At 43.8% G+C, this 218,621-nt stretch overlaps 1 protein-coding gene across 50 annotated transcripts; it reads right to left on the bottom strand.

The window, feature by feature from the left end:
- Nucleotides 1–554: 554 nt before the first annotated feature.
- LOC100517850 (ATP-binding cassette sub-family C member 4-like) lies at nucleotides 555–174,804 on the bottom strand. 50 transcript variants are annotated; one of them, XR_014819728.1, is made up of 33 exons: nucleotides 157,343–157,779; nucleotides 152,709–152,819; nucleotides 152,069–152,189; nucleotides 147,317–147,541; nucleotides 140,840–140,929; nucleotides 139,681–139,844; nucleotides 138,020–138,145; nucleotides 136,350–136,599; nucleotides 126,330–126,431; nucleotides 123,324–123,413; nucleotides 121,701–121,892; nucleotides 116,567–116,661; nucleotides 116,283–116,369; nucleotides 113,364–113,460; nucleotides 109,571–109,777; nucleotides 108,102–108,242; nucleotides 107,264–107,301; nucleotides 106,524–106,618; nucleotides 103,883–104,029; nucleotides 94,759–94,838; nucleotides 73,403–73,553; nucleotides 72,168–72,558; nucleotides 67,178–67,297; nucleotides 65,889–65,999; nucleotides 62,694–62,794; nucleotides 61,422–61,613; nucleotides 55,596–55,751; nucleotides 37,972–38,173; nucleotides 33,081–33,170; nucleotides 20,613–20,785; nucleotides 20,071–20,176; nucleotides 12,495–12,629; nucleotides 555–2,558 (listed from the first exon to the last, which is right to left on the bottom strand). XR_014819728.1 is itself a non-coding variant. In XM_084982096.1 (31 exons), exons 2-31 carry the CDS (start codon nucleotides 152,762–152,764, stop codon nucleotides 2,538–2,540), a joined length of 3,759 nt encoding a protein of 1,252 aa, XP_084838222.1. In that variant the 5' UTR covers nucleotides 152,765–152,819; nucleotides 174,660–174,804; the 3' UTR covers nucleotides 555–2,537. The 50 variants fall into 50 exon arrangements, 28 of the variants coding, with proteins under 28 accessions (XP_084838222.1, XP_084838228.1, XP_084838219.1 ...); XR_014819720.1 differs by lacking the exon at nucleotides 72,168–72,558 and adding an exon at nucleotides 40,366–40,600; XR_014819719.1 differs by lacking the exon at nucleotides 72,168–72,558.
- Nucleotides 174,805–218,621: the final 43,817 nt, after the last annotated feature.

Here is a 218,621-nt window from a genome sequence, read left to right as displayed (position 1 = left end):
CTGAAGAGCTGAACACTGGGCTGACCCCAGAGAATGAGGGTTCCTCCCCTACGTGGACCTGCTCCTCTACGTTCAGACCACAAGGCATGAGAACAGTCACTTAGTCATCTTGACTTAAACGTCAGCCACCAAGAGCGTCCCTCCACAGTACACACACCCCAACCGTCTACCTCTGGAGCTGTGACACACACCAGAGGGGACGTGGACACATGACGTCCAGATCTCCCTTCAAGGACTTGCCCAGCTGCCAGAAGTGCTGCCAGTGGGCAGCCTTAAACCAGCAGCCCTTTTGGGGGCCACATACATGCAATGACCCGTCATGTGGATGCATAAAGACCAGGCAATGGGACATGTCAGGAAACCCTAAGGGGCCACCTTCATCCAGAGCCCCCAGGGGTCAGCTCAGGTCATCTGGGCAGCATCCCAGCTTGATTTTTCCCTCTTCCCTGTCCTGCTTCTTCCCTCCTGATTCCACAAGTGCTGACCCCAAGACACCCCTAATACACATCCCGACACTAGACTCCACCTGGGTCAAAAAAAAAAAAAAAAAAAGATTCCAGTGTTCAGGATTTTTATTTGAAAATTATTAGTTATTCACATACTTACAACTTTAAAAATCCCCAAAGAGAATACAAAATTGCAGAAACAGGACTTTGGGAATGAACACGGTTAGCTTTGGTTTAAAATCCATAATGTTCTCTGACTAAAATGAAATTAAGGTAAATATTAACCAAAGAAAACTATCATGTTGAACCATTGAAAACTGCCATTTGATAGGTTAAACTACGTTATGTTCCATATGCTTCAAGCTAATAGAAAAAAAATGAATCAGCCTTTGAAATTTAGAGAACATTATGCTTAGGAATAACATGTGGGTAAAATACATAACTAATAATTAAATTAGAAATTAGAAAATATATAACACTATGGTTATTGACAAGTACCTAAACCTGTAGGTTGAAGCTAAAGTGGGTCTTAGAAAAAGTAGGCTTCATCTACTGACATTAGAAAAATAATTGATATTGTTTCCAATTTAAGAATTTTGAGAAAAAAATCTCTAAGGAAATGAAAAGTTAAAAGAAAGAATATTATGACTAACTAAAAATTTAAAAAAAAACAAAGATCAATTAAGCAAAAAAACTGACTCTTGAAAATTAATAGGCAAAAGTCATGTAAGATTATTCTTAGAGAGAAGGTCCAAAGAAAATTAATAAGCCAAAATGAACACAATTATAGATGCTGCAGAGATTAAATGTATAAGATATTATGGTTAACTTTATGCCAATCAAGCTCAAAATTCACAGGAAATAGATCCGCTCCTAGAGAAACAAAACTTACCAAAAATGAATCTGTAAAAAAAACACACTGCAGAGTTCCATTCATGGCTCAGCAGTTAACAATCCTGACTAGGATCCACGAGGATGCAGGTTCAATCCCTGGGCTCACTCAGTGGGTTACACATCTGGCATTGCATGAGCTGTGGTGTAGGCCACAGACATGGCTTGGATCTGGCGTTGCTGGGGCTGTGGTGTAGGTTGGCGGCTGCAGCTCCAATTCAACCCCTCGCCTGGGAACTTTCATATGCCATGGGTGCAGGCCTTAAAAAAAGACAAAAAGAGACAAAAAGAAAAAAAAACCTGAATAGTACTAAGATAATTACCAAAAATTAACCAGACATTGATTGTTGCACAACACTGTGAATGCCATTAAGGCGGCTGAATTGTAGGCTTATTTGACGTTAAATACATTTTACCACAATAAAAGTGTAAAAAATAAAACCCTCCATCCAGAAGACGATCAGTCACATGTGTGTCCTTCATTATCAAATCCCTCTGGAGGATATTTTCTCTTCCTTCTCTTAGACCATATAAAGACTGTCCTCTATCTTAACCACAGGTCTTTTTATGTTTTGGAGGGGGGGCACCTCTCTTCCATAATGTCACAAACTAAAGTATATATTTTTTGTTTTTCCTGTGAAGTATTTGGGTGGAATAATGGATCCTAGTTCTGTTAAAGGAAGAAATGAGTGAAAATGACAACTTTACACAGTCTTCAGGTGAACAGGATCCCTGATATAACTGGAAAGTAGTAGGATGTAATTGGGGGAAGGGAGGAGCAGTAAAACACCTCTGGGACAACTCTGTCTTATAGCTTAGAAAATAAGCTTTGCTCTGGAGTCTCTCGAGGCACAAAACCTGAGAGACAGTTTTTATTGGTGGCCTGAGCCTCTGATTTGGATAAGAAAAAAAAGTGTAACATATAAATAAAAATAACAAATCATTTTTGTAAGAGCTTACAATCACCGGGTGAAGGTGTAAGAAAAAAAATAAATAAACTAACATCCTGTATGTGTAAATATTTGTTGCTGGTATTAAAAAAAGTAAAATACAGTTTATGCAATGCAAAAACTTGGAGAAATGCCTCTGGAGCACACCTGCCCTCACGGCAGGATCACAGTGCTGCCCCCACACTGTTCAGGCGGAGGCCCGTCCACTGGAAACGTTCAGAACCGTGTGGCCGTTGTGAGTGATTTCTGGCTATTTCCTTTCCATGTGCACCTGAGGGGAAAAAATACAGAAACAACATGTTTAAGGGTTTTAAAGTACTTGTCCCTAAGCCATTTCCACATCCACCTCTTCATGTGAAGCAAGTCACAGCACGAGTGGAGGCACAATTTAAAACCCAGGGATGTATTGGTTCTAGGGAGGAAGTAGCCCCATTAAAACTCGTGTCACCTGCTGGGTCACTCAATCATGAGACTGCAGATCTATCTTATAAAACCTGGCCCCAAGTACATTTGTGGGTCCTGTCCACAAAGTCATCATGGGAAATGATGGATTTTACACATGAAATAGAAAAGTGTCAAGACACCTACTTTCCTATCAGGTGTACCCCCACCCCCTCCGTGGGGCTTGGGCTTAAAGCCAATCAACCTGTAGATCTACTTTAGTTCTGATCATTCTGATTCACAGAGATCCTTTATCACTACATTAAATTAAAAAGCAAAGTCATTTTCCTGACTCAAAACCTGGACATAAATTAAGAACAGAGTGACAAAGAGGCTGGGCAATCTAGCATCTACATGAGAGTTTCATTTTCACACATAAAATGAACACAACAGTTTTTGATGTTGATATCAGGTTGTAATTCCTATATTTTACAAATTTGGGCAAGCACTGAAACACTGGTATATATGTATGAAATTTCCTGGTGTCTAATTTGTGCAGCAAAGCAGGTACAGGGCCTATAGACATGGGATCTGTGGAGAGTGGGTGGCAAGAATGAAAAGAGAATCAAAAGCTTTAACAAGGACTCAACCAAGCAACTTCTCTAAAATGGAAAATGAGACCAATAATAGGACAGTTCTTTGCCAGGCCTTTGAGTTCTTGAATTCTACCAATTTCTAGCTGAACTGGAAGAGATACAGGTTTTCTGATAAATGTATAACCAGAACATAAAGGAAATGAAACACTGTCAAGTTTCTCTGTTTCACCATCATCAGTTTTTTGGAGCTGTATCTTACCTCCATCCCTGGACAGATGCGCAGAACAAACTGAAATAATGTCAAGACTTGGGAGCTCTTATCTCTGAATGTGTTTGGCTAAAAAAGGACTACAAATGTAATCTTTTTTTCCCCAAAGAAGAATGAGAAAAGTTTTGTTTGCGACTTGACAGCAGCCATCCATCTAGGCTGGCTCGTGTCACCTGCTGGGTCACTCAATCATGAGACTGCAGATCTATCTTATAAAACCTGGCCCCAAGTACATTTGTGGGTCCTGTCCAAAAAGCCATCATGGGAAATGATGGATTTTACACATGAAATAGAAAAGTGTCAAGACACCTACTTTCCTATCAGGTGTACTTTCTTTTTCTCTTGATGCTTCTTGCATAATTGCTACCCCCCAAAGAGCGCTGAATATGAAATGCTATATATTCAAATGCCCCTTAAGTTAGGGAGAAAAATAGGAAATTCTTCAAGAATGCTGAAACCCCATTGGGTGAAATCAGAAGTTACTTTCATTTTAATGCAAGAAATTAAAAATAAGGCAGGGAGCCTTAACTGCATCGAATCTCCTGCCTCCATTTTTTAAGGCGAGCCATATCATGTGTGGTTATATATTTAGATACTCTCTAGGTAAAACTAAAAACAACCAAAAGAACAAATGGAAATACATTCACTGTTTTCTGCTTGACGATCCTCCAAAAATCACCTTGTTCCATTCCCCATAACTCTTTCTCAAAGTAATTTTTTTTTTTTTTGTCTTTTTGCCATTTCTAGGGCCACTCCCACAGCATGTGGAGGATCCCAGGCTAGGGGTCTAATCAGAGCTGTAGCCGCCAGCCTATGCCAGAGTCACAGCAACGTGGGATCTGAGCTGTGTCTGCGACCCACACCACAGCTCACGGCAACACAGGATCCTTAACCCACTGAGTGAGGCCAGGAATCAAACCCACAACCTCATGGTTCCTAGTCGGATTTGTTAACCACTGAGCCACAATGGGAACTCCTCAAAGTAATTTTTTATAAAGAAATTTTAATTCTAGTGACTTTTAACCCAAATGGCCTTTGTTTCATGGTGTGAAATATTTGAAACCGAGACTGAAGATGAGCATCTTGTGTATAAAATCCTTGATTTGACGTTTCTCTTTCTCATGTGTTACTATGGTGTAGACCACACTCTGGCTGACAGCACAAGTGAGAGAAGGCATCTCTTTCACAGGGCAGGTTGTGAAGGGGGTTGAGATGACTGAAAGCTTGTTAGCAGATCCTCGTGGATGGCGCGAGGCTGGGGATAAGGAAGCCCGGGCTCATCTCCCTCTCCTGGGGTCACTGCTGATCCTGGAAACATCACTTAAGCTCTCTCCACAGTGGGGGCCTCAGTTGTGAAATGAGGCAATGACCTACCTCATAGGAACCAAGGGATGACTACAAACCACAGGCTGAAAACACACCAAGCTAAGTGTTGGGTGTGATCATGATGCTGCTCAGAGAAGTGGCCCCTTAGTGACTTTGAGAAATTACTTAGGTTCCTCTGCCTCAGTTTCTCCATCTGAGGGAGAATACTGCCAGCTCAGAATGGTTGTGAAGATTAAAAGAGAAAATGTAAAAAAAAAAAAGTTCAAATTCAGAACAAGCAGAATATAAGACCAGTGGGTGGTGGGTTTCTTGGCCCTCTCCCCTCCTTCTCTTGGGCTTGGTTCATTATAGTTCTTCCAATGCAGGTTGAAACTAAGTCTAACTCTTAAAATTGAGCTAGTAGATAAAGCCACTGTCATGGAATTAGAGCTTACTAAAAGCAAGAGAGCAAGAAAAACTCCCCTGCATTAATGAAGTCCAGCACTTGGCTCAAGACATTGAGAATTCTGGCTCAAGACTCAGTCAGTTCATCCTCATTGAACAGCATGGCCCTGGTTCAATCCCAGGAACCCTCAACCTCCTCATCTTTAAAGCAGTCTAACTTTTGTGTATATACTGGCACATATATTGTCAAGTTAAAAAGTACTGAATAGTAAGAGAGGATTTCTACTTGTAACTTAATGGAATAATGCATTTTCTCTCCCCTCATCCTTACAGAAATCACCCTAAAAAGGATAATTGGCAGATAAAAATTGAGCCCAATCATTGATGAAATCAGGAGTTATTTTAAATCCCAAATGACGAAATATCTGGACAGGCTGCCGTATGCAACTGGATCTAATGCGCTGTGGTAAGGCAGAGAGAGGGTGCTTAAGGGGAACAGATCTCAGCAATCACGGGAGAGCATGGTTCTCCAACTAAGGGGCAGATTCTAAGGTGCCAATGAGGAATCATGTAGAATCATTATCTTTGCCTGAAGCACATACACCGGTGATGTCCTAGGAGAAGAGAGATTCTGAAATGCAAGCGGTATGAACCGCCCATCACTGCAGGCTAGGCAAGAATACAGGCTAAATGAATACGTGTTCTCAATTTCTCTCCCACTTGCTGATGGACAAAGACAAACACACACCCTCTTCCATCTCTCTGTGCCATGAGGAGCTTATGTATTACAGAGAGCAAATTCCACTCAGCCTGAAATGATGCCTTAGCCACAACTACCCACAAATATACGGTCTAGAAAAAACTCAACGCAAAGGCAAGTAGTAGGAAAAACAATAACAAAAAAAGCAGTACAGTATCTGTAACATACACAAACAAAAACATGAGGAAAATGAACAAAATGAGCATGTGAGGGATGAAAAAATACTCACTTAACAAATGAAAATTACGTAAAAATATAATGCAATACAGTCAAAGAAAATGGAGAACAATCAACCTGTGGACAATAGACATCAGAGCACAGGAAAACATGGTACAGCAACAGAAGATGATGAAACACGAGTTGATAGATGCCAAAGTGAAATGGAAGAGAAAAATGAAAACATCAAAGAAATGACAGTTCTGAAGGCCACACAAAGAAGATTAGCTACAGCTAAAGAAATAATAGAGACATTGGAGGACAGGATGGAGAAAGAAAGCCACATCACTGTAAACTGATAAAAATTTTAAAAGAATTAAGGAGATAAAACAGACAGGACAGGCAACATATATATTACAGATATTTATAAAGAGGAGACTCCCATCAAATAAAACAAACTCAAAGACATAACTCAAGTAAACTTCTCAAAATAAAACACTTGAACGTAGAGACCAGGAGTATGTGATGTCTTAGGAAAAACCAATGACCTTCAAAATAAAGAAAGAATCCTTTGTGCATCCAGGAGGGAAGATCAAGTTATTTGAAATCAGAGATGTGACAGAAATATGTTTCATACAACTGACCCTTGATCGAGGTGGGGCTGAGTGGCTCTGACCCTCTAAATGGTCAAAAATTTGTGTATAACTTTACAGTCACTCCATATCCACATAGTCAAACAACTGTGGATCAGGTAATATTACAGCACATAGTCACTGAAGAAACTCTGCATACAAATGGACCCATGCAGTTCAAACCTGTGCTGTTCAAGGGTTACCTATATTTACAGTAAGTCAGGGATTCTAACTCCAAGGGACCCCCTCCCCTTTAAGATGACATAGAGCCTTGTTTTCAAACTTTTTTGGGGGCTGCCATGCTCAATAGTAAATATGTTTAATTTTACATTGAGTCCCAGTACAGAGTCACCAGCTCTATCTATATTTGTGAACCCTGAAAGGAATTCATGAAATATCTACTACTTCTAGGAAACACACATAGCTGTTTTTCGTCCATTCCCTTCTTTTCTATTGCATTTCTTAAAACTTGCTGGTCACCCCTGACTAAACAGATTTCATAGCCCCACTCATGACTTCCATACCACACAAAGTTTTTAAAAGGCTAAACTAGAGGACAAACTTTAGCAAACTAGAGGTGTAAAAAGTGTCCTTTAATAGAAGTGGGTAAAATAATAGAGGTCTAAGTATTTTTAAAGATTTGAAAGTAAACAGTGAAAGAAAAACTAAACATTTAGTAGAACGTAGAAAAGGAAAATAATGATGTTTATAATGTGGAGTCAATAATAAGGAAATAAAATATTTCTAGAAGAAATTGAAGCAATACACATAAAGTGCAAAAAAAAACCCCAAATATTACAAGCTATAAATTTAAAAGTTTTAAGAAAACCTAAAAACTGAAAGCATAGCACAACAGCACTAAGACAAAATATACCTACAAGGGCAAGATTAAATCTCAGAGCTAAATCTAACTACCTGTCACCAAAGGAGACACATCTACAACTGATATTAAAAGCCGGTCAAAGATATATCAAGCAAATAAAAACAGGGGACTCAATTTCAGTTTCGAACCACTCTGGATTCAGGGCCAGAGACATTAAATAAATTGAAGAAAGGAACTCTAAAGTAGTACGAATATGTAATTCATAGTGCAAACCCAAGTCATGAATATCTCGGACTGAAAAATCATAACATTAAAATTATCAAAGCAAAAATGACAAGAACTACAATGTGAAACTTGCTATAACAGAAGACTACTTCCCCTCTCTCAGTCTAACTCATACCAAATGGACCAAAAGAAATAAGGATAGCGAAAACCTAAATAATGTAATTAATAAAAAATCACTCTAATTAAAAGTTAAACTCTGTATCTTAAATAGATAATGTCCATCTGTTAAATGCCCAAAGAACATCCACAAAATTTAGCCAATATACTACATCACCAAAAAATATTAATATATATTGTTTTGGGGTAGATATACTACAAAGAACATTTTTGTTTAATCACAAGGCAATGCAATGAGTGAAATGATGTATAAAATAGAAAATAAACATTTAAAAAATCCTCTAACTAGGAAATTGGAAAGATCTCCTTCTCAAATAATTCTTGGGCTAAAGAGGAAGTGAAAACCAAAATTGCAGAATCTATAGATAAAAACACAACTATGATAAAAGCACTACACACCAGAACCTATAGGTTATAGCTGCAACACTATTCAGATAAAAGTTCTCAGACTTAAAAATATTTATATTAAAGAACAAGAAGGAATGAAAACATGCACTTAAGAAGTAGGAAGCAACAACAAAGTAAATCAAAGGAAGGGAGGAATTATTAAATATACAAAGCAGAAAGAGATAAATTATAAAGAAGAATACATGTTGAAAGCAAATTTCTTCTTTCTTTGGGGGAAAAAACAATAAAACTGCAACAATTAATTAGAAGGGAAAATGAGGAACAGGAAATAGAGAAAGCCATAAATACTCTGTAGCCTTTCAAAAGAACGCGATAACTATGCACTGAGAAGATCTAGGATATAATATTAAATGAGAATGGCAAGGCACAGCTATCATTTGTGCTTAGAAACAGGAAGGCCACACAGGACCAAATTCTTCCTGATGCACAGAACATGTCAGCAGAACAAAGGTGGTGCTGGGGCTCCACTCCAGGGGAGGGGCTGTGTGCTGACTGGAATGGCAGAGTGATTTACTCTTTATCCATAGAAATCTATTTTTAAAAATAAAGTTTTTGAATTTGGTAGCATTAGATATATCATTTGTTTAAAAACTGATGATTAAAATTACACTTTCATTATTGAGATTTTCTAAAGCTACTTAAAAGAACTGTGGGTACGTTTTATTATTATTGGGAGGTAAGGGCTCAATCTACAGCCTTTAAAGAAATGATCCCACTTTTACGCTGTAAAAGGCTCTATATTCACAAAGCACTGAAGCACATGCCCTCTCATCTGATCCCTGTAATGACAGAGGGAAGAAGCCCACAGGGCTGTAACCCCTGCTCTACACACAGGGGAGGACGCTGAGGCTCAGAGACCTTGGGGACATGAGGCCACGTGGCTGCTGAGTGGCTCCCCCACTATTCACACCGCCCTAGACTCCTAGATCTAGGATGTTAGCATATCTTAACTTTGGGGTTATAGCTGGTGGTACCATGAATAGATACAATGACACCTCTGCTACCCACTGGGAACAAAGAAACTTCAAAAATCCTCAATCAGGTCTGCTTTACCACAGAAGGAATCATCCTTTGTTATGGGCTGAACTGTGTCCCCTCCAATGGTACATGCTCAAGTCCTAAACCTCCCCCTCCCCCGGTCCCTCAGAATATGAAAATATTTGGGGACAGGGACCTTACAGAAGGGATTAGTTACAATGAAGTCACATAGTTGGGCCCTGATCTAATCTGACAGGTGTCCTCATAAGAAGAAGAGTTTAGGACACAGGCACTCAGAGGGGAGCATGTGAAGACACAAGGAGAAGACGGCACCTACAAGCCCAGGAAAGAGGCCTCAGGGGACACCGACCCTGCTGACACCCTGACCTCAGCCTTCAGCCTCCAGACAGTGAGGACATGAGTCTCGTTAAGTCACCTGTTCTGTGGTACTTTGTATGGCAGCCCCAGAAAACTAATGCACCCTTCAGCACAGAATCAAAAAGCACTTTCCTGAGTATTTCCTGATCATCGAAATGTGTCAATGAGACAGACTCAGCTCACCTACACTAACATTTTCAGAGAAGCAACTACGTGGTCAGTAAACATGACTTGGAAGCACCTTTTTCCAGATGCTGAGTTTTCTTTTCAAATGAATGAATTCTGTTCTGTTAGAGTGAAAAGCTTGCTGACTTAGGCTACTCCTCCCAGTGTGACAGGAGTGACATCAGAAGCTTGCACATTTACAGAGCTGACAATCTGATACTTGTTCTCCAAAGAGGGCAGAGCGTATACAGAAATAATGGCAGGAAGATATTCAATTGGGATGAGAATCAGGGTGTGTATCTCCTTATGTCTTTCTGTAGAGGTGATTCGAGCCACTGGTAGGGCTGAAATCCAGGAGTGATGCTCTGCCACCCTGTGAACTTGGGTGACAATCCCTCCTTGGCTACCAGGTCAAAGGAGCAGCTTCTCAGACTCAGCACAGAACATGGTACCTAGGGCGGCACCCACCACCCCCAGCAGGTCTGCTCTGTGCTCCCTGGACCAGTTCTGTGACCCTGGGGGAGCCTTTGACCTAATCTTGACCCAGTGGATAAGATGGGTTAAAAAAGGACTGTCATGAGGATTAAGTGAAATCACACATGTGAGAACTAAGTAAAACACATTATAAAGAACTACACCAAAGTAAATTACCATTAATATTGTAAAAGTAGGTACAAGATCACTAGACCAGGAATCACGAGATTTCTAATTCTGTGACCTATGTCTGCTTTGTATGTAGGTTACACTTGACTTAAAAAATTAATTGAATGAAAAGATTACTAATTCTCTGTCTGCTGCAAATAAATCTCACACCAGTTGTATCTACAGGGCCGTCTTCCTCCTTAGCGGCTTTAGTTTCCTCACTTGTAAAATCAGGGTGTTGAATCCTATTATCTTCTGTTCTTTGGTCCTATCTAAAATCCTGTGATCTATTTCTCATTGCTCAAGGTCCTGATAATAGATAATGATAACACACTTTTTAAACAAAGACTTTGACACAGAGGTAGGGGCACATCTCTTTGAGGTGAAATAACTAAGGGTGAATGAATAAAAGGGTTTGGGAGATTCCAGGCTGTTCTGTGTTAGGTTATACAGGGAATCTCCTAAAGTATTATCGGGTCTCAGACAGGAAGCTCAGACTGGGAGACGAAAGCACTCTGTCCATTTTAGGCACAAATGAATATCAGGCTCCAAGTGCAGCTTCTCTGCATGTGCATACAGTGTGAGTATTTGTGGAAAGTCTTCAACTGTCCCTAACCCGAGGTTTGAACCAGTGAACTCTGTCAACTCCTCAGCCAGCTCTGTGACCCTGGGCAATCTCCTAGCCTATGAACAGTGGAAGGCACTGCTTCATGTCTTCATTTCTAAGGGGGAGGAATGAGATGAAACCAGGACAGAGAGAACTCAGGTACATTTTAGATAAGTCATTCATACAAAAGTACTGTGGACACTGGGCCATATCTTTACGAGATATTTTAAATATTACACAAGTAATTTTATTCTACTGACAAGTGAAAATCTGGGAAATGCAGAAAAGTATGGAGAAGGAAAAATGCTCCCATCCTTTAAAGCCCAGAGATAATGTTTGGATGAGAAGCCCCATCACATCCAGTTGGAACCTCCTCCTACCTGAGCCACGCATCTCAAGGGGCAAAGACACCTTCCATCAACCCCACTCTCACCTGGGTCCAGATAGAGTACAGGCAGCTTCATGGCAATGGCTAAGTCTCTGAAGCCAGATCTGAGTTATCACATCTGTAGGACAAGATACCACCACCTCCCCTCTGTTAGAGCGACACCACGTGGCCTGAGTGTTACTCGTGGAGCACCTTCCTCACACCGCCTACAGGGCTTAGAGCTCCCACACCCCTCAGCTCTGCACAAAGGCTTTGTTAAACCCCCAAGCCCCATTCACACTACAGTGTTAAGGTTGTGTAAATTCCTGATCTGTCCTAATGACAACTGTACCTTCTAGAAGGTAGAGGAAGCTTAGGGAGGCAACCTAATTCTAAACAGCAAAGAAGTAGGGAGACTTAGTATCATGTTGGAGTTTTCTTCACAAATTAGAAAACAGAAGCAACCTACACCTTTCCCTGGTAGATCTTTAGACCCGAAATAGTCCAGATTTTCCCCTCAAACTCTCAAATTTCCTGGATGTTCCCTGACAGCACTTGCATCGCAAATGGGCTGAGGACCAATCAATCAGGATAAGATGCAAAGGGTCTGCAGAATGAGAGTGGTCTGTGCTGTGTGGGAATCTGAACCCACAGAGTCCAAAGTTATGCAAAATCTAATCTACAATCTCTCTCTTATGCACATGTGCGTGCACACATGAGCACACACACATCCTGCCCCACTCCCACCTCTTCTGCAGATTCTTGGCAGACCTGCCTTCAACCTGCACGTTGTTGTTAAGGCCCAGCCATGAAGCTTCGTCTCTGGAGGCTCATAATTGCAAAGGGCACAGAGTGCTTGTTACCAGACCCCTCATGGAGATCCTGAAGAGTGAACCAGGGAAATGAACTTTAATTACAATTCTCTGGAGCTCACCTGTGTTGCTGTCTCAGTGAGGGCAGCGGCCTCAGCCTCCCCCAGGTGTTGCACCATGTTGTAAAATAGGCTGTTCTTATTTTGCAACAACTTATACAGCCAACCATATTCTATTTGTCTTCCTGAATCCAAAACCTAAAAATCAGCAGAAAGAAACCTATTATCAGACAATGTTTCCCAGTAACATAGTTTAACTCAGACAATATTTTATTGCACATGGATATGTTCACTAATTGAAACTTAAAAGGAAGAGGGAGGGGCTCTTACTCTGCTTTCTACTTACTAGTGGCTTTGCATCATGGTGCTGGAGAGAAGAAAGAGTCTGAAACAGTTGGCCTAAATGATACAGCTATAGACATAGTTCTGATGTTAAGGGGTACTGAGCTCTTCATTTAGGTCATTCTTAGACTAAATGTATTTTAAGAGAAGGTGCTGAAACTCTGAACAGGACACAGGTTGTTTTTCCATAGCTAAGGACCGCAGTTAATTCTGCCCCACGGTATTTAACTAGAGACATTTATTAAGTCTCTTAAAGGCCACTTTCCTGTTAATCTTTTGCTTACCACTGGGAAGCATTGCTAAGGGCAGCTTGCTCAAAAGAATTCAAGAATAACTCAATTTGTCATAACCAAATAATAATTTAATTGTCCTCTAACCTAGAATACCAATTTAGATTCCCTGAATGTGTAATTTAAGTTAATCACAGTATGACAGAATATAACTACTCCTCCTAATGTTAAAAAGAAGGAAAAAAATGCAATTTTGTTTTTTGCCTTTTTTAGGGCCACACCCACGGCATATGGAGGTTCCCAGGCTAGGGGTCTCATTGAAGCTGTAACTGCTGGCCTACAGCACAGCTCTCCGCAATGCTGGATCCTTAACCCACCAAACAAGGCCAGGGATCGAACCCTCAATCTCATGGTTCCTAGGCGGATTCGTTAACCACTGAGCCATGATGGAAACTCCAAAAAAATGCAATTTTAAAACACAGGTCTCCACAGCCTTTTGGTCATTTAATCTATGAGAGAGCAGGCAAGACTAGATAATGGATAAAAGACAGTCTCTTCAGCAAGTGGCACTGGGAGAGCTGAACAGCTACATGGAAATCAAGGAAATTAGAACACACCTTCACATCATATACAAAAATTAACTCAGATGGTGTAAAGACTTAACTATAAGACATGCTACCATAAAATTCCTAGAAGAAAACATAGGCAAAATATTCTTGGACATAAATAGTTGACATATTTTCTTAGATCAGTCTCCCAAGGCAAAAGAAATAAAAGCAAAAATAAACAAATGTGACATAATTAAGCTTAAAAACTTTTGCGCAGCAAAGGAAATGGCCAATAAAATGAAAAGACAACCTAAGGGACGTGATAAAATATTTTCAATGATGTGACCAACATGGGGTTATTATCCAAAATGTACAAACAACTTATACAGCTGACTATCAAACAAAACAAAACAACCCAATCGAAAAATGGGCAGAAGTGCTAAACAGACATTTCTCCAGAGAAGACATAAAGATGGCCAACAGGCACATGAAAAGATGCTCAACACTGCTACCTATTAGAGATATGCTGATCGAAACAATAATGAGGTGGCACCTCACACTGTCAGAATGGCCATCACCAAATCTACAAGTGATAAATGCTGGGGAAGGTATGGAGAAAAGGGAACCCTCCTACACTGTTCGCGGGAATGTAAACTAGTGCTGTCATTTTGGAAAACAATATGAAAAGGAATATTTTCCTTAAAAAGTTGAAAATAGGAGTTTCCATCCTGGCTCAGCAGAAAAGAATCTGACTAGTACCCACGAGGGTGCAGGTTCAATCCCTGGTCTAGCTCAGTAGGTTAAGGATCTGGCATTGCCATGAGCTGTAGTGTAGGTCGCAGACATGGCTTGGATCTGGCTTTGCTGTGGCTGTGGTGTATGCCGGTGGCTACGGCTCTGAATAGACCCCTAGCCTGGGAACCTCCATATGCTGCGGGTGTGGCCCTAAGAAAGAAAAAAAAAAGTTGAAAATAGAGCTACCATATGTTCTAGCTATCTCACTCGAGGACATACATCCAGAAAACATGAACACCCTATTTCAAAAAGATACACGCACACCAAAGTTCATAGCAACGCTGTTTACAAAAGCCAAGAGTTGGAAACAACCCAAGTGCCCATCAACGAATGACCGGTTTAAGAAGAAGGGCATACATATATACAACGGATATTTCTCACCCATGAAAAAGGATAAAATAGTGCCTTTGGCACCAATGTAGATGAACTTAGAGAATATCATATTAAATAAAGTAAGTCTGACAGAGAAAGACAAATATGGCATCACTTACATATGGAATCTAAAAAAAATAATAAAGTACAAATGAATCTATAATCAAAATAGAAACAGACTCACAGACACAGAAACCAAACTGAGGTTACCAAAAGGGAAAGGAAGAGGGTTATAAACCAGGACGATAGGATCAACAGACACAAACTACTACACATAAAAAAATCAGCAAAAAGGATTTCCTATATAACACAGGGAACTATATCCAATATCCTATAATAACCTGTAATGGAAAATATTCTGAAAATATATATATAACTTAATCACTTTGTTGTATACTTGAAACTAACACAATACTGTAAATCAACTGTACTTCAATTTTTAAAAAACAGTAAATAACATGTGGCTAAAACACATCTGGGGAAAACAAGGAAATTTTCACTAATTCTTTATTGATTCAGAACACATTTACTGCATATTTAACTGCATTGATGGCATTACGCCAGAAGTTGTGGAAGCAGCAGACACAGCACCTGCCCTCAGAGAGCCTGTACTGAAAGGAGAGAGAGAAGAAAACCCTCAAGTGTTTATGATGCAAGAAAAAAAGCACGACAAGGAGCAGGTTCGTAGTAGAAGAGGTGACTTCGGGTCACAGGTTCAGAGGACAACCTTCAAGGAGGACAGAGGGCAGGGAACTGGGCCTTGAAGAATGGCCAGACGTGGACATGCAGACACAGGACGGGTGGGTGGACAGCGGTCTTTCCAGACACAGGGAACCACATGAGCAGGAGGTCTGGAGGCGAGCCTGGCAGCTTTTTAAGGGCAGGGTTGTGTGGTTTTCCTTGTTTCATCTTGCAGTCCTGACATTGTACATGACAGGTAAGAGGCACACAGTACCTGCTGGCTGAAAGGCAAATACAAAGGAAATGAAGTTCAGGGCAGACTGGCTGACCACCCAATGGTGCCGCCTGGCAACACTGTACAGTGAGATCAAGGAGGAAACCAGTCCAGCTGGCCTGGGAGTCAGCTCAGGCAGTGGGATGCAGGGGTTCCAGGACTAGGGATGTGGACGGGGAGGACCACAGGTTGATGGCCATGGGCCAGAGGGAGAGTGGGAGGAAAATGAGGGAGAGAAAAACCAGGGTTGAGGATGGAGGCTTGAAACTCACTGATGGTCAAATACTGGACAAGAGAGAGAAGAGAAGGTGCAGTCCGAGGGGAGGGGGAGCTGAAAGGAGCAGGAGGGCAGCGCCCCAAGGCTCAGGTCAGGGGCTCCAGGAGCTGCGATGGGGCCCAGACTGAAAAAAGGCCTAGAACATAATTTTACCCACGTGGCCTTTACATTTACTGGTTTGACCAAAGATTCTAGATATTTCAGAAGAAATAAACAGAAAGTAACTCTAAACTTTCTTCATGTACAGAAAAATTAGTATAAACTTGAATTTTTAGTTTAATATCCTTTTATATCTATAAGAAAAGGCTCCTGTAATCGCCCCTGTCTCCCCACTCTTCCTGTAACCCAAGTTAAACTATAAACTAACCACACATTCAAGGGGGTGCGATAACAATACCTCTACCCCAGGCTCTCTCCAGGAACGCCAGCCTCACATTGTTCACCACCCTCTGGAAGGTTAAGGAAAATACACTATATGAAATGAGTCAGGCAGTTACAGAAGCTCAGTGAAGAGTGTTTATCAGGCCTGTGTATCTGCAGATAATCCAGGTAACTGCCCCAGACATAAACATCTAAGGGACCCACTGCAAACTAGTTTGCTCCATGTCACTGGCAGGATGCCAGCAGTGACAATGGGGTGGCTGCAGGGAGAGGTGGGGGCAGGACAGGGTGGAGGAAGAGCCAACAATAGGAAAGAGATGCTGCGAACAGCTTTCAATATGGGGACACACAGTGAAGGGAGACCCCACTTAGTGACAAGTAGAGAGGGGGAGGGGAAGGTATGAGTGTCAGGCCTCTGTCTCTGGCTGCCAGGTGACACGGGGACAGTTATTCAACCTTGGATGGTGGGTCCATCACTGGTAAAGTGGGTGCCTGTGACTTTCTCAGTGACTGGACAACGTAGCAAGTATTAACGTAAGACTGTTCTGAGGTCCTGAACAACGAAACCCCTCTTCTCAGCTGGGGAATGAGGCCGGCAAGGCCATGGTGACTCCACGCTGCTCTCTCAGAGCTGCTGCTTTTACATGGAAGCCCCCCCATAAAGGATTTCCTCTCCCAGATTGTGCTTCTATCTTCCCTCTGGAAACTGGAATGACATCTCTTGGTATGTTTTTTTTGGGGGGGGGAGGGGGTTGTCTTTTTGCCTTTTCTAGGGCCTCTTCCATTGGCATATGGAGGTTCCCAGGCTAGGAGTTGAATCAGAGCTGTAGCCACTGGCCTACGCCAGAGCCACAGCAACGCTGAATCAGAGCTGAGTCTGCGAACTACCCCACAGCTCATGGCAACACCGGATCCTTAACCCACTGGACAAGGCCAGGGATCGAACCCACAACCTCATGGTTCCTAGACGGATTCGTTAACCACTGCACCACGATGGGAACTCCTCCTTTTAGTATGTCTTTGAAAGAGCTTTTTTCCTCGAAATGTTTTAACTGCAGCCATGTAGGCTTCTGAAAGAAACGTTACCTGAAGGTGAAATATAGAATTTCAGTAACACTCTAGTTAGGTGTGGGCCATTTTTGTGCTTTTCAGGGGGTATGGTACAACAGTTTCTGGTTTTCATTTCACTGGGAAAAACTACCAAGAAGAGGGCTTGCACTGAGGAAGAAGGAAAAGGACATAAAACCACAAGACTGCCTGTAGACTGAATTGGTAGAACCTGAGCTTCCTGGCCCTGGTTCGGGTCCTTCATTTCCAAAGAATCCTCGAACTGCTGGCGGTGAAAATGCTGAACACAGGCAACAATAGAGTTGGAGCAACAGCAGATTTTCACCTGCCTCCTGTGCTCATGCTACCAGGGAGAATCTGGGGGTGTGGGGGGTACTTATGAAGACAGGAGTGTGCAGGGATTGGAGGAAAAGCTGTACCACCGGCTGAAGAGAGAACAGACCACAAGCGACCAGGTGGTCCTAAAAACTACAAGAAGCAGCCTTCAATGCGGGGACAGTGGTAACTCTTAGGAAAGAGAGGATTTCTAATTTGTCTTGTTCTCCTGTTTAGTGATAATGGGGTAAATAAGGAAGATTAAATTATGTGTCATTATGACTACACCATGTTTAATAAAGGTGAAATTGACAGAACATCTTTGTAAAACAGAATTCTAAATCTCACCCATCAATGGTGTGTCATGAAGCAAAACTGAATGAATCCCTTTGGAGAGCCAACACATAAGCTACCTACCAGGTCACAGTTGTTTACCAACCAGACTTCTCTTTGATTTACTTACAGTAAACAAAAGCACATCACCCATCTTCCTGCAGAATAGTCACCAGTGCAGCAAAATGTAATAATTACAGCTTAAGCACTTGCAGTGACTGGACTTTACAGTGACGACACTGATGGTTATGCCCTTCATCAGCGTCCATCACTCCCCAGCCACTCCCCCCAACCCAGAGGCTGGCTGCCCGCCCTGCAGAATTATTAGGCTTTGCAGCTGATGGACTTGTCTTTATGTCCTTCAACCTTTCAGAACAGACAATCACCTGCTTTCTGGAAAGGAAACAGGTACAGGCATCGCTCGGAGACATTGCAGGTTCAGTTCCAGAACACCACAATGAAGGGACCATCGTAATAAAGTGAGTCACATGATTCTCTGGTGTCCCAGGGCACAGAGAAGTTATGTTTACACTCTACGGTAGCTTATCAAGTGTGCACTAGCATTGAGTCTTAAAAAACAATGTGTAGACTTTAATGTAAAAATAATTTATTGCTAAAAAATGGTAGCCATCATCAGAGTCTCCTGCAAGCACCACTGGATCCTGTGGTATCTCCTGACAATGTTTACTTAGCATTAATAAGATAACTGAAATCAACTCATTGTCACAGGCTAGGGGTTAACCTTAAAATACCTTGCACTCCTGTGGGATTATATGCAGCCAAAGGTTTTTCCTTTCAGGGATGATTTCCTTATCATTTTATAAAGCCACACCCTAACATATATTGAAACTCAAAAACAGAGGGAAAGAACAAAGAAAGAGAGAAGATTAAAAAAGAAAGAGTAAAGGAATAAAGGTAGGAAGGAAGGAAATAGAGCTAAGGAAGTAAATGTTAAATCACTAAAGAACAAAGAGCCAATAACAACGGGAAGAAAGACACTAGACAGACACCCACAGACCAAGCCTGAAGCCTGCTGTGTGTGCAGAGTCCAGATCTTGCTGGGTGTGCAGAGTCCACTTGCTGGGTGTTTCTCTACAGGCTCTCAGCTCCCCATCTCCCTTCTTTCTACCCTCTCACCTGTGATGCAGAGGCTGGGTCTCTCAAATCTCATTTCAGAGGCTCTGTGACCTGCTCCCCTTTGGGAGGTTCTGCCATTAGGGGGCACTAGAGGGAGACCGAGGGTGGGACTCAGAGCTAATGGTCTACCTGGTCTCTGCTCCTCCTGCAGCATCACCTCAGCAGTGATGACTGATCCCAGCTCCCAGCTCGCTCAGCACATGGAGAACCTGCCTCCTCGGGCTCCCTCACAGACATGACCAGCAGCTGGACGGTGACTTGGAGGATTGAGTGCCGACTCTTTAGAGCCTCTCCTCTCGGTTCTTAGGTCTGGACGTCTGTCCTAGGACATGGGAGTTGGTTCCTAAAATTCTTATCCTAGTGTTTCTTTCATTTTTCTATCCCTCAAATTCCTATGTAACAAATTTCCTATATTAAATCCCTTCTGTTGAACTACTTTATTTTTCTCACTAGGGCATTTCTCTCATGGACTCCCCTGTGACAGCAACAGCTGAGAAATTCTGGAACCCTAGCAAACCTCCTCGGGGCAGTCTAAATGAGAGGCTAATTTTCTGGATCAAGGAAATCCAAAAAAGCTGAAACAGCTGTGACACAGTGACAGTGACTATGTCCCACCATCTGAAATATGAAGCCAAACATGGATTTTGAATATTTTCAGGCTAACCATCTTTAAAAAATGACAATGCAAATAAGTTTTTAATATGAAATTATTCAAAAGCACATTCAGAAAGCAGAGTTAAGTACCTGAGTTAATGTCAGGAATCAGAGGAGAAATTAAGAGAAAATTAAATTATTTGGAGGTTTCTATCAAGGTTTACAAGGAAGGATGAGTTAAAAAATTGAACATAAACGGAAACAACCGAAATTCCACAGACAAGACTCTTACCATCAACCATTCGCTGTCAATAATGGTGCTCAACCTGTTTGTGATGGTTAACACAGTGCACTGGGCAAATTTCTCATGGACTTTCTTCTTAATTACCTCATCAGTTCTGGAATCAAAGAAGGTGATTTAGTTCAGCAAAGATATGAAAAGCAGACAAAAGAGTTTAAAAATCATATGATATTTTCATACTCTTTTTAAAAAATTAACACTGTAAGACTTAATCTTGTTCCTGAAAAACTATAAAAACTTTCCTTAGAAATTTATTATTTTTCATTAAACAGTGGGAAATAGTCTTCCCTTGAAATTACTTGAAACTCTCAGGAGCGAAATTTAGAAATCTAGCTCTCCTAGGATACTTCATAACAACATGAATAATACATAACACATTTTGATGTCTTCTTCTGTTTTATAGGATTAACGATAACAAGAGCTACCTTTTGGGTGGAGAGAAGAATTAGAAACATTTCTCAGCATCACAAAATATTTCCCATTTACTACATTTAAAATTTGGAATCCAGGTTTCATGGACCCCAGCTCCAGACCTTGGATCCACATTGGATGTGGCTTTGTCAATAATCAATATCTGATTTTTCCTGAGAATAGCCCTGGCAAAGGACACCAGCTGTCTCTGTCCAGCACTCAAGTTCGATCCAGATTCTACTAATTTAGTATTCAGTTTCCCAGGGAGACCTTCAATGGCTTCTTTAAGCTGAACCTGTGGATACAGAAAGAATGACATTTTCCTCAACAAACTGCTACTGAAGTAGACAAGCCTCTTAGACATTCGCGCTCTGAGGGCCTCAGGACTTCCTACATATCTTACATGTGCAGCCAGGTGATGGGGGGAGCTCCTGCCAGTGAGCGATCACTGAGAAAGATGCTAGAGTCAATATAGGACAGAAGGAATTCCTGGAGAAACACAATGATGGGGTGATTTCTCATTCAAAGAGACATCACTGTGGTAACAGGATCAATTCCAGAAGCATACATAGAAACCACACACTTTGTGAAGTAAACCCATGTTTATTTTTATTATCATAAAGTTCCAAATGCAGTTTAAAAAGGCAGTATTATCCTCTACCACTTCCACGACCTCATCATTATTAGAATTCAGAAGCCACTAAATTTTATTTTAATTTTTGCTCCTACAGATCAATTAATTATAAGTTTAGGCCAAGTTCTACAATAGTTTTAAAAAAAATTTTTTTTTCTTTTTACTACAGCCCCTACAGCATATGGAAGTTCTCCGGCTGGGGCTGAATCAGAAGTACAGCTGGGGGTCTACACCACAGCCACAGCAACACCATAGCTGAGCTGCATCTGTGACCTACGCTGCAGCTTGTGTCAATGCCAGATCCTTAACCAACTGAGTGAGGCCAGGGATGGAACCTCCATCCTCACAGAGACAATGTCCAGTTTGTAACCTGCTGAGCCACAACGGGAACTCCAAGACAGTTTTGACAGGATTTGTCTCCTAATGAACATAACCTCTCTGTCCACGGAAAACTATATTCTAAAATCCTAGAGCAATTTTACTACCTAAGAATCTGTTAAGAAAGATCTCAAGCTAGGAGACAAACAGAAAAATGATTTACTAGGAGTTCCTGCTGTGGCTCAGCAGGTAATGAATCCGACTAGTATCCATTAGGATTCGGGTTCAATCCCTGGCCCTGCTCAGTGGGTTAAAGATATGACATTGCCTGAGCTGTGGTGTAGGTTGCAGAGGTGGCTAGGATCTGGCATTGCTGTGGCTGTGGTATAAGCTGGCAGCTGTAGCTCAGACTCAACCCCTGGCCTGGGAACTGCCACATGATCTGGGAGGGCCCCCCCCCCCAAAAAAAGAAAAATGATTTACCAGTATTTTCAGTTTTTTTATATGTTTGTGTGTGTGTGTGTACATACACTTCCCTCCTCAAATTCCGAGCCTATGAAATATTTCACAACCATTCTCTAAAGCATCTGCAGCCTTCAGAGTCACATGAGGGGAAAAAAATCTCTGTGTATTTGTAATAAATAGATAATGGATCTACCTATCAAGATAGGATTGTAAAAGATATTGTACCTTCTGTCTTTTTTAATTTTATTTATTCATCACATTATTTATTCTTAATTACTCAATGAATTTTATTACATTTATAGTTGTACAATGATCATCACAACCCCATTTTAGAGCATTTCCTTCCCAAACTCCCAGCCCATCCCCCACCCCCACCTTGTCTCATTGGGAAACCATAAGTTTTTCAAAGTCTGTGACTCAGTATCTGTTCTGCAAGGAAGTTCATTGTATCCTTTTTTTTTATTTTCCACATGTAATTGATAGCATTTGATGTTGGTGTCTCACTCATCTGGCTGACTTCACTGAGCATGATAATTTCTAGGTGCATCCATGTTGCTGCAAATGCCGTTATTTTCCTTTCCTTTTAATGGCTGAGTAACATTCCCTGTGTATATATACCACATATTCCTCATCCACTCTTCTGTGGATGGACATTTAGGTTGTTTCCATGTCTTGGCTATTGTATATCGTGCTGCAATGAACATTGGAGTACGTGTGCCTTTTTGAGTTATGGTTTTTTCCTGGATAGTGCCCTGGAGTGGGATTGCTGGATCAAAATATATTTTTAGTTCTCCTTGGGATCTCCATACTGTTTTCCACAGTGGTTGCAAAAATTTACGATCCCACCAACAGTGTACTAGGGTTCCTTTTTCTCCACGACTTCTCCAGCACTTATTACTTGTAGACTTTTTGATGGTGGCCATCCTGGCTGGTGTAAGGAGGTACCTCATAGGGGTTTTGATTTGTATTTCTCTAATAATAGGTGATATTGAACATCTTTTCATGTGTTTTGGCAATCTGTTTGTCTTCTTTGGAGAACTGTCAGTTTAGATCTTCTGCCCATTTTTTGATGGGGTTGTTTTTTGTTTTTTTTTTTTTTTGGTATTGAGCGGTAGGAGGCATTTATAAATTTTGGAGATTAATCCCTTGTCATTTGCAAAGATTTTCTCTCATTCTGTGGGTTGTCTTTTTGTTTGGTTTGAGGTTCCTTTGCTGTGCAGAAACTTTTAAATTAGGTCCCATTTGTTTATTTTTGTTTTTATTGTCATTACTCTAGGAGGTGGATCTGAGAAGATATTGCTGTAGTTTATGTTGGAGAATGTTTGGCCTATGTTTTCCCCTGAGAGTTCTATAGTATCTGGTCTTATATTTAGGTCTTTAATCCATTTTGAGTTTATTTTTATGTATGGTGATAGGGAGTGTTCTAATTTCATTCTTTTACATGTGGCTGTCCAGTTTTCCCAGCATCACTTATTGAAGGGGCTGTCTTTTCTGATATGAGTATTGCTACTCCAGCTTTCTTTTGATCCCCGTTTGCATGAAATAATTTCTTCCATCCTCTCACTTTCAATTTGTATGTGTCCCTAGAAGTGAAGTGGGTCTCTTGAAGACAGCATATATATGGGTCTTGTTTTTGTATCCATTCAGCCAGTCTATGTCTTTTGGTTGGGGCGTTTAGTCCATTCACATTTAAGGTAATTATTGATATGTATGTTCCTATTGCCATTTTATTAATTACTTTGGATTTGTTTTTGCTGCTCTTTTTTCTTTCCTTCTTCTCTTGTTCTTTTCTGCCTAGAGAAGTTCCTTTAGTATTTGTTGTAAGGCTGGTTTAGTGGTGCTGGATTCTCTCAGCTTTTGCTTATCTGTGAAGGTTTTGATTTCTCCTTCAAATCTGAAGGAGAGCCTTGCTGGGTAGAGTAATCTTGGTTGGAGGTTTTTTCCTTTCATCACGTTGAGTATATCATGCCACTCCCTTCTGGCCTGCAGAGTTTCTGTGGAAAAATCTGCCGATAGCCTTATCGGAGTTCCATTGTATGTTATTTGTTTCTTTTCCCTAGCTGCTTTCAAGATTTTCTCTTTGTCTTTAATTTGGGTCAGTTTGATTAGTATGTGTCTCAGGGTGTTCCTCCTTGGGTTTACTTTGTATGGTACTCATTGTGCTTCCTGGATTTGAGTGAGTGGTTCCTTCCCCATGTTAGGGAAGTTTTTGGCTATTACCTCTTGGGATATTTTTTCTGTCTCTTTCTCTCTCTCTTCTCCTTCTGGCACCCCTATAATATGGATGTTGATGCGTTTCACGTTGTCCCAGAGTTCTCTGAGACTCTCTTCATTTGCTTTCAATCTTTTTTCTCTTTTCTGTTCTGCATCTGTAATTTCCACTAATCTGTCCTCCACCTTGCTTATTCGTTCTTCTGCCTCCTGTATTCTGCTGTTAGCTGCTTCTAGTGAATTTTTTATTTCAGTTATTGTATTTTGCATCTCTTCTTGTTTAAGTTTTATATCTTGTATCTCTTTGGTCAGTGTTTCCTGTAAGTTATACATCTTTGCCTCCAGTTTATTTCCAATGTCTTGCATCATCTTCAGCATCAACAGTCTAAAGTTTTTTTCCTGGAGGCTGAGACTCTCCTCAGGGCTTAGCTGTTTTTCTGGGGTTTTTTCTTTCTCCCTCATCTGAGTTACAGTTCTCTGTCTTTTCATTTTTATAGGTTTTCGGTGTGGTGACCTTCTTACAGATAATAGAGTTGTAGCCTCTCTTACTTCTGATGTCTGCCTCCCTGTGGTTGAAGTCAGTATGGAGGCTTGGTGGAGGCTTCCTGATGGGAGGGGCTGATGCCTGCCCCCTGGTAGGAGGAGCCAATTCTAATCCCTCTGGTGGGTGGGGCTTAGTCTCTGGCTGGGATTAGAGGCAGCTGTGTGCCTGAGGGGTCTTTAGGTAGCCTGTTTACTGAGGGGTGGGGCTGTGATCCCACCTGGGTTGCTGTTTGCCCTGGGGCTTCTCAGCAGCTGGCTGACGGGTGGGGCCAGATTTTCCCAAAATGGCCACCTCCAGAGAAAGGCACTGCTGCTGAATATTCCCGAAAGCTTTGCTTTCAATGTCCTTCCCTCACAACAAGACACATTCACCCCTGTTTTCCCAGGATGTCCTCCAAGAACTGCGGTCAGGTTTGACCCAGATTCCCTTGGAGACGTTGCTTTGCCCTGGGACTCAGTGCACGTGAAAGTCTGTGTGCGCCTTTTAAGAATGGGGTCTCCGTTTCCCCTAGTCTGGTGGAGCTCTTGTGCATGAGCCCCACTGGCCTTCAATGCCAGATGCTCTGGGGCTCTTTCTCCCTGTGCCAGATCCTCACATGTGAGAGTTTGATGTGTGGCTCAGAACTCTCACTCCTGTAGGTGAGTCTCTGTGAACCAGTTAGTTTCCAGTCTGTGGAGCTTTCCACCCAGGAGGTATGGGGTTGTTTATATCGTGAAATCGCCCCTCTTACCTCTTGATGTGGCCTCCTCGTTTTTTTTCTGGAGTAGGGTATCTTTTTTAAGGTTTCCGGTCCATTTTGGTGAAGTGTGCTCAGTCTTTACTTGTGAATTTTGTTGTTTTTAGGAGAGAAGTTGAGCTCCAGTCCTTCTATTCCGCCATCTTAATCCCGTCTCCGAAAGGGCTGTCTTTTCTCCATTGTATATCCTTGCCTCCTTTGTCATAGATTAGTTGGCTGTAGGTGCATGGGTTTAATTTTGGGCTTTCTATCCTGTTCCACTGATCTATATTTTTGTCTTTGTGCCAGTACCATACAGTTTTGATGACTACAGCTTTGAAGTATAATCTGAAGGAAGGGTGCCTGATTCCTCCAGCTCCATTTTTCTTTTTCAGGATGGCTTTGGCTATTCTGGATCTTTTGTGCTTCCAAACAAACTTTAAAATATTTTGTTCAAATTCTGTGAAAAATGTCTTTAGTACTTTGATAGGGATTGCATTGAATCTGTAGATTGCCTTGGGTAGTAGAGTCATTTTGACAGTATTGATTCTCCCAATCCAAGAGCATGGTATGTCTTTCCATCTGTTTTTGTCATTTTTGATGTCTTTCATAAGCATCTTATAGTTTTCAGAGTAGAGATCCTTTGTTGCTTTTAGGTAGCTTTATTCCTAAGTATTTTATTCTTTTTGATGGGATGGTAAGTGGTATTATTTCCCTAATTTCTCTTTCTAATCTTTTGTTGTTAGTATATGGAAATGCAGTCCATTTCTGTGTATTAATTTTATATCCTGTGACTTTGCCAAATTCAATTATGAGCTCTAATTTTTTGGTAGAGTCTTTAGGATTCTCTAAGTATAGTAACATATCATTTGCAAATAGTCATAGTTTTACTTCTTCCTTTCCAATTTGGATTCCTTTTATTTCTTTTACTTCTCTGATTGCAGTGGCTAGGACTTCCAAAACTATGTTGAAGAGGAGTGGCGAGAGTGGACATCCTTGTCTTTTTCCTGGTCTTAGTAGGAATTCTTTCAGCTTTTCACCATTGAGAATGATGTTAGCTGTGGGTTTGAATGATGTTAGCTGAGGGTTTGTCATAATGTTGAGGTAGGTACCCTCTATGCCCACTTTCTAAAAGGTTTTTATCAGAAATGGGTATTGGATTTTGTTAAAGATTTTTTCTGCATCTATTGAGAGGATCATATTTTGTGTGTGTATGTGTGTTTGTATGTGTGTCTTTTTGCCTTTTCTAGGGCCACACCCAAGGCATATGGAGGTGCTCAGGCTAGAGGTCTAATCAGAGCTATAGCCGCCAGCCTACGCCAGAGCCACAGCAATGCTGGGATCTGAGCCATGTCTGTGACCTATACCACAGCTCACAGCAACGCTGGATCCTTCACCCACTGAGGAAGGCCAGGGATAGTATCCACAACTGCATGGTTCCTAGTTGGATTTGTTAACCACTGAGCCATGACAGGAACTCCACAGGATCACATGGTTTTTATTCTCAGTTTGTTAATGTGGTGTATCACAATGATTTATTTGCAGATACTGAAGAATCCTTGCATCCCTGGGATAAATCCCACTTGATCATTTTGTGCAACCCTTTCTATGTATTGTTGAATTAGGTTTTCTAGTATTTTGTTGAGGATTTTTGCATCTATGTTCATCAGTGAAATTGGCCTAAATTTTTCTTTTTTTATGGTATCTTTGTGTGGTTTTGGTATCAGGGTAATGGTGGCCTCACAGAATGAGTTTGGGAGTGTTCCTGCCTCTGTGAGTTTTTGGAATAGTTTCAAAAGGATAGGTGTTAGCTCTTCTCTAAATGTTAGATTGAACTCGCTTGTGAAGCCATCAGGACTTTGGTTTGTTGGAAGTTTTTAAATCACACTTTCAATTTCAGTACTTGTGATTGGTCTGTTCATCTTTTCTATTTCATCTTGGTTTAGTCATGGAAGATGATACTTTCCTAAGAATTTGTCCATTTCTTCTAGGTTTCCCATTTTATTGGCATATAGTGGCATGTAGTAGTCTCTTATGATCCTTTGTATTTCTGTGATGTCCACTGATACCTCTCCCTTTTCATTTCTAATTTTATTGATTTGAGTCCTCTTTTTTTTCGTGATAAGTCTGGCTAAGGGTTTATCAATTTTGTTGATCTTTTCTAAGAACTTTTAGTTTCATTGATCTTTTCTATGCTTTTCTTCATTTCTATTTCATTGATTTCTGCTCTGATCTTTATGATTTCTTCTGCTAACTTTTAGTCTTGTCTGTTCTGTCTCTAGCTGCTTTAGATGTAATGTTAGGTTTTTGTTTTTTGGTTTTTGTTTTTTTTTGTCTTTTTGCCTTTTTGGGGCTGCTCCTGCGGCACATGGAGGTTCCCAGGCTAGGGGTCTAATCAGAGCTGTAGCCGCCAGCCTACGCCAGAGCCACAGCAACTCGGGATCCAAGCCGTGTCTGCAACCTACACCACAGCTCATGGCAACGCTGGATCCTTAACCCACTGAGCAAGGCCAGGGATCAAACCTGCAACCTCATGGTTCCTAGTCAAGTTCGTTAACCACTGTGCCACAATGGGAACTCCAATTTTAGGTTGTTTATTTGAGCTTTTTCTTGTTTCCTTGTATTGCCACCAACTTCCCTCTTATAACTGCCTTTTCTGCTTCCCATAGGTTTGAGAGTGTTGTATCTTTGTTCTCATTTGCTTCTAGGTATTTTTTAATTTCCTCTCTGATATCTTCACTGATCCATTGGTTGTTTAGTCTGCATGTGGCTGTGTTTTTTGCACTTTTTTTTTTTGTTGTTGTTGATTTCCAGTCGTATAGCATTGTGGTAGAAAAAGATGCTTGATAGGATTTCAGTTTTCTTAAAGTTACCGAGGCTTGATTTTTGGCACAGAATGTGATCAATCCTAGAGAGTGTTCCATAGAGAAGAATGTGTATTCTCCTGCTTTTGGATGGAATGTCTTATAAATATCTACTAAGTCCAAATGGTCTAATGCTTCATTTAGGGCCTGTGTTTCCATGATGATTTTCTGTCTAGATGATCTGTCCACTGCTGTAAGTGGGGTGTTAAAGTCCCCCAGTATGATTGTGTTACTGTTGATTTCTCCTTTTAAGGTTGTTAGCAGTTGCCTTATCTAATGAGGTGATCCTATGTAGGGTGCATATAGATTTACAGTTGTTATATCTGCTTCTTGGATTGATCCTTTGATCATTAGGTAAGGTCCTTCCTTGTCTCCAAAATATTCTTCATTTTAAGGTCTATTTTGTCTGATATGAGTATTGCTACTCAGCTTTCTTTTGATTCCCGTTTGTGTGGAATATTTTCTTCCATCTTCACTCTTTCAATTTTTATGTGTCCCTAGAAGTGAAATGGGTCTCTTGAAGACAGCGTACATATGGGTCTTGTTTTTGTGTCCATTCAGCCAGTCTATGTCTTATGCTTGGGGCATTTAGTCCATTTACATTTAAGGTAATTATCGGTATGTATGTTCTTATTGCCATTTTATGAATTGCTTTGGATTTGTTTTTGTTGCTCTTTTTTCTTCCCTTCTTCTCTTGTTCTCTCCTCTTCTGGTTTGATGACTATCTTTAGCATTGTATTTGAATTGATTTTTCTTATTTGTTTGTGTATCAATTGCAGATTTTTGGTTTGCAGCTGCCCTGAAGTTTTGGTATAGGACTCAATATAAATAGGCAATTGTTTTAAGTTGTTGGTCTCTTAATTGCAAGTGCATCTCCAGTGTCCTCCATTTGTAGGCTCCTCTTCTGACAATTTCTGATATTGGTAGTATAATTGTCAATGGATAATTTCCTATCTTTACTGTATATATGCCTTTACTGGAAAGCCTTGTCATTTGTGGCATTTTTGTTTCTGGTCACAGCCTTTTCTTTTCTGCCTAGAGAAGTTCCTTTAGTATTTGTTGTAAAGCTGGTTTAGTGGTGCTGAATTCTCTTAGCTTTTGCTTATCTGTGAAGCTTTTGATTTGTCCTTCAAATCCAAATGAGAGCCTTGTTGGGTAGAGTAATCTTGGTTGTAGGTTTTTCCCTTTCATCACCTTAAGTATATCATGCCACTCCCTTCTGGCCTGCAGAGTTTCTGTTGAAAAATCTGCCAATAACCTTATTGGAGTTCCCTTGTATGTTACTTCTTTCTTTTCCCTAGCTGCTTTCAAGATTTTCTCTTTGTCTTTAATTTTGGTCAGTTTGATTAATATGTGTCTCGGTGTATTTCTCCTTAGGTTTATTTTATACAGTATTTGTTGCACCTCTTAGATTTGATTGAGTAGTTCCCTTCCCATGTTAGGAAAGTTTTCATTTATTATCTCTTCAAATATTTTTTCTGTTCCTTTCTCTCACTCTTCTTCTGGCACCCCATCATATGGATGTTGATGCATTTAATGTTGTCCCAGAGTTCTCTGAGACTCTCGTTTCTTTTCAATTGCTTTTCTTCTTTCTGTTCCACATCAGTGATTTCCACTGGTCTGTCTTCCACCTTGCTTATTCATTCTTCTGCCTCCTGTATTCTGCTGTTGGTTGCTTCTAGTGAATTTTTCATTTCAGTTATTGTATTTTGCATCTCTTCTTGCTTAAGTTTTAAATCATGTATTTCCTTGCTCAATGTTTGCTCTAAAGTAACAATCTTTGCCTCCATTTTATTTCCATTGTTTCATCATCTTCAGCATCATCAGTCTAAAGTCTTTTTCTTGGAGGCTGAGAATCTCCAGATCACTTAGCTGTTTTTCTAGGATTTTTCTTTCTCTCTTATCTCAGTTATAGTTCTCTGTCTTTTCATTTTTACAGGTTTTGGGTGTGATGACGTTTTAACAGAAAATAAAATTGTAGCCTCTCTTACTTCTGGTGTATGCCCCCTTGTGGCTGAAGTTGGTATGGGGGCTTGCTGCAGGCTTCCTGATGGGAGGGACTGGTGCCTGCCCACTGGTAGGTGGAGGTGATTCCTATCCCTCTGGTGGGTGGGGCTTTGTCTCTGGATGAGATTAGAGGCAGCTGTATGCCTGGGGGTCTTTAGGCAGCCTGTTTATTGATGGGCAGGGCTGTGATCCAGCCTGGATTGTTGTTTGGCCTGGGGCACCTCAGTGCCCGATGGGTGGGTCCAGATTTTCCCAAAATGGCCACCTCCAGAGAAAGGCATGCTGATCAATATTCCCAGGAGCTTTGTTTCCCGTGTCCTTCCCCCACAACAAGCCACATTCACCCCTGTTTTCCCAGGGAATTTTCCAAGGCTGCAGTCAGGTCTGGCCCAGATTCCTTTGGAGCCTCTGATTTGCCCTGGGACCCAGGACACATGAAAGCCTGTGTGTGCCTTTCAAGAATGTGGTCCCTGTTTGCCCCAGTCATGTGGAGCTCTTGTGCATAAACCCTAGTGGTCTTCAATGCCAGATGTTCCAGGGGCTCTTTCTCCCAATGCCAGATCCTCAGGCATGCGCACTTGATGTGGGGCTCAGAACTCTCACTCCTGTAGGTGAGTCTCTGTGATACAGATACTTTCCAAACTGTGGACTTCCCACCCGGGAGGTTTCGGGTTGCTTATATCACATAATCACCCCTTCAACCATTTGATGTGGCCTCCTCTTTGTCTTCTGAAGTAGGATATCTTTTTGAAAATTTCCAGTCCAGTTGGTTGAAGGCTGTTCAGCATTTGGTTCTAATTTTGTTGTTTTTAGGAGCGAAGTTGAGCTCCAGTCCTTCTATTCAACTATCTTAATCATGTCTCTAGAGTTTTTTAAGATATCACAATTTCACCATTAAATCTACTCTGTGATTTCAAATCAGTGGATCATCCTATTTTTCTTTATATGTGATGGCCTACTTCTCTCCCCACCTTTCTCTTCCAGAATTTAAATGTAGAAAGATTAATAAACTTAAATGAAATACGAGAGGTGCAATGCTTTTCAAGTCAGAGAAGGTGGAGTAATCGGCTTGATTTAGGAGAATAAAAGCCCACCAGTTGCTTTAATGCAGAGTGAGTGTGTAAAAAATGAGTGCTGACATGCGCTCAGGAACCAGAATCACTGGCAGGAAATTGTCAGGCCTCCAAATCCACCCACAGACTTCAGAACTATCCCTAGAAGGGTGACACTAAATGCCAAATGCACCAGATCAAAATAAGAATGTGAACAGTCACATGGATTTGTATTTTAAAAACATGTTTTAAGAAATAAGCCACCCTTGGGAGTTCCCATTGTGGTGCAGTGGAAATGAATCCAACTAGGAACCATGAGGTTGCAGGTTTCATCCCTGGCCTTGCTCAGTGGGTTAAGGATCTGGCATTGCCATGAGCAGAGGTGTATGCCAGTGGCTACAGCTCTAATTAGACCTCTAGCCTGGGAATCTCCATATGCCATGGGTGCGGCCCTAAAAAGCAAAAAAAAAAAAAAAAAAAAAAAGAAGCAAGCACATTTCTCTGAAATAATGAGATTGCTAAATATTCAGTAACTTCTTATTTTTTAATTTATTATTAGTACTACTATTACTACTACTACCACTACTACTATTATTATTACTATTAGACTTTTTAGGGCTGCACCCGTGGCATATGTAGGTTCCCAGGATGGGTTCAAATAGGAGTTGTAGCTGCCAGCCTACTCCACAGCCACAGCAGTGCAGGATCCAAGACACATCTGTGACCTATACCACAGCTCACGACAATGCCAGATCCTTAACACACTGAGTGAGGCCGGGGAATAAACACATGTCCTCATGGATGCTAGTCAGATTCATTTCAGCTGAACCACGACGGGAACTCCTAGAAACTTTTTATTAAGTGCTTCTTTTTAAAAGCAGAAAACTGAGCTAGGTCCTCTGGGAAAACACAACCCAGTCTACAGTTCACAAGTCTAGACAGAGCTTCAGCCATCATAGAATCAATTTACAAAACTTGGGTGAATACACAAAATAATCTGTATCAAAATATATAAACCACAGAAAGGTCTACTCAATATTCTGAAATAACCTATATGAGAAAAAGAATGGATATATATATATAACTAAAAATTTTTTTAAGAAGTCAAAATCCTTTTCATGCAAAGGTAAGGAAATTCAAAAATTCATGTAAAGGGAAACACACACAATTAAACAGAAAATTATCTAGAAATAAACCTTTGCATATTAAAACTGAGCAAAAGACCCAGGTTCTGTTATCCGCATTCATGCTGCAGCATCAAAATGACATGATTGTCAAAAAACAGTTAACATCACCTCCCAACTACATAATTTACCTTTATAAACACTTACAAAACTTAACGGCTTTTTATTGGTATGATCTCATTTATCTTTCAGGTAATAGTGAAAAAACTACTTTTGTCTCCACTTAGTAGATGCGCCCTAAGACCCGAGGAATAAAGTGAATATTGCAGGGTAATTAAGGTAATTAATTTATTGGGTCACTTGGTAGAATTTGAACCCATAATTATATCTTCTAGTTTAGTGCTTTGCTAAGGACAAGATAATGTCTCTGGTTACACTGGGTTCTAGGAATAAAGCTAAAATGAAAACATAAGGCATCATCTTAGTTTTCATCACCATCGATACACATATTTCCATTTACACGTGTACCCAGGTCATCAATGGTCTCCTGGGAGGTAAACAAAGTCAGTGAAACTCATAAGCTCCCCTTAATTACCTGCAATGCTACCAATGTACACACACTTACACCAACAAGTTAATTACATTTAATAAATTACCTCTTCTAAGGCATTCCACAGTTCCTCATCCGTATACTTATGTAAGGGATCCAGATTTTTCCTCATTGTTCCAGTGAATAAAACAGGTTCCTAAATACCCCAAAATTGTGAATGTTATTAACTTAACTTTTTATCATGCTAGACTGATTATAGAACAGAATTAAAACATGGAAAACCAAAATTTACCGTAATCATTAAAAATAAGGTTGCAGGAGTTCCCGTCGTGGCACAGTGGTTAACGAATCCGACTAGGAACCATGAGGTTGCGGGTTCGGTCCCTGCCCTTGCTCAGTGGGTTAATGATCCGGCGTTGCTGTGAGCTGTGGTGTAGGTTGCAGACACGGCTCGGATTCCGCGTTGCTGTAGCTCTGGTGTAGGCCGGTGGCTACAGCTCCGATTTGACCCCTAGCCTGGGAACCTCCATATGCCATCGAAGTGGCCCTAGAAATGGCAAAAAGACAAAAAAATAATAATAATAAGGTGCAAATGCTTGTTTACAAAACAGTACCTCTCAATTAATTTTCCACTGTACAAAGTATGCTCTAAAATATCTTGCAGACAAGAACATAAAATGGGAAAAAGAAAGTCTATTCAGCAAGCATTGCTGGGAAACCTGGGCAGCTGCATGCAAAGCAATGAAACTAGAACACACCCTCACACCATGCACAACAATAAACTCAAAATGGCTGAAAGACTTAAATATATGACAGGACACCATCAAACTCCTAGAAGAAAACATAGGCAAAACACTCTCTGACATCAACATCATGAATATTTTCTCAGGGCAGTCTCCCAAAGCAATAGAAATTAGAGCAAAAATAAACCCATGGGACCTCATCAAACTGAAAAGCTTTTGCACAGCAAAGGAAACCCAAAAGAAAACAAAAAGACAACTTACAGAATGGGAGAAAATAGTTTCAAATGATGCAACCGACAAGGGCTTAATCTCTAGAATATATAAACAACTTATACAACCCAACAGCAAAAAAGCCAATCAATCAATGGAAAAATGGGCAAAAGACCTGAATAGATATTTCTCCAAAGAAGATATACAGATGGCCAACAAACACATGAAAAAATGCTCAACATCGCTGATTATAAGAGAAATGCAAATCAAAACTACCATGAGATACCACCTCACACCAGTCAGAATGGCCATCATTAATAAATCCACAAAGAACAAGTGCTGGAGGGGCTGTGGAGAAAAGGGAACCCTCCTGCACTGCTGGTGGGAATGTAAACTGGTACAGCCACTATGGAGAACAGTCTGGAGATACCTTCGAAATCTATACATAGAACTTCCATATGACCCTGCAATCCCACTCTTGGGCATCTATCCGGACAAATCTCTACCTAAAAGAGACACATGCACCCGCATGTTCATTGCAGCCCTATTCACAATAGCCAGGACATGGAAACAAGCCAAATGTCCATCGACAGATGATTGGATTCGGAAGATTTGGTATATATACACAATGGAATACTACTCAGCCATAAAAAGGATGACATCATGCCATTTGCAGCAACATGGATCGAACTAGAGACTCTCATCCTGAGTGAAATGAGCCAGAAAGACAAAGACAAATACCATATGATATCACTTATAACTGGAATCTAACATCAAGCACAAATGAACATCTCCTCAGAAAAGAAAATCATGGACGTGGAGCAGAGACTTGTGGTTGCCTGATGGGAGGGGGAGGGAGTGGGAGGGATCGGGAGCTTGGGCTTATCAGACACAACCTAGAATAGATTTACAAGGAGATCCTGCTGAGTAGCATTGAGAACTATGTCTAGATACTCATGTTGCAACAGAAGAAAGGGTGGGGGAAAAAACTGTAATTGCAATGTATACATGTAAGGATAACCTGACCCCCTTGCTATACAGTGGGAAAATAAAAAAATTATATAAAAAAATTTTTAAAAAAATCTTGCAGACAACTGAACACTAAGAAAAGAAAGTGTCGAAATGTGTGATCTTAAGAAAAAAACTGAAGAAGAGAAAGGAACAGCCTTTGGCCTGGTGCTAAAAGCCAGACTCCTTCGAATGGCAAACTGAAGTCTCACCTGTGGAGTGGACGCATTGCAGTGCATCAGGAGAATGAGCCTCACAAAACCTCATTATTAACTGCAGGGCCAGGGTGACCTGAAACCCACTGTGACGAGCACCACACCAAAAAACTATTGTTCCTATTCATCTGCTTCCAGAAGAGACACAAGTAAATCAGTCTGGAAACACAAGCCTCTTTCTCGGTTTCAAGACAGGATCTTGCACATAAGCTCACATAGGCCATTTACGTTTTCTTCTGGAAGGCTCTAGTAACCTAAACCACAAGAACATGGGCAGCAGAGAAGAACCCAAATGGTTCCTTTCAGTGAAGGGGCAGGACAATGGGACACATGGATGTGAGAACAAAAGAGACCTGACTCTTCCACGAGGGCCCAGGACTGTTGCAAGGAATCGCCAGCCTTAAATCCTCCCGCCTGGCCTTGGGCTGGACTGTTTGTTCCTCCTCACTCACAAAAGCCCGAGAACAAAGATGAAGACATTTCCTTCCGTAGCCAAGAAGAAGGAGGACACTCGGAGAGCCTCCTGTACCTTCTTTCCCTACTGTCTTAGTTTGAAGTCTGGTGAGAGAGAAATGGGTGCAGAAGACACACGCTGTGCCACCAAAAAAAGACACAACTCTAAGCAAAATCCAAAATTAAAAAGACTTTCCGAAATGTAAGACCAGATACTGGATAACTCCTAGAGGAAAACATAGGTCACTCTCTGATATAAACTACAGCAATATCTTCTCAGATACACCTCCTAAAGAAAACAAAAATAAAAATAAACAAATGGGACCTAATTAAACATAAAAGCGTTTGCACAGTAAAGGAAACCATAAACAAACCAAAAAGACAACCTACAGAATGGGAGAAAATAGTTGCCTAAGAAGCAACTGACAGGGAATCAATCTCCAAAATATACAACCACCTCCTACAGTTCAATAGCAAAAAAACAAACAGCATAAAAGAAAAAAAAATGGGCAGAAGATCTAACTTGATATTTCTCCAAAGAACACGTACGGATAGCCAAAAAAACCCATGAAAAGATGCTCAACGTCTCTAATTATTAAAGAAATGCAAATCAAAACTACTATGAGGTACCACCTTATACCATCCAGAATGCCCATTGCCAAAAAGTCTACAAATAATAAATGTTGGAGAGGGTGTAGAGAAAAGGAAATCCTCCTACAATATTGGTGGGGATGTAAATTGGTGGAACCACTGTGGAAAACAGTATGGCGGTTTCTCAAAAAATTAAATATAGAACTACCATATAATCTTGCCATCCCACTTATGGGCATCTATCCAGAAAAAAATTATAATTCGAAAACATACATGCACCCCAGTGTTCACTGCAACACTACTTATAACAGCTAAGACTGGCAAGCAACCTCCACGTCAAGTGACAGAAGAATGGATAAAGAAGATGTGGTATATAGATACACAGTGGACTATTACTTAGCCACAGAAAGCATGAAACAATGCCATCAGCAGCAACATGGACGGAACTAGAGATTATCATTTTAAGTAAAGTCAGACAGTGAAAGACCAGCATCATGTGATATCACCTACATGTGGAATCTAAAAAGAAAGGACACAAATGAACTTATTTACAGGACAGAAACAGATTCACAGACATTGAAAAACATACAGTTGCCAAAGGGGGACAGGTGGGGGGAAGCGAGGGATGGATCGGGGGTTTGGGATTGGCATATGCACACTGAGGTATATGGAAGGACTGGCCATTGGGGACCTGCTGTACAGCTCAGAGAACTCTACCCAGTGTCCGGTGATAATCTATGTGGGGAAAGAATCTGAGAGAAATGGATATGTGTATACACATGACTGGGTCACTTTGTTGTACAGCAGAAATTATCCCAACCTTGTCAATTAACTACATATAAATAAAAAATTTTTAAAAATTGTGAAGGGAGCTCTCTTTGCACAAAGCTGTTTAAGCGGCCAACATACCTCCAAAGCACCGAAAATCACTGGTCATATGACATTACAAAAGGAATACTGAACTGAGCTGAAAAATCCTGAGACCCAAATGTAAGGTCCCCTTAAAACTCTCAAATTTAGGTTCAAAGACTAAACAACCACTTAGGCAATGGTAAGAGTTCCCTGTCAGGGAAATCACCATCACCTACTTTACATTCTGGAAAAACTTCTCACTCTCTGGAATGAGCAACTCTGTTGCCACAGGCCAGGCAATGGCGCCTCCTTCAGCTTTTCCACGAGGTTTACACAAACGACGTCAGCAGGCAAGGGGAGGCTGGTGCCCACTATTCCCCCCTCCCCTCTGACTCTCCCCACCTTCCCTCAAGGCTCTAAACCAGGGGCCGGATTCTACTCCGGGGCCCAGATGCGGGACCCTTCAAGGACTCGTGTTTGAGGAGATGATGATGGTTAATGAACCAGCTTTGAGCCCAACTGGGCGAAGGGAGAAGGGGTCTCTGTGCTCATAATAAGGACAAGAATGTCTCTTTGCCCATCACAGCTTGTGTGACCTGAACAGTTTTTCCCTCCAGGTTCTTCTCACAGAACAAGTTCACGTCTTGTAAGAGGTCTAAGGTTTGAAGCATCCACCAGGTTTTCAACATGTACTCTAGAGAGGCATTACCTAAGCTAAGCTACAAAAAAAAAAAAACAAAAAAAAAAAAACTTTTTAAATAGCGTTTTTTAATTTGTTCCTTCAATTCACAAAAAAAAAGGCTCACAGTATTAGCAGGTTACTGACAGCCATTTTGCTGGTTCAGGAGAACAGGCCAGGGACCCCATTTAAAGTTCAATCACCTGCTTCATAATCGGGGCCTCTCTCTACTGTCACCTCCCTCACCTTCTTCTCTTCAGGAAACTCCTTGAATGGGATGAGGCTCTGCACAGACTGGGGACTAGAGTGAGATTCTTTGCAGAAAGAGGAGTCCCTCCTCCTGAGCCCCTGCCAGACGCCTGCAGCTGCTTCAGGCTGAGCTGTGGTCAGAGCCCTCAGACACGCGGCAGGCCTTAAGGAGGTTCTGCCCATTAGCACCAAACCATTGCTGGTTGTCGTAAAAAGAAAAAAAATAATAATAAGGTTAAGATCTCCGACAGCAATAAGGGCCCACATTTAAATCTGTAGTAACAGTTTCAAAGAACATACTGGGCATTACTAGTATTTACTTAGCAGTATTAGATGAAAGAACATAGTTTAATAAATATTTCTCTGTTAGTGCCAAATGTTTCAAAATCAGTAAAATTTCAACAAAAAGTTGAAGGAAAAGAAGGATTGATTAAAACATTAACTGACTGAAGTTGCATTTTTCTTTAAAGCAGCAACTCGTGAACAATGTCTGTTTTAAAATGTCAATGCCTTTTAGGCACAGTGTTCACTTTGGTTTTTACATTCATCCCTTGACAATTAGAAACCTCTGTTATCTTCCAAAGTAATCAAAATGCTCACAGACATACACTGCAAGGGCAGGTAAGGGTCAAACTAATGATCATTTCCAACAGATAATATTTAATTACTCACCTCTAAGCAATGAAGTTAATAAATTAATTTTATAAACATCTGCAGGCAAAACACTCATTGTAGACATTTATAGTAGGACACATAAATACCCACAAAATTTATCGGCCCACATATTTTTTTTTCTGAAGGTGCACAATTAAACTGCAGAGTTACTAAGAGTTAGCTGGCACAGCAGAGTCATGGAAACCAATACACTTGTTCAATGTAAAACAGTAAGTGGAACATTCGTTTCCAAATTGTTTTGGAACGTCCCTTGTGGTACAGCAGGTTAAGGATCCAGCATTGCCACAGCAGGCTGCCACTGCTATGAAGGTTTGATCCCTGGCCTGGGAACTTTGAGTGCAGCTCCCCACCCGCAAATTGTATTCATAATGGTTTAAAATTTATGCTTTTAAAATTTAATCCTTTGTATGGATTGGGAGGTTGAGACTGGCATATACACACTACTATATACTAAATCGATTGGTAACCAGGACCTACTCGGTATCTCGAGGAAAACCATTAAATACCCTGTGATAGCTTATATGGGGATAGAATCTGGAAAAGAATGGATATATGTATATGTGTGTGTGTGTATGGCTGATTCATTTTGCTGTACACCTGAAACTAACAAACATTGGGAGTCACCTATACTTCAATGAAATTACTAAAAACAAACCAAAACCAAATTTAATTCTTTCTGCCACATTCAGTAGTAATTTTTTGTACTTTAACTAAGAGAACACAAGTTCATATTAGCTGTGTTACCCAAAAACGGCCACTCTGAATCAGAGCACTTAGTGTAGTAAGTGGATAATCCCTCAACACAGCTGCAAGACTGAGAACTGCAGTCTTACTGGCCCTTGTGTCTGCGCTGCTGGAAGACAAGACCCTCATTATCTTAAAAAGAAACCCTACCCAGGTTTAAGGACCTGGGATCAAGGCAAAAACCATACAACTGGTGACAAATTACACGGATTAAGCACAACAGTTTGCCCAAATTGTTTCAGTCCCAAACCAGAAAACCGCCCTCCACTAAAATACATCCTCAAGAGCAGCTATTGCTGCTGTTTCCTAAGGGCTACCTTCTCATTTCTAATCTGAGGACCTGACTTAAGGGGCAGCCAGTGCCCCTGTTTCAAGAATGAGGGAATCACCTGAAGTCACTGTACATCTTGGCTTCCTTCTTTTCTTTTTAAATCCTGTAGCCTCTGAATCAACTAATCACCATTCATAATCGGAAGAACACTGTTTACCAACAAAGCAAAGAGAATTTAAGTCCCATAAAGTCCTCTTGCTGCGACTCCCAGGAACAGTTTCATGGGATTTTACAAAGATTTCAGTGTCAGAAACAAAGTGCCGCCTGCATTAGGCTAGAATCCAGCTGTCTTTCTTTACTAGTAACACTACATCCACCTCCTCTTTGAGTTTTGTTATTACTAAGAAAAAAAGGGAAAGAAACCTAGGTAATCAGGGAGGAGTCTTAAAGACACAGCTCTGGTTCAGTTTCTTCGAACTACTGAAGAAAACGCAGGAATGGAAATACCAAATGAGCAGCGTGGGCTGTTTAAAAAATATTCACCTTTTGTTTTGTTTTGTTTTAAAAAAAAACCTCTTAAATATCAAAAATGAATCTGTTTAATCATGATAAAGATGACAGACGTTGTTCAGTGCCAAACTTTGAGTTACAAGCATAAATACTCAGTTTACATGGGATCCCTCTTCAACTGAAAATATTACCTTTGTGCCAAAAGGATAAAGATCCCTAGGTATAAAGAAACATCCAATGAAGTTTTGAAATCTGTTTTCCAGATTCTTTCAGAGAAGCAACTTTGCTTCTGTTCCCTTAATATCATCACAGTTGCTGTTCTTTCTGGGGAACACACTTCAGTCTGGAGCACAAAGAACACATACACTGTGGCTGCCCATTGTCGATGGAAAGTATTTAGGAAGTGCTTTCAATTATTACGTCTTCCTGAAAGTCAGAACACAAATGGAGAAGCACTGTCTATGCCTCCATAACTGTTTTTGAAAGGTCCCCCCAGGACTCCAGGACTGACTAAGTCCCCACTCCTCTGTCTCTGGTTCCTGTGCAGGTCCTTGCTAAGACCACATCTTCTTAGTTCTGATCTGCTCATGATGGGGTCAGCAGTGACAGGGATGAGCCTGGGACGGGGAGAGAGCACCCCGGAAGCTCCCGCTGCTCCCAGGATCACAGGGAGCAGGGAGTCAGGGAGGCTGATGTGGGCCCAGCTCACCTAAGCAGACAACTCAAGAAATAGCACTCAAGAAGCAGACCCTGCTCAGAGTCTGCTCTCAGCTTCCTAGGGTCCCTCCATCAGGGTGTTCAGACACAAGCAACACTGCTTCCTATGTGTTTGGGGGAAGAAGGATATAAGCTTTCGGCACTTAAATAGGTAACTTCAGGTAACCAAACCAATAGATTTTCTCCACCTCCATAGCCAGCTTGACATTGTGAAGAAAAATGGCTCTGCGCTGGAGAGGGTAAGATATCGAATATCTTCTCCTGACACTTATTAGCCCATGGCATATAAGTGAATAAGCCTATTTCTAAACTGATACTGTCCTTCAAATTAGGGGTACAACACTAGGAGAAATACCTTCCAGCTTTGCTCTGTAGTTGTTCACTTTTGTTATGGTTTGGGGAATCCTTTTGAGTGGGGTGATAGGAAAAAGTGGAAAAAATATCTGATGAGAATATCATTCACTTCAACAAACATTTAGTTTTAAAAAAAAAAAGGACAGTTCTAAGCTCTGATTCTACTGCTTATCAGCTAGTAGACTCACAGTGAGATCTTAACCTTCCCAAGCATCAGTCCCCTCTCTGGAAGATAGCGCTAACCTTGCAGGGCTGCCAGGAGAATCTGGAACAATTAAGCCCCTGGTACGAGGCTCACATGGACCAGGACCAGCCCAACAGGGGGATAGGGAGGGACAGTGTTTGTCAAAATGCAGGAGCAACCAAAGGATCAGGAAATAAATGTGCCACACGACCATCATTGTCTCTAATATGAACTAGAACTGATAGAAAAGATCAGAGCACAGAGCAAGAGTAATATTATTTTGTGAAGGTTTTGTTCCTGTGTGTGTCTTATGTGTGTGCCCCACACTCACATAAAATCATGATATGAAGCAGTTCCACCATGGACTGCAATCAAAAGGATTTTGAGGTTACTAGCAGAGTGGTTATCTGCTCAGGCTATGGAGTTGGAATTCTCCTTAAATTAAATCTGAATCCTGTCTCTATTTGGAAATTGACCCTTTGTCAGTTGCATAATTTGCATATATTTTCTCCCATTTCCTAAGAGTTCTTTTTGCTTTGTTTATATTTTCCTTTGCCGTGAAAAAAGTTTGAAGCTTAATTAGGCCCCATTGATTTATTTTTCTTTTTTTCCCCATTAGTCTAGGAGATGGATCCAAGAAAGTATTGCTGTGATCCATGCCAAAGAGTGTTCTTCCTATATTTTCCTCTAGGAGTTTTATGGTATCTCCTCTTACATTTAGGTCTTTAATTCATTTTGAATTTATTTGTGTATATGGTGTTAGAGAATGTTCTCATTTCATCCTCTTACATGGAGCTGTTCCAGATGTCCCAGCACCACTTATTAATGAGACTGTCTTCTCCACTGTATATCCTTCCATCCTTCGTCTTAAGACAAACTGACCATAAGTGCATGGGTTTATTTCTGGGCTTTCTATCCTGTGTCACTGATTATGTATCTGATGTTTTTGCCAATACTGTACTGTTTTCATTATTGTAGCTTTGTAGTATGGTCTGAAGTCAGGGAACATGATTCCTCCAGCTCTGTACTTCTTTCTCAAGATTGTTTTGGCTATTAGAGATCTTTTCTTTTCCCATACACATTTTAAAATGTTTTTTTCTAGGTGTGTGAAAAATGCCATTGGTAATGTGACAGAGACTGCACTGAATCTGTAGGTTGCTTTAGTCATTTTAACAATATTGATTCTTCCAATTCAAGAACATGACATATGTTTCCATCTGTTTGTGCTATCTTCAATTTCTTTCATCAATATCCTATAGATTTGGGGGTATAGGTCTTTTGCCTCCTTGGGTTTTTTTTTTTTTCTGATGTGATGATAAATGGAATTTTTTCCTTAATTTCTCCTTCTGCTATGTTGTTATTAGTATATAGAACAAGCAACAGATTTCTATGTATGGAACAGCTCAATTTCAAAACAAAACAAAACAAAACAAAACAGGGAGTTCCCGTTGTGGCTCAGCAGTAACAAAAACAACTAGTATCTATGGGGATGCAGGTTTGGTCCTGGGCTTGTTAAGAACCCAGAATTGGAGTTCCCGTCGTGGCGCAGTGGTTAACGAATCCGACTAGGAACCATGAGGTTGCGGGTTCGGTCCCTGCCCTTGCTCAAGTGGGTTAACGATCCGGCGTTGCCGTGAGCTGTGGTGTAGGTTGCAGACGCGGCTCAGATCCTGAGTTGCTGTGGCTCTGGCGTAGGCCAGTGGCTACAGCTCCGAATAGACCCCTAGCCTGGGAACCTCCATATGCCGCAGGAGCGGCCCAAAGAAACAGCAAAAAGACAAACAAACAAACAAACAAACAAACAAACAAAAAGAACCCAGAATTGCCATGAACTGGTGTAGGTCAAAGGCAGAGCTTGGATCTGGTGTTGCTGTGGCCATGGTGTAGGCTGGCAGCTCCGATTCAACCCCTAACCTGGGAATTTCCATATACCACAGGTGCAACCCTAAAAAGCAAAACAAAACAACAACAACAGCAAAAGAAATCAAACCCCAATCAAAAAATGGGCAGAAGACCTAAACAGATAAAGACATTTCTACAAAGAAGACATACAGATGGCCAGCAGGCACATGAAAAGATACTCAACAGCACCGATTATTAGCAAAATGCAAATGAAAACTATAATGAGGTATCACCTCATACCAGTCAGAAGGGCCATTATTTATAAGTCTACAAAAAACAAATACTAGGCAGATTTTGGAGAAAAGGGCACCTGCCTACACTGTTAACTAGACCTACACCATGGCCACCTACACAGCAACACCAGATCCAAGCTCTGCCTTTGACCTATACCAGTTCATGGCAATTCTGGGTTCTTAACAAGCCCAGGACCAAACCTGCATCCCCATGGATACTAGTTGTTTTTGTTACTGCTGAGCCACAACCACTATGGGAAACAGTATGGAGGTTCCTTTAAAAACTGAAAAAAAAGAGTTACCAAGTAGTCTAGCAGTTCCACTTCTGGGCATATATGTAGAAAAACTGAAAATGCTAATTCAAAAAGATACATGTACCCCAATGTTTACAGCAGCACTACTTAAAACAGCAGAGACATGGAAGCTACCTAAATGCCAATTGATAGAAGAATGGATTAAGAAGATGAGGTGTATATATATATATATAAATGGAATGTAAGGGAATATTACTCAGCCATAAAAAAGAATGAAATAATGCCATTTGCAGCAACACGGAATGGTCCTAGAGTGTATCATACAATGAAGTAAGTCAGAGAATAATTATCATATGATATCATTTATATGTGGAGTCTAAAATAATGATACAAATGAACTTAATTACAAAACAGATGGACCCATAGACATGGAAAAGAAACTAATGGTTACAAAAGGGGGACGTGGGGGAGGGATAAATTAGGAATTTGGGATTACAATATATGGACTACTATATACAGAATAGATAAACAAGGACCTACTGTATAGCACAGGGAACTATATTCAAAATCTTGCAATAACCTATAATGGAAAATCAATTGAAAAACATGTATATGGATATATGTATAATTGAATCATTTTACTGTGCACCTGAAACATATAAATCAACTATACTTCAAACTAAGAAAAAACAGAGACACACAAAATTTGAATCCTGACCCTTCCCCTTAGTTGGTAGTGGGGTAGCTCACAATACCTCAGCTTTTTCACCTGTCAGGTAAGGATAACAACAGAATTGGGAGGATTAAGTGAAAGACGGCAGGAAAAGAAGCTAAAACATGTTGAGGATTCCATAAATGTTAGGAATTATTATTCATGCTTGTAACTTGTCAGGGCCTCAACAAGCACTAAAGCAACAGAAATGAGAGACAAAGGGCCTCTAGAGCCTCATAGGAAGAAAATTCGGAGCATGTGGGGAGGACTGAGAAAAATGCCAGAGGTCTTCATGGGAGACTGGGAAGTCTGAGTGAGCACAGAGTGGTGATCAGGAAAGAGCCTAGAGGGAGGGGAGCCAGAAAAGAAAAAGATTAGACATTTATCTTCTATGCTTTTCCCCAAAACTTCTACTGAATATGTGTGTTTTTGTCTGTGTCCTTTACTCTTTAAATTTGTAGAAATAATTTGGTTTATATTATAAGGAATAAATATAAAAAAAATCACGGACTACAAAAACAAACAAATTAATGAGCAAAGTCATTCCAGAATGTGTTACTTTCTTCTTCTTCTTATTATTATTACTCAAATGAATTTATCACATCTGTAGTTGTATAATGATCATAACAATCTGATTTCACAGGATTTCCATCCCACAGCCCAGGCACATCCCCCACCCCCAAACTGTCTCCTCCGGAAACCATAAGTTCTTCAATGTCTGTGAGTCAGCATCTGTTCTGCAAAGAAGTTCCGTCTGTCCTTTTTTCAGATTCTACATGTCAGTGAAAGCATTTGATGTTGGTGTCTCATTGTATGGCTGACCTCACTTAGCATAATTTCCAGGTCCATCCATGTTGCAAAAAAATGTGGGAATTTCGTTCTTTTTAATGGCTGAGTAATATTCCATTGTGTATATGTACCCACATCTTCTGGATCCACTCCTCTGTCGATGGACATTTAGGTTGTTTCCATGTCTTGGCTATTGTAAACAGTGCTGCAATGAACACTGGAGTACATGTGTCTTTGCGAGTCATGGTTTTCTCTGGATAGATGCCCAGAAGTGGGATTGCTGGGTCAAATGGGAGTTCTATGTTTAGTTTTCTGAGGTGTCTCCATACTGCTTTCCACAGTGGGTGCACCCATTTACAGTCCCACCAACAGTGTACTAGTGTTCCTTTTTCTCTACACCCTCTCCAGCACTTATTGTTGGTAGACTTTTGGATGATGGCCATTCTGGCTGGTGTAAGGTGGTACCTCAGAGTGGTTTTGATTTGCATTTCTCTAATAATGAGTGATGCTGAACATCTTTTCATGTGTTTCTCGGCCATCTGTATGTCTTCTTTGGAGAACTGTCTGTTTAGATCTTCTGCCCATTTTTGGATAGGCTTATTGGTTTTTTTGGTATGGAGCTGTAGGAGGTGTTTATAAATTTTGGAGATTAATTCCTTGTCAGTTGATTCACTTGCAAAGATTTTCTCCCATTCTGTGGGTTGTCTTTTTGTGTTGTTTAAGATTTCCTTTGCTGTGCAGAAACTTTTCAGTTTGAGTAGATCCCATTTGTTTATTTTTCTTTTTATTGTCAATACTCTGATGGGTGGATCTGAGAAGATGTTGCTATCGCTTATGTCAGAGAATGTTTGGCCTATGTTTTCCTCTAAGAGTTTGATAGTGTCTGGTGTTGTATCTAGGTCTCTAATCCATTTGGAGTTCATTTTTGTGTATGGTGTTAGGGAGTGTTCTCATTTCATTCTTTTCCATGTGGCTGTCCAGTTTTCCCAGCACCACTTACTGAACAAGCTTTCCTTTCTCCATTGTATAGGCTTGCCTCCTTTGTCACAGATGAGTTGGCTGTAAGTGCATGGGTTGAATTCTGGGCTTTCTATCCTGTTCCACTGATCTATATGTCTGTCTTTGTGCCAGTACCATGCAGTTTTGACGACTGTTGCTTTGTAGTATAGTCTGAAGTCCGGGAGCCTGATTCCTCCAGCTCCATTTTTCTTTTTCAGGATGTCTTTGGCTATTCTGGGCCTTTTGTGCTTCCAAACAAACTTTAGAATATTTTGTTCAAGTTCTGTGAAAAATGTCCTTGGTAATTTGATAGGGATTGCACTGAATCTGTAGATTGCCTTGGGTAGTGTAGTCATTTTGATAATATGAACTCTTCCAATCCATGAGCATGGTATATTTTTCCATCTATTTGTGTCGTCTTTGATTTCTTTCATCAGTGGCTTGTAGTTTTCAGAGTACAGGTCTTTTGCCTCTTTAGGTAGGTTTACTCCTAGGTATTTTATTCTTTTGGATGCGATGGTAAATGGGATTGCTTCCCTAATTTCTTTTTCTGCTCTTTCATTGTTAGTGTATAGAAATGCTGTCAATTTCTGTGTATTGATTTTGTATCCTGCAACTTTGCCAAATTCGTGGATGAGCTCTAACAGTTTTCTGGTAGAGTCTTTAGGATTCTCTAGGTATAGTATCATGTCATCTGCAAATATGGATAGTTTTACTTCTTCCTTTCCAATTTGGATTTTTTTTATTTCGTTTACTTCTCAATTTGCTGTGGCTAGGACTTTCAGAACTATGTTGAAGAGGAGTGGCGAGAGCAGACATCCTTGTCTTGTTCCTGATCTCAGTGGGAATTCTTTCAGCTTTTCACCATTGAGAATGATGTTCGCTGTGGGTTTGTTGAATATGGCCTTTATCATGTTGAGGTAGGTTCCCATTATGCCCACTTTCTGAAGGGTTTTTATCAGAAATGGATGTTGGATTTTGTCAAAAGTTTTTTCGTGTTTATTGAGAGGATCATATGGTTTTTATTCTTCAGTTTGTTAATGTGGTGTATCACACTGATGGATTTGCAGATATTGAAGAACCCTTGCACCCCTGGGATAAATCCCACTTGATCATGATGTATAATCCTTTTAATGTATTGTTGGATGCAGTTTGCTAGTATTTTGTTGAGAATTTTTGCATCGATGTTCATCAGTGATATTGGCCTGACCTTTTTTGGTGGACTCTTTGTCTGGTTTTGGTACCAGGGTGACGGTGGTCTCACAGAATGTGTTTGGGAGTATCCCTTCCTCTGAAATTTTTTGAAATAGTTTCCGAAGGAGAGGTGTTAGCTCTTCTCTAAATGTTTGATAGAATTTGCCTGTGAAGCCATCTGGTCCTGGACTTTTGTTTGTTGGAAGTTTTTATCACAGTTTCAATTTCAGTTCTTGTGATGGGTCCATTCATCTTTTCCATTTCATCTTGGTTAAGTCTTGGAACATTGTACTTTTCTAAGAATTTGTCCATTTCTTCTAGGTTTTCTATTTTATTGGCATATAGTTGCATATAGTAGTCTCTTATGATCCTTTGTATTTCTGTGATGTCTGTTGCTACTTCTTTTTCATTTCTAATTTTATTGATTTGAGTCCTCTCTCTTTTTTGCTTGGTAAGTCTGGCTAAGGGTTTATCAATTTTGTTGATCTCTTCAAAGAACCAGCTTTTCGTTTCATTGATCTTTTCTATGGTTTTCTTTGCTTCTATTTCATTGATTTCTGCTCTGATCTTTATGATTTCTTTCCTTCTACTAACTTTAGGTCTTGTCTGTTCTTCTCTCTCAAGCTGCTTTAGATGTAAAGTTAGCTTGTTTCTTTGAGCTTTTTCTTGTTTCCTGAGGTAGGCTTGTATTGCTATAAACTGCCCTCTTAGAACTGCTTTTGCTGCATCCCATAGGGTTTGGAGTATTGTATCTTCATTGTCATTTGCTGCTAGGTATTTTTTAATTTGCTCTTTGATTTCTTCAGTGATCCATTGGTTGTTTAGTAGCATGTTGTTGAGTCTGCACGTGTTTGTGTTTTCTGCAGTTTTCTTCTTATTGTTGATGTCCAGTCGTATAGCATTGTTGTCAGGAAAGATGCTTGGTATGATTTCAATTTTCTTAAAGTTACTGAGGTTGGATTTGTAGCCCAGGATATGATCAATCTTAGAGAATATTCCATGTGCACTTGAGAAGAATGTGTATTCTGTTGCTTTTGGATGAAATGTCCTATAAATATCTATTAAGTCCATCTGGTTTAATGCTTCATTCAGGGCCTGTGTTTCCTTATTGATTTTCTGTCTGGATGATCTGTCCATTGCTGTAAGTGGGGTGTTAACGTCCTCCACTATGATTGTGTTATTGTCGATTTCTGCTTTTAAGGTTGTTAGCAGTTGCCTTATATATTGTGGTGAACCTGTGTTGGGTGCGTAGATATTTAAAATTATTATATCATCTTCTTGGATTGATCCTTTGATCATTATGTAATGTCCTTCTTTGTCCCTTAAAATATTCTTCATTTTAAAGTCTATTTTGTCTGATATGAGTTTTACTACTCCAGCTTTCTTTTGATCCCCGTTTGCATGAAATAATTTCTTCCATCCTCTCACTTTCAATTTGTATGTGTCCCTAGAAGTGAAGTGGGTCTCTTGAAGACAGCATATATATGGGTCTTGTTTTTGTATCCATTCAGCCAGTCTATGTCTTTTGGTTGGGGCGTTTAGTCCATTCACATTTAAGGTAATTATTGATATGTATGTTCCTATTGCCATTTTATTAATTACTTTGGATTTGTTTTTGCTGCTCTTTTTTCTTTCCTTCTTCTCTTGTTCTTTTCTGCCTAGAGAAGTTCCTTTAGTATTTGTTGTAAGGCTGGTTTAGTGGTGCTGGATTCTCTCAGCTTTTGCTTATCTGTGAAGGTTTTGATTTCTCCTTCAAATCTGAAGGAGAGCCTTGCTGGGTAGAGTAATCTTGGTTGGAGGTTTTTTCCTTTCATCACGTTGAGTATATCATGCCACTCCCTTCTGGCCTGCAGAGTTTCTGTGGAAAAATCTGCCGATAGCCTTATCGGAGTTCCATTGTATGTTATTTGTTTCTTTTCCCTAGCTGCTTTCAAGATTTTCTCTTTGTCTTTAATTTGGGTCAGTTTGATTAGTATGTGTCTCAGGGTGTTCCTCCTTGGGTTTACTTTGTATGGTACTCATTGTGCTTCCTGGATTTGAGTGAGTGGTTCCTTCCCCATGTTAGGGAAGTTTTTGGCTATTACCTCTTGGGATATTTTTTCTGTCTCTTTCTCTCTCTCTTCTCCTTCTGGCACCCCTATAATATGGATGTTGATGCGTTTCACGTTGTCCCAGAGTTCTCTGAGACTCTCTTCATTTGCTTTCAATCTTTTTTCTCTTTTCTGTTCTGCATCTGTAATTTCCACTAATCTGTCCTCCACCTTGCTTATTCGTTCTTCTGCCTCCTGTATTCTGCTGTTAGCTGCTTCTAGTGAATTTTTTATTTCAGTTATTGTATTTTGCATCTCTTCTTGTTTAAGTTTTATATCTTGTATCTCTTTGGTCAGTGTTTCCTGTAAGTTATACATCTTTGCCTCCAGTTTATTTCCAATGTCTTGCATCATCTTCAGCATCAACAGTCTAAAGTTTTTTTCCTGGAGGCTGAGACTCTCCTCAGGGCTTAGCTGTTTTTCTGGGGTTTTTTCTTTCTCCCTCATCTGAGTTACAGTTCTCTGTCTTTTCATTTTTATAGGTTTTCGGTGTGGTGACCTTCTTACAGATAATAGAGTTGTAGCCTCTCTTACTTCTGATGTCTGCCTCCCTGTGGTTGAAGTCAGTATGGAGGCTTGGTGGAGGCTTCCTGATGGGAGGGGCTGATGCCTGCCCCCTGGTAGGAGGAGCCAATTCTAATCCCTCTGGTGGGTGGGGCTTAGTCTCTGGCTGGGATTAGAGGCAGCTGTGTGCCTGAGGGGTCTTTAGGTAGCCTGTTTACTGAGGGGTGGGGCTGTGATCCCACCTGGGTTGCTGTTTGCCCTGGGGCTTCTCAGCAGCTGGCTGACGGGTGGGGCCAGATTTTCCCAAAATGGCCACCTCCAGAGAAAGGCACTGCTGCTGAATATTCCCGAAAGCTTTGCTTTCAATGTCCTTCCCTCACAACAAGACACATTCACCCCTGTTTTCCCAGGATGTCCTCCAAGAACTGCGGTCAGGTTTGACCCAGATTCCCTTGGAGACGTTGCTTTGCCCTGGGACTCAGTGCACGTGAAAGTCTGTGTGCGCCTTTTAAGAATGGGGTCTCCGTTTCCCCTAGTCTGGTGGAGCTCTTGTGCACGAGCCCCACTGGCCTTCAATGCCAGATGCTCAGTGCCAGATCCCCACATGTGAGAGTTTGATGTGTGGCTCAGAACTCTCACTCCTGTAGGTGAGTCTCTGTGAACCAGTTAGTTTCCAGTCTGTGGAGCTTTCCACCCAGGAGGTATGGGGTTGTTTATATCGTGAAATCGCCCCTCCTACCTCTTGGTGTGGCCTCCTCTTTTTTTTCTGGAGTAGGGTATCTTTTTTAAGGTTTCCGGTCCATTTTGGTGAAGTGTGCTCAGTCTTTAGTTGTGAATTTTGTTGTTTTTAGGAGAGAAGTTGAGCTCCAGTCCTTCTATTCCGCCATCTTAATCCCATCCTCTGTTACTTTCTTTACTTAAGAAAAATACCTAAAAGGTCAGTGCCTCAATCCTTAAGGATAATAATAGTTGCTGCTGACTGAGTGTCCCCAACAACAAACGCTTCCTCACCCAGTCGCATCCTCACAACAAATCTGTGAGGCAGCAGCTCCCAAAATAAAAGTGGAATAATAAAGGTTCTGTGTTTACAATGCTTGGTGAGCCTTATCTGTGTGGATACATAGCTTAGCAGGGTTTCATAAGCATGCAGAGTATGTGTGTAGAGCATGCTCCAAAGTAGGGTAGAAACCAATAGAACTGAAACCTGCTCATGCCAAGGTCTGTTTAGCCTTTGCTCAGATGTGCTTCCAAACATTAGGAACAGAACCAACATTATTTCTTTGTTTACACAATTCTTTTCTGTACACAAGCATAAAGCTTTTCTTATTAAGAAGCATTAAAAACACAGGGGCACATTTCTCAATCCTGTCATCCAAGGACATAAAAGGACTTTCAGGCACACTCATCATTTCTGCTACCTCGTTTCAGTTGGCCCATGTCAGAAGTGGATACAATCAAAACATAAAACCTGAAAATGTAAACTCATCTGTTTTCGTTAATCACTAAGTCGTGAAATCAAATAACAGAGGGAATCTTTTAACAGAGAGATTTTATGTGCTAAAATTTATTTCTATTTCTCCCATAAGCGATATCTTTAAAAATGTTTTACTGTGATTAAAATACACAGAAAATTTACTACCTTAACCATTTTTCAGGTGTACAGATCAGTAGTATTAAACACATTCCCACTGATGAACAGCCAACACCAGCATCCAGCCACAGAACTCCTTTCAACTTGCAAAACTCAAACTCTGTACCATTTAACAAGAACGCCCTACTCTCCTTCCCCCACCTCCTAGCAGCCACCATCCTACTTCCTGTCTCCATGAACTGACTACTCTAGGTACCTGTCATTAGTAGAATCATGCAGTATCTGTCTCATGTGACTGGTTATTTCACTTAGCATAACACCCTCAAGGTTTCTCTGTATTGGAACATGTGTCAGAATTCCATCCTTTATAGGGATGATAACTATTTCATTGTTTGTACATGCACCATATTTATTTTTTTTTCTTCTACTTTTTTTTTTCTGGCTGTACCCATAGCATGCAGAAATTCCCAGGCCAGGAGTTCCCGTCGTGGCGCAGTGGTTAACAAATCCGACTAGGAACCATGAGGTTGCGGTTCAATCCCTGCCCTTGCTCAGTGGGTTAAGGATCCAGTGTTGCCGTGAGCTGTGGTGTAGGTTGCAGATGCGGCTTGGATCCCGCGTTGCTGTGGCAGAGAGAGAGAGAGAGAGAGAGAGAGAGAAGGAAAGAAGGAAGGAAGGAAGGAAGGAAGGAAGGAAGGAAGGAAGGAAGGAAGGAAGAAAGGAAGAAAGAAAGGAAGAAAGAAAGAAAGAAAGAAAGAAAGAAAGAAAGAAAGAAAGAAAGAAAGAAAGAAAGAAAGAAGGAAGGAAAGAAGGAAAGAAGGAAAGAAAGAAAGAAAGAAAGAAAGAAAGAAGGAAGGAAGGAAAAGAAAGAAAGAAAGAAAGAAAGAAAGAAAGAAAGAAAGAAAGAAAGAAAGAAAGAAAGAAAGAAAGAAAGAAAGAAATTCCCAGGCCAGGGGTCAAATGCAAGCTGCAGCAGTGGCTGTGCTGAATCCTTAATCGCTAGGCCACCAGAGAACTCTTTTTTTTTTTTTTTTTTTGTCCTTTTTTGGGCCACACCCGTGGCATTTGGAGGTGCCCAGGCTAGAGTTCGAATTGGAGCTGTAGCCGCTGGCCTACACCACAGCCACAGCAACACCAGATCCTTAACCGAGCGAGGCCAGGGATCAAACCTGTGCTCACAGATGCCTTTCGGCTTTGTTAACCACTGAGCCACAACAGGAAATCCTACTAGGGAACTCCTGCACCACATTCTGTCTTCACCTTTTTGCTACACTGAATAATGCTGCTATGAACATGCATATCCAGGTATCTCTTAAAAACCCTGCTTTAAATTCTTATTGTTTTTTTTTTTTGTTTTTTGTTTTTTGGTTTTTTTTTTGTCTTTTTGCTATTTCTTTGGGCCGCTCCCACGGCATATGGAGGTTCCCAAGCTAGGGGTCGAATCGGAGCTGTAGCCATTGGCCTACGCCAGAGCCACAGCAACTCGGGATCCGAGCTGCGTCTGCAACCTACACCATAGCTTACGGCAATGCCGGATCGTTAACCCACTGAGCAAGGGCAGGGACCGAACCCGCAACCTCATGGTTCCTAGTCGGATTCATTAACCACTGCGCCACGACGGGAACTCCTCAATTCTTTTGAATCTATACCCCAAAGCAGAACTGCTGGATTATAGAATAATTCTATTTTTAACTTTTTTGAGGAAACTCCATCTTGTTTTCTACAGTGGCTGCACCATTTTACATTCCTACCAGCAAGGCAAAAGAAATCCAATTCCTTTTTTTTCTTTTCTTCTTTTTCTTTTTTTTTTTTAAAGGGCCACACTCACAGCATACGGAGGTTCTGAGGCTTGGGGCTGAATCTGAGCTACAGCTGCCAGCCTACACCACAGCCACAGCAACTTGGGATCTGAGATCCATCTGCAACCTACACCACAGCTCACAGCAACACCAGATCCCTGACCCACTAGGCGAGGACAGGGATGGATCAAACCCACATCCTCATGGATACTAGCCGGATTTATTTCCTCTACGCCATGACGGAAACTCCCAGGATTCCAATTTGCTGACATGCTCACCAACACTTATTTTATTTTCTTGATAGTGGACATCATAAGGGGTGTGAGGTGGTGTCTCACTGTGGTCTAAAAGAAATATCTTGTTTTCAAAAGTACTCATACCACTTCCAGGTATTTCAGAGGTCAGGGGAGGGTGGCAGTAGCTGTGCTGTCACAGGACACATGTCCATGTTCTGCTTCCTTTGGTGCCACGTTCTACATGCTTCCTAAACAGGCATTTCAGAGCTCACTGTACCTGCACTCCAGGAAGCACGTCTGTCTGAGCCTTTTGTCTTGACTCTTCCCTGTGTTTCTCATCTCAAGAGGTTAGAAGAACAACAATATCTATATCTATAGATATATATATATCCCTCAAAATAAAAAAAATAAAGAAAAACAGCAAGTCTGATAAAGCAGAGGGCAGGAGGAAGATGTGGGCATAGAGCCTATGTTGCCCTTGACTATATTATGAGACTAGTAATTGCTCAATAAATATTCTTTGAATTATTTGGGTGGATGAACCAAAAGGAATGACAGGAACGTCTGCTGTGCATATAATCCAATCTCCAAACACTCCCCGAACAACATACATTTTAAAGAAGCGGAAGAAAAGAAAACAGAGTCAGAGCCCAGGAAGAGAGGGTCACTTCAAGGCTCCACCGTCACAGCAACCAGGCATGGGGTCTGCAGGAAGCTCTCCACACGCACGGACCTGTTTAGTCCTCACAACAGCTCCAGGGGGTGGTACTGCGAGCTGCCCTGTGAGGGGGAGAAGCCTGAGGAGCACAGAGATGGGATCCGAGTCCCGTGCTCCTCCTCACTCTTCTCTACGGCCTCCCTGGTTCTACTCGCTGATGAATGGCTGAATTCTTAATGTCTCCCCAAAGCACCCACACACTCTCTAATTCTCAAAGAAGCACTGTTTCACAGAAGGCCCTCCAGGGAGATGATCACTTTTGAAAGGGTGGCTTTATTTCCTATAGCAAAGATTCATCATTAAGACACTTAAAATTCGTGTTTCCCCAATCCAAATGTCCATCGACAGAGGATTGGATTCGGAAGATGTGGTATATATACACAATGGAATACTACTCAGCCATTAAAAAGGATGACATCATGCCATTTGTAGCAACATGGATGGAACTAGAGAATCTCATACTGAGTGAAATGAGCCAGAAAGACAAAGACAAATACCATATGATATCACTTATAACTGGAATCTAATATCCAGCACAAATGAACATCTCCTCAGAAAAGAAAATCAGGGACTTGGAGAAGAGACTTGTGGTTGCCTGATGGGAGGGGGAGGGAGCGGGAGGGATCGGGAGCTTGGGCTTATCAGACACAACTTAGAATAGATTTACAAGGAGATCCTGCTGAATAGCATTGAGAACTATGTCTACATACTCATGTTGCAACAGAAGAAAGGGTGGGGGAAAAACTGTAATGGTAATGTATACATGTAAGGATAACCTGACCCCCTTGCTGTACAGTGGGAAAATTAAAAAAAAAAAAAAAATTCGTGTTTCCCGTTAGGAACCTCTCCAGTGCTAAACGAACCATTTATATTTTTTTTCCTCAGAATGATACGGCTATCAGTGGAAGAGTCCAGATATCCATCTGGGTAAGTTATCAAACAAATCACGTACAAATGAATGAACAAACAAAACTTTATATCGGATGAAAATAACTGTTGAAAATATCTGCTGCTAAAAACGTGCTCTATTGAGAGGGAAAAGATCAACGGCTTCACGCAATTTGAAAAAACAACAATCAAATTAAAAGCAATTAAACTTAGGTGCCTTATGAAAAGACCACGAGAGAATGCTCTGCAATGCCCACCTGAGGTACGACTGACATGTTCTTCCTTAAATCGTGAAGTCCAATGTTGTGTGTCCAGATCCCATCAATCCCAATTTTACCATTGGGTTCCGACAATCTGAAAAGGGCCGAGACGAGGGAACTTTTTCCGGCTCCTGTTCTTCCCACAATGCCAACCTGTAAAGAGATCCAGGAGGGATTAACAATTAACAGTAGGCAGCAAAACTTTGATTACTGAAGATAAAGTTTAAAAGTTCTATATAGAGATCTGTCTATAGCATTCTCAGCCATGGCACTGTTGACATTATGCGTCAGATAATTCCATTTTTTTGCGGGGTAGGGGGGGCATTGGAGGGCAGTCCTGTGTCCTGTAGGATGTTCAGCAGGACCCCTGGACTCTACCCATTAGATACCAGAAGCACCCCCCCACAACTGTGGCAACCAAAAATGTCAGACATTGACAAATGTCCCCTGGTTGAGAACAACTAGGCTCCGAAAGAGTTAAAAATAACAAAATCAGGAGTTCCTGTTGTGGCGCAGCGGAAACAAATCTGACTAGGAACCATGAGGTTGCGGGTTTGATCCCTGGCCTCGCTCAGTGGGTTAAGGATCCGGCATTTCCATGAGCGGTGGGTGTAGGTCACAGACGCGGCTTGGCTCTGGTGTTGCTGTGGCTGTGGCGTAGGCCAGTGGCTACAGCTCCGATTAGACCCCTAGCCTGGGAACCTCCATATACTGAGGGTGCAGCCCTGAAAAGACAAAAATACAAAAAAAATTAAAAATAACAAAATAGTAAAATCAATCTAGTGCCAGTGAAATGCCTCCAGTCTCCTAGGTGGTTCATAGGAAGTCAACTTTTATTTATTTATTTTTCAGATTCCTATCTTTTTTATATATTTAAGTCCAGTCTTGGCATTTTTCTAGATTTTACAATAAGTCTATACCTTTTAGATGTAAATAATCATTCCATTAGATACAATTCATTGAATTAGCTTCAGTCCTACTGTCTGGGCACTTTGACCTTGAGAATTATGTAGGCAATTTTACAGAGATCAACAAGTCGGAAGTTTTGTACGTAAATAATACCTTCTCAGGCATCTATTATTTAAGAGGGATTATTCTTTGGTAGGGAAAATAAATCACTTCCTGATATTAAATATCTTAATGATATTCTATCTTGAAAGGAAAAATCTTGAAATTATAAAGCAAAGGTTTCAGTCCCTTAAAAGTCAGTAGCCAGTAGACACAAAACACATAATAAGGTCAAGAACAACTACACAGGAGTTCCTGTCGTGGCGCAGTGGTTAACGAATCCAACTAGGAACCATGAGGTTGAGGGTTCGGTCCCTGCCCTTGCTCAGTGGGTTAATGATCCGGCGTTGCTGTGAGCTGTGGTGTAGGTTGCAGACGCAGCTCGGATCCCGAGTTGCTGTGGCTCTGGTGTAGGCTGGTGGCTACAGCTCCGATTCGACCCCTAGCCTGGGAACCTCCATATGCCGCAGGAGCAGCCCAAGAAATGGCAAAAAGACAAAAAAAAAAAAAAAAAAGAACAACTACACAAAGAAATCTCCTATTTATAGGAGACCTTCATCAGAGCAGTTCAAAAGGCATTTTATAAACCAATTAATAGTTAACAATTGTATCTTGGAAAGATACATGTCAAATATCAGTCTAGTTATTAAAACCAAAGCAGAGAGAAATTAAGTGCATTAATAATAAGATTAAAGAATCAATATAATGCAGGTAAAATGCTGGTGAGGAATAAAACTATACTGTAAATACTGGCTTTTAGCTGTGTGCATTCAAACGTGTGTAGAGAAACTGGCCTGTCTTATCAATGAGCTCGCCCAACTGCATAATTCCCTGGTGGGATCTTCCCAAGAGAGAAATTCATCTCTATTTAGGAATCTGGAATCGGTGGGGGGTCCAGGACATATTTTCAATCATTTGTAAATTAATCCAGTAAATTTTAAAAACTCATGGCTTTAAACAGAGAAGAACTAAATCTTTCTGAGCACTGTTATCAGAATACAGGGACTTTCTTTTTTTTTTTTTTTTTTGGCTATACCCAAGGCGTGCAGAAGATCCCATGTCAGGGATCAAACCGGAGCCACAGCAGTGATAATGCTGATCCTCAACCACTAGGCTAGGCCATCGGGGAACTCCAAATGGGAGTTTTTCATATTGTCTCATTTGAATAACTCTGAAGTTTCAAATCTGTCTGTAAAATCAATCATGGCATTTCAAAAAAATTAAGTAATTTGTCTTTATAGAGATTAAATGTAAGAAAAGTGGGTCTAGCTAACTTTATTATCTTTATAGCTGCTTTGTATGTTAAGTTAAACTCTAATTTATGTAATACAGATGGGCCACTCTCTGTACATAGGCAGGTCCCCGTGTGTATATATGTGACTCACATATTCTGGGTATAGACAGACCTTGAAGATGCTGCGAATTTGATTTCAGACACTGCAATGAAGTATCACAAAATAAAGCGAGTCATATGCATTTTTGTTCATCTGTGCATGTTAAAGTTACGTTTACACTAAACCGCACTCTACAAAGTGTACAACAGCATTATGTCTGAAAAACATTCTACGAACCTTAATTTCCAAATCCTTTATTGCTTAAAAAAATGCCATCAACTGAGCCTTCAATGGGTTGTGGTAACATTAAAGAATGAAGATCCCAGATCACTATGACAAATATAATAATGGAAAGGTTTGGAATAGTCCAAGAATTACCCAAATGGACACAGAGCCACAAAGTGAGCAAATGCTGTAGGAAAAAGAGCATCGATGGGCTTTTTTGACACGGGGCTGCCACAAATGTTCCATTTGTGGAACATGCACTGCCTGGGAAGCACAATAAACCAGGCACGCCGGTGTCTCTGGGTGTCCTCATAGACACATCGACACGCATCGGGACACGGGTGAGAACGTGGCTGTGAGAAAGTGTGGAGGTTCCCACACCATCAGCTCTACTGAAACTGACCCATCTGTGCAAACTGGGACATTCATAGACCTTGGGTCAATGGCCGAGATAGGACAGGGACGCTGCCTGTGGGCTGCTCACGACCACAGGCCTAGGAGCTCCAAACTCCAGGGAGGAGTCTGCCTGTCACTCCGCCCCGGGAAGTCTCTTCTATGAAACTGTCCCCACCAACCTCTCCATCCTTCATCTCAGAGTCAGCTCCCTTGGGACCACTGGGTAGGGGTGAGGAAGGACCGTGACAGTGGGTGCTCTGCACCTGCTACTTCTGTTCCCTGAACGCTCTGCAGGGGCCTAGTTCTTCACTCACAGGATCAGGACACTGTGCCTGTGCTCATGCTGGTCCCACCTCCCAGAAGGCCTGTCCCATGCATTGCCACCTGCTGAAATCCTAGCCACACGTCACTAAGTCTGTCTCACAGGCCTCATTCCTCGGAAATGCTCTACCTGATCCCGCATGTAGGCGTCTCTCAACCGAAACGGATGTTACATCATCTTTGCCTAAACGTCTATACACATCACGACCACCTCCTATCTTACACAGCTGATAGAGCCATTTTCTCACATCTTCAACTGGACTGTATATGTTGACAGCAGGATCTACATAAAGTCAAACTATTTGTTTGACTTTGTACTATTCGTATGACCTGTGATGTACTGAACAGAAAGAGGCATTCAGTAGGGAGCTGAGATTTTTAACGCAGGCTAGAAAAATGTATGGAAAAATCTATTACCATAATATTTAGATAATGATAATTTGGACAGAGAGACACATTAGATGGATCCCAGAGCCATAAATACAATTTCAAGTGGCCAACCCCTCATATTCATGAACAGACAACAATTTACCCAGGGAAAGTGATTATGGTCATTTTACACTCGATTAAAATAACAGCTCTCTTTGTCCAAGCATTTACTCTGTGCCAGACTCTATGCTGGGTTTTTATTCATTCATTCATTCATTTATTGCTTTTTAGGACTGCAACTGTGGCATAAGCAAGATCCAAGGCTAGGGGCCGAACTGGAGCTACAGCCACAAGCCTATGCCACAGGCACAGCAATGCAGGATCCGAGTCACAGCTGCAACCTACACCCAAGCTCTCCACAACACCAAATCCCAACCCACTGAGCAAGCCCAGGGATCAAACCTGTGTCCTCATGGATACTGGTTGGATTTGTTACCGCTGCACCAAAAGGGGAACTCCATGCTGGCTGTTTTATGTGTCTTATTTATGTTGTACAGCTATCCAGGAGGTTAAGGCCTATCACTTCCATTTTGCACAAGAAAAGGCTGAGGCTTTTAAGATTAACTAGTCTGCCTCAAATAACAGAGCTCATATGTCACAGACAGGACTCAAAGCCACAGTGTCAGCCTCTTTTCCATTCTGTTCATGGCCTCCTTATCACCTGGATGGCCTGGTACCTTATCATGTCTTTCTGTGTAGCCAGAACAGAGAAAGTGGGGGGGGGGGGTTAGCTGCAGTTAAAGGAGCCTACTGACCATAGAGATCTTACTGCCAACGGTTAAAGCATGACAGGGACACAGGTGACTATAATGTGGTGCATGACTCAGAGGGCCAACGTCTCTGAGCCAAGAGGGGACCTGAGGTCAGGTGGGCTGGCTGTCAGCAGGAAGACCCAGCACCCACGACTGGGCTGGGAGAGAAACCTAAAGAATCTAAAGCTAAGTGGGGCTCAAGGTGCCCGGGAAACAGGCCCAGTAGACCAGTGGCCCTGCCTAAGGCAGCGAGACCCATGTCTGATCCCATCAGTGGCGAGAGAGCCTCACAGGCACTGCTACGTGGGGCTGTCTCTGACTCTGAGCCCAGGCAGGACCGAGCCTGGGGTGAAACACCTCCTGTCCCTGCAGGAGGCTGGTGTGGGGAAGGCCGGACGGCAGGATGGGCCCCAGACTACACTCAACAGAGGCAAATAAGTGCATTAGGATCACATAGAGCTGGATTACAATGTAAAGGCACAATTTTCATAGTACAAACATGAGTAAAACTCTAAAGTAAATGGCACAGAACTTTCTAGAGCCTCATGCTCAGTCACAAGAGGGGTTCACCCAAACCTTGACTCAGAATAGCATTTGAACAAGACCTTCCAGTAAAGTCCTTTCTTACCCATAGGCAATTTTTCATGACTCGTAAACCATGCTTTCTAAGGAACTTCCTTTGACGGTTTGAAATTGAGCTGATGAATCACCCAACCACAGATGTACCATAAGCTCTATCTGAAAAGACTCTCTAAGATGCTGTGGAAGCACAGAGGAGCCTGAAGAGGCAGGTGCAAGAGAGCTGACTCTGAACAGGAGAAGACTTTCAGCAGCCGGATGACAGGAGGGAAGGGGCTCCAAGGCTGAGGGGCAGCTGCGCACACGGGGCGCTGGGAGGACACAGGGCTCCAGGAGAACAACCATGACCTGAGCACAGGGACCGCATGTGAGCAAGGACCTGGGGGAGAGGGCGGTGCCGAAGAGCTGCTGACGCCGTGTCTGCTCTGGTTTAATCTCTGTCAGGACCTGGCCTTGGTCCCAACCGAGGGCCAAAAGCTGAGTGTGACAGGGACACCGCCAGCAGGCAGGGATGCTGGCAGGACCAGGTCACACGCCCTCTGCCGTCTCCCACGTATGTCTTCCCTGCTCCCTTCCATGTGCTTTCATTGACTCTGAGCAAGTCTCTGGGCACTGACTCCAGCTGGGGGCCCTGGTTCCTCACCCCCCACTGAGTCATGATTCTGGGCTCTTCTCTGGTGGACACAAGCTGCCCCACAGCCTCTGCTGGAGTGGACAACAGCACATGCGGTGCTCAACCTTTAGCTGGACTATGAATGAAGCAAATGGCTTAAACAAACCTTGCTTCTTCGGGGAATCGATGATATTAGGTCCTTCAGTACCAGAGGCCCGTCTGAGCTGTACCCGAAGCTCACGTCATGAAGGATAATCAATCCTTCATGAGGCCAGGATGGCGGTGGACGATACCCGTATCCCCAGAGTGCTTCTTTCTCAAGGTCTGTATATTCAGTCACTCTTTCTACTGAAATCATCTGAAAGACACATGACATCACGTGGGTTAGGAACGGAGAGTCTTCCTTACATAGGTTCAGAGATTGTAAATGAGATCTTTTGCTTTTTTTACCTTCCTATCTGCTTTTCTCTGGTTAAGTTTATCCCAGGTCTTATCATCCCCAAAGGACAGAAGGAGGCGTCTGATGAGACCTTTGATGATTTGCAAACTTGTTCATCGTCCTGTAACACTGTCACTTACGGCCACTTCCTTCAACATTGTATTAAAACCAAAAGAACTAGAGAACTGAATGCTAAGACTTTACTGATTCACTTTTCATACCTGAATAAAAAAACAAGAGAGTTGTGTCAAAGGAAGGGATACTGATGGACCCTGATCAGTAATGTGTGGTACAGAAGGGCATCTGCCATGATGAGCAGAACTGGACAGTCAGCAAGCTCGTTTTAATAACTAGTCACCTTCTCTACAAAAGTGAAGAATGCAATGGAAACATTTCCTTTATATTGTTTCTCTCCTTTTAGAAGAAGTTGCAAATACTCAAAAAAGGGGATAATTTACAAACTGACTAAGGCCTCCTAAATGACCATTCACTCAACACCTCAGACAGCACATTCTGAGACAGGGCTTATCCTGCCAGAAAGAAGGGACACCTGCAGATTCAGGTGTTCAACACATACAAGAATAAATGCTAAAATTGGCGGCGGGGGGGATACCTATTAAACAACCAATCTCAAAACCTTACATTCTTCTTTTGTCAAAAATGAGGAATTACCAATTAAGAAACAAAAATAAATAAGCCTCTAAGAAACCAACTTTAACTCTTTCCAGGATTTCAGAACCTCCCTCCTACAGAGACATTTATTACATGTGAAGACAGCATGTGATGAACAGAAAACCTGCTGACCTGGCACCCACAGAGTGAGAAAAAGATTATATTTTATTCCATATTAACTTTAAACAGATGGGAGAAGAACCTAGAAAATTCTGTTACCTACAATGTGGAAACATCAGTTTTAATATTTCACATAAGAATTGATGTTATACCATTTAATGGCAAGGAGACTAGAACAGGCTAAGAAGGTTAAGATAAACACTTTACCATAGTCTCGGCTTCGGCACTTTGCCTGACGCACCGCGGGACCATCACCATGAACGTGAGGGCGAGAGACAGCACCAGGCCCACCTGCCCGACATTCAAAGCTAAAAGAGGATGAAGAGGAGGAATGAGGTCAGTGCTCTTCTTTTTTAAATTTATTTTATTGATTTACAATGTTGTGATAATTTCTGCTGTACAGTAATTCAGTTATACATACAGTCTTTTTCACATTCTTTGCCATCCTGGTTTACCACAGGATATGGAATACAGTTCCCCACACTGTACAGTAGGACCTTGTCGTTTCTCCATTCTGCATGTATCAGTTTGCATCTGCTAACCCCCAACTCCCAGTCCATCCATCCCCGCCCCCTCCCCCGCTCCTCCTTGGCCACCACAGTTCTGTTCTTTATGTCTGTGAGTCTGTATCTGTTTCATAAACAAGCTCATCTGTCTTACATTTCAGATTCCAAATATAAGTGATAGCATATGGTATTTGTCTTTCTCTGACCTACTTCACTTAGTATGACAATTTCGAAGTCCGTCCATGTAGCTGGAAATAGCATTATTTCATTTCTATGGGTTAGCAGTATTCTAATATACAATATCTCCTTCTTCTTCTTTTTATTTTTATGGCTGCACCTGAAGTATATGGAAGATCCCAGCCCAGAGGTCAAATCAGAGCCTCAGCTGCCATCCTATGCCACAGCAACTTGGGTCCGAGCTGCATCTGTGACCTGCACCACAGAGTGCAGCAATGCCAGATCCTTAGCACCATGCGTGAGGCCAGGGACCAATCCTAAATCCTCAAGGATACTAATCAGGTTCTTAACCCACTGAACCACAATAATAATCCTCTACCACATCTTCTCTATCCATTTATCTGGTAATGGACATTTAGATTGTGTCCATGTCTCAGTTACCATGAATAGTGCTGATGTGAACATAGGGGTGCACGTATCTTTTCAAATTATGGTTTTCTCTGCATATATGCCCAGGAGTGGGATTGCTGGATCATATGGTAACTCTACTTTTAGGTTTTTGGGAAGAGCCTCCATACTGTTTTCCATAATGACTGCACCAACATACATTCCCAACAAAAGTGTAGAAGGGTTCCCTTTTCTCCACACCATCCCCAGCATTTGTCACTGGTAGACTTTTTAATGATGGCCATTCTGAATGGTGTTGGGAGGTACTTCATTGCCATTCTGGTTTGCACTTACCCAAAAATTAGCAATGCTGAGCATCTCTACATGTGCCTACTGGCCATGTGTATGTCTTCTTTGGAGAAATGGCTATCTAGGTCTTCTGCCCATTTTCCAATTGGGTTGTTTAGGTTTTGTTATTGAGTTGTATGAGGTGTCTACATATTTGGGAAATGAAGCCCTTGCCGGTCCCATCATTTGCAAACATTTTCTCCCAGACGACAGGTGGTCTTTTCATTTTGTTTATGTCTTCCTTTGCTGTACAAAAGCTTGTAAGTTTTATTAGTCCCCTCCCCCTTTTTTTTCTTTTATTCCCATTGCACTGGGAGACTAACTTAAGACAATGAATTGGAATGGGAGTTGTCGGAGCTCCCATTGTGGCTCAGCAGAAACGAATCTGACTAGCATCCATGAGGACCCAAGTTTGATCCCTGGCCTGGCTCAGTGGGTTGAGGATCCGGAGTTGCCGTGAGCTGCAGTGTAGGTCACAGACATGGCTCAGATATGGCATTGCTGTGGCTGTGGTGCAGGTCAGTGGCTACAGCTCCATTTCGACCCCTAGTCTGGGAACTTACATAAGCAGCAGGTGCAGCCCTAAAAAAAAAAAAAAGAGAGAGAGAGAGAGAGAGAGAGAAAGAAGATATTGGTATGGGAGTTCCTGTTGTGTTTCAGCAGTAAAATACCAGACTAGTGTCCACAAGAATGGGGGTCGAGGATGTGGGTTCAATCCCTGGCCTCTTTCAGTGGGTTAAGGATCTGGTGTTGCCGTGAGCTGTGGTGTAGGTGGCAGATGCAGCTCAGATCCAAGTAGCTATGGCTGTGGCGTAGGTCGGTAGCTGCAGCTTTGATTCGACCCATAGCCTGTGAACTTCCATATGCCATAAGTATGGCCCAATAAAGCAAAGAAGAAAAAAAGAGAAAGAAAATATTGGTACAATTTATGGCACAGAATGGTTTGCCCATGTTCTCGTCTAAGAAAGAGTTTTGTGGTGTCATGTTATATATTTAAATCTTTAAGCCATTTTGTGTTTATTTTTGTGTATGGTTTGAGGGTATGTTCTAACTTCACTGATTCACATGCAGCTTCCAACTTTCTCAGAACTACCTGCTGGAGAGAATAAGTCAGTCCTGTTCTTCTCCCAAGCCCAGCTCCTTCTGTCACTCTACCAAGAAGACGCCTTTATAATATTTAAATCACTTGCATATAATGAGAGTATTATTTCTTTTTTATTTTTATGGCCACACCTGTGGCACATGGAAGCTCCCTGGGCCAGGGACTGAATCAGAGCCACAACTGCAAACTACACCATAGCTGTGGCAACACCGGATCCTTAAACCCACTGTACCAGGCTGGAATCAAACCCTCACCTTCGCAGTGTCCCAAGCCACTGCAGTCAGGCTCTTAACCCACTGTGCCAGGGCAGGAACTCCTGATCCATCATTAAAGACCGTGATTCTGTGTTGTTACCATGGAGGAGTGAGGGAGGGTGACTCCATATAACCCACGCCAACACCTGCTCATCTGGTGCCCACAGAGCAGGGAGGAGACTGCTCATTCCTACAGAGAATCTTCTCCCCACACTGCACCAGGCACCTTCAACCACCAGATCCAAGTGGCCCCAAAACTAAACCCCAAAGCCCTGAGCTGGACACAAGGCTTAAAGGTGAACCTGGTTCTCTCCTCCCAACCATGGGACACGACCTAGAATGTTCAGAAGTCAGTCTGCTACAGTTGCATAGACCTCAACCCATTCAAAGAGCGATAGAAGAATAAAAGGTCTTATCAAGAATCAAATGACTCCCTTCTACAGGCCACACTCGGAATCAAATGACTCCCTTCTACAGGCCACACTCGGAATCACAATCACACTTCAATACAATTCCTTAGAACCAAACAGTATATATTAGGCAAGTTAGAAAGAGTTTAATTTAATAAATGTATATGAAGCCATAAACTGTAATCATACCACAAATAGTTACCCATATCTGTACTTACTTTCTGCCAGAAACAGGGACCCAAAGGCAACACCAATGACAAAGACGGCACAGATGGCATCCAGGCACAGGGCGAACCATCGGGATGTGGTCAAAGACAAGAACCAGGCCTCTGGATTCATGAACCAAAATAAGGATAATGAACAGGCAGAGAAAACACGTTAGCAGCTTCTCATGAGACGAAGCATGTTGCTCAGCTGAGCTACAGGAGATTTTTATACAAAGTCATCCCCTCAAGGAACCTGAAGATTCCAGAAATCTAGGCTCTGACACCAGACAACATGTGGGACACAGAGGAATCAGTCCAGGGGCTGGTGGGAAGCGTGTGCTGAAAACCTCAACCCACAGGTTATAACAGAAATACGGTCACAAGGACAATGATGGAAAATGGTCTCACTGGTGTGTTTCCTGCAGGGCTGGGGCCTCAAGGGAGATTCTTCCTCTCACAAGTCGACGGTTCCCGGTTCTCTGACAGCAGAGAGCACAGCTCCCACTGTTTGCAGCACCTTCTGTGCTCACGGCAGGGACCTGCGCATGTTTAGCCTTAAGGGCCAGTATCTAAATGACCATCAGCTACAAGGATCTGAAGGTTGCCCTGAAAATGTTCTCTTACAAAATATAATAAAGATTGAATGGAAAGTTGGGTGAGGATTTTACAGACTTAGAGGAAATTCTGAAATTTCTACCCTAGGAAAAACATCACTGATACAAAGAATAATACACACCAAGTGGGGCAAAACCAGGAAATTATTTTCCTCAATCACTTCTGCCACCTTGCACGCTCTGAAAAGACAGTTGTCAAAGTCCAGCCTGTGGTCTAAGAACAGTCCATATCTGGTTTGTGAATCAAGTTTTATTGGAACACAGCCATGACCATTGGCTGATAGATAATGGTTGCCTGCTTTGGTGCCACAATAGCAAAGGTGAGTAGATGCAACACAGACAAAACAGTGCATAGGGCCTAAAATATTTTTCATGTTGATCTTTCCCACTAAAAAACAAAAAAAGTTGGCTGATCCTTGCCCTAAAGGGACAGAAAGCCACAGAGACCATGATGGAAGGACAATGCAAGGCAGTCACGGGAGAAAAGCAGGGCTGTGAGGGGCAGAGGGGAGCACAGAGGGGAAGCTGAGAGGGAGGGTGGGGGAGGGGGAGGATGTGCAGAGGGGGACAGGGGCAGGGGGTGGGGCACAGAGAGAGGTGCTGGCCAGCAGGGCCACCTGAGGGGGAGGTCAGACCTCAGAAGGCAGCTCATCTCTTCCTTTGAATCATTTCCAGAAACTCACAGACCTGAGTGCAAATCCTGGTGAGTGTCAAACAGCTCTTGAAACCTCTGTTGGGCTTTGAACGCCCGGATGGTCCAGCGTCCCTGGAGAGAAGATGCTAAGTGGGAAAAGACTGGGCTCCGAGCTGGGGAAGCAGAGACAGAGACACGACAGAGCAGGTCAGGGAGGCTGAATGCCAGGAAACCCACTGCCTCCCCTGCTCTGGGTCACACATCCCATCAGAGGGCACATCTGGGGCTTCCTGGGGGATTGTCTGGGGGAGGAGGGATGACATCCCTTCTGGAGAGGACCCTCCGTGTGAACCTCAAACTCCTGTTCACACCAGCTTCACTTTAACACCTTGGAAATGAAAGCTTCTCTTTGAACCCCTCTTTGACCAAATCCAAATCACAGCTACATTTAGATCATGAAATTCCTTTTTTTTTTTTCAGTCTTTTCTAGGGCCGCACCCATGGCATATGGAGGTTGCCAGGCTAGGGGTCGAATTGGAACTGTAGTCGCTGGCCTATGCCTAAGCCACAGCAACAAGGGATCCAAGTCGCATCTGTGACCTACACCACAGCTCATGGCAACACAGGATCCTTAACCCACTGAGCTAGGCCAGGGATTGAACCCACAACCTCATGGTTCCTAGTCGGATTCCTTAACCACTGAGCCACAACAGGAACCCCAAGATCACAAAATTCTTTCTTCACTAACTCATCCATCAAGGTCCCCCTCAAACACACCTCCCTCCAAATTCTTCCCGGACACATCCCCAGGTGGAAACACTTCACTAATTGTTTTTAATTTACTGACATGTAGTTGGTTTACAATGTCATGTTACATTCAGGAACATAGCAAGTAACTGAGGTTTTTCTGTTATACTTCATTAGAGGTTATTACAAAATACTGAATAAAACTCCCTGTGCTGCACAGTAAACCCTTGTTGCTCCCTATCTGATGTGCAGTGGTGCGGATCTGTCAACCCCACACTCCTCTTCTGTCCCTCCCTCCTCTGACCCTCTCCCTTTCGATAACAGTGGGTTTGATTTCGATGTTGCAGAGTTTCTGTTCTGAATAGAGATTCATTTGTCTTATTTTTTCAGTTCTGCATATGTGATCTCATATCGTATTTGTTTTCTTCTGACTTACTGTACTAAGAACAACATTCTCTACGTACATCACGTTGCTGCATATGGTGACATTTGAGTCTTTTTATTCCTGTGTAATTACTATTTACGAATTTCTCAGTGAGTAGTATTTTCAGTTTAATTCTCCGTGACCCTAACCCTAACCACACTGAATTTTGAGGAGCTGTGGGTTGTCCCCACCTTAGGTGAGTAACCTGAGGGCTGGGATGAAATTGGTATGTCCCCCAAACTGAAACAGTGCCAGGCCCAGGACAGGTGCAAGATAAAAAAGGTGAGGGGACAGTCTGCCATCGCCCTGCATCCTGGGACTTTCCCTGCACCTGCGCCACGTGGGTCACAGAGCACCTGGTACCACAGGGCCCTTGTGCCCACAGGACCCATGCAGCCAAGCTGTCTTTGAATTATTATGACTTCTGCTGCTCTGGGAACCTGATGGATGTTTTTATAACTACCCTGCTGGAGACCTGTCCTGGCATTTGGAGGTCCCTATGGCATGTGACACTCACATCATCACCCTTTTAGAAGCAGACGGTGGCCTTAGCGGCCATTCTCTTTTGAGAGACTTCACATGGGTTTAGGACCTGGTGGCACATGACTGGCCATTCGTCTCCCTGCCGTCTGCCCTAAGAGCCCACTGAACACCAGCACCAGGGCCAGGCTCCTGCACATCAGGGAAGAGGTGGGCTCAGGCTGCTGGGCAGGGAGGAGCCCTCACAGCTTTCATTCCCCACCGTGAACCAGGCTGTAACTCGCTGTGGTCAAGGGCAGACTCGGAGCCTGTGACCTCTGTCCGGGATGAATGATAACTTGTGCTTTATCAGCAGGAAACACTGACTTGGCACTTAGTACCCGTGTGTCTCTTAGAGAAGGTGTGTCAACAAAACCTAGGTGTTTAGGGGAAGGTAACAACTCACAGGGGGCTACAGAGATGTTAGAAAATGATGGAGGGGACAGCAATGAATGGGGGGAAACTCCAGATTATTTTCAGGACCTTATTCCTTAGCCTGGCATCCAAATGCCCATCTGGGGGCAGTTCACTCAGTACCGATGTGCACATGGGCGCTGCATGTGTTGGGGGTGCTGGGTACAAATGGGCCAAGACACAGAACCTCCTCTGTGCTTAGTGTCCCTGTCTATAAGCAAGGAAGGAGCAGCTTCCTCCTGTGAGACACTGGGCTTCAGAGAGGCTGGGAAGCCCTGGGCTGGGGGAGCACAGCCTCGGCCGTGGGCCAGTGACCAGCCACTCAGGCTGGGGCTCCTTCCACTAGGACATCTGACCAGGAACCTTCACTGTCAGGGGCGCTCACTTGCAATATTGTGTTCATGAAAAAAATCCTTCTCTGAACCGGGACATGAACTAACATTTCCTCTTGTATCAAAGTCAGACAAAGAGCCATAAGAGACTCGCTGGAGCTTCTGACCGGCCAGCTGCAGGTTTGGAGTCTTGTTCCAGCATCCATACTGCTCTTTCCCTTCATTCTATTGAGGGACTTTTAATTTTATTTATTTTAGTTTCCTTTAACTTTGCACTTTTAACACAGCAGCATGAACACAGATTGAACTCATGCTCCAAGTAAGGAAGGCTGGAAGCTCTGATCAGGCCTTTCCTGCAGCTCCAGCAGGTGTCCCAACCCGCCCCCAGAACTCAGTCCATATGGAAGCGGGGTGGGGGGGTCACAGGGACAATGCGGGAGAATTCCGGGGCCCATTATCCTGTCAGGAGGGGCCAGGAGTCCAGCCCCAGAGAGTGCAGAGAACTCACTAGAACCCCGCTCTCATCCCAGAGCAAACGCTGTGACGTCAACACTACTCATCACAGACAAGGCTTCTGAGAAGGAAGCAGACATGCTGGTCACCCAGGGAGAGTCGTGGGGTGAACTCTTCAGCCTGGCCACCCTCACCTGCTTCCCTCCTCAGGAGATCAAAGCTGCAGGTGCTTCTTTCCAGCAGGGATGGAGGATGGAATGCACTTTAGAAATCAGATGTCATCTCAGCCTTGAATGCTGGGGACACCAAACACCCCATCACCTACCTCACCTCATGCCAAAGAGGCACAGAATCCAGCAGGAATCTAGACCCACGAAAAGTTATCCTGTTTCTTCCAAACCCACTTACGACTGAGCAAGCTACCAGGGTGCATGAACTGGAAGAGTCTGCAAAGAAAACTAACTAGGCTAAAATTAAGGTCTGGTATTATCTCTCCCAAAGTAACATCCTTTTCCCACAAAGACTGAGCTCGCTATCCTGAAGGAGACTACGTCACAGCCATGGCTTCAGTCCGCAGTCACAGACTCCTGTAACCCTACAGTTCGCATGACTGACGGCTGTGTTTACACCACCTTGGGGACTCTTGGGGACACACCCCCACAAGGCCTGCAGATTCTCCCTGGCAGGGGGAGGGCAGGGAACTGCATGCAAGGCCCCCAGGCTGACAGCCCTGCTGCGGGTTATCGTTCACGCTACGTGATGCCCATGAGTTGTTAAAATGTTACCTCCCTCATGTTCAAGGTTCTATGCCTTTGAGAGCAGCTGGCAAGCACTTTATAAGCATCAACTCAAGAAATCCTCATGAGACCACAGAGGCCAGGTATTGTTATATCCTTGACAGAGAGAAAACCAGACTGAGGGATTAAGAGCACACACTGCCCAAGAGTCAGTCAGTTAACCCACCTACTCAGCCAACTCTCTGATTCCCAAGGCTGTGCTTTTAATCACAGCCACACTGTCTCAGAGGGAGAGTAATCAGGGTTAAGGATTCTCGTGCATGACTACAGGCACTTTTCCCTAGACTTTGTTGTTTATGTTTAGAAAACCCCAAATCTTACTCAGCTAACATCCAACAGCCTTCACATTCCTGTGCATCTTATTAAGTACCTGAAGCTGAACAAAGTCCCTGGGAAACTGGCCTAAGAACCCTTAAAACAGCAGATTGAGACTCCATGGTCTGAATACACATGTCACACATGCTAATCCTCCCTAGCGGCGCCCATGGCAGACATTGCTAGTTGATTACAGCACCTTTCAGACAATGTGGATGTGGCTTCATCATTCAGGCACAGCTAAAGGAATAGAGCTGACCAGAAAAAGGCAACATAAGGCCTTGCTGGTTTTATGCAGGGATACATAAGTGACTGTTACTATGCCCACTTTTGCAAATGGGGGAAGAAATTATAATTAGCTGTAGACCTTTCATTAAGATGAAGCAACAGGATCTGAAAATAAATCTTGGGACTTCAGTGGTCCCTCAGAGCACAAGGATGAAGCAGGGTTATACCTTCTTTTGCTGGTGGCTCCAACAGTGGCCTTAAGACACACTACCAGTTACTGCATAGGGAAGATAGTGGTGGTATTATTATGACACAGACCCACCACCTAGAGAGAAAACATAAACAGCTCTAATCAACCATCCACCACACTTGGTTATCTGGGGTGTGGAGGAGGGAGCGTCTGGGTTGAATTCATTGTCCAACTCCTGCAGCCTATTTAGGGTGCCAAAAATCTCAACATTCCACACACATGAGGTCAAAGTTCTCAGACTCTCCAGATCAAACACTGAAAAAATCCTCTACTGCTTCTTGAAAAAAGCCTCAGGGGGTGGCCTTCTCTCCATGACCACATGGACAGAAGGTGGCCCCTGTCCCAGGCAAAGATCTCTGGCAAACATTCCTTCTGGAACCACCCCTCCTGTAATGTACCAGAAAACTGCTTTGCAACAAGACTGCTGAGTGACTCCACTTCACAAGTGGCCTCAACTCACAAAACATCTGAGGCCCTGTCTACACAGAAGGCTGGATGGAGCTCTCACTTCCTCTCCTGCCTCCCCAGGTCCTGCCTCCTACCACGTCACATGGTCACACACACCTGGACTCCGCTGCTCCGCTGTCCATTCAGACTCCTCACAAACCAGACCTCAGGGGGTTGAGCTGCTCCCCTTGATGAGTGAGAAACGTTTCTACAGCTTTTAGGAAACTGAGGCCCACCATCCTTTACTCAAATGCTCAGGACAAGTGCCTCTTAAGCGTGTATTACTAAAAACAAAGCACGCAAATATCACAACAAAAAAACTTCTTTGTCTTGATGAATTTAGATTACTCCACTTAATAGATATAGAAAACTATGGGACTCAAAAGGCTTTTCTTCTTGGCTTGGCTTCCAGAAAGTTCAGTTGGTATTAATTTGCAGAAACTATCCATGGTTGAGGTTTTGGATACAAACATCTTCCTTTTTCACTTTTTGGCAATCACTCATAGACCTTTAAAAAGAATGTAACAATTCTAGTCTCATGCTTTTTGGTTTTCATAATGATGAAATGTGTTGGTGCATTAACAATGAATTTCAGCCTTTCTGATTACCTGTAGACTAGAAATGATATTCCAAATCTAGGCAGTCAAACGGAGCAATAGATTACATGTGTGCTGAACAGACACCGCCCCCTCCCAGGGCCTCCCAAGGGGATTATTCTCAGCATCCATTCCTATGACCAGCCTTGGGGAGGGAGGACCACAAACACTGTGGCATTAACACCAATTACTGGTGACAACAAAGAGCAAACCTGAAAAGTACAGGGCTTCTCTTTTCAAAATATTTAGCAACTGCAACTAATTTGCCTTTTGAACATATAAAACAATTTATTTTTCAAATATATCACTTCTAACATATATTTCCTGATGCCTCCTCTCCTTTATCTAGTCTTTCTTTCCTTTATATTTCTAGTAACTTCAGGAGAAGAAAAATTCCCTTATTTTCCTTCTACATTAGTTCCAACAGGATAAAATTTTTTTTTTCTAGAGAAACGTTTACTGAGTGGCAGCTCTGTTCGGACGTATGTCATGAACAAGACAGAAACGGGCCCTGTCCTCACGGTGCTCACATTCATCCTCGCGCTAAAATGCAAAGCTGCAGCTCACCCAGCACCAGTTCCATGTGCCATAAGGGCCACACTGACTCCCAGTGGCCATGACATTCAGTTACCTAAGGCTCACTTGGTGAGAAATTCCAGAAGACAGAACCTGCAGGATTTCAGGGATCTGGTTAATTACGGCATAAATGGAAGCCAGCCTGTATCTCCATCCCACCCCGAGAGCCCAGGTACTCACTTGCGCATTCCAGGCGTTTCACATCTCGTGACGTCTCTAAGAAATATCTCCGAAGAACAAAGAAGATGATGCCAAGTGGAATCAGGGGTATCACAGTCCAAGGAATCACCACCACCATCACACCCACCACACCCATCACAAGAAGAAACGTCTGAAATAGGAAAAAAGATACAGAGGCCTCTCTATCAAGGATTCTTTGCAAAGATAAACTTTAATGGTTTGTTTAGTTAGGATTAAACTTCGTTCCTCAAAGGACTTGTTGGAGTGGCAGGGAATGCTTTACCGTCAAAGAAATAAAATTACAGGTGGTCCTCATGTATATGTGCATCAAAAACTCTGATAAGATCTTTCTAGGTATCAGCTCTTTGATACACAAGGGGCCTATGAAGCAGGCATTGCTATTTTTATTTTTATTTTTTATTTTTATTTTTGTCTTTTTTTCCATTTCTTGGGCCGCTACCGCGGCATATGGAGGTTTCCAGGCTAGGGGTCTAATCGGAGCTGCAGCCGACGGCCTACACCACAGCCACAGGAACGCAGGATCCGAGCTGCGTCTGTGACGTACACCACAGCTCATGGCAACGTCGGATCCTTAACCCACTAAACAAGGCCAGGGATCGAACCCGCAACTGCATTGTTCCTAGTTGGATTCGTTAACTACTGAGCCACGACGGGAACTCCATGGCATTGCTATTTTTAACAGAGGAGAATATTTGAGGCTCAGAGTGTAGGGCTTGAATCCCAATTATCAGGAGTCAGCAGGTGTCAGTAGGTAGATGACCACACAGGTAGCATAGATGAGGGATCCAGAAGCCTCTGCTACATGTGTAGAGATAAAGTGGCTAATTATAAATTTAGTGACCAGAAAGGTAGGGAAAAAGTCACATGGTGACCTTTGGAAGTAGGAACTCCTTTTCTTGGTCTTCTACCCATAGTTAACATTTACGGAGTCCTGACTGTGTACAGGGCCACCCGTTCAGTACTTCACACCTATTACCTCCTTACTCCTCACATCAGCACTACTGAGTAACAGTATGGTCTCATTTTACAGATGGAAATACTGAGGCACAGGGAGAGGAAAAGCAATGTGGTGCAGACGGCAAAGCATAAGTCACAGAGCCAGGGAGCCCAGGTTATGAGCCACTCTGACATATTTAAGTTTGCCCCACCATGTAAGCCAGCTTTCTTTCATTATGCTAAGTATCTAAATGTCCATTTCAAAGGCTAATGGTGATAACAGCAGATGCCATTTACCAGGTGTTTACTGCATACCAGGCACTGTGCCAAGAGGTCTTAAGTGAACATTAAGTGAGCATTCACTTAATCATCACCTCATCTCACGAGGTGATTTTAAATCTCAGGAAATGACCTTGATCTAAAAATACAGCAGGAAGAATAGAAACCTAAGCCACTGGCTGATTCTCACTTAAGTATCCATCTTTATCACGAAAAGCATGACACCATGGTGCACAGCTTCAGGTGAGGGGAACTTAAGCGACACTCAGTGTTCCTGTGCTAGGAAACCGGGGTGGCCTGCTGGGGACGGACAGATTCACTCAGCCTGGGCCAAGGCCTCTGCAGTTTATGATCCCAGATGGATATAAACCCATGATCATCTGGACAAGGCGCAGAGCACTGGGGAAACACAGGAAAGAATATCTGAACGCTTTTCTTAGAGGATTTCTTAGAGGGAAGTGTGGCATGAGTAACGTGCAGAGAGTAATCACAGGTCATAGAAGTTTTGACCAAGAGAGCTGGGTTAGGAAGGTTAAGAGGCTTTTCCTACTTAACACTGGTTGTTCTGGGTCCTCTCAGCACCAGCACCTGCATCCTGACCTCACCAGCCCAGGGCCTTCCCACCTCATCACCCAGGGCAGCTGGCCCCAGTCACATCTCTGAGGGATGGGCTAGCAGGGAAACTTCCACAACTGAGACTTTGTGGCCAGGAGCCCTTGTAAACCAAACTGCATTATCTGGATGGAGACCCCTTTGCTTTTCCTGTTTCTCCCAGGCTCTGCTGCGGTATCAACATAAAACTTAGAGTGAAGAGGAATAGAATTCTGAAGGAACAAGTTCCAACCGTAAGTGGAGATAGAGCTGTCCGACCTCTCCCCTGTTATACATGCACCTGTACGACTTCTTACAGCTCCTGGATTAACTGACACATCCCACCCTGCTATGCCCTTCATGCTCACGGGGAGGGGTCCTTCTGGTGGCTTCTGCGTATGGTCTTAGGTAAAGTCACTTGGCTTGCCATCATTAGTTGACAAGGAAAAAAAAAACTTAATGAAATGTCAATTATGAAAAAAATCCAAGTTATAGTTTTTAGCACATTCACATTATTTGATCGGAAAATCACCAGTTTCAATAATCTGGCTCTCTCCAGGTGAGGGCCTTTTATGACTAACCCAGCCTGGCAGATTACTTGGGAAGCAGACCTAAGATCAAAATGAAGGGCTCTATCTTGGCCTGGAAACTTCCACATGCTGTGGGAACAGCCCAGAAGAAGCAGAGCTCCAGGGGCGCTCTGTCAGTGTTTTTCCTTGGTAGCCATAAGGACCAGTGGGTAACTGTTGCTCTCAGAAGCTCCCTAGTTAGGTTAAGTCCGTTAGATCTCATGGCCCTAAATTCTGAAGCAATTCAAAGAGGCTTTCTGCAAGAGTTTTGTCTCTACTTGTAGGTCATACTATAGCCAGCCTCATAGTGGACTGGATATTACAAAAACGAGGGAAGTAAAACACAAGGTATGGGTTTACAATTATATGTATCTATGTACATACATTTGTGAACCTTTTCTTGCCAGCTGTCTCAAACTCTTTATACAAGTTTGTAGAAGACAAAAATACTATCTAAGCAAAGAGCCAACTCTCTGAAGAAGGAAACAAAATTCTGGTGCACGACAAATATCCCTTCCTTGAGGCCAATCTCATTTCTTCCTTCCACACTCCCAGGAATTCCAAGGAGCATAACCCAGGCTACACACTCAATTCTCCCCGCCCATATCTAACTGGAATTCAGGCTCATCTGATGGCCCACCTCCCCATGGCCAGTGCCTCTGTGCCTCTGTTACACTATGTCACAGAGACAATGATGGGGGAGAAAGAAACATGGTGACCCAGAAGCAAGTGACCCAAGTCCTAAAGTATCAAGAAATAAAGGCCATCATTATGCTGCTGTGCTTACAGCCTACTTGGAGCATAGCATTTAGGAATTCTATCCAAATTCTATGAACCCACATGAAGAAATACAAAAAAAATTGTTGGATGAAATATTTCACTTGAGAGTATATACTGATTTATCACAATTCAGAATAATTCTTTAGTTTGCAGAGAATGAAAACCTAAACCTGGAATGGAAATTCCATTAGCCAGATATTGTGCTGAAGACGGGGCTTAGGGCCAACCTTCTTGGATATTAGCAGGGAGGGTAAGGCCCTACACCTACTCTCAATCATAGTGAAAACTGGGATATACCAACAACAATAAAGGGATGCTGGTGGGAATTAAATGCGATCATGCAGGTAAAGTGCTTACCAGCTCATACATAACAAACTGAAACTCTAAGTCCATTACGACTAAGTCCAAGGACCCAAAGAATCTTAAGAAGCTCATGAAGTTGGACCCTAAGAGGCCACTCATTCGAACCACTGACACAGCTTATATTATACAAGGACTTAAAAAAGCAGGTGCTATTTTTCTTAGATGATGTCATATACACCAAAGTGACTGTGGCTTTTCTCTGGTCAAAGCAAAAATAGTATCTCAAGTCTATTTTGATTGAGGATGCACCTTTAAAGTAATATGACCTGTAAACCTCATACCTACTATAATTTTTGTCCTCTCTGTATTTTCTTCCCAACTCTAGGCCTTCCAAAGATTGAAAACCTTAAAGAAATGAAGGCACGTCAATAGTTTTTGAGATGTTTCTTTTCTTACTCCATATCTTCTTTTTCAGGTTTTGCTTTTTCTTGGTGAAGACTTCCTGTTGTAAAACCACTAGGCTTTTATGAGAGACTAAAGGGAAAAGTGTGGAATCAGTTTTTATGAGTCACCAAAACCAACACAGTTATTCAATACAGTCCAAAGAGGAGATCAATTTGACCTTTTCTATATCATGCACCATGAACTGGTGTGATGCTATCAAGGGAGGTACGAAAGCCAGATTTCATACACTAGTGAATCCCAGGAAATCCACCTGGGTCCACTGCAGGTCAGCCTTCCTGGTGCAGACAAGCAGCCTGGTTGGGACGTCAGGATGACTAAGGCAGAGGACCTTGTCACCACCCCCTGAGGAAGGGAGTGTGATAAGCACCTCTCATCTTCAGGAAGGATGCTGTCCTGTGAAGCTGTTTCTGACAAACCTCGCTGGCGTCTAAATGAATTATTAATAAGGTAGACACAAAAACAGTAAAGAAAATAATTCTTGTGAAAAATGTTAATGGTTTTGTTTAAAAACCTGCCCACTCAAAAAACCTGGAAAAGAAGACACTGCTTTATTGCTAGAGGCCATGGTGAGTTTTTTCATAATATGGAAGAAATTTGACAATTCTCCAGATCTAGCCAATGAGCAAGGAAGTAATGACTTGGGACTCAGCTACAATACAATGGTTTGGGACTCAGTTAAGCTTGACTTTCTCTGTTGCAATTACATTAAACGGCGGGAGGTTCACAGGTCCAATCAAGACAGCAGAGACAAGTTAGATGTGGCTCTCGTCTTCACCCACATACATAAAAAATAAAAATCTACATGTAGAACAATTCACACAGAACACCTACTAAACGCTGGCAGAAGACCTTAAGCCTCCAAAAAGAGCAAGAAACCCTCCACATAACTGGGTAGAACAAAGGGGAAAAAAAGAGAGCGAGAGAGAAGGAATCTGGATGGGACTAGCACTCTTGAGAGGGCTGAGAAAGAGGAAAGGAGCCCACACCCTGGAAAGCCACCTAAAAGACAGGGAGATCAGCTGAAATGGAGGGACCTCAAAGCCACAGAGAAAAGTGCAGCAATTGGACTGAAGAGGGCAAAATAGAGACAGAGCCACAAAGACCATCAGTACCACCCCCCAGGACACCACGGTTTGAGATGCTCAGGTTTGGGCTGGGTGCTGAGACTCAGGCTCTAGAGGTCAGTTCCAGGGAAAGGACTAGGGTTGCCAATGTGGAGACAGCCTGAGGAAGCTAGGGAGTGGAGCACCACAGCCAAGGGAGCCCAGGAGGAGGTCTGGGCCCACAGGAGAGGCAAGGTGCCATTGTTAGGGAACACAAGAGGAGTAGGGGTGGACCACCACAGAAATATCTTTCTCTGCACATGCATGGGCTCTCAGAGGGTAGGGCTAGGGGTGGCAAAGTGCCTCTTGTGCAGGCTACGTGCACTGTCCCCTCTTGCACCAGCTATGAGTGGCAATACCTCACGTGTGGGCTAAGCGGGATGGGGTGCTTCTTGTGTGGTCTACAGGCAGTGGGGGCAAAACACCACAGTTATCTCTGACTCTAGAGGCCATGGCCCATCACCACTAGGTGTCCATGAGCAGGCACCACCTGTGGCCCCAGTCACCTTAGAAGTTGGCACAGGTAAGCACAATGCAACCAAGTACCACCCTCTATTGCTCTCACTCACCTGGGAATGAACACACCCTACTGCTGCCACTGCCACATGATCCAGGCTCTGCCTAAATGTGCCTGAGGCTCACTGCCACTTCCCAGGGCCCTGCAACTAGGAGCAGCATGTGCCACCTTCCTGGGGGTCCTTCCTACAGTCAAGGGCCCAGCAACCAGGCACTGACTACTAGCCATGCCCATGGCCTTCTTCTCCCCCAGTGCACACGCAGCAACCTATCAAAGGGATAACAGCCTGCTCACACTGAGGAAAGAGACAGCAAGTATCCAAACGCTCATATCAAAAATAAGTAGTAAGCCCTCACAAAATACCCAGGGGTACTCTTGCACATAAACAGCCCTCCAAAACCACAGTACTTGATTTCCCTAAACTCACAGAAAGAGAAAAATTAAGCAAAATGAAGAATCTCAGAAACCATTCCTGGTTAAAAAAAAAAAAAAAAGGAAAATTCACCTGCAGGAGCAAATAATGAAACAGATCTCTGTAGTCTAACAGACACTGAGTTCAAAAAGGAGACAGTGAAAATACTGAAGGAATTAAGAATGATTTTGAAGGAATTAAGAGAGGATATGAACAGTAATGCACATTGTGTTAGAAAGGAACTAGATAATATAAGGAGCCAAGATAAATTAGAAAATTCATTTACAGATCCACAAACTGAGTTAAAGGCATTGGAGAGCAGAGTGAATAATGCAGTGGAACGAATTAGTGACTTCGAGGACAGAATAATGGAAATCACCCAATCAGGACAGCAGACAGAAAACAACTGAAAAAACATGAAAGCAACATAAGAGATCTGTGGGATAACATATAGCAGGCCAATCTATGCAAAATAGGGATTCCAAAAGGAGAAGACAAAGAAAAGGGGATTGAACATATATTTGAAGAAATTATGGCTGAAAACTTTCCAAATCTAAAGGAAACAGATATCAAGATACAGGAAGCACAGATGGGCCCAAACAGGTTCAACCCAAACAGGCATGCCAAGACTTACTACAATAAAAAAAGGCAAAAGCTAAAGAGAGGATTCTAAAGGCAGCAAGAGAAAAACAAAGAGTTAATTATAAAGGAACACCATAAGGCTATCAGCTGATTTCTCTACAGAAACACTACAGGTCAGAAGAGAGGGGCAGGATATATTCAAATTTCTAAAAGGGAAAAAAATGTGCAGCCTAGAATACTCTACCCAACAAGAACATAATTTAAAATAGAAGAATAAAGAATTTCTCCAACAAACAAAAAATGAAAGAGTACAACAATACTAAACCCCTTCTAAAAGAAATACTGAAAGGGCTCCTCTTTATTTAGAAGAAATAGGATGGGAGACATCACAACTGGAAAGTAATCACATAAACAAGACAATATACAAGACTAAAAGGGAGAAAAAAAACCCTATTATAACAATGACAGTAAACACAAGGAAGAGGAAAAGGATAAACATGAAGATGCTAAAAAAAGGACATCAAAGTCATAAAATGTGGGGAAGGAAAGTAAGAAAATCTAGACTATTGTTTTTTTCCTAGAATGAGTTGAAGCCTATATGACTATCAGGCAAAAGCAAGCAGATATAGGAAGGGGTTAACATACTTGAAAAACAGGGCAACCACAAATCAAAACCAAACAATACATTCACAAACACTAAAAAGAACAGGACACAAGCATAAAATAAAAGGAAATCATCTAAACAAAAAGAGAAAGAACAAATGAGAAACAGAAAATCAATTGGAAAACAAGGTTTAAAATGGCAATAAATACACATATATCAATAATTACCTTAAAATGTCAATGGACTGAGGAGTTCCCGTCGTGGCTCAGTGGTTAACGAATCCGACTAGGAACCATGAGGTTGCAGGTTCGGTCCCTGCCCTTGCTCAGTGGGTTAACGATCCGGCATTGCCGTGAGCTGTGGTGTAGGTTGTAGACGCAGCTCGGATCCCGCGTTGCTATGGCTCTGGCGTAGGCCGGTGGCTACAGCTCCAATTCAACCCCTCGCCTGGGAACCTCCATATGCCTCGGGAGCGGCCGAAGAAATAGCAACAACAACAAGAACAACAACAAAAAGACAAAAGACAAAAAAAAAAAAAATGTCAATTGACTGAATGCTCCAATGAAAAAGACAGAGCAGCGGACTATACAAAAAAACAAGAACCTACAACATGTTGCCTATAAGAAACTAACTTTAGGACAATGGACATATATAAATTGAAAATGAGGGGGTGGAAAAAGCTTTTCATGTGAATGGAAAGACAAGAAAGCAGGAGTTGCAATAATCATATCTGACAAAATAGACTTTAAAATGAAGGCCACAAAGAAAGACAAAGAAGGACACTATCTAATGATAAAATGATTGAGTCAAGAAGAGTATTTACAATCATCAGTACATATGCCCCTAATACAGGAGCACCCAAATACATACAACAAATACTAACAGATATCAGAGGAGAAATTGATGGGAATACAATAATAGTAGGAGACTTTAACACCCCATTCACATAAATGGACAGGTCCTCTAGACAGAAAAGCAATGAGGCAACAGATATCCAAAATGACACAATAGAAAAGTTAGACTTAATTGATATTTTCAGGACATTACATCAAAAAAAGAAAAAAACTGGAGTTCCTGTCGTGGCGCAGTGGTTAACGAATCCGACTAGGAACCATGAGGTTGCGGGTTCAATCCCTGCCCTTGCTCAGTGGGTTAACGATCCGGCGTTGCCGTGAGCTGTGGTGTAGGTTGCAGACTCGGCTCAGATCCCGCATTGCTGTGGCTCTGGCGTAGGCCAGTGGCTACAGCTCCGATTCGACCCCTAGCCTGGGAACCTCCATATGCCGCAGGAGCAGCCCAAGAAAGAGCAACAACAACAACAACAAAAAGACAAAAAAAAAAAAAAAGAAAAGAAAAAAACAAAATATACATTCTTCTCAAGCGCACATGGAACATTCTTAATAATTGACCACATACTGGGGCACAAAACTAACCTCAACAAATTTAAGATATAGAAATTATTTCAACTATCATCTCTGAACATAATGGCATGAAACTAGAAATCAACCACAGAAAAGGAAATTTAAAAGAAAACTAACTACATGGAGATTAAACAACATGCTACTAAAAAAAAAAAGAATGGGTCGATGAGGAAATCAAATGGGAAATTAAAAAATACCTTGAGAAAAATGATAATGAAAACACAACCATTCAAAATCTATTGGATGCTGCAAAACCACTGCTTAGAGGAAAGTTCATAGCAGTACAGGCCTTCCTCAAAAAAGAAGAAAAATCTCAAATCGACAACTTAAACCTACCACCTAAAGGAATTAGAAAAAGAAGAGCAAACAAAACCTAAAGTCAGCAGAAGGAAGGAAATCACAAAAGATCAGAGAGGAAATCAATAAAATAGAGATCCAAAAAACATTAGAAAAAAAAAATCAATCAAACTAAGAGCTGGTTCTTTGAAAGGGTAAACAAAATTGACAAACCTCTAGCCAGACTCACCAAGAAGAGGAGAGAAAGAACTCAAACAAAATGAGAAATGACAAAGTAGAAATCTCAACAGATGCTGCAGAAATACAAAAAGCATAAGAGAATACCATGAACAATTATATGCCAACAAGTTTGACAACCTAGAAGAAATAGACACTCTCTAGAGACATAGAGCCCACCAAAATCAAATCAACAAGAAACACATCAACTGAACAGACAGAGCACTAGAAATGAAATTGAACATATAATTAAACACTTCCTACAAACAAAAGTCCAGGACCAGATGGCTTTGCAGGCAAATTCCACCAAACATACAAAGAGGAACTTACACCCATTCTCTTTAAACTTTTCAAAAGGTTGAGAAGAAAGAATAATTCCAAAGACATTTTATGAAGCCACAATCACCCTAATCCCAAAACCAGACAAAGATACTACCAAAAAAGAAAATTACAGGCCAATATTGCTTTGATGAGTATAGATGCAAAGATTCTCAACAAAATTTTAGTCAACTGAATCCAAAAACAGAAAAAACGTCATTCACCATGACCAGCTGCAATTCATTCATCCCACGTTCACAAGGGCGTCTCTCCCTGTGGGATGAACACTGTATCTCATATCGCAGATTAACACACTCCTTCCACAAGCACCAGCTGAAGACAAGGCCCTGTTGGCCTCCTGGGCATTTACCTTCCCAGTTGCTTACAGTCCTGTAGGAATTCCTAGGTACCTACCTACATGTTACTCTAACCTTAATTCCAAGGGATTCGTTCCCAAAAAGCTGTGAAGCTTGTGCCAAAGAACATGTTGTCTATAAACATCAATAAAAAGGGATTCATCTTACTTTATGCAAATAACTATGCCATACATACTTTGGCTCACTCCAGTCTTATATGAATCCTCACTTGCCTGCTCTCATACTTATTTTAGGCATAATGTGAAGTATATGTTTAAACACAAAGTCAATCAGTAGAGAGTTTTTTTTTGTTTACAGTATTAAAATATGAAATTGGGATCATTAAGATTGCTAATATCACAGAAGAATTTCAAAATTTTTAATTCTGCTGTCAGATTCTTAAGAATTCTATTTCAAACTGTGATAAATACACATAGTCCAGATCTCCTTAAATTATTGCTCATTCTGCAGAAGGTACAACTAAAGTGCAATAAACACAGCAAGATTCACTTCCTGGCAAGAAAACAAGGCAAGATTTCCTTGTGATTTAGAGAGAGAAAAAAAATGACTTGTTTTTGATCAGTATGCTGTTTACTGATTGTGTGCAGGAGAGATCCTTGCATCTATTTATTCTGCAGACACATGAAATTTAAAAAATAACCTTTCAATGAAACGACTATCACATGGACTATGCTGCTGGCTAACACAAGATTCTCATGGAGGCAGTAAAATCCTGATCTGACTACACAAATCTATGAAAGGATCAAGAAATAAAATATAACCTCTATCAAACCAGTATTCATTACATATCAATTACAGGATAAATTGATGAAAAAAGGAAAACATGGAAGGCTTTTAACCATAAGCTTCTAGCCTAATAGCAACCAATGATTAATATTGAGACTGCAGGCGTAAGCTGATGTGGTACCTTGCAAGTCTCAGGGAGTTCAGAGATCAGCTCTGGTTCCCAGATCCCTCCTTTATCACTTCTGTTCCCTTTGACCTCAGCCAACTCAGTTAATACTGTTGAATCAGAACATTATAGAACATTGGTGTGTCATATCTCTATGATGAGATCTATACAAACCTTGAGACTCAGCTTTTCTCATCCTATCCCTTCCTTGGGATACACTAATCACATCCTTCCTGCCTCGGATCTCTTCACAACCTCATTAGCTCAGGGACATGTGTATTCTTCAGTTAGAATTGAGAGTCATAATCACCTCTATGGAAAAGTGAATGGTGGCATTTGGTTTACAACAGAAAGCATCAGGGGAAAATATAATGCACATGTTCTGCCTATCTCATTGATCAGTGGCTTCCTTTCTACCCTTTGTCAGGCTTTAAGCTTACTAAAAAATTCAAAACTGCAGTCCATCTATTTGCTACTTTTATAAAGCACACCTTAAAAATAACACCATAGAAAAGAGGAGATGAAACGTTGAAAATGGTACTCCTTAAAAACACTAACGAAAAGAAAACTGGAGTATCTATCTACACCACTATGAACATGAAGTTAAAAAAGATTCCTAGAAATAAATAAAAACATTTCATAAGAATAAAGGGCCAATTTATCCAGAAGATATTTTTAAAAATCTAAATTTAGGGAGTTCCTGTCGTGGCACAGTGGTTAACGAATCCGACTAGGAACCATGAGGTTGTGGGTTCGGTCTCTGCCCTTGCACAGCGGGTTAACTATCCGGCGTGGCCGTGAGCTGTGGTGTAGGTTGTAGACGCGGCTTGGATTCCGAGTTGCTGTGGCTCTGGCGTAGGCCAGTGGCTACAGCTCCGATTCGACCCCTAGCCTGGGAACCTCCATATGCCGCAGGAGCTGCCCAAGAAATAGCAAAAAGACAAAAAAAAAAAATCTAAATTTATATAATCCTAATAACATAGCTTCAAAATACATAAAGGAAAATACGACAGAACTCAGGAGAAATAGGCAATTCCATCTTCATAGCGGGAGATTTAAACTCATCCCCAAACAAACTGATAAAAATCAACAGGGACATAGATGATTGTGAAAACATGATCAATAAACTTGAAATAAATAGGAAATACACAATACTGCTGTGAATAACTACATAACACATTCTTTTCAATTGTATTATACTATACTAACACAAGAACCAACAAACTTCAAAGATCAGAAATTGTGCAGAACATATTCTAACCTACATGGAATTAACAAGGAATCGGTAACAAAAAGGTAACTAGAAAGTTAATAAGTATTTAGAAGCTCAATAAAACACTTGAAAATATCACCTACTTCAAAATTACAATAAATGAGAAAGTATTCTGACTTAAAAGAAAATGAAAATCTACTATTAAAATTTGAGGGCTGCAAATTGAAGCTGTGCTTAGAAGTAAATTTACAGCTTTTAACATATATTTAGAAGGCTTCAGAGGATACACTGGGGAATCTCTATACTTCCACTTAATTTTTCTGTGAACTGAAAAAAATGCCCTAGCAAAAAATAAAGTCATACCAAAAAAAAGCTAAAAGTCGAGGGTTTTTAAATCCACGTTAAAACAGGAGAAAAACAAAAAACTGCAGCATATTAAAATATGTAAAAGAATGGAATAAATAAAAAGTAGACACAGATGCAATGGAAAACCAACTTCTAAGTAGAAAAAAACAAACATAGGAGTTCCCTCCATGGCTCAGTGGTTAACAAATCCGACTAGGAACCATGAGGTTGTGAGTATGATCCCTGGCCTTGCTCAGTAGGTTAAGGTTACATCGTTGCTGTGAGCTGTGGTGTAGGTCACAGACATGGCTCAGATCTGGTGTTGCTGTGGCTCTGGCGTAGGCCAGCAGCAACAGCTCCGATTAGACCCCTAGCCTGGGAACTTCCATATGCTGTGGGTGCAGCCCTGGAAAAGACAAAAAAAAACAAAAAGAAAAAAGAAAAGCAAAAGAAAAAAACAAACATAAAGCATGTTTTTTTGAAAGTATCAGTGAAATGTAAAAAGAAAAAAAAAATGGAGAAATCACCATTAACTTGAATTAAAACCAGATAACAAGAGATACTAGTGGCATTAAAAAGAGAAAATAATATACACTGTGCTAATAAATGTTTAAATGTTCATGCAAAGGACAAATATCTTGAAAATGACATATAAAAATTGACATAATGAAACATAGATAATCTGAATAATTTCATATTGATTTAAGAACTTAAATCTGTAATCCTTAAATTTCCCACAGAAAAGATTTTAGGCCCAGAGGGCTTCACCAAATACATTCTGTGAAAAAGTCTTTCCACACTCATCCAGGGAATTTGAGTCCAGCATTACTAGCATATAAAACCCACATAAAGACATTAAAGACAAATTACAAACCAAACTATCTCGGGAACATCAAACAACATACCAATAAACTGAATCTAACAATATAAAAAAGACAATATTTCACAATCAGTCTTGGCTAGGCAAGTCCAAAATCCAAAGGGCGGGCTGTTAGAAAGGACGGGGGGGCTCTTGGGCAGGAGCTGATGCTGTTCATCCACCGATTTCGAGAAGCCTTAGATCTCAAGGCCTTTCAGCTGACAGAACTGTGCCCACATAGACTATCTAGGATGATCACTCTTACTTAAAGTCAACTGATTATGGACTTTAGTCACATCTACAAAATACCTGTACAGCAATGCCTTGATTCCTTTTGGTTTGAATAACTGGGAAATACAGCCTCATCGATTTGACACATAAAAACGACCATCACAAAATGGAAACGTTTCCTATGTATTTTCATGAGGCCTGCATAATTTTTTTTCTTTTTTTTTTTTTTTCTTTCTTTGCTTTTTAGGGCCACACTTGTGGAATATGGAGATTCCCAGGCTAGGGGTCCAATAGGAGCTATAGCTGCTGGCCTCTGCCACAGCCACAGTAACATCAAATCCCAGACGCATCTGTGACCTATAGCACAGCTCGCGGCAATGCCAGATCCTTAACCCACTGAGTGATTCCAAGGATCAAGCCCGCAACCTCATGGTTCCTAGTTGGATTTGTCTCCACTGCACCATGACAGGAATTCCACGGCCTGTGTAATTCTGATACCAAAACCAGCTGACAAAATATTTCCAGAAAAGTAAATTACAGGAGCTCCCACTGTGGCACAGTGGGCTGAGTATCTGGCATTGCTCTAGCTGTGGCACAGGTCAAAACTCCAGCTTGGATTTGATCCCTGGCCTGGGAAACTCCATATGCCACAGATGTGGCCAAAAAAGGAAAAAAACAACAACCAAACAAAACCAAAAAACAAGAAAAACAAACTACGGACCATTATCCTTGATAAACAACAGATACAAAAATTCTTGATAAAATATTAACAAATTACATAAAGTGATACATTAAAAGAAAAAGAAAAAATTCTGTATTATGACAAAGTGGAGTTTATTCCAGGAATCTAAGTTTAACTTCAAGCACTAATCACTATAATTCACATTAAAAGAGTATAGGTGAATAATCACATCATTATCTAAAGAAATGTAGAAAAATATATGTCCATTTTCAATACCTACTCTTGATTTTTTTAAAAAAAGTAAAATTTTCGTCAATTGAGGAATTAAAGGAAACGTTTTCAATCTAATGACAGAGAGCTACCTAGAAAATCTCAGTAAACATCATTTGCAATGTAAAAATACTACAAGATTTTGATGAGTACAAGAATATCTTATCTTGGAGTTCCCATCGTGGCTCAGTGGTTAACGAATCCGACTAGGAACCATGAGGTTGCGGGTTCGGTCCCTGCCCTTGCTCAGTGGGTTAACGATCCGGTGTTGCCATGAGCTGTGGTGTAGGTTGCAGACGCGGCTCGGATCCCGAGTTGCTGTGGCTCTGGCGTAGGCCGGTGGCTACAGCTCCAATTCAACCCCTAGCCTGGGAACCTCCATATGCCGCGGGAGCGGCCCAAGAAATAGCAACAACAACAACAAAAGACAAAAAGACAAAAAAAAAAAAAAAAGAATATCTTATCTTGCAGTTCCCATTGTGGCTCAGCAGTTAACGAATCTGACTAGCATCCAGGCGGACGCAGATTTGATCCCTGGCCTTGCTCAGTGGGTTAAGGATCCAGTGTTGCCGTTAGCTGTGGCATAGGTCGCAGACGCGGCTTGGATCCTGCATGGCTGTGGCTGTGGTGCAGGCCAGCAGCTACAGCTTTCATTTGACCCCTAGCCTGGGACCCTCCATATGCCGCAGGTGAGGCCCTAAAAGCAAAACAAAACAAAACAAAGAATATCTTATCTCATCAGTTCTATTCCATGATGTACTAGAGGCTCTAGCTACAACAATTCAAAAGTCATAAATGTTGGAAATGAAGAAGTAAAACTATCATTATTTACAACTGACATGACTGTATATATACAAAATCCTACAGAATTTTTAAAAACACCACCAGCAACTCCAGTAAATACAAACTAAATCCACAAATACATCGACTGTATTTTTATATACTAGCAACAAGCAGTTGAAAAAATAGAATTAAAAACAATCCAATAGGAGTTCCTGTCATGGCTCAGTGGGTTATGAACCCACTAGTACCCAAGAGGATGAGGGTTAGATCCACAGCCTGGATCGTGGGTTAAGGATCTGGTGTTGCCATGAGCTGTTGTGTAGGTCACAGGTGCAGCAAGGATCCTGCGTTGCTACGGCTGGGGCATAGGCCTGCAGCTGCAACTCCAATTCAACCCCCAAACCTAGGAACTTCCACAGGCCACAGGTGCAGCCCTGAAAATAAATTTTAAAAAGCAAAATAAATAAATAATAAAGACAATCTAATAATGCAATGAAAATACATCAAATACTCAGGAATACATTTAAGCAAAGAAGTGTAAGATAGCTATACTAAATATTACAAAATATTTCTAAAATTAAATGAGACCTAAGTAAGTGGGTAGATTTACCATTTTCATAACTGCAGATTCAACATTGCTAAGACTCAGACTCCTCAAAATGATCTACACTAAAAGGAAATATGTGTAAAAATCCCAGCAGGCTTCAGTTAAAAAACAAGTTGAAATGCTTCTAAAGTTTACACATAGGAGTTCCCATCATGGCTCAGTGGAAATGACTCTGACTAGAATCCATGAGGAGGCAGGTTCGATCCCTGACCTCACTCAGCAGATTAAGGATCCGGAATTGCAGTGAGCTATGGTGTAGGTCGCAGACATGGCTCAAAACATGAGTTGCTGTGGCTGTGGTGTAGGTCAGCAGCTACAGCTCCGATTCAACCTCTAGCATGGGACCCTCCATATTCTGCGGGTTCAGCCGTAAAAAGAGAAAAAAAATTAGAATAAAAAAATAAATCTACACCAAAAAGTAAAGAATCTAGAATGATCCAAACAATCTTCACAAATAAACACAGAAGACCACTGGATTTTCAAATCTTAAAAAATGTACAATAACTAACACTGCACAATTGCTATAAAGATAGGTAATCAGATTGATGAAACAAAATATACAGGCACAGACTTCCTCACATAAAGTTCAATGATTTTGAATCAAAGTGCCAACTCAGTGCATCAAAGTCTTTAACAAATGTGACGAGAATCACTAGAAAAAAGTGAAGCTCAAGCGCTAACTACGCTTCCATATATGAAAATTAAAGCAAGACGCAACAATTTCTAAAAAGGTAGAACAACAGAAAAGTTTTGTCACACTCCTAAGGATAAGCAAAGAATCCTTAGGATACCAAAACAGGAACTACAAAAGGAAAAAAATAAACTTCAGACTTTACCAAAATTAAAACTTGATCTCCATTAAGGATATAAAAAGGCAAGCCGCAGACTGGAAGAAAATATTCACAAAGGACTAGTATAACATACACACACTAGAAATAAATATCCCCAACGGGGATCTGAGGGAGGGGGTGAGGAAAGGGGTCAACACTCCACAGGAATCTCAACATGATAAGGTCACTGTTCAGTGAAAGAGGCTGGGATGCTTCCACACACGTTCCCTGACGTCTCTACACCATGAGATGCACGGTCAGTGGTGCTGAGACAAGGAAAGGCAGTTCCACTCTTTGCTTCTCTAAAAGCCAGTGACCCGCCCCTTATGCTGAGTCTCAGGCTGGCTTTGTTCTCAGTGTCCAGAGGCAGCAGCTCCTTCTCCTGCACTCCCCCCTCTGGGAAGGAATGACTGAGGGCACCTGCTTCCCGTTTTCTATTTCTTGGGCATTTTCACTTTCTAGGGCTGCAGTCACTGTGTTTTGCGTGCGGGGAGGAGGGAATGACACGTTCCATGGTGGTCCCACCACTGCAGCACTGGGGGCTCAAGGAGCCTCAGGACTAGCCCTTTGTGTCAGGAAAGGAGATGAAAAGTGGGTTTTTTAGGCAAAGCCGAGCTATTGATTATTTTTTTTCTTTTTTCTGTATGAGGGCTGCGTGGGGAGGAAAGGTTTTGCAATTTAGTTTTCCTCAATAAGTTATAGCATTTTGCTGAGGGTAGCTGAGTTCAACTTTGCATGCTCAGAGCCGTGCCTTTTTTTTTTTTTTAATTAAAATGCCTAAATCCAACATCTGCATCTTAGCTTCATGTTTACTTGCTTTTGTAGTATGAAGATTTCTTGGAAGTGATGATTTTAATGACAAGAACTGTAGATAACTGAAACTCCTTACTCAATGTTATCCTGGACTTTGGCAAATTGTATGAAAAGTTACATTAATTTGAAATATTTAACGGTCAATGATCTATTTTGGAAAATAATTGATTTTTATTCTGTGAGTCTATATGGTAAAGTGTCAATTAACATCCTCAAGCATTACAAACCTATAATACAAATTCATGAGGTGATATTATGTCCCTGGAAACTGCCTGTAACAATTTCTTCAGTGCAACAAAATGCCATTATCAGTCTATTTCTCCCACTCAAAAAGACATGGTTTTTTAAATGTAACTACCCATTACTGAGTGCTCAACATGCACTTAGATGTTACGCTAAGAGTTTTATTACCAGGACTTCATTGTGTCTTCCCAACGACCCTCCTGAAGTTGGTCTTATTGTCCTACTTTACAGAGAAGGAAAGTGCGGCTTTGTGGGGCAGAGGCAGGAAGGGGGGAGCCAGGACTCAAGCCTGGAAAAGGAGACCGCGGGCCCCGCTCCACCACTCTCACAGCGCTGACCTCACACATGGTTGTCAGGTGGAAGCACACCACACAAGCAGATTTTCTTCATGCTGCCTGCCTTCCTGTTCCGGAAGGCGAACGGCTCCAGTTTAGCCACCAACTATAATGTGACTGGACAGGCCACAGATCTGGGAGGGATGAGTCAGTGTACGCGATGGCGTCCACACTCCTGATTCCCCTCTGCTGGGACATGGCCTCTGAATGACATCACCTTAAGGGGATGGACTGTCCGGCAGTGGGGACCACTGCTCAGAATCCAGGGTTTTCTTTAGCCATCCTTGGCATCACTCTTACAAAACAGTAAATAAACTGTCTGAGATTTTATTTAAGGGAAGGAGAAAGTATTAGATGAGGAAAAGTATATAGAAAAACACTTTACACTTTAGAAGTGATGCAATTAAAGATGAAAATAATCAAGTATCTTCCAAAGCTTGTCAAATATACCAAGGATGAGCAGAATTAGCAAAGATGAGTTCAAACACACTGGGCACTACGTCCTTTAAAACAAAAGTGAACAACCCTCTTCAAGCCCCTTCCTGACCCCACTCTCAGCAGATGACAGAAAGAAAAGACTGGCTCTCACAGGGAACTCAGCTTCTGGCAGCACCTGCTGCCCTCCATCCACAGGGGCTTTTTCCTCTCATCTGGGATCAAAGGTCACCTCCTGGAAGCTCCACCCACCTCCTCCTGGACCAGGCTCCCCACTGCCTCCAACCCCACAGCCAGTTTGCCTTCTAGGACTTTCTGCACAGCCCTCTCGCACAATGAGGATCCAAAGGCAGCAAGGGGGGCGTCTCTGGATGCTCCCAACCCTTCGGGCAGCTGGAGGAGACCCATGAGCGGAGGGCTTCGTGCCTGACTCCCCCCTGAGCCTCAGGGCCTCAACGCTGGTCCCTGTTTGGTGAAGGGAAGGAGGGAGAGAGGGAAACACCACCACGTCCTCCTCTGACCCACAAACTAAACCCCAAACAAGCAGCAGCCCCTCCTCAGAGCCTTCATTCCCAACAGGCCTCCCTCCTGTTTCAGTCAGACTCCTTCAGAGCAGCCTGCCTGCACCACTGCCCCCTCCAGGCCTCTTCCAGTCTCAGCCCTTTGCCCTCTGGCCTCCTCCCAGCTGAAACCTTCTCCTCTGGTCACCACAGGCCTCCTGGTCCCACATCAGCCAGCAACTCTCCACAGACGTAGCTTCTCCTTTGCCGTGAATAGACCTGTCTTTCCTCGGTTCCCCAACCTATTCCCTCCTCTCTTCCCTGCTGTTCGTGTGTGTCTCCTCTGCTCTTGCTCTGAATAGAGAGGCTTCCATAACCTTCTGATCTTGGCCCCTAAAGATACTTCCCTCTCTCTCTCTCTCTCTCTGGGCAACCTTACCCATCTTCACAGATTCAGCTACTACCTGCTCAGTGAAGAATACACCCGTGTCTGCTCATCCCATGTCTCTCTCAACCACCAGATTCTCACTTCCAATTAGACAAACTGTGCCTGCACCTGAAGGTCCCAAAACTTCAAGGTAATTGAACTCTAACAGGGAGAACTGGGACTGGAAATCAGGGAGACTCTCTCCTTGCACCACTGAGAACAGTTTCTACTGAAATCAGGCTGCATCTATCCCTGTCCCTATTTATGCAATAATATGTCACAGATTCTGATGATGAGAATAACTAACCATGTGCTCAGCACACAGCAGGGCAGCCAGCTCTGGAAACCCAACCTTGTTCTCACTTGTAGTAGCAGAGAAACAGGACTTTCACACAATCCTTTCAAATTAATTAACAATCACTATCAAAATGTGACACTGTTTGTAGGGTTAGACTGCCTCTGCGGATAAATTAGATACCTAAACTCAGCAGGACACATCTATAAAATAAGTTTGCAGAAAATAAAAAAAATAAGATCTCTTTGCTATAAAAGTACTCTGCCTCTGATTCAGCTAACTGCTCACTGGTCGAGAGTAGAAGCCTTTGCCCACAGAATACTGGTTTGCAGTCAAATATTCGTGGCTGCATTTCTGTAGGCAGCTTTCGATACATGTTTTTCATTCCTAAAAAGAACACTTGGAAATGAAGAAACCCCCACAGCCTGAATCACTGAAAAGCAGACAGAATTAAATAACAGGAAAAACATCCCGCATGAGCAGTGATACTGCATGAGGAGATGAGAGCTGAGGTGACCAACATCATTCCTCAGAACCTCAAGTTTACAGACAAAAAGAAGGCTGGACAGAAGGGATTTATTTCTGGGGGTGTTTCTTTTTTTCTTTTTCTTTTTTTGCCTTTTCTAGAGCCACTCCCGTGGCATATGGAGATTCCCAGGCTAGGGGTCCAATCAGAGCTGTAGTCAGCAGCCTACACCAGAGCCACAGCAACGCGGGATCAGAGCCATGTCTGCAACCTACATCACAGCTCAGGAGACACCGGATGCTTAACCCACTGAGCAAGGGCAGGGACCGAACCTGCAGCCTCATAGTTCCCAGTCGGATTCATTAACCACTGCGCCACCACAGGAACTCCTGTCTTTTTTTTTTTTTTTTTTTTTTTTAAAGACACCTTAAGGAGTTCCTGTGGTGGTGCAGTGGTTAACGAGTCTGACTAGGAACCATAAGGTTGTGGGTTTGATCCCTGGCCTTGCTCAGTGGTTAAGGATCCGGCGTCGCTGTGAGCTGTGGTGTAGGTTGCAGACGCGGCTCCGATCCCGAATTGCTGTGGCTGTGGCGTAGGCTGGTGGCCACAGCTCTGATTCGACCCCTAGCCTGGGAATCTCCATATGCCACGGGAGCGGCCCTAGAAAAGGCAAAAAATAAAATAAAATAAAATAAAAAATAAGACACCTTAAGAGAGATAAATCAACGAGTGAAAAGAAAAACTAGGTTAATAAAAGAAATTTTTCTGAGAGAACTTTGATCCTCTACTCCAATTACTGGCTTAGAGACATTGTATCATCAATACCTGCTCTCTATCGGCCTTGTCCAAGTATTATTTTCACCTTATCATTACTGATCTTTTCTTTGTAAGTAACCACACCTGCATTTATCCAAAATAAATTCCCCCAAAGTAGTGCAGTCAATATGTTTTGTGATGATAACAATGCATAACTTAATTAATCTAGACTCTCTTTCCATGAGAGGTGAAGTTTCTATCTTATGAAATGTGCTCACAGTGAAGGGAATCCACGCCGGATACCTGGATGGCAGAGGGAGACCTACTCACCAAGCATGTCGCTGCTTTACATCAACCTTGACGTGACGGCGCAGCCACTGCCACACCAGGTATTATGTTAACTCAGCTAGTTAACTCAGCCTCCCAATCATAACTGCACCTTATCTTCCAAACACGGCCTTTTACTAAGATAAAAGGACACAGCACCAGGCTGAAAGGCCCACCCTCAGCCCCTGAGAAAAGGCCTTGAAAAACAGGCACTTGGCTTTTCCCTGTGAGAACGTCAATGTGACTGTTACTTTACCTGCACGAAATCTTGAAAGATCTGGGGCAGCAAGTCATCCATATGCCCAGTGTCTTTGGAGAAACGATTTAAAATCCTTCCTGCAAGAATAGGACATGAGAAATTACTCCTTTCTCCAGATAGACCCTTGAAGGCAAGCAATTCATGAACAAATCAAGGCAGTACTTTTAAAGTGTATGTATTCAGTATATTAGAGATTCCTATGAAATAAGCCCATGTCAGTGGTAAAGAAAGAGAAAATACAATGACACCTAAAGATAAACAAAAACGCCACCGAATGGCACTGAGGGAAGTGTTGAGATTGGGATGTTAAAAGTATGGGGGTGGGATCCTGTGGCAGCATCGGGAAGGGTTGGTGCATTTGAGAATGGTCCCTCTTTTTCGATCCATCCCATCTAAGACTCGTTCTAAGTGCTAAGTCGGTGAATACACAATTGCAAAATATTTAAGTTAATCCTAATTATGACTCTAATTTTGCTTTAGTTATCAAAATAAATTTTGCTAACTCATACTTTTTAAATAAACATAATTATAACCTCTCTGTAAATTTTCCCCTCAAGATACAACGGAGGACCTCACATGTTGGGAAATTGCGGATTCCTGCCATTTCCAAGTTATGAGTTTCCCACTGGGGTAGTAAGTGGTTATTTTCAGAGGTGCACCGGGTGTGAGGAACACAGACTCCTGCATAAGCATCCAAGCAGACCAGAGAGATGGAGGTAGAAAAAAAGAAATATTACTTAATAACCAAAAGTCACTTATCATCATTGATTTTATTTACCTTCTCAGAATCCACAAAAACAGTATACCCTAGAGGTTTTAGGATTAGAAAATGAGAATTTCTAATAACTACCTAGTGTAAACTAAAAATGCTCCCTATCACATCAGTAAACAAAAATGTTGCAGCCATCAGACACTGAAGCTGCCCCCCAAAAGCGCAGCCTCAGGAAACAGGATGAGAAAACACAGGATACTGGCAGCAATGGCTAAAGTGTATGTGGGCACACACACACACACCCACACTCACAACCTATTTTGGTGCAGCAACTCTTGAGAAATATGTCATCTAGGCCCCTGAACTGCAGTTGTAACTGACACTTCAGGAGGCCAGCCTGCAGATGAGATGCAGGACCTCTCAGTGCTCTTCCTGACCTCTGTCACAGGAGACTTCCTCCCAAGGCCCTTCACACTAAGCCACAACAGGACCATGAATGACCAGAGGCTGGGGGTGGAGTTTCCACTGCCCAGGACGTGCTGGCTGCCGTCTAAAGTGAACAGAAGCCTTTAAAGTTGACCCATAACTACCTACACTCAACCTCAGACCTCTGCCCAACACTGAGCATAAAAACTTCTTACTCACTTTTGACGTCTCTTGACCTCCCATAATTACCAACAGGTCTTACCCTGTCATTTAAAATAAGCTCATCTGCATCCACCTTTCTTTAGCAAATCAAATCTACCATGTTTCTAGGATCAGTGAGGAGAGAGGAGACAGAAGAGAGGTACCGACCTCCCCTCCCTTCCCTCACTCCTGGCCACGGGTCCTTATTTTGATGGGGGCCCGCTCCTCTCTCTTCTTCCCACCAACAAGGTCCTTGATCCCGGCCCCATCTCTCCAGATCTCAGCCTTAGCCCTTGCTCCTCCATGAGACTCTTGCTGGCAAACGTAGCTCCAGGAATCTGCCACTCATGTGAGCTCCTTTATCTTTACTGGACAGGCTTGGAATAACTGTGCTGCCCTCTCAGGAGCCCCCAGAGCTAACTGACCAGAAGGGCCCAGGGGGAGCTAAGCCACTGACTAACTACCAATCATTCTGATTTCCCTGCCAAGAACTATGAGGCCAGAAGAGAATCAGGAAAGTGGAGCAGCCTCACCACACCCAGCAAAGGTGACAGGCAAAGGGGCTTGGGAACATGCAGGAGCCCTGTGACAATGGCCCCAGCTCCCATGAGGACCCAGTTCCCAGCTGCAGTTCCCAGGAAAGTCAGCACTGCTCCAGCTCCACGAGATGCCCACTTCCTTTCATTCAAGTCCTCCTCCTCTGAACTAACCTGGGTAGAATCTGCCCCTAGAACCCAAAGCCTGGACTAGAACAACCACCACCAGGACAACAACTGATGCTTACTAAAGTTAGTTTGGGAAATGATAGATTTTGTAAGGTTAAAATTTCAAATTACTAAGTACCTTTGAAATAACAAAATTTATTTTAGTCATTTTAACAGAACATTTTTCATGCAGACAAGAGACCTTTGTCAACTTTTAATTTTATTTCATTTCCATTATGGTTTATTACGGAGTATTGAATATAGTTCCCTGGGCTATACAGTAAGATCATATTAAACAAAAGACGGAGCATAAATACAACTTTTCATGAGAACCCAGATATAATATTTTGGATATCGATGGTTTGACTGTTTTTGAACATGTCAACATCCTTTGTGGTTACTTACGGTTACTACAAACCCCTACACACTTACTATTTTTTTGGCTGTGACTGCAGCCTGTGGAAACTCCTGGGCCAGGGATAGAACATGCTCTACAACAGTGACCCAAGCCACTGCAGTGACAATGCCAGGCCCTCAACCTGCTTCACCAAGAGGGAACTCCCCCCAATTACTATTTTTTATCAAAGTAAACTTTAGTTACAATACTATACCAATTTCTGCTGTAGTGCAAAGTGACAATCATGTACATTTATACATTTTCCACATATACATATACACACATACACATATATGTTTCCCTCATGGTCTATCCCAGGAGATTGGTCAGAGCTCCCTGTGCTACGCAGTAGGACCTTACTCTCTATCCACTCTAAGTGTTTGATAGTTTGCATCTACTAACCTCAAACTTCTATTCCATCCCACTCCCTCCCACCTCCCCCTTGGGAACCACAAGTCTGTTCTCTATGTCTGTGAGTCTATTTCTGTTTTATAGATAGGTTCATTTGTGCCATATATTAGATTCCACATAGAAGTGACATCATATGGTGTTTGTCTTTCTCTTTCGGACCTCCTTCACTTAGTATGAAAATCTCTAGTTTCATCCATACTGCTGTGAATTGCATTATTTTGTCCTTTTTATGGCTGAGTAGTATTCCACACTATATACAAACCACATCTTCTTAATCCATTCATCTGTTGGTGGACATTTATGTTCTTTCCATTATTGGCTACTATGACTAGTGCTTCTATGAACATGGGGAACGCATGCATCTTTTTGATTATAGTTTTTCCAGATATGTGCCCAGGAGTGGGACTGCTGGATCATATGGTGGTTCAACATTTAGTTTCTGAGGAACATCTCCACTGTTTTCCATAGCAGCGGTACCAATTAACATCCCCACCAACATTGTAGGAGGGTTCCCTTTTCTCCACTCTCTCTTCAACAATTTGTTATTTGAAGACTTATTAATGAGGGCCATTCTGACCAGTGTGAGGTGGTACCTCACTGTACTTTTGATTTGCAGTTCTCTAATAATGAGTGATGTTGAGCATCCTTTCCCATGCTGCTGGCCATGCACATGTCTTCTCTGGAAATGTCTATTTAGATCTTCTGTCTAGTTTGCAACTGGGTTCTTAGGTTTTTTTCATTGTAGAGTTGTATGTGTTCTTTGTGTGTTTTGGAGATTAAGCCCCTGTTGGTTGCATCGTTTGCAACTATTTTCTCTCATTCCATAGGTTGTCTTTTTGTGTTTATGGTCTCCTTTGCTGTGCAAAAGCTTTTAAGTTTGAATAGGTCCCATTTGTTTATTTTTACTTTTATTTCATTGCCTTGGGAGACTGACCTGAGAAAATATTTGGACAGTTTATGTCAGACTGTTTTTGTCTATGATCTCTTCTAAGAGTAAAAATACTCAGTGTTTATCCAAAATGTATAAGGGACTCATTGTGTTACCTAACACTTAAACTTTATTCTCATCTGACTACTTGAATATAACAAGAACCAAGAGACATACACCAGAAGGCCAGGTCGATTAAGCGTGAAACTCCTACTGTCTCCTTTGTCAAAAGAGATGGGAATGGATAGAAAATCTGGCACCAACGGGAATTAAAGCTTCTTCAAGTGAGTTTTAAAATTCCCTAATGTAGCAGTGAAATCTACTCACCTGGTCTAAAGATTGAGCATTTGTTAATAAACAGCAGCTTATCTGACTGTAGGATAAACCACTGACTCCAAGATTACACAGGTGCCGCCTTTTATTACTCTGGCTATTTCTATCAACAACTATTTATTTTGTCTTGAAGTCAAAGAATAGTTTTCTAGTAACACCGATTACTCATCATCTTAAAGTAGATGTTTACTTTCCTTTCGTTTACAGGACTAGGTCAAGACTAACACTGAAAACTTGGCACCAATAAGAAATACTTCTGTCTACAGTATTGGCCATTAGTGAAACTCATTAAGCCATATTTGACTCCCTCTTCATTTTTATGCTAAGTAAAAAGAATATCCAAAAGATTTATATTGATGTGTGATATAATTTTAAGATGTTATGGTTGCTTTATTAGCCAAAAAGGAAGAACAATAAATTTATAGTTCTCCCAAAAGAAATAAATTTTTGAGCCCAGGCAGTCTGATACCAACAGGAGAAAAAAGGAGAAACTTCTAAAAATAATGACTCCATACAAGAAAGCAATCATTTCCTTCTTAATTTCTCTCTAAATATTTAAAGGTGATGAAAAAATTAATGCATGATTCTGAGTATATTTCAAAGCACCACTGCTGATCTAGACATATGTAAGTATTTAATGTAGGAAGATCTATTTAAGGCCAAGTCCAGATACACCGTGGTATCTGTGCAAGTGTTTTCGTACGGAACAGAAAGAAGTGGGTACAATGTGTTTCTCATCGCACCAGCAAAAAATCTCTATTTTTTAATTGTATTCCTCAATCAGAATAAAGAATAAGATCAGTCACTGAGCCGAAAGAACACTTCTAGAAACAATCACTTGAAGATCAGAGAGAAATCACTACCTAATTATTGACTTAACCATTCCCAACTCAGGGCTTAGGCTGTGAATCAACAAGGGCCGATGCTCTGGTTTCTGCTGCTGTGTGAACAACACGCTGCCCTGCAGCACTGCTTCCCCCAACTGCAGACCCAGAGACAGGACTTGCCCACCATGAGGAGCACGACTGTATTTGGAAGAACTTCTGGACAAAGATTCTTAACCACATAACAAGCCTCAAAGAGACTTTCCAGGTGTTCAAGAGGTTGAAATGTTTCCCATGTGATACAATCTATTACACTGCGAATGCAAAACAGAGAGAAAAGAAAATATTTCCAGAACAGAGAACTTGATTTTATGATAGCTTTCCATTTAAAAACAGGATTTTAGTAAATTCCCACTCAAAATACATTTCAAAGCCTGCCATCTACTAGATATTGAAGAGTTTCTACCTAAATGAGGGGAAATTTCTAACAGATTAATCCTGGTTTCCAAGAATAAAAAGAACACTCAACACAGACACCATAGGTGATTTCATGATAACATTACTTGGAGAAAATGGCATTGCTAATAATGTTTGACCTCTGCCAAAGCATCTGTACCCGACTCTCAAAAGCCCAAAGAGAAGTGTGTGTGGCTATTTACAAAGGACAACGCTGGAAGTGCTGCTTCCCTCTTTTCTCCCTGAACACAGATTTCAGAGAGGAGCTCTGTGCCCAGACAGTCCTGATGGGGCAGGAGAGCATTTCAGCTTCATCAAGAGTCTGGTTAGAAACCAGGCTGAGTTTGCTGTAAGCTCAGAGATGATAATTTTAAATAAAGAATCACCTTATTTCTGAAATTCCACTCCCACTGGTATGGTTGTATTTTGAGAACAATCTATTTTAAAGTTCCAGGAAAACAGGTTCTGGAAATTTTCTGAAATCAAGGGCAATCATTACATAATTGATTATGAAAAAGAAATACACCATAAGGCCAATATAGGTATCTGTGGTTTGTTTAAAATGCATTGAGCTCTCCAATCTAGAGCTGTATTAAATTCTGAATCTGTATCTTTTCCATACGCAGTCATAGAACATTGACAATTTTTTTAAATACTCCATTGTCGGCAATCATTTAAGTTGGCAAAAGCCTTGAAAGACAGGGACTTTTTGTCCCAGTGCTTGGGACCACAACTGACAACCAGAAGATGACCAAAAAATGCTTGATGAGTGAAAAGGCCCCTCTTCTGACCTGAGGCCAAGAGAGGGGCAGTGACAGGCACTGCTCTCCCAGGGCTGTGTTCCAGCACAACTGGGACATCATGACATCTCCACCTACCTCTCAGATCCCTGTCGAGTAACAGTTTCTAAAGGTCTAATGATGTTTTAAATGGATTAATTCCTCCTCTCTACTTCTTAAGGGCTACAGTTTATAAGGTAAAACTATCACGTATCAACTATTTAAGCCACTTAAGTTCCAAGATTCATCTTCAATGCAGAACTACATCTCAGAGACATGTATTAGGTGTTTGACAGTTTCATTTCCTTGATTGACAGACAACAGTACCTGGGAGCTTGGATAGTTTGGTTCCATGAAACACAGCTTCCAAGGAACCAGCATGCGTGGGTTTTTTCTTCATGCCATCACATGCCAGAAACAAAGTCCATCATAAATAATCTATTACAAATTCTCCTTTTGCAAATAACTATAGGAAAGAGTTCAATTTAATCTACCATTAAAAGAGTAAATAATTCAAGGTCCCTAAACATTTTGGGCAAAGTAGGTCTATCTTTGCAGTACTTATTTGGGCTTCTACTTTCTTGAAGGAATGAAGTCCTGCTAAGAGATACAGGAGGGGGAGACAAGATAAACACTAGGGTCCTGACTGCTCTAAGGTGAGTGACCTTGAAGCTTTGAACTTGGTCTGAAATCCATGAATAACAAATGAATTAGCATCTGGAAGAGCCTACAGGTCTTGAACATGAAGATCCTGGTTAACTGTGGTCATGAGCACTCAGAGGCTATGATAATAGAAATCCAGTCCCACTTAATCCTCCCAACTTTATGACTGTAGTTTTCACTTTAGCTGACAAAGTGGAGCCATATTAGCAGGAACTCCTCCAATCACTTTCTCATACTGGCGTCATAATAAAGATGTATGAGCGGCCTCTGCAGTTTACCAAGAAGTGCTCTGCACGGTGCCTGGACTGACAGCATGTGCTGAGTAAATCTACACAAGATATTTCCCTGAACAGTCTTATTTCATATTTACCAGAGTCTTGTGAAACAGGAAGGGCAGAAGCTATTCCCAATTCACAGAAGAGGAAGTTCCCAGGCACCAAGTCACTGTTGTCACTAAGGTTCATTAGCCACTGACGGAGCACTAAGTGCTGTGAGCGTACTGACCTGCTTAATGCCCACAGTATCAAGATATAGATAAGGTACATGAGAATAGCATCCCCATCTTGTAAGGAGAAAACTGAGAAACAGAGAACTTAAATAAGTAGCACATAAGCATCAGTATAACTAGAGCCATCTACCACTATGAGTAACTAGCACCAGGACTGAACCCAGGCACTTGGCTCCAGAGCCCATATGTACAACCATGATGACACCCTGCTTTGAGATTTGCCTGCCCAGAAATACTCACCTGCTTTAGCCTTGGTCACATGTCTAGTTGATGGTCAGGCCAAGGCTACTCCTCTCCTCCCTCCAGCCCACCTCCCTGCCTCTACAGTTCCCGTCAATCATCACTGCAACAACAAAGCTGCCCTGGGACTCACCACTAGTCCAACCAACTGAACAGAGTGGGCATGCATGCTGATGAACTATTCGTGAACAAACCCAGGTCAGGAGCTACCTTCAAAGCAGGACAGGTCAAAGGCCTCAGGGCGGAGGAAGCAACCACTGGGAAACCTCCAGGGACACTCATATTGAGAATCTTACTCCTGAAGATCCACCTGCTACAGACCACACAACCTCTCACATGGCACTAAAAGTCCACTGTAAAACTAGAGAATTAATTGTATTGAAGAGGATGTTTACATTTCACCAATCTTGGGTTTTACGAATCTTTCATTACCATTTTAGGTCGCAGCACGTGCCAGAGCTCTGTGTTTCCAGAATTGGATGGACGATGAAAAAAGACACCCACAGCCTGTCTCTTACAGAGATTCACTGTAAGAAAGTTCCTCCTAGAAGACAACCTAGCTTAACACTTTGTAACACAGCCAACCTTTTAGCACACACTGACACATGACTATGCCACACAACAAATGGATTCCTAATCCATCCTACAAAGTGAGTGTTCATTTATATTTCTGCACACACATAAACTGGCATAAAATCTTATATGGCCACTATGGAGAACAGTTTGGAGATACCTTAGAAATCTATCCATAGAACTTCCATATGACCCCACAATCCCACTCTTGGGCATCTATCCGGACAAAACTCTACTTAAAAGAGACACATGCACCCGCATGTTCATTGCAGCACTATTCACAATAGCCAGTACATGGAAACAACCCAAATGTCCATCAACAGACGATTGGACTCGGAAGATGTGGTACATATACACAATGGAATACTACTCAGCCACAGAAAAGAATGACATTATGCCATTTGCAGCAACATGGATGGAATTAAAGAATCTCATACTGAGTGAAATGAGCCAGAAAGACAAAGACAAATACCATATGATATCACTTATAACTGGAATCTAATATCCAGCACAAATGAACATCTCCTCAGAAAAGAAAATCATGGACTTGGAAAACAGACTTGTGGCTGCCTGATGGGAGAGGGAGGGAGTGGGAGGATCGGGAGCTTTGGGTTATCAGACACAACTTAGAATAGATTTACAAGGAGATCCTGCTGAGTAGCATTGAGAACTATGTCTAGATACTCATGTTGCAACAGAACAAAGGGTGGGGAAAAAAAATGTAATGTATACATGTAAGGATAACTTGATCCCCTTGCTGTACAGTGGGAAAATAAGATAAAAAATAGTGAACTCAAAAAAAAATCTTATATGATTCTATATTCAGATTTCGTTTGGTAGGAAAAAATATCTGTAAAATTTTTGTGACTGCCTTCCAAGCATCTTCTCCATTTTCAAATATCAAATGTAACCAAGCACTAAATGCGTTAACAAGACATATTTACTGAGAAACTTGGTCTGACTCACCTGTCGGATTTCTATCGAAGAACAATACCGGAGCTCTCAAAACGGACTCCAACATTTGCTTGTGCAGAGTTTGTGAAGAATTAACAAGGACGTAGAACATCAACAGAGACCTCGAGATGCCAAATAGCACAGTACCTGCAGTGAGAACTGGAACAAAGAAACATCGCTCAGCACAAGGTCTCTGCCTTTTCTTCAATGATGCTAAAGCATGGAAGGTAGCTTACAAAGGTATGATGTATTTTATCCTATAAATATACCATATATAAATTCATATGTAGAATATAGAATAAATTTAGATATAATGGGTTCAATGATAATGTAACACATTCACAAGATACATTTATAAACAATATAAAAATCACTACACTCCTCTCATTAAATAGAAATGACACAGGCAGTTCCCATCGTAGCTCAGTGGTAACGAACAAGACTAGTATCCATGAGGATGCAGGTTCGATCCCTGGTCTTGCTCAGTGGGCTGCAGCTCCAATTCCACTCCTAGCCTGGAAACTTCCTTATGCTGTGGCTGCGACCGTATAAAGACGAAAAAAAAAAAAAAAAAAAAAAAAAAAAAAAAAAAAAAAACCTCAGAAGAAAGAAAATTATAAAAAGTGGTTGATCTTCCTTTCTCCATATTTCAAGTCTTACTACTTACAACAGGTTTCAGAATCCAAAATTGAGGAATGCTTTGTACTAGCATGGGAACAGGAGAAAGGATTACCTGTTTCTGTACATGGTAAACTCATATGGAAATTTACTTCCACATAAAGTAGCTATTTCCACGCCCAAAAAGCTTTAAAGAGTATGAAAACAACATATTAACTTGTAAGTGGAAAGTCCCTTAAATAATTCAATTGTAAGAAAAAACAAATTTTATTTTAACACAAGATAATTAATCTAACGAGCAACTAAACTGTCACTAAGTGTTTTACATCAACGTGAAGCATTTGGAAATGAACATATTCACTTAAATGTACAGTTTATTAATGACATAAATGGGTACTTACTATTCATATAAAAATTAAAATAGATCTCTGAACAGTTCTTGAAGCCACAACGCTAAAGAGACTGGAGAAACCTTCTGTAATAGTCAATCAGGTACTTTTTTTCCTCTTCTGCTAATGTATCTGTTATTTCATTTCTGAAAGCTGCTCAAATTCCTGATTCTATCAACAGGCATCTATCTGCCTTAGCCCACCATCCCAAACGAATACGTAACAGAATCCTTTCCTTTTTCCTTGAAGCTCCCCTAGTCCACCAATTCAGAAGGCAAACAACTAATGGATTTAGGTTTCTTAGAAGTGATCAAGGAAGCAAATACCAAATAATATCAAATTTCTTTTTTCTTTTTTTTTTTTTTTTTTTTTTTTTTTTTTGCTTTTTAGGGCCACACTTCTGGCATATGGAAGTTCCCAGGCTAGGGGTCAAATTGGAGCAACAGATGCTGGCCTACACCACAGCCACAGCAACTGCAGATCTAAGTTGCATCTGAGACCTACACCACAGCTCATAGCATCCCCGCATCCTTAACCCACTGAGCGAGGCTAGGGATCAAACCCGCACCCTCATGGATCCTAGGTAGATTCGTCTGCACTGTGCTACAGTAGGAACTCCTAAATACCAAATTTCACTGAGTGGGTCCTTACAAAGATAACTCACTTTACTTTCACAGAAAGCTTGTAAGAGCATTTCCTGTGGGAATATTTAGTCTTTTATATAAGGATTTCCTTTAAATAGTATGGAATACTACATATATCCTTTTTTTTTTTTTTTTCTGCTTTTTAAGGCTGCACCTCCAGCATATGGAAGTTCCCGGGCTAGAGATCAAATCGGAGATACAGTCGCTGGCCTACGGCACAGCCACAGCAACACTAGATCCGAGCCGCATATGCCAATTACACCACAACTCCTTAACCTGCTAAGCGAGGCCAAGGATCAAACCCTCAACCTCATGGATCCTAGTCAGGTTCACTAACTTCTGAGCTACAAAGGGAACTCCAAAGTGACATATATTCTAAGAAGAGAGCTGTGTTAATATTAGTCTAGCAAGCCAGATGTTACATTAATCACACAGCTGGGGATGTGATAACATGGTGATGTCGAGGTTAGACAGAGAAGGAACCCCAGTTCCCAGACACTTGGTTTCTCCTGCTCAGCTTCTCTCTTCAGTAATTAGTGAGGCCGAGGAGATGAGCTGTGTGGTGAAGGGGAGCTCTGCATACCTGCGAGAGAATGATGCTTTCATTGGGGGGGCCTTTGCTGCCAGAAAACTTTGTCCAAGTTCAATAAATACAGGGTTTACTCAGAATTGGAACAATTGGAACCACAGGGTGGGGATCCGTTTCTAATCCCCTTGCCATCCATATAATGACCTAAGACTCAACTAAAGCAACCTATTAGCATAGTCAGTTGCCACGGATTTCCAGTGGCTGATTTTCTGAATGTGCAATCCTGGTTTAACTTCCAAAATCCAGTACAAAGAAATCTAAGAGTCTTCATCCACCCTCTTTCTTCTAGTAGATTTAAAAATAATTATTCTAATTAATTCACAGAGTAAATGTGACTCAACTATAATCTGTTGAGACATTTCATTGTAAGCACCTCAGACACTTGTATGATAGAGCACATGACTCGGCTTTACCTGAATAAGGGGTAAAGTACCAGCCAGGATCAGGTACCGAAATTATATTTCCTCTTCCATATGACGCAGCATACAGGGTACTCAGTTCATTTGCCCTATGAAACAGGGAAGAAAAATATTACACCATAGATAGAATTTAGAAAAATAATTTTAAAAATTAAGCTCAATTTAGGAGATGTGTTTCATGCTGGAAAAAGATCCCCAGCTCACAGGACCCTGTGTCCATCTACCTTATAAAGATTCAGTTTCAGAGTTCCATTCATGGCGCAGCAGAAACAAATCCGACTAGGAACCATGAGGTTGTGGGTTCAATCCCTGGCCTCGCTCAGTGGGTTAAGGATCCGGCATTGCCATGAGCTGTGGTGTAGGTCACAGACACGGCTCAGATCTGGCATTACTCTGGCTGTGGTATAGGCCAGCAGCTGTTGCTCAAATTCGACCCCTACCCTGGGAACTTCCATATGCTTGGAGTGCGGCCCTAAAAAGAAAAAAGAAAAAATTCAATTTCAATCATGACTTTTGGGTCTCAAAATTGTCTGTGAGAAGGTGCTGAAGGTCAGACATGAGGAGAAACCATGCAAGGGTCACACTCCAACAGCAGGAATTTAATTTTTCTTCAGGGAAACTACATGAGGATCAGAAGAGGAGGCTGAACAAGCCCCGCCTCTTCCCTGGACTCTGGGAAAATGAGGCTTCCTGTTGATTTTAGAGCACTTTGGGTCAGACCAGGAATCACTCACCAGGATGAGAGCCACCAATCCTGAAGGACGTAGGACACCTGGAGCAGGAACAACCATCAATCAAACGCTGACATCACTGAGCCCCTCAAACCCCCACTTACGACAATGGGTGATGGGAAGGCTCCAGAAAATGGAGATGGTCCTTCTGGCTCAGGTCTGCACCAAGCCCCATGCCCCAGATAACCAGAGGTCAGGGAAGTGCATGTCACATGTGAAAATCTTTAAAAGACATCCTTTTTTCTCTAGAAGCTCTCTGCCATGTACACACAAGTCAGCCTCACTTATTTTGCTCCCCACAGATAACCTGTTTCAATACAAATCCACGTGGACTGAAAATATAATAATAATAGTATGGATGCTGGGATTTTTCAAAGGAAGAAAGCTGGACAGGTACTGTGATGGTCAGTTTGGTGTGTCAGCTGGGCCAGGCCACTCCCAGTGATTTAACCAGACGCTGGTCTAGATGCTGCTATGAAGGTATTCTGTAGATGAGGCTCACATCTACACTAAGCTAACTGAAGCAGAAGAGATCACCTGAATGATGTGGGGGCCTCGTCCAGTCAGTCAAAGGCCTTTAGAGCAAACCCTGAGGCTTCCTGGAGGAGGAAGAAATTCTGCCTCAAGACTGCGGCACTGGCTCCTGCCTGATGTTCCAGCCTGAAGACCTGCCTGACTGATTTCAGGTTCACCCACCCAGGTCCCACCATCTCGTGAGCCAGTTCTTTGACAGAAATCTCTTAAAATACCTGTTAACAATAATAATAAATAATAAATACAGTATAAATAGTATGTAAATATCAAGCTGAGGGCGCAAACCAAAACAAATGTCCTTATTTACCTGAGCTGCGATGTTTATGAGAATAAGGAAAATGATGATATTCCAGTGAGCACCAGCTGTGAAGTAATCCTTGTAGGTCTTAAAATCAACTTTTCCCTCTGAACGGCTTTCCAGTGACAGGGCAACCTGTATAGTCTCAGTCTGGAAGGGAAAAATGGCAGTAAGAGACAAAATTTTATATAACAAACTCCAAATTTCTGACATTCCATAATATGCCCCATTGCAAAGCTGGGGGGAAAGAGAAGCATCTCGATGCTGGTAGGAGTAGGAGCATCTCCGTGGAGAAGGTGTGGAAATATCTCGACAAACAATATACACATTACCCTTGGACCCAGCCACCCTATCTCTAGGAATCTGGTCGAAATAAGGAAACATCATTTGCTTGAGGTTATTCATTGTTAAGGACTTAAGGGCAGTCATGACTCTGAGCACACATTCAATATACCTCTTTCAAGTACAAATGCAGAAACTTGTACCGAAATAATACACAAAATGCTATGAGATGATGTATCCGTTTAGATTGCTTGTGTGACTCAGTGATGGAAACATAAAATACGGTTGGGGCTCAAACAGAGTAAACTGAGTTTGCACAGCGATCTGGAGTGATGCGAGTTTGGATAGCAAGGGATAGCATATGATCCAAATGCATATGGTTCCTGAATTTCAGAGAGTGATTCCTGACTTTGGAATGTGAGGGACTAATCTGAAGACTTGTCAGAATCATCCAAGTATTTGAATAGTGAAGGTGTGGATATTGAGGAATATCTGTGTATGTTTTTAAGGGAGATCTGGTACATGTCCGCATTTCTGTCTGCAGGACTCAGAATGTGTTATAGAGTCACATGGGCCAAGGATGTCCTCAGCTCTGTGCTGACAACTGGGATTCAAGGTGGATAAGATGTGGTTCTCAGTCTTGAAGGATAAGAAAGGAAGACGGGAACTAACTCCAAAGTGGCCACTGTGTGTCAGGTCCTTTGCACCTGCTACCTCTGGCCTATCACAAACCATCTGAGAATGGGGCAAAACACTACCATCAATTACATGCAGTAATTCCAGCATACAGGAAAAGCAGCTGATTTAATTTGGGTTGCACCAGGACTCAGTCTAAGGGGGTCTTTAAATTAAGCCTCTGGATGCATACAGGAAGCCAAGGGCCACCAGAGTGAGCAGGATGTAACCATGATAAATTAAAGACTTCTCGTATCAGTGTGGGTCACATATGCCCAGGAACTCATAGCAGTACACCCACTACTGATCTCCCTAAGATTCTCCATCTACACCCAAAGGGAACCCCAATCAGGCTTGCTCCCTTCATGCTCTTTTAATTCTACTAATTCCGTGGAATACGGCTTTGAAATCTTAGGGTCTACTTTGGGACAAATAAACATGCCCTCAGTGGAACAGACTGAAGGGCCATGAGGCCACCAGGAGCAGAGAGACCAGGGCATGTTGCAGAAGGAGAAACTCACATCTTGGTCCTCAGGGGCAGCACCTTCTAGCGAGGGTCTGGGAGACTCTTGAGGCTGAACAGAAGATTCGGAGGGCCGACCCTTCAAAATTGGAGAGTCTGGAATTAGAGATGGTTTGGCCTCTTCATTCTCCTTTAAAAGGATACCTTCAAAATCTACCCCAGGTTTTGGACACACAACGTAAGTCCCCCTTTTCATAATTTTGCCCTAGAAGAAAGAATTTGAGAGGAATGCACTTGTTTTGATGCTATTAATCTAATAACATACTTATCAAGAAAAGTGAGCCAGCCCTAAATTACGATTTTCCTATGAAAATGACCCTTAGGTTGGAATTCTGGTTGAAAGCCTAGTTCAGTTCAACTCGACACAGAACTGAGCATTCCGTTCTCTGCCAAACCCTGTGTGAGGTGCTGGGGGATTTGAAAGGAACATGTGATCATGTCTTAAAAATGCACTGAGGGAGGCAAAAAGCACAGATACTGGTGGAAGTATCGGTCAGTCTTTTTAGACAACATGGAAATTGAGAAAAGCCTCCTGTGACAAGCAGAATTTAAAAAAAAAAAAAGTGAATTGGAGAGGATATTCCTGGAAGAAAACTTAAGACTGACCCAAGGTGGGCACAAGCACATCCGCATGGGTCAGGTCACTCGTCAGTCTTCGCTGACCACTGTCATAGGTTCATGTACCTGCTGGGTCAAGACGTGTAGGAACCAGCCCTGGACAGAGGACCCCTGAGCAGTGTCATCATGGTCTTCACACTGTCCACAAACACAGGAAGTTCCCAACTGAAAATTCAATATTCCACCTGATAAAGTAACCAAAAAGGAGCCAGGAGACAGAGACTGAAGTGACTCTAACGCCTAGACAGCCTGTGCCAGCAAACCAAAACCGAAGCCAGAATGAATGTACTGAAATCTGAGAAAAGACTTAAGAACAACCAATCACAAGCAGCCAACCACGTCAAGCATCTGCTTAAGCTACACTCAATCTAATCATTTTCTTTGAATGCATGGGGTACGTCATTGCACAATTTCCCTTCCTTACAAAATTATATAAAATAACGTGCTGACAGCAAAGGAAACCCTAAACAACACAAGAAGACAACCCACAGAATGGGAGAAAATCTTAGCAAATGAATCAACTGACAAGGGATTAATCTCCAAAATTTATAAACAACTTCTGCAGCTCAATACCAAAAAAAAAAAAAAAAACTCCATTGAAAAATGGGCAGAAGATCTAAACAGACAATTCTCCAAAGAAGACATACAGATGGCCAAAAAACACATGAAAAGATGTTCGACATCACTCATTATTAGAGAGATGCAAATCAAAACCACTCTGAGGTACCACCTTACACCAGCCAGAATGGCCATCATCCAAAAGTCTACCAACAATAAGTGCTGGAGAGGGTGTAGAGAAAAAGGAATGCTAGTACACTGTTGGTGGGATTGTAAATTGGTGCAACCATTGTGGAAAGCAGTATGGAGATTCCGCAGAAAACTCAAAAGAGAACTACCATTTGATCCAGCAATCCCACTCCTGGACATCTATCCATAGAAAACCATGACTCACAAGGACACACGTACTCCAATGTTCATTGCAGCACTTTTTTCAATAGCCAAGACATGGAAACAACCTAAACATCCATCGGCAGAGGGAGTGGATCAAGAAAATGTGGTACATATACACAATGGAATATTACTTAGCCATTAAAAGGAATGAAATACCAGCATTTTTAGCAACACGGATGGACTAGAAATTATCATGCTAAGTGAAGTCAGCCATACAATGAGACACCAACATCAAATGCTTTCACTGACATGTGGAATCTGAAAAAAGGACAGACGGAACTTCTTTGCAGAACAGATGCTGACTCACAGACTTTGAAGAACTTATGGTTTCCAAAGGAGACAGTTTGGGGGGTGGTGGGGTGCGCTGGAGTTGTGGGATGGAAATCCTATAAAATGGGATTGTGATGATCATTGTACAACTACAAATGTAATAAATTCATTGAGTAATAATTTTTTAATAAAATAATGTGCTATTTTCTGCCCCCATGAAACAAAACTCAGCTGATTCACTCAGTGTCAAAGAAAGTATTAGGCAAAATAACAAGATGCAAAGCTAATCAAAGGAGGGCAGCTCTGGTTAAGGCAGGTGAGGTGGAAGAAGTTGGCCCAGGAGCCGAGCTGATCCTCCTCTCACCTCATCCCCTGAGGTGGTCCTCTGGCAGACACTCAGTGAAGCCTTTGGGCACCATGTGACTGCGCAGAATTAGAAAAGTATTCATGATACATTGTGCCTTGTTCCACTGGGGAGGCAAAATGCATGCACTGTGTTTTTATGAAATTACCACTTTCCATGCAGTGGTACAAAGATATGGCAATTTTACTCAGCAGCCAAGCACAGACAATCCTGAGGGGACGAGAGGGCAGCTGTCCCCTCTCTGCTGTGACAGAGGGACCAGACTAACAGTAAGGATGGACCCCAACTCATCCAGGGAGGCTCACTGAGGACAAATGGTTGTTCTGATAGTACTAAAATAGAGGGTTGTCTCCTCGAAGATGCAGTAGGGGACCCCAAACATGTAGGGATTGGCTAAATAGGTTATTCTGCCCACTGGTTCTGTGCTCACGATGCTGCCAAGGCTGGGGTTTTACACACTAGGATCACCCCCTCTGCACATGAAAGTGACTGTTCTCAAGTTTGAGAAACTGAGCTCCCCATTCCTAGAGGCACAGAGAAGAAATGACACATGGCACTGCTTCAAAAGATACAGAGGCTCTGCATTTTAATCATCTTTCCTAGGGCAGAAATTCATTTGATAAGAGAGGGATTTGGCCAAGGGCCTGATGGAACAGACAAAGTTAAGGACAGAGGTTCTGAGGCACAGAGGCAAAGAAGCCAGGGAGTGAAGCATCAACTAACATCAAGTCTGAAAAATTCTCACCAATCTCCACCCCAAATCATGTCATGCGTTGTGGGTTGACTGGGAGGTGCCCTATCCCCCAAAAAAGGGCCTCAGACACGCTGGCCCTCCTGCCCTTCTCCCACAGGCCAGGTCAGCGCCCTCCTGAGGACCCCCTGCCTCAGACGCCCACCCCCAGGTGACAGTGAGGCCCCCACCTCCCCGTCCCTCAGGCCCCGTGAGCCACCACCTCCTCAGGGAGGCAACCCCCACCCCACTCTTTCCTCACATCTGACCCCACAGGACAGGAAGCTCCACGAAGGCACAAGTCCTCCCGCTGCACAGGCTCCTGCATGTCTCAGCACATAGAGAGACCTGCGCGGTGAGCCCAGAACCTGCCAGACCAGCAGAGCGGGCGTCTCTGACACGGTGCTCAGCTCCCCAACCTCACTTCCAGCGTTAAAGGAAGGTGCTCTTCAGGCAAAATGCATGTGACAGTTACATGGACACAAACAAGTTTTAGTATCCCTAATTTTCAAATTACACTCTTTGAACTAAGTCACAGAATGGGAAAACAAAACTTCTAAATAAAACAGCATCGCTATCCTGAACACATTTCACCAGAACAGTGATAACTCAGTAACCCCGTGGCAGCACCTTCATATACTTTAGGGTTTCTGTGGCTTCGAGTGTAAAGGTCACATTTCTACAGGTCTCTGGATTCATCCTCAAAGGCGTCAACACCAGCTCTGAGAAGAAGGGGGCATAAAACTGACGGAAAAGTGGGCATTTACCATGAACCCAAGGAGACTGACCTGCTGGGAGGCCTGGCCTTAAACACCCCTGAGTGCTACCAAGTTCCACAGACTTCTAGAAACTACTTACATCTTTCAATATCAGAATCTGACTTGCAGCTTTTAGGTACCATAGCTGATGGGTCACTAAGATTGTGATCTTCTCGTGCAAGGCTTGGCGAATACACCTACAAAGAAACGTAAAAGGTACAGCAGCAAAAGCACATTAATGGGGGCGCTCCCAACGGAAAACTCATATTTTGAAAATGTAATGAGACAAAGACAACACAGCAGTCAATGATCTGTAGTTTACATACCAAATAAATCACAGAAATGTATTACAAATATAAATCAATGTTTCTGACTAGGTCTCAAATTCATCAAACTAGCTCTGCTAAAAAAAAAAAATCTAAAAAGCAGTCCACTGAAGGAGACCCCAAGAGCTAAGTTTTTCTTTTTTCCAAATACTCAGCTTAACAATTTACATGTTTCATAACAAAAACAATTGAGCAAGACGGAGATTCCAAAACTTGACTGAACTAAAACACTATTTTATTGCCATGTGAGAGTGACAGAAGAGGATCCATGTCATATAAAAAAAGTGTATATTTTTTCCTTAGGCAGTTTCTAGGTGATTTTTTATGATTTATGATGTACATACTGATGAAAAAACTAATAAGATTCTTGGTAAATTTTCCAGAGTCAACTTTCTAGACACTTCTCCCCAAATAATATTAGATACAAAATAAATGCCAGTGTGGCCTCAATCAGTCTCTACAGCATTTCCCATACCAGCCAGGAAGTAAGTCTTATTTCATGAGGACTGAAACCCTTACAATATGAAAGTAAAATAACAGAATCCAAATGGCCTGAATCACAGTAGAAATCATCCAACAGCATAAAAGACACCCCACTTCTCTGCAGCCAAGACCCCCGTCTGGTCAGGTCAGCAGGATGGCTGTCCTCTTGCTCTCTGCACATGCCCTGCTCCACCAGCACCTGCTTTACCCACACCCTACTCACTCACTCACTGACCTTCCCACAAACTTGCCCCAGGGCCCAGCTAGTGACTGTCTCTTGCTTTAGATCAGAACTCTCCACTATGCTGATCAAGGGGCAGTGAGGGGTGTGCCCTTTTGCTGGTTTCTATGGTAACCAATGAGCCAACTTGATCTCAGTTCCCCCTATAACTGGTAATCTCCCCTCTCCCCCTCCTGGGGGCAATGACAGCAGCCAGATCCTACCCCAACATCCCCACAAGGTGGGGTGTCATTCAAGCACCTTGCTTCAGACACATAAGCTCGCAAGAATTTCCAAACGCTTTTCTCGCTGCCCAACAGCCTGCATCCTCCAGGCGAGGACGTGCCTGCTGTTCTCACAGCCTTGCTTCCTCCTCCCTCCACACCTTGGCTTCTACTGTTCCTTCAGCAAAAGGAACTCAACCCTCTTCTCAGAACCACAAACCCCGCCCAGCCTATAGGCGCAGGTGGGCCCTTCCCTCCACGCCCAGTGCACAGGGAACTTTCCAGCTTTCCTGAAACCTCTTGCTACCCACGTGGGCCTCCACTCAGCACTCACTGTCCTGTATGGAAACCTCAACACCCTGAATCTGCTGGCCTTTCCCCAAGCATCTGCCTGAACAAGCTCTGCTGGGACACAGATTCCTGAGACGCAGGAAGGAGGGCTGAGCATCTCTGTCTCCCTCACTCTGTCCCGTGTGGCTCTATCCCCTCTCCAGGCTCACTGCCCTCCTGTGGGAACTACCATCTGTAAGGGCATCGACCTCAGTGCACACAGTAGGGCTTTAATAAGTGCAGCTGAAGGGCTTGTTGGCTTTAACAAAGTGAACAACAGGAAGGTAACTAACCAAGGGGTAAATGTCAGTGTTTCAACAAAAGCAAATCCAGGAAGCTTTCAAAAAGGCCAGTCTAGGGAGTTCCTGTCATGGCGCAGTGGTTAACGAATCCAACTAGGAACCATGAGGATGCGGGTTCGATCCCTGCCCTTGCTCAGTGGGTTAAGGATCCGGCATTGCCGTGAGCAATGGTGTAGGTCGCAGATGCGGCTCAGATCCCGCGTTGCTGTGGCTCTGGTGTAGACTGGCAGCTACAGCTCCGATTAGACCCCTAGCCTGGGAACCTCCATATGCCGTGGAAGCAGCCCAAGAAATGGCAAAAAGACAAAAAAAAGGCCGGTCTAGATGCCACCCGAGGCATAGGCATGAGTCAGCGTGTGTTAGGGGCACATTATACACAGAAAAGAATTGCAGTTGTTGTTCTATTTCAGGGGTTTGTGGCCAAGCAAGAACCACTGACAACAAATTCCAGAAACATGAAATAAGACTTAGGATTCAGGCCAGAATCTAGATACTTAGTTTCAAATTCAAGGTAACCCTGCACTGTGAGTCTAAGTATTAAGTCTACTGAGTATCTGTGAAGCAATGTTAAAGAATTGAAATCATACTCTGATACAGGATAAATCATTTAAAATCCTAGACTTTACTAAGTATTAAGTATTTCCAAACCGACAGAACACTAAGCACAAACCAACAAGGCCTTTCCACGGAAGCTCTGTGTCAGTGCTGGAAACTTCCCATCTAACTAACTGGCCTTCAACAAATGATGGAGAAGAACTGGCACCCAAGTACCAGGCTCCCGAGTCCCACTCTCCCTACAGCACCCCTCTTATTCCTGGGCTCAGGATCTGTCCACAGGGTCTGGTTTTCAGCTGCAAGGAGCAGGGGCACCTGCCATCTGCTCCTCACTCCCTAGAGCACCAACTCCACTAGCTTCCACACACTGGAAGCCCCTTCTGCACTTTCCATCCTGACCTCGTCCTTCTGCACGATTTCTCTGCGATGGGTCTTCTATGGAGGTGGGGGAGGGGAGAGGGACGCCAGGGCGGAAGGAGCCGAGTCTCCGGAAGCACAGAGGCTTTCCTGAGCTCCCTTCCCTGGACCTGCAGTGATCCTGGAAGCAGCAGACATGACAGGACACAAGAGCAAACTCACTGTTCAAACAGGTGCTTGCTGACCCCTGCATCGACAGCGCTGAGCGGGTCGTCCAGGAGGTAGATGTCTGCGTCCTGATACACGGCTCTAGAAAACGTAGAGAGAAGTCAGGAGAAGGACCCTTCCCGCTCCTGGATTCCATCTCTGGATCCCGACAACATCCAGCATCTCTGGGTTCCTTCCCAGAGCCCAGGGAAAGGGCCGGGCCTCTGCTTCCCACTGCGCCCACCCGGGAAGGGGTCCGCACCCTCACCTCCACTAGAGGCCTCGGAAACGCCCTTTACCTTGCGAGGCTGATGCGGGCTTTCTGCCCTGCGCTCAGTGGGGTTCCCCGGTCTCCAACCACAGTTAGATCCCTGCCAACCAAAAGCTGCAAATCCTAGACAAAAATAGAAAAAGGAACAAGATTTAAAATGTGTTCTCCTCCTGTCATCCTAAACTTCCAGCATCAATTCTTCATACAAGTATTTGATGGAGAACATTGAGTATATTTCATAGTGACTGAAGTGTAACCTTGAACATTAAAAAAAACTTGCAGGGCTCTTCATTTGTTTCCATTCTGTAGAATTTCACAGCATTGATGCATTTGACCATTTCAACAGATATTTATTGAGGACTGACTCTATGCCAAACCTTGTTCTGGGCACAGTGAATTCAGTCATGAGGAAACTAAGTCCCTATAGTTTCTTCCACGGCGGGAGATGGACAATATGGAAAATTAACACGAGTACAAGCACTAAGCACCAGGAGAAAAAGGAGGCCGGCTTAGGGGACAGAGAGGAAAGGGGGGAGAGTGTATTCACACTGGGGTCAGGAAGGGCTCAGCTCACAGAGGGTTTGAGCAGATCTCAGAGGGTGGAGGGGGCTCCCTGGACCTGGAGAGGGTGATCCACACAAAGGAAGGAGTCAGTGCAAAGGCCATGGGGCAGACGCCCAAGGTTTTCCAAGACAGACAAGGAGGCCAGGAGAGCTAGAGCTGAGCATGCATGAGGGGAGTGAGGGCAGACAGAGCAGAAGGAGCCTGGTGTCATGCCCAGGAAAAGGGGTGGGGAGGACGACATGGCCTGAGGTGCCTTTTTTTTTCCTAGTATTAAATTATTTTCTTTAAATTTTTTTATTATAGTTGATTTGCAATGTTCTGTCAATTTCTGCTCTACAGCAAAGTGACCCAGTTATACATGTATATACATTCTTTTTTCACATTATCCTCCACCATGTTCCATCACAAGTGATCAGATATAGTTCCTTGGGCTCTACAGCAGAATCTCATTGCTTATCCATTTCAAATGCAATAGTTTGCATCTACTAACTCCAGACTTTAAGGAACCATGCCTGCCTCTTTGAGGAAAACAGTGAGGAGGAGGGGGAGGGGAGGGTGGATCCCAGTTAGAGGCTTCTGCAATAATCCAGGCCAGAGATGACAGTGCCAGGACCAGAGTGGAAGCAGCAGGAGTGAAGAGACGAGTCACACTCCAGACACATCTCGAAGGTGGCATCTGTGAGACCTGCTGATGGGTGGGTGTGGGTTGCAGGAGAAGAGGAGGCCTGTGCTGTGTGGGGGCGAGGAAGGGGAAGGATGGGGTCCCACTTACTGAGCTGGGGAAGACGGTGGATGCAGGTTTGGGAGACTTTGGTTGTGGACAAGCTGTGGTGACCTCTAGGTAACATCACCATGAAGCTGGATGTGCAAGTATGAAGGTCTGTGCTAGAGGCACCAGTGTGAGGGCTGGTGGCACAAGATGGTGAAGGCATAGGTTTACTTTATCAGGGAATGAGTGTGGCTTAAACTGGCCATTTTGCTGACTCGGTCTCAGCTTCCCACTTTCAGAGAAGGGACAACACCTGACCCATGTCTTCACAGTGATACTTAAGGCAAGTGACAGGTTGACAGGCAAGATCTGTACAAGAAATGGGGGCAGAAAGAGCAGGCTTGGCAGGAAAAACCAGAGGGAAAGACACAGTGAGCTCGAGGAACACTGAGCAGAGCAGCTGGACTAAGAAAGTGCTTATCCTACTCAATGAAAAGTCATGAAAAACTCAAAGCTGAGAAGGATGAGAAGTTATGACTTGAAGAACTGGGAATCCATCAAAAGTTATATCTGAGTATTATTTAAGAAGTAAATAGACATGAGTTCATGCTGTGGCATAGTGGGTTAAGGATCCAGATTCACTATAGCTGTGGTTCCAGCTCAGACTTGATTCCTGGGCCAGAAATTTCCACATGCTGTGGGGGTGGCCCAAAAAGAAAAAGAAGAAGTAAATAGACAAACCAGAATATCTGGGAACAAAAGATGAGAAGAACAACCCCCACAAATGGCAAGAGGTCAGGTTCAGGTTGCACGTCATCATATTAGAAACCTTTTCTTAGATTGCCTATAATTACCACTCTACCATCCTGGCACAGACAAGCAGAGTTTGGCAGTTGGTGGCGGGAGTGTAACCCACTAATCCTCTCAGACATCAACCTAGGACACACAGCAATAGTTTTCTGCAGATGGAGCTCTCATGGCTGTCTCTATGTTAGCAAATTTGGGGAGAAAGCAAGTGGCACTCTGGCGTCTTCATGATAAACAAGTCCTTTGATCACCCTAAGTCTCATTTTCCTCTTCTACAGACTGTGTTACAAAAACAAGAAGCACTACACTTAAGGATGCTGTGAGAAATCAAGGAAACTCGAACACATCCTCACGCCATGCACAAAAATAAACTCAAAATGCCTGAAAGATTTAAACCTGAGACAAGACATCCTCAAACTCCTAGAAGAGAACATAGGCAAAACATTCTCCGATATCAACCTTACCAATATTTTCTCAGGTCAGCCTCCCAAGGCAGCAGAAATAAAAGCAAAAATAAACCAATGGGACCTAATCAAACTGACAAGCTTTTGCACAGCAAAGGAAATCATAAAGCAAACAAAAAGACAACTTACAGAATGGGAGAAAATAGTTTCAAATGATGCAGCTGACAAGGGCTTAATCTCTAAAACATACAAACAACTTACACAACTCAATAGCAAAAAAGCCAACAACCCACGTGAAATATGGGGAAAGATGATCTAAATAGACATTCCTCCAAAGAGAATACACTGATGGCCAACAAGCACATGAAAAAATGCTCAACATTCCTGATTATGAGAGAAATGCACATCAAAACTACCATGAGGAGTTCCCGTCGTGGCGCAGTGGTTAACGAATCCGACTAGGAACCATGAGGTTGCGGGTTCGGTCCCTGCCCCTGCACAGTGGGTTAACGATCCAACGTTGCCGTGAGCTGTGGTGTAGGTTGCAGACGCGGCTCGGATCCCGCGTTGCTGTGGCTCTGGCGTAGGCCGGTGGCTACAGCTCCGATTCGACCCCTAGCCTGGGAACCTCCATATGCTGCGGGAGCGGCCCAAGAAATAGCAACAAAAACAACAACAAAAAAGACAAAAGACAAAAAAAAAAAAAAAAAAAGAAAAAAGAAAACTATACACAGAACTACCATATGACCAAGCAATCCCACTCTTGGGCATATATCTGGACAAAATCTTTCTTGAAAAAGACACATGCACCCGCACGTTCTTTGCAGCACTATTCACAATAGCCAAGGCATGGAAACAACCAAAATGTCCACCAACAGATGAATGGACTAGGAAGATGTGGTATGTATACACAATGGACTACTCCTCAGCCATGAAAAAGAACAAAATAATGCCATTTGCAGCAACATGGATGGAACTAGAGACTCTCATACTGAGTGAAGTAAGTCAGAAAGAGATAGACAAATACCACATTATTATTGTTTTTTTCAAGGCTAGGGGTCAAATCAGAGCTGCAGCTGCCAGCCTACACCACAGCCACAGCAATGTGATAGGAGCCACATCTTTGACCTAAACCACAGCTCACAGCAACACTGGATCCTTAACCCACTGAACGAGGCCAGGGATGCAACCATCATACTCATGGATGCTAGTTGGGTTCGTTGACCGCTGAGCCACAATGGGAACTATATTCCTCCATCAGGTGAATTCAGTTTTCAACATTCATTTGCTAATTTTATTTAAATGTCAACATACAGTTAAATAAGCACTTCATCTTGCCATTTTCTGTGAAACTGAATGCCGTTTCTGAAAACAATCTCTCCTACAGTGAAAATGCAGTACTAAGAAATTTTTAAGCAAAAAAAAAAAAAAAAATACTAAGGAGTCCCCTTCGTGGCTCAGTGGGTAATGAATCCACTATGAACCATTAGGTTGTGGGTTCGATCCCTGGCCTCACTCACTGGGTTAAAGATCTGGCATCGCCATGAGCTGTGGTGTAGGCCGGCAGCTACAGCTCTGACTAGACCCCTAGTGTGGGAACCTCCATACGCCGCAGGTGCGGCCCTAGAAAAGACAAAAAAAAAAAAAAAAAAAGAAATTTTAAAGCAGAGTTCCCCCTGTGGCTCAAGAGGTTAAGTACCCTACGTCCTCTGTGAAGATGTGGGTTCAATCCCTGGCTCATTCAGTGGGTTAAAGATCAGGCACTGTTGTAAGCTGTACATAGGTCTCAGTGCAGCTCAGATCTGGTGTGGCTGTGGCTGTGGCTGTGTCTGGCAGCTGCAGCTCTGATTCGATCCCTCACCTGGGAACTTCCATGTGCCACAGATGCAGCCATAAAAAGAGGAAAGAAAGAAAGAGAAAGAAAGAAATCTTAGAGCATTCTCTATTCTTTAAATAATAAATTATAAGTCAAAAACCAAGTGCAGAGGGCAACCTAGAGACTGAAAGGGATGGAGGAGGCATCAGCCACATGCATGGGGCAGAGCTCATGCGAGTCTGATTCAAACCAATGGTGAAGGAGATTTCTCAGTGAGCTGGTTAACAAATGTAAACACAGATGAGAATATTGATGATATTTAAGAATCTGGGTTATTTTTCAGGTGACATAACATGATTTTTTTCCCCCCAAAGGCTTTCCTATCTTTTAGGAAAAACGAATGAAATGTTTACAGATGAACTAATCTGAGATCTGGGATCAGCTTCAGAATAATTTGGGGTGGGGGTGGGGCTGGGGCTGGCAGAGGGCTGGGTGCAGATGCAGCAAGACTGGATTGGATGCCAGTGATGCTGGTTGAAGCTGGGTACCTGAGGGTTCACTACAAGATGCTCTCTACTTTTGCAGATTTTTTAGATTGTCTGTTAAAAAATAGGTTAAAAGTAAGTGAAACTTCACAAAATGAAGGAATCTCCCTAAAAAAGCATTGAGAGTTGTTAACACCTCAGGATTGAAATAATAGAGTATGTGCCTGCATATTTACCCAGAAAGCCAGCTTAAATTATTAAAAATTCAAAGATCTTTCAAATTAAAAAAAAAAAGAACTTTCAACAAGCCCTGTAGTTAAATCAACAGTATTATTATTTGAAATCTGAGTGCATGCAACTCAGAAGTCATTACTCACCTCTTCCAGAGCACAAGCCTTTAGTACTTTTTCATATCGGTCTTTTTCATATTTCTTCCCAAATAAAATATTACTCCTCACGGTTCCGGGAAACAGCCAGGGCTGCTGAGGAACATACGCGATCCTCCCGCGCACGGTGACCTCCCCCTGACTCGGGGGCAGCTCCCCCAGCACCGCACTCAACAGTGACGACTGAAACAGACACAAACATACCCATGAGCAGGCAGCACCCAGGATGAACAGGCCCCGCAGCACAGCTTCCCTGCCCTGGGCGCTTGATAAACAACAGAACCCTCTTGTTCAGAGTAGGATAAAGTACAGTACTGGCAGATGTGGCAAAAATCTTAACATTATTAGAAAGTGTAAACTAATGTTTGATAAGGAATATTAACAAGATAGTACAACAACATAGTCTGCCCAAGAATTTCCCCAAATGAAGTGCTATACTCAGCAAAGACTAGTAAGAATGACAGTGTTCCCATCATGGCTCAGCAGTACCAAACCCAACTAGTATCCATGAGGACACAGGTTTGATCCCTGGCCTCGCTCAGTGGGTTAAAGATCCGGCATTGCCATGAGTTGTGGTGTGGGACGCAGATGTGGCCTGGATCTCACATTCCTGTGGCCGTAGTGTAGGCCAGCAACTGTAGCTCTGATTCAACCCCTAGCCTGGGAACTTCCATATGTCACGGGTGCGGCCCTCAAGAGCAGAGAGAAAAAAGAATGTCTGACATCCTTAACGAGCACAGCAGCCCAGCATGTGTCTGGTGTTTAATGCAGTTGTTCCTGCATCTGGGTATCCTCTACCTGACAGGTACTTGTTCTTAAAAAGCTCTGTGTCAGGAATACATCCAAAGATGATTATTTAAAAGAACTCTGCAGGGCGCTGTGTGCGAGGAGCAAAGTCCATCCCAAAGGAACCATCGCCCTCGCATGGACACAGCCCACACTGATGGTCTGCACTCTGTTGCACAGACACAGGACTCCAGTGCACGTGCACGAACTCCGGATCTTCTACACACACAGGGGACGTGTCTGTGTCCACACCACCAGGGCACTCGCCGCACAGGGCTGAAATAACCTGCCTGCGTCTCTGTGTCGCCCCGGAACCTGGCTGCCTCTGGAGGGCAGGGGGGCGGGGTCTTGCTCACGTCTGTGTCTCTGGCTCCAGCCCGTGGCTGCACATTCACATTCACAAATGACTGACTGACAGGACCAAGTCCAGTCACAGGAGGAGATGCTCAAAGCTTCCCAAACAGCCTTGACAGCCTCCTGACTTCCTGGAGGGGCCACCGTGACAAAGAGAAGTCCCCAGGTCTCAGTCTATCCTGAACAGCTCTCACATAAATCATTTCCTTCACTGGGACATACAGATTCCCAACAAGCAGTTCCAGCTGTGCGAATGGAAGCACCAAGAAGGAAAACACAGTGTGTGTTTATCCAGGTTTATTTGGCCATGAAACCTTCTTGCAAAACAAAAGTTCCGTGGATCACACTTAGAGAAATGCTGTTCCACATACACCCAATTCACACTGGGTGTTTTCCACACACCTTTGGGCTGGACTCTGAGATTTTCTAGGGGCTGCATCATTACATCAAGCTGCCTGAAGCATCATAACTTACCTTTCCTGCTCCCACAGGTCCGACCACAGCTAACAGTTCCCCGCGTCTTACAGTAAAGGAAAGGCCTTGGAGGGTTGGAATTCCTGAGGCCTACAAATGAAAGTTTACAAAAATGTGCCCATTTCAATAAAGTAACACAAACTGCCTCAGAAAGTGAAGAAAATTAAAAGCCACTGATACATGAATATAACCCCGATCTTCCTCCTTCCTGCGTGAAGATACTGTGTCCTGGAGGCCTTTTCATCTGATCACACCTCTCTAAGGGTTTGAAGCAGCTTAGCTGCCTTTAGGAAGGATCCATCTTTTACCAGATTTCCACACGGACACAGCCCTAGACACACCCACAGAATTTAAGCAGTTGAAATGACAAGGTACCTGCTTGAAAGGCAAATTTCATGATGCACACTAGCTTATTAAAATAATATACTTAATACGATATTCAGTGTGGGAGATTTTTAGCCATTCATCAGTTTGAATTATGACCCTTGGTTTTATTTATTTATTTATTTTTTATGGCCGTGCCTATGGCATATGGAAGCAAGTACATGGAGTGCATGGCCCTTTGCTAAGAAATAATTTGAAATATTCACTAATATCTCCATTTTTCGCATGAGAAAGATTTAATCTCAGTAATGCCCAGAAAGCAAAGGGGCACTCCATATGCCAAAGTCTCTTGGTAAATTCATGTCAATGATGGTCAAGGCTCTAATTTCTATTGTTTTTCTTTTTAGGGCTACACCTGGGGCATATGGAAGTTCCCAGGCTAGGGGTCGAATCAGAGCTGCAGCTGCCGGCCTCCACACAGCCATAGCCACACCAGATCCAAGCCAGATCCATGACCTGGGCTGTACCACACAGCAATGCTGGATCCTTAACCCACTGAGAGAGGATAAGGATCAAACCTATATCCTCATGGATACTAGTCGGATTCTTAAACCACTGAGCCATAATGGGAACTCCAAGCCTCAGATTTCACCAGGGATGTCATTTAACACTAACAGCAACAAAACGAAGAATAAAGAACTTAAGCATGACTTCACGGATCAGAGTGAAAAAGCCTCAGTCTGATACACCTTACAGGCATTACCTGTCTTGGCTAGACAGGAACAAAAAAGTACTTCTACTATTAACAAAACAAAACAGTACCCACAAAAAAAAAAAAAAAAAAAAAAAAAACAGAACATGGAGGTACATGCGACAGCACACAATCCAAGTGAGGGAGAAGAAAGACCGAGGACTCATCATGCCAATCACAGCTCGTGTTCCTGAACAATCTGTAAGTTCCAAGATAAAGAGACGGAAGGGTGTATGTATATCTGTACATATAATGTTAGGAAAATTCTCAGGAGCTGCTCATGCTTAAAAAAAAAAAAAAAAGAGGGGGTGATTAGTAAAATGCCCAAAAGCAGAGGGGCTGGATAATCTTCAAACTGAAAAGCTTTTCTGGGAATGACTGAACAGATTGTGGGATAGTCACTTACTAAAACAAAAATTACTCTATCAAAACTGCTAGCCCCAGATTTCATAGCAATTATAAAAACTATCAAGAAGCTAGATTTTAATACAAGAGAAATTTTTTTATACTTCTCCACTTCATTCTTCTTGTCTGACACTTAGGGTTCCTATTTTAGTTAGGACTACAAAATAGCCACATACATCAGCTTGCTGTCCCCCACTATCACACACACACAGTCTGTCAGGACAGACCCGGAGCTCCCTCTCTGTCAGGCTTCAGGATCCGGCACTACCCCAGTGTAACCAGAAGAGGGCAGCACCAAACAGCTCAGGGGTACTGGGTCCCCTTCTCTCCAGGTTATCCAGGCTCAGGGGACAATGACTCAGCCAGGATCATCAGCTGAGCCCCCACTCTGTGCCAAACACAGTTGGATACCCCTACCCCCTGGAGATTTGGAGGTTCCCACAGGACCATTTATTTTGAAATTTAAAGACTGAGACCAAGGCCCATCATTTCATGAATGAGACCTGGGTGCCTGAGACCTTCCCTCACCTGCCCACCTGGCTGTCTAGAGGGGCAGGTTAGAGAGCTCATGTCTATCTCCTGCCTCCCAACCAGCATGTGCTTCATTCAGACTCGGCTTCTCCCCAAAACCCCCAATGTCTGTGCCCTCCCCCTGCTGGGGACTCTCACCCATGACCTAACCTGACAGGCCCTAACTACTAATGACCCCAGCATGGGACACAGTCACCATAGGCAAGGCCAGGACAACAGAATAGGGTGCTCTGTACTACAATGCAAGGTGCACAAAGTCTGAGGATGTAACCCAGCAGGACCCTATGCAGTTTTCCTGGGACAGACCCCTCCCCCATGTCCTCTGCCTGCCTCTTGTTTGCAGAAAAGCTATAGTCTCCCGGGTGTCCTCTGAATCCCAGAAGCCTGGGTCAAGAATTAATAACTTAAAAGATGTGAACATATAGTGACAAACGTAGCAGCTGACCAGGAGAACTGCTAAGAATTTAAATGGCTGGCTGCCACCAAAGTAGCCAGCACCACCCAGCAGCTTAGGAGGGGGGCCCCGACCTACCCCCCAGCAAAGATCCAGATCACGACCTTGCTCCGTGTGTTGCAATGAGATGGTCAGAGAGTATCAAGGCAAACATACGTGCACTGATTCTCCAAAGCCTCTGATTTTTAACAGTTGCTTATATATCTGTCAGTGAACCCCCTTTACACTGCAGCACTTTGTCTGGCCAGTCATATAATTCTACCATAACAAATGTAAGTACTTTAAGTTCAAAATGTGCTAACACTGTGAAAGTTCTCTTGAAAATGAGATGGGAGAACAAGTCAAAGGTCTTAGGCTGCCTTTATACTTAATTTCCTTTAGTTACAAACTTCATTCCTCATTTTCAGCAATTTTATAACATACTTTGGGTAAATGAGTAAATCACATTTTATGCCTTGTGTAAATTCTCAAAATTCTCCAATAAATCTATGTCACTGACAGTCTTTTAGCAGTTACAGTCTTAGAATGGAGGACTTGTTACCTTGTCCCAAAAAGCAGTGAAATCTTGCAACTGTACTACCGTTTCGCCATCTGATGACAGCTCAGAGTTGCGCTGTGATACCTCATTGAGTAACAGAAAGTTCTACAGAAAAAGGAAAAACAGATATTTAAACTGTAGAAACAAAGTACAAAAATAATTGCTCTCCTAGAACTTGCAATAAAAACTTTATACAGCCTACATATCATTTTGCCAACCATACTTAAAGTGTTGGTTCACTCCAGAACATACTAAATACATAGAATAACATATACTATTATTACAGTGTAATATATACAATCAGGTAATATAGTATGTATATAGTATACATAATAGAGTATATATGTGTATGTGTATATGTACCTACACATACATATATATGCACACACACACACACACACATAAATTAAGAGTTCTGGCCATGAGGAAAATTGTAACTTTCTCACCAAGTATATTTGCTCCTCCTTTAAGTGAAAATATGCCTCTAAACTCTAACACCTTTAGAAACTGGACACTTCCATTGTTTTACTTTTGTGTTACTAACAACAAACACAGGAGCTCCTAGGAAACAATTCCATAAGGACCTGTTGAATCCCACCATCTGCTAAGCACCAGGCCACATGCTGGGAACAAAGGCGAAGGCCATTCCCAGGCCTTCAGGAATCAGGTGTCACAGGACTAGCTGAGAGCACAAGACCTCCAGCAGAGACTCAGAAGGAAAATCCTGGTGCTGCCTGTTTGGGGTCATGACCTTCACCCAGACACTTAAGTACACTCTGCTCTGCTCCTCAAGGTGTTAAATCCACATCACTGCTTGTCATTAACTACCGCTTAAGTCATTGTTCTAAAAATGAAATGCTCTTGTTACCTTTCTATCTCTTAACAAACACTTTACAAGCATCGTCTCACAATCACTGGTCAGTGCTCTCTCTTGCACAGCAGGAATGGTCCATCTTCTACTTCTTGCCATTTTCCCACAATTTAGCAGCTATTCGACACCGTTTAGCTGAATAAAACCAAGCCCTGGGAACCACCACAAAGCTAACACATATCTAAGCAGCTTTGTGATCAATATAACCTAAAAGACACATTTAACTGGAGGGAAAAGCCACTGAGGACTATCAGGGCTTTGAAATTGTGGCAAGATATTTACAATCTTACTGGAGTCATTCAATGCCAAGATACTCAGTCTCCTTTCCTTACTAAGAGGAAAATACAGGGGCTTCTTGGGCCTACAAGGTTGTAATAAACAATCCATTTTCTGTACAAGAAAAAAAAAAAAGGAAACTGAAAAGCATGTGTAAACAAGAAGACACGACACTATGAAGCCACCTGGAGGTCTGCCGTGGGGACGGACCATCCCCCACATCCAAGGTAGGCAGGGGCGGTGGATTTCCTTCTTAGAGCCCCAGACGTGACCTGGTGCAAATCCCAGGAGGGGGCCCATCCAATCTGCTGAGTCCCAGACTGCAGAAGCAGTGGGGAAGCAGGGCTTAACAGCACCTGAGCTCTAAACTCCACGTGCCCCCCATGCCCTCAGCACACCTACAGACAAACCTCACCCAGTCCTGACATCTGGTCAGTCCACTGGGCTGACCTCTTTCCCTCCCGCTGCCCTTTCTGCCTTCTCAGTGGGCAGTAACACATCTAAGTGAGAGATGAGAAAGGAAGAAAACAGAGCATCTGATTACTGCCCACTAACTGTTAAAAAAGGAGGCTGAATCAGACCCATGACTGGTTGGTGGCCTGAGTCTTAGAGCAAATACCAGGTATTTCAAAAGCCCCTCAGAACTCAAAGCCAAGTTCATACTCTTCTCCTCCTCAAATCTGGTCCTCTTCTAGTATTCCACATTTCAGTGCATCCAGGTGATTCTGCAGCCCCCAAACCCAAAGCAGCCCACAATCCACCTCTCGCTCCCCTACTTCATCACCATCCCCAGGAAAATGCAAAGCATCAGCCTCCCACCTCCCCCACCTCCCAAGCCCTAAGGACATAGAAATGCACACTGAGTTTCATTATTTGATTCTTGATTAACCCGCCACTTGATGAAACATAAATTCCAAGCAGAAAGGACTTTCGGTACTTGCTCACCTGCCACTGGACACACGCATCTAGCCTGCGCCAGGCTCCAAGCAGCTACCCTGTTATTCTGTGGGGTAAGTGACTGAATGGCTGAATAAATTGCTAATTGGCCCCCAAAAAGTCTAGCACAAACCAAGACAGGTTTTCCTCTAAGTTCATTTTAGTCTTAAGATTCTTTCAGTCTTAACAAGATGTCTTTTATATTTGCTAAAGGACATTGAGGCTTTGTGTATTTTTCCTATTCTACAGCAATGTTTCCCAAATGTGGTCTACTTGCAGGTGCACAGGGGCGCTTACTAAAGACATAGGTGCCTTGGGCCGCAGCCAAGACCTGGAGAATCAGAATCTCCAGGGTGGGATCATTTAGTTTTAATAAGCATTCCAGGTAATTCTGATGAACCAGAGACCTAAGCTTTTTAAAGGGTTGTAGACATTAGAAGGGCTGAAAAAGGGTCCATGATCTAATAGAAAAAAAATTCAACAATTACCTCAACACACCACGAAGCAGGCTGCTGGGCTAACACCCACCCTTGTCACCACTCTTATTCTCAGACATTTTCCCCCTTTACTGACAACAACTAATGCTGAACAGATCTCTAAACTCCTAGACCACCTTCCTGCCATATATTTTATGTACATGAGAAAAAATTTAGGTTTGCTGCCCAAAATAAAGGTGCTTTGTTCATCAGGACACAAAGCAGCTTGACCAAGTCAGCCCCAGGAAAATTCCAAGTTCTCAGCAGGTTGTCGTGTTCATGTTACCGCACACAACTACGTGGCAAGGAATTTCAAGCCTCAGACAGTTCAGCTGCATTTGGTGGAAAAGAAATAAAAAAACCTACCCAATCCTACTGTACAGCACAGGGGAGTCTATCTGATCTCTTGTGACAGAACACGATGGAGGATAATATGAACAAAATAATGTGCGTGTATGTATGTGTGTATATATATATGTTTATGTATATATATGTGTGTATATGAGACTGGGTCACTTTGCTGTAAAGCAGAAATTGATACATCACTGTAAATCAACATTAATTTAAAAAAAATGTTATTAAAGAATTAAAAAAAAATCCATAGTTCCTTTTATGGCTCAGTGGTAACAAACCTGGCTAGTATCCAGGAGGACTCAGGTTCAATCCCTGGCCTCGCTCAGTGGGTTAAAGGATCTGGCATTACCATGAACTATGGTATAGGTCACAGACACCACTACAATTTTGTGTTGCTGTGGCTGTGGTGTAGGCAAGCAGCTGCAGCTCTGATTCAACTCCTAGCCTGGGAACTTCCATATGGCCCAGGTGCAGCCCTAAAAAGAAAAAAGAAAAATCCTACTCGAATATTTGAATACAATTCCCTGAAAACCTTCTGCAGGACCCCTTTTGTCATAGACTCTCTGGTGCATCACATAAACCATCAGAAATCAAGATCACCTTCGGATAGAGATGCATTTTAGCTAAAGCCTTCTCTTTTTTTGTTTGTGTGGTTGGTTGCTGCGTTTTTGTTTTTGTTTTTAATATATATATACACACAAACACACATTCTTTTTCTCACATTATCCTCCACGATGTTCTATCACAAGTGACTAGATATAATTCCTTGTGCTATACAGCAGGATCTCATTGCTTATCCACTACAAATGCAATAGTTTGCATCTACTAACCCCAAACTCCCAGTCCATCCCACTCCCTCTCCCTCCCGCTCAGCAACCACAAGTCTATTCTCTAAGTCTATGAGTTTGTTTCTTTTCTGTAGAAAGGTTCATTTGTGCCCTATATTGGATTCCAAATAAAAGTGACATCATATGGTATTTGTCTCTTTCTGACTTACTGCACTTAGCCTGAGGGTCTTTAGTTCCAGCCATGTTGCTGCAAATAGCAGGTTTTGTTCCTTTTTATGGCTGAGTAGTATTCCATTGTGTATATATACCATGTCTTGGCTATTGGGCATAATGCTGTAATGAACGTAGGGGTGCAGATATTCTTTTCTTTTTTTCCTTTTTTTTTTTCTGTCTTTTCTAGGGCCATACCCATAGTATATGGAAGTTCCCAGGCTAGGAGTCTAATCAGAGCTGTAGCCACCAGCCTGCACCACAGCCACAGCAATGCAGGATCCGAGCCACCTCTGCAACCTACACCACAGCTCACAGCAATGCCAGAACCTTAACCCATTGAGTGAGGCCAGGGATTGAACCCACAGCCTCATGGTTCCTAGTTGGATTTGTTAACCACTTCACCATGACAGGAACTCCACAGGTATCTTATTCAATGAAAGTTTTGTCCAGATAGATGCCTAAGAGTTGGATTGCTGGGTCATATGGTAGTTCTATACTTTTCTGAGGCACCTCCATACTATTTTCCATAGTGGCTGTACCAATTCACATTCCCACCAACAGTGTAGTAGGGTTCCCTTTTCTCCACACCCTCTCTAGCATTTGTTTTTTGTTTTTCCCACTGTACAGCAAAGGAATCAAGTTATCCTTACATGTATACATTACAATTACATTTTTCCCCCACCCTTTCTTCTGTTGCAACATGAGTATCTAGACATAGTTCTCAATGCTACACAGCAGGATCTCCTTGTAAATCTATTCTAAGTTGTGTCTGATAAGCCCAAGCTCCCGATCCCTCCCACTCCCTCCCCCTCCCATCAGGCAACCACAAGTCTCTTCTCCAAGTCCATGATTTTCTTTTCTGAGGAGATGTTCATTTGTGCTGGATGTTAGATTCCAGTTATAAGTGATATCATATGGTATTTGTCTATTTCTGGCTCATTTCACTCAGTGTGAGATTCTCTAGTTCCATCCATATTGCTGCAAATGGCATTATGTCATTCTTTTTTATGGCTGAGTAGTATTCCATTGTGTATATAGACCACCTCTTCCGAATCCAATCCTCTGTCGATGGACATTTGGGTTGTTTCCATGTCCTGGCTATTGTGAATAGTGCTGCAATGAACATGCGGGTGCATGTGTCTCTTTTAAGTAGAGTTTTGTCCGGATAGATGCCCAAGAGTGGGATTGCGAGGTCATATGGAAGTTCTATGGATAGATTTCTAAGGTATCTCCAAACTGTTCTCCATAGTGGCTGTACCAGTTTACATTCCCACCAGCAGTGTAGGAGGGTTCCCATTTCTCCACAGCCCCTCCAGCACTTGTTCTTTGTGGATTTATTAATGATGGCCATTCTGACTGGGGTGAGGTGATATCTCATGGTAGTTTTGATTTGCGTTTCTCTCATAATCAGTGATGTTGAGCATTTTTTCATGTGTTTGTTGGCCATCTGTATGTCTTCTTTGGAGAAATGTCTATTCAGGCCTTTTGCCCATTTTTCCATTGAGTGATTGGCTTCTTTGCTGTTGGGTTGTATAAGTTGTTTATATATTCTAGAGATTAAGCCCTTGTCAGTTGCATCATTTGACACTATTTTCTCCCATTCTGTAAGTTGTCTTTTTGTTTTCTTTTGGGTTTCCTTTGCTGTGCCAAAGCTTTTCAGTTTGATGAGGTCTCATGGGTTTATTTTTGCTCTAATTTCTATTGCTTTGGGAGACTGACCTGAGAAAATATTCATGATGTTGATGTCAGAGAGTGTTTTGCCTATGTTTTCTTCTAGGAGTTTGATGGTGTCCTGTCGTATATTTAAGTCTTTCAGCCATTTGGAGTTTATTTTTGTGCATGGTGTGAGGGTGTGTTCTAATTTCATTGCTTTGCATGCAGCTGTCCAGGTTTCCCAGCAATGCTTGCTGAATAGACTTCCTTTTTCCCATTTTATGTTCTTGCCTCCCTTGTCAAAGATTAATTGACCATAGGTGTCAGGGTTTATTTCCGGGCTCTCTATTCTGTTCCATTGGTCTGTCTGTTTTGATACCAGTACCATACTGTTTTGATGACTGTGGCTTTGTAGTATTTCTTGAAGTCTAGGAGAGTTATGCCTCCTGCTTGGTTTTTGTTTCTCAGGATTGCTTTGGTGCTCTCTAGCATTTGTTATTTGTTGACTTGTTAAAGATAGCCATTCTGACCAAGGTGAGGTGGTACCTCATAGTAGTTCTGATTTGCATTTCTCTACTAATCAATGATGTTGTGCATATTTTCTTTTGCCTTTTGGCCATCTGTATATCTTCCTTGGAGAAATGTCTATTAAGGTCTTCGGCCTTAGTAGAATACTACTGGGAATACTGGAATACTACTGGAATACTACTCAACCTTCTTCAGCCTTCTTTTTTCAGTTGGATTGTTGGGTTTTTTTGGTGTTGAGTTGTATAAGTTGTTTTCATATTTCAGAGACTAAGACCTTGTCAGTTGCATCATTTGAAATTACTTTCTCCAATTAATTCCGTAGATTGTCTTTTTGTTTTGTTTCTTTGTTGTTGTTTTCCTTTGCTGTGCAAAAGCTTTTAAGTTTGATTAGGTTCCACTGATTTATTTTTGTTTTTATTTTCTATTGCCTTGGGAGGCTCACTTAAACATTTGTACAGTGGATGTCAGAGAATGTTTTGCCTGTGTTCTCCTCTAGAGTTTTATAGTGTCTTGCCTGAAATGTTTAAGTCTTTAATCCATCTTGAATTTATTTTTGTGCATGCCGTGAGGGTGTGTTCTACTTTCACTGATTTACATGCAGCTGTCCAGGTTTCTCAGCACCACCTGCTGAAAAGACTCTTTTACCCATTTTATATTCTTGCCTACCTTGTCAAAGATTAATTGACCATAGGTGTCTGGGTTTATTTCTAGGTTCTCTACTCTGTTCCATTGGTCTGTATGTCTGTTTCAGTACGAGTACCACACTGTCTTGATTACTGTAGCTTTGTAAAACTGTCTGAAGTCTGGGAGAGTGATGCCTCTTGCTTGGTTTTTGTTCCTCAGGATTGCTTGGGCAATTCTGGGTCTTTTATGGTTCCATATAAATGTTCAGATTCTTTGTTCTAGTTCTGCGAAAAATTACATGTGTATTTTGATAGGGATTGCACTGAATCTGTCGATTGGGTTGGCTAGAATGGCCATTTTAACAATATTAATTCTTCCAATCCAGAAACATGGAATAACTTTCCACTTTCTTGAATCCTTTTTAATTTCCTTGATTAAGGTTTTATAGTTGTTAGCATATAGGTCTTTCCCCTCCTTGGTCAGGTTTATTCATAGATATTTAATTTTAGGGGGTGCAACTTTAAAAGGTATTGCATTTTTGTATTCCTTTTCTAATATCTCATTATGAGTATACAGAAATGCAACTGATTTCTGAAATTAATCTTGCATCCTGCTACTTTGCTGAATTTGATGATCAGTTTGAATAGTTTTTGTGTGGAGTCCTTAGAATTTTCTCTATATAGTATCATTTCATCTGCATAGAATGACAATTTTACCTCTTCTCTTCCAATTTGGATACATTTTATTTCTTTTGTTTGTCAGATTTCAGGGGTATAAGGACTTTCAATACTATGTTGAATAAAAGTGGTGAGAGTGGGCATCTCTGTCTTGTTCCAGATTTTAGTGGGAAAGCTTTCAGCTTTTCTCCATTGGGTGTTAATATTGGCTATGGATTCGTCATAAATGTAAAGCCTCATGGTTTTAACCTTCTTTTATTTCATGATGACCAGCAAGATGGTCAGACTAACATTGTTAACCAAGTAAGACTGGGTGTTTCTAATTATCTGCAAGGCCCCAGAGCCCAGCCAGCAGATCTGCATGAACACAGACTGCACAGGCCCAGCTCCTCTCTTCAGAGACAGGTCCACCAAGTCTAGTCGGGCTGGTCCGAGATACACAGACAAACACACAGAACAAGGGGACGATTCAGATCTATTCCCACTCTGGATAAAGACCAGTCCCCAGGGTTGAGACCCCTGCCCCTTCCAGGGCCCAATGTCCCAGAAATGCCTGACTCCTGTCTGCTCCCTGCTCTACATTTCTCTGGCTTCTAGTAAAGTTTGGCCCACCCTGGGCCTCTGCACGGTCCCAGCTGTTTCCTGCACTGCTGTTTTAGTCAATCAAGTATTTATTTGATTTTTTTATGCTGAGTCCAACATAGGCCATGGACTATGATAAAGAACTAGGAGATAGAGTCTGCTGTCAGGGGGCTGAGAACACTCCTGGGGAGTCAGGATCACCCCACGTGACATGTGCTCGGTGGTGTGGTGCCCATCGATGGAAGTCTTAGATCAGCATGAATGCAAGTGTTGTGAGGGGTCATGGGGCTATGGGAGGCCTAGCAGCATTTGCTTAAATCAAGGACAGAAGAGAGGGCAGACAAGGGGGGCCAGACTGAGAGAGCAAAGACCCCAAAGTGGGGATCAACATGGCATGTCATGGAGAGAACCCTCCCTCTCCCCACCCCTACCAGAGTGGACGGTCATGTGCTGGGAAACAGAGCAGCCAGTGGAGCCTAGAGTTTAAAATTTTGATTTTTCAGGCATCATGAAAACTTTGAAGGTCTTCAGAGTAAGACTAGATGATGGAAACCACACCTAAGGAGAGAGTCCACATTCCAGAAGGTACTAGGAAAGCAGTGTGACAATGGCTGGGAAACCAGGCTTTGGGCAGAATCCTAGTTCTGTCCTTTGCAAGTTATATGAGGACAGGTGAGCTGTTTCACCTGTTACCAGAACCTGTTTCCTGATCTGTAAAGTAGGGGCACTAATGCTTATCTCATTCAACTGGAATAATGAGATTTAATGAGATGATGAGTAAAGGCTTCAAGAGCACCTGGACCACACAGCAAGCCCAGGTGGTAGTGATGGAAGACAGCGGCTGTGGCAATAAGAAAACAGCAACATGACAGCACAGTACACATGGGCAGTCACCATCTGGACAATTTAGTGTCACTGAGAATGTCACCATGGTCCAGGGACATTCCTAAATGCCCTCTTTCTGGATACGAAAGGCATGAAAAGGAAATTTTATTGAACTGCATGGACCACCCCTTAGAGCCCCCGTCAAAGAGAATGATGAACTTGGGGGACCAGAACTGACCCCGTTTGACTCATCTGTTTATAAGTAGTACTTTTTTTACATTATGGTATAGAAACTTAATCACACACACACAAAAAATCTCAGCTTTCATGACAAGGCCCAAAGATAAAACATAATCACACCCTGAGCTATCTGACTTCACTAGAGATGTATTACTGGCGTCCATCACGGCGGACAAAGTAGGAACAAAACAAATTAGATTTTTTTTTATGAAGCTCAGACAATCAAGCTCATGCCCAGGCAGCTCACAGAGACCATTTAGCTTCATTTTAGATCTAATCATCCGCACACAAATACTAGAGCACCTGCAGTGAGCCAGGCCCTTGTCCTGAAGATGTAAACTATTGGTCCCTGGTATTGTAGGGGCAGTTAGAAAAGGAGACAGTGGGGATAGTGAGATCACACCTGTGAAAGGAAGAGGCAGCTGGAGAGGCTCAAGCAGAAAGGGAAAAGAGGACAGGGACGAGGAGGCAGATCCAAAAGGTGAGCTCAGCCCTCCACAAGCAAGGCATCCACAGAGCCAAGAACCCACTGGAGACACAGAACTAACGGAGGCTGAGCCCTTCTTCCTGCCCAGGAGCAGGGACCACTCAGCAAGCTCCTTCCCTCCCGGCCCAGAGAGAGTCCTGCTCCCCCAGGACTGAGCCCTGTCGCTACCCAGTCATTTGCGTCAGCACAGACGATGGATCTGTTTGCTGCTGCTGCTCTGAACATTTTAATTGCCTACCATTGTCACTGCTCACTCAGAGCCCTGTGCCACTGCTACTGTTCCTCCTGCCCAGAAATGAGCAGGAACCTTACAGGACCTGTAACGACTCCACCTAAGACAACAGGGGAGGACACAGGACATTGTGGAATCACAATCAGCTCTGGCACTGAGAGAGTTAAATCTCACCTAACTAGAATAGTGATGCCCAAATAAAAGAAGCAATTTTATGTAAAATCCACCTACAACTAACACTTAAAAAACCTGTCACCAAACCTTGATTCTTCGGATGCTGACGACCGCCTCGGACACCTTCTCGACGGCCATGGGGAGGTGGAGGGTGCCCGTCAACCGCAGAGCCTCGAACAGTGTCACCACCACAAACACTTGGCTGGCTGTGATCACGTTCTCAAGAACTTCACTGGTGATGAAGGTGACAAAAATCATGATTTTGCTCACAGCGAAAAATGATGCCAAATTCAGTCCTCTAAGGTAGGAACTTCTCAGAATCTTGGAAACTTCCTTCCTGGAAAAGAGAGGAGGAAACAGGTTTTAAAGAAGTATCAAGAGTCAAATAATGAATTCCAGAGCCTTGGGGGGTGCCTTTTAAGGGGGTGGACACGGATTAAGAGAAACCACCCCCACAGCATGGAGACACTACACAGTGCACACCCGGGGGTCTGCCTTACACAAGGACCACACACCTCATCACCTGTCATGCATCCAGGAATTAAAGAAAGGCTTAAGGTCACACTTTAAACATTCTGGGTCAATGAGACCAAGTTTGAACATTCATTCAACAAGAACTGGGAACCGCAAGTCCTATGCTGGCTCCTTGCTGATGACAGAGACACAGCCTAGCCCCTCCAGGAGCTCCTGAACTCATGGGGGAAAAACAGCAGCAACCCCAAGCCTGGGAGACACCAAGACACTAGACACAGGCAGCCAGCACAGCCCCCACAGCACAGAGCGGAGCCTGGAACCCGGAGCCGTGGAGTCAGTGTGAGTCGCACATGCATGGAACCTGAGAAGACGAGCTGGCGTCGGTCAGGCCTGGTGGAGGCCAAAGAAGAAGGAAGATGAGCATGTGTTCCAGGCAGAGGGAGGGGCACCCACGAGGGTGCAGAGGTGAGAGGTGACAGAGCACTGCGGAGAGGTACAAGCCCCTTGTGCTGGAGTATAAGTACTCATCAGACACGTACATGAAAGGTGGGGAAATTCTACACACATAAAGCAAAGCAAAAACAACAGTATTTCATGGCTCTGGAATGAAGAAGACTGATTGGCAAAATTTGGGCTGAAACAGGTATATCCAACATCTGTAATCTCCCTCATTTGTGGTACATTAACTTAAATGACAGTTTTAGTTTAAACATCATCATCTTGCTGTTCTTGTTGTGCCTCCATGGTAACGACCCCCACTAGTATCCATGAGGATGCAGGTTTGATCCCTGGTCCCACTCAGTGGGTTAAAGATCCGGCACTGCCAAAACCTACAGTGTAGCTTCAGCTGTGTCTTGGATCTGGCGTTGCTGTGGCACAGGCAGGTAGCTTCAGTTCCAATTCCACCCTGGGCCTGGGAACTTCCATTTGCCCTGGCTGCAGCCCTAAATAAATAAACAAACAAACAAACATCAATCTCAAACACTAACATCTTAGAACCATTGCTCATTTGGGATTTGCAGTACTAAGAAATATTTGGAATTTCATTTCTGCATAAGTGAGAAGCAGATAGATTTTTCCTTTAAGGAGAATGTAAAAGGAAGAGCAGGTTAAAATAATGTCTCCACTATTCTATTAACCACACGGCCACATGTGGAGGGTGGAGGGGGTGGATAGTATTTAAATTCACCTTAATGTGAAAACTCGATTAAGATTTCTAAACTCATTCAGTAAAAATGGCGGGGGGAGTACAAAAATATGATGTGACATGTAGTAAAACTTACCTTCTCAATCTGGCAATAAGATCCGCAAATGACTTTTCCCAAGTGTACATTTTTACTGTTCTGATGCCAGTTATGACTTCACTCACGGTCCTGATCCTGTCGTCTGTGTAAGCTGCGGTCTCACTCCTAAGGGGACAGACGTGAGGGGTGAGCCCTAGTGACCACAGCCCAACTTTCTGTAGCAGCAGCAGGGGGCACAGGGAGGGACCAGGAATCATGTGATTCCCTGCAGCCCTTTTGTGCTGATGACACAGGCAGGTCCTACTCAAAGTACAAATGGAGAAAGACTTCAATGAGCCAACCCTTCAGCCCAATTCAACAAGCACCTTGGAGAACTTGCAGGATCGGCTACGGAAGACCTGAAATGAGTCGGATACAAACCGTCTCCACAAGGAGGTCACAGTTGGGCAAGGAAGACAGAAAGGAATCTAACAGGAAGACAGGCTGTGCTGTCATAACAGAGGAGTGAAGAGTGGGGAGCAGAAAAGATGGGGCTGTTATTTCTAAAGGGAAAGGAGAGCAAGAATATCCTCAGAGGCCCTTTAGCACTGGAACAGGCCCTCAAAGGATAAGGAACATCTCTCCACTGACGAGATGGGAAAGGAAATCCCAAGAAGAGAAGAATAACACACAGAAATGTACCAAAACAACAACTCAATGTTCATTACCTGACACCCTGGACAATGACCCACCTCTAACCCTCGAGGACCCGCTTCAGGACTAACTCATCACCATCAGATCTTTCTTCATCATCAGACACTTTTCTATCCCATACGCTGCTGGGAATGGGGGGCTTTAACAAAGAGATCATTGAGACTGACCTTGCCCTTGAATGCTGCTAATTTAATGGAGACACTGAATTAAAGTAAGACATGGGGGTTCCAGCTGTGGCTCAGTTGGTTACAAACCCACCTAGTTTCCATGAGGATGCGGGTTCGACCCCTGGCCTTGCTCAGTAGGTTAAGGATCTGGTGTTGCCATGAGCTGTGGTGTACGTCACAGACGCAGCTCCAATTTGACCCCTAGCCTGGGAACTTCCATATGCCACAGGTGTGGCCCTAAAAAGAAAAAGAAAATAAGAACTAGACTTCCCACTGTGGTGCAGCAGGATCAGCAGCATCTTGGGAGCGCTGGGACACACGATTGATCCCCGGCCCAGCACAGTGTATTAATTATCCACCTTGCCACAGCTAAAGCTTAGCTCACAACTGCAGCTTAGATCTGATCCTTAGTCCACGAATTTCATAGGCTGCAGGGGTGGTCAAAGAAGAAAAAAAGTAAAACAAAAACAAAAATTAAGTCACGAACATGCATACATGAAAATCATTGTAATACAAGCAAACAAAAATATATGCAGCTAGAAATGGGCCAGTAAGATTATTACTAGTTTCAGCAATGTTTAAATAACTTTGACATGAGTAAATTCTGCCTATTCAGGTGGGATGCCAGGAGGAGCCACGAATGCCTTCGCTTTTCCCACTTAAAGTTCAGCCTTCAACTTAAGGCTGGAGCCTCCCTCCCCTGGCTAAGCCTGAAGAGGATACAATACACGCAAAGAGAGCAGAGAAGGTATTTATCTTGTTTTTAAACAACCGCATTGAGCAAACTTTGAATGTTACCAACTACATGTCACCTGTTTTTTAACCCTGTGTTTCTCTTACCAGAGTGATGAAAACAACTTCCCGATGCAGCTTTGCAAAAGCAGGAGAAGAATTAGAACCGCCATCCCCGCAAGACACGATATTCCTACTTCCATCCAGAGCAGGGCGGTCACCCCGACAGCCTGCAGAGGCCCCACCCACAGAAAGTGCAGGAACATTGTCACCTTAAAAGAAGAAGACAAGGACCTCTTAGGACTATATCAAAACACAACCCTTAAGACACAGTAGAGAAACTATCTGCTCTGAAGGGACAGACAGGAACCTAAACAGAAATGATCACAGCGGGTTTTCCGCCTGTAATAAAGCAGAGATCCAAGCCTCCGCCCCAAATGAAGCTGCTCCAGGTCAGCCCAGAGCTGCAGCACTGGAAGCAAGATGCTGATTTTGTCTAAAGACCACAGATGAGCTCAGGGCTTCCCCAAACTCAGCCCCCATCCCTCCCTGACACACACACAAAACCTGTATTATGGTACCTACCACACTCTCCAGTACTTGGGTATTTACCCCCCTAACACGCTGGGGCTTCTCCAGGGAAGAAACAGAATCTTACTCATCCCTGAGACTGAATAGGGGCTTTACGTGATGTTTGATGAATGAATAACTGAAAGAGAAGAGGTCTAGTGCAATACAGATCTGACTAACAGCTACCACACCCTGGATAATGTGATCTTTTCATAAGGTAAGTGTAAGAAAGAGTGTGAGGACAGTCGACAGCAGGCTATGTCTGGCTGGGACCCCACCCCCCCATCTGGCATGATTTCCCGAAGGCTCCCTGGGCAGCAGGCACTGAACAGGGCACAGGGGGAGGAACAATCCCTGCAACCAGCCCACAACACCTGATCGAGGAGCAGACAGTCCCGCAGCAACAGCAGCACAACGTGCCAGGAAGGGCCCTCCAGGGGGACTCCCAGGGACAGTAACCACGCTGGGCAAGACCTCAGCTGCCTGTTTATTATTAGGCAAAGCTCTCACCTCCAGGACAACACACAGTGTTACATCTAAGCTGCACACAAAAGAAATGAGTGGTGGATAAAAAGATCCCTTGTCTTAGGTCCCCTAAAGAATCCTGGCCAACACCCAACACTGGTGCCTGGTGTCCCAATAAGCTAAACCCATTAGAAGGACAGGAAATGGAAACCATCCCTCGGGTACAGCTCACCTGGTCAAACCTGTTCACGTCATTGGACAGCAGATTGACTATCTGGCCGGTGCTGGTCTCCCTTGTGGCCGAGTTGCTCAGGCGAAGTGCCTGAAATGAGAGAAGGAAACAGAGAACTGGATTCCTATGGTGACACCAAGTCACTCTGAGGTCACAGCAAAAGGGAGCGTGTTTTCATGGGCTCTTGAGTCGTGTCAAGAGGAGCAGGATGACCCCGGACAGCAGGGCTTGGGCTTTTTTTTGGCTCGCCCACAGCATGGGGAAGTTCTTGGGTCAGGGATCAAACCCAAGCTGCTGCAGTGACACCACCAGATCCTTAACCCTCTGTGCCACAAGGGAACTCCCATCCACAGGCTCTTTATTTATTTATTTATTTTTATTTTCCCACTGTACAGCAAGGGGGTCAGGTTACCCTTACATGTATACATTGCAATTACAGTTTTTCCCCCACCCTTTCTTCTGTTGCAACATGAGTATCTAGACATAGTTCTCAATGCTATTCAGCAGGATCTCCTTGTAAATCTATTCTAGGTTGTGTCTGATAAGCCCAAGCTCCCGATCCCTCCCACTCCCTCCCCCTCCCATCAGGCAACCACAAGTCTCTTCTCCAAGTCCATGATTTTCTTTTCTGAGGAGATGTTCATTATGCTGGATATTAGATTCCAGTTATAAGTGATATCATATGGTATTTGTCTTTGTCTTTCTGGCTCATTTCACTCAGTATGAGATTCTCTAGTTCCATCCATATTGCTGCAAATGGCATTATGTCATCCTTTTTTATGGCTGAGTAGTATTCCATTGTGTATATAGACCACATCTTCCAAATCCAATCATCTGTCGATGGACATTTGGATTGTTTCCATGTCCTGGCTATCCACAGGCTCTTTAATGTGGTGGCAGCCACACCCTCAGCGACAGTAAAGGGAGGAATAGGAAGTAGAAGCAACCCCCCCACCCTGATTGTTGATGACTTTGGACACGCCCACATATAAAGGATACAGGTTTAGACTTAGGAGTCAACTAAAGTAAATCTGAGACACGGTAAGTCAAGGATAATTTAGGAGGTGGAATTAACATCCACTCACTCCTGTACACAAGAGAGAAACTGGAGCTCCAGCTGTGGTGCAACAGGATCAGCAGTGTCTCTACAGCACCAGGATGCGAGTGTTGATCCCCTGCCTGGCACTGTGGGTGAAAGGATCTGGCAATGCCGCAGCTGCCACATACGTCACAACTGTGGCTCAGATCTGATCCCTGGCCTGGGAACTTGTATGCCATGGGGCAGCCAAAAAAACTTAAAAATTCAAAAATAAAAGAGATAACTAAGAAGGACCTACTGTAAACCATAGGGAAATATACTCAATACTCTGTAATAATCTGTTTAGAAAAAGAATCTGAAAAAGAATGGAGACATATATAACTGATTCACTTTGCTGAGCACCTGAAACTAACACAACATTGTAAGTCAACTACACTCAAAATTTTTTAAAAAATCAAACACAAACCACTTCTGTCCGGGGGACCTGTGTTCTTTTTTTTTTTTTTTTTTTTTTTTTTGTCTTTTTGCCTTTTTCTAGGGCCGCTCCCACAGCATATAGAGGTTCCCGGGCTAGGGGTCGAATCGGATCTGTAGCCATTGGCCTACGCTAGAGCCACAGCAACGCAGGATCCGAGCCGTGTCTGCAACCTACACCACAGCTCATGGCAACACAGGATCCTTAATCGTTAACCCACTGAGCAAGTGCAGGGACCAAACCCGCAACCTCATGGTTCCTAGTTGGATTCGTCAACCATTGCGCCACGACGGGAACTCCGGACCTGTGTTCTTAATGCCAGTCTGTTGACTTACAAAACACACAGCCTGTGCCCCACAATCTACTTACTTGGTTAAAAGTTCTAACAAAGCGCCCTAGAGATCTGAGGACCCTGAACAGACACCATGAGCTGTTTCAACAGGCGCCAACTGGAGCCACTGATCCAAACAAAATGTCAAGTTCATAAAAACCTTATGTAGTCCTGAAGGTAACAAAAAAAATCAACAGTCAGGTAGGAATGTGAAATGATGTAGCCGTGATGGAAGAGAATATACAAGTTCTGCCAAAAATTGAACATAAAGTCAGCAGATAATACAGCAATTCCACTTCTGGGGATGTACTCAAAAAAGGGACTGAAAGAACAAACTTGAACATGTTTTTTGTACACCTGTGTTCACAGCAGCCTCGTTCACAACAGGCAAAATGTGGAAACAACTCAAATGTCCTCTGACCACATGAACGGATACTCAGAATGCTGTATATACCGATCATGGAATATTATTCAGCCTTAACAAAGAATTCTGATACCTGCTACATCATGAATGAACCTTGAAGACATGCAGCTTACATGACATAAGCCAGACACAAAATGACAAACATTGTTTGATTCCACTTATATGAGGCACCAAGAGCAGCCAAATTCACAAGGAGAAGCAGCAGAATGGTGATGGCTGTGGGGGAGGGAACTGAGCGGTGAGTGTTTAATGGGCACAGGGATTCAGTCTGGGAAGAAGAAAATGTTCTGGAGATGCACACGGTGACGGCTGGACCACAGCATGAATGCACCTAATGTCACTGAACAGCGCACTTAAGGAGTTGAGACGGTAAATGTCATGCTGTGTATATTTTAGCACAATAAAAAAAAAATCAATGATCAAAAACCAAAAGTAATTTTATCAAAGCTGTGGAACAGTAAATAAATGACAAGTCATTTTTATATATGATACAGCCCTCAGAGGCATTTCAAATTCAGCTGAAGAGAGCACTGAAATGCTGAATGGGCCACAGTGGGAAGCTGGCAGATGTGCAGCCTTAGAGATCACCTTTAAAAGGGCCCAAGCCAGAGTTGCTGTTGTGGCTCAGAGGGTCAAGAACCCAACATAGTATCCATGAGTATGTGGGTTCGATCCCTGGCCTTGCACACTGGGTTAAGGATCCAGCATTGCCACCAGCTGCTGTGTAGGTCACAGAATCGGCTCAGACCTGATGTCACTGTGGCTGTGGCCAGGCCCTGAGCTCACAGGGCCACAAAATGGATGAGTCTCTGCTCCAGGAGAGAAGAGGAGGAAACAGATGTCAGTTGGCTGACAAGAATAATCCCAAGAAACAAAAGCTCCAGGAAAGTACCAACTACGGGAAAGAAATTAAATTTTCCATTTAAATTGTTTGGTTTTAGCTTTCAATAAGGATTCACTTGTTAATAAAAATTCCATGTATTTAAGGTGTGCAGTGTGATGTTTCATATAAATACACAATGGGAAAAGATTACTGTAATAAAACCAACATCCATCAGCACACCTTTTTTATGTGAGGAGAGAGCACTAACCATCTACTCTCTCAGCAAACTTCAGGCATACAATACAGTTAAATAAGGATTTTTCTTTTTTTTTTTTTTTTTGTCTTTTGTCTTTGTTGTTGTTGTTGTTGTTGTTGTTGCTATTTCTTGGGCCGCTCCCGCGGCATATGGAGGTTCCCAGGCTAGGGGTCGAATCGGAGCTGTAGCCTCCGGCCTACGCCAGAGCCATAGCAACGTGGGATCCGAGCTGCGTCTGCAACCTACACCACAGCTCACGGCAACGCCGGATCGTTAACCCACTGAGCAAGGGCAGGGACCGAACCCGCGACCTCATGGTTCCTAGTCGGATTCGTTAACCACTGCGCCACGACGGGAACTCCGGATTTTTCTTTAATAAAGATGAAAGCCCAGGGTAAAAACGTATCCAGCATCAAGTTTATAAAGTGTTTCAATTACTGACATGGTGTATCTGTGTCAACTCCTTTGTAAAGACATCTAAAATCCTAACTCCTTTTATACTAGTTAAGATCAGGGTAAACTATGGAACTTTACAGTGTTTCTCATTACAAAATCACTGAACACATCAGATCAGGTATCATTAAAAGTGTTACAATGCATACTTGAGAAAAAAGGAATACTGTATTAAGAAAATAACTTGACATGCACAAAAATAATCTCAAAATGGCTTAAAAACTTAAACCTGAGACAAGACATCCTCAAACACCTCGAAGACAACATAGGCAAAACATTCTCCGATATCAACCTTATAAATGTTTTCTCAGGTCACTCTCCCAATGCAACAGAAATAAAAGCAAAAATAAACCAATGGGACCTAATCAAACTGACAAGCTTTTGCACAGCAAAGGAAACCATAAAGAAAACAAGAAGACAACTTACAGAATGGGAGAAAATAGTTTTGAATGATTCAACTGACAAGGGCTTAATCTCGAAAATATACAAACAACTTCTACAACTCAATAGCAAAAAAGCCAACAACCCATGTGAAATATGGGCAAAAGACCTGAATAGACATTTCTCCAAGAAGATATACAGATGGCCAACAAGCACATGAAAAAATGTTCAACATCCCTGATTATTAAAGAAATGCAAATCAAATCTACTATGAGGTACCACCTCACACCAGTCAGAATGGCCATCATAATAAGACCACAAATAACAAATGCTGGAGAGGGTGTGGAGAAAAGGGAACCCTCATGCAGTGTTGGTGGGAATGCAAATTCGTACAACCACTGTGAAAAACAGTACAGAGGTACCTTAGAAAACTATACGCAGAACTACCATATGACCCAGCAATCCCACTCTTAGGCATATAGCTGGACAAAACGTTCCTTGAAAAAGACACATGCACTCACATGTTCATTGCAGCATTATTCACAATAGCCAAGACATGGAAAAACCATGTTCATCGCAGATGAGTGGATTAAGAAGAAGTGGTATGTATACACAATGGAATACTACTTAGCCATAAAAAGGAACAAAATAATGCCATTTGCAGCAACAGGGATGGAACTAGACACTCGCCTACGAGGTGAAATAAGTCAGAAAGAGAAAGGCAAATGCCATAGGATACCACTTATATCTGGAATCTAACATCCAGCACAAATGAACCTCTCCACAGAAAAGAAAATCATGGTCATGGAGAACAGACCTGTGGTTGCCAAGGGGGGAGGGAGTGGGATGGACTGAAATCTGGGGGCTCATAGATGCAAACTATTGCCTTTGGATTGGATAAGCAATGAGATCCTATTGTGTAGCGCTGGGAACTATATCTAGTCACTGATGATGAAGCATGATAATGTGAGAAAAAGAATGTAAACATGTATGTGTGACTGGGTCACCTTGCTGAGAGTAGAAAATCGATAGAACAGTGTAAACCAGCTATAATGGAAAAAATAAAAATCATTATTAAAAAAAAGAAAATAACTTGAATGAATAGCAACAAATTCTCTCCAAAATTACTAAAAATGATGCAAAATTTAAAGTTTTATCCCAAACAACTCACTATTTTTAATACTACTAAAAGCAATTATAGCTATAGAATATAGTGAGGGAGTCTGTATCTGGCATAGATCTCATTCACATTATTCTTTAGTTAATGCAATTATGTTGAAGAGGCAGTTATGTTAAATGTCATTTCAAGATAGAATCATACCCTTCCCAAAAACATTCTTTTCTACTAGATTTCATTTTATAGATTCAAACACTGATGTTCACTTTTAAATACAAGTTTCGTGTAAACAAAGGTTTTAATGAACACCAAAAACAAAATTTCCATAAACACCACTATCAAATTTAGGCATGAAAACACTGAAAATCAATTTGATATTTTTATTTCTTTTTCTCCTTTTACGGCCACACCTACAGCATATAGAGGTCAAATCAGAACTGCAGCTTCAGCCTACACCATAGCCCCGGAAATACCAGATCCAAGCTGCATCTGCAACCTACGCCGCAGCTTGTGACAACGCCAGATACTTAACCCACTGAGCAAGACCAGGGATCAGACCTGCAGCCTCATGGATACTAATCAGGTTCTTATCCCATTGAGCTACTATGGGCACTCCAACGTCATACTTTTAATACTTACTTTTAAATTATATTTTGTTATAAATTCAGTGGGTACCATGCAACAATGTGTGGCTAAAAGCTATCAAAGGCAGCCCTGACCTGATCTCAATACAAAACTTTTCATTACGTGCTGGTAAAATAAGGTTAAACAATAACAAAATTGCCTTAAGGCAAATAGCAAGCTTCTCTAGTAATGGGTAAATGATCCCAGTTACAATTTTTTTTTTTTTGGTCTTTTTGTCTCTTTTAGGGCCACACCTACAGCATATGGAAGTTCCCAGGCTCGAGGTCCAATTGCAGCTGTAGCCACTGGCCTATGCCAGAGGCACAGAAACGCCAGATCCGAGCTGCAACCTACATCATAGCTCACGGCAACACCAGATCCTTAAACCACTGAGCAGGGCCAGGGATTGAACCTGTGTCCTCATGAATGCTAGTCAGGTTCACTGACTGTTGAGCCATGACAGGAACTCCCAAAACTGTTCATTTACAGAGAACTTGCCCAAAATACCTCCGATGTTTCAGGGGAGGTCACACTTTGGTGACAATGACACTTACCTTGCGGTAAATCATGTGGCACACGGCTACCCTCAGCCTCATCCCCACACGCTGAATGTGATAGAAGTACAAGTGGTGCAGAAAGGCCCAGGTGAGCACGCAGACGCTCAGCCCTGCGGCGTAGGCCAAGGCTTTGTGGAAGGCGGCAGAATCACTGGGATCATAGTATTCCAAATAACTAATAATTTTCCCCAAAAGGACAGGCTGAACTATTCTGGTGCCTTCCTGAAAGAAAAAAGTCATATTGAGAAATTCAAGGCATACTGGTTTTCTTAACACAAGCTGTACTTTTGTTATTAGCGTGTTAAAAAGACACTTTGACAATATGCTACATTCATAGCTAATCTAGGAAAAAATTATGCAGATCTGCTCTCTTCTATGAGACATGGAGAAAGCAGTTTTTAACCTCAAACCAATTGTTTACATTCAAAGACGATGAAGCCTTAGTACACTGTGCTCAGTACACTGGGGATGCTCAATAAGTACCATAACCAGTGCTTTAGAACACACTTGACAAAATACCAAGTGAGTCTTGGCCTAAGATGAAGATGGAAAAAGGCAGCAGAAGAAAGGTGAGACATTTGCTTCCATGTGAAGGAGCCCTGCTGACAGCCTGTCCCTGTCCCCTGTGCACTCAAGGCCCCAGCCAACAGGAAGTCCAGGTGGCTCACGTACAGGAGACACACTCTTGCATCTTGCATCGCCTCCTGCTTTAAGAGCCTTTATGAACTGAGACTTTGGCACAAACACAGATCCAATCCTTCCCTACCTGAGGTTCACGTGTCAGTAGATCAAGAGAATAGAGCTCAGATTTTCGTGGTGAATCACAAAGAAACCAGGCTTGGGAGGCTCCCAGGCTCTCAGTTCTGGAGGGCTGGGTTGGGGGGGTTATGTCTTTACCTCCTAGAAGCTGGGATGTTCCCCGGAATCAAAAGTTAAACATGCCATAGGCAAAGCTAAAAAATGATGTCTTCCATGGCTCTCCATCCAACATACGCTGCAGCTGCTGGTTTGGGAGAAACACTATCCGTCATCTATCCCCCAAGACAAAAATCAAATCCTAAACCAATGAGATGAGAGGTATGGGGGCTATGACCTGAGTAAAACTTGAGAAAAGCAATTTTCTATCCCAATGTGAAAGGCAAAGGAACAGCAACACTTACCCACCCTGTGAAATAGCCACTCCACCCACAGCCTACATCCTCCCTCTAGTTACCATGTGTGAGGTCCCTTGTCCCCCATCAAGGACCCAGAGATTATCAGAGAAAGACAAATATATGACATTGCTAATATGCAGAATCTAAAAAAAAAAAAAAAAGAAATGAATTTATTTCCAAAGCAGAGACTCAGAAACATAGAAAACAAACAATCAATGGTTACCAAAAGAAAAGGAGAGTGGGGAGAAGGGTAAATTATGAGGTTGGGATTAACAGATACAGACGATTATGCATGTAATAGACAACCAACAAGGACCTACTGTATAGCTCAGTAATGACCTATAAGGGAAAGGAACCTAAAAAATAGTATAGAAATATGTGCGCTGTGACATAAACCTGTAACTATGACAACACTGTAAATCAATTATACTTCAACAGAAATTTGTTTAAAAGCGAAAGATAGAATTCATGGAAAACTGGCCTAGGCATCAGAACATTTTGCTTCAGAAACCAGATCAGCCATCGGATGATGATGACTCCAAGCCCATCACAAGCCCTCGTGCGCCTCCAGGTCCTTATCCGTGGAAATACCTGCCTTCTTTACTTCGAAGGAATCCTGAGAAAAGTAAATGATATATAACAGCTCAGAGTGCTTTGAAACCAGCATAAAAACAAGTGTAAGCTATGATCACTTTACTACACAGAAGTCCTGGGAAGAAAGCTACTCGATTCTTAATGGCACAAGCTTGGAAAACTCATTTGCTGCTGAGAGGTGATCATGGAGAACATGACCTCTTGAGAAACCTCATTCATAAAAGCCAGCTTTTCCAGACAGTGATTAACCGTTTCACTTCTAAGCATATTCTTAAAATTCCTGACCAGTATGGAGCTCCCTTGTGGTGCAGTGCGTTAAGGATGCAGCATTGTCACTGCAGCAGGATCCGCTGGCCTGCGATCTTCCACATGTCCTTGTCCCACCCAGCTGTCACCCTAAGACCTCAGGCCTGGGGCACATGGGAAAGTAGATTCAGACAACAGGACAGGAGCACTGTCCACACCCCAGGGGCTGACCTGGGGTTCTCATTCCTGATGAGCAAATGCATCCCCAGATTCACAGAGACACCTCCTCTCAGCAAGCAGCCACGAGCTCTCACTAAGTAACAACAGAGAGGACTCAGCCTGTGCCCAGATCATCAACGTCCCAACACAGTCACCACCCCAGACCTGCTGCCTTCCCACGGGTCCATCTCAACGAGCTGGTGTGTAACGGTGTCACAAGTGTGTGAATGGACGAGTAGACGTAGCTCACCAGGGCCGCCACAGCTCACCCACGTGGGGATGGTAAGGAGGGAAGGTGGCTTCTTCCTAAAGGCTCCTGACCCCTGTGAACCCAGCACAACGCTGCTGCCAATGTCACACTCTCAGCACTTCCAGCTCCCAGAGGACGTGGTCACCTGGACTCCACCCTCATTTATGATCCCCAATCTGAGCCCCTGCTCCCGGGAGTTCTCAGTACCCTGTTTATTACCCTGAGGCCAATTCAGGGTGCAGGTGTCTGAGACCCTGGAGATGAAGCTCTCAGGATAAGCCTCCCTGACCCTGGACAAGCCGTCAGTCATTAGATGGTCAGGCTCGTGAGTCAGAGCGCCCGAGATGGAACCTTGGTCTTTATGCTTCGTGTGACCACAGGCACACATTGTAACCACTTGTACTCAGCGTCCTCTCTTTTAAAGGGGAGGTGATATAATACCCAGGCCTTCATGGACTTAGCCAGAGGAACACAAGTGACAGCACATGTAAAGTGCTCAGAGCAGTTCCTAATACACAATACTTTTTGACTACTTACAATTGTTATTACTAAACGACTAATAGTACTGCTGCCACTACCTCAAGCACCACTGCTACTGAGTTGAGCTCATGTTACTGCTAGAGTACTTCTGGGACTACTAGTGAGTATGAGTCCCTGATACTATTATGAGTACAGCTAGTACTACTATTGAGGACGAGCCCCTGTCACGGCTATGAATACTGTTAGGACTACTGCTGAGTATGAACCCCTGTTACTATAATGAGTACTGCTAGGACTACTACTGAGATGAGCCCTCAGCTCCTCCACTCCCCACCTTCCTGCCATGACCGCCCAACAACCACCCTCTGAAAGAGGGGCCAGCGCTCTACCAGTGGCCGCCTTGTGCAGCCCCGGGCCTGGCCTTCCTGGACCCCAGCAGTGAGTATCACTGGGCTGGACAACTGTGGGATCAACACTCCCCCCTGCCCTTTACACAGCACTGTGGTACCTGGGGGGGTCTGTGTCCTCTCAAAAGTGACACTCTGCCCTGCACCTGTCCCCACCCTCTGGCACATGGTCAGCCCACCTTTGTCGTAAGTGAGAACTCAGTCTCCTGGCACCATCAGTCACCTGGGAGCTGACAGAGTCTCTGGTTTCTCCAGTGAGGGGGCAGATTCACCTACCTGGCCACCCTCTGCCCACAGGGCCCCTCAGGATGACAAGAGCCACACTGTCCACCTACAAACCCCTTGCCCACTGTCCTCAGCCCAACAAAACATACTGATGACAACTCATCACCTTCTCCAGCTAAACAGCCCTTCCTGGCATCTTCCTCTTCTGTCCCTCCTGCTGTCACACCCACAGGCTGCCCACATCCCTAAGGCGGCACGAAGGTACCACAGAGAGCAAGAGCCACCAGGAAGAGGTACGGCAGACACCCCGCAGCCACAGCCCACAACAGGCAGGCTGACTGGCACTGTGCCCCAGGGGAAGTGCTCTCACTGGGGACCTTGACCCAGTCCCTTCAGGGTCATGGAGGTCACGGACCTCATGGCTTCAGCCTTTGGTTTCCCTCTGCACACCCCCTCCTACACCCTCTGTAAGTGCCAGGTTGCCAAGCCTCCCCTTTCAACCAGCAACGCCCCTGACAACCAGGGACACCAGCCAGATGGGTGGGGCACAGAATTCATGGTGAAACTGGAGCTCCCCCAACAGGGTGCTGGGGAGCCCATCCATAGGGAAGGGGGTGCTCCTGGGAGCTCTGGGCAGCTCCAGCCCAGACCCAGGGCCCTAGTTCTGTTCTTCTGGAAGAGAAGAAGCAACGATCTCTCCTTAGGAAAGCATTTATCAGATGGGGCCTGGTCAAGCTAAAATTCTTTGCTGAGCACCTGGTAATGCCTTATGTTTCTGGGGCTCTGGTCCAAGATTGCTTCCTCCAAACCACAGGGCGCATATTCCTTGAGGTTGTAGGATCTTATTTTGTTCAAGGACCGCTCTTAGCATTTACCTTATTAACTGAGCACCAACAGTGTCTTAACATGGTATCAAATGGCCTTTCCTTTCAGTGCCATCCTTCCATGACACTACGTTTTAAGCAGGTAAAGAAAAACAGCAATTCCCCAGAGGTCCAGCCCTTTAAGCATCTGTCCTTTTTAAAGATTAACTCAATTGCTGAGCTCCGTCAGGTTTCTCAGATAAGACTTATCTCAGACCTTCAACTACTGGCCTCTCTCCCCACTGCCCCGTCCACCTCAGGACTGATCCACATTCACTGAAAAGCAATGCACCGTATGTAAAAGACTTTACCTCAAGAAATGTAAAAACGCCCAAAACTAAATAGGATTTCCAGTAACACTTGATGATGGCTTTCATTAAAGAAGGCTCCCGTGCATCTTTCTCAGCTCTTGAAACTTCCCGATCCCAGTACCTGCGAGGAGACACTAAGAACAATAAAGGACAGCCTGCCCGCCACAGGGAGAACAGGGGAGGGGCAGCGTGGAGACAAGCCTCTACTGCAGGGCCCTCTGTGACTGTCCCTGAGGGGCTGGCTAATGGCTTGCAGGCTCTTGAAGGCAGAACCATGCAGACCCTGAAGCACCAGAACAACAGGCTTTGAGGGAAAGAGGCCCAGGCTCAGGACACACGTGCCTGCCAAGCTCCGCTGGACTCACAGCACAGGAGCAGCCCAGGAGGGCAGCCAAGCTCCTCCAGGGACACCCCCTCGGGGACAGAGCCTGGCATCCAGGGCCTTGGCTGAGGGCCCCTCCTCTTCCAGCCTCCAGAGTCAGTTCAGCCTGGGCTCCGCCTGAGGGGCGGGGGCGAGCGTGCAGGGTCCGGGGAAGGGGGCTCCAGGAGAGCCCAGGGGAAGGCAGCGCCCACTCCCACCACCAGCCACACGGAGACTTGCTCCCTCTTCCTCCCCTGCACCTGGCTGCCTGCTGCTCACCCTTGCAGCTCTTCTCCAAGGCGCGCGGAGCGATCTTCTGGAAGCACCGAGTACATGTCATCTTCCTCTAACCTCCGCTTGTAGCCAACTCGCAACAGGGGGGTTAGCCACCTGTTAAAATGGAAAGAGAAGGAGAATGACATGCATCCAAACCAGGCATCTCTGTCTAATTACAATCCTACATTCATGGGCTTTGTAAAAAAAAAAAAAAAAAAAAAAATTACATTTTAAATATAGAGAGATACGGGAGGAAAATACTTAGATATGTTTACACACACACACCAGCTATAAATCCTGAAAGAGGAGTTCCCATCATGGCACAGTGGTTAACGAATCCGACTAGGAACCATGAGGTTGCAGGTTCGATCCCTGGCGTTGCTCAGTGGGTTAAGGATCCGGTGTTGCCGTGAGCTGTGGTGTAGGTCGCAGACACGGCTCGGATCCCGAGTTGCTGTGGCTCTGGCTTAGGCTGGCAGCTATAGCTCTGATTAGACCCCTAGCCTGCGAACCTCCATATGCCACGGGAGTAGCCAGAGAATTGGCAAAAAGACAAAAAAATAAAATAAAAAAATAAAAAATAAAAAAATCCTGAAAGACCCTGGAAGCAATGACACACTGGTACAAAGAGCACTCCAAACCCCCAGATCTCGGGTTTTGTTCTTTTTTAACGTACACAATTATCATCTCTTTTTTCTTGTGATGACAACTTTTAAGGTCAACTCTCAGCAGCTTTCAAATGTGCCACACAGTGTGATTAACACAGTCATCATAACGGCCTCTACATCCCCACCACTTATTTACTTTATAATGGGAAGTCTGGGCTTTAGCCCCCTTCACCCAGATCTTGACTTTCTAACATCTTTCTTCCCTAAAGGGAACCAAGGCTCCTTGCAGCAATGGCTGGTTCCACGCTTGGGCAGTCTGGGTCAGCGCCTGATGATTAGCTTGTTGGGTGTAAGGTAAGGGCCTGACATTAGGCTTTGGAGACACGCACTTCAGAGACATCCATCTCCCATGAACACATGCCAGCCACACAATGAGATAAAGAGCCCGGCCACCCCACCCATGAAGTCCCCCGTTTTCAGAAAGCTCTGGGTGACCAGATAACAAACCATTTCACTAACTGCTTGCTTCTGCCTTCCCACACTTTAATTCCCGCTCTTGTGTTTTAAATACACCAATAAACAGTGAGTACACAAAATCCTAGACACCCCACCCTCCACCCCCAAAAGGCAGAACTCCAAGCCCAGGCTTGCTCGCACGTCCTCTTTCTCTCTACCCAGGACCTCACTGTGTGGCCCCAGGTGTGCCTTGAACCCTGTAAGACACATAAGTGATAAACCTTATCATTTCAAAGTTCCCTGATGGTTGTTGCTGAGACGCGTCTCGCAATCATAAGAACCACAAGGGCCAGCCCAGTCATAACACTGGCTCCAAAAGGGCCATGTCTGTGGGGGCTGCCAGAACCAGTACAGGCCCAGGTGAGCAGCGCCCCAGGCATGCCCACCCACAGCATCGCTATCAATGGACCAAGACCCACAGGCAGAGAAGGTCCATGATGGGCCTGGGACCTCTTGCACCATCAAGTGAGGAAGCGCTCAGGAATCGTGAGGATGTGTAGAAAGACAGAGAAGCCAGCTTGAATGGCTCTCACTACACAAACCTGGGATACTGTCAGCATCACGACAAATACGTGGCAATGAATGACAACCCATTAAATAATGAAAGACTCCAGGAGTCCTTACTGCTATGTTAACAGGAGAGAAAGGAAATCTCTTGCAAAAGAATGCAAACATAAAAGGAATCCTGGAGTCAGAAGATTATCAATGGAAGTTAAAATTAGTGAGAATGATATTGACATTATCTCAAATTATCTCTCTGCAAATTACTTCTTAAATATAAAAGGAAAAATCAGTAACTGTACAGATGTTACCCCCAAAAAAAACTCTTTTCAAATCCATTATGCATTATGTAAATAATAATGATTAATATGCAGAGTGAGCCCAAAGATTCACACCATTTTTCTGATTTTGCCAAAGTAAGGAAATTCCAAAGCCAGACAATAACAACCCATGAAAGCAGAGACCACATTTCTTTCATTGCATTGTTCCTGGGACAATACAGGTACACAGGAGGTGCCCAAGAATGATGAGTGGAATAAATGAATATCCATGAATCATTAAAGAAGCAAGAAGAGAGACTGAGCTTCGGGTTTTACAAACCCCGTACCTTGGCACCTCTGAAGAATCCTAGTCCAGGAGTCTGAAGACCAGACTCTGGTGCCAGCAGTGGTGCTGAGGACCCAGGGCCTCAACTGTGTCCCCCCCTCCCCTCCTCCACTCCAGTCCAGCATCTCCATGACCCTCAGTATCTCTAGGTCAATTTCCTTCCAAAACACAAGTATAAATCTGTGAGCGTTACCCTTAAAAAGGTTTGCAACACGTTGGGCCAGTTACCCGATAGTTATCACTCCAGACAAGGCTCCGGGAACCAGCACTGGGGCTGAACCATATGATGATGCCCAGCCCTGAAAGGAGCTCTTTAAATTCTGCTCACACAGGAAAAGATGCTCGACATCAGTCATCCTTAGGGAAATGCAAATCCAAACCACAATAAGACATCACTTCACACATATTAGAAGGGCTACATGGGGAAAAAAGAAAGGAAGAGAAAACAAGTGTTGGTGAGGATGTGGAGAAACTGGAACCTTTGAACACTGATGGGGGAGTGTAACACGCTATGATCACAAAGGACAAACACTGCATGATTCTACTTCCATGAGACAACACAGTGCAATCACATTCATAGGGAAACAAAGTAGCACTGGGGTTGTCAGGGGCTGGGAGGAAGGGGAGAAGGCAGTTTGTGTCTGATGACGCATTAATGTAGAATGAAAAGAATTCTGAGGAGTTCCCATCGTGGCACAGAGGAAATGAATCCGATCAGGAATCATGAGGTTGCAGGTTCGATCTCTGGCCTCACTCAGTGGGTTAAGGATCCTGCGTTGCTGTGAGCTGTAGTGTAGGTTGCAGACACGGCTCAGATCCCGAGTTGCTGTGGCCCTGGTGTAGGCCGGTGGCTACAGCTCTGATTTGACCCCTAGCCTGGGAATCTCCATATGCCGTGGAGTGGCCCTAGAAAAAGCAAAAAGACAAAAATAAATAAATAAATAAAATACTATGTCTTCTCTTAAAAAAAAAAGAAAGAAAGAAAATATACATTCTTTTCTAAAACCTACAACAATTACCAGGAGCCACAATGCACTTCTTATCCTAGACCCTAAGTCCAACCTGTGCTGTGAAAACACTAAAAACACAAGTGAGGTCATTTGCATAAAAGTCGGTCAGCTAGTGTTACTGGCATCATTTATCATTTTGGAGAGCAGATCAAAATCAAAGAGAAGAAAATCAAATACCCAACGAGAGGATGAAAACTCCGTTTTTCTCTACAAGGTGGGCTTGTCTCTGGGCGCCACTTCCTGGCTGGGCTCTTTTCCCGGGACAGCGAGTGGGGGACACAAGGCATCACTGAGGCACCTCAGACTTGAAACCCAGGGTGGCAACCATGATTAACAACTAACTTCACAAAAGTCTAGCCCCTACCCCCCTTTTTATTTAGCCTCCCCCCTTGGAATTGGGCAGTTCCCAGGACAGGGATCAAACACACACCTGAGCAGTGACCCAAGCCACAGCAGTGACAATGCTGGAGAGATAACCTGCTGAGCTACCAGATGCCCCTTTTAAAAGTTAATACTGAAAGAACAAAGTCACTGGGAGGAGTGGCTTAAAGCAGTAGCCAGCCTAAACCTCCCATCAGAATCACCTGGAACCTTGTTTAAACCCCACCCCCAGCCCCGTTCCCTGTTGCCCTTATTTGCACCTCCTCCTTTGAGGACCACTCTGGGGAGAGGGTCCCTGAGGCCTGTGGGGTCGTATCTAGATCTCTAGCCTTGAGAGAAGTGGTGGGTGGTCTCAATCCTGGCGTGTGTCGGAAGCCAAAGCAAAACATGCTCAAGAACAGTGTCCACATCCATTAAATAAAAATCAGAGTGTTTTGTACCCACATGAAATTTGCCACAACTAGGTACCAAGACATACAGTGAGAGACGCACCTGGACAAAGGAAGGAGGAAGAGAGACATGGTCAGAGACACAGGCACAGAGGGAGCCACACAACTGGAACTCAGCTGTCACCAAGGAACATGGGGAAGTGGGGAACGTTATTGGAAGACGGCAGTGGTCCAGGGCACTAATTAGATAAAGGAAGCTGTTCTTAAGTTACTTGCTTAGGAAAAAAGGCTGCAGCTTTGGTTCAGAATTGCGAATTTCTGAGCAGCACTGGGGAAGCCGGCTAAGGGTGGGGTGGGGAGCATCCAGACCCTTCCCCACAAGGGGTGAGTCCCCCCTGGGCAGCCTGGGCTCTCAGCCTCCCTGCCTCCTGCTCCCCGGTACAGGAGGCTGATGGGAAGGTGAGCAGCAAAGCTGGGGCACCTGACACCCCAGCTACCAGGTCCCGGGTCTCCCTCCCAGGCCTCCCTTGCCCTGACCCTCAATCCTCAATCCCTGAAAAATGCCAGCAGCGTCAGGCCAGGCCCCCCTTGGCAGCTGGGTGTCGCATGTTCAGCTGGGCACTCACCAGAAGAACAGGCTCGAGCAGAGGTTCCCGTCCTGCAGCGGGTTGGGCTTTCCCATGTTGCCCACCTGGGTGGGCGTGGGCTGGAGTCACACTCTTCTGGCTGTGCTGTCACTCCCGCTGCTCCTGGAGGCTTGGCCACCAAGTAGGTCTGCTGGGCAGGAGCCTGAAGTCCACCTCCTTCTGGGAGTGAAGCACCTATGGCTTGCCTGGCTTCTGCTGCCCAGGGCCACTCCCTATGCACCGGCCACAACTGCATCCACCTGTAGCCCTGAGCCCCAGAGCCTAGATCAGTGCAGAGCAGCCGGACCAAGGGGTGGCCAGGCAGGCACTGCCAGGAGCCACACGCTGTTGCAAGGCGAGGCCTCCTGCACAGTAGGAGGAGGCGGGTAAAGAAACTGCCAGGCACTTGGTGTCAGGGGCCTGGGCACCCAATTTCCAGCACCCTGCAGTGAACTCCACTGAAGTGGGTGCTCTGAGCCCAGGCCCCACCCAGAAGGTGGAGTGGGGAAGTGTAGGCTCTATCAGCTCCCTCTGCTCAGAACAACCCACCCCCTCAGCTGTGGAGAAGACCCAGAAAAAGCTGCAGAGGGAGATAACAGCCCGCCCTCTGGGCAACCTGACCTCATCAGGACCAGACAAGGATGCAGCGGGAGGTTCTCCAACTATAACCCAGCAGGACCCTATGGGGCCTTCCAGGGATAGACACCCCCACCCCCACCCGCGTCCTCTGCCTGCCTCTTTGGAGAAAAGCTTTAGTCTGCCACCTCCTCTGAGTTACAAAAGGTTGGTTCAGGAATCAATGACTGAAAGAATGTGAACATGTAATAACAAAAAAATATTAAGTGATAGATCAGCCATATAACAGTCACAGAGTCTTTAGTTCCTCCCTGAAGGATACAGAAAACAGTGTCTGACGCACATCTCCGACTTGTTTTGTAGATACTAAAACCCCCACCAGATGGAAGGAATGAGCTGCCTGATGACCATGAGCGGGGAGCCCTCAGACCACCTGGAGCCTGAGGACTGAGGATGCTAAACCACTTGATGCCACCCTGGTCCCTCACCACGAACCAGAGAACAGTACAGGAGCTGATCACATGCCCTGGACTCTCTCCCTCACCTTGCCTTCAAACACCCTCCTCTGAAATCCCCTGGGGAGTCTGGGTCTTTTGAGCATGAGCTCCCTGTACTCCCTGCCTGGCCCTTGCAAAAACCTTCCTCTGCTCCAAACTCCAACATTTCGGTTTATTTGGCATCACTGTGCCTTGGGCGCAGGAACTTGGGTTGGACAACACAACCTGCAACTAAACCCTCAACTGGCCAGCGTTTAGCATAGATTGTTTGTTTCGCTGCAAGCGAAGGTAACCGAAGCTTAGAGGAGCTCACATGATTTAGGAAGATGAATGCATGCTGTCCTGGGGACAGGCTGTGGGCATCTCACATGCTGCACTGTGCTGGGACCTCTGTGAGCGTCTGCTGCCCTCCTAGACTGGGAAAGGGGAATAGGACACGACAGAGAGAGACTGCCTGATGATTGCTTTCATCGTGTGCTCAGATCCTAGCCGAATAACAGCAACGCATGTTACAGAATCCAGGTTATGCATATTTCTGGAGAACTTACCTCACCCTTCACTTTAATAATGCCCTATTCAAGAAGGTGTTATCATCTCCCTTTGACAGATGAGGGAGATGAGGCTCAAGGACAGCACTTGTCCAGGGTCTTAGAATCGGGAAGTGATGAACCCTGGTTTGGCCTCAAGTCCACGTCCAGCAAGGTCTGTCTCACAAGAGGATGGACAGGGTGCATAAAAAGAGCCCAGAATATGCTTTTTAACTGAATGAATGACTGTAGGGCTGAATGAACAACATCTTGGGCTCTTACTCACAAGTCTTTAGTTATTTGTGTAGCCATCTTACAGCTCAGCAGTCTCTTCCCTTCCACCTAGATGAAGAAAGATCAAAGTTCGTGAAGCTTATAACAAGATCTATTATTTTTCTGATAGTTTACTGTGTGCCTCAGCTACACTGATGATATCAGCAATGGTCTGGGCTTCAGTTATACAAGATGAATAAGTTAGGGAGACCTAATGTACAGCAACGTAGCTATAGCTGACAATATTGTGCTGTGTACTTTTTTGTTTTGTTTTGTCTTTTTGCCATTTCTTGGGCCACTCCCGCGGCATATGGAGTTTCCCAGGCTAGGGGTCCAATCGGAGCTGTAGCTGCCAGCCTATGCCAGAGCCACAGCAACTCGGGATCCGAGCCGCATCCGCAACCTACACCACAGCTCACGGCAACACTGGATCCTTAACCCACTCAGCAAGGGCAGGGATCAAACCGCAACCTCATGGTTTCTAGTCGGATTCGTTAACCACTGCACCACGACGGGAACTCCTGTGCTGTGTACTTTTAATGGTCTAAGAGAATAGATCTTAGATGTTCCCAACATAAAAAGGAGAAAAAAAGGAAACGGTTACAGTGTGATGTGATTGCTATGTTGACTGGCTTGGCTGTGGTGAATATTTCAGCATATATATGCATATTAAGTCATTGAGTTGTACATCTTAAATACATACAATTTTTTAGCGTCAATCTATCCCAATAAAACTGGAGGGGACATGTCTTTTAAAAAAAGTAATGTATTCAAACATTTTTTAAATAAGTCAAACATATAAGAAAGGCAAAATGTTGATAATATTCTGTTGATGGGCAAGATGTGGATTTATTACTCTATTTTCTTAATATTTCATGCATGTTTGAAATTTTCTGTTGCAAAAAAGAGTCAGAAACATGTTCATTTTTTTAATTACCTGCCTTTCTGGTGTTTGCTCTTTCCCAGAGAAGACAATCTACAGCCTCCATAACCAGCCCTCACCGGATGTCCAGTTCTCTTTGACATGCCCCACCGTTTCCAGCCTGTAAACACTCAGCTTCTGGTACTACTGCAAAGGTGAAGACAGTGCTTGCTGAAGTGGGAGGTCTAGTGACGTCCCTTGTCACACGGCCCCAGACTGTCCTCTCCCGTCCCCACAACCATCTCCGGACCACGGTGAGCATCTCCAAGCTGCCACATACACTCGATCCCCTCACCTTCTGCTTTTTTTAAAAAAACGAAGAGCTTTTGAAACTTTTTAGGGTTTTTTCCCTGAATGTTAACTAATATAGAAGAGATGCTGAAATCCAGTGTTGAACTGTACAGAGAAGATTGGACACGAAGCTAGGGCACCAGAGCTCTAGATGTTTCACTTACTACCTAACCTACCTCAGGTCTAGAGCAGGAAATTGCCACCCTTCCTACTTGCTGCAGTTATTGTGAACCTCAGAATTTGTGAATTGCACTTTGTAAATCCTAAAACCTAAGTCAACATACAAAGAAAAATTTTGAGCCTTTTTTTCATTCGTTCAACAAATGTTCAGTGAATGCTTCCTAGGAGCATGGCCTCTAGGGCAGGCACAGAGCTTACAAACATGGGGAAGATGTCATAGGACCTCTATCTGTGCTCGTTTACTGATCTTAAATGGTTCAATACTATAACTGAAAAGTCAGTAACAAGTGTTGGAGAGGATGTAGAGAAACTGGAGCCCTCGTACATTGCTGGTGGGAGTGGGAAATGGTGGACAAATGCTGCAGTCCCCTGGCCTGGAATAATTCTGTCTCCCAGGGTCACCCAGCAGGAAGGAGCCCAATTGTCTAAGCAGTGCCGTGCTTGCTAATACACTTTTAGTGGCCTCCTTCCCTTCTCTGTCTCACTTCTCCACTCCCTACAAGTGTTTTCCCGGGAACCCTTCAAAATGAACTATTTCTCCTCAAATCCTTGTTTCAGGGTCTGCTACTGTGGGAACCTAAACTAAGACACCTATCAGAAACATCCTTCTTATTACTGATAAATATATTCACTCTCTTGCTCATGGACCTTTTATTTTTATTATTTATTTGCTTTTTAGGGCTACATTCACAGCATACAGAGGTTCCCAGGCTAGGGGTCAAATCAGAACTGTAGCCGCTGGCCTACACCACAGCCACAGCAACGTGGGATCCGAGCCACATCTGGGAGCTACGCCACAGCTCATGGCAACACCAGATCCTTAACCCACCAAGTCAGGCCAGGGCTCAAACCCACATCCTCATGGATACTAGTTGGATTAATTTCCGCTGAGCCATGCCAGGAACTCCACTCCCTTGCACTCATAGAAGACCTAACTAATCCTATACAGCCTGGGTTGTCAGTACAGCAGCACAATCATTAAGAGGATCCTGAGAACTTGAAATGCATTGGTTCAAACTGAGATGTGCTGTACACATAAAATACACAATGGAGGAGTTCCCATCGTGGCTCAGTGGTTAATGAATCTGACTAGGAACCATGAGTTGCAGGTTCGATCCCTGGCCTTGCTCAGTGGGTTAAGGATCCGGCGTTGCCGTGAGCTGCAGTGTAGGTCGCAGACAAGGGTTGGATTCTACGTTGCTGTGGCTCTGGCATAGGCCAGTGCCTGCAGCTCTGATTAGACCCCTAGCCTGGGAACCTCCATGTGCCATAGGAGCGGCCCCAGAAAAGGCAAAAAGACAAAAACAAAAACAAAAAAAATACACAATGGATTCCCAAGGCAGTCTAAAATATTTTTTGTCTCACTAATGTTTTTTTGCATTGATTACAGTTAAAATGGTATGTCGAACACACTGGTTTAACAATAGCTTACTAGCATTAATTTCATTTGTTCCTTTTCACTTTTTAACATGACTACTACAAAATTTAAAGTGATAGAAATAGTTCACATTCTATTTCTATGGACCCAAGATAAGGTGGCTGCTTTGGATAAGAGGCAAGTGGTTTTGGAGACCATGGAAACTGCTAAATGAGGCAGTAAACAAATTTGGCGCACGTGCAAAAGCACAACCACTAAGAGACAGCTTTATCATTACCTGCACCTGATTTTGCTCATTAACCTACGTCACCTTCCCTAATAAAAGTCATGTGGGCTAAAGCCTGGGCGCCTTTGTTCTGTGGAATGGAGTGCCTCCTGGTCCCCCACTTTCTAAACGTCTTGTGTGTTTTGTCATGTCTCGCAGCCCCTCTTCCACGATCTCCCGTTGCCCTGCAGTGCTGGACGTGGCAAAGTGGGAAAGGGCAGATGGCCTTTGGCCCAAAGCTGGTGATTTTGGTCAGAAAGCCTGAGGTGCCAGCTCTTCTAATGATCTGGTCTCTAAGGATACATTTAATCCATGTCATGTGTCCATGGGTTCAGAATTAAACCACCTAGTGCAGCTTACTTGTGACCCATGAGAGATGCTACTCTCTCTAAATTGAGACCAAGTCCTGGACCAAAAGTTTCCACCCCTTTCACCAACTGGTGCCTATATTACACACATATATGTGCCTATATGTGTGTAATTTATCATTCTTCAACAGCCAAGGAGCTTTGTTAATCAAAACAGCTCATGCAGGCTATTTCTAGCACACATCCTTCCTCTAGGCCTGCAACCCTCAAGCTGCTTTTCTTATTTCAAATTTAGACTTCCATTCAGTAACTGACTATCAAGCATTACTTTGCATCTCTGCCTATCAGTCAGCTTGTTCAGTTTCCATAAAATAACCATCTCTGGTATTGGAATGGCACTTTGTAGATCCACTTGGGTGTCTTATTACATTTCCTACATTATTTAAAACAAAAAAATAGAAGACAGAAAAAATTAATGTGCTAATATTAATAATGCAATAAATGCAAATAGGGGGAGAGCACGAAGTAGAAGAAAAGGAGATGCCTCTTCAGTCGGCTTTGGATGCACATTGGAAGTGAGCTTGTGGGTCATATGTTTAATTTTGAAGGAAGAGGAACCATTTTTTTTAAATCTATGGAATACATACAGCAGCTTTACTCATAACTGCCAAAGCTTGGAAGCAACTGAGATGTCCTTCAATAGGTGAGATGATAAATAAACTGTCCCATCCAGAAAACGGAATACTATTCAGCACTAAAGAGAAATGAGCTACAGAGCCATGAAATGACATGGAGGACACGTAAATGCTTATTACTAAGGGAAAGAAGTGAGTCTGAAAAGGCTACATACTGTATCATGCTAACTAGATGATAAAAAGGCAAAACCATGGAGACGGTAAAAAGATCAGGGGACGCCAGAGGGTGGGGGTGGGGCTGAGGGATGAAAGAGGAAGGACAGAGGATTTTTAGGAAAATGAAAATACTATGACACCGCAATGACAGAAAAGTCATTAAACATTCGTCCAAACCCAACACCAGGTTGAGCCCTAATGGACACTATGGACTTTGGGTGGCCATGATGTGTCAGTGTAGATTCATCAGGGGTAGCCCATGTATCACTCTGGTGGGGCCGCTGGGAGTGGGGAGGCTGTGGGATGTGGGGCAGGGAGGACATGAGAAATCTCTGTACTTGCCCCTCAGAAAGAAAGAAAGAAAAACTATGAAATACGGTAAGATATTGGTGAAGATTATATATTCAAATGCAGAATGTTCTAACAGAGGAAATGGAGAGTTTTAAGTTATAGACTGAGATCCTACATTAATATCATGTCCCATTGATCCCTTAGAGAATTTCACAGGCTTACACATCATCTGATACAGATACAGCTTGCTTCCACTCGAGCAAGAAAATCAGGCCAGACTTAGTTTTTTCCTGTCAATTTTTTAAAATAACTTATAAAACTATGAAAGATATCATCATAACCTCCTTTCTATCCCTTGCAAATCACCATCAGTGTGTCCATTTTTTTCTTTATTAAAATATTTTTTGTGTGTGCACAACATTGTAAATCACAACAAATCAAATTTAATTAAATTTTTTCTTCTTTTTTTTAAGGGCTGCACCCATGGCATATGGAAGTTCCCAGGCTGAGGGTCGAATTGAGCTGCAGCTGCCACCTTTCGACACAGCCACACCAGCTCCAAGCTGCATCTCTGACCTACACTGCAGCTCACGACAACGCCAGATCCTTAACCACCAAGCAGGGCCAGGTATCAAACCCAAATCCCCATGGATACTTCTTAGGTTTGTTACCACTGAGCCACAACAGCAACTCCAAAAATAAATTTTTGTGTTTATTAAATGTGACTTTCTTGTAACTAAGAGAATTTGAAGTAAGAAATACATTCATAAAAATAATTTGAATTGCTGGGGAGTTCCCATGATGGCGCAGTCGTTAACGAATCCGACTAGAAACCATGAGGTTGCGGGTTTGGTCCCTGGCCTTGCTCAGTGGGTTAAGGATCCGGTGTTGCCGTGAGCTGTGGTGTAGTTTGCAGACACGGCTCGGATCTGGCGTTGCTGTGGCTCTGGCACAGGCCTGCGGCAACAGCTCAGATTTGACCTCTAGCCTGGGAATCTCCATAGGCCACAGGAGCGGCCCTAGAAAAGGCAAAAAGAACAACAACAACAACAAAAAAGAAATTGGAATTGCATATTAGTAATGTTTACCTTTGCTTTGGATATTCATAAATAAATGCCATTAGGGGTTAAAAAGCTAAAGTACTATTCCTGATCATAAAGAACTTTAGAATTTTTTTTCTTTTGTTTTCTGAAGACATCCCTCTTCATGTCAAGCAGTCTACTTTCAACTGCACTCTCAGGGAAGCTGTGGGTATAAATGCAGCAAATCACACTTAAATGAAATGTATGTTTCATATACTCACAGAGCTCACAGGGTTTTTTGGTTCGTTTTTGTTTTTTGGAGGTTTTTTTTTTTTATATAGATTTATAAGGTTGTGCCAATTTCTGCCTGCAGCAAAGTGACTCAGTCATATATATATATATTCTTTGTTTATATTTTATTTTTCATCAAGATCTATCCTAGTAGGTTAGATATATCTCCTTTGCTACACAGTAGGACCTTATTGTCTATCCATTCCAAATGTAATTATTTGCATCTATTAACCCTAAATTACCGGCCCACCCCACTCCCTCCCACTACACCCTTGACAAACACGTCTGTTCTGTGTCAGTGAATGTGTTTCTGTTTTGTAGATAGGTTCATCTGTGCCATAATTTAGATTCCACGTATAAGTGATATCACAAAGAATTCTTCTTTCTCTTTCTTACTTCACTTAGTATATGATTTCACAGTTTATACTGTGTAATTCACACTTTTAGAGTCATACCTATGAGTGAAGGCTTTTATTATGATATGGACAATAGAAATTAAGTCTATGATGTTTCAATATTAAAACAAAAATATCGACTTTTTTTTTCACCATGCCTGTGGCGTGCAGAAGTATTAAGGCCAGGAGTCAAACCTAAGTCACAGCAATAACAATACTGAATCCTTAGCAATTAGACACCTACAGAAGTTCCCATCGTGGCACAGTGGTTAACAAATCCGACAAGGAACCATGAGGTTGCGGGTTCAATCCCTGGCCTTGCTCAGTGGGTTAAGGATCCGGCATTGCTGTGAGCTGTGGTATAGGTCACAGACACGGCTCGGATTCCGCGTCTACAACTCTGATTAGACCCCTAGCCTGGGAACCTCTACGTGCCACGAGAAGCGGCCCTACAAAAGGCAAAAAAAAAAAAAGAAAACCAACAATTAGACACCCATGGAACTCTGAAAAGTGTTAAATTTTTGATGAACATTTTTCTAAAATGTAGTGCTGATATCCCTCCATTCTCAGAGCACACAGAACATGATGATAAATATTCTTCATTGTCTGGATCATTACCAGCTTGGAGTACTGGGCTGTTTGGTACAATACTCTTAGGGCCTAATGAAACACAGGCATAGGGGTTTATGGATTTATATATATACACTTTTCAATAGCTACTATTTAACTTGAAAAATATTCATGTCTGTATTTTACATATTTTTCTTCTCTTCACTTTTCTAATATTTACTTTTTACTAATTTTAAACAGAGTTGTAAACTAAGATTTAATAGGCTTTAAAGTAGGAATCTGAGAGTCTTCTAGGAATGATAATGATGAGTGGACATATAATTTTGGCAACTTAGATGCCTTTTGGATTCGGTTGTCTTCTGTGAGACTGAAATTGTACAAAGAACGACATGTGGAAAAGTGCATGCTTTCAGAAGGTGCTTTGGTTTGTTAATTCCCTCTTAATATGAAACATTTCAAGAATGCTAAGAATACCCCCAAGGTTTATTGTTTAAATGTACACATATCTCAAATACATTATATACAATGCTGTACAATGCTGATATTTTCCTGCTGATTTAAGAATTTTTGTTAAACAAATAAGATTTATGGCAAAACATTAATCAAGGAAATTAAAGGGGATTGAAAGAAATGGAAAGACAGCCCATGCTCCTGGATTAGAAGAATTAATGTTGTTAAAATGGTATACCACCCAAAGCAATCAACAGATTTAATGCAATCTCTATCAAATCACCCATGACATTTTTTACAGAACTAGAACAAATAATCCAAAAATGTATATGGAACCATAAAAGACCAGGATTGCCAAAGAAATCCTGAATGATAAAAAAACAAAGCAAGGAGTTCCCATTGTGGCTCAGTGGAAACGAATCCGACTAGCATCCACAAGGATGCAGGTTCAATCCCTGGCCTCACTCAGTGAGTTAAGGATCTGGCATTGCTGTGATATGTGGTGTAGGACCCAGACATGGCTTAGATCTGATGTTGCTTAGCTGTGGTGTAGGCCAGCAGCTACAGCTCCCATTCGACCCCTAGCCTGGGAACCTCCATATGCCATGGGTGTGCCCCCTCCCCCTGTGCAAAAAAAAGCAGGAGGTATACCTTCCCCAGACTTCAGAAAAAATTTCAAAGCTACAGTAATCAAGACAGTGTGGTACTGGTACAAAAACAGAAAATACAGACCAACAAAACAGAATAGAGAGCCAAGAAATAAACCCACACACCTATAGTCAATTAATCTTCAACAAAGGAGGGAAAAATATAAAATGGGGAAAAGACAGTCTCTTCAGCAAGTGTTGCTGGGAAAACTGGACAACTGCAGGTAAATCAAAGAAACTAGAACAAACCCTCACACCATGCACAAATATAAACTCAAAATGCCTGAAAGACTTAAACATATGATATGACACCATAAAACTCCGAGAAGAGACCACAGATAAGACATTTTCTGCCATAATTATATAAATTTTTATTTAGGTCAGCCTCCCAAGGCAGTAGAAATAAAAACAAAAATAAAACCAATGGGACCTAATCAAACTTAAAGCTTTGGCACAGCACACATTTCCACATCAAAAACACAACCTATAATGGGAGAAAATATTTGCAAACAATGCAACCAACAAAGGCTTCATCTCTAAAGTAAACAAACAATTCAAACAACTCAACAAAAACACAACCCAATCAAAAAATGGGCAGAAGATGTAAATAGGCATTTCTCCAAAGAAGACATATGATGGCCAGTAGGCACATGACAGGATGGTCAACACTGCGCATTATTAGAGAAATGCAAATCAAAACTACCATGAGATACCACCTCACATCAGCCAGAATGCTCATCATTAGTAAGTCTACAAATAACAAATGCTGGAGAGGGTGTGGAGAAAAGGGAATCTTCCTATACTGTTGTATACAACCACTATGGAAAAACAAGTATGGCGCTTTCTCAAAAAACTGAATATAAAACCTCTGGGGAGTTCCCGTTGTGGCACAGTGGTTAATGAATCCGACTAGGAACCATGACGTTGCGGGTTTGGTCCCTGCCCTTGCTCAGTGGGTTGGGGATCTGGCGTTGCCGTGAGCTGTGGTGTAGGTTGCAGACACGGCTCGGATCCCGCGTTGCTGTGGCTCTGGCGTAGGTTGGTGGCTACAGCTCTGATTGGACCCCTAGCCTGGGAACCTCCATATGCCACGGGAGCGGCCCAAGAAATAGCAAAAAGACAAAAAAAAAAAAAAAAAAAAAACCTCTGGGAGTTCCCGTCATGGCTCAGGATCCATGAGGATGCAGATTTGATCCTTGGCCTTGCTCAGTGGGTTAAGGATCCAGCATTGCTGTGAGCTGTGGTGTAAGTTGCAGACTTGGATCCTTCATTGCTGTGACTGTGGCATAGGCCAGGGGCTACAGCTCCAATTGGACCCCTAGCCAGGAACCTCCATATGTTTCCCAGGCTAAAACAACAACAACAACAAAAACTCCTTTATGATCCAGCAATCCCACTCCTGGGAAAAATCTGGACAAAACTTTCATTCAAAAAGATACGTGTTGGAGTTCTTATTGTGGTGCAGTGGTTAACAAATCTGACTAGGAACCATGAGGTTGCGGGTTCCATCCCTGGCCTTGCCCAGTGGGTTAAGGATCCGGCGTTGCCATGAGCTGTGGTATAGGTTGCAGACGTGGCTCAGATCCCTCATTGCTGTGGCTGTGGTGTAGGCCAGCAGCTGTAGCTCTGATTAGACCCCTAGCCTGGGAACCTCCATATGCCACGGGTATGGCCATAGAAAAGACAAAAATAAAATAAAAGATACATGCACCCCTATGTTCATAGAAGCACTATTCATAATACCCAAGACATGGAAACAACCTAAACGTCCACCAACAGATGAATGGATTAAGAAGATGAGATACGCACATACAGTGGAATACTCCTCAGCCAAAAAAAAAAAAAAAAAAAAAACCGAAATAATGCCACTGGCAGTAGCATGGATACAACTAGGGATTCTCACATGAGTGAAGAAAGTCAGAGGACAAATACCATATGATGTCACTTACACGTGGAATTTAAAATAGGGCACAAATGAACCTATCTACAAAACAGAAACAGACGCACAGACATAGAGAACTATTACATTTAGAAGAGATAAGCAATGAGAGCCTACTGTGTATGTATATACATATACATACACACATATATATACACATATATATATTTTTTATTTTGTCTTTTCAGCATATGGAGGTTCCTAGGCTAGAGTCGAATCAGAGCCACAGCTACCGGCCTATACCACAGCCACAGCAACACCAGATCCTTAACCCACCAAGCAAGGCCAGGGATCGAACCTGCAAACTCATGGTTCCTGCTCAGGTTTGTTAACTGCTGCACCACGATGGGAACTCTGGTCCTACTGTATACTACGGCGAGTTATACCATGATGGAAGATAACGTAAGAAATAGGAATGTATGTATGACTGGGTCACTTTGCAGAAATTGGATTATTATATCAACTACACTTTAATTTTTAAAAATAACATTTATGGAAACCAAAGAGAGACAGAGAGAGAGAGAAGCCAAAGACTGAGCTCTGAGGCTCACAAACATTCACAGGTAGAGACCCACCCAAGGGGACTGAGGTGGGAGAAAATGTCCAGGCAAAGACGTGAAGAGGGTGTTTCCAGAAGGAAAAGGTGGAGCTTATGCTTCTGAGAGCCTAGTAAGTTGAGGACAGGAGAGTAATGATTGGATTTGGCAAAGTAGAGGTTTTGGTGACTTAATACAAGCAGTATTTGAGAGAGAAAGTGAAAGAGAAACCCAGAGGGTACCGGACGTACGCTGCCCAGGATGTACATCCAGTGGTCCCTAAGCCCTACCTCCTGCCGGCCTCTCTACCATCCACCAGGACCTGGGATTCTGTATCAGATATAAAAGACGTCCTCCTCTGTATTCCATCAGTCCTGGAGACACAAGAAATTTCTGCTTTTGAGTGGCAGGACCCAAATAAGAAAGAAAAACAACACTGCTGGTCAGTTGTGTACCAAGGGCTGAAAAATCCCCCCACCATCTGTGGGGAAACTTTACCTAAAGACTTAAAACATCAACATCTGGAGGAGGAAACACTGATCACCAGCCCCACCAAGGGAGCCTCTGAGAAAACATCTGTAACCACCCTGAACCACCCAGCTGATAAAGAATATAAGATGTCCAAGGAAAGACTAAAGTATCACAGAGCAGGGTGGCACTCAGGCATCATTCTCACCAGAGATCAGAGAAGCTACCCCAGGAAAGGAAAGAAGCCATTTGCAGCCTGGCCCTCCCAGAACTAGAAGACAGCTTAGAGGTTCCCTGGGGAACAGCTTGGTTTTGCCGCATCCGACCCCTAACTACGGTCTACTGTCTAGGCCTCCAGATGCAAAGTTGAAAGGAAAGGATGATGACCCTTTTGAGTGGAATTCAGAACACAAAAGGCTTTGCAAGACCTGAAAAAGCAGTTACTTCGGGCGCCTGCCCTGGCCCTCCCAGATGGAGCTGAACCCTTGGACCTGCACATTCAGGAGAGAAGAGGAATCGCCTTCAGGGTATCAGGTCAAAGTCTGGGACTCCTTACGGAGGTAGCTGCTTATTTCTCTGAACCATTGGACCAAACTCAAAGGGACGGCCTCCTTGCCCACGGGCAGTAGCAGCTACACCAACTCTACTAAAGGAGGCGGAAAAGATAGGTTTGGTCAGCCAATCACTGTATGGACCCCACACCAGGTTCAGCTTTAGAAAGGTCTAAGGGAGCAGAATGGCGACTCCCTGAAGGTCGATTCAAGGTCAGGCTATGCTTTGGACAACCCAGTGGTTATCACAATAATCTGTCACACACTAAATCCTGCTTCCACAGAAACAGGGCCCCTGGAGCATCATTGTGTAAAACCACAGACACGATCTATTCCAGTCACCCTGGCCTAGAAAGTGAGCCCCCCCAGACCAAAGGCAGAAGAGGAACGGCTCACAGATGGGAGCTGTCTTATAAGAGAGAGAAAAGGGCTGGTGGGTATGCAGGGACCTCCCAGACCCAAGTCTCAGAGCCAGGAAGCCCAGCCCCAGGGACTTCAGCCCAGAAGGCCGAGCTGACAGCCCTCACCTGAGCGTCAGAGCTCAGGACAGGGAAGATCTTACTTGTTTACACGGACTCTCAGGACACGGATCCGTCCTCCATGCACACAGGGCTATTTGGAAAGAAAGGGGCATGCTTACCACAGAGAATAGGCAGGTGACACACGGGGTGAACATATTGAGACCCCTAGAAGTAGTGCAGCTTCTGGAAAAGGTGGCAGCGACTCACTGTCGGGACCATCAGAAAGGGAACAGGGAGGCAAGAAAGGGAAACAACAAAGCAGAGGCAACTGCCAAAAGGGCGGCCCTGGTGATGGGGACAGAGTCGGATGGTCACACGGGGAGTCGTAGGAGTCCCAGGAGGGGACCACAGAGACAGAGGGGAACCTAGGGAACTGCGGGAGATGCTGTAAGTTAACCATCGCTCAAAAAGCCATCAGAACATCATGGAACGAAGCAGCCTTGTTTAACTATAAAACCACCAGAAAAAGCACGAGATACGCCTCAGGTCATTATGTCCAAAATAAAATGAGGCCTTCGTTCAAGTTCAGCAAGATAATGATCCTCAGGGCCAAGGACAGGAATTGAGGGGAAAGACGACCTTCCAAAGCAGGAGACCCTCATGATACAGAACCTGAGATGATTCGACATATTTTAGCACAGGTTACCTCCCCTCTGCGGATCTGAATAAGCACCGTGATGGTCCTAGTTTGACCTCATAGGGTTCAATACTCTTCTACCCCAATAAGGAGGAGGAGCCAACGGCACAAGCCTGACCTCTACTTGAAGAATGAGGAAGAGGCGGTCCTCACCCCCCTCCCCACTTTCCTTGATTATAAAAATGTAGCTCACCTACCTAATCCTCAGGGCAGAGCTTCCTCGCCTTTCTGCTTATATCCCTCACAAGCGTCCTACCTTAACAAATCTATTTCTTGCCAATCATTTTCTCTCTCACTGAATTCCTTCTGCGCTGAGACACAGAGAACCTGGCTGCAGTAAGTCCAGACACCAGGTGAGTGATTCTAATTTAAAAAACTGTGGGCTCAAGTCCCATTCTGGGTTTAGGCTGGGTTCCAGTCAGCAGTGTCTTGGTTGCACTAGAACCAGCAGCTTGGCAATTACCCGTCATCCCTAAGAGGTCAGATCCATTCAATTACTGCCCAGCCTATCCAAAGGAAGAATTAAACAAAGCCCAGAAATGAAGCTTCAATACATAACTGAGCAGGACCCTCTGGGGCCTTCCAAGGACAGACCCTCATCCCACCCTTGTCCTCTGCTGCGTCTTGTTTATAGAAAACTGTAGTCTCCCAGTCCCGAGCCACAAGAGGGTGGATAAATAATTAATAATTGAAAGAATGTGACCTTGAAGCTACAAAAAATAGTTGGGTGAGGAGAATTGGTAACAATTTAAACAATGGATCAGCCACAGAGCTCTCACAGAATCTTAAGTTTCTTCCTGAAGGACATAGATAACAGTATCTGAGGCACATCCCTGAGTTGTTTTCTGATTCTAAAACTCTCACCAGATGGGAGAAATTCATTGCATGATGACCATGAGAAGTGGCACCCAGGCCCCCTGATGTTAACCCCCAAGACATGCCCGTCACCTCCTTACCAACCAGAGAATTGTGTACAAACTGCAGTGTAACAAGTGTTATCACCTACGAGGCAACCCTCCCTCGCCTTGCCTTTAGAAACCCTGCCCTGAAATCCACTAGGGAGTTCCAGTCTTTTAAGCATCAGCTACTTGTACTCATGATTTGGCACCTGTTCTTCCTCACAACCCAGTGTTCGTAAACTGGCTTTATTATGAGAGGATGAGTTGACCCAAATTTGGCTTAGTAACAGAGGGAGATCTAGAGGCCAGGGGAAGCCAGTTAATGAACATGAGCAGATACTTCTCTCCCCAAACTGCAGCTTGTCAAGCCATCAGGCAGGCTCATCAAGGAACTCGCCGCAGGAGGGAAGCTCTCTATAACTGGTTAGTTGAGTTTATGGTAACACCTGGCAGGAATAGTTAGCCCTGTAGTAGAGACACATCCCCTCTGCACAATGAACACCCCCAACACAAGACCCCCCAAGAGGCCCCCAGATAAAGCCCTTTCAGGCCAGAGGGGCATATCCTAGAGAAGATGGGCAGAGTGACCTGTCATGCCCAGAGCATAGGGCATTTCTTGGTGCTAGTGGACGTGTTTTCAGGGTGGGTAGCAGGGTTCCCCACTGGAACTGAAACTGCAGCTGAAATGGCTACAGTATTCCTAAGAGATAGTCCCTGAGATTGGGCTCCCAGGATCCTTACAAAGTGACAATGGCCCAGCATTCCTGTCTCAAGTGACAAAGGGGATAACAGGTGCCCTGGGCATAAAATGGACTTGGCACTAAGCCTAGAGACCCCGATCACCAGAGAATAGATCCAATCAGACCATCAACTGAATCTTAGCCAAGCTATGTCAGTTACTCCTATGTGCCCTGCTCTGCATGCACTTTCCCTCATATGATAAGTTAGAGTTGGGGTTCAGTGCCTTTGAGCTCATGTAAGGGAGACCCCCCCAATCTTGAGAAAAGGGACACTTTAGCGCCCTGGAAATGGAAAAACTCAAGTGCACCTCCAAGAAGGAGAAACCAAGGTGACCAGGTGCTGCCCACACCCACCGACCTGCCCTCCACCCCTTCCAGCCAGGAGACCAGGTGCATCTGAAAACCTGGAAAACCTGCAGCCACCAGACCAGCTCAGTCCTAAGAGGAACGGACCGCACTTGGTGATGCTCATCACCCATCTGCCCCAAAGCTGCGGGGGTCCCTCTGTGGGTGCATCATGCTGGAGTGAAGAGGACCGGGGCCCCAACCTCCAGAGAGACAACTTGGGCCAACCAAGCCCCTTGACTATGCTGTGTGAACCTCGCTCTGCCCTGAAGCTTCTCTTCTGAAAACCAACATAAATGTGTCCCCAGAGAGCAGACTACTAATTGCAGGAATCACTGCGCTCAGAGGGGAGCTAGTGCAGGGGGAACCAAATACAACACTGTCACCATGAAAGAGTAACAGTCACCCAGATCAGCCTGGACTTCCAGCTGTGACAAAAGTCCCCTGCCTCGCTGGCCATAATGGCCATGGGTGACAGAATTGCCCAGATGATCCCCCAGCTGCCTGGGAGGGGCTGTTGTCACGTGGATGCACGTGGCCTAAGTGAAGGCGGTGAGGACAGACCCGGGAAGGCCGCTGGGCTGCGGAGACCAGGCCGCCTCACCTGGCGGAACAAACCCGGAGCCGGGGAGACAAACCCTTCCTGGCCCCTCAGTGACCCTGAGCAGCTGTAAAACCCCAACGGGCAGAGGCTCAGGGCAGAACAGGTGCGGCTGAGGCCCGGGGGCCCCAGACACGGGTCCAGGCGGTGGGGGGAGAGGCCCTGCTCCTCCCCGGGGTCGTGGCGACGCCACACGCACAGGAAGCGGCTGCAGGAGCCGGACCTGCGCCCCTCAGCGCCCCGCAGGGACCAGGAGCAGGACGGGCCCAGAGAGGCGGTGCCACCCGCCAAGCCCGTCAGCAACCCCGGAGTCCACACAGAAAATGGTCATAAAATAAAATCTAACCTTTTTTTCTCTTTTGTGCTTCGTTGGATGTCACTTGCTCCCAAGGGGCCTCAAGTAGAGGCCCCGCACCAGGCCCCTCAGACCAGCGTCCCTGCTGAGACCTGGCTGCGCGGCCTCCTGCCCTGAGCGGGCCGTGTGCACAGACGCGGCCCCAGCCCTGAGCTCTGGGGCCTGAGCCTCACAGCTGCCCCGCCCCCGGGGAGCCCCGCCCACAGGAGCCCGCCCCTCCCCCCAGGAGGCGCCCCCCCCCCCCCCCCCCCGGCCCCGCCACAGGAGCCCAGGCAGCAGCCCTGGGAGGGCTTCAGGGGAAAGCAGGTGCCCTGGAGCCCCAGCTGGTGCCAATCTGTGCTTTGATTGAAGAATAAAGCTCTCCTCTCCTTCCCACCGAACTAAGCCTCCTTCCACTGATGCGAGCAATACTGGGCAGAAGGCCCCTCTTGGGGTCTGACTGGGGAGGGTCCCTAACAGAACAGGAAGAAATCAAACCCTCTTCTGCCCAATCACGATGTGTGATGTCTTCTAGAGACAGAGATAAGGAAGAAGCACTAGATTGGCTGAGAAAATTGTTTCTTAAATATGAGTGTAGTTTGTATCTTTCCCTTGAAAAGTGACGCTCATCGTGTACAGGTCCCAGGCTATCCTACCCAGCAAGCCACAGCTTGGGACTCACGCTCAGGTTTATAGTAAAGGAACCCAAGGCTGGTTTGAAACCTTCAGGGACAGCATGCCATACTGGATGTCACCACTAGGGGGCAGAAGAATCCAGGCATCCAGGTGAGGAGAGTGGAAAGGCCAAGGGCGTGTGAGGGCCAGGAAGGCCACACAGGGGGCAAGAGGGGCCACAGGCCCCTCACCCTCCTCTTTCACCCCACCCTCCACACACAGAAATGCACGCTCCTGTTAGAATCACCTGATCGCTGTTCACCGTTTCCCAATACAGTTCATCATATCTTAAATGTGGCAAGTCCAACGGTTTACAACCTTAGCTGCAAGATGGAATCACCAGTGGAGCTCCGTAAAATCCCATGCTCAAGCCTTATTTCAATTAAATCGGAATCTTTGGGGTGGGGAGGCAAGCATCAATAGTTTATAAAACACCACAGGTGATTCCACCTGGCAGCCAAGTTTGAGAAGCACTGTTGGAGGCCAAGGATCTCATTTATTCCCAAGTGGCAGCGACTTTCATTGTGAGAAGCCTCCTCCAAGAAGCCTTTCTAACTAATCCCACACCCTCCTCCCTCTGTCCACCGGTCTGTCTGTAGTTGGTGGCAGCTCTTTTCAGTTGAATGTGCCTGTGGGTCCCACAGGGATGGCCGTTACTCTGCGGACTGGGACTCAGGAGGTGGGGGGCGGGGGAGTCTGCCTTTATTGGTCCCCCCAGGAGCCCCGGGGGTCCACACCGGGCGGGGTCTGTCTGGAGCAGCCTCTGTCCCGCAGGGGACTTGGCGGCTGTTCTCAGCGGCTCAGGGCTCCTTTCTCCTTCCTGCCACAAGAGCAGAGCGGCCGGTTTCCAGTTCTTTTCCACGCTGCCTACGGTGTGAACACAGATTTACACACACATGGAAACTCACCAATGACCTCTGAATGAGTAAATGGCACATGTAGTAAGAACAGGTGTGAACTTAGAGTTTGAGACCTGCTCTGCCTACTTCCTGCTGAGAACTTGACCAATGACAGTCTCTCAGAGACTCTGGTTAACTCTATAAATAATTTCACATTATTAAATCTGTGTAAACGGTTTCAAAAGTTGCTGAAAGGTATAATTGTTAATCAAGGGTGCAAACGCACATGGTTCTGTGAGTAAAATACCTGAGGAGAATTTCCTTTATGGCCCAGCTGGTTAAGGCTCTGGCATTGCAGCAGCTTCGAGGCAGGTTAGATCACTGGCCTGGAAACTTCCACATGCGGTGGGTGTGGCCAAAAGAAAACCAAACACAAATGGAGGGAGGCCAGTATGGGTATTGCAGGGAGCAGGGGACCTGTCACTGGGGCCCTGGCCTGTCTAAAAGCGTTTATATTCAAGGCGTTTCAGAAGCACCGACCAGCCAAACAGGTTGTGGCGGTCTCAGTCCTGGGCAAGCAGCTTACAATCTCTGATGAGTGGAACAAGCATAAATTAAGTATTTCTCTCTTGTGTCCCTGAACCCATAGATTGTCTTTTTCCTTCCAATCAGATAAGTACTTGGCAGGAACCGAACTGCTGAAACCTCTGAATTGTATCTTCACAGAATCCTGAGTTGCTTATCTTTCCCCATTTCTGGTGGCTTCCAGCTCCCTTCACGAATTCTTCCCCCCCCCGCCCCCACTTTTTTTTTCTAGCTAACCCGCTTTTTTTTTCTACCTAACATGTAGCTGCTATTCAGAATAAGGGGGCACCGCTTATTTTTTCGGCTTATTGTCTAAGCACTTATGCCTCAAACACTTCAGTGTGCTCTGGCCAAGCCGAACACACTTCTGACTGGCTCCCAACCACCTGTGCAAAAGGGGGGTGTGGGATAGAACTACCCCAGCCCAGGTGCTACTCATTCTGGGCCTCTCAGTTGCCTTTGATACCAAAGCCTTCGCTTTTATGAAGGTTATTTACTTCTAAAAATTAACACAGAAAATCAATTATGATGTTGATAAAATCAAACTTTTCTTTACAGGCTGAATAAACCAAATAAGAAATAACTGTAGGGATTATAATCTCAAAAGCAACTCAGCAATGTAGCATTAGAGGGTAATTTTTAAAAACATAAAATTGTGGGAGTTTCTGCTGTGATGCAATTCGTGGATTAAGAATCCAAGTGCAGCAGCTCTGATCACTGCAGAGGTGCAGGTCTGACCCGCGGCCCAGCACAGTGGGTTAAAGGATCTAGCATTGCTGCCATTGTGGTATAGGTCACAGCTGTGGCTCAGATTCAACCCCTGGCCCAGGAACTTCCCTATGCCACAGGTGCAGCCATAAAAAGAAAAAAAAAAAGGTAAAATCATGAATCTCATGCAAAAAACTAAATATTCATTGTTAATTCATGAGTCATTTATTATTAACTATTATAAATTCCTGACAGAATCAGTAAGACATTGTAACTGGTACTATATAGCATATATAGTATTATATATATATATATATATATATTCCTCCATACGAAATAGGCAAATGTGTAAATGACAATAGAGGTGAACACAACATGGGTACAATAAAATGCTACCTATAGACAGAGGAGTTCGGTTTGTGGCTCAGTGGTTAACAACCCAACCAGCATCCATGAGGATGTGGGTTTGATCCCTGGCCTCGCTCAGTGGGTGAAGGATCCAGCGCTGCTGTGAGCTGTGGTGTAAGTTGCAGACATGTCTCAGGTCCGCATTGCTATGTCTGTGGCGTAGGCCTATGGCTACAGCTCCAATTGGACCTCTAACCCGGGAACCTCCATATGCCTTGGGTGTGGCCCTAAAAAGACAACAGAGAAGCAACTATGGGACCATAACCCCACAAGGAAGGCTGGAAAAGGAAGTGGTTTGTGGAGGAACATGATGAATTTGGTTTGGGACTTAGTTATTCCCTGGTAGGGCCTCTACATATCTTATATTTTTGTGTATTATCTCTTTCTCCTATTCCCCTTCTGCTTCAATCTTCCCTTCAAGTTTAAATCTCTCTTGAAGAATAGAAACAATAATTTGTTTTTCTTTGATCTGCCCTCATAAACCAAGCAAAATGCCTTTCACATTAGAAGATGCTTAATGCATATTGTTTAGTGGATGGATGGATGGATGGATGGATGGATAGGTGGGTGGGTAGGTGGATGGATGGATGGTGGATGAATGGGTGGATGGAAGGAGGGAGGGGTGGATGGATATTCAAATGTTCTTGAGCAGAGACTCTGCCTTTGCTTCTCCGAATTCCCTAGAGTAAAGTGGGTCAGGATAGGAGAGCAGAGTTTGGAAAGAAGTTAGGATCTTTGTGGCGACAACAGACAGACACATATAAAAGATCAAAAAAAGAGTTGCCAGAACCTAAAAATAATTTGCAGTGCTGAAAGCAAGGAAAGAGAGTAAAGCCAGCTAGATGATCTACTTGGTATGCATACAGCAAACATCGTTTTATATTTAAAGGACATGAAATAAAACTTGAATCCCAACCAACACAAAACTTTATTGTTCCTAACATTCCATTAAAGAAGAGTCATTCCAGCTTTTATTTGAACTTGTCTCTAGGAGCTTGGCCTGACACTGTCTTTTGATTGCTCTAGATGGCATCTGTTCTCGTTATCAAACCAGAGACTTTCCACTAAGACATCTTGAAGCCTAACTTCACTCGGACAACATGTTGTTTTGTAATTAAATTAAAATTGCAGGATGTTTTGGATTAGAGGAATCTTCCTTCAACCAGACCCGAGGTTAGTAAGACAGTGTGACCTGTCTAGGATAGAATTCCCTCATCCAAAACATCCGGAACATTTCACTGGATTAATTTGCAACTCACTGAGAGGTTTTGGGTCCAGTTTGCTAAAGATTTTCCGTCTGTTTCCATTTCTCTTTTCAAGTCAGGTCAATATGCATTTATTCAGCTTTTTTTATTGAAAATGATATGAGAAGTATTACTGAGTCCAAAGAATAAAGAAAATGGCAGATAAAATGCAAGGAAAGGAAGAAAAGTAATGAGCAAATAAATAAGTTCATTCATGAATAAAGAATTTATTCATGAATAAATAAATTCATTCATCCAACAAATGAACTTACAGAGCTCTTATGTACTGAGCTAGGTGAGTGCTGTGTAATAGAGAAACATAAGCCCCTGGTTCTGTTCCCCAGAACTTTAGAACTTGTTTTATTTGTAACACACACACACAAAAATGTCATTGGACAGTTTAATTCAATTTATATTGGTGTTTTCATCCAATCAAAAACTTCACAAAGAAATAGCCCTGAACCATTCCCTGCACCTTTAAGGAGATCGTGAACATTCTGTGTGGGAAAAGGCTAGCAAGGTCATGCTGCGCCCCTGGATAGGAGTGTGGGTTTTGGTTGGATCGAATCCCATGGCCCCTAGCCAGCTGGCTACAGGAAGAGAATTTTTAAAATCTATTTCTCCATTAGGGGCTGTAGAAAAGAACCCTTGGTGCAGTGTATCAGGTCTACTTTTTTCCTTGAGTATTTCCATGAGTCTATGTAGCCTTAGAAGGAATGGCTACATAGCAAATGATCTTTAGCAAAAACTAATTACAAGTAGGACCAAATGTTCTTATAGTTCTGACCCATACTGAGACAATTTCTATTTAATCCATCTAGGTCTCAAGCTTGGCTCCTTGTTGGTCAAACTGTGGTTCTTCAAGAGTCAGTGAAAGAAGGTATGGAAATCAACAGCAATGCCATGCTGGGTGTTACTGGAGCAGTAAAGGGAGATGAGGCTGATGACCAGGCGTCCAGAAGGGATGGTTATTACATAGATGGCGTTTGAGGACACTCCCCACTGCCCTCTTGTCTTGGTCAAGCGGTTGGGGCTGCTACGACAAAGTACCACAGATTGGGTGGCTTATAAACAACAGAAGTGTATTTCTCACAGTTCTGGAGGCTGGAGGTCTGAGATCAGGGTGCCAGCAGGGTCGGGTTCTGGTGAGGACCCTCTTCTGGGTGGCACACTGTCAACTCCCCCTTTGTACCCCCACTTGGTGGCAGGAGAGCGAGAGAGCTCTCTGGAGTCTCCCATAAAGGCACTAATCACCTCCCAGAGGCCCCATCTCATAACCCATCACTATGGGGGGTAGGATTTCTACATGTGAATTTGGGGGATATATTCAGTTCATTGAACCCCCTTATTTCTACCTGCTCCCACTAGAACCTAAGCTCCATGGGGGCAAGGACTTTGCCTTGTTTTCTATGTGTCTCCAGGGCTACACAGCGAATAGCACATGGAGGGGCTCCCATAGCATCTGTAAAGAGAGTGAATGAGTCAGGCCTGCAGCCACTCCCAGCGGTGCACCCTGAGCACAGTCAGGATGAGAAAGCACAGGATGCTGGCCCCAGAGAACGGAGGTGCAGATCCAAGAATGATTGCAGTGAGCCCAGACCCCTGAATCTTCCTGTACATAGAAAAGTGCTCAAGTTCTTGAGATGTCTGTTTCTTTAATTAACGGTCACATTTTGATGTTCCTGCTACCTGGTGTTTGTTGCCAAAACTCCTATATATCCTGGCTTCTCCCTTACCTCCTCGGAGCAGTCTCTCAGACCTGAGAGGCTGTGTCCTGGGCTTAAGTCCTGAGTTTTGTCCACCAAGTAAGACATAATTCTCAACTTTTGTTGAGGATTTTTTTTTCAGTCGACAGAGTCAAGTTTTCTGAAGGCACTAGGATCCTGACACCCCTCCTTTCCATCCTTCAGTCCCCACACACCACCCGCTCTCCTACCATCCCCCCTGAACCTCTGAGACGAGGCCAGAGTATAGAAAGGATAGCACTTCCCTTCCCACCCGCCATCAACCCCAAGAGAGGGCCTGATCAGTGGTCTGATCTCAGCTTCAATCTTCTTTAAATTGGGAGTTCCCCTGTTGGCTTAGCATAACAGACTTGACTAATACCCATAAGAGTGCAAGTTCGATCCCTGGCCTCACTTAGTGGGTTAAGGATCCTGCATTGCCATGAGCTGTGTAGGTCGTGATGAGGCTCAGATCTGGCATTGCTGTGGCTGTGGTGTAGGCTGGCAGCTGCAGCTCTGATTCAACCCCTAGCCTGGGAACCTCCAAATGCTGTGGGTATGGCCCTAAAAGGCAAAAAAACAAAGCAAAGCAAAACAAACAAACAAACTTCTTTAAATTGTTGGACAGGAGGACAAGTGTCTTGATCCAATGTGGCACCAACACCAAAACCTATCCTGGGCATTTCCATCGTGTCTCGGTGGAAATGCATCTGACTAGTATCCATGAGGATGCAGGTTCAACCCCTGGCCTTTCTGGGTGGGTCAGGGATCTGGCATTGCCCTGAGCTGTGATGCAGGTCACAGATGTGGCTCAGATCTGGTGTTGCTGTGGCTGTGGCGTAGGCTGGCGGCTACAGCTCCAATTGGACCCCTAGCTTGGGAACCTCTGTATGCCTCAGGTGACACCCTAAAAAAGACCAAAAAAAAAACCTATCCTGACTCAGCCATCCTGGCTGTGGCTGTATTTTGTGGGAAACAATTACCTGGAAGTGACCTGAAATTGTCATTGTCTTGGGACCCTTGGGATGAGTCTCTCTCAGGTGACACAGGGAGGGAGGGAGAAGGAGACAGGATGCAGAGGCAGCAGAGGTGGACATGACCTTGAGAAAGGCGGCACAGGAGTCCAGGTGGGAAGAGTTTGTGCACAGCACGTTACAGGGAGAGGTGTGCCTTCGGATCTTTTCTGGAAGCCGCGTTTGCATAGAAAACATCATTCTTACTCTCCTTGTGTGTTTACCTAGAGTAAGGGCTGATGGAGTTTGAGGTGAAGCAGTGGTGGTGGTGGGACTGCACTCAAGCTGCAGCCTATTGACGGGATCTGAGTTCTCCCCCAAGACAAGAGCAAGTAGATGAGATCTTTCCAGGCAGCGCCAGGAAGCTCAGAGATATTGAGGGCAGAGGCCCCCAGAAAAGTTTGGAGTTTCTGCCTGGATTCCATTTGAATTGGGGCAGACATGTGAAGATCTAGCACTGGTTCCCCAAAGCTGCTATAGCATAGAGCATAAATTTTATGTGTGTGGGGGGGAATATGAGATATAATAAGACAGATTAAAAAGTTTTTTAAGGAGTTCCCATTGTGGCGCAGCAGAAACGAATCCAACTAGGAACCATGGAGTTGTTGGTTTGGTCCCTGGCCTCACTCAGTAGGTTAAGGATCCGCCGTTGCTGTGGCTGTGGTGTAGGCCAGCGGCTACAGCTCTGATTAGACCCCTAGCCTGGGAACCTCCATATGCCGTGTGGGCATCCATAAAAAGACAAAAAAAAAAGAAAAAAGAAAAAGAAAAAAAGTTTTTTTAAATTGCATGCTGATTAAGGAAATAATGCAGATTTGTAAATAGAGAAAACTTGTCAATTAAGTTAATAATCAAAGATAATTCTAACTGTTTCTCAAGAAGCTAAGGAAGACAAGTGAGCTGTGAGATGTGTGGGGTCAGGGAACAGGGTAACGAAGAGAAAATCCTGACAGGAAAAATAATTCAGGAAGGAAATAACGTATTGTCAGAAAATGATTTCCACGCCTCACCTCAACCATTTGAGTGAAAATAAAGTAAGACCCATGAAAGAACAGCTATTTCCAAAGCAATCACCCTCAGACCCGTTCTGTAATTTAGACGACCCCGGGGCAGCGGCCTATGGCGAGGAGGTTATGGTCACAGCTTGGTCTCCTTTCAGTCAACGGCACTTTGTGTTTCCCCCGCACTTTTCACCCAGGTGCTTATAATGTCCAGGAACTAAACCCTCGTGGAAGCGGCCATGTGGTCCAGCCCCTCGGAATCCAGCAGAGGAGGAGCCGGCGAGCTCTTTGCGTGGCTGACTGTGCTCATGCCCGGCTGGGTGATTCAGGGACAAGACCACGGCCACATGCAAATCTCAGAGCAACTTCCAAGAGAGGGACTCAGAGCCGCTTGAAGTGAAAGTCCTCAGAGGTGAGTCTGAATAATCGGAATCCTCAGGGCTGTTTTTATCACATTCTGACTTCTCACTGCAACTGCCAAATATAAGCTCTTTTCTGTGGCCCAACAGGAACATGGTGAATGGTCCCTGAGACTTTCAGATGTTAATAATAACGCTAACATCTGAAGGAAAGGACCAGGTGAGATCTTAGAATGAGGACAATGAGCAGGGAGAAAGGCATGGGTCAAGGAAAGGTCCCACATTTCAAAAAGTACATTTCACAGACTGCAGTTGGTAAGCTTCATAGCCAACTCCAGATAAATTCTAGACTAGATCATTAAAGGGATGGGTTTAGAGCTCTGGGTAGAGAAAGAAGCTCCCAGCATGATTCTCTCTAGATGAGTTTAGCTGGATGCTTCGAAACGTCTATCATGCTGTGCTGTTGGCCAAGAAGGAGAAACGTGGGCCTGGTCACCATCCAGACAGGTTCAGTAACGGTACCGAGGATGGTGAACCAGTATCTGTGGTCCGGTCCTTGCTCCCATTCATTCGTCTTAACCGAAAATTCACCAATTCCACATACACTTTACAAAACATGGATCTCATAGATTTCACCTTCTAGGCAAGGAATAGAAAGAAATTGATCAATCCCTATCCTCCCAGGGCTTAGGACACAATTAGTGTTAGGAAAGGAAGGACAAGTACACAATTAACCACAATCGTGGCCAGAGAAACAAAACCACGATAAGAAAAGTGCCAGCAGTTCCCACCGTTGGGGACATGGCTCGGATCATCAGTGTCGAAAACTGAGGTCTCGACAAGGCTCTTTACTTCTGCAGAAGGGCGCGGGTGCTCAAAAAGCCCGCGCAAAGAAAAGACCCTCCCTATTTATCCCGAACGCAGGTGATGTACCTGTCCCCTTCCCATGGGTCAGGTCAGGGCCCACGTTCATCTCAGTGGGCTAATTTGAAACAAAGTGTTTTAAGAGAAGAGGGAAAGGGGGGGGGTGGTCGCAGGAAAGTGTTTCAGCAGAAACCAGAGATTTCTTTTGATAGAAAAGACATTATGTTACTTTTCACACCATCACCCTGCAGCAGAAAGGAATCCAGCTAGGAACCATGAGGTTGCAGGTTCGATCCCTGGCCTTGTTCAGTGGGCTAAGCATCCAGTGTGAGCTGTGGTGTAGGTAGCAGACATGGATCGGATCCTGCGTTGCTGTGGCTGTGGTGTAGGCCGGCGGCTACAGTTCTGAATCCATCCCTAGCCTGGGAACTTCTATATGCTGTGGGTGTGGCCCTAAAAAGACAAAACAAACAAAAAAATAAGTCGGTATGCAAATAAGGAATATTGATTTTATTTTTCTTTTTTGGCTATACCTTCAGCATATGGAAGGAATTTCCCCAGGCCAGGGACTGAATCCTATCTGCAGCTGCAACCTATGCTGAAGCTGTGGCAACACTGGATCCTTAACCCACTGTGCCATAGTGGGAACTACAGATTTTTTTTTCTTTTTAGGGCCCCACCCATAGCATATGGAAGTTCCCAGGCTAGGGGTTGAATCAGAGCTGCAGCTGTCAGCCTGCACCACAGCCACAGCAATGCCAGATCCCAGCCTCTACTGTGAACTATACCACAGCCTCCGCCAATGCAGGATCCTTAACCCACTGAGCGAGGCCAGGGATGGAACCTGTGTCCTCATGTACACTAGTCAGGTTTGTTACCAATGAGCCACAATGGGAGCTCCCCGAAATATGGATGTTCAAATATTTCTCCTCCTTTTTACATGTTCACAGACTTTCAGATCTCAAACTAGAAGTGACTTTAGAAATTACCTAGCGTGTCTTCCCAGCCACTGCAGGAATTATTTCCACCATGTTTTTAGCAGAGCATCAGACTCTTCTTGATATGTCTAGCCAGTTCCTTATGGGACAATGTCCTTTTCCTCACTGAGTCCCCAGAACCTATATTCGCACCAGGAGTCTAATGAATGCTTTGATGAAAGCAACACATTAATGAGTAAGCAAATTAACTACTTACAGGGTTCTTTCTGAAGTTGTAATATGGTATCATAGCCATGTGCCACATTGTCAATTTGGGGTCATCAGTTTTTCCTGTAATGTGTACAAAAATCTGGCCAAAGCTTCATGGTAGACCAGCTGTCTTCTGAAAATCAGCTCAGTCATCCTGAGTTTATTTTTAAGAGCAATACTGCTCTCTGAAGTGCTCCAGAATTATCGAAAAATGCACAGTGGCAGAAAGGTTTAAAACTGCTTATCCCCGCAGGCTCTGCTCCTTGGAGCTCCTCCCCTCAGGAGGAGAGTTCTCTGTGCGTGACGGGACCTGCGGGGGAGACTCGAGATCGCCCACTTCCCGCACATGTGGTCTGACGGTCAATGAGCGCGAGAGGACAGGGGACCCTGTGACAAATACACCTGAACCTTTTCTGCACAAGATGTATTCACCATGAGAAAACAAACGCTGAACGCAGCTAAGCCTGAGACGCCGTAAAGGGGAGGTGGAGCAGCAGAGCTTCTGCCTCGCCCACCTGCCTATGCAAACACCACCAAAGGGTCCCGGGTCCGTGGTGTACTCACTGCATTTTCTTATTGTCTGCGTTCTCCACGCTCTGGCATCTAGGGCCTTGCTGTGACAGGGGAGGGGATGGGGAGATGGCCCTCCCAGGGCTAGCGGTGTCTTAGCGACAACACACACGTGCAGCTTTCCTGGCAGGTGAACCAATCCAAAGCCCACACCCCAGGGACCTCCTTCCCGAGCTCTCACACATCGAACCACTGTTCCTCTGCCCTAATCAACCCCAAGCAGGTGCCACACAACTCAGTGAGGCTCTTTCCGGTGTTTCCTGTCAGTCCTTCTGCCTCCTGACCAACTCTGGTGCTTCCTGACACCATCCTGTGTGGTGACCCAAGCCTCCCTCTTCCAGGGATCCGTGAGTGTAAACCTTCTCCCTGCGTGACAGCACTTCACGTCTGTGTCTCACCATCCCTGAGGAAGACAAACTCCAGGGAGTTCCCATCCTGGCTCAGTGGTAATGAACCCAACTAGCAACCATGAGGACTCAGGTTCAATCCTTGGCCTTGCTCAGTGGGTTGGGGATCCGGCATTGCCATGAACTGTGGTGTAGGTCACAGACGTGGCTCGGATCCCCTGTCACTGTGGCTGTGGTGTAGGCCGGGAGTTATAGCTCCAATTTGACCCCTAGCCTGGGAACCTCCATATGCTGCAAGTGCGGCCCTCAAAATCAAGAACAAATAGACAAACACATAAATGAACCAAAAAAACCACTCACAGCTCTTCTACCCTTCTAGGCATTTCCCTAGAGCCTCTCTCTTTGCCAGGGCTTGGTGACAGAGGGGAGATTCCCTCTGCATCTACTAAATGCTGTGATTTAACTCAGTGAATGATTTCTTTTTCCATTTGTTCAATCCACACAGCTGTACTGAGAGCCTGCTAGGAGCCGGCCACAGAGGTGGGTACCAAAGACATCAGGATAAATAAGACAAGCTCCTGGCCTCTAAGAGAGGAGCTATTGATGGACAGGCTGTCCTGCAAACCTCCGGTGCTTCCATGAAAGAAGGATTCCAAGTCCAGTCATGGGCTGCCTTGGCTACAGGGCCACCCTCACCTCCACAGCATGTGGATGTGTTTCAGCAGGTGTCCAAGTCTCTTGGCACATAGATATTTCATGGTGGTTCATTCTGTCCAGAATCTACTGTGAAAATTCAGTTGGGCCATTGATTGTAGCTGTACACGTATAGAATGATGCTACTTTTTCATTGGGATTAAAAAAAGCGTTTCTTACATTTATTTTTGGTGTAAGTTTTGGAGAATGGCCAAAGAAAGAACTTGAGTTTTTCTATACACTTTCAGATAACTACACGCAATTGACATATAGAAAGAAAATACATCTAAAAATTTAAAAAAACTTAGGCTGGAGTTCCCTGGTTGTGGTTAAGGACCAAGCATTGCCACTTCTGTGGCTTGGGTCACTACCGTGGCGCAGGTTTTATCCCTGGCCCCGGAACCTCAGCATGCCATGGCCATAGCTTAAATAAATAAATAAATAAATAAAATCAACTGTAGTCTCATTTACTGAAATTGTCTCAGAAAGCACTCCAGATCTTAGCAAAAGGACACTTGTTCTGAGATTAAAGGTAAATGCTTTTAATTTAGGTATTTGATAGAATACAGAGACCTATCACATGTGTTTTTTGGAAACTTTTTTCTTTTTTGGCCGCCCCTCAGCATATCGAGTTCCTAGGCCAGGGGTCAGATCCAAGCCACTTGCAACCTTTGCCACAGCTTCAGCAATGCCAGATCCTTCAAACCACCGTGCTGGGCCAGGGATTGAACCTGCATCTTGGCGTCGCAGAGACAACACTGATCTCGTTGTGCCACAGTGGGAACTCCTGGAAATTTTTTTGAGGCATCTAAGTTATTCAAGGCAATTTTCCTTCACTGATACTCTAATTAATTTTCATTTATTATTACTGTTGTCTGAGATTTATTTACTATTGTTAATTATGGTCTAAGGCAAATATTTCAACCAGGAAGAAATCTAATGTTATGACATCAGATGGCTCCCAACTGTTCCCTATGTGAGAATAAACACCCACAGAAGCCCCTTTTCTTTAGCAAAAGCCATTCCTTTACCCCACCCCATGGCCTGGCTGATGAGGGAATGGGGTGAGGGGCGAAGGACCGGGAAGTGAGGAGAGGAGGTTTGAGCTCCTACAGGCAGCCAGCATCATGTGACCGCCAGCTTCCAGAATAGCCTTTGGCTTCATTCAAATGAAACCCAGCATCTTTACTTGGGTCCTATGGTCCTTTGAGGTCATGTAGACCCATCTCCACTCAGATGCAGACAGGCTTCTAAACCATCAGCCTCACAGGAAGCCAGCAAGATAATAGATAAGAGGAGAAAAAAGAGGGAGCCTTTCACAGCCATCACTTTGGTGAACTTCTACTGCAAGGAGGTGAAGGATTGCAAAGCTCTTGAGGGACCTTCAGGTGGAAACATACTCTAAGGAACTCCTGGCGTCTAGCTCTCTCGACTGATGGAGGAGGAAAGTTATGAATGAGGCACAGAGAGCTTCAAAACCAATGTCAAGGTCTTGCAGTTAGTTAATGAGTCAGAACAAGAAGCTCCGTCTGCTGATCTTCCCTTCTGACGCCTGAAAACACCTCCTAAATCCCTCCTCAGTTCACGCCACCCCAGGCTTCCTCCAGGAATACAGTTTTGCCCTCATCACAAACTCTCTGTCTCACTCATTATTTTGTTCATACAGTCATTTTGCAAATTTGAATCTGGAGCCCGCCTCCAGCCAGGAGCACAAGGAGCTGACCACAGACCAGGTCCCTGCCCTCAAGGGGCCCACGATTCAGCTTCAGTCTCTCCTGGGAGCCATGCTTTCCGGGTCCAACCTTCCCTGTCAGAAACGCCTGCTGCTCTGCCTGTGAGACGGGCTCTGCTTCCACAGCTACAACGTCTCTACTCACATTGACGAGAGAGAAAAACAAAACATAACCAGAGACACAGCCTAGCGGATATTACATCTACGGACAGTGAATTGTTTTTGAAACTGACAAGAAACTTGCAGATGGCAATGAAGTTTGGATTGCATGTGTCACTGTGGTGTTTTCCTGAAACTGATTCCACAGAACTGTACTTGAAGGGGGCTTGTATTTTTCAGAATAACTGTAAGTGCTTCTTGTCCAAAGAGATCCTGGCTTACATCAAATCTGTAAAGGGTGTAGTCACTATTAATCTAAATGAGTCCCTAAAAAAACTGGGGCTATACTGGGGTGTCAAAGAGAATTAGTAAGAAGAAGGTATAGCTTTTATAAAGAAGTTATGTAACCAGCAATGGAAAAAAGATCTAGCAGCTTAAAAGCTTTTCTGTTTTTCTTTCCTAGAGGAGGCTTAATCCGGCCTAAGTCCAAGACGTATCTCAAATTGACAGCATGGGCTTAAATCATTTATTATTTTATTTTATTTTAAAATTTTAATAATTTGAAGCCTTAGTTTTATTCACTTTATTTATTTTAGCCATTTTCTTATTTTTTCTTTAATGTACATGTAGTTTTTCCCCTTTCTTATATATATTTTTTTCTTTTTTTGTCTTTTTTTGCTATTTCTTTGGGCCGCTCCCGTGGCATATGGAGGTTCCCAGGCTAGGGGGTCCAGTCGGAGCTGTAGCCACCAGCCTACGCCAGAGCCACAGCAACTCGGGATCCGAGCCGCGTCTGCAACCTACACCACAGCTCACGGCAACGCCGGATCGTTAACCCACTGAGCAAGGGCAGGGATCGAACCCGCAACCTCATGGTTCCTCGTCGGATTCGTTAACCACTGCGCCATGATGGGAACTCCCCTTTCTTATATTTTTTGAGTCGTCGTTTCCACATTTCAATTTTTTAGTGGCTGCTCCAGAAATTTTAATACATATTTAACTTAATATGTAAAAGTAATCATTGTCTTTATTCTCCTTTGGAATAATACAAGAACATTAAAATGTTAAATATTAATAACACCTCTTCTGGTCTTGTTAGTTTATTTCCATGTTGTTTGGCTTTTACCCCACAAGTTGGATTTTTACCGTCACAAATGTTAACTCCATACTTAGCATTATAACTGTGTACTGTCATTGTTTACTTCTTTTTTCTTGTTATTCCATTTTGCTTCTCAAACTTTGAGGTTATTCCCTTCTTCTGAAAGTTTTTTTGTTTGGTTTTGGTTTTGGTTTGGTTTTGCTTTTGGGGCCGCACCTGAGGCATATGGAAGTTCCCAGGCTAAGGGTCAAATCGGAGCTGCAGCTGCTGGCCTATGCCACAGCCACAGCACACTAGCTCTGAGCGGAGTCTGTGACCTACACAGCAGCTTATGGTGATGCCAGATCCTTAACCCACTGAGCAGGACCAGGGATTGAACCCTCATCCTCATGGACACTAGTCAGATTCATTATTTCTGAGCCAAAATGGGAGTTCCCCTAAAGTTTATTCTTGAGAAGTTTCTCTAGAAACAAAAGTTAGGGACTATTGCTAGGTACCTCTCTTAGTTTTTGTGTGTTAGATAATATATTTATTCTGCACCTGCTTTTGGTAGATAATTTTGCTGGACAAAATTAAGTAAAATAAGTAGACAATTATTTTGACTTAGTGCATTTTTTTTCTGTTTTTCCACTTCCTAGAGTTCTCAGGCCAGGCATCAGATCCAAGCTACAGGTGTGACCTACGCTGCAGCTATGGCAACACCCACTGTGCTGAGGATCGAACCTGAAGCCTGGCGCTACAGAGATGCCGCCAATCCCATTGCACCGCAGGGGGAACTCCTTGAATTAGTACTTTGATGATATAATTCCTTTTTCATCTGGCTTTCATTGTTAATGTTGAGAAATCAAGAATCTGATTTGCCATTTCTTTGTAGATTAATCTGTGTAAGGCAGTTAGGCAGTTCCACTTTGATGTTTTAAACAAAGGTGTTTTGGAATCTTTTCTGGGATTTACTAAACTTTTGAAGCTGATTATTCACATCTGCCATCAGGTTGGAAAACCATTTGTCCCTTCCCTCTCCAGATATCACCTGTCTCTATTCTTTCTTCATCTCCTTCTGTAACTCTAAGAAGAACTGTTTTTAAGTTTGTCCTATGTCTCAAACTCTATTTAACATTTTTTATCCCTTTATCTCTCCATGCGGCATTCTGGGAATTTTTTTCAGATATATCTAATACATTAAATTTTTCTTCAACTATGTGTAATCTGATGTTAACCCATCCAGATTTTCTAATTTCTAATTTCTTTTAAATTGCAGAAGTTCCTTTTTTAAAAATTTTTGGTTTTTTTTCTAATCACTATTCTTTAGTCATAAATCCAATGCCCAATTTTATTTTTTAAGTATTAAAGATACATATTTTATATTCTGTATCTCATTATTCTCATCTCTGTAGTTTTTGCAGGAGGATTATCTATTTTCCTACCGACTCTCTCATTCATGGCAGTTTGTTAAAACATTGTGCTTCTGGAGTTTCAGATGTGGGGTAGTAGATTAAGGATCTTGTGTTGCCATAGCCATAGGTGTAGATCGCAGCTGCACCTGGGGTTCGATCCCTGGCCCAGGAACTTCCACAGGCCATGGGTGGGACCAGAAGGAAAAAAAACAAAAACAAAAAACATTGTGCTTCATGATTTGTGATTGTGAGTTTGTGTTCCTTGCATGGAAAAAAAGGAAGGTAGAGAGAGAGGCTGTAATGAAGGAAGGAGGGGAAGAAAGGAAGGAAAGAAGAAAGGAAGAGAGGAAGGGAGGGAGGGAGGAAGGTAGAGCGGAGAAGGATGTACACAACCCAGCTTGAAAGATCAATGTCCTAAGACTTCATGGGAAGCAGAAACTCTAAGCAGTTCAGAGAAGGGAATTGTGAATACAGTGAGCAGAGTAGGTTGGAGTGTGCCCTCTGCTGGTAACTGCTGAGTAGTGCACAGAACACCGAGTCCAGATGCAGCCTCAGGCTGCCCTCCTCAGGGTCCTGCGCTGACTCATCTCCCAGAACAAGAAGTTCCTTCTTTTTTGTAGGCCGGTGTGAGGGGAAGATAGGGTAGAAACAGAAAATGCTGAGCCTCTGGCAGGAGATTATCCTTTAATTGTGGAAAATAGGAACTCAGTCATTTTCCTCAACCCGCTCCCACCAAAACAAAAGCTGAAAACCTGGAACAATTTGTTGGAAGTGGGGGTGTATTCACAGAACACAGGACATTCTGAGCTAAAACCTAGACCATCTGGGCAAATCACGTTCCACCAAGGAACTCCAGTCTTTTTAAAAATATTTATTTATTTATTTATTATCTTTTTAGGCCTCACCAGAGGCCTCACTGAAAGTTCCCAGGCTAGGGGTCAAATCAGAGCTGCAGCTGCCAGTCTACACCACAGCCACAGCAATACGGGATCTGAGCCGCATCTGCAACCTACACCACCGCTCACAGCCGCACCGAATTCTGAATCCACTGCGCAAGGCTAGGGATCGAACCTATGTCCTCATGGATACCAGTCAGATTTGTTTTTGCTGCACCACGATGGGAATTCCAGACAGTCCTTTTTTTTTTTTTTTAAAGGAGACTCTTTTGCCTAAAAATATACAACTACTTTCCAAGTGAGGCTAGAAATTCCAGGATTCCCCTCATTTGAGATAAATTCAGTTATTGTTAGTTCTCTCCCTCCCTCTTCTTCTGTTACGGCAGCTACCCAGCAGCCCTGTGGCTGCAGTGGATCAGCTCTTTCACCCGGTGAGAAACCAAGCGAGCACTTGGAGAGTTGGAGAACTCAGGTTTATGACGCCGGGCTCAGAGGAGATTGATCTCCAGGGTCTGAGCCCTGAAGAAGGGTTTCCCAAGGCTTTTATGGGCTACTTCTTCCGGGTCCATGCTTGGCTAGTTGGACCAGAGTGACGTCAGGCAAGGTCGTAGATGCGGAAACAAATTGACAGAAGCAGATGCTTGGGGGAGGGCTGGTTGGGGCCGTTGGCTAGACTTTGCTTAGTCATCCTGGCCGGGGTCTCTCCCTTCCACATTTTTATTGGAACATTTTCTCCTACACTTCCGTCCATCTTCTCTGTTTTTCTGTCCCTTTCTTGCCTTCATTTCTAACTTTAGGTGCAGAGGGTTGGTTCCTCTTTCCCCTCAGCTCATGCTGTGACATCCTCTTTGCACTGTGTGAAGCTGTTCTCGGGTCATTGATTCCTTGTACCCCTTTTCTTCTCTTCCACAAACAAACCACAGTTTTCTGGCATTTACTGTGCCTTCTTTTGTTCTGTATTCTTTTAAAGAGGTACATGTTTGTTTGATATACAGATTTTATGGGCTTTCTTTCTTTCCTTTTTTTTGGCGGGGGGAGGTACAGCATACAGCAACTTGATACAAATCAGAGAACCCAGGCTGCAGTGATGAAAGCGCCAAGTCTTAACCACCAGACCACCAGGGAACTCTCTATTGACTTATTAAAATGGTGTATAAAATATTTTGTTCTGTCAATGTGTCCCGCTCTGTTGGTTTTTGTCGACACTGCACTTTGAAGACTCTTCCATGTTGCTCAAGGCACATCAACCGATTCCAACCAGTGTCAAATGTAGGCAACTTGCTTTCGAATGGTTCAGAAAACTAAGCATGTATAAAGCAAAGTGGCAAGAGGTTGCTGACAAATGTTGGAACTGGAGGAGGGTGCCTGCGTGTTCTCTGAACCATACACTCGACTTCTCTGGTTAAAAAATTTCAAAACAGGAGTTCCAATCATGGCTCAGCAGAAACGAATCTGACTAATATCCATGAGGATACAAGTTTGATCCCTGGCCTAGCTCCGTGGGTTAGGATCTGGTGTTGCTGTGGCTGTGGTACAGGCTGGCAGCTGCAACTCCAATTCAACCCCCAGCCTGGGAACTTCCATATGCCAAGGGTGCAGCACTAAAAAGACAAAAAAAAATTTTTTTTAAGTAAAATGTTGGAGGAGGAGTTTCCTGGTGGCCTGGTGGTTAAGGATTTGGTGTTGTCACCACTGTGGCTTGGGTTTGATTCCTGCCCTGGGAATTTCCACATGCTGCAGGCATGGCCAAAAAAAAGGTTGCAGGAGAAGAAATAGGAACTCATGGCACCCTTAGCAATGCAGCCTGAGGACCAAGTGTCAGAGGCCTCCGTGTCCGCAGACGCGTCGGTCCATCTCCCAGGCGGGAGTGGACACAGCGTTCCTTCCCTGCAGCGCAGCCTCCTGCTTCCGTGAGGGGAGAAGCGGCCTGTGCACATGTACTGCCCTGGGAGGTGGAAGTCCTGGGCTCTTTCTCCAGTGTCTCCGGGTCTGTCCCCCTCACACTCAGGGCTGCTCCCAGGGCCTGGGCAGAACCAGGCCTGTGTGGACCAGGACCCTCACCAGCTTTGCAGCTCCCAGGTCTGCACCGTGAAGAAATTCGTGTTCAGTACCCTCGCAGTGCCCCGTGGTGGCCCAGACGTCCCTGAACCTCCTTCTGAAAGATCGATATTATTTGCAGATCCCGTGGATTAGACATGAAGAGTAAAAAGCCTAAGCTTTAAAGCCCTTCATTTGCCCATACTGTGGAGTTCCTGAGAGTAGCTGGGAGTCATAGAATGTTTTAGGTGGGGAAAGAAAGGCAGATCACCATCAGCCAGCTTTTCTTAGTAACCACATCTGATTTAAAAAAAAAAAAAAAAGGATCTCACAAGAATTCCCATTGTGGCTTAGAACCCGACTGGTATCCATGAGGACACATGTTTGATCCCTGGCCTCACTCAGTGGCTTAAGGGTCCGGCATTGCCATGAGCTGCAGCATAGGTCATAGACGCAGCTTGGATCCTGCCTTGCTGTGGCTGTGGTGTAGGCCAGCAGCTGCAGTTCTGATTGGACCCCTGGCCCAGGAACTTCCATATGCTGCAGGGTGGCCCTAAAAAAAAAAGGAAAAAGAAAAAAGTCTCACAAGAAAGAGACCCAAATCTCCAAGACTCCAGTATTTTATGTGCTTTCTTTTCTCATTTTAAATGAATTTTCAATTTCACACCTAATTTGGGGGGTTTTTTTAGGTCTTTTTTAGGGCCGCTCTCACAGCATATGGAAGTTCCCAGGCTAGGGGTCGAATCAGAGCTGCAGCTGTCAGCCTACAGCACAGTCACAGCAATGCTAGATCCTTAACCCACTGAGCAAGGCCAGGGATCGAACCCACTTCCTCATGGATACTAGTCGTGTTCGCTAACCGATGAGCCATGATGGGAACTCCTTTCACACCTCATTTTGAATTCCTTCAAGAAAGCCCTCAAAATTATATAAAACTTGATTCTTCCCTAAGTGGAACGTTATTGTCCTACATATATTTTAGAGTAAGTTTATTAGTTCTTCACAATATCATACAGTAGTAAAACTTTGGTGTTTTTAGGCATCTTTGGTAAGATAAAGAGAGCGGACCAGGCACATGGAAAGAAAGTAAATCTCTGGACATAAGCTTTCATCTTTACGTCTTGAATTACCTAAAAAAAGTTACTCTCCTGACTATGCTTGGACTTGGGGAAAAATTGATCTCTTATACCCTTTGCACTGGGCAAATCAAAGAGGGGAATGTAAGAGAATTTCTCCATGTTCCCACATCTCCCTCGGGAAACTCCTCACTAACAATAACTCGATTTCTGGTTCAGGGTCACTGAAAATCGTCTAGAATCAGGAGGTATTGCTGTCCCATATCTATTTTTCTGATGGTATGCTAACATAATCCCAAAATAAGATTGTAGTTTTACTGCAGGAAATTATAAAATATATTTCCTTGCCAAATGTGTTTTCCCTTCAGTGCACTCATTTTTAAGTGGCTTTCAGAGCAGAAGTAAATTGAACAGAGGTCTGCTAAAGCAACTCGCAGGGCTAAGTTAACATAGCAGCCCACCCCAGGATCGTGGTGATCTAAAAAAGTGCCATTGCAAGATGTTCGACTTTATTCAACAAACAACCGGATGCAGGGAACTACACACATAGGAGGAGCCAGAAAGTTCAGATTTATAGATTTCAACAAAATTTCCGGAAAGACAGTGTTTTCACCTAAATCTTACTTCCTACTTTTGGTACCATGAGTAGTGAATCAAATTGCCTGATTTGGTTTTGACCTAGGATGGAGAGGCTCATGCCCTTCTGCTAATAGACAAACAAGGAGCAGGTGTTCCTAGCACGCTTGTTCGCCATGAAGTCGGGCAAGAACCTTTACTAGGTCCAGACAAGTGTGAGCTGCCCTGGTTCTCTCAACGTTTGAGTTGCTCAAACCAGCCCTCAAGGCACAGGCGGGAAGCCTTTGTGTCATCCCTCCTGTGCGTCCTGGGAGTATGAGTGGGCGCCCCGAGCTCAGGGACGCTCCGTGTTCCATCCCCAAACTGCGGCATTAACATCATCAGCCGGCAGCATCATCAGGCTGCAACCAGCCTCATCTTCAGCCTCTAAGTGAATGGCAGCACGGTGAAGATGAAACACAGAAGGCCAATTACACAAAACAATCCTAACCACTCCTCACAGCCCCCGTCCTTCTGCTCACACAAGGCATAGTTTCTCCTCTTTACTACGAAACATAACACACATTCAGGCGGGCCTAAAACACTGCTGTGAATGGAAAACATAGGAGAATTCCAGCTGTCCCCACTCAGAGAACCAGTTCACTCTAATCCCCATCAATGACCTGTCCATTCGCATCGAGCATTGGCCTTCTAACTCCAAGTCTGTTTCCAAATTGTTTTCCTTAGATGTCAGTTATCTCCCAGGTGTCTGATTCCTTGTTCCTCTCTATGGATCTGCAGCTCACGTTTTCTTTTTTTGAAGCTCTCTCCATACCTCTTTTCTCCTTTGCTGTTATTGGTTAATACATCATTGGACCTTACTTCAGACCGACTCCCCAGCTCATCCCAACAGAGGGATTACTCCAGAACTTCTGTCGTGTCTACACCTCCCAGGACAGATGGAAACAATGTGAGCTATGTCTGCATTGGTGTCGGCTTGCTGGCTCCCAGAAAAACCTCCCTAACTTCCCCTGAGAAACTTTCTGACTTCTTGGAAAACCAGTGTTTTTGGAAGTTCGATATTTCGTGACACTGGACAACTCCTTCCAAAATGAATCCTCATCTCCAGATTACTTGTCAAAATTTCATCCTCTTTCCACAAATCATTCTGAATTAATACAGATTTCAGTAAATTCTGGACAGGATTTTTATGGGAATTTCATAACCATACCATCATTGGGTCCTAGAACTGCCTCTTCATGACTATTTTGTAGTGATTTAAAGCTCAGCCTAGAATTTTAAGACACAATTCTGTTTTACATAGAGGTGGGTTGGTCCTATTGTCAAACCATGTACAGCAACTGGGCTGTGAGCAAGAGGCTCGGAGACGCCAGGTGAAGAGGAGGAGATGACAGAACTGACCTGTCAACCTCTGGTCCTATGATAGACCTTGGCTTTGAGGAGCAGGGCAAGGAAGCGGCAGAGCTTTGGAGCCATAAAACTGGGCTGGCCTCACGTTTATTAGCAGATGTGATCTGAGGCAATTCATTTATTTTCCACTCTCAAAGAAAATTATAGTAAAATATAACTAACATAAAATTTACCATTCTAACATCTTTTTTTTTTTTTTTTTTTTTTTTGCCTTTTTAGGGCTGCACCTGCAGCATATGAAAGTTCCCAGGCTAGGGGTCAAATTGGCGCTGCAGCTGCTGGCCTAGATCTGGGCAGATCCAAGCAGCGTCTACGACAACATACACCACAGCTCAAGGGAACGCTGGACCCTTTAACTCACGGAGTGAGGCCAGAGACCAAACCCACATCCTCAAGGATACCAGTCGGATTCTTAACCTACTGAGCCAGACGGGAAGCCCCTCATTTGAACATCATTAAATGAATGCTTCATTGGCATTCAGTGCTTTCCGCTGTGACGCAATCGTCACCACCACCCCCCTCCAGAATTTTCTCGTCTTCCCAGACTGAAACTCCACACCCATTCAGCAAGAACCCCCTGGCCCTCCACTTCCTGGCAACCATGCTTCTCCTTTGTCTCAAATCCGACTACTCTACTCCCTCATACAAGTGAAATATAAACAGTTGTCCTTTTGTGACTGGCTTATTTCACATAGCATGCATCTTCAAGCTTCATCCACTTGTAGCAAGTGCCAGAGTTTCCTTCTTTTTAAGGCAGAGCAACGATTGTATTGTATGATATAGCACATTTTCTTTATCCATTCATCCCTCAATGGACCCTGGGGTTGCTTTCGTGTTTGGGCACTGTGAATAACGCTGCTGTGAACACGGGTGTACAAATATCTCTTGGAGTCCTGCTTTCAGTTCTTTGGGGCTTATACCTGGAAGTGGAATTGCTGGATCATAAGGTAATGCCGTGTTTGTTTAATTTCTGGAGGATATTGTTAGCTTCGTATTAAAGGATAACATACTATTAGAAAATGAGCATAAACGTGTAACCAGGACACAAGGAGCACCCCACAAGTTCCCCCACCATGACCCTCTGGTTTCTACACCACCAATCACCAGGCTCCCAGCTTTTAACAACACAGGTCAGCTTTGGTTTCAAAACTGTTTCAACGCTTTAAAATGAGGATTCAAATACAAACTTCTCAGGGTTGTCGAGATGATTCATTTATCCATTCAGCAGATATTTACAGAGTGGGAGTGCTTACTTTAGGTAGGTTGCTATGAACAAGAGAGAGAAAATCCCAACCCAGAGTGTAATTAACAAATGTGTGTGAAAAGCAAGCACAGCGCTTGGCACATACCTGATACCCAATAATTGCTCCGTGTTTGCACCCTCCTCTCCCAACCTACTGCCTATCCTGTAAGCAGCCTCTTCTCTACTTTCAAATGGGACCCCATCTGGCTAGTAGAGCAGAGATTCCACAGATCAGAGATTCCACTAGGGTCCAGTGAGCACAGAGCAATCCAGGCAACCCCTCCTCCGAAACATGTCTGAGCTTAGGGCAAGTGCGGTGACTTGGTCTCTCCGTCTTTCTATCTATGAGGAATGTTGTTTATCCCGTTACATATTCCCTTTATTCTACTTTATCTTTAGCCTGCCTGTCGGATGAGCAGAGGACTTATTAGCTACATTTAATATATCCTATTAGGGTTGCTTATACTTCATAAGCTACTTGCTTACCTACTATCTGTACTTAACTCTGAGTTTCATCTGTTCTGCCTGTTTTTCCTTTTCTCTTCCTTCCTTTCTTTCTTTTTTTAATGGCCACATCCACAGAATATGAAAATTCCCAGGGCCAGGAATCCTGGGGAAGCTGTGGTTTCAAACCCAAGCCTCCACAGCTATCCAAGTCACTGCAGTCAGATCTTATCCCACTGCGTCACAATTCAGTTCTAACTTTTTCTCGTCGTCTAAGCCTAATTGACTGCTGCCAAAGAATACAGCAAAGCACATCATAGTTCTTGAGAAGCAGGCTTTGTTCTCTATTCCCAGCATTCGTGGTCATGGAGCAGATGTTTGGGGAAGACAAAGCACCTTCATATTGTCCTGAAATCAACCCAGGCAGGGAGATCAGTGGTAACCTCCCCAGAGGAGTCAGGGAAAAGCTATCAAACACACAAGTAAAGAGTAAGTGTGTAATGGGCTTTGAGAGTAATCTCTTATATTGGACAGTGAAGTGGAGAATATATATGGAAAGATCTGTTTTCACCATGCTATATATATCTGAAAATTGCTACTATCAGAGTATTTCATGCATGCTTGTACTTCTTCTTCTTACTTTTCTTTTTTCAGTTTTTTAAGGCCATACTTGCGGCATATGGAAGTTCCCAGGCTAGGGATCTAATCAGAGCTACAGCTGCCGGCGGAATCCGAACCCGGACCTACACCACAGCTGAGGACGAGGCCAGATCCTTAACCCAATGAGCGAGGCCAGGGATCGAACCTGCGTCCTCATGAATACCAGTCGGGGTTGTTACCACTGAGCCATGGTGGGAACTCCATGCATGCTTATACTTCTGTCTTTGAATCATGCAAAGAAAAGAGGCATCAGCACTACATTAATAGTAAAACACTCCATTTTTGCTCCTGTGATCCTCCCCTTTTCCATTTCTGTTGGCATATATACTTCCTGTTCCTGCCATGAGTCAGTTAAAATGGGAACATGAATTTTCTTTGAGCATTATGATGTTATTCTGTTAAAGAAAAGAAAAAACTGCTAGAGCTGCAGTCACCCCAAATAAAGCACTGATACTCCCCAAATACAGTAAATGTAGCACGGGTCCCTACAGTTGCATGGATTGGCCACGAGATGGCGCCATGCACAAGTAAGACACAATGGCTACTGCCTCGCACAGGCTGCTTAGCGGCTTTGGGTCCCACGGAGGGGTGCTGACCCTGAGAAGAATGAGGAGCAGCAAGAAGTGAAGGCTGAGGACCTGAGAACGTGGGGGCGGTGCAAAGTAGAAGTAGGGAGTGTAGACCTTGGGATCAAATGGCTTGCTTCCCACCTTCCTAGCCCATGGCCTTGGGCACCTTCTATTTAGAGTCTCGCTGAGAACGTGAGAGGACCTGCTCAGGGTAGGTCACTCCGTGGGAAAGAAAAGGAACGATGCTGTCAGCACCAAGCACAGCACTCACTAAACACACAGCACTTATCGGAAGCTGGAACAGGGTAGAAATTCAAGACAGTGTTATGTTCATTAAGGGGAAAACAGTAACGAGGCTTTGATGCACAAAGAACTTTCATTTCAGCTATTGCTAATATTTCTCATTTTGCAGAAAGGGGAACAAAAGCCTCATCTATTCAGTGGATTTATCCACAGCTGGTACATAAAGCCCCTGAAAAGTATTGTCTGCCCTCTGTCCTCTCCATGTGTCAGCAATACATCAGAGAAAGTATTGTGGAATGAGGTGCTTGTTCCTCCGGCACAGTCCACAATTGTGAAGACTGGATTTTGCTCCCATCTCCCAACCAACCAGCTACTGATCTTATTAAAAAGTATAAGGAACGGTTCGGGGGGCGGTGGTTTCAGGTTATGGATTTAATGATTTCTTTATTTTGAAGAAGAGGAAGGAAAAGAACTAAGAAATTTCATGAGTCATACGTGGCATGACTGATTTTTTACCCCTTTCTTTTCTTTCTATATGCGTGTAAAGGCAAAGATGCAATTGCCTTCACAGCATGGATTGTTAATAGATCCCTTTCCCATTTTAAAATTAATTTTTAAATACGTTAGTGCACCATTAACAATATATCAATTGAGCAAAAGACAGAGATTTCTAAGAAAAAAACTAATAACTGACATTCTGTTATTCATTTTGAACAAAAGCTGTGGTTTCAGAAAGATGTTTCATTTCTTCAAAAATAAAAAGGTAACCAAGGCTTATTTTTCAGGATGCTTATTTACTCAGTCATAAATTTCTGCAGCGCAGACTAGAAGGCTTGACTTTCTGGTCTGTCTCTGGTAGAGGAAGTAGAAATGTGGTTTCAAATTACAGAAACTTACGAAGGAGGAAAAATAAATCTTCCTTCCCACACTTTGCCATGATCTCCAGGGGTGCTCTGGGTTTTATCCAAGACTCACCTGGAGGTCAGGGCACAGGTGGGTGTCAAGCCCTCTGTTCTCTCGTTTGCTCTGCAGCCTGGGGCCACCTGGAGCCAGGTTGCTATAAGCTCCTGAGAATTAGGACACTGTTTGCTACCACAGCATACACCAGCTAAGGCTGACTGATACACCGGAATTCCAGCCTACTTTCCCCCTCCATGAAGGAGCCACTTGGGCGACTTTCCCAAGGCAATATTCTGCACCTTCTCTCTGGTATCAGGTCACTGGGGAAAGTCCAGAGCTACTTCCTTTGCTGCCAATTCAGGACACCCAGAATTCTCCCTCTTACAAAGCTGTTTCAGTGAAAACCACACCTTTAGTCACCAGCTGAGTCTGTGTCTTTGTGTGTCAGCCCACTCAAAATACGTTTGTTTGTTTTTCATTTTTGGCCACCCTGAGGCATAAAGAATTCCCCCTCCAGGGGTCAGATCCCAGGCTCAGTCATGACCGAAGCTGCAGCAACATCAAATCCTTAACACACTTGGGATTGCATCGCAGTGCTCCTGAGATGCTAATTCTGCTTCGCTCCAGCGGGAACTCCCTCAATTTTTTTATTTTTTATTTTTTATTTCTTATTTCTCTTTAGGGCCGCAGGTGCGGCATACATAAGTTCCCAAGCCAGGGGTGGAATCCGAGCTGCAGCTGCCAGTCTATACCACAGCCACAGCAATGCCAGATCTGAGCTGCATCGGTGACATATCGCAGCTCACAGCAATGGCAGGATCCTGAACCCACTGAGCAAGGCCAGGGATCGAACTGTGTTCTCATGAATACTGTCACATTCATTACTGCTGAGCCACAACGGGAATTCCAAAATACATTTTTAAAGGAGCTTAACTGGGCATCCTTGAATAAAGCACAAGTGTAGTTAATCTTTCCTCCCTCCAACTCACACAAAGTCCAAATAATGTATTATTGTAAGTGCTTCAAATTCTGGCCAAAACAAATCTTTTGGGGAGCTTTCAAAATCCTCTTTCACTGGTAGTGAAACAAGCCTGTTTTGAGAAGCTGCTGTAGTTCTGTGGACAGAAGTTGGTGGCAGTCTAGACTGTGCGGTGGCAACAGAGGGACAGAGTCAAGTAATCTGGTTTGTAGGTAGAAGCCTTTGGACTTGGCAATGGGCTGGGGAGATGGAGGAGAGAGAAGGCAGTGTGGGAATCATTACAGTGTTCGGAGCATACACACCAGGGCACGTGGCAGCACCGCTTACTGATATGAGGAAAAAGGCAGAGAACAGGTGTTTGGAGGGGAGATCAAGGACCCAAACGTGGACCTAAGAAGCTTGAAGAGCCTGGGCCACATCCTAGTCAGATGGTCAGTTGGAGATCAATGTGCGGAGCTCAGAAAAGACATCAGGGCTTCCTTCTGTAGAGACAGACCAGAGACGCAAGGAAAACGAAGAGAGGATCCCGTCAAAAAAGACAGGAGCAGGAGTGGAAACGAATCTGACTAGCATCCATGAGGACGCAGGTTCGATCCCTGGCCTCGCTCAGTGGGTTAAGGATCTGGCGTTGCTGTGGCTGTGGCATAGGCCAGAAGCTACAGCTCTGATTCGATCCCTAGCCTGGGAACCTCCAAAGGCCACACATGCGGCCCTAAAAAAAAACAAGAAAGAAAAGACAGAGCAGAGAGCATTTCAGTGGACCCTGTGGACAATGGCATTGGCCGTAAGAGAGGAAAGTTCTCAGTGGTCTCTGCAAACGTGGGCTTTGCGGCATCGTGGACGTGCAGGCAGATTGAGGTGGGTTAGTGAATGTTTAGGTGTCGAAGGAGTAGAAAGAGTAAGTGGAGACAACTTTTTTGAAGATGCTTTCTTGGCAAAGAAACAGACAAAAGGGAGTCCAGGAAGTGGGCTGAGTGCTTTTAAAACTTTGGGTTTTCTTCCATGATTTTACTTTTTGCTCACATACGGCTGCCATGTAACATGGTATTCTTTTGAGGTGTACAAGGTCCCGATTTGGTCAAGGTGCGTATTGCAGAGCGATCACCACAATAAGCCTAATTAACGGACCTCCATCACCACACAGTTTCCTTTTTTTCTTTTTTTTCTTGTAAGGAGAACTTCAAGATCAAATCTCTTAGCCACCGTCCAATATACAATACAGTATTGTTGAAGATAGTCACGAGCTGTGCATTACAGCCCAGGACCTATTCATCTTCTAAGTGGAAGTCTGTGCCTTTGGAGCACCTTCACCGCTTTCGCCCAAGTCCCACCCCCCACCTCTGGCCACCACCAATCTGCTCTCTGTATCTGCGAGCTTGTTGTTTTGTTTGTCTTTTAGATTTCACATATAAATGAAACCATATGATATTCGTCTTTGTCTGACGTACTTCACTTAGCATAATGCCCTCGAGGTCCATGTTTTTATTTTGAAGATGAGAGAAACTTCTGCATGTTTGTGTGCTGATGGGAATGATTCGGGAACAAGGAAGAATTCGATGATGCAGAAGAGATAGGGGAGAAACGGCAGATGCCAGACTTTGAAAAAGCTCAAAGGGATGAGAGTCCCAGAGGGTATGTGGAGCCTTTGTTGGGGAGCCTGGGGAAGGGTGGGCACAACTTAGGCCCTTTTGCCAGCTAAGGGGAGCTGTCAGAGGATCCACTCCCCCCACAGCCTCCCTACCAAGTTAGGATAAAAGAAGCTTCAGCCAGAGATGTTCCTTAGGCCAACAGTTATTAGCACAAATGGCACAACACCGTTCACGCAACCAGTTCTGCAAGCTCAACCCACTCCCAGCTCTCCAACCTTAGCTCTCGGGGTTGGTAGAGGGTATTGTGTCCATGTTGCCTGCTGCTGACCCAGCAGCTGTGGGCTTGCCTGTGGTTTGCTTTAGCCAATGAAAGGAGTGAAGTGATGTGTGTCACTTCCAAGCAGAGGTCTTAAGATCCTTCTCTTGGTTCCACCGTCATTCTCCACCCTCTGCCTTGAGACAAGTATATCTCTCAGGCACGCGGGGTGAAGAAGATGTAGAGCAGGGCCTCAGCTGACCTGCAGCCAACATGCCGTGTAAGCTTTGGTTGCTATAAGCCCCTGAGAATCGGGACACTCTCTGTTACCACAGCATACACCAGCTAAGGCCGACGATACACCGGAATTCCAGCCTACTTTCCCCTCTATGAAGGAGTCACTTGGGCTCATTTCCCAAGGCGACATTCTGTACCTTCTCTCTGGTATCAGACCATCAGAAATCCTCCTAAACCAAAGGCTGGGCATGGAGGCCATGAGCCCCTCAAGTAAGAGGTGCAGGCAGGAGGCTTTGGGGATGTCTTTCCATGCCCACATAAGGACGGGTGGGGGGGGGGGGGCACAGGTATTTTCAAGCTATTTTAACTGGTCCATACATATCAAATATGTCCCCAAGAAGTAGCTCTTTCTAACATCCATCACTCCAACTAACAGGTTAATAGTTTTTTGTTTTTGTTTTTAATTGGTTGGGCACACCCTTGGCATGTGGAAGTTCCAGGGCCAAGGACTGAACCAGAACCTTAGCAGTGACAATGCTGCATATTTATGCTGTAAGCTACAAGGGAAGTCAAACAGGCCAATCAAAACCCATTTTGTGGAGCACCTAGGAGGCCTATTGGGTTAAGGATCTGGCATTGTCACTGCTGCGGGGCAAGTTTTGATCCCTAACCCTGGAAGTTCTGCATGCCGGTGGGCACAGCCAAAAAAAATTAAAATTCGGAGTTCCCATTGTGGCACAGCAGAAACAAATCCATCTAGCATCCATGAGGACATAGGTTCAATCTCTGGTCTTGATCAGTGGGTTAAGGGTCTGGCGTTGCCGTGAGCTGTGGTTTTGATCGCAGACAAGGCTTGGATCCCATGTTGCTATTCAGCCCCTAGCCTGGGAACTTCCCTAGCCCTGACCATGGGTGTGGCTCTAAAAAGTAAAAAGAAAAAAAAAAAGTTGATTCTGGGGCTCTTTAGTGACTCAGTGGCTTAGAGATCCAGAATTGTCACTGCTATGGCTCTGGTTACAGTTGTGGCGTGGGTTCAATCCCTGGCCCAGGAACTTCCTCATGCAGGAAGCATGAGTATAAAGAAAAAAAAAAGTTTTGTTGTAACCACCCTGGGAGTACGCCCTCTCTAACATAATGCTAGACACCCTGGACTGGGCCTTTTATGTTTTTGGGTTCCAAAACCCTTTGTCCAAAAAATAGAAAGTTTCTATGGAATCACACAGGTAGTAATTGAGAATACTGTGGATTTATTATAGGTTGACAGACACTATTTTTTTTTTTTAGGGCCACACCCACGATATATGGAAGTTCCCAGGCCAGGGGTCAAATCAGAGCTCCAGCTGCCAGCCTACACCACAGCCACAGCAACGCCAGATCCAAGCCACATCTTCAACCTACACCACAGCTCATGGCAATGCTGCATCCTTAACCCACTGAGCAAGGCCAGGGATTGAACGTGCAACCTCATGGTTCCTAGTCGGATTTGTTTCCGCTGCACCATGACGGGAACTCCAACACATATTTTTTAAGAAAGAAATTACCTTTAAAAATAATGTCTGTCGGAATTCCCATCATGGCACAGCGGAACTGAATCTCACAAGGAACCATGAGGTTGCGAGTTCAATCCCTGGCCTCGCTCAGTGGGTTAAGGATCTGTCATTGCCGTGAGCTGTGGTGTAGGTGACAGACGAGGCTCGGATCCTGTGTTGCTGTGGCTCTGGCAAGGGCCAGCAGCAACAGCTCTGATCAGACCCCTGGCCTGGGAACCTCCATGTGCCTTGGGTGCGGCCCTAAAAAGACAAAAGACAAAAATATATATATGTGTGTATGTGTGTGTGTTTACAAGTCTTCAAAATGTACAAATCTAGAATGTGCTAAGTTCTTTAATAGTTTCCTTCAAGGGAATGCCTGTCACAGCTGAGACTTTACATCCATCTTTTTTTTTTTTTCCTGGCCATGCCTGTGGCATGCAGAAATTCCAGGGCCAGGGATCAAATCCATGCCATAGGGTTGACAATGTCAGATCCTTAAACACTCGGCCACCAGGGAACCCCTACATCCATAATTTTAAAAATCAAAATATTATAATGTCCAAAAATACACACAAACACCCTACATATATATATATGTGTGTGTATTTTGGAGCTACACCCATGGCATGTGGAAGTTCCCAGGTCAGGGATCAAACCTGACCCAGAGCAGTGACCCAAGCCATTGCAGTGACAACGCCGGATCCTTAATCCACTGTGCCACAGGAGAACTCTGATGTCGAAATACTTTGACATCCTTCCAGTGGCCTAAACAAGGCAACGTTTTCTAATTAGTAGACATTAAAGAAGGATTGGGCCTTGAAAAGAAGCATAGGTTTGTTAGTTAGAGGTTTTGGCACCTCTAAGAGCAGGACCGATGCCTGTGGGGGCTGGGCTGGGAACCCAGTCTTAGATGAGGACGTGCAGGTGGCATCCGGGAGGAACAGAGCCTCCAAGGACCCTGCTCCAGCTGCACAGCTCACAGAGCTGTCCCACTAGTTCCTCCGTGGACTTGCCTGGCATCATTCAAGAAAGAGAAGCTCAAGTTCCCCCCACTCTTCTGGAGCTCCATGATAACACCTAGTAATACCCTCAGGGAGTGTCTTCCACAGATTATGTTATGGGATGTCTTCAAGCAATTGCTAAAAAGTACAGAGCCTACTTGTTCCATAAGATTGCAACCCACTTTACTCGGCTGCGGTGGGTCTGTAACCCTCCCCTAGGTTTCATCCTCATCACTGTGAGGAATGTTTGACCCCATTGGCAGGTATCAGAAAAAAACTCCAGGAGTTCCCATCGTGGCGCAGTGGTTAACGAATCCGACTGGGAACCATGAGGTTGCAGGTTCGGTCCCTGCCCTTGCTCAGTGGGTTAAGGATCCGGCGTTGCCGTGAGCTGTGGTGTAGGTTGCAGACGCGGCTCGGATCCTGCGTTGCTGTGGCTCTGGCGTAGGCCGGTGGCTACAGCTCCGATTCGACCCCTAGCCTGGGAACCTCCATATGCCGCTGGAGCGGCCCAAGAAATAGAAACAACAACAACAACAAAGACAAAAGACAAAAAAAAAAAAAAACAAAAAAACTCCAAGGAGATTTTAGGATCTCTAGAGAGTACTGAACAGTTTCACCAAATTCCAACTTTTTTTTTTTTTGGCTGCAATGTGCAGTGGCTTGATGTAGGATCTCTGTTCCCAGACCAGGGACTGAACCCCGGCCACAGTGGTGAAAGCATGTTATCCTAACCACTAGACTATCAGGGAACTCCCCCAAATCCTATTCTTTTGATTCACACTGAGCTTCACAGTTGAGGATAATGTCAGATTCATGCTGGTAGCTATAAGCAAACGCACATCAATGGCAATAAACGACAGAACCAGAGTGATGCATCTACCCACCAAGGAACTCGGAACCACCAGAAAGCAGATGAGGCAAAGGAGGGGTCTCTCCATGTGGCTTCAGAGGGGGCGTGGGCAGCTACCGCCTGGATTTCAGACTTCTAGCCTCCTCAACTCTGAGAAAATACATTTCTGTCCTTTCTAGCTGTCCAAGTTTTCTGTACTTTGTCAAGCGGGCCTGGGAAGCTTACTCAAGTATTATTTATCTGCAAAGACTTGGGTCTCTGCCCTCTGTGGTTCTCCTAAAGCTTTTGATCAGTAAGAAGATCACACAGGGGGAGGAGAGGGGAGAGAGATGGGGAGGACCAAGGATGAAAATCCCCCAGGTGATGGGAGGACCCACCGCAGACGTGGGCAGCACAGGCAGGAGTGACAGCTCCAGCAGAGCTTTCAGGTCCTCAGGCTGAGGCCCTGCCCAGCAGACAAACAGTTCCATATCTGCCTGTGTCCCCGTCTTCTCCCCGTGCTCACCTTGTGAGATGACACTGCTAACCGTACTTAGGAGGAAAGTTAAGCAGAGAGGCAGACAGCTCACACTGATACACTGAAGGTGTTTGTTTTTTTGTTTTATTTTTTCCTTTTAATGCCACACTGGCAGCATATGAAGGTTCCCAAGTTAGGGCTAGAATCAGAGCTACAGCTGCCGTCCTACACACAGCCACAGCAACACAGGATCCGAGCTCCATCTGCAACCTATACCACAGCTTGCAGCAACACCAGATTCTTAACCTACTGAGTGAGGCCAGAGATCGAACCTGCATCTTCACAGGAACTAGTTGGGTTTTTAAGCCACTAAGCCACAATGCAGGGGACTCCTGTACTGTAGTTTTAAAAAGAGGGCTGCAGACACACCATGTTTGTGTGCGTGTGTGTGTTTGAAGTTTCAAAGGGAGAAGAAAAGGCCTGAGGGAATGGAAGAGTAACCTTATTAGTACAATTTCCATCTCCTTGCTGTCCCTTTAAGATTTGTGATCAGGTCTGTAAGTCAGGTCAGTCTGCCCAGGTGGGGATTCTTTAGGAATGCCCAGCACCAGGCAAGGAGCAGGTGCCGCTCTCTAGGATTGTTTTTTGTTGTTGTTTTGTTGTTGTTGTTGTTTTCCAGATAATACAGCTGAAGGAAGGAAAGGGAGTTGCAGGTGTTTGTCAGAGAGTGGTTATAATTCTAGGTGGTGGTGTCCTGGCTGGGTGCTAGGCCCCTGAGATAGCAGCATGGGTGGAGAGGGGTCTCCATGAGGCTGGAGCGCTGTTCCCGTGGGCGACCTGGAGCCAGTGAGCGGGAAGGATAGGGGATTGGTGCAGAGGAGGGGGGGTGTCCGAGTCTGAGATTTCAGACGCCACACTTTCTGGTGATGACAAGGCCCAGGGTTTGGCCTTGGGGTCGGGTGGCTGAGATAGATGGAGGAGGGGGAACGTTTCCTGGAGATGAGGGGATTCAGGGGACACGGAGGCCAGGAAATGCTGACAGAAGGTGGAGTAGAAAGATTTCCTCTTAAGAGACTAAGGGAAGTTCCTGCTGTGGCTCAGTGGGTTAAGAATTTGGCTAGTATCCGTGAGGATGCAGGTTTGATCCCTGGCCTCACTCAGTGGTTAAGGATCCCACGTCGCTACAAGCTGCAGCATAGGTCGCAGATGTGACTCAGATCTGTTGTTGCTGTGGCTGTGGCGTAGGCTGGCAGCTGCAGGTCCGATTCGATCCCTAGCCTGGGAACCTCCATACGCACAGTTCAGCCATAAAAGGGGCAGGGAGAGACTGAGGGGCACTGAGTAGGAAGTTTAGGAAGTTGCTTGAAAGCAGAAGGGGGATGGTGAGGGCCCTGGTCTCAGGGGAGCCTCAGGGAAGTTGGGATCATTTGGCCAGAAGGAAAATGAGAAAGGCTTGCAAGGCTGGTGGAAAAGGGCACAGAAAACGCCCTGGGATCTGAGGTGAGGGGGGTGTGTGGGAATAAACTGAGATTCCACTTTTCAGGCTGCTTGGAGCAAGGCAGGTGATGAGGATGACTCGCCTCAGAGTTTTCTTGGGGACGTGGTGGCCGGTGACCTCTCCTGTCACCCCCAGTTCTGTTGCTTTGCTGCTCCCTCTCCACCCGTGTCTGCTGTTGCAGCGATGCTTCCAGACCTTCTCTATCTGCCAACTTTTTCTTCTCTCTCAAATACACCTTTTATCTTCAGTTCTCTTGCTTCCCCCCCACCTTGAAAAGAATAGTTGATGTTTTTTTTTTAATTAACAGATTTATCAGGTGTTAGCTCAATCCTATGAAAGTGGAAGTAAGACAAAGCTCAGAAAGTCTGATGTATGATGCAAAAAATCTATGGAGTTCGTGCTACGACATGGGTGGAACTTGAGGACATTATGCAGTGAAATAAGCCAGATACAAAAGAACAAGCGATGCACGATTTCACTTACACGAAGCACCTAAAGTAGACAGATTCGTAGAGACAGAAAGAATGATGGCCTCCAGGGGCTATAAAGGAGTGGGATTCGGAGCTGTTGTTTAATGGGTACAGCGTTTCAGTTTTGCAAAATGAAAAGCATCCTGGAGAATGATTGTACATCCGTGTGAGTGTACTTAACACTATTGAACTGTACACTTAGAAAGGGTTTAGATGGTAAATTTTGTCACATGTATTTTACTATGATTAAAAAGAAAAAAAATCTGGGAGTTCCCATCATGGCTCAGCGAACACAACTAGTATCCATGAAGACTTGGGTTAGATCCCTGGCCTTGCTCAATGGGTTAAGGATCCAGTGTTGCCGTGAGCTGTGGTATAGGTTGCAGACTTGGCTTGGATCCCGTGTTGCTGTGGCTGTGGTGTAGACTGGCAGCTACAGCTTCAATTCGAACCCTAGCCTGGGAACCTCCATATGCTGCGAGTGTGGCCCTAAAAAGACAAAAAAGAAAAAAGAAAAAAAAATCTGTGGAGGCTCTTAGAAAGCCTGGATCGGATGATTTATAGATGGCAGAGAAAATGCAAAACAAGTTACAGGCACCCATTCTGTCCACACGAATCACATCCATGTCCCAGTAGTTCCTGGTCCCAGGTTTATCCAATCTAGTTCCAAGCTAAGACCCACAAAGCCAGATTCCAAGCTCAGCAAGAGCAGCATTCAACACCAATGTATTTCAAAGATATGAAGAGCACTAGCTTTTTTATTTTTTCTTTCCCAGAGTTGTCTTTTGCCCTTCTCTTTCAGGTCAGGAAAGCTTGCCAAGATAAAACAAAGAACAGGTAATTAAGAACTGGTGTTGTTAACCAGCCGCTTCTGTTTTCATTCATAATTAGAGAGCTTCCAAATTTCCTATGGAAAAGAGGTCTTGATTTCAACAATAAGCCCAGAACCCGGAAAGAATGGGACTCACTGAAGTCCCTTTTGGCCTCTGTCCAGGCTGGCTCTGGGAAGTCTGGCAAGGCAGAGGGCCATCACTTGTAAACTCAGAGAAAGAGGCACACAGGGGAGCTCCCTGGGCCAGCAGATCAAATGAATTAAGAACTTGGCCGAGAGGTCACGGGAAAACCTGTCAGGGAACATGACTGGCAGGTGCCTTCCAGACCTAGAATGGAGACAGGAGACTCTTCCGACAGACTTGCCAGGGGCTGTGCCCAACTTCAGAGGACCCATTGCTGTGCATGCATTTATGGCCAGACTGGTAGAAAATTCTTTACCCACCTTCCCAGGAAGAGCAGGGCTGAGGCCCAAAGAAGGCTTGTCACGTGCACACATGCACACGGCCAACCCCCGCCTGTGAGACTGTGAGTGAGCCAAGAGGCAGGGGAGAGGAGGGGATGAATGAGTGTCCTCCTGCCCACAGCCGCCCCTCCCCCTGCCCTGCCCCCCTCACCTGCCCTCCTGTTCCCTCTGCCCTGTATCTGCCCTTGGACTCTCCCTCACACCCGTTCAGGCCTCCCCAGAGCCCTCTCTCAGCTGAAATCTTTCTTTCTTTCTATTTATTGATTTATTTTGCTTTTTAGGGCTGCTCCCAGGGCATTTGGAAGTTCCCAGGCTAGGGGTCAAATTGGAGCTGCAGCTGCCGGCCTACACCACAGCCACAGCAACGTGGGATCTGAGCCACATCTTTGACCTACACCACAGCTCACCACCCCTGCTCATGGCAATGCCAGATCCTTAACCCACTGAGCACGGCCAGGGATAGAACCCACATCCTCATAGTTACTAGCCGGGTTTGTAACCCATTGAGTTTCAGCGGGAACTCTCTCAGTGACTTCTGTGTGGTGTGAAAGCTCACCCTTAATATCCGAGTGACTTTGCTCAGCAGGGCGGGGAGGGGAGGATGGAAAAGGCAGGAGGGTCTGAGGTATTGAGTGGTTGCTTCTCTCAGCTTGACTAGGCTGTGAGGCGGGTGACGTGCAGCGAAGGCAAACGTCACAGCATTATCACCAGAACCAGGTCCCCTGCAACTGTGACAGGGAAGAAAAGTTACCTTTGTCACCAGCGACCTCCATGCAGCAGCCCCTCCCACCACTCCAGGACTTTGGTTTATTCTCCCTCACCCCAAAATCATTTTTAATTTCTGACTCCAGGTATTGGATGGAAAACTATCTGATTAGGCTGAACAAATACAGGGAGTAAAATCAAGATAAGACTGAAGCTATTTATCCAGTGTTTCAAGGGGAAGAAATGAATCATTGCAGAAACTGCTAAAATTCCAAAGTGCATTATTAAACCAATGGCTTGTGACATTTAGAAAAGGAAGCAGTGATCATTAGAACAACCTCTTGGGTTCAGTAAATAAAGAAATGTAATGCCAAATTAAACGTATTTGCTTATAAAGACTGATGGATCAGAAGAAAACTGAAGGGAGATGCTATATAAAGATTTCAGCCGGATCTGACAGTTTCTCAACATGTACTTGAGACACAGTACTGAAGGTATATAACTATATAACTATATATATATATATTAAGGTAATTATTAAATGTGATAATGAGAAGTTCCCTGGTGGCACAGTGGGTTAAGGATCTGGTGCTGTCATTGCAGCAGCTCAGGTCACTGCTGTGGCATGGGTTTGATCCATGGCCCAGGAACTTCCACATGCCAGGAGGGGAAGCCAAAAAAAATAATAATAAATGTGATAATGATACTATGGCTATCTTTCCCAAGTCTTTATCTCTTAGAATACTGAATACTCTGGGTGAAAGTATATGTTTCTGGGAGTAGTGTTTTTGTTTTTTTGGTTTTGTTTGTTTTTAGGGCTGCACCTGTGGCATATGGAAGTTCCCAGGCTAGGGGTCAAAGCAGAACTGCAGCTACCTGCCTGTGCCACAGCCACAGCAACACCGGGTCTGAGCCACATCAGTGACCTATGCCTTAGCTTGAGGCAGCACTGGATCCTTAACCCATGAGCGAGGCCAGGGATGGAACTCACATCTTCATGGATACTAGTCGGGTTCTTAACCTGTTGAGCTACAACAGCAACTCCTAGGAGTAGTGCTAAATGCTGAAGACACCCCAGTGAGCAATAAAATGTTGCCTACGGTATCAGTAAACAAAAGATGTCATAGTCACCGGTGACTGCAGCCACCCCTAGGGTGAGCTGCTGAGCCCTGAGGGAACTCAGGAAGGAAGCAAAAATACCTGTGATCGGAGTTTCCGTCGTGGCGCAGTGGTTAACGAATCCGACTAGGAACCATGAGGTGGCGGGTTCGGTCCCTGCCCTTGCTCAGTGGGTTAACGATCTGGCGTTGCCGTGCTGTGGCTCTGGCATAGGCCGGTGGCCGGTGGCTACAGCTCCGATTCGACCCCTAGCCTGGGAACCTCCATATGCCGCAGGAGCGGCCCAAGAAATAGCAACAAAAAGACAAAAGACAAAAAAATAAAAAAATAAAAAAAAATACCTGTGATCTAGTAGCTGTTAGACTGCAGCCACTCCCTAAGGGGAGACCTAGGATGTGAAAGCACAAGTACTGACCCCAGAGGGCTCAGGTACATGTCAAAGGAATGATTTCAGTGACCCCAGACTCTTGAATCTTAGATTCAAAGAAAAGCACTGAATTCCTCGAGATACCTAGTTTTCTTTTATTAACAGTAATCTTTTGTTTCTACTCCCTGCCCTTTGTTGCCAAACTCCTATATATCCTGGCTCCCTGCTCACCTCCTCAGAGCGGTTTCTCAGAGCCATCTGAAATGCTGCTTCCCAGGCTATAGTCCCCATTTTGCCCCAAATAAAATTTCACTCACAACTCTTACATTGCGCATTTTTTTAGGTGGACACCAGTAAAAGTGGAGAGTTTAATGAAACAAGACGGACAACATGTTAATAATTGTTGACGCTTTTCTCATGGAAGTTCATTCTACTGATGGGGACAGAGTCGGATGGTCACACGGGGAGTCGTAGGAGCCCCAGGAGGTGACCACAGTGACAGAGGGAAACCTAGGGAACTGTGGGAGATGCTGTAAGTTAATCATCACTCAAGAAAGCCATCAGAACATCATAGAGTGAAGCAGGCTTGCTTAACTATAAAACCATCAGAAAATGCTCGAGATATACCTCACGCCATTAAGTGAAAGATAAAATGAGGCCCACATTCAAGTTCAACAAGATAATGATCCTCAGGGCCAAGGACAGGAATTGAAGGGAAAGACAACCTTCCAAAGCAAGAGATCCTCATCATACAGAAACCTGAGATGATTCAACATATTTTAGCAGTTACCTCCCCTCTGCCAATCTGAATAAGCAAATATACTTATCAAAAAAAAAAAAAAACTGCAGCCTTGGGAGTTCCCGTTGTGGCGCAGTGGTTAATGAATCCAACTAGGAACCATGAGGTTATGGGTTCTATCCCTGACCTTGCTCAGTGGGTTGAGGATCCGGCGTTGCCATGAGCTGTGGTGCAGACTGCAGATGCAGCTCGGATCCCATGTTGCTGTGGCTGTGGTGTAGGCTGGCAGCTGCAGCTCCGATTAGACCCCTAGCCTGGGTACCTCCATATGCCACGGGTGCGGCCCTAGAAAAGACAAAACAAGACAAGACAAAACAAAACAAAACAAAACAAAACAAAACAAAACAAAAAAAACACATCCTCATGGACACCAGTTGGGTTGTTAACCCATTGAGTCACACTGGGAACTCCCACTCTAGGACTCTATTAATTTTTTTTTTTTATCTTTTTAGGGCTGCACCCACTGCATATGGAGGTTCCCAGGCTAGGGGTCGAATCACAGTTACAGCTGCCAGCCTACACCACAGCCACAGCAACGCAGGATCCGAGCCATGTCTGTGACCCACACCACAGCTCACAGCAATGCCGGATCCTTAACCCACCGAGCAAGGCCAGGGATTGAACCTGGGTCCTCATGAATACTAGTCAGATTCGTTTCTGCTAAGCCATGGCGGGAATTCCTAGGACTTTAAAAAGAGGGGATTTAACACAGAGAATTGGTGACCTAGGTATTGGAAGTCTGAGAGCGAAGCAGAGATATTGAGGTAAGCCTAAAGTAAATAACTGCAGGAAGCAGATAAAATCTCTTGGGCTGAGGAAACAAAATAGAAGAGGTGGGGTGACAGAGCTAAAGCCTTGAAAAAAGGGCTCCACAGTGGCTGAGACTCCTGAGGTCAATGTCCACACAAGTGTGCTCAGGACTCAGGGCTCAGAGCTCAGGGCTCTGCAGCTGTGTGGACCCCTGAGGAAGAGGCTTAACACCACAGGGGTTCAGATGACAAGGAAGCGAGCTCTGGGAAACCGGGCAATGCAGACGGGCCTTAGGGAGCTCCACTCTACTGGGGTTCCAACCGCCACGGCTCCTGGTCTTGCTGAGAAGGGGCTGGGCCTGGGGCCGTAGATGCTGTAAGAAGCTAGAGGAATGTCAGCAGAAAGGAAGGTATGAAGTCTCCTTCCCCTCCTTTGAACTTTGGGTCTCCCTCTGGTGCCTCCTGCTGACAGAATTTAACGGGAACCAACCAGCAACTGGGTCTTGGAAAGGCGGCCTCTGGATTCCTAGCCCCAGATCTCTAGAGGAGCCAAATAAAGGATGGCTTTATCCACAGCATATGGGAAATACGGTAGAAAGGTGGGGGTTTTTTTAGTTTTATCTCTTTCCCAATCCCTAAATTGCTACCTACTTTCTGTTGTTTGAATAGTAAAGGTAGTATGAAGAATTAATTGTGGTGTAAACCAATCTGATAATGTTTATTTTACTTTTAGTTCTACTCATACTGTTTTGTACAACATTAAAGAACGTGAAAAAAAAAGAACATGAAGGGAGTTTCCTGGAGGTCTAGTGGTTAGGATTCATTTTCATCACTGCAGCCCTAGTTCAATCCCTGGTCTAGGAACTGAGATTCCACATCAAGCCTCAGCACACTGTGGCCAAAAAAAAAAAAAAAAACCCAAAAACCCTCTGAGTTTGTCATTTTCTTCTTCCTTTTTTTTGTCTTTTTGTGTTTTCAGGGCCACTCTGGCAGCATGCAGAGGTTCCAAGCCAAGGGTTTAATCAGAGCTGTAGCCACTGGCCTACACCACAGCTACAGCAATGTGAGATCCAAGCCGTGTCTGTGACCTACACCACCACTCAGGGCAATGCCAGATCCTTAACCCTCTGAGTGAGGCCAGGGATTGAACTCAAAACCTCATGGATGCTAGTTGGGTTTGTTAACCACTGAGCCACGACGGGAACTCCTATCATTTTCTTCTTTAAGGCTCTTTGGTACAGTCAGGAGTAGATATCCAACCTCATGGTCCTTGCACCATCTACCCAATGAATTGTTAAATGCCAAAGCCCCTTGGTGTCCCAAAGTCATGTCTTCTAAAAGATTCTGGGCAATCACAGCCTATATATATATATATATTTTGTCTTTTTAGGGCTGCGCCTGCGGAATATGGAGGTTCTCAGGCTAGGGGTCAAATCAGAGCTGTAGCCACCAGCCTACACCACAGCCACAGCAATACCGAGCCATGTCTACGACCTATACCACAGCTCATGGCAATGCTGGATCCTCAACTTACTGAGCGAGGCCAGATAACAAACCTGCATCCTTATGGATGCTAGTCAGATTCGTTTCCACTGCGCCACGATGAGAACTCCAAAGGCCCATAATTTAAACACCTCCTTTGCTACTGCATGCATACTTTACCTGTGCTTTATTTTTCATTGGCCATAAGGTTGTTACTGTATTCCCAATCAATTTGACAATCAATCTTAGAGTCCCATCTTAAGGATCTGTTTTTGTGATCCATTCTTGGTAACAAATACTTTAAACAGTCACTAACTGGTCCAGAAAAACATGACTCTTTATTCCTTCCTTCCTTCTTTTTTCTTTCTCTCTCTTTCTTTCTTTCTTTCTTTCTTTCTTTCTTTCTTTCTTTCTTTCTTTCTTTCTTTCTTTCTTTTTCTCTTTTTTTGGCTGCATCCATGGAATATGGAAGTTCCCAGGCCAGGGATTGAACCTATGCTTCAGCAACGACCAGAGCCTTCACAGACAACACCAGATCCTTAACCCATTGCACCACAGTGGGAACTCCAACTCTAAAATCATTCTTCTTTACTGAGGAAGACTGAGACCCAGGTTTTTTAAACACTAGAAGTCAGAGGTACCACCTTATACCAGCCAGAATGGCCATCATCAAAAAGGCTACAAACAATAAATGCTGGAGAGGGTGTGGAGAAAAAGGAACACTAGTACACTGTTGGCAGGATTGTAAATTGGTGCAACCACTGTGGAAAACAATATGGAGATGCCTCAGAAAACTAAACATAGAACTACCATTTGATCCAGCAATCCCACTTCTGGGCATTTATCTGGAGAAAACCACGACTTGCAAAGACACATGTACTCCAATGTCCATTGCAGCATTATTTGCAATAGCCAAGACATGGAAACAACCTAAATGTCCATCGACAGAGTGGATCAAGAAGATGTGGCACATATACACGATGGAATATTACTCAGCCATTAAAAAGAACAAAATACCAGCATTTTTTGCAACATGGATGGACATAGAAATTATCATGCTAAGTGAAGTCAGCCATACAATGAGACACCAACATCAAATGCTTTCACTGTCATGTTCAATCTGAAAAAAGGACACAATGAACTTCTTTGAAGTTCAGATACTGACTCACAGGCATTGAAAAACTTATGGTCTCCGGAGGAGACAGTTTGGGAGGTGGGGGGATGTGCTTGGGCTGTGGGATGGAAATCCTGTGAAATCAGATTGTCATGATCATTATACAACTACAGATGTGATAAACTCATTTGAGTCATAAACAAACAAACAAACAAAAGTTAAGATCCATGGATTTATTTACCTCTTCTTATGCTAGTAACTGAGAGCTTTTTAATTAATGTAGCCTCCTATAGTTGTACTATTTTTAATTTTTTAATTTATTTTTTGGCTCACCCTCAGCAATTATTAAGTGCCTTGGCCAGGGATTGAAACCAGTCCACAGTCGTGACCTACGCCACCGCTGTGACAATGCCAGATCCTTAACCCACTATGCCATATGGGAACTTCCAGTTGTACTATTTTGTAGATCAAGTCTAATCATTAAAATTCTTCTACAAAATTATCTATTTATGAACATTTATTCTTCAATATAAATTTTAGAATCAGTTGAATTTGTCACAAAATTCCCCTGGAATTTCCTTAAAGCATATTAAATTCATTTTTGTGTTTATGCAGATTACATGTTTATAATGTTTAATTACCTCATCTATATATGTGGATGTATTGGTATTTTTGTTCAATTTTAATTTAAATCCTTGGATAAAATTTAAAATTTTTTGCACATTTTGCTCATTTTTAAAAGTGAATTTGTTTATATTTTCATTGTTATCTTATATCTTATTAAACTTATTGCAATAGATGCATTAAAAAAAAAAGGGGGAGTTCCCATTGTGGTGCAGTGGTTAACGAATCCAACTAGGAACCATGAGGTTGCA

This window comes from Sus scrofa, chromosome 11 (assembly GCF_054392235.1).
Source record: "Sus scrofa isolate SSC_HxYL_T2T_F1_AM1 chromosome 11, Sscrofa_HxYL_maternal_Yorkshire_Landrace_v2.0, whole genome shotgun sequence".
Classification (NCBI taxonomy): domain Eukaryota; kingdom Metazoa; phylum Chordata; class Mammalia; order Artiodactyla; family Suidae; genus Sus; species Sus scrofa.
The sequence above is the reverse complement of the archived record's forward strand: the minus strand, read 5'-3'. Positions and strand labels throughout refer to the sequence as shown.

Coding starts and splice junctions, on each gene's coding strand:
- LOC100517850 (XM_084982093.1), bottom strand. CDS start 157,398: ATGGGAAAGCCCAACCCGCTGCAGGACGGGAACCTCTGCTCGAGCCTG. Junction 123,414..126,329: donor TCACTGCTTTTTGGGACAAG/GTAACAAGTCCT, acceptor TTTCATTTGTAG/GCCTCAGGAATTCCAACCCT. Junction 55,752..61,421: donor CGATTCCCCGAAGAAGCAAG/GTTTGTTTAAGC, acceptor ATCTCTTTACAG/GTTGGCATTGTGGGAAGAAC.